We start from the raw sequence: 235,132 nt of genomic DNA, 5'->3' as shown, positions 1-235,132 counted from the left end.
TTAAAACTCCCTCTATTTTGTCCCATCTGCATATTCTACAGCATTTGCTTTCCAGCAGTTTTGCCCTTCTTCTATATTGGTCTTCAATAGCCTTATCCGAGATGAAAATCATGAGGAAAGCTCAGAGAGAGCTTTCCTCCCCTCCCCTTACCTGCCTGATTTTTATTTATTTCATTTCATATGTCCTGGTTGTAACCTGCAGTGAAACCTCCGTGTCATACACCTTCTCGTGGGAGAGGTTATGTTTTTGCGTACACGGTAGCGTGTGGGTTTGAGCAGCCAGATGCTCCGGTCCGTCCCAGGAGCCATCCCACCACCACCATCATCCCATGGGCAGGCTCCAAAGAAGGTAAGCTGAAAAGCAGACTGCAGCAAGAGAAGAAGGAAACAAACTAGAGCACCCCGCCATATGTTACGTAGTGTGTCAGACTTTCAGATCCTGCAAGCGTTAGTTATTTTTCCTGGAAGAGATTTTAATGAGCAGCAAGAAGATGCAGTGATGCGGACTAGAGACACAACACGTCCCGCAGAAAGCACAAGGGCTGGGCGAGCCTGAAGCCAGGATTACATCTGAAAGTGTTTTTTCCTTTTCAACTTGACACAAATCTTTGCATTTACCTTCGGATGAACTGTGCAACTGTGTGTCACCACAGGAGAGATCTAGTTTCCTTGCCCTCGTGGGAGAGGTTTCCCAGCTGGTGCTCATGGAGCCGGCACAGGGAGCGATCCCGGGGAGGTCCACAGAGGCACCCAGGAGTTGGAGCTGTGATGGCTTTGTCCTGCTCATTGGGCAAGCTCCAGAAACATCAAGGAACAGCGAGATCTTGCTCCTGTAAATGTAGATGACTGTTTCCTGTGTCACAAGAGGGGGGCAGGATGGCTCCCAAGGGACTGCAAACCATGAGCTTCCCTTGTCCCACACAGCAGCCATTGGCTTAAGCCTGGAACCATCCCAAAGACTTTTCAGATCTTTCTTTGATTGCTAGTTTGATTGATAACATTTAACCCCTATTTTTTTAGTAGCCTGATTTGAAAATTTTATTCTTATTGTTCTGTCTCCCATCACCCCCTTAAAAACTCATGTCACTGCTTTGGATTTTGCCTTTAGGTGTGTGTCTCGGTCACCCACCTCCACATTGTTGCCTTTTTCCTGGTGCCCTCCCTCCATCACTGAAGAAGACAGACGTCTTTTCCAGAGCAGCTGAGTTATTTTTTTTCTACCTTCACAAATATACATTTCTATATTTCTATTCTGCTGTGACTAATAGAGGTCAACTGCAAAATATTCCACAAAAATTGTTACATCTCCCAGAAGACGGAGAGATTTACGTTTGCTATAGGGCAGAAGCAGACTTCAAACCAATAGTGGAAAATCTTAGGCAAGCTCTGATCGTGGGATTCGCACTGCTGGGGAGCCAAGACACGCTCCCAGCACATTGTTGCTGCTGGACATTGCAGATAACGAGCTTTGAGATCATTTTAAGGGAACTGTCATCCACATTTTTAGATCTCAGGGGCATGTGAAAAGGTGGCAGCAGCAGAAAAAATGTCTTCAAGTTACTTGCCACTCAGTAATACTAAGATTTTTTTTTCCCCCAGGATTGTGCTGGAGTGAACATGGGCAGCAGGGGCAGATGGAGATGGAGCGGAGAGGTGGGCACCAACCCTCCAGCCCTGCTCAGTGAAGGCAGAAACACGGGGCAGAGCGGTGCCTCTTTGCTGAGGCCAGAAACACAAGCTAAAACACATAGACCAGGCATTTCTCCATGTTCTTGTCATTCGTCTGACAGCTAATACCAGTCAGACTCCAATTATAATAGCTACCTTATGGATGAGATGATCTTTTGCATTCCTTTAAGCTTTCTGGAAGGCTCCATAATTTCTACACGCACACTCCATATAAACCTTTGTAAATACAGTCATTTTTCAATATAATTCTTCACCTTGAAGCTCCATCTGTAAAACCAAACCTATAATTAATATATCGGTAAAAGCCATAGCCTGGTGTCAGTAAGAGTTCATTGCAAAACTCCTCACTGGTTTTACTGGGTACAGGATGTGGGGGAAGGGGGTTGGATTTGCTTTTTCTGTAGGGAGCCCAATTTATCCATTATGAATCAGTGTCATGTCTTGCCAGAGGTCTCCTTTTTCTTCCTAGAGCAGCCTTTCTCCATCTAAAGGTGTCTTGAAGAGATCCCTTCTTTAATCAGTCAGGCTCTTTGGTAGCTAGAGGCAATGCAGGATGCATCAGACCAAGCTATTTCATCCTTTCCTCTCCCCACTACCCTTCTGTCGACACTTTCCCGTCCTTCCTTGCCAGCAGCATTGGACCTGTGTCTCTTACCTACCTCCTGGCTTCATTTATGTAACATCCATTTATCTTCTTTTTTTTTTCTTCTACATAAGAAGGGGGAAAAAAAAAGGGCTTTTTATTGCTTTTACAGACAGTAGGTAAAAATAGAGCAGTAGAATTTTTATTGGAACCTGATGGCAAAAGCTTAGGGGGAAGAAAGTAGAAGAATCAAAGAAATAAAAATTTAAAAAACCCACATCCCATACTTTAAGAAAAAAAAAGAAAACTATTTAAGTGCTAATTAACATACTTTAAAAAAATACCCAGACTGCAGCAGTGCTAGGTAGAGCTGTCAGAAGAAGCACTAAACTTATGCTCTTGCCAGTTACATGAGAATTTAAGTGTCTTTTCAGCACTGCAGTTCTGTACGAAAAGGATATTGCTATGGCAACCCTCGCTGTTCGTGACATGTGTGCCACCGTGTCGAAGCGACACGCAGCAATTGCAGACGCACACCCAGCCAAACCAAGGATGGACAAATAGCTCCGAGCAGCCCAGGACAGTGCTCCAGCTCGCAGATTAGCAAATTAGTAGCAAATTGTGAGCAACCCAAAGACAACTCTTTTAGCTCAGCCACAAAAAAAATGTGTGCCATTAAACAGATTGACATGCAAGGAAGGTTTCGAGATGGATGTGGTTATTTTAGCATGAGAGAGGCTTTGGTTTGGTTTGAGAGCAAGTGAAATCAATGCAGTGTAAGCACTGCTCAACACAGGCTGTCCTGTGCTTGTCGAGGACACTTTGGGCAGGTCCTCCACAGAAGGACTGATCTCGGATCGGAAGGATTTGGGTTACTGCTCCTGCAAGGCACCAGGCTGCATCGCTGGTAACCATTGACTTTAACTTCAACCATTGGCTTTAACTTTGAAGGCATGTCCTGATTTTCAGGCAGTGCAAGGCATCTGCTCCTGGAGAAGCCAACAAGAGAACAGCAGGCACGTGCCATGACAAAATATTTCAGAGGCCATGGAGGAGTGAGTTCCAGCACAAGCTGCTTACCCAGCAGGTCCAAAGCCATACAATATATAAGGTCAGCCACGAAGGAAGCCACAGCTGAGGAGTTACTGGGCAGGACAAGCCACAGAAGACTTTCTCTCCCCCCTCCATCATGCGCACGTGCACAGAGCAAGCAGCACTGCAAAGGGCTGTCATCGCACAAAAGCAAGAGGTGCACAGTCCCAAGTCAGATCTGCGAGGAGAGAAGCAGTAGGAGGAATACATTAAGATCGCTAAGAATGAAGTTCCCTATTTTATCCACCCGTGTAATAAATTATTTAGTTTCTGCTTTATGGATGACTATTTGAAAGAAGAAAAACCAACTCTTCTAAAATGAGAATCTGATGAAGTACCTTTTTTCTTGGCTCTGAATCATGCTTACATTCCACAGATGAAGATGTACAGAGCTTGCTGGTTTTCAATCTATTATTTTACTGTACTGTGTTCTGACAGTGCAATTACATTTCCCTGGCATCACTTAAATCCTATTACTTTCCCAGGAATTTAATACAGAAAAAGAAAAGGCTCACAACATTTTCATCTCTCTATATCGTCGATTGTTATCAGGACTGGATCTTGTTTTTCTGCAGTTCAAGTAGGATGTTTTAGGCAGCTCTAGGAGCTGTAGAAGCTTCACCAAGAGCAAGATGGACAGAAAAGCTGACTCCTACTGCTCTTTTTTTCTCAGATTTTAATTGGGGTGGGGAGTGGAAGAGAGATGAAGTTCCTCTCAGTCTCCACGGTAAATCAGAAGTAACTCATTAGAGTTAAATGGCTTAAACTGGAATAAGCCCAGAATCCAGCCTGTTGCCATTTAATCCATTCTAGGATCTGAGTAATCAATGCCTCCTGATTCATCTCTAGGAAGTTCTTCACTAATACATGCATCTCCTTTTTGTCATCATTTCATCCCTCACTGTTTTCAAGCCATTTACTGTTCATTGCTAAACTGACCATTTTTTTTTGCTTGTTAACAAAAGACATGGCATTTTAATTAAAGACAACAACTCACAAAGTCAGCAGCATAACGGTAAAAAAAAAAAAAACACCTTTGTACAAAATATTGTAAATATTAATATAAATTAACTTGGCATGCAACTTAAATAAATCCTATGTTACTGCAAGTTACCCGAGTGTATAAAGACGTGTATAAAGGAAAAACGAATGCCATATGTATCGGCTGTTTCCTCTAACCAAACACTACTGTAAATATATAATCTGTATAAAAAAGATTTTAATTTTACCATTATTTATGCAATAGAAATAAAGGTTTTTTTCTTTTGATGAGGGATGAAGTTTCTTTTTTCCTCATTTTGAAGCATTGATATTTATTCAAACCCAAGTACGAGAGCAAAAGCTAGATTTGCATAAAATATTAGGACAGAGGCCCTTTCTTCCTTCCGAGGAATACATGAACAGGGTTTTTTATTTTGCTTTGAAAATAGATTTACATATTTTAAAGCCTGTTACTACAGAAAGAGCTCCTGGCTGAATAGATGCCTTGGCTGTTCAGAGCTGGGATCAATGCTTTGACAGTGACACAGATGCACAGGACTCATCAGCATGCCAAAGAGAGGAATTGAACTTCTCCTCTGGAAGTGGAAGTCAAAGCCTCAACTGGTGTGGTTGGTGGGCACCACATGCAGATCTCAAAGAGAAAGATCAGACCATGCCATGTGCTCTTTTATGGCACTTGCTTAAAAACTCAAACCCCCTTTTCTTATACCTACCAGAGAGTCAGAGCCTGTTTCCCTGAGCTTGGATGGCCTTGGGTCCAGTGCATTACTGCTGGGAAGAGGACATTGAACACAGGTTTTAATCCTGTCTCTTCTACTGCCAAGGCTCCATACCATGAGAGCTGCTCTTTAAGGCTAAACTACACTCACGTGCCCTGAAGAACAGCTGCTCCCTTAGCAAATCCACATCTCTTAATTTCACTGTAGACCATTCTCCACAGCTACCAGTCCACCTTGTCCAGCAAGCCATTTGGCTGGAGAAGATGAGGATGAGGTTAATGATTGTCCCCAAAATTGCTTGTAGTGGTGCCTAAATTAAAGGTTAAAAGGAAACAGCTGAGGTAGGCAAGTCATGTTCACCCAGGTGGACCCAAGTCACAGTGGTAGGGCTGCTGGGACAACCAGTGCAACCCCCAAAGCTCCCACCATGCCCATAGGTAGAGTACCACCTCTACCTTGTGCTTGGAAAGGAGCTGTGACACTTTCCCTAGACTTGACCATTTTTCCAAAAATAGCATTTCTCATTCCTTCATTTAAACTCTGACCAAATGAGTGGTTTTCCCTAGACAATGACATATATCATACTCCATTTCACGGGCTCACATTATTTATTAATAGCAACCATTTGGACAACAGCCTGGCAGCTCAGATACTGTTTCTTGTTCCTGGAACCATCACAGCTTTCAGTATGAGCAATTGTCTATGCATGGATTACCACTGAAAAACAAGCAATGCAGAAAACTTATGTTTACAAAATTTGTGATCTAATAGTTTAAAAAAAAGATGCTGTACACTCTACTTGACCTCTTATGTTATGTAACCAGAAAGCATTTTAATGAATGGTTTAGGAATGAACCTGAATTAATTACAGGAATGAATCAAATGTATTGTAGGAATTCCTATATATTTATCATAGGAATGTATGAGTAATCAAAGAAATTCTCTGCTGGAAGGAGAAACCTACACCACACATCTCTCCTTTGAAAACAGTGTTCTCATGCAGATCATTGCGTTCAATGTCCTCAATGAAACCACAGGTTTGTACATTGTATTTCAGCCACCAGAACTGTCCAGAAATTGAAATTCGCTGGTGTCATTGCTAGCGCATGTCCTCTGTGCCTATCAGCCCCCCTGTGAGGATGAGCATCATGCTGGGCAGGTTAGTATGATACCACTGGGAAACCTTCACTGACTGCAGGGAGAAAACAAACTTCAAAAGAGAAAAACACAACACACTTGGACTGAGACCAAACTGCTTTATCCCACCATAAAGAGCACACAAACATGGCCACTGTTCCAGCTCTACCAAAACCTGTTTAGCTGTCATGTTATTTTAATTGTCTCCATTCAACAGAGAAATGCAGGTGAAGGACACCACCCAAAAGCCCCATCCTTCAGGGTGCCTGCTGCTGTCGGAGCAGGCACTGGCAACAGGCAGGAACAACCGTGCGGGTCTAAATCCAGCTCCCAGGGAGTCGGTGGAAACATTCCCAGACTTAGTGGGATTTGGATTAGGTCATCATACAGCACAGTATTTCACACCCTGGCTCTTTGCTTTGTTTATATGGAGTCTGGCCAAGGCCTCAAATTCAATTACTGAAATACAAATACTGAAGAAATAAGGCTTTCCTTACCCTGAATGAAACTCAGGCATGGCCCCATCTAAAACCTCTTGCCATCATTGGGGTCCCAAAGCTGAAAACTCCCAGCAGACAGTGTCTTTGGTTAGACACAATACTTTCCTCCAGATCGGCAAGTATCTGGAGGATACTCTACCCATGACCCTGAAGGCTGGCTTTGCTGCTACCCACTCAATACACACTCCTTCCTGATGAACATCTACAGAACGTACTTGCTAATGCAAATCCAGAGGCAGTAATTTATTTGGTACAAGCTAGTTAATCCTGACAAGGCTTTCCCATGTAAGTATAGACTAATATCATCTTGTTTTAATTGCTTCTTTAAGAGTTTCTCAAAAATCAAAAACATTTTAATTAAAAAATTTACCAAGAGTATCTTCCAGATCTTTTCCCATTTGTTCTTCTTCCCACCAAATTTATTAACACATTTGTAAAGTTCTAAAGAAAGTAATTACAGCAGATGTTGATCGCTGCTGCTAGCATTGAGGTTGCTGAATGCTACACGTCTCCCAGCTTCTACTTTTTTGCAACTTTCTGAAAGAGAAATTTCCATTCTTAGTGTTTGCTCAGAATGGAGACTGTCTGTGCAAAAGCTGGGATGCTTTCATGCCAGCTGCTAAGGCTAGGGGAAATTTAGTGAGGAGAAGGGGCAAGAAAGGAGGAGATACAATTAAGGAACTGCTAAGGATACAGAGATTTGGGCAAGGACCAGCAAGGAACGGCTGAAAACCATTTCATTTTACCTATAATACCATTTGTAATGAAAAAAGGTCCTGCTGCACCATCACCTCCCCAAAAGGCAAGATGATAAATCCACTAGAAATGCCACCAGCACACACAATGTTACAACAGTGTGGAAGTATCAGACTGAAGATGCCAAGTGCATGCCTGCCATCCTGTAATAAATGTATTTTAACCCCAATTTCTGTTTAGATTTCCACTTGCCCATAATGAGCTGGCTTTGGAATAAGCTGTCAAAAATATTTCACCATATAACGACAGAAAGCTTAGATAATCACAGGATGACCATACATTCACTACAGACAGAAATTCAATGCAACAGTGTAAGCACACGGTCAGCAACTTGTAGCATGATGCCAATGGTGCAGGCAAGCAAATATTCGGTGTCCTGTGACTGCTCAGAGACAGGGCTGCAAAACTATTTGAGGAGTCCACACCCAGGGCTAAACAATAACCAGTTGTTCTATCATCCAGTCTCTCCTCCCCAGCCAAGAAAGGGAACTGGGAAAAGGAGGGAGACTTGTGGGCTGAAATTTAAACAGATTTAATAAAATAAAGAAAACCAGTATCAATACTGCTACAAAATATACAAAACTATACTTAGCTCATAGAGTGGCAGCAGGTCTCTTCAGGGATACTACCTATTGAGAAGAGAAGAGAGAAAGATGGAGAGGAGAGCAGAGCAAAAAACCCCAAGTCCCCACAAGCTTTCCCATTTATAGTGAAGGTGACATTAATGATACAGAATACACCTGTGGGCCAGCCTGGGGCAGCTGCCCTGGCTTTAACTGCTGATGGCCTTGATCAGCTAGCCACCATCTGAAACAACATGGAACAGAAAAGTGATTCTATAAATTTTATCCCTGCAAAACCAGGACACCCACCTCCACTTTGGGCAAGAAAAATAGCATCCAGCAGTGCTCCCTTAAATGCTTGCTGATGGTGGAGTACCGCTAGGTCTGAGCTAAAATTACAAACACAGAAAAATAGAGAAAACTCTGGAAGAGGACCATCTGAAGTTGTGCAAATGTTCCAGCTCTTCTTTCTCTACATCACAAGTTAGTATCACAACAAATTCAGGTCTCTAGCTCCAGCCCATCAGTTTTCAGCCTCTGTCCTTCTGAAGTCATCAAGTTGGATCTGCCAGAAAGGTCCTGCTCCCCTGGAGATGCCAGAGAAACCCCCTGCAGGCATACAAACAGGCCCCACATGGCTGGTTTCGTCATGTCCAAGTTCATCACATCTTAGAGAGCAGAAGCTGTTTTCTGCAGAGCTGAATTTCACACACACAAATCCTAGGGGCAAAACCACAACTACTGCAAACACCTGAAATTACGGGTGTCTCGTGCAGCCAGGGTCACCTACCTGTAGCAAGTGGTGAGGCAGGCAAGGCTCAGCCGGCGTCTCAACTCCTGGTACAGCCATGGGGACAAAGCAAGACTCTCAGAGGCATCTCAGTCCCAAGAAGAACACTATCACGAGCACGGCTGCTACTGAGCCATTTCCAGATTCAACAAGTTCCAGCCTGCAGAGTGTTTTACAGAAGGCATTAAAACCTCCTGAAGTGAAGGATTTCAAACAGAGGGGCTGAGAGACCCCAGTGCCCCTGGCACTGGTACGAACAGTACCGCTATAATAAGGGTAATCACTGCACGTTATACAGAAAAACCTCTCAAGTGATTGCTGTTTGCAGAGGCTGATTAAATATAAATTAAACTCATCTGCATGTTCAGCAAGATATGTGAATCGAATAGCAAGAGCATCCTTCCCACTGGCTGCGTGGAGTGTTCGGGGAGCTCATCCCATGGCCTGGCATGTCCACACACACCGGCTGCTCCGCACCTTCTGGACTGGCACCAGCAACCTTGGCATCTGCATATTATTGAAATCAAAAGAACCGTGTTCACTTACATAGAGATGATTTCAGATAGAGTATGAACAAGCAATTCATTAGCCTCAGTTCCCTGTATTGCCACTGCCGTGTTACCAGTTACCACTGTTCGTCTTTATTTCATTCAGCTTCTCTAAATGCCTCTCTATCTTGTGTGCCTGGGATAGAATAGAACAGAACAGAACAGAATAGAACAGAACAGGACTATTTCAGTTGGAAAGGACCTACGACGACCATCTAGTCCCACTGCCTGAACACTTCAGGGCTGACCAAGAGTTAAAGCATGGTATTAAGGGCAAAGTTCAAATGCCTCTTAAACATCAACAGGCCTGGGCATTGATGACCTCTCTAAGAAGCCTGTTCCAGTGTTTGACCATCCTCTTGGTAAATAAATGCTTCCTCAGGTCCCTGGCAATATACTGAGTGCTCCATGAGCCCTTGCCATTAAGTAACCAGACAAACCATAAGTGATGAAGAGGCCCATTCTGCATCACCAAGCATCCTGGCTATGAGTAAGAAGAGATTTCTCAATCTTCTCCCACTTGTACAAGAGGGAGAGAGCCTCATTTCTATATCTGAACTATCATCCAGAGACCCCGGAACTGGAACCACCTCCAGCTCACAGTCTGTGGCTGCGAAGCAGCATGGACCTCCCTGGTACAGGAGGGATGGGACTAACTCTGAGCATCCTGCATGTGGGAGGTGTTTGGAAAACCTGTGGGTTTCTCCTAATTCCATCAAGATGGGTCTGTTGACCCTGGGCTGAAGGTAAGACTCGCTAAGTGAAACCAAGAGATAGTTGGTTTCTCGAATTATATGGTCAGAAATGGCAATCTTGCACCCCAAGATAAGTAATTTTTTTTCTCATTATTTCTAAGGAAGCCTTTTTACATTCAAGAAGGAGCCTGGAGACTTTGTGAACAGACAGTTCAAGGAAGATGTGTGAAGAAGCTAATGACCAAAGCTGTAAGATCTGAGGGAGAGGAGATGTTGCTTCTTACCATGTTGTGTGAGCTCCTGATGTGCTGGTGCCAGTTTTAGTGTCTTCTCTCACTTCAAATAAGAGAGAATCTAAAAGCCTGAAAAATATGAAAATGGCAATTGCTTCTTATGGTGAAGAAAGCTCCAAGTACCAGAAACAGGCTCCAGATTACGACCTGTCAACACTGTCCTGCCAAAATGAAATGTATTTGCAAGTGCATAACCCACACTTTAATCCTGAAGACCTTCAACCACCTACTCTGAATATTTATTATTTCTTAAACTCAGGATTTAAGGAGCACTTTATAAACAAATTAGCTACTGTCCTATTAATTTGGAGACTGATCACAATGTTCACTGACTCTTGGACAAATTAAACTAGCAATTATTTTAAAATGTTTGTCCCCTCTAAAGAGGAAAAACAAGCACCAGTTGAGAGGACAGAATGGAAGAAACAACTCAAGAGGGATAACACTATGCAAAAACTAAAGAAAGGTTGAACATACGGATTTGTTTATGCTGGTCTCTGTAATAGGCTCAAAGGAAGGGATAGGTAGCATATTAGGGGCACTACCAACCATTGTTACTTCTTGGGAAAGCAGTTACAGTGCTGCCGTGATAAATTGCTTCTAAGAATTCAGGGTACGGACTGCTGACTCCTGTCAGGCAGAAAGTCTGAGTTCTGATCACAATTACAATTATTGCAGTATTTTTAACAAAATCAGAGAGTGAACTTGCATGAATAAAAAGACTCCTTTATGTAGAAGCTGGCAAAGTAAAAACAATTTCTGGCTTTCAAGAAACCCAAAGCAACCTCCAGCAGCCTAGGTAAACACAGTGTTCCTTTAGCAGACTTGCTGAACTACTAACCCGGTCTAGCAGAAAGCCCTGCGCTAGCACAAAGGTTGTTATTGCTGCAATTATGCCAACGCCACGCTCCCAAGAAAGGATTAACATTTAATTCTTTCTAAATTTGGTTTATGAAATATTGACATGCTGGTGCCTTCACACTAACCTATGAAGACGTCTTCTACACGGCGTGCAGCGGGAGCTCAGTGATGTTTATTTACTTATCCCTTTCACTAGGTCTGGATCTGAACGCTCGCGCTGAAATTGTTAGAGAACGCCCCAGGCTGAGCTAAGCAGATACCAGCAGGTAGAGCTAACAACCAGTGTTAATAAAAATCAATGGAGCATTCTTACAAGGCAAACTGTTATCCCTTTACAGCTCACAGTCTCCTCACTCTGACAGAAGATGATGATCAACAGATGTAGAAGCATCAGCTGGGGGCAGCTCCAAAAAGCTGCCTCTTACACACATTATTTTACAGTCCCAACCATCTGATTTATACATTCACAGACATTTTTTAATGCTTTTGGGACACCTTATCTCATTGGCTGAACAAATCCACTTACGTCTGCATCATTTCTAAGTGTGAACTAATGTGTTGTTAAAGTTATTGCGACCCTGGTGATATCAGAACCCTTCCAGTCACAGTGACCTCATTAATGAAAATCCTTTGTATCGAAACGGTCCAGCTTTGTAAAGGTCTTAATGCATGACAAAGAAGTCTTGGGATAACAGCATCCTCGTGGCCTTCCAAACACGCTCCAGTCCAAGACATGACCTCACCTCGAGGCTTTATTGCCTCTTGCCGAAACAATGCCGCCTTCTGTATCCCAGGGAAGTTGTTCACTTCTCTGGTATGCTAAGGTAGGGTTCAGGAGCGGAGCTTGCGGCTCACACCTCTGTGCTAATCCAAACCAGAAGCAATCATCTGCATTTACTGAGCAACTGCAAAAACACACTTAGAAGTAGTAATCTGCCTCCTTTCTGTCCCTCTGAAAAATAGGATGAGGAATTACTTTTTCATTGGCATTTACAGCAGGAATTAGGCTGCACACACCCTGCTGCACAGCAAGCACAAGAACTTCCACCCAGGAGCACCTCGGGGGCTGCCACAAGCCCCATGTTGTCCCCAGTCCCACTAAACTACAGCCACAGAGGTGGGTCAGCCAAAGAATGGAGGTAGCTGGCATGGGAGACAGCTTCCCTGGTTTATTCCAACTGCAACACAAAACAGCTTTATCTCTGTTCATCTTAACCACTGGCAGCCAGGTTGGTTATTAGGGAAGGCTACAGTGACAGTGGAGACGTAGGCAGTTTTAATGAGCAGTTTAATGAGCTGTTCATCCAAACTGTGCCCTAGACTCTACTGAGTCACAGCTGCTTATACAGGAAGACAAGCTCAGGTGTTGGCATCTCAACTGTAGCCATCCACATTTAGTGGATGAAGCTCCAGTGACCTGAAGCTTGTCCCTATTCCTTTAGCCTCATCTCTCTCAGATGAGACAGAGGCTGGCCCAAGAGTAAGCTTAAGCATTTCTCTATTTTGGGGGGATCCTCAGTTATCTTCCATTATATCCAAACACTTCATTTTTCAGAATCTGATCAATAACCTGATAAGACATTGTTGACCCAAGTTCTTATTTTCACAAATCTTTCACTGAAGTCAGAGGCAGAGCTGACCTAAGCAGTGAATAAAGAATTCACGGTCACTCTGAGTAATACAAATTCCCAGTGTCTTTTTTCCTTTGCAAGAGTAAATGAGTGTAAATAGCAGGTCTACATCTCTTCTGGAGAATGAGAAAAGCATATTCTTTTTATTGGTTTGGTTTTCCTATTACTCTCTGCATATAGAAGAGCTACCTTAATTAATGCAAGCTTATTATGAAATTAGAGCACCAAAATAATTAAAGCATTGATTAAAAAGCCAATAAAACAACCAGCTAAACCTCTTTCAAAAGAGCAGCAATATGAATACTACTTGATTAAATATTACAATTCATTCAACACTGCACCATTCAATTGTATTGACTTAATTTCTACATCGAGCTGGGAATAAGCATCCCTTGGGACCTAATTATGTTAGTTTTGCTTCCCTTGTTGTTCGCTAGAGTTTGTGTGTTTGTTTGTTTGTTTTGATATTTCCTAAACTTCTGACAGAGCAGATCTGCCATCCCAGGGAACCATACTCCATGAAGATAATTTATGGGTAATGAGGATTTCTGGTAATTGTGTTTATCTTTGGAAATTAACTTTAAGAAATCCATCACATCTATAAAAAGAAATCATCTCTCCTTCAGATAGCCCCCATAATGAGTTTGTTAATGAACTTCACAGCTAGGTCAAATCAATAGCCTTGCTCCAAATTTACTGAAGGTCACTCTGGTGCTCAGTGAAGAAATTTGCCTCCCTCCTTTCCACATCTATCTAGAGAAATGTGGCTGCAACATCCAAAGCAATCTCCAGCTCCTTGGTGACACACAGGGAAGCCACATCTTTGGAGTCACCTCCAGCACTGGATGAATCTGCAGCACAACAGACTCCCAAGGAGGAGTGAGACTCCCCTCCAGGAAGCACTGACCATCAAAGGCTCTAGCCCAAGGCAGAAGGCACAAGCCAGGGAGGGGGCAGCCACAGCTTCTCTGGGCAACCTCTGCCAGTGTCTCACCACCCTCACAGGAAAGAATTTCTTCTGAATATCTAATCTAAACCTACCCTCTTTCAGTTTAAAACCATTACCCCTTGTCCTGTCACTCCATGCCCTTGTAAAAAGGTAGAAGGCATCACCTCTTGGAAAAAAATCATTAATCAGCATCCAGAAGAAGGGTTGGGTTTGTTTTGTTTTGTTTTTAACCTTCCAGCCTTGCCACATAGTGGATACACAGCAAGTTCTGAGCTGGACTTGAACTAAGAAAAGCTAAAACAATCACCATTTTTTGCACAGCAAACAGGAGTACATTAACGCTGTCACCTCTTTCAGGAAGGACACTGAAGCAGTTTAAAGTTAAAATTGCAAATCAAAGCTCAAACCAGCTTTGAGATTGCAGCAAACACGCATAGTGCAGCATGGAAGAAATAATGTTCTGGCACGTGTGTGAGATGTTAAAAAAAGCATATTGCATGTCATATTCCAGTCGTAGGCAGAGTTAAAAAGAAAAAGAACCAAAAATGCCTAAAACCCAAAAAAGGGAAGCTTATCCAGGGGTTGTCAATGTGACTGTCTCCATCGAGTGTGTTTCACACACTGAAAGCAGCTTTTGAAAATGAGGGAAAAAAAGCAGTTTATGACATCTAGTGGTAAAAGGAGATGTGCACACACACACTGTCACTGTGTGAAGCCCTGGGAGACTCACACTCGTATGCCAGTCAGGAGAGGCAGGCTATTTTCAGCAGCAAGTTCACTGTACTTCCATCTGCACTTCTTGACAATAATCTGTGTGCAAAGTGTAAACCCTTTGCAGGTCTATCAAAAGTCAAGGAGCTACATGCAACAGATGAGTGCTTTCAACTCCACCACCAACTACGCTGCGCATGGAAAAACAGACCCCTGCGTAGGCAGATATCATACTGACAACCGAAGAGAGCTTCAGCTCAAACCCAGAGATCTGTGAGCTTTTATTATAACCCTTGTAGCTGTTTTCTCAGAAGTGATGACTGGCTGCATCCTTTACTCTTCTGGTTCGGAAAATGTCCATGCCAGAGTAAGAAAAAAGCTACTGAAACTGCACCCAGGATCTCTGAAGTGAGCAGGTACCAGGCTCTGCTCAAGCAATGGGAGCACACACGGAGGGTATGTGACAGCCCAGAGCACCCACGATTTCTGATACAGCTGTGCTTTTCTCTTATTGCAACAGGAAGAGATGGCACCTTTGTGCAAAACCATCTCCTTCATGCCCTTTATGTCCACTTTGTTCTCCAAATGGCCAATTATTGGCATTCTTTCTAGACACCTTTGTATGAAGTACTGTGATCGTAACAGATGGCTGCTTCAGGATGCAGGATAAACTCAGCTTTTCTAGGTCATTCAGTGCTGCCCTCCATCACGGAAGAGCTGCCTCACTCCTGCAGGAGACCGCAGCTGGAAGAAACCCCACGGACCTTAACAGATCTTCTCCATAGCAAAGCCTCTGCCACAGCATCGCTTCACCCCGTGCCACAGTTAATTTGGAAGTGCAGCAGGGCTGTCAGTGTGCTTTCCACCAGGAATCCAATGCAAATCTGACCTTTGGCTTAACAACCACCACCAAAGCTTAGGCACTCGACCCTTCCTCATGCTCTCCTCCATTTCGGCAGGCTCTTCACTGCACCAAGGGCTCCTGTTGGCTGCAAGCAAGCTGAGTGCTACTGCCCACAAGGCTCAGCTCTGCTCAGGTCCCAGCACCCACCAGGGATGGCCAGAGATCTGTAGGGTCTGAGAACACAAAAACACCTTGCTCTAAGTGTCTCCTACATCTCAGCATCTGAGTGCAGAGTTTTCCTCCTACTGATGGCATCCATGCCAATGAAGCCATCACGCTCAGGGGTGGGCAGCACCTCCTCCAGCCCATGGGAGCTGACTTTCCAGCTTGAACAAGGGTTCAGTTTGATCTTGCTGTGACATACACTGAAGATCAGCAAGCGGAAAGCATGAGGGCTGGTTGGAAGTCTCATGTCTGGGAGAGAGAGCAAGGTTTCCTTCCCACCACTAGTTTAGCATCGATGCTTCCAAACCTTGCTCCTACATGTACTTTCTTTTTGTTTGCCTTAGGATCCTGGGGACCTCTTGTGGTGCAAAGGAAAATTGTTGGTTTTTTTGAGCAGAGTAAGAGAGGACTGGGCATTCCAGGCTGGCAGGCTCCATAGCTTCTTTAAAGAAACTTTAGAAAGAGAAAACAAAGGAGACAAAAAGCTCCCAGACAAGATCAACTAGCCCTCCCCTTGCAAATACTGCAAATAGCTATGCTAGGTAAGGTCTCTGCAGCCTTCATAGGGATACAGTCTCAGCATCTGCCTTCTATATACAGCAAACCAGGGACATGTGGCTGACACCAGGACGCCATCTCTGCGAGAGGCCTCGCTGGCAAGGAAGGCACCTTTCAGACACACAGGCACACCCAGCTCAAAAGTCACGTTGCTATTTATTGCCACATCTAACTCCTGACCCGGATCAGCACCCTGAGGATGCTGGCTGGAGTGAGTCCCCCACCTATGCACTTCTCCAGCTGGGCAATATAGAATCATAGAATTGTTTTGGTTGGAAAGGACCTTTAATATCATCGAGTCCAACCGTTAACCCAGCACTGCCAAGCCCACCACTAACCCATGTCCCTCAGCACCACATCTACATGGCTTTTAAACACCTCCAGGGATTGTGACTCCACCACTGCCCTGGGCAGCCTGTTCCAGTGCTTGACAACCCTTTCAGGGAAGAAATTGTCCCTGATCTCCAATCTAAACCTCCCCTGGCACAACTGGAGGCCGTTTCCCCTCGTCCTATCGCTTGTAACCTGGGAGAAGAGACCGACCCCACCTCGCTACACCCTCCTTTCAGGTAGTTGTAGAGAGCGAGAAGGTCTCCCCTCAGCCTCCTTTTCTCCAGGCTAAACACCCCCAGGTCCCTCAGCCGCTCCTCATCACACTTGTGCTCCAGACCCTTCCCCAGCTCCGTTGCCCTTCTCAGGGCTCTCTCCAGCACCTCAAGGTCTTTCTTGTAGTGAGGGGCCCAAAACTGCACCCAGAATTCGAGGTGCGGCCTCACCAGTGCCGAGTCCAGAGGGACGATCCCTGCCCTAGCCCTGGTGGCCACACTAGTGCTGATACAAGCCAGGATGGTTAAAGCTTCACATAAAGCCACGTTGCCACCAGGGCACCGCTCTCAGGGAGGAGCCATTCACAGCATCATTCAAAAGCCATTTTTTTGCCCCCATTTGGGATTCCCTAGCCCCATAGGCAAGCCCTGAACTGCTCACACACCTTGCCATCACCCTGTGCTTTTTAGCCCTGCAGAATGCCTGGCTGTTTGGCGTTCAGGCACAAGGTGGCACTGGGGAAGCAGCTTTTGCCTCTCCCTGTGGCTGCTCGCTGGCACCGCAGTGCCCAGGCAGGGCACGGTGCCCTCCGGCTGCCCTCTGCCCCTGCGGGCACGGCCACCCTGCTGCGAGCTGGGGCTTTAAAGGCAGCAGAAAACCCTGCATTCAAACTACTGACCTCCTGAACTTCACCCTCCCTGCGGGTATTGCTTCACCCCATGAGCCCCGTGGGGTTCGGACGAGCCACAGGAGAGCATCACCCCACTGGGCTGCACACGGGTACGATCTGGACACGTCCTGCCACTGCCCACCCAGGGAACCAAACCCATCGCCCTTTGCCGGTGTTGCCTTCACACACCTTACGTGACTTTCCTTCTCCTCCCGAGGCCTCACGCCCCACGTGGGGCAATGGGGCATGGGGCAGCACCCCGCCATGGGCCACCCCACACTGCCTGCGTGCGGCTGCTGCCCTCCTGCTGTCCCTGCTCCGGCTGATGAAACAGCAGAGTGACTTTGATCCCCAGCAAGGACACCCATCCTCTGTACCTCACCAAGGTACTCCTGCACTTGTGATTTCTAACACGCCTGAGGGAACTTTTACCATTTTTAAAAAATTATTTTTTACATGCATGCACCGCAGCATGTTCCCCCTCAACGGAGATGTGAGCATGCAGGAGAGGGCAGAGTGCTCTGCCCTAAGCACTGTCCAGGGATGCAGGGGAAAGGCCCCCACTTCGGTGGCACCAGCCCCATAGGCAAGGAGTGGCCTCCAGGCAAGCACTGAGCACCAGAACCTTCCTGGGACCACCTGGGAGACAGGAGCAGCTACGAGGCAGCTGCCAGTGGAGCACACAAGATGAGGGGCATTGGTGGAGGTCCCACACGAGCCTCACCACAAAGGGGACAGGCAGAGGCTTTCTGGCAAAGCCAGGAGATGGCAGCACCCTACACTGATTGTCCACGGGAGAGGCTGGCACGAATGAAGACCGTAGCTGCAACATGTAGCACCTCAGACCAGCCTCCCTGTGGTATTTAGAGAGCCCTCCAGCTCAAGGACATGGCAGAGCAAGAGAGAGAACCCCAAATCTAGCAATAAAGCCAGCACTCTGCCTCCTCTCTGGCTCTCGTGATGGGCATCAGTGGCCAGGACAGGCAGGGGCACAGGCATTGCCCGCAGCCATCTCCCCGGCCCCAGAGCAGGGACAGCTCTGCCCTGCACTAGGACTGTGCCCAAATATTCTTCCCTGTCTCCAACCTTCGTCTCAGGCCTTTCAGCCGTCTCCTTCGCCGTGCTTCGTGCAGCTCCCAGCACGGGGACAGCCACGTCGATCGGGGCGCGCGGGGTCTCTCATAACAAACGGCTGGAGCATGTTGCACACACTGAAGCTGAAAAATAACAGTCGTGAAACATTAAACACTGCAGTGAGGAGCAAATACCTCCTCGGTAGTTTTCCAGGCCAATGGTTACAACAATCTCTCTGTATGTTTACACACAAATAACAATAATTAAAGCAAAAACCAACAGACCTGTGTGCACTCCTAGCCAGATTAAAAATTAAAATATGAACCCCTCCTTGGAAAACAATTACACATTTTTTGCGCTGTTCAGCTATTTGGAGTCTCATCGGAGTCCGGTCTTTTAACGAGACATATTACAGGATGCAATTACACAGGTTGGGATCTCAAGTATTCAGGAAAAAACTACGTCCCTGCTCCACAGGACGGGAGAGGGAAGAGCTTAGTGCTCAAAGGCCCTCGGCACCACTGACTTACAAAGAACAGTATCAGCATCATTGACTGGATTGTCTGTCTCGTTGCAGTTTAACAGCAAAATTGCAAACAAATGGGTGAGCTTCTTATTTTTAATAATTTCACGCACAAATTTGCGGGATGGAGGAAGTTGTTCATTAAAACAGGAAAAGCAGCTTGTGTGACTTTAAGGTTTTAAGGACTCTGGTTTCAAGGCTTGAGTAATAAATACGTTTTACCTGCCACCTTTTCCCGTGAAGGATTCAAATACTCTAGGGCCTTCATTTTGTAGGCAATCAAGTACTAAGTAAAATTTCAGCCAGCGTTTTTCACTCTTCACCTTGCACCTCCAACTGTTAAATAACTCATGCAAGACTAACGCCGAAATCCCCCCTCCTCTGACTGCAACGGGCAGACGCTCTCGTTCACATCCCTTCACCTGCGGTAAAAGGAAATTGGTGTGAACCGGGATCATCGAGGGCTGGGACCAAGATTTCCAGCTGCACTTCCAGCTCCGAGGCCCCTCCGGGAGCAGCCAGCTCCAGCATTCAGCCCCCAAGCACGCTCCTTGCAAAGCGTTATTTTTTTTTTAAATGCACATCTCAGAAAAAAATCATGTTTTCCCTCGCCTGCTATTGTCAGTGATCACTTGCCTCCCAGCAGTCGAGAGATAGCAGCTGATTAATATCAAATCTCTGGGAGCTGCTAGATATCCATCAAAGGCCTGAAGAGTGTCTTTTGCCTATTGAAACAGTTTAACCGCTGATGGGATTATAATTATCTTGCTATCAACTGCAACAAAGCAGCACAGCAGGAGCTGTTACGCTTAAGCAGAGGAGGTCAACGAAATTATCCTAGTGGGAAAGTAAATGTGAGACCGTGACCTTGCTCTATAGATTGCCCATAATTAATTGGGTTTATGATTTATATTGGGGCCAAGCTCTCACCTGGCAGTCCCAGGCCAGTGAGTCACACGCTCGGCGGCTGGATGGTCCCTTGCTGTCACCTCCCATTGAGGGCTGGGACACTGAAGCCTTTCTGCAGCAAGCTGGGAGCTATTCCTGGCTCCGGGGTTATGGATGAGCAAGAGGGAGCTGCTGCTTTTGGGCTAGGAAGCATGGAAGAGCTGCAGCTCACTCTTTTCTGGACCAGAAGAAACATAGCACAGGGAATAGGAGTAGAAGGAAAAAAAATCTATCCAGCCCCCCCATCAGGGCTGGGGAAGGCAGAAAGGCTCAGGCTTACCATTCAAGCAGGGAAATTCAGCCTAGACTGACAAATATTTCAGACAGTGAGGACAGTGATGCCTGAGGAAGCACTGGTGAAGCATCAGCGGTGGCTCAGAAGCAGATGAGTTGAATATCTGCCAGGAAGGGGCCTGGGGATGGCCACCCTGGGGACAGAGAAGCTGCTTGGTGCCTCGCAGCCCAGCCCCATGTGCTGGGGCTGGGGGTGACCCACGCTGAATGGGGCCCTGTGCTGGGTCGGGCACCCTCCTCATTGCTGAAGACAGCCCCATCCTGGCGCAAGCAGCCCAGGTATCTGCCTGTTTCCCGTCTTACCAAATCCCATCCTAATTACTTCCATCTCCCTTTCCTGACTTTCCCCCCATGCAGCTCCTGCCCTTTTCCCTTGATGTGCCACATGCTTATGGCCCCACCACTGACCCACTATGAGGCATCGTGACAGGAGGCTCTGGACGTTCGTTCTGCTCTTGTTCAGCCCAGTATAAAGACTGATAAAGAGTATTTTGGTGTTTTTCCCTTTTTAGAAAAAAAAAGACAATCTCAGCCTACAAAAAATCCAGGTTCCCGAGACTGTGACATCCTCCCACCTGTAATCCCTTTCCACTCTGTCTGCATGAGTGATCCAGACCCTCTCAATGAAGGATCGCAGGCTCCACCACCTTGGAGAGATGTGTCCCCAAACATCACAGCTTTCTGCTGCTTTTAAGCAGGATATACCCATAGTCTGCACCTTTTCATTGCAGGGAGGTCTCGGAGTCTGGAAAAATCATTGCTTTGGCCATGCAATCACCACCACCCAGCCTGTGTCACGCTGGCAGAGGCAGGGTGGGTACCAGCTGCTGTAACAAGTTGTTCCCATGTCTATTTATTAGCAATAAAAAGAAAAAAAATGGATATGGCTTATAAGCATTATGATTAAAATTTAAAGAAAGAAACAACGGACTGGTTTCCAACTCGAAATACAAACTCAGAGAGGAAAGTGGTACATGGGGAATCTAAACAGCAAAACAATGATGTACAAAGAACAAAACGACTAGGAGAGAGAACAAGAATACGGGGAAAACAAAGCAAGAGGACAAAAGAAGAAAGATTAAACAGGAAAGAATAAGAAGGAGTGAAAAAAATCAGAAGTAGAAATAAGCAACCAAAAGAAACAGGAAAGAGGGCAAACAAAAGAAAACACATGGAGAATAAAGGAACAAGAGGACAGAGATGGAGCAAACTCATGCAGAGAACAAAGAGGGGAATGTAAGGCAGCCTCAAACACAAATCTAAGACAAGACAGCACTAAAGACAAAGGGAAAAGGGAACAAAAATAGCACCACAGCGGAAAACACAAAGGGAGTGAAGGTACCGGTGAGATGGCACTGGAGCGGAGGGGCAGAGCAGAGCATGGGGCAGCGCGGGAGGGCAACGCTGGGGCAGAGGCTGCTCCTGTGCTGCCCACCCTCCTCCCAGCACAGCCCCGCAGGACGAGGAGGGGCCCAGGGGGTAAAGGGAGCAGGTCAGGGCAGAGCCCTACGGCCGGGCTTGGGCTGGAAGGGTCTGTCCCACACCGTCCGCCTCCCCACTCAGCCTCCCCGGGCTGCATCGCTGGGCCAGTTTTCCCAGGATGAGACTTTGAGCACATTTTCAGTGCTGAGGAACACTGCAGGAAGTAAACCAGGCTCCTGAGGGGGAGCTTGGACGGCTAAAAGCATCCTCACAGTAGCTGTTCTGCTCTCAAAATGCCAGAAGTTGTTACCAGTTTAGCACCGGGTGCCAATTCTGCATCTCAGCGCAGCAAACCACCTCGTCCCCACTCTGCTGTTATTTTCCTCCTGGCTGTGATTTCTGAAGAGCACAGGAAGAAATCCATTCCTGCACGGGTTCTTGCCTAACTACGAAATACTCTCCTAGAACAATAAAACCTAGAATTACAATAGCCAGGAAAGACATTTGGAGAGCTATTACCCATCACGTCTCAGAGCCACCAGATGGGACTAAAATAAGAAACTCCTCCTCTGGAAAGCTCTCTGCGTTATACAATCTTTCTTCCCGTTATTTTGCCTTCTGTCAGAGGAAGAACACTTCACACAGAGGAGCAGAATGGCTGTTCTAGGTAGCGATTCCTGCATGCCTTCAAAATAAATATTTAGTAGGTTAGGAGACTCTGAAGCTAATGCCTAGGTTATTATTTTCCCAATAAATAGCACTGCCTTGAGCACAACCAGCGTGCAGGTATCAGCTCCAAGTGCAACCCAGAGCACTTGGGCCAAATTCTTGCATGAGTAACCCAAACTAGCAGTCCTGTAAACAGGAACCGACCGTTTTTTTCTGCTATAAATTCCTACCTCAGCCCATAGGTGAGACCTCCCGAGGGGTGAGGAGCCATGGATGGCACCAGCTGGTGCACCCAGCTGAGACATCAGTGGGTATTTGTCACAGCAATCCCCGTGGGATGTGACACTTAACCCCAGATATCCTGGGTAGGCAGAGAGCGCTGAGCTGGGATTTCAAACCTGTCATTTCTGCTCCGTTATTTTATTTTGAATGTGTTGCTAGAAGGATGCTGACACTTTGCTTCTAAGCAAAAGGTGCAGCTGAGATCCCAGTCCCACCAGCTGCATCACCACCACTTAGCTGAAAACCTGAATGAGCTGAGCAACTTCATTGGCTTCAGCGTGTTGTGTGGCTCCTGCCTGTAAGATTTAAAGCCATTAATAATTTGGGGAATTTTTTGACGTATAAGAACCGTGCTTCCAGGAACCATCTCCTCCCAACACACAGGATCAGCCCAGCTACAAGACCTTGGCCTTTCTGTAAAAATGCAGAAGAGCTCAGCCCCTTTACTTTCCAGCACCAGACTGATGGGGTGGTTATGCCCCTAAAGCTGGCACAAAGTTTTTCTGACATTTAAAGGACCATCTACAGATTACTTTGGTTAGGCAGTGACAGGGAAAGGCCCTGAATACACTTCATCCCAACGTCCTTGGAAATCCAGCTGAGATTTCTAATGGTCATACACGCTTTTCCCACTCCCTCACCCAATGCAAGACGGCTTCTCATCCGCCAGGGCGAGCTGCGGAGGTTTCAAAACGCCTAATTTCACACTGCACAGTGGAGTGCTTCAATCTGTATCTATTAGGAGTGGATGAGTGCCCAAATCGCTCAGTGATCAAGTGGAGAGGGTTTTCTATTAGGAGTCCATGAGTTAAACTTTTGACTTCGAAATGACAGCAGTTTAACTTCATTCGAGGGCTCAGAGGGAACTTTCTGAAAGTTTGGCCCTCTGCCCTGGGCAGCACAAAGGTTCTGCTAAGGGCATTGAAAGAGTAAGAGCTCGCTGTCGATTTCAATCTGCCATAAAGCACATCAGATCGTACCATTCTCTAAGCTGGACCTTTCCCCTTAGAAAGTCTTGAGCGTATAACACACACACAACAAGAGCACAGGTTTCCATCTTGTGCCATCCTTCAGGAGAGCTGTGGCTGCAGATGGGACATGCCATGGTGGAGCTCTATTTACCATGCTCTGCCCAAACAGGCCCCGGGTTAGAGGCTACACTTACCTGGACTCCTGCTAACAGCCTGGGGTGTCCTCAGCTCAAGTGGGAGAGCTGCTGCTCCCACCGGGAGATGCAACGGTGCCCTTATTATACGCTGCACCCACAGACACGCGTCCCTCTTGCATGGGCACATACCTACCCATACCTCGCTGTCCTTATAGGGACACCACATCACTGGCCAACCTGTTTTTTAGGACAGTGTGGATGTAAGAAAGTGGGTCTAAGGAGTGCCCCAAGCTTCAGGTTACATTTAGAAACACCCGCCCTGGGTACAGGAACGCATTTGCAAGCGATGCTTTTTTTACCGTGTAACATCTCTTTTCAGCTTCTTGAATGCAACCGCATTATCTTGGTGAGTGGCAGCTGGCAGGGATGGATGAAACAGGAGGTTAATCTGCATCGGCCATCTCTCTTGATTTCGCCTTCATTTCCATTTCTTTTTAAAATGGAAGTTCCATTAAAACAGCAGCACTTTTCTATTAAATAAGTAACAGAGAAGAATGACTGCCTCTGTATCTCATCAGACGTGAATCTTTTTAAAATCACTCAAGAGGCAAGGCTCAAATCATATATTTAATAAGAACCACTTCGATATCACTTTTTAAAGCAATTAACATATTATTAGAGAAAAGCGCAAGATGCAACATTTAGATCCAGATTTCTAAGACAGATTTCTACGGTTTAGGAGGGTGGGGACCTTGGGTCATCGCCTCAGCAATCATCTCTGCATGTCACAAACCAACATCCGAACAGAACTTCAGTTACATGGACACAGCAGATGAAATTCACGCTTTTAATCCTGATTTTACTCATGCTGCTTCTTTTCAGTCAATTGAAAAGCACTCGATGTAGACCAGTGAGAATGGGCAAACCACCCCAACAGGGTTTCTGCCCCTCGGGAGGGTCCTGGAGCAAAGTGTTCGTTTCCACCGTCCCCTTCCTTTTGGCTATTCAGGCGTTTGCTTGCTTTACGGAGCATGAAGGAAACACATCACTGAACCTTAATCTTTCAAAGGATCAAAGAGCCCATCACCAACGAGATCCCCACCACCAGGTCATCTTGCGTTGCCTGAGGGCAAGCTCCTGAGCGCAGGTACATCACCTCCCACTAGCACCACAGATGCCACCAGGCAGCTGGAGATGCTCAGCGGTGCACCCTGCTTCTGCCAGGGGCTGCTGCCTCCCGAGTGGAGCACCATGGACATCCCAGAGTGACTTTGGTTGGCAATCCGGTGCGTTAAAAAGAGCAAGTCCCTCCTGCCCGGTGGCTGAAGCATGTCCTGCGAATTACAATAGCCAAGGTGCAGCCACACATTCATTTCTGCTGCCGGTGATGGGGACAGAAACCTCCAGCAGCTGAGGCAGATGGAAGGCCGGGGGTGGTGACACCTTATACCACCATGATTAGATCTGACAAAGCCCATCTGTTGGCGCCCTGAGCGCTGGCAGGACCAGAGCTGAACTGGGCACCGTGAATTATAGCACAGGCAACATCCAAGGGCTTTTTGGTTGTTTATCCCAAAACATGCAGGTTTTTCCCAACACTAAACAATATGTGGCTTCCACTGATGACTGACAGCAAACTGATTGCTCAATTAAAGGACATTTTACCATTTTGACCATTAGCTGTGAAGTCTCAAATCCCTCAGACTTCCCTGAAGTCCACTTCATCAGTAAATTGTTTTTCTTAGAAGGCAGCAACAAATGCAAAGGGAAACACATCATGCATCTAAAGACATTGTGATCATGTTGGTTTTGTAACTGCTAAAATTTATTATGCAAGAGATGATGCAATAGCGAATAAGAGAGCAAAATTCTACATTGACTCCCTACTTTGCAATTCAGGATATCTAAGAGGTTTTACTTCATTAAGGAAGGCAAGGGAAAAAAAATCAGAGACAACCCCAATGGATGAGGAAGTCCTGTCAAGCCTAAATGACCAATCAGTCCTACATGACGCTCGTCGCTGTAGAAGGAACAATGAAATATATCTGCTTCTGTTCAATAAATTACTAAAACATCAGTTATAAACCTGCAGCATGGCATTGAAAATCAAACTCATTAAACATCCAGGTAGCTTCATCCTGATGCAAATGGAAGACAGGCATGAGTGCTCTGCAGCAAACGACTCTGTGCACATCCCGTCTTTGGGAAACATATTTACAAGTATATCTTATATATTAATATATTTTAGTGCACCCTAGCCAGAGGGCAACCAGAAAGAGTATTATTCCATGAGAAGGACAGGAGACGGGCTGGCTTCTCCTCTCCACTGAGTGAAGCCTGTATCCACCCATCAGTCTAGCATCCATGGAAAACAACTTTGCAAGTCCACGTTTCCCTTTTTCAGGCAGCCAGACATCAGGACCCCAAACCAATGGTCTCCCATGATGGCTGGCTAGATTTAGTAGCTATGGGCCAAAAAAAGCAGGTGAGATCACCCCACCATATTAACAAGCCTCAAGTGACTTCAAGGTCAATTTCAACCAAACTGCCATTTATTGGTCTCTTGCCCTCCCTTTCTTCACCATTGCCCATGAAGGGCTGCAGCAATGTGTGCTGTTCGGGGTGGACCTTGACCGCGGTCACACACTGACCAAGCAGGCTAGATGTGCTTGAACCTCAGGAAAAGAACTACACCACTACAAAGTTATGGAGACTGCCATTACTGATGTCTTCATTCCGAGCAAGGACGCCTTAAAAACAAACCCTACAGCCTCCATGGGAGGGAAGCTTGAGCGGGACTTTCTCTCGCTTTACCTGCTCTCAGCTCGTTGCACACACCAGCACATCCATCCTCACTTCTACAAGAAAAGAGTAAAAAAAAGGGTAAAGATGGGTGTCCAAGGGGACAGTGCCAAGCCAATGGCCCCACTGGGAGGGCAAAGTGGATCTGCAGCCACCCAGGCAGCATCCTGCAAGCCGTCCTCACCACATGTGCATCTGACCCACCCAAATCAGGCAAGGCAGACATCCAAGGTCTTTTCCAAGGGGAACCCATGTGAGGTCTCCATGGTAGGGACTGGTGCTGCCTGGGGCTGGCTCGGTCAACAGCAGTGTGTGGGCGATGAAGAGGGGGCAATGGGAGATCAGTGCTTTTATTCAATGGGATTTTGTTTGATTATATCATATGTGTGATTACATCACATGTGTGATTAAGGGCTAGAAAGATCCATGGGAGCTACCAGGGTGTGCTTTGCCTCTCCCAGACTCAAAGAGGGGCTGCTGGATGCAGAGGCAAGAAAGGGAAAAGACAGAGGACCTACAGAACACCACCTTCCAAACTCAGATCATTTGGGGCTTGGCAACCTTCTCCTCTCACAAGCACTTAAGTTTTCATGCTTGCCAGGCATATCCAGGGTCTCTCAACTCCGATTGTGGTGTAAACCTACCTGGCCCTTCGGGAGATCTTGGAGTCATCTGGGAAAGCATCAACTCCCTGTCAGTAAAATGCTCAGAAGACTGCATGAGCTTATTACAGTCATTCCAGCAGAAATAAGTGGTACCTTTTAGAGTGCTTGCCAGAAGAAAACAGGAGTTCTGACCCAGTTTCACACAGTTGGAATCAGCTGTGGGAGACTAATATACAATCAAAATAAAAAGACAGAAATGCCCATTTCCCCCATGTCCTCTCCTAATTACATGAATAAAGCTCTGGTTTGATATTTTGTCCTTTCCAAAGGAGTCCCATCAGATCAGTCCAAGTCAGCTGTGTTTCAAGTTAAACTCCTCTGACTCTTCCACCCTTTACTTGATGAAATTTTTAATCGTCCACCTTTGTCCTGTGCAGCTGCGAAGAATCAGATCGATGCCGGCCATTCCCCTGTTCTCCACTTCCAAGCATCGTCCCGTTCCTTTGTTCAGGATGGCACCATTCTAAAATTAAAGATATGGGGAAAATATTTAAAAATTAAAGACACGGGGTTGCCTGTGAAGCAAGCCAGGACCGTGCAATGCCCGGGAGTGCAGCTGTGTCCTTGTGCACTGCTGGAAAGTGCACAGCACTTAGCTGGGCAGTAATGCAATTCAAACAATAAAATAATTCCTAAAATAATCAATGTGATTTGAATGGAGCAACCTTTACCACTGACGAGACGGATCCCTAACGCATCAGCAACCAAAGAATATCTATCCCCTTTAAATAGCACAGCTGCACCCCTGTGTTAGGAAGGTGTGACACTTCTGTAGAATGTATATTATGTACTCTGTGCTTTGGGACAAAAGTACTGTGTTTTCATGTATTTCACTATAGACTATCTGTAAGAAACAAAAAAACCTGGAAGCCATCAGCAGGGCAGGTTACACACAGCTGGGGGTATCACAAAGGGAAACTTCCACTGAAAATTGTCCCAAAATACTGTCCTTGCCCCTGATCCCTCTTAATCTTTCCCCTCTGCTGTAGGACCTGGCATCTGCTGTCACAGGGGACCATTTCATCTTCGTCCTCCACTGTCCCATGCCAAAGACAATGTGCCACAGCCCACAGTTTGGGAAGCAGAGGAGCGGCATCGATGGCAGACCTGTAACAAACCTGTATGAAATTCCAGCGCTTATGGAGGCTGCTCTTGACCTTCTCGCAATCGAGGAGCTGAGGAAAGCGGCTTTTCACATTATCCACCAGGCAGCGGGTATCGGGTAGAAGAGTCGTGGTCCCGAGGGCGCCAAGATGAAGGAAACCCTCCTTGGTGTAGCGTGCAAGCTGGGGGCAGGGAAGGAGAGGAAAAAGACCATTAGAATCTTTGGAGCATCATTAAAAAGTGATAAAGGACAAGTTTGCAGAGCCCCAGGAAAAAAAACCTGAGAGGATGGAGCACAGAGAAAGTAGAACTGGCAAGAGAAAAAAAAAAAAAACCCACAACTTTCTCCAGCCTTTTCTTCTTGGTTTTTTTGGTGTTTTCTTCTCAGATGCAGGTGAGGAGCTGGGGCACAGGGAAGGGATAAGAATAACTCTGAGCCTTAAACCCATCATGGGGCAGACTCCTCCAGCCTCCTTTGGGCCTGCACACTCTAGTTTGGGGCAATGGATGATTTCCCCTGGTGTTTGGCTGGAGCCAGCCGGCTTGGCCAGTCATGTTCGCCCTGCCTGTGGTTTCTCATGTGCTTGGTGAGCCAGACTGGCTTTGGCCTGCGAACGATGCAGCTGGTGTGCCTGTCCCAGCCCCTCCAGCAACTCCAACAGCAGCCGGGCAGCAACGTCAGCCAAAGGGGGCCAATATATAATTGGTCCTGTTCCTCGGGGATGGAAGCTCAAATCTCCCCCACGGTTCAGCACTGAAGCAAAGCTCAGGATTGCAGCTAACCCCTGCAATACCCCCCACATCCGACTGCCCAGCGCTCCCAGGGACCCATCTCGGCTGCCAGGGAGATGCAGGCTGGGAGCACGGGGCAGCGCCAATGGTCTCAGGGGTGTGGGGCAGGCAGCGCGCAGCTGGCACCGAGACCGCCCCACACACAAAGGGCTCCTCCATTTGCAGTGTTCAAGGAATCCCACCAAAATAACTCCCTAAACATATTTAAATTCAGGAGTGAAAAGAGATGAATGACAGCGGCCTGCCTTTCGTAGTCCAAGGGGAAGATATACACAGCTGCTTATTTAAATTACGAATCAATCCATTATCTAGCAGATAAATAAGGAGTATTCAGCACATTAATTAACTGAGCATATCTGTGAACCAGATGCTTAAGAAGAGACAGTAACCCACACCGGGAGTTCGGGTTATCTCGGTTAGAATAATTAAAACATTGAAAATCAAGTTAAAACAACGTAACAGAGTCCGACTCCAGCTAGTACCTGCAGATACAGTTATGGTGCTTGAAGCCAATGTTGCCTTCCCTCAGTGATGCTGGTTGTAGGTACTGGTGTGCCGAATGCTCTGGCTGGCCCCCGTGCCACCCATCTGCCTCGGGATGGGTGCCCGGAGCACTCTGCTCCCAGCTGCTGGGGGAGTTACGCTTTTAGCCAACGTGTTGTGTATCAAAGCAAGATCTCCGCTATTTTATGCGGCACAGGTCTGTTTACCAACAGTATTCACCCCCAGGCAGACTCAGCTGCAGCAGCCCACACCATACAGTTGACGCTGGCGTGGGGCAAAGCCGCCCCTTCCCGTCCCCCGGTGCCAGATCTGCTCTTCTGCCCCTCAAAGCCCTTTGCAAGATGGTGCAGAACAGTACATGTCTCTCTAGCTTTACAGTAATTCCCACTCCAAACTGCTGCATTGGTGCAGCAGGGGTGGAAAGGAGGGCAGTGTGCAGAGCTTAAAGCCCCAACCATCACCTCCTCCTCCTCCCACTGATTCACCCTCTCCCCCAGGCATGGGTGCCTGGCCGCAGGACAGGGATCCTATCCACCACCCCGCTCAGCTCATGCTGTGCTGGGCTCCCAGCAAGAGACCTGCCCCATGCACGAGGCTGGAGCAACCTGGGAATGAGCCCCCCTGGGCATCCCCAGCCCAGCTGAAGGCTCAGACTCACATTAGTTGGTTTTAGCAGTTTGACGCTTTGACGAGCCAAACCTCGAGCGAGACGGTGCTCTCAGCCTGACAGCGTGTGTTTTTAACCACACAACTCATCTGTGTTTGAGCAACACAGAGAATGAGGCCACTTACATTGCAAAAAGAAAGAGGTATATAAAGGAAAAGACAAAAAAAGACAAGCTCTCTCCATGACAGACAGAAGAAATCACCCAGAGGTCCCAAATGGGCCGTGCAAGTTACTCCCCATCTCCTGTTTCCAAAATGTTTCCTACCACGTATGCAATCAGTGTGCTACCACGTATGCAATCAGTTTGCTAGACACTTTCTTTTTTTATGAGGTTTGGCAGCTTGTCTTCTGACAGTTGGCCTAATGCCCACAAGGCAACACAATTTCTGCTCTTACATGTTATCGCCTAATGCGGTGGGAAAAATAAGTAGAGCAAAAATTCAATCTTTCCCGAGGAAGGGAGCAGGGTGGGGGCTGGAGGGAGACAAAACGAGCTGAAAAACAAACACGGGTATTATGAAAAATGCATTAAGTGCATCTATTAGATGTGCCATCTACTGTGTGTAATAGCCAGATAAATAAAGGCCTGAACACGCGTCTGGATCTAGCACGCTGCCTAACGCCTGATCTACTCCGCCGAGCGCAGCGGAGGCTCAGCAGCAGCCGCTCCAGCCTTCAAGCCCGTCCAACCGTCAAACCTGAGAGTGATTATTCCCCAAAAATCCCCTCTGACTCGCGAGTGCAAGCTCCACTGCGCTCCTAAGGCATTTACGGCATTTTTGTCTTTTGGGGTATTTTTGCCTTTGATGCCTTAATTCTTCTTTTGTTATTTCGCTCCTCTCCAGAGCGAGCCTGCACGGCAGCCAGGGTCAAGCACTCGGGTAAATGGGAGTCCCTGGGGTGAAGCACTGATCCTGCTGCCGATGGGTCTTTCTTGAGTGATAAAAGGGGAGAAAACACAGAGCAGAGGCTGATACTCAAGATGGCCCCACAGGCAGCTGTGGGGAACGTAGCTGCAGCCTGGCCAGCACTTTCTATCTGGATTTGCCCGGTCAGAGAAGAGACAGGAAGCGCCTCTGTCTCATCACCACGTACTGCATGGACCAGCATTTTAAAAGAGCAGCTCCAGACAGTGCGCTCACGTAAGACCTGAGCCCACCTTAGAAACTGAAGATGCCATACAAATGCTTTATAATACCAGTAAATTCCACCTGCCGTTATTATTAAAACCTTCTGAGTGACTGCAGCAATTCACCAACTCAACAACTCAGCACTTCGAGCAAAGTTGCCTGCCTCAACACGGCCAACACAGCCCTGGATGATGATCTCTGTGAACGGCAGTTGATGAGAACTTACACTTTGGCAACATAAGGAAGTGGAACGAACAAGATGCAATAGTGAGAGGTTTCTGCCTGATCAAAACTGCAAGTGCTCATCGGGATATTCAGCATCAGTGCAAAACACCCCCGAGGTAACTCCGCTCCTTGGCTCAGGGGAGCACAAGAAGGGCCTGCCATGAGCAGGGTTTCAGTATGCTCCTTCTTTGGGCCCTGCGTTTGGGAGTGTCAGTGATGTACTTGTGTAAATCCTGCCGTCTTGCCCACAAGTGTACCCGATCCACCCGGCACCACCTGAACAGTCTGTGCTCTTCCCCGCTCCTCCTCATCCTCACAGCACAGCCAGGTGAGCTCTTCCCACAGGATCTGGGAAGGCTCTTCCACCAAACGTTCTCCTGTTAGACCACATCGGTTTTCTCCTCTCAAATGTTTCATAAGGATTGTCCCTCCTGTTCTTGATTCTCTCATTGTCGACCACCCCAAAAGAGTTGCCTATGTCAGCAAGTGTCTGAACAAGGCTACTCCCTTGGATAGCCCATGGCTGCTTTGCAGTCACCAGTGATTTCCTCACACAGTCATCATGGTGCTTAAAGATAATAAAAGTTTGTCTTTTTTCAAATGAAATTATTTCATTGATGAAGAAGGAGGTTTTGCTGAAGTGCAGTCCAGTCACAGGAGGTTACTGACAGCCCATGTCATACAACCAGTTAAATCCAGGGGTATTTAATGTAACTAAACCATGTTTTCCTGGCTTTGTGCAAAGGCAAATCGCTGAAGCCATCTGAGTTTAAATTCCGCTCTACTTGCCCTAAATATATGTGTTTGTCCTTTAAAGTGATCTGTCCTACGTCTGGTTGCCTGTTAGGCAGGTTTATCAGCCTCCAGAAAACAGATCAAGCCAGGCACGAGCTGAACAGATGGTGAAGGATACGTCCAAGCCAGCAGGAAAAAGACAAATGTGGAGGTACCAGCCTGAGGAAATGCCTGAAGGAATGACCCAGCCTGGCACAGGACAAGAAACAAATGGAACGACCAAGAGGAAGGACCAGAGAAAGAGTTTGAAGATATTAACAAGTTACTCATTTAAATGTGTTTCATATTGATGAGGTCTTACACCCCCTAATCAGCGTAAGTGGCCCAAAGCAACATCCCCAGAGGGAAACACGCATTCATACCCACAGCCTCTTACGAACACCTTTCCTGGTAAAACTGCATCTTGCAAAGTCCCCCACCTTCAGGTACCGCTCTGGGGGGCTGCTTTGCTCCAGGGGGACCCGCAGCCCCCGCTGATGCCAGGAGAGCAGAGGGACGACCAGCCACACATGTGCCCGCTGCATCGCTCGGGCTGATCTCCCCTCAGCGAACGTGCACCACCAATACATCTCCTTTGATTATTGTTTCTGGCTGGCTGCATCTCAGGGCTGGGAGAAAGTTAATTAGACGTCTTAGCACCTGGGAAATAAAAGCCTTGATGACCTTCATTGACTCTATTGGAAAATAATTTAGGGTTGTTTAGCTTCCTTTCTGCACTGAGCAGATCATCAATTAGCAACCATAAGTAAAGCATACAGTATTTCCTTTTTAACACAATTTAATCTGATGTGTTATTTTGTCACCCTTGATACTGCAGTGTCCCGGATGATCTCAGTATTGATGGTTTTGTCCTCAAGTTCTGATGCTTAAATGGGCAAAACATATTTTATCCTATAATTAAATGAAATGCTCTGCTGGGTGAACATTATCTTAAGTTTTATAGTATTATAGTGCTTTCTATCACCTTAATATATCACCATAGTTCTGTCACTCCAATGAGGTATTACTGTATTATTAGTGTAATACATCATTACGGCAAGGTGTTTTCATGATGTATTGCTTAAAAGATGAAGCCATCAGGAAGAAAAAAAAAATCCACGAGCAGGCTCAATGTAATTACAGGATAAGAGGATACTTCATCATGAAATCTGGTAATGATTTGACCTGGAAGTGAACGAAAGCAGGGAGAACAGAAAGCTAAAGGGAAAACAAGAGAAAAAAACCAAAAATTTCCCCCCATGATAGATGCTACAACAGAGGTGCTGCAAGCAAAAGCCAAGATCTCACCTGCATTCGGTGCTAGGTATGGGATATCAAAGAGAGAAGTGGAGATTTTAAGACACTACATGAACGTTGAGCACAGGCACCACTGTGTGCTTTTGGGTGCTGAACAACTCAAAAGGAATTGCAACTCCTTGTGTTTTTTACAGATATATATATATATATATATATAACAAGCAAGCTATTTGAACAAAGTGTTTACATTACTTCTAATTATATTCCCAGCAATAAATTACAACAAACAGCCCATTAATTAAACAGTAGTTGCGGAAGTCCCATTTCTTTTGTGCGGCACCCATGCTTCTGCAAAAGGCTAATTTCAAAGCTTCTGCGCTCACTGATAGCTACTTGTGAAAAGCATTTTCAAGGAGTTAAACTAATTGCATGTATCATGAAACAAAAGAACTGCCAAGAAGTGGCTCTCAGCTGGAGAGGGAGGAGACAATGCAGAGGTGGAAGACCAAGACGAAAAATCTCTGGGCAGAGATAAGAGAAAAACAGACAGGAAAAGTCAGGGAACTGGGTAATTTATCCCTGCAGCTGCAGGTCCTGAAAGTCCAGCTTAGAGTCTGTTGTTGGTTTTACAGATGCCAGCAGCGGCAGAGCTAGTGGTGTACCCTGTTTTGTTCCAACTCTACAGCGATCAAACCAGCAGCATTGCTGTGCTGCTTTCTTCAAATGTGGCAAGAGATCAAACTACAGAATAGGCTGAATCAGTTCATCATCACTAACTTTCAGCATTTGACACATCCACTAATCCTCTAAAAGATATGAGATCTAGAGTGAATCTTGGAATGATGATTTTTAATATAGAATAAGCTTAAAATTAGGATAAGAAGCTTTTGGATTGCTCCAAAACTTTTTGAGAGGCAAAAGGAGTGACAGAAAACTAATGCTATGGTAAATCCCCGCCAAGCTGAAATGGCTAATTACCATCCTGTTAAAAAGCACTGTTTGGTTTTTGTTCACCCAGTTGGTAGGTTTCTACTCTGCTGGGTGAAAGAGAAAGGAAACGTCTTAAAATGCTCTGTTTGTGAACGCTCTGATTGCTGGCTATTTGCTTTCAGCATTATTTACCCTCATCTTGAAGATTTTTTCAAATTATGCTTTTACTTGCAGCTCTGGCATGATTATGGTAATCCAGAAAACAGCCGCCCTAAGAGCGGCTGGGAAAATGCACCTTTAAATCTGTGGTATTTTTAACGAGAAGCTGGGCCTTATACATTTGAGAGAGAAGCCAAGAGACACGTCCCACACCCATACTCTGTCCTCTGACGGGTACCGCCGGCTCCCAGCACACGCTGTCCCAGCAGAGTTAACTCCTCACCTGTGGTCCCCAGCCGTGGCACGGGTACAATATTGCTGTGTGGTTCTCCTGCGGGCCCTGGTCAAGGCAGACGTCTTTCGCCTTGTTGTTTCGAAGCTGTAAGAAATAAAAAGTGCGGAGTTATATGGCCCTGTCTCTGCGGAGATAAGCAATAAACTGATGTGCAGCAACGTCTCCAGCCTCTCTTGCTATAGAAAGAATATATGGTGCTATATCACTAGGCATAACGAGGCAGAGAAAGGTTTAGTGCGCCATATGTTTTCTTTAAATACAGGGCCTAATGATGACTGCTTTTATATAATAATCACCATTCAAAGGAGCCAACTTCCTTGAACAGTTTGCTTTGTATTTGGTCATGTGTGGTGGTAACAAACATATTTTTAGACTGCTGCCAGCATGTTGCCAGGAGCCTGAAATCAATGCAGAGTCGCTTGTATGTCATCGAAATCTCAAAGTGCTCAACAAGGAAGGGGAAAAAAGTCCAGCTAGCACAAGGAGCCCCTTCGAATCATCACAGGGATGAAGGAGGAGACACAGAGATGGCAATCCAGCTGTCAAGTACTGAAGGACACACTCTGGAGGGAGCATGGAAGCGCTGGGTTCATGCTACAAAGCCAAACGGCTGCTGAACCCCAGCCACCAGGTCTGGTAATGCACAGATGTCCTCTCTCCAGTCTCCCCATGAAGGGCAACTGCAATAATGCCTTTGAAAATACTACTTTTTGGGAGGTTTTAGCTTGAAGGCATTAGGTAACTTCGATAATAAATCTTTCTCAAAATTAATGCCCATCTGGGGTGCTCGGGCTGTGCTTCAAGAAGCCTTCTCAAACTGCCACTATTCCATGAGACCTACTGCAACAGAATATTATTAGTTCCCATAAATGCCTGTTTTTATATTCCTAGTATGGCCTCCAAGCCAGCAGAGATTGAATTAAGTCTCCTTACTTTATCTCATCCTTAAGCTGTTGTGACAATGCGCTGTATCCTACAGAGACTTGTAAGGAATTAGGCTGGGTTCAAGTCAAAGGGGTTTATAAAAAGACTATGTATTAAAAATATACATACAGCTGCTTAATTCATGGAGTCAATGGATAATATAGATAATTTTCTGCCAATTCAGTAAATGAGGTATTAAAATATTTTGCCGTATATGGTGTCCAAGATCAGAAACAAATCCCAAAATAGGTTTTTAGAAGAAACTGGGAACAGATTTATACAAATTTATATAATTATACTCAAACAGTAGGTCTTGATTCACATTCATCTCCTTTGAGGCTATTTCTCATCAGAGACTCACCAGCTGTAAATATTACCAGTCTGATCTAAGGAACTGCCTTAATTACCTCGCCATAAGCAATGGTGTTGTTGTATCTTCTCATTTCCGGATAAACGTGGTCCAGGTACCACTGGAAATTTTTACACTTCAAGCTCTTCCTTAACGCTTTTCTCTCAGAAACATCCCCAATGTCAATACCTGGATTCTGATAAACAAAGACACAGCACGTCACTGAATGGTTACTCTTAAAAAAAGATTAAAAATGAGCGTACTTCACTGATCTTTGATATCATTTCCAAGCTGCCTGGAAACTGCCAATGGCTGAGTAACTCCACGCAGAGACCGTGCGCCAGGGAATTTTGGCATGTGTGCCCAAGGCTGAAATCATCCTCACGGAAGTCAGAAGGAAGACCCGGGTTTCACAGCCACAGTGAGGAGGAGAGGCATATTTCTCTCATAGGTTTTGAGGGCATCCGTGCAATGGCCACCAGACTGATGCTGGACACGTTTCGGTCCTGAGAGGTAATTTAGAAAAAGAGAACCCAAATGGAGAAGAAAAGGTTTTGGAGGAAATACAAGAAGTGCAGTGTAACAGAGGTGAATCTTCCCACCGATTCCCCTGGGCTTTGGATCCATCTGAGAAAGACTGAATTTGTTAACGGGCACAACGATAAAGTATTTTTAAAAGATCTCACCTCCCACTTAGGAACTGATGTACAGGACTTCCAGAAGATCTTAACAGCAAATGTACATCAGGATTTAAAAGAGGGTCACGTGCTGAATCCTGGAAATGCAAACCTCTGTCTGGGCACTGAGCACCAAAACCCTTATACACCAAGGGTGTGTGACCCTACTAAGAGGCAACGCAGAGGTGTAAAGTAGGGGAGGGAAAGATGAAGAAAAGGAAAGGTTTAAGATTTATGTATAATAGAGGCAGACAGCTAGGATGGAAGGATAAAAATTACAGGAGAAGTTGAGGCTGAATCTCATAAAAACCTCTTGACAATTTGGACAATTATGTGGTGAAAGTCTCCCTGGAGACACAGAGGAACCCCACTGCTCGAGCCGATTTAAAAGCTGACAAAGCTACAGTATCTGTCCTTGGAGGAATAATCTTACAGGAGCCGGGAGCAGGGGCTGAGGAGAGCTGCCCCCCTTTAGCCTTTTATTTCATTACAAAATTCGGGTGTTGGTATCTTGCAACCTATTTTTAACAGAGACCTGAAACCACTCAGTCCTGCAGGCAACTCTCTGCCTCTCCGAACACTTGGAGCGGTGCCTGGCACAGCCAGTGCCCTCCTGCAGCTCGCTGGGTAAACAGCATTTCTTTCCATCTCTATTCATCTATTTCTCAATAAAGAACTAATCCAGGACTCTCCACCACCCCCGGGACGACAAGCCGGCGGCGCAGGCAGCTCATCAACCTTTCCCAGGTACCTGTTGTTCTCTAATGCAGTACCAAGTTGTGACTACCGTGGCTCTAAATGCCAGTAACTCTCCCCACATGTAACCTTTTCTCAGAAAGCAGCAGCTTATGTTTTTATGTTTGGTTTTTTTTTTTTTCCAAAATGCCCTGGAGCAGAGCGTTGACAGCCAGGGATGCTGCCACAGCCGGATCAGGACCGAAGCAGCTCTTTGCAGGGGTGTGATGTGCAAGGTATGAATATTTTGTGTTTATTTTTAGCATGAAAAGGGTGGCTGTACATAGGTGCTCAAGGCAGGAGAATCTCTTGGACTTCATGATTAGACATAACCTGCACGGAGACCAGAGCCCAAGCAGCAGCACCGAACCTACATAAAGTCCTCCTGAAGCCTATAGAGCTTCACGCAGAAGTGCAGAGAATCACTTAGAGAGCTCCACGTGCAGGATGTGTCCCCTGGACATGGTCAGCTTGTCTTGCTGAGGGGACCCCATGGTTTTCCAGAGACGCACTGTGCTGCGACATGTCAGGATTTACATGAAAAATAACGTCAGATCTAAGAAAATCAAACCATTTCTGTGCAGAAATAAATATAACCACCAAGGCTATTTAAAGAGAGTGTTTCTGGAGCACTTGCACATGGTGCTGCTGGGAGGGGATCTCCTTCTGTGAGCCACCGACCTCCATTCCTTTACCTCTGAACACGGTTTCTAAGCATTGATGGCCTCGACCTTCCCAACGCTGGGAAAGCAAATGGCCCAGGCACCTGGACCACACAGCATCCGCAGTGAGATCCGGGCAGTGACAGCATCTGCGAGCTCGGAAACCAGAGTTGGGCTGCACATGACACGGACCTGCCCGAGCTGCAGGAAAAAACTTCATGCACTAATGATGCTGATACTAATAATCTTCTGCCAACCGACTTTACAGACAGACTCCATCTGCGGAGCAGTGTAATGACATAAACTCATGCTGTGTAAACACTCAACGGGGAGATAAACACTACAATACAGGTTTAATTTTTAGAAATAGAAACAAAAAGGCTGATGTGAACCGTAGGAATTCCTCCAAAGTGCAGGTTTTGCAGCATCTCCATCAAAGCTGAGGGAGGAGCTCTGCTGACTTCCACAGCTGGGGGTGTGACCCAAGGTATTTAAGGTTCTCCTTCACCCCCACGCATTAAATGCTCTATGATTCAAGTTTTTAACCCAATAAAGTGGTGAGTTAGGACAGGGTGCAATGGCCATACCTCCAGCGGCAGGTTCCACGCGATGTAGACGTGCGATTTGTAGTCATCCATCCACACCTCGGCCACCCGCAAGGCGTTGCGCTTGGTGTAGAAACCGATGTTGTTGTTGTAGGGCTTCTTCTTGCGCTCGATGTGAGCCACCCTGGAGCAAGGCAGGACCTCCATGCTGCCGCCACACAGCCACACCTGCAACGCAACCGCACAACGCCGTCAGCACAAGGCTCTGCCGTGATGCGAAGGGTCCACGTAGAAATTGAAGAGAAAGAAGTGGTGGGTTTTGAGTTTTCTGTAATATCTTAATAATATTGTGGCTGCCCCCTCCCTGGCAGTGTTCAAGGCCAGGTTGGATGGGGCAGTGAGCAACCTGGTCTAGTGGAAGGTGTCCCTGCCTGTGGTTGGAACTAGACGGTCTTTAAGGTCCCTTCCAACCCAAACCATTCTATGATATGATCATATCTATGATATGATTCTATGATTCCTGGCGAGAGCAGAGCATCACATCATCTAGCTGGCAGGTGGAAACCCATGGCCAGGTTTGGCCTTTTCTCAATGGTGAGACACACAGGGAAGATTTAACTTGTGCCCAGAGCAAAACATGTGTCGACTTTAGAGGGGACAGGTCTATATCCAGCACGTGGTATTAATGCATTGTAGGATCGGGTACTGAGTTTACAGTGATGTTGCTACTAAACAAAAAGGATTAGCGACTGGAATAGCTGAAACAATCGCAAGATATCCTCCTGCGGAAGGGATGACTCAGTGAAACATATGGCAGGGACAGATTTCTCCCACTTGCAAACATTTGTTCATTATTTTTCCTTCACATGCTGTTTAAAATTCCCTTAAATCACAGCTTACAAGTTAATAAAATCTTTTGAGATCATCTTTTTATCACACGGAAAGGGAATTTGCAGAAAGACTCGCCATACCTGAGTTCTTCCCTCCCTGTTTGTCTTCACCGAGAAGTTATTTATCTTAAAATAGAGATGTGTGTCCAGGACACCAGGCACCGCGCAATCGTTACATATGCCAAACAGGCCCAATAATCCCAGTTTCGCCTATTTTGCAGTCTGCTCTGCATTATCGTTTCACACAGTTGTTATAACACCCATCGTTTCTGGGCTCTCGTCCAGGCTCACCACCTTTTATCCCATCTGTGTTCCCTAAATTTTACCGACCCTGCTCCATGCACTCTCCCAGCACCACGAGGAGCCTCCTGGCTGTATCAGCTGCCCTTTTTCATCTCTAAGCGGTGGGTTTAGCCCACTCAATGCAGGGCACGTGCACCTCCCAAGCCCAGGCGACACGAGGACATGGCAGTACAGCAGGGAACCGTCATTCCTTGGGGCAGCCCTCCTCCTCGTGCTGTTCTCGCTTGGATTGCTGCAGAATATAGGAACCCACATCACAAAATAGAGCCCCATTTTAGTAGCTGGTATGTAAACGTAGCAAAAAAAAAAAATCCCATCTTACCCTTGTCCTGCTGTTTGACCTTTCTGAACACTTTCAAATACAATTTTCTCCCTCCAGAGGGAATTCAGAGCTGATCTCTGAGATGAGGGCCATGCCCGTCCCTCCTACCCAGCCACAACCACGCTTGCCTCTGGCCTCCAAAGTCCACAACATCTGCTCGAAGTTTTGCAGCAGGCCACATGCTGGCAAAACAAGTAAGAAGTGAACAAGGTCGTTCTAAAGAAAAAATATAGATATTTTTAAAGGAATGTTCCCAAGGTAAGAGTTTGACAGACACTGCCTGTGCTTCTCGCCTGCTCAGTTCTTTAGTTTCTCAATGTACCGGTGAAACAGGAGCCCCGAGCTCTGCCCTTGGGTGCTCCTAAAGCTGCTGGGTTTAACCACAACACTGAATAGAACTGCCAGTCCTGGAAGATCCTCAGTACCATCTGTTTTTGTAGTTTTGGGGATTTGTTAGGCTTTGTCCTGATCTGAGATCAGAATAATTATTTTTAAAATGCAAAAACCGTGAGTAATTAAAATGTCATTTTCCAGCAAGCTTGCCTCTAGCAGTAAAGGTGCAATATTGTCTTTCCATGCTTTTGTTAAATAACTCACATGGCTTTATGCTAGACAGCTTTCCTAGATTTCTGGAATATCTGTACAAACTATCCTGAAATGCACATATTGTAATCACCTGAGAGAGAAAGAGAGCTGGGCATTGTGCAAAGGGCATTCGTTATATACGTGTCCACAAGCCAGTTCCAGAGAGATCAATAAAAATTTAATTCAAAAAAAGCACTTATGCAGGGAAAGACCATACTTCTGTCTCCTAAATAAAGCCTCAACTATCATTATAAATTAAAAATATCAACTGTTTTTACAAGACATTTATAACCATTTCTGCTGGTAACAATGGGAGCAGAGAGAACTATTGCATGGGAAATGGCCAAGTCGCACGTGGCATCACTGTCCTCAGTGTACAGAGGAGCAACCCACGGCCCCAGGAAGACGTTGCTTGTTCCCACATGGCCTGGGAACCTTCAGTTATGTCCCTACTGAGCAGTCGTTTGTCCCACCAAAGATCTTTAACAAATAGATGACCTTCCTAGCAAATAAACCTACAATCGCTTAAGATACTCTATTTACTGCAACTAACAGCATTAACAGGACAATCAGTCCAGCATGTTGTTTCTGCTAATTCCTTGAAAATTATCTCTTAGTAGATGGGTAATCAAGAGCCAGCACAACATTAAGACCGATCAGAAAAATAAGGTATTGTCAAATGAATTCAAGTTTAGCCTATTTAACAAGGCAGAGTGTTTTATACTGCTTCCTGCAAAGGATGAAATCACCATCACTTCATTTTATAAAATATGCATGGACGGGATGTAAATGCATGTTTCAAGACTCAAGAGAGAGTATGTAACACAACAGGTTAAATATGACCAGCAAGCCTCAAGTTTCTCCCTTATTTTCCGACATACAAATTTCAAGACGACTATTAGCTTGCCACTCATCCACCCATAAGGAGACGCAGAATTAAAAATAGAAACATTCCCCTCCAGTAAATGACAGTGACTCAATACTTCTCCATCAGACTACACACAGGAGTAATCAAACATACCGAAAGATGCTTAGATTTATAAATAACCAGCTAACACTAAATTCTAGTGCAGAAATCCCAGAGAAACAAACCAAAAACAAATCCATCACCCAGAGATCTTTGATGTGTTTTTCAGAAAGCTGGTGGGTAATACACTCACAATTATTTTCCAAGTAAAACGTGACTGTCCTAAGAATTCAGCATGGAAAAGCAGCCATTCCTCTGAAGCAGGGAAATGTCCGAGTACGGCTGGAACTGCGTCAGCCATCCACTTTCTAGAAGTGTCTGCACACGTGGGAGGCAAACTTTGGTTTGCACGAGACTGCACCACTTTGCTCCAGTGACGGGATGACCTGGCTTTGCTTTCTGATCACCCTCCAGAAGCACGAAGGTGTCCTGGGCGTGCGAAAGCAGTTGTGAAACAGATGGCATCTGGGTGACCTGATATCCCAAAACAGGGAGCAGATTCAGCAGGATGCAATACGGCAGCAGAGCTACAAAGGAGGTCCAGGCGCCTCTCTCGTGCACGTGCACCTGCATATTAGTACTCAGCAACATTCAACAGCAACACGTTCCTCCACCTCCCAGCCAAGGCATCAGCATCTCCTCTGCCCTCCGCCTTCAGGCCTCCATTTGCAAAATCAAAGAGCTGTTTTTACGTTGCTTTTGTGGAGCACTCTATATGTCATTCCTAATGACAGCTAGGACATGAGGAAATACAGCATTTGGGAGCATCCCGGAAAACAGCAGTGATGAGGCCTGTCAGATGGGACCACAAGCAAGGCGAGGGAGGAGACACCCCGTCATTGCCTGGGGAAGCGCACGTCCCCTGCGGTTGCTGCACTCTTGATAATGCAGGGAGAACAGCAGACTGCTCACAAAACGCAGCGTACGGATGGTCCTTCGTGCTTGTAGTAAAGACAGCGAGACAATCCCAATTTCACTTGACCAGCTCATTGCAACAGCTGCAGAAACAATTTTCAGTGTTAAGCAGTTAAGAACAATTACTGTCCATGATCCCCTTTGCCCTCAAAAATATTCTGCAGCTATCAATTTGCTGTGCTGCTGTCTGCCAGAGCCAGCAATTACTCTCAAGGAGCTTTATTTAAACAAAAGGACTTTTTGGCAATCGGCCTAATGCCAAAGGAGCCAACCAGGCAGAAAAGGGTGACCCAGGGGAGATCCATCACCCAGGAGGGTGCTGAAAGCCTGTCCTGTGTTACACCAGGCTCAAGGCATTGTCTGCACTCCCCAGACAAGTGGGGCTAGAAATACGTGGTGGAGGGTTGGCCAAGCTCATGCCTTGAGGCTCGTTGTGCTTGTGCCATTAGTGCTTTACAGGTCTGGTTTGCTTGGAGGGAGCAACCCAGATGATGTGTTTGCATGCCAGCTGGGGCAAGCAGGAAGATGCTGCTGAGTGTGAGGGGCTGCTGCCTTGTCCCACTCCATCCTTGCCAGCAGGTCAGAGCTGCTTCCTCCACAGCGTGCTGTCATGGAGCCCCCATGGAGCGGGGGCTGCTCGGGGCTCCCTCCCTTGGGTGCAAGTGCTGCAGCACTGAAGTCCAACCAGCACCCACTGAGAAGCAAAGGACACAGAGAGGAGAAGGCACGGCTGCAGCTTTAGCAAAAGAATGGGCGAAAAAATTAACTTTGAAAACAGAGGTTTAATGTATCTATATTAAGAAAACCTTGTTCCACTCCTCAGCCTTCTGCAACCAGTCCTTGCTATGCCGTGGTGCCCACTGGCAGGAAAGCAGAAGATAAAATTAACTCAAAGAGAATATTTTCATCAGAAAATACTGACGCAGGGGCTTCTTCCCCTGGGATGGCAGAATAACTCGTATGTCGCGCTTCTCTTCACGCGGCTGCAAGCCATACGAGGGAATTCGGGCTCACCATCTGCTTTTTGCACAAAGAAAGCCAACATCAGAAAAAGAGAGAAGGACTTTGCAAGATCAGAAGCAACACTGGGGCTGGTCCCTTGCCCCCTTCCAGCCCGCAGAGTGGCAGGACGGTGCCCTGCCCCAGCACAGCACCTTCTCCTCTCAACCATCAGCATCCCCAGATGAAAAATCATACTATTGCTGCCCCTTATATAATGCTGTGCTTCCTCCTCATCCCTGGGATATCATCATTAATAATAATAATAATAAAAAATAAGAAGGGACAGTGACTACCTTGGGTCCTGGACGCAGTGTTCTAGCTGGAGCATGGTGTGATATGCATGATGAACACTGACAGCTCCCATTAAAGGATCCTGATTTTAGTTGCTTATAACTTTGCCAAATTTTAACTATTCAGACTGAAATATACCCTAGAACAGCTCGAGCCTGCCTGCAGTTAATGCAAAGAGACATCATGTCTAATGGTGTCAAGATGAGTCTGCGAGGCAAACTTTTAATCTCTGAATGTATTGTGATGGAAGGAAATGGGGGGGGAAACCCGCTCCTAACTTTCATTACACAAACTTCAAGGCTTTTTCAGCTGATAACTTCATTTTGAAGGTGATTAGTAAAACCGTGCCTTAATTAGCAATAGATTTCCCATTTAACAGCTTTGCCTTATCTTCACCCCCCCTCCTTTCCTTTAAAAGCAACTTCCTAAGTTAAGGGAAAAACACAATTACCCAGGGCAGCTAAAATAATAGGGAATGTATCAGAACAAAGACCTAAATAATAAAATTGAGAAACAGCAAAAAAGGCAAAGAAATAATCATTTCTTCACATGCTCCCTCGTATACTTCTGAGAGACGGTATCTCTCCAAATTATTCCTTGTGGCAGAAGAAACAACACTTTTACAGATACATTTCCAGCTATGTATCTGAACCTGTTTCTGTCCTTTCTGTTCCCGTTTTGGCCATGCTCTGTCCTACGTCCCCGCAGGACATCACGGGGGCAGTGGGGACATGTCCCCAGGGCCAAGCTCGTGCTGCCACATCCTGGTCCCTGAGAAACCAGAGCAGCAAAGGGGTCAGGAATGAGATGAAGAAGTTGCTCCTCAAAACCTCTGTAATTCCTTGTGCTCAAACTGACGGCGGGGACGAGGCTCGAGCAGGTAATGCCGACATGGGGCAGGACAGCCCAAGCCAAGCCCTCACCTCCAGGCAGTGGGGTCAAGGATTCCCCCAGCAACAACTTGTGCAAGAAGAGGTAAACACACCACATTTTTGGAGAAACCACCCCTTACACTTAAAATCCCTCTTGAAGAGAGAGGTAATGTAGTACCTGCCTGTTATTTAAGCACCCTCAGCACAGAGCAAAGGTGGTGTGTTGGCATTACGTCCTCTAGAAAGCCTTATGGCTTGGTACTTACAAGTGTAACTTAGCAGTAGTACCTTCATTCCCCTGAGACAAGGTCCTTGTAACGTAGCGGTGAGAGACACACACCACAGCGAGCCTGTTAAATCCAAATATCGGTAAATAAACATCTCCACACCGTTAGGTGATGCCCATTTATGGGTGATAATCAAAAGTTGCGTGACTCAAACACAGCAAATTGGATAACAGTTTATATTTTTTATATATCTATGTACATACTAATGCTATATCCAATCTCATCATTGAAGTGCTCCTTCAAGCTATTGTAAATGCTGCTATCTCGTGTAACAATCACAGCAAGAACTTCAGCAGTGTTGTATCTATAGCCAAGACCAAGAACCAGCCCAACCAGATAGTGACACATTTCTAAGGAGGAACAAACCCTCTGGCTATGTCAGCCTCAGAAGAAGGCAATGCCATGTGGGCAGGGATGACGTCTGCACTGATGGACGCAACAAAGACCCTCCTCTTGTTGGAAATCTTGACACAACTTTGTCCTGATCAACTAATAAATTATCTTGGAAACCTCTATGAAGAAGTGAGAGAGTCGGCCCCCTGCAGCTAAAACGGGAAAAGGGATTTCGTTGCTAAACCTGTAGATCTGTTTTCTCTCTCACGAGGCCATGGAAACCCTTTCTGAGAGGATCAGGGCAAAGCAGCCAGATCAGGTGTGGTATTCATGTGCCATTTCCTTAAAATGTGATTTTTGAATGGACATGTCCTAACCTGACCATCTCAGACCATGTCCACTTAAGCAGAGGATGGAAGCAGGAGGAGAGGGCAATACTACATTTAAAACAATAAATTCTTTTTCTGTTTCAGCATTCCTTCTCTCACATTTTATCCTCATGGATGATACCACTTTGGACATGTCCCTGTCTATGTTGTGCCAGACCAATACAGAAATGTCCAGATTGTCCCGTGTCCAAATGTCTTACCTTTCCTGCTGAGCCTACTAAATTCATTCCTTTTATAATGGTTATTTAAAAATTGCTAACTGAGAGTGGAACTCATGCACAATTCACTCCACAAATCCTAACCTACAGCAATACTGGGTAATAGCCAGAGTTTTCATCCTCTTACGGAACATAAATAGTTTAACATTTGACATACCAGAGACTTTAGAATAAAGCAAGCTTCAGGTCAATGCAAAGCAGTGATTTCTCTGCACTGCCACAGTTCAAGGAAAATGATACATACACGCCACAGTTGTGTTTGCTCAAACTGGAGGCTTTTCCAAAGAAAAACGTATGCTGTGCTTCTCCAACAAATGCAACACAACCTGTTCCAAATAGCGCATCATTCCCGGCTACAACAGGTATCGATTTGACTTTATCACCCGATAAAATACATAAGAATGGGTTTGGTGGGAGGCTTGCATTTCAAAGACTCCAATCACAGAGCACAGCATGAGGAAGATTAGCTGTAATGACAAGTGTCCGCATCCTCTTGGCTCAGAAAAAGCGCTGAAAAGAAGCATTTCGCTCCTCAGTGCATCAGGACTGATATCTTAATTGCTGCAAAAACTAAACTATAGCAACCAGAGCGACTGTAGCGTTGTCATTCTAGTGCTTCCAAAAGTTATAAAAAAAAAAAAAAAGGAAGAGAATATTTTTAAATCCCCATCTTGCAAATGCTTGATGAAACTTGAGAGATGCTCTCACACCTGAACTCCCAGCCTTGGCTAGAGCTGGAGCCAAAATTTGTCTCACCAGCTCCCATATGGCTGAGCCCGGCATCCCTGCGGAGCACAAAGTTACGTGCTGAAGCGGTTTGCAGCTATCGTGGTATAAAACTGGGTCTCTCCTAATAAGTTTAGTACAAAATTCCTCAGTACACTGATGTTATCTGATCAGCCTTGGCAGCATGACAAGGACCTGAGTATGTTGTAATAGCATAATGCAAAGATTATTATGGGCTCGTAAAAGACAAGTGCCTTAAAAACAGCATCAACAATACCTGTAAGCCCTTTCAGAAGGAGAACATTCGTAGTACAGAAATTACCAGCAGAATTTGACCCTGAACTACTTGGAGGTTGCTCTTTTTCTTTTTTTTTATTGCCAGTAATGTACCAAAAGCATCTTGATCTCGTTTTCCTATTACCATTTCTGCCAAAGCTGTAAAAATAAAATAGCATAAATAGTTCAACAGAATTTTGATCTATTTTTCATGCAAAAAAAGTCTTTAGAGAAAATCATCCATAGACTGTTCTTCAGACTAACATGATTCCACGTGGAGAGCGGCAGGAGGAGGGGGGAAGGTACCATGTATAATTTTAACCATAAGATGCAGCTCTGAAACAGAATTATTTATGCAGAGAGAGGCAGGCGCGTGACGGAACAGCTCCTGCGCTGACAGCACCCGGCTCCACCGAGCTCTTTCCAGTCCTCTTAACTCCAGCACATCCCGACTGCAGCTTCTGTGATCTGTAATTATAGATATCCTCTCATCAGACTCTGACGGGGAAGGCACTGGAAGGAAGCCGAGCTCCTCCATAGATGTTCATAGATGGATACGATTGAATGTGACTCAGCCCATCCTCTCTGCAGAAAACTGCTCAAGTAACTCATCAAAAAGAGCAGTTAATGAGTTTAAAACTAGAGCATGTAAATATAGAGGGAGGAAACGTATGCAGTGTCTGTGTGTGTCTATTATTTGGTGTGAATGCCTACAAATATGCACAGACACGTACACACACGAGGTATTTTATGCCCTGCCCGTGCTCAAAGCCTGACAATGTTTCCTAAGCTCTCCAATGTTTTTGCCATGGTCTTTGTCATTCATTATGCTTGGAAAGGCTTCTGGACAAGTGTTGAAACAAACTGTCAGGTTTATCCAAAGCCATCTGCCTTTGGTTTAGATCTTGTTCTTTTTAGGAGGGGCTTTGAAGGGTCCTGCCCATCCCCGGTGCATGGAGCTTGCTCTGCCACCCAGCCGCCGCCGAGGCAGAGGGAGCTGGATGTGCCAGAACCACAGGTATGTAAGTTCCTTTGAAAAATGCTCCACTCTGAATTTTACTGCTGTATTTCAGTGATCATGGGTTAGAACAGGAGGAAACGCTCAGAACTGATGTCCAGAAGAGTTGGAGGAAGCCAGCACAAAACCTGTTTTCTTGGTCCTGCCACAAGCAAGAGCGATGCTGCGGTGCCACAGACACCGGACTGTCACTGCAGCAATGACCTACGGGCAGCTCAGGCAGGGCAAGTGACATTTGGAACCTACCTGTCATCTGGCTCTTGTTTTAGAGGGGGAAAAGTATCTGCCCGTTTTGCAGAGGTCAGTCATCCTCGTCCGCGGGCTGTCGCGTGCCTCTGCCCAACACACGCGCTCTCCCAGCACCAAGTCTGCTGCAGATGGACTTCGTGTGTGCAAGTTTGAAATGTTAAACCAAGGTCCAGACCAGATGGTTAGAGATCAGGGCAGCTCTGTCACATTTTTGCCATTCACTCTGCCATCTGCTTACATTCTCTGGCAATGTTAAAATCCGCTCTTCAGTGGAGCCATCTCGTACTTTGAAATAAGGAACACTTTGGAACTCCAAGCAAGAATGAAAGTTTAAAGCCTGAGCAATTGCTGTGGCTCTGAAGCTATCGTGAGCAAAGCCCCTGACAACTGATTGTCACAGACAGCCTTCAACCTCCACTAAAAATGATGACAAAATTCTGGTATATGTGCAGGTAAAGCATTGTGCAAAGATTCTCTAAGACTAATAACCTACTAACAGCTGCTCATCTCATCATGGTAGGCACCGTCATCTCTTGAACATCACTCATTCAAGTCTGGCCAACTCCTGAAACCTTTCCTGTCAGGACAGAACAGTTGCCGAGCTGAAGCTGCGATTTTACATGTGGAAGCCCTGTCTTTGGGGGCAGCGTTTAGAGTGATACCCTTGTCATAGCTGCTTGATCTATCCATGAAACACTCCAAGACCATCAAATTACCTTGGTGGCTGTCCATCTGAACTCTCATCTTCAAAAGTTTCCAGAGCAAACAGCCAGGGCTCGTACTCACTGCTAGATGTTGTTTTAATAAAGATCACAGCATTTCCTTACTGTAGACATACTTTGGATGCATGGCCACTGAATTCAGAGGACTTGAACTTGCTCACAGCAGCCAGAAATTCAACCCTTCAACTAGCACACAAAAGCAAAAGCCAAGAGTATCAGGGCTGTGCAGTGAGTAGGGACAGATTTGGAAGGGATGGAAGCAAAAATGCATCCGATACAAAATGTTTTTTTTTCCTCCTGTTATACACAGCACTGTTTAAAAAAAAACATGTTTCCTAGGTTCCTTAGAGCGTGGAGGAGATGGGACCATCCATGGTGTGATTCTGCTAGACTAGACAGCTAAACACAGGTGAGATGGATCAGGATATATATTCCTTTTTGTCCACACAGCAAATAGCACACAAGCACCTGAACTGTGGCTGGGGTCTATAAGAACAACAAGGTGGACAAAGAAGACATGGTTAGGAGTCTTTTAAAGGTCAGTCTCTACCTCAACTGATTGAAGATCTTCAATAAAGTTATAACAGAGAAGCTGAATCAGGAGAAGAGGGTTGTGCAATACAGGCCTATTGCCAAGTGTTGAAGGATAAACCTTAAGGAATTTTGACGTGCAATAAAAGCACTGTTCTTCTGAACAGTCAAATCTCTCAAGTGAATCAAACTGTGCTGGAAGTTGGTGAGAACAGTCATTTCCCAAAATGCTCTACAGCTTAGCTGCAGGAGCTTCACCTGAAGTCTCTGGATCAAAGCAAACCAAAACACCTCTGAATGGGTCATAGACTCACCTCATCAACTTATTTACAGAGTTTAGGAACTAATATTATTTATTTTGCATGCGCGCAGAATAGCGAGAGTGGTAAAAACATACACTAGCGCTTTCATGGGTCCAATCTGACAGGATACTGTTCATTCATTTGATACTCCTGTGGTTACACAGTTCTGTGCTTTCCCTCGTCCTGTTACGTATAAAACTCTCACTAAATATTCAATAGATTTTAAGAATTTCAATTCTAAGTCCACAACTGCATAGTCATTGTTGAAGACCACCTAATATCCATTTATTTCTATGTTCATATTACATCCCTTTTTAGAAGCACTAATTAATTAACTCCCCAAAAAACAGAAAGCCTCTGTAGAATAACGACACCCTCAATCCCAGCAATAGGTACTGCAAGCCTGGTTAGCAGCACTACGCTTCTCTCAGCACAGGCCAATTTCAAGATTGCATTTTAATAACAGGAGCACAGTCCTTATCCGTTCTTCCCTGACTCCTCTTGTCCTTGATTTGCCAATTAGAAATAATGGCGGTGGAAGTGATACAATCCCACAATGCTGGTTTCAGACAGATTGTCACCTGAATAGCTATTAGAGAGCCATAAAAAGAGCTCATAAGGATTTTTCTTCCCAATGAAGCATGTTGATAAAAACAATTACTGTTTTCATTTATTTGTATGTATACATACTTACGAATGCACATACTCAGATATTTTATTCTAACACGAAGAAACCAATTACCATTCTCTGTAACTGAGAGCCTCAAAAAGCACCAGGAAGTATGAAAATGGTGATTATATTCTAATCAGACATTTCCAGGGAGAATATTTCTACTTTTTCAGCCGAAGCCTGGAACAGCGCACAAAACAGACTCTCGCTGTAGAAATTTGTCTTTAAGTCAAAATTGCTCTCTTCCAAGTCTGCCAAAACTGGGCTGCATGCCCAACGTGATGGCATCCACCTCCTACATGCATTCCCACCTACTCCCTCATGCCCCACACCGCCCTGGCTGTGGACATCTCAGAAGCAATATGAATGCCCAGCACCAGGCATTCAAAAAGCCAGTGCTGGGCATCCTGCAGAGGTTGGAGGCAGCATGGGGAGTACCATGCACATCTGACACGACAGACAGAGAGCAACCGCTGGGTCACGTCACCTGGCTGCACTTTTTGGTTGACTCCAGGCATCCTTATCAACTGGAGTGTCCCATGACTGCAGGCTCCCATGGCCCCAGAAGCGCAGAGAAAATCACACACTTGGCACGGCCAGCAAAAGCTCTACCGCTTCTCAAGTACTCATGATGGCTCCCAGCAAGGGGACAATGAGGCAGGCTTCCACAATCAGAAATTAACAGCCTGTATTAATCACCCTACCTTATGGGAACAAAATGGCTTTTCCATCAGATATTATATCCTCAAAAATCAGCAAATTTAAGGTTCTTCATGATGTCGTCCACCCATCTGGCCAAGTTTCTGTACACATCTGCTTAGATACACATCTAGTTCAGGCCAGGGCACCACAGCTTCTGAGATGGCCCTGGCCCATGGAGAGGATATTCCTGTTCCCTCTCTCATTTGGCCTAAATATATTGAAAGTCACCTGTTACAACATGCTGGCACACCAGGGATGAGAAGGGCAATAGGATCTGTTCTGTAGGGCCTTCTGGTGGCTCATGGACTTTTGCAAGGCACCAGTGAAGGACAAGGGCAAGTCCCAGAAGAGCCTGCTGACACCCAGGTGGGGTGGGTGGGTGCTCTTCTATCAGCACTGTCACAAAAATAATCAAAATGCTGTATCTGGAAAAAGGCTGTGCTGTGGAAAAAGGAATCCCTGTCGTTTAGCAGGAGTGCAGAAGGATGAAAGACATCACCCATTAACAGTAAACAATTAATGAGGCCAGACTGTTCTCAGTTATTTTGGTCTGAGTGTCTGAAAAAGATGGGTGCTCCTGATGTAACTGTCACTGAGTTAATTTATTCTGCCACATTTTCCACCATGTACGTGAAGTATTTCCCAAGCCATTTATCTAAATGAAATATCACATACTTATAAACAAATAAGTGCATGGTGGTGACCCAGCCACTTCCCAATTCTGTGTTGCATAAAGAAGATATTCATCTTGCTTTGGAGCCCATTTCAAGCTTTACTCCTGCCTCTTCCAAGCACTCACAGTCACTTACACATCTTGAGCTGGCTTTCATTAAATTGAGATTAAAAGGACTTTCTCCACAGACAAAAATCATAAAATGGAAAATGTCTCATTTCAGCTTTTGCCTCCAAATACGAGGCTTGCCATTCAAGGGCACACCAGTGCTAATAACCTTTCTGCTGAAGTAGCTATTTCTATTTTATTCCTTTCAAATGCATGACAGAGGCTACAAAACCCGGAGCAGCAGCACAGGACAGGTTTTTAAGAACAGCTCTACAGCACTATGTTTCCCCCTGGGAGACTCTTCTGCACCACAAATACAAAGGACACAGATGTGAAGTGCTCCGCTCTGTTCTCGCACTTTTCCCTTACAGGTATTTGCTGTGAATTCAGGATATAAAAGCCTGGCCATGTCTGAAAACAGAGATGAGTCAAAAGCACCTAAAAACTTTTTCTTTAAAAATCTGGAACACGATGATTTCACCGAAATTCTGCTAAAAAGGAAATGTAGCATTTCAAGATAATGGATCAAGCCCCATTTAGAGCTCATCAGAATGGAAAGTGTCTATATTCTTGGTTTTGCATTAATTTCAAAATTCATAATAAATGATAATAAAAACAAAAGTTGTGAATGGAGCAAAATTTCAGATTTAGCAAAACAAAACAATCTCATCAACTAGAGCATTTTTTAACTTCAATTCTGGAAACTTTTCAGGCTTTTTTGAAACACATTTCAAAACCCAAACGGAAATAACAGTTTTTGGAAACTGGAATGTATAAAGTGAACAACGCAGAAGAGACGAGACAATGGGCAGCGCCGTGTCTTCAGGTCATGATGACATTATGACTCACTTCTCATTCATTTGTTTAGATTTCAACATCAATTGTTATTAGTGCCTAACTCATCGGCATTCCTGGGTTTGGTGTGAGTTCAAAATGACAAATATAGCAATTCCCTGTAAACACACAAAACCACAAGAGATGGAAACAAAGCATAAAATCAGAAGATCCCACCTTGGTTGCTCCCAAATTGCTGTCAACAATTTTTTCTGAACCGCCTGCCAGAAAAAATGCCCATTGCTGCAGGCTTGGAGGCTGAGCAGAGGTTGCCTTTTATGTGTCCCTCTGCTCTTGCAAGGTCATGCAGGAGAAGGGCTGTTCCAACGCTATTCATGGTTTTGCAAGTCATACCAGCATGTTAAGATATTTTATTTTATTTTACCTGTAAGTCACCGAGCAGCCTTAAAGTCACTGCAGACCTTAAAGCAATGAAAAGCCTTCAACCAAATTCCCTCTAAAATGAAGCCTGGGCCACATTCTGGCTCCACTTCAAATCACACTTGTAAAATGTGAGCCAAGTCCCTAAAGGAAAATGGAAATGCTTCCATCCACTTCGACAGGCTTTAAATCAGCCGTTAAGCATGGTCCCACACACCGAACTTGGCAGTGGTTCGCTTGGGAGGTGCCAATGCCATCATTACCTACCAGGGCTGAGATTTCAATCAGAATACGGTGGTAAAACTTTTTTTCTAATTAAAAAGATGCATTCAGGTGGAAAAGGATCTGCTCCTCCAAGGCGCGTGGAGAGCTCTGGGTCCGAGAAGTGCCTCTCAGCTCTGCTTCATTAGTTTAACTAGAAGCTGCTCATTGATCTTCCTTGTAAACGAGCGAGGTCTAGCACACCGTTAAGCACATTATGCTGGAGGCAGACAAAAAGCCTGCCTGGATCTTCGCATCTTCCTTATTGCCATGGATAGCCCAGACAGGGAAAGGCTGGGGTCCTCCTCCTACCTCCTTGGCCTTTCCATGTATTTCTAGCTTTCTGTCTGAGGGTAGAGAGCAAGACTCTCCTTCCATCATCGAGTGGTTCCCCTGTATTTTTGAGTAGAGTAGTTCCTTGCTGAAAACACACGACAGAGCAGCTGCACATCTATTTTCATCACTACCCAACCCAGCTCAGAGCGGACAAGGCTGTCTAAGCCTTCAGCACTGCCCAGGAAAGGAAAGATCAGGCTCGGTGTCACCAAACCTGCCCCACAGCAGACGAGCACATTACAGGTACACACACACAATGATAACGTGTATCGGTGTACCAATGCTAACAGGGCTTTGTATATGCTCACAAAGCATATAATAACTTCCCTTGTTCTCATTCGCTATATTCTGCCTGTCATGGTTTGGGTGCTTTTGAATATCTTTAGAGCTATTTAGAATTACTCATCCTTCTGCAGCATGAAATGAGAATCTGAACTCAAACTGCTGGTACAGAGCTTGTCACTGACTGTTTTCATCTCGGTATAATTACTTTTGAGATAGATGCCTTCACCAGAGAGAGATGACTCAGCTTCCCAGAGACCAACGTGTGCTCTGGTTCTCCAATACCCTTTTGCTGTTAAGAAAACCTTGATGAAGGTGCTTGGGGCAATCACAGAATCACAGACTGGTTTGGGTTGGAAGGGACCTTAAAGATCATCTAGTTCCAACCCCCCTGCCATGGGCAGGGACACCTTCCACTAGACCAGGTTGTTCAAATCCACTGCCTAAACCCTGGGCTTTGTGCTGGACATGTGTCCAAGCCCAGCCTGGCTCCAGCAAGGATGGGGCAGGCACAGACGTCCACAGCAGAAATCCCACCGAAGAGCCACAGCTCTGTTGGGACGAGCTTGCCAGGTACCAGGAACTCCGTTTCCATTAAAAATGCTGCAGTTTGGAAATGCCTTTTCATTCTTACCAATCCCAGGTAAGGGGACCAGAACAGAAACACAGACTCTGCTCTCATGGAGCTTCTCAGGTCTGACCTGCCACTGCACAGATTTACTGTGAGCACTGGGAGAATATGCACACAGTGTCTAATTATGGATGCTCCTCACCAAATCCATACAACACCAGCAATTAACCCCTCAGCCAGCAGTGTCGGTGGCAAACCAGTCTAACACCAGCTGCTTTTTAATTCTCTTAAGCTCCATACACGTAGGAGAGAGACAGGATTTCATCTCATCTGTGCTAAGATCATGTATTACCGGGTCACGCACGTACTGCACAAAGTGCAGCCGAAGCCTTGATGCTGCCAATGGCATCTCGTGATGATGACAGAAGGACTTGGTTTTAATCCCAGATCTGTAAAATCTCTTAAAAAGAACTAATAGCAGCTGTTAAGCAAATGTACAGTTTAAAGGTGGCAATTAATCTATGTGTTGTCAGGGGTTGCACCCCACACTATCTTCAGATCAACAATTAAGCAGTATTTAACTCCATCCAAAAGGCAATAACAATTACTCAGGACAATGGTATTGTAGTTGCTGTTTTTGTTGAAAGCGCTTTGCTTTGACCAAAGCCCATTGTTGTATTTCATTTTCACCCTGGTAGTGTTTCCCTTTTTGCATTTTCTAAATGAAAACCAAACCCCAAAGTTTTCACACACCAAAAAAGGGAAAAGAAAGCTGAAAACCATTCAGCTTTCCCTTCCTGCTCTGGAAAGAAAGTATTGAAAAGCTTTTAACAAGTCAAATACTTTCAGAACCAGTTCATAGCATTTATTTTCCTCTTTTTTTTTTTTTTTTTTTTTTTTTTGGCATCAGCAAGAATAACACTGTTCATCTTCCCAGGCTGGAAGATCAGGACGCAGTGGAGGTTTGGCAGCAATTGGGAGGGGGTGGCTGAAGAAGCCCCCGCTGCCTGCCCCTCTGCCCACGTCAGCACGGGCCTCACGGACAGATCACCTCCATACACAAGCTGTAAAGTGCCGCAGCGCAAAGCAAAGGCACATCCCGCTCAATCACGGCTACGACAAGGGCCTCGGCTGCTGCGACAGCTTTAAGCTAGTGCTGGATTTGAGTTAACGACTGAAACCAGGAGCCTTAACCCTGCAGTCACGGCTGTGCAAAGTGGCAAGCAGTCATCCAGCCAACCAGCCTACTTGCACGTGGTGTCCCACTGTTGGCAGACCCTTCCTGAAATTCAAGGCCAGTCTAAGCTACCCTTATTTAGCTCCAGTCTTTCATCCTACACTTGGTTTTGCATTAAAGTAAAGCAGGAAAAAAAGATTTTAGCAGGGACCATCTCTTCTCCTCCCAGGCTTTATAGCAAGACCTCTAACCCAAGCTCATGACCTATGATTTTCTGAACCCACACAGAAAAAGAAGCACCTCCACAAAGAGCTTTACCCACCGACGTCAGGGTGGGATGAATTATCCCTCAAAAGGCACTTGCCTCCTTGCTATCTGCAGAGATAGCCCAGACATGGGGCCAGACACAGAAAGACATTTTGAGATAGGTAAGATGGATATTATACAGCTTATCCACACATGGGATTATTTAAGAAGAGCTTTGGTTAGGGTTGGCATCCCCATATCTTGGGTCTCTGGAGACCAGTGCACTTCTACGTGTGCCTGGATGGAGAAGCATATTTTAGGCCTAAGGCAGCGCCCATCAAAATCAATAAAAAATTCCTATGAACCTCATGGGACATTGAATAAGGACTAAAATATTTAGTCACTAGAAAGAAGCCCAAGCTGTTATTAGGTCCTCATTAAGCAGAATAAAGAGATAAAAAAAGGCCTTCATCTCTCCAGGGTGGGTGCTGCCATGGCCAAGGAGGTGAAGCCTGTCCCTTGCAGGACCATGTGCGTGCCGTGCTCCCCGGTATGCATGTGGGAGCACCCGTGCTGGGGACCCCTCCCTGCAACCACGCCTCCTCTTCGCAAATCGCTTCCAAAAGCAGCGATTTATTGCACTAACTTTTAAGCAAGGTTCATTTTGATTTGCTGCTCACAAGAAAGGCACCTCGTCCCTGCCGGTCACTCGGGCTTCCCCTGCTGTCGATGGAGAGGGACGGGCACCGTCGGGGTACGAACTGCACCTAGTTAGGACAAATTAGGACTCAATACCTAGTTTCTACCCAACTCTGTTTCAGTGCAACAAACCCCACTTGCAGTGTCGCTGTGCATGGAAGAGACTTCTGCTTGCCATAAAACCAAGGAACTGAGCTGCAAACCCTGTTTGGCGCATGCAACCTGAGGGCTGGGTTATACATGTGTTACTACACCCACAGTAAGTACAGGAACAAACCCAAACACTCACAACTACAGTCATGATGAGATTCACGCTGTCATGGCCACTGCTGGACAAATGATTATAGGTTTCTGAGCTCATCTACGCAACAAAATAGAATAAAACCTATAAAACAGCAGGAAACATGCAGGCTAACCCTGGAAGAAAACATTTTTGACAACTGAAGTGGTGACTCACTCAAGGATTGCAAGAACTGGTAGGAACTGGGATAATCAGTGGATTAAAAAAACAGAATAATAAACCTCAAATCTTAAGGGACAAACTGTTAATCCATGATTCACATTAGTGGGTAGTTTCCCTTCGGCACCAGCCCACTGAAGTCCCCTTGCTGAGGTTTGCAGCTGAGAAGGGCAAACTCAGGGTCAGGCTGGGCACTTACTGAGACTTTCCTGGGACAAGAGCCCACCACAGCGAAGAAGGAATCGAAAACGTGGAGCTAGGCAGATCATGTCTGGCAGTCTCCACTCGGCCTCACGTGATTTCACTCTGACTCTTAAATCTACTGGCTTCAAACCATGGTAAAAAGGTGTATCCAAAATGAAAGGCACATTCTTGGAGGGTTCTTCTGCTGCCATCTGCAAATCATTATTTCTTCTTCGCAAAAATAATTAAGTGCAAATGGCTACAAGAAGGAGAAGAAATTCCTTAGCTCCTTCCAGCAGGATTTTCTACCAGCAGCAGCAAAGGCGGAGAAAAGACCTGTGTGCAGCAAGTGTCCCTATATCCTTTCGACAGGGTATCTCCAAATCAGAGGGAAAGGGAGAGCAAATGCGTCCTGCATGTTGCTGCAGAAACAGTCTGCACGTGCGCCACCCAGCCGACCCGTTCCCAAAGCACCGACTGCCGGCACACAGCTTCGCTCACACCCCGGGGCCGGCCAGAAAGGCTTCAGGTCTAAAGTCAACTTCCAAAATTAATACATATCATTGCAAGAGCCAGCATGGAGCAAAACCATGCTCCTGCCAGGAACCTCCTGTTCCACCCCTGGCAGGGCATCGGGTGTACGAACAGGGACCGACAGGGCTGCTCCACAGACAACAAAAGGCAGTGGGAAATCATCCCAGAGGATGTCTGACACACACCCACAGCTCATGGACCACAGCGCTCGGGGCTCGTGTGAGAACTTACGTCTCTGGCTTCGGTTTATCCTGGGAATGAGGGAGAGAAGCTTGGCCCAAAGAAAGAAGCTGTTCGTCAGCTATCTCGTATGATCTTTTAGACAATTTTTTTTCCCTTTCCAATGTAAGTCATGAGACTGGAACGAGTGAGATTGTAAGATTAAACAAGTTATCAGCTCCCCATCACTGGAAACATAAAACCCCTTTTCCCCTCCAACGGCAATTAACAAGGAGCAAAAGCAGATAAAACTAGAGCCAGCTGCTTGCCGTTTCCGTTTAATCTTCAGATAACTATTTTCTTAAACCTCCTCAGACTAGCTGTTCTGCGTCTGGAGCACAGTGGTCCCCGCAGATGAGGCCATCTCAAGAAGAAGGATAAGGACATAAAGGAAAAAAAAGAAGATAAAGAGATGGGGGAAACGCTTGGCATGCTAAAAAGGGCGAAAACCTACAAAGCTATTGCTCAGAAGCAACACAGGAACAGAGATGAAAGGGAAAAGATTAACTTCTGTTGTTCAATTTTGTGAAGGCGCTGTACACAGCTTGAGTTAATAGGGCTTCTTGCTGAAAATCACACAGGACAGAATTAGCAGCAGCTAAAGCAAATGGGGGGATTTGAAGATTAAATCTCAGTGCTACATAAACGCTCGTTCACCAGTGTGCTGCCAGGCTGTTTTGAAGTCTTTATTGCTGCAACTCAATCCAGCTGAGCTGGGCAGCCTTGTCTGTCTGTCTGACTTTCAGTGAACCTGAAAGTTGCTGCTGAGCAGGGATGTACCCCGGATGAGACACAGCCGAGGTGAGGACTGTGCCGAATTCCCCATGCGATTCCAGGTATTTGCCCTCAGAAAGCCCAGCACTGGAAAAAATATATCTGCCTCATGACAAATCTAATCCTCCTAGTCTAGCTGCACTAGTGCCCCTGATCACAATATCTGACCCAGCACCTCACTGTTTACTTCTCTATTTTGTACCTCATCAGTTCGTCAATGAGGATGTTATGGGAGACAGTGTCAAAAGCTTTGCTAAGGTCAAGATAAATATTTACTGCTATCCCCTCATCCACTGAGCCAGCCACCTCATCACAGAAGGCTATCGGGTTGGTCACATATGATTTCCCCTTCGTAAACCCACGTGGACTACTCCTAGTTGCCTTTTTGTCCTTCAGATACATGAAAATGACTTCGAGGACTAGTTGTTCCATCACCTTCCCAAGATGGAGTTGAGGCTGACTGGTCTGTAATTCCCTGGATCCTCCTTCTTGCCCTTCTTGAAGACAGGAATCACAGTTGCTCTCTTCCAGTGCTCAGGCACCTTTCCCAGTTGCCAAGAGCTTTCAAAGGTAATCGAGTCAGCTCACGATGATATCGGACAGCTTCCTCAGCACTTATGGGTGCATTCATCAGGTCCCATGGACTTGTGTATGTCCAGCTTGTTTATATGTTCCCCCTCCACCGGGGGCAAGTCTTCCTTGTTCCAGACTTTGTCCCTGGTCTCAGGAGCCTGGGGTTCTTCAGGGCCAGTTGGACCAGGATGAAGGTGGTATTGAGGACCTCAATCTTTTCCAGTTCCCCTGCCCCACTTAGCAGCAGACCCGCATTTTCCCTAGTCTTCATACACTGTAGATAGACCCACAGAAGCTTTTGTTGTTGCCCTCCACATCTCTCACCAGATTCAACTCCAGGTAGGCTTTGGCTTTTCCAACCCCATACCCACACACTTGGATAGTGTCTGGGTTCCCCCTGGGTGACCTGACTCTGCTTTCAGCCATGGCACCTTTTTTTTATATTTCAGTTTTGTCAGGAGCTCCTTGTTCATTCTTACAGGCCTCCTGCCACCTTTGTTTGACTTCTGCATGTTGCAATGAACCATGGGCAGATGATCCTTGAAAATCAACCCATCCATCCAGACCTCTCTTTAATTTTTGTTCTTTTTTAAAAAGAAAGGTCAATATAAAGTAACTCAGTATGTTCCAGTCTTCTTGGATCTCCTCTGTGATCTGAGAAATCTCAGCAAGCCCTACCAAAGCTACACTTAGATACAACACTGATTAAATATTATAGATAAGACATTGCAGAGGGATGATTTGGGCTTTGTTTTTCTTGAGCATAAAAGTGCTAGAAGCAATTTTCCTCTCTTTTATCCAAACCTGAAACATATTATTGAGCTCTCTAGATTCCATTAAAGCATCAAAGCTGTGTTCCACACTGTGGTTCTTTCAAAAAAAGTACTAAAAAAATCAGTGTACTAAAAAAAAAAAAAGTCCAAACTCCAAAGCCTGCTTTCAGTTTGAACTGTCAAAATATTTTCCACACGCAGTGCAGGTACACACTTATGACTGCCAGTCATTCCGGATGCCTTCCCTGGTAAGGAGGATTTTACTTTCTTACTTGCTAACTTTTTTATTCCTTTTGTGGAAACACTTCATCCTAATTGTCTATTAAAGGCAAGTAAACAAGATGTGATTTCCAGCAGGAGACCCACGTAATGCATGTGAGAGACTATGAAGCAGACAAATCAACCAGGATTGCTGCTTTGACAGAAGCTATCAGAAGAATCTGGATAAATAAATACACTATTAGGGCTATGGCTTCTCAGCAGAGCCCCAGGTATTAGGACAGCTTTAAAATATTTGCTAGTATCCTTTTTGAGCCAAACAAATCTGCTGTTAAGTAGCTTTAGCAGTTACCGAGAGCCTCTCCTGGAAGAACTGGCTGCGGTGCTGCTGCATTTCCCTCCGTCCCAGCTATCGGCGTTAGAGTCTCCGCTCCGTTTCCATCTTTCCCTTCTTCGTGGCTGGTCCCACACAGGGCTCTCCCCCACCATTTCACTCCCAAACACCATCAGATGAACAGACTAAAACCACTGGAAGGGTTTTTTTTGATAAACCAGCCAAACTCTTGTAAATCGGTGGCAATTTCACATCCTCCAAGGGTTTCTTCTACCTTTCAGATGAGGACTTTGAGTAAGACTTAGACCACTTGTGACCAATTCCATCTCTGTGACAGTTTTTATACGCAAAAACATGTTGAATCATGACATCCCAGCTCCTTTGAGTTCCATCTGAAGCCAGGCAACCCAAGCTCAGTTCACTTTGGTAAAGTTGGAGGATTACTAAAGGTGCTTAAGAGATGAGCTGCTCACATCGGAGATAGCTGCATCGCTTCTGGAGGCTGGCAGCATGATTGGCATCGGGAATTTCAGTGCTCAGAGATGGCAGCCTCCAGGCCAGAAGGTACCATGTCACCTTGAAAATATGTTTCTTCTTGCTCTCAAAGGTACTCCAGATTAGTTAAAAGTTATTTGTCTGAAACGCGGTAACGCCGAGAACACCCACGCTCGCTAGATTTGCTGCCAGTGTCAAGGGGACAGCAGGATTCACAACGGTCGGCTGCCCAAAACAAAACACTGCATTGTGCTCTTTAAACAAATGCCCTGTAGCCAATTCCCTTATGCCTCTTTTACAAATTGAGCTGCTTAATTAGTTCATGATGAGTTATTGCATATATTAATAGGAAGCCCGTGAATAAGCACTGTGCTGCAGCCTAGCTCAGCAAACGGGCTCCCACAGCTGCCACATACATCAACTCCACCACGTGGACCCTGAAAATAAAAGTTGATGAGAAAATCCGATCTTCATGGGTTTGATTTATCTTGCTTCTTGCCATGTAAAGGCTTCCCCACCCCGACAGCCTCTTGGTGACAGCAGCCTGCACAGGGGCTCAAACTTTTGTCTTGTTTCCTTTAATATCAGTCTGATAACAGTATGAGTATTCAAAATAAATCACAAACAGGCCAAAACACCCTGCAGGTTGCACACACAACAGTGCTGGTGAGATACCACCGCTGCACAACCACCGCCGGGATGGCCCACGATGGCTCTTAGTGCAGTACTGGCTATAGCTGAGCACTTAAAAAAATCCTCATTCTCAGCCCACTTGGAAGCTCAGCCTCACATAAATATACCCAAGGTCCTCCTGAAATATACTCTGCTCATTTATCTTATAAACCCACCGTGGTTTTATTATCTAGACAGCACCCTCAGCCCCTTGGAAGCGACCAGCCCAGGCCGTAACAGGGACAGGGCTGAGGCAGGATACGTGCATGGCACCGATGACCCCGTGGCAGCCCCGAGGTCTCACAAACGTGCTCTTGATGGCCCTTTGCTCTTGCAGGTGCCACAGGGGACTCCAATGAAGGTATTTTTCAGGAAGCTTGATTTGCAGAGAAGCAAAAGGACAATTAAGAGCTTGGCAGCCAGGAGCAACGTTTAGCTTGGCAGAAGTGCAACTAACACCCACGGTGGCCTTCAGCCAGGATCGTGGGCTGGGAAGCTCACCGGATCCTCCACGCTGACCATATCGGTAATGCTAACAAGCCTGCGACAATTACACAGTGTTACGATAACCTTATAGATCAAAATCTGATAGTGCTGGGCAGTTCAGGGTAACACGTGCTTTTTATTCTTTGAATTAGTGGCAATTAATTGGAAGCTGGATTTGCTGAGCGTTGTGCCCATATATATTCTCTGCTGCTCACGTGCTGCATAAAAAGGCACCACAGCAAGTCTCTTACTGCTATTTTAAAGATGGGGAACCAAAGTACAAAATAGTTATGTTACCCAGAATTAGAGCAGGAGCCTGGAACAACTGGAGACTGAACCAAAACTCAAGGGCTGGTTTTGTGCAAAGGACTGACCTTTCTGATGCACTGAAAACCAGTGAAATCTTACATTTACTGCAGAGAATAAGCAAGGATGGGAGGAATTAAGGGGAAAAGAGAAAAAATCATGCTCTTTTCTTTTTTATAGCCCCTCTCTGTGCTGCAGGAGAGCGTGTGCCTGCTCACACCCACAAGACTGTGAAGAACCACAACCAGACAGGCAAATTCCCTACAAAAGGCTTGCAAGGGACACAGAAATGAATCTTTTTTTCCTGATCAGGGGGCTCAAACTGACAACATTCAGTTTGCAGCAAAGTCATTTTCCAGCTTCGCGCCCTGCTTTGCAGCAAACATGGTAAAATTCACAGCGCCCTGGGAATGAAATGCAAGCTTGGACCTGGCCGGGACATTAAACGGTACTGAATGTCATCAGGAAGGAGAAAAGCCTGTAGTTTCAATTTATCCTCTGAACTTATTACAGCTGTGAACAGGAAGAAAACAGAGAAACAATAAGCCATGCTGGTTCAGCATTTCTGGCTTCAGACTCCCAAGTTTCCACTTTTTTCAGGAGTTACAAGACTTGGTCCATGGAGTCAGTCACCTTCAAAGAATGCGTGGTATTTTTATTTTCCCCTTGTATCAATTACTAATGGTACCCCAATTTACTTCTCCCCCAACCAAAGCAGCCCTGAATTTCACAACTATGTTTAACTCCAATCTAAAACAACACATTACAACTCGAACTCCAGCAGCAGCTGCCAGGCAGGACTGGGGCTGTCACAAACAGACTCGGAGTGTGACTGACCCGGAGATGCTCAATCCTTCATGTGTGATACAATCAGGCTTTGCATTCACAGCAGCCCAAAAGGTTCCTTGCATACAGGAATTCAATTAAAGAACTGAAAGGCGGCCTCTCTCACACCACTTTGCCCAGACATGCACATCAATTTCTGTTCACAATTAACTCGGCTGAAAAAAACAAAATGCAATCTGAGCGCAACCCTCATTCTCTATTGACTAAAATTCATACTTTGCTTTCAGATAAAGGCCACTGTCAATCTATCACCTTTGTACAAACCAGTCTGAGTAAGCATCAAAAGTAGGAAATACTGAAGCTGGTATTCAAACCACGGAAAACTTCAAAGTGACAAGAGAGAGAAGTAAAAAGACTGTGGGGAAGCAGAGTGATGGGAGGTGACACAACTGCCGAGAAGGAACGGGATTATCTAAACAACCTTGAAGACAAATGCTCTTCATTGTGATGAGCTACATCTTGAATTTGTTTCCTTGCTTTTTACAAAGAAATTCTCTTCAGCTATTTAAATTCTCTTCATTGTTCTATTTTCCAAGTAATCCTGTCCTCAAATCATTTTGACTTCAATACAGACTTTGGAAACACATTTCCAATGAAAGCAAGAGGACTCTGGTCCTCACTGCTACAGTGACAAACCCTTTCCTTTCTTCTCCTCTCCTATTTTAATTGCCAGTACTTAAAACTTATCAACTGTGCTATTAAGAGCAAAGGTAAAGCAACAGACAGGGCTCATTTATTCTTCTTGCTGCTTCACTTACGAGACGCCACCAGAGCCAAGGCGGCTAATCAAGATGTCCTTTTAGACGTGTGGTGGCTTAAATTAAAAATTGTGGTATGTTGACTAAAGATTTAACTGAGATCCTAAATCTAATTTTATTCAGTGCTTCCAAAAAGCCTTAAGTTTGGTGAGCCCCTCCTTCCTTATTTCAATATTTGCTGATAACTGACCACCCCAAATAGCCCAGAAACAAACTCTGTCACACGGTCGTTATGCTCCACAGAATATGCAGCTTCTGGTAATACTGAAAAATTCAACACTTTAAATTGTTTGAAATCAGAGGCAAAGCAACAACAAACACGTTCCTGAAAAATTTCAGAAAATAGGCCGTTCAAAAATCAATTTCCCTATTGGGATTTTAACATCAGAAAAATATTATCTTCACTTTTTCTTTTTTGTACCATTTTGCAATCATTTCGAGCATTAAAATGGTTTGTTGAAAAATATGCAAGAGAGAGTCTGCTCTGGACACAAAGGTATCCTGCTCAGTATTATGCACAGGAACACCCCTGTATCTTAGAATAAAAGACAAAACCAGAAAGTAGAATACAAGAACACAGTACCATTTAACTGTAACACAATACCACAATACCACAATATTTGCTTCAAAAGTTGGCTACTATGACTTTCATGACCACGTACAAGTCATAAATACAAACCCGGTAAACCTAACACAATTCAATTTGAAATTAAATTCTGAAGTGCCCACAGTTTTTCAAGCTCGTACTTTAAACACACAAAATCCGTTACCTCATGGATTTGCATTCAAATTCATGAAACTGCATGAAAATACAGATCTTGATGGATATTTCCAGCAAACACCAGCTCAGGCAACAACTCTGTCTCACCTTACTGCCACAGCAACCACTGCCAAGTCCTTGGTGGACCCTAACATCTCAGATATGTAGCATGACATACATGATACGTAATATAAAATATGTATTTGCACAGCCTCCCCGCTCCTGCCATGCTTCACAGGGATTTCAGCACAGACTCCTCCCATGCCTTCAAAACACCAAGGAATAACTTAGTCTTGTCTATTGGCCACTTTGCAGTGAAAAAGAAGTGCTGAAAGTTTTCTTTATTTGAAAGGGCTGCATTAGAGGTAGAATACTTTTGTCACAGTGATGGGATGAAACAGATGCTGGATCAGCTGATAACTTCCCCTTTTCAACAGTCATTACGGGGTTTCTTTTGAGTTATGAAGAGATCACGCAATGCTCAGGGCACCCTTAGAAGGCAACGCCAAATGCTGAAGATGGCAAGAGCACGAGCAAGTCCTTAAAGTCTCAGTTTGTAAAAGAGCCACACTAACATTATGTCTATGAAAACATCATAAAATAAAATATACCCGCAACACGTCCCTTCCACATCATCCTGGAACCAGCCATAATAAAATATACTCCATTCAGACGTGATTTCATCCAACATGATGAAACCCTTAAGACATGTTGGCTTGAGGAAGACAAGGTCAGTCTGATGCCAAAGCACTGACCTACTTTTTACTTACTCTTTCTAAGGAACAAAATCGAAGGAGTGTGGGCTCAGTCCTGAGCTGTGATACGCTGGTGCAAAGAGGGAGGAAGAAGAGGAGAGCGAATGAAGCACGTTGTTACTTTGAACAAAAGGCAGGCCAGAAAACTGGAGGAGCACCAGTGTGCCCAAAGGGGCGAGCAACACTACTGAATGAATAGCGGCTAGGTCACGGTATGAGCATACACCTGCAGAGGCACCACAAAATAGCGAAGCAGCAAATCCAGCCCCATTCCTGCAGCCCCACCTGAAGTGACAAGCTCAGGGACAGACATGGCCTTAAGGGTATCGGGCAATTGGGACTTGAATCTTCTACACCTGAGCTGGGTGATCTAAACCATCGTTCTTGGTCACACTTCAAGCACATCCGCACCCCCCTGCCACTTTGGAAATGATGAAAGCTTAGGGGGTTAAGGAAAGTCAGGCTGGTCACGAATGGGAGTCTTGCACCTCCTACCCCTCATCCGGTGTCCCCACGAGCAGCCCAGCCACCACACTAACCCGTGGACTTCCAGATGGCTCATACCTGACCAGGACCATGCTAGGCTGTAGGAATTTTATACTATGCCAAATCCAATGATTTACACCAGCTACAAGAACAGTGAGCTGGCTGCATCTTCTCTTCCGTAGCAGCTTGCACCCATCCAAGAACCCACATATTCAGGCCAGATTTTTTTTTTACTGACCACCCTCTATACAAGCTCAGTTGCTCAGTAGGATGTGCCCGCTTTGCTGGCAAAAAATAAGCCTAAGAGTCAACAGGAGTTCAGACCCATAACAACAAAATGATGGAAAAAAAATTGTACCAGAGAGCCAGGAAGCTTTCTGCTTGGCTGCTGTATAGCAAGAAATACATGCTCGTAGCTACTCAGTGCAAGAAGTCAATATTTTTCTGTAGTTTAGACTTCATAAAGATAACAAGGAGTAATTGCACTGCACAAACATTTTGCTCTTTGCGTGGATTATTTTACATGAGAAAAGAAAAGAAAAAATTGCTTCAATAAAAGTTTTAAAGGAAAACTAATTTTGAAAAACTAGGCACTAGCAGCCAGTTAATGACACCTTTTGTTTTTGCTGGGCAAGATGCCTAGAATGCCTCAACCTCCCTTTATTTTCCCTGATCAAGTAGGCAGCCATTCAAGTACCCCAAAAGCCCAACCACAGGGGTTGGGAAGTGATTAATACTACACCAGCTGACCTGCTGCAGGCCTTAATGCGTTTTTCCAGATAAAATTAGATAATGCTTCATCCTCATTTTAATTTGCATGATATTCACCTGAATTTTCAGCACTTATTACCGCATTCATAACAGAATAACTAGGCTAAAGACTGAATGTGAAATTGAGTTTCATTTCCCAGACCATGTATTATACTTTAATTAATTCTAATAACTGCTTATAGCTATTAGCACAGTGCCAAGTTGGGACTTGCGTATATATACAAAATTCCATGAAAGCCATTTCTGCAAGAGTATTTTTGCAGAGAAGTATTTTGCCAAGTCCTTGGTTTTGTTTGGAAATTGAGGACAGTGGGTACCATCTAGGCTGGCTGACCAAGAAGCCAGTCCCACCTGAGCTGAAGGAAAAGCATGGAAGAAGGTCCCCCAGCTTTGCATTTGTGTCTCCTTCAGAGGAAAAGAGACCATTCAGTGTTCACGCACTTTCATGCTTAGAAGATACTTGGAATTGGTTGGATGGTCGCATCCATAGGATAGTGGTCAACAGCTCAATGTCCGGGTGGAGATTAGTGACAAGTGGTGTACCTCAGGGGTCCGTACTGGGACCAGCACTGTTTAATATCTTCATCAATGACATGGACAGCGGGACTGAGTGCACCCTCAGCAAGTTTGCAGGTGACACCAAGCTGAGTGGTGCAGTTGACACGCCTGAGGGATGGGATGCCACCCAGAGGGCCCTGGGCAAGCTTGAGAAGTGGGCCCACGTGCACCTCATGAACTTCAACAAGGCCAAGTGCAAGGTCCTGCACACGGGTTGGGGAAACCCCCAGTATCAATACAGGCTGGGGGATGAAGGGATTGAGAGCAGCCCTGAAGAGAAGGACTTGGGGGTGATGGTTGACGAGAAGCTCACCATGAGGCGGCAATGTGCACTTGCAGCCCAGAAAGCCAACCATGTCCTGGGCTGCATCACCAGCAGCGTGGCCAGCAGGGCGAGGGAGGGGATTCTGCCCCTCTGCTCCGCTCTCGTGAGACCCCACCTGGAATAGTGCATTCAGCTCTGGAGCCCTTAGCACAAGACACGGACCTGTTAGAGCAGGTCCAGAGGAGGCCACAAAAATGATCAGAGGGATGGAACACCTCTCCGATTAGGAAACGCTGAGAGAGTTGGGGTTGTTCAGCCTGGAGAAGAGGTGGCTTCAGGGAGACCTTATTGTAGCTTTTCAGTACTTAAAGGGGACCTATAAGAAAAGATGGGGACAGACTTTTTAGCAGGGCCTGTTGCGACAGGACAAGGGGTAATGGCTTTAAACTAAAAGCGGGTACATTCAGACTAGATATAAGGAAGAAATTTTTTACCATGAGGGTGGTGAAACCCTGGCACATGTTGCCCAGAAAGGTGGTAGATGCCCCATCCTTGGAAACACTCAAGGTCAGGTTGGATGGGGCTCTGAGCAACCTGATCTGGTTGAAGATGTCCCTGCTCACAGCAGGGGGGTTGGACTAGATGACCTTTAAAGTTCCCTTCCAACCCAAACCATTCTGTGAGTCTATGATATCCATGGGGGTGTTTTGGGGCTGTTACACAGAAAGAGGATATTTCATCAGATTCAGAGCTGCTGAAAACTATTTGACACTTGGAAGGCAAGGGGCATGGCCTGCGGAGGCAGATGGATCCGGCTCCCACCTCCATTGGTGGTGAGGCAGTGAAGGACCACCGAGAAATCCCAGTGTCCCCTGAGCTATGGAACTACCACGTGACATTCAAACAAAACAGTTTAAGCCCCTATAAAAATTCTGTACTACATTTTCTTTTGAGGCAAGAAATCTATTATCAGCACAGTTTTCCATCACCCAAGAAGCTGTGTGAAACCAATGAAAACATTTCCACATGGAGCAAGTTTCAGTGTTTTCTTCCAAGTAATTTTGCAGCCAATTCAGTGAAACACGCACAGAAACAGCCCGTCCTTCCAGCGAGTGCAGACTGTGACTTTCTTCTTTTTAAGTAGGAAAATCAATTCACTTTCTAAAAATGGTTTCCATTTCATAGTCAGGAAAATAATATTCCAAGTGTCCTCTCTCCTCAGTGAAACTATTTCATGTAATTCCTACAGCATCTGGTTTTATTTCGGGAATTTTATGCCTGGCTTTGCCAAGCAACTGTTATAATTGAGACAAGGGATGTGAACTAAAAAGGGGATAAGAATTTACAGTATGTTTTTTCTGACTTCTGAAAAGCTTCATTAAGGTCCAGACTATCCTTTTGGACAGGGGGATCTGATTTCTGCTGCCAGCAGTTTCCTCCTGAATTCAGCCCAAAGACAGAAATACCTAGAGAAACTAAGAGCTTTGTATTCTCTTTCACCAAGTCTTAAATAATTATGCCTTTTTATGCATGGCACAATCTATATTTGAACAAGATAAGTGGGAAAGCACATGAAATCCAGTGATTTGTAACTGAAGACTGAGAAAAAACAGATATTTTATGTGAGGTTTTAGGTTTTCACTGTGAAGGTGGCAGGGGAAAAAAAGCAAGTGAATTTATAAGCATGATATTTCTTTAAATCCTTTCCAAAGAACCAGGAAATAATCAGGTCTGGGCACAGTTTCGATAAGCAGCTTTCCAGTGTGGAAAGAATATTTTTTGTGATAATGTTGGCCAGTGGCAGAAGAAAATGGCTGTTTGGGGCACTTCACTGCTACTAGGCCAGGAAATTCCTTCTAGCAGGATCTGCTTAGAAAGCTTCATCCAAAGTCAGCTGCCCGCTACACCCTGAAGTGCTCCACCACTTTTCTTCCAAATTCCTGATATAATACTTTCAGGAACACTGAGGATTTGGTTACCAGTGATGAGGCTTTCCCTGATTTCACAGACCACAAGCATCTCTGTCACAACAGACTGATGGAGCTTTGCCTGGAAAAGAGGACTCTGATGCCTCCTAAACCACTGTTTCAAAAAAAAAATCTCTCGAGTATTCGTGCTACTATTATTACTATTATCACCACTATTTTTACCCTCTGGTGTTCTCTTTCCCAGCTGTGTTAGCAATAGTTGTACACACTTCCCTACCAGGAAAAATATCAGCTTTTTCACTCTTTCTAAGCTTGCAGGACAGCACGCTCTCCCTACAACACAATCTCCAAAAGATGATCCCTTTTCAGGAGTTTTCTTTAGCTTTCTCATTTCCCAGTATGCTAATTCCCAGTATTAATAATCACTTGCTGCATCTGGTTCCCTGTGCAGCATTTGCCACTTAAAAAGGATTTCATGTGTATCAGAACACACTTACTCTAGCAAAGCAATTGATCTGGAGCAACGCGCGGTGCCCTAAATTGCATAAAGCCAGACTGCATTAGCTCTCAGGGGCTTACATCCAGTATACTGTAAATATATAGCTTTAAACATATCCACTTTTGATCCCGAATCAGAGGAAGAATAATCAAATAATCCACTAAAGATAGGAGCTTGGGAAGACACGGTGACTAAAAGCATCCTTTGTTTTGAGGCTAAGCTGGCTCTGAACCAGAGCTCTCTTACCAGAGATGGAGAAAGCAGTTAATTTGTTCTGCTACTAAAAAACAGATTAAAGTACAAGGCTAAAGCACAGTAAATAACATTGTGTTCCTTCTCAAAGCCAATTGAATGGTTGTATACAACAAACAAACATTTTATAATTCAACTGGAAAAGGAAAGGTTGAATTTGCACAAGGCAAACCCTGGCACAGTCTTTTTCAAAGTATTTTTCTCCCCAGGAGACAAGCAGTAGCAACCTGCCTTCCATTCAGGAAACACTCGGTATGCTGGCAAGTAATCCATCATTTCAAGTTCTTTTTTTCCTTCAAGTAATTATTTAGAGTTCACAGTGTATTAATTTAACAGTAGATCTCATCTACATAGCATGCTAAAAGCTCACATTTAATCAGAAATCAGCCTCATGCTTGCTAAGCACCACCTCTCCCTCGTTCCTTTGCTTTGCCCAATCCTGGCAGTACCGATGGAGGAGGTTACCCAAACCCCGGTCACTCAATCTTGAATGACACGGTGGCCAGTGCCAGGGTAGGGCGAACAACTCAGGCAGAGCAATATATCCAGTTCAACCACCTTCTCTGCTTATGAATAACCAAAAGACTCTGATATTTTGTAAATGCGTAAAATATTTGCAGCTGTAGGATGAGCACGTTAATACGAACATCTTGAAAGGCTACGGGATTCACTGGTAACCCCCAGCCCCAAATATCACACCATGTCCCAGCAAACGTACAGGGACTGGGGATGTTTTTGAGTGACAGTGTGGACAGCAAAGCTGGTTTCGGGTATGTTTGGAGCTACATTACCCTGAATTATACACACACCACGGGAACGAGCAGAACGTATTATAGTAACCTCATCTGTTACTATATCATACCCAATAACGATATAACGGATGTCATACACCGATATAAGCTAGAGAGGGATCTGGGGATACAAGCAAGTATGAACGACAGGGTCTATCAGCATTTATTAATCCTCCACGCCCCTTTCACAAAAGGACGTCTCTCTAATGTATGACCCCCACCTCTTCCCTCCCAGACTAATGCAAACCCAAGCCTGCCATGTTGCATTTCATTCGAATCACAAGAGACACTTCAGGAGGTAACAAATTGAAGAGATTCTTGCCCTATATATTTTCACAACAATAATTTGCTTTACTTTATGCAAAAAATGCCATGAATATGTATTCCTATAGCAGCACACATAAATCAGAGCCGGGGGTGAATACACAGCAGGCAGCTCCTCAATTAGAAACCTGCCTTCCCCGGGGATTAAGCAAACTGTTTGCAGAAAAACACTTTGTCCACAGCAGCAAGAGGTTTAAGTAATGCATCGCCCCAGACCACATACCCTCCACGCACAGGCTGCGGCTGCCCTTCCCATCCCCAGGTTTGCTACGCTTCCCTTTCGGACCTATTTTATGATGTGCAACGTTTGCCGGACCACCCAGTCCCAGACAGTCACAGGTCACAGATGTATCAGCCCATAACGCTCATCCTCGGCAAACAGCATTTGTTTAAACACTCCAGCGTTGCCCTCAATGACACCTGGCTCAACCGCGGGACGTGGCGCAGAGGTACCGAGTCTCTGTTTTTCTTTACTTTCCCAGGTTGGAGCAACGCCAGGGAGGGAGATGATTTTTGCATGGCATTTTTATACGAACAAGCAATATTTGTTAATGGAGCATATTTTATCTGGAGACCAGATATAAATGATGACATGATGCTGGTGCAAGACAAGTTCACGCAAGGAGGATTTGTTGCTGTGGCTATCCCCATTAAACCGCACCAGCTAACCTCATCTGCTATAGACTGAGCAAAACCCTGCCTGAAGAGTCAGCCTGGCTGATATCAGACTCACACACAGCTCTTGGAAATTAAAATCTCTTCTGACTGACACGTGTGGTTCTCACCCTGAGATAACCCTCTCTGCCTGGATGTGGAAGCTCACTGGCCTTTTTTCTTTTTTCCTGCAGAAATAACTATAGTTGCATCTTCTCCTGCTTTTAGAAAACCTGACCAGGCTGCGCTTCTGAGAACAGCAGCGGGAGGGCAGGGGAGCCCCAGCATGGGAGTGGGGGTGCTTGTGCTGCAGGGCGGTTTGGGGAGAGCCGCGTTGGGCTGCTCAGAGCTGGCTGAGATGCACCTTCGCTGTGCTGCAGTCCCACAGACTGACATCGGGCCGTGTATTTAATCCCTTTGCAAACCACTCCCAAGCAGCCTGAAGGGCTTCAATAGCTTCTGGTCACCTGCAAAACCGGAAAGCACGGGTGCTCCAGCAATGCAGTGAGTCTGGAGAGGAGGAGTTGGGGGTCCTGAGTGTGTCCGCGGAGAGCGGCAGCAGCACACCTCTGCATGGCCCAGATCCTGAGAAACAAAGCTGGGAGAACAGACCTCAGTCAAACTTCATGGAAACCAGCAGGCACTGGAGACTTCAGCAAGCGCCAAGCCTAACCTAATTCCTTTATTGTATACGGATCACAGGTTTGGAAAGGACTCTGCAAATCTCCTATGGAAAATCTGACCTAGAGAAGTGCAAGGTGGTATTACTATCATCAGCATCAATCGTACAGTTAAAAGGAAGGTTCAGTTCCACTGGGACATGCGGTTTGACTCTGATGCCATCCACAAGCATTACTTCAAAGCAGCAGCAATTTTCAAAACAGAAAACTGATGAAACGGGGAAAATACATTTTCAAATACTCTACTAAATCATCCTCAGCCAGTGGGATTATTTTCTGTATCACGAGTGGGCACAATCACACAACTTTCAAACACCTTGAGAGCAGAGCAAGGCTGATGTCATGCAACTCCATTTACTGGAAACAGTTATACCACAATCAGCAGAAGGCCAGGACAACTCTCACAAGGATGAGCCAACACGGTTAGAAAGGAAAACCACGTGCCTGTCCACATCTGATTCTGCTGCCTGTTGAAGGCATCTAGAATGGAGAAGAGCAGAGCAAAATGAAGAGGCTGGCACTGGATGCAGGTCCCTACCCTGGAAATGACGCCTATGAACATGTTCTTGATGCTCAAAAAATACCTTGCCTGGTGCAAAGCCTTGTATTTCCATGCTTAGGAATTCATCATGCTCATTGTTGCTATTTCATCGCCACTGATTTCATCATCAAACAGGGTTCTGTGATTCCTTAAATTCAGCAATACTCCACTCTGAAGATGTGCTGATAATAACAACAAAGATCTCGGAGATCCAGACATCCCATTTCAACAGAAAATTTCCACCTACTGTGATGGAATCAACAGAAACAGGAAAATGCCTGAATAAAGACTCCCTTTTTATACTAGCAAAATTCATAAAAACAGATGGGTTTACTCTATTTTATGTTTTAAGATTTCCCCTTAGGAGTTGCCATTTTCTGCCTACCAGGAAATTGTTGTGCATCAGCTTGAAAAGCATGAGAGCAGAAAAATAGGCATTTTCTAGTAACTTTAGATATTACCTGCTGCCCCGCACATGTTTACGGGGAAATAAGTTAGTTCACTTCTTTAAGATATGATCATGCCACTTCCAGGACATCACCATAATTTAAACAGCAATTCTTATGCAACGTGCAGGAACTGCAAGGCAAGACATCATGAAATATGTTCTATATTTGTACATGCTCAGAAGGAATATTTGTTGGCTTTAAATAGCATTGCCTTTCAAATAAACTGATACAGAAAAGAAAAAGTAGATGATGACAGTCTGGGAAGGAGACTTTCACAGGCAGGTCCTTCCTGTGCAGAGCCCTGCATGGGGCAATCCCAAAAAACTCACTGCCAGCTTAGGGCCAGAGCTGGTTACCTGAAAGAGGAGATGTATCAGTTATGGCACAGGATGCTCCAGCACTGGAAGAGCGTTAGAAAGTTAAACTTGTATTTGAGACGATAAACAAGGAAGAAGCAGCAATCAGTTTTCTTAGGCGTAAAGTGTCTGGCTCTTATACAGTAGGTATTTAAGATAAGTGGATTGAGTGTCACGTTGGCTGCTGGAAGGCAGGAACTGTTTCACATTGATAGTTCAGGCTCGTGGTGTCATGTTTGCTGCCTTCAGACTTTTCATGTATTGCTGGTGTTGAGGCTGCTGAGACCTGTCTTTCCTTGACCCAGCCCCAGGACTGTGAGATATCAGCTGTTCCGCTATACTTCAAGCATCCTCAATATTTTCCCTTTTTCTTTTTAAAGCACTATTTCAATCACTCTTAGAAGAGAAATATCTTTTCTAAGGTGGGGACAATTTCTCAAAGCTGCTCTTCTGGAGAGTATAAATGTCTCCTGCAGGGATTTTTTTCACCTAAGCTCCACTGATGCCTTGATTCTGTTCGTCTTCTTTCTAACCTACCATTCATGTGAAAAAACAAATTCTGGCAATAACAGCCGTGCCAGAAACTTCATTTGAGATGTCTACTCTGTCAGCTGCATCTCCACAACTCAATGCCAGCGTGCATGTCCCTGCTACCTGCACATCAACTTGCCGACAGCACGCATTTTTATGGCACATCTAAACCTGCCTAAAGTGGTTTAAAATGAAAGCGCTGACGCATCAGCCCTCGCTGCAGAACAGGAGTGCCAAACGCAGCACCCACACAAAAGGAAACAGATATAATCTTTGAGCATCTCTACTAGTGATGTAGAAGGAAGGGTCAAATGAGGAGCAACAGCAGAAGAAAAAAAATCAAATAGCAAAATCTGTAATATCTGCCAATGCTGACTTTTAACTGGCTCAGATGGGCTGGCAAATACAGCAGCGATGAGGAGGATGAAGTCAGGCACGATAATCTGATTAACGGGACACAGATTGAGAAAGGAAGGGGGGGAAGGGTTAACAAATACCACACTCCCAACAGCAGAGGACCGACGTCTGCCTTGATGATGAAATGAGTGTAGTTTTGACAGATCTGGGTCTGCTGTGCTTAACCTCTCCTGCAAAGAGATTTTGAGCTGATTTGCTCTGTCAGAAGAAATCCTTCCTTGTTGCTGAGCGCTTCCCCTACCTATTACGATTTACCTCCTGGTAGGGTGCAGAAACAACTTGGAAATCACTTACTGTAAACTTGTGTGCATCTTCTGTGCTTTATGGCTTTCCCAGAGTTGTCCTATGAACACACACAAACTGTGAAGTGAGGCCACACAGAGGTGAAATAAGACTGCAAGACACCATCTCTTTTCAGCGATCCAAAATGTTGGCATCCAGCCTAAGGCATTCATCCAAACTCCCACTGCAGGAGTTGAACTTAAGCAAGAAGAATTACTCCAAGTGCCCAACTCTTTCTTCTCATTATAAAGGACACACATTCCCCTCCTGGATTTTTCAGTGGGAGATGCAATTAAGAAGGCCAGAGCTGCAGCAGCATCACCAGCAGCATCACACAGCCACAAGCAGGTGCATCCAAGGTGGTACCACTTTTGCACACGCAGTAAAACAAGAAAGAAATAGGTGGGGCAGAAGAGACTTGAATAAGCTGAGCAAGGGTAACATTCAGGAGTCAACCTCTTTGCTTTCAGCCAAATTCAGGCCAGGTTTTGAGAAGAGAAGTGAAGCTGGATGTGGTCAACAGTCGGTGCTCAGTGAAGAGCAGAAACATGTAGTGCTGCTGCCCCAGAGCTCATTCCCACCCTCGGGCAGAGATGTGGGTGACATTTAGAGCCAGAGGCAGTCTCTCTAAATTTAATAGCCCTCAGTGGATTTTTCATCCATTAATTAATCCAGGCACTTGTTGAGCAAGTGAAGTTCCAGCAGACAAGTGCCCACAAACACTGTGAAGAAGCATCATCTTTAGTGTTTTCAAATGCCCTGTGCTCCCTCAGTACTTGTTCCACTGAAAGGGTCCAAGAAAAAGCAACTATTCATTCACTTGCTCTGTGCCACTTCTGATTTTACAGCTTTCCCACACCCTCCTCTGCTATCCAGGTTCCAGACGCCCTCTCCACTGAGCACTTCCCCATGCAGGAGCCCTTTTGTACCCTCCGTTACCCACACTGTCCTCCTCTGAACCATTTCCAACTCTAAGTCATCATTTTTGAGACTGAGGTCCAGGAGCTACACAGTGTAGTTCAGGGTGTGGGCAGCCACAGCAATGTCCTCGCCTTTATTCTCAGCTCCTTTCCTGATAAATCCCCGTGGTTTTGTTGCCTTTTCAATTGCTGCTGACACAGAGATGATGTTTTCAGAAGATGCCCACAATGACCCACTGTCACACCAATCCCCAACTCCCCGTGCACAGGATAGAGTTTCATAAAGAAAAGGATGGACATTGGCAGAGAAATCAGTGGGGCACGTATGACCCTACATCATCTGTGGGTCAACCATAACAATACTCCTACATTTAAAGTACCAAACACCCCTGAAGTAATGGCAACAGAGAAACCTGCACGTGTGTTTACTTCTGAGAGCCACAGTCCTTCCAGGTGATTATCCAAAGCATTTGTACAATGGGCTTTTCATGCTCTTCAGCTGACATTATCAGATATTCTTTACAATCTATTCTATTTACACGATACACATTTGCCAAGAGCTAAATGTTTTCAATGAGAATAATCTACTACATGCTGCTCATTTAGAATAAAGTTTTCCTTTTTCCTTTACAGTAATGCTTTCCAGTAATGAAAGCAGCTGCTCCCAAAACGCCCCAGGACTTACTCTTAACTGGAATTGAAATATGGAAATCCAGGAAAAAAAAAAAAAAATCTCATTTGTACTTCTAGAGATGTGCACTTAAGCCAGAAAAACTCAGAGAAGTGATATCATTCCCTCAGTGCAATGACCAGAGATCTTCAGCCTTGGGCCAGGTTTCCTACAGCTATAAAAAAATATTGTTATTCTCCCTCCGTAAACCTACATGAATTTACACCAGTAAGATAAGTACAACTGAACACAAGCTCTACCACATATAACTATTCATTTATCTACAGTTCCTATAACGTACCTGAGGTGTGTATATCTGCTTGAAGAGCACGTACTGTGCACTACTTCAAATGTTGCTATAAAACAAGGAGTTTTATGAACACCTGTTGTGTAGTTAATCATCGATTTATTTCTGAAACCTGCATACTAGAAATCAGATCAACTTTAGGAGAAAAAGAAAGAGAGATACAATTTTATGAGAAGATAAAAAAAGATGTTTATTATATATTACCATTATAGTTCTTCCATTCAGATGTTTCAATGTCTAAAGAAATTTAAAGCGCTCTCTGTATTTTCCTCCCTCCTCCATAGTGATGATTGCCTTTAGATATATACACCAGTTACAGTAACATAACTGAAAATGATGACATGCCATAGCTATTTTATTGTGCATTCAGTTTTTTAGGCCTCGAATTATAACCGCATCGCAGAAGCCTGGTCAGTAAAGCTGAGAGAACTTCTGCAAAGATAGCAAAACTAACAATTTCCCATTTCATATCACATTTTCAAAAGCACTGAACATATCTCCCTCTTAAACGTTACAAGTCTAGATGTGATACCAATAAACACATTTTTCCCTTTATACGTGTCACAGAAAGAGCCAAGCAAATCCCTTAACACGCAGACTGCTACACCATGAACAAGGCGTTCCCCCAGACCAAAGGGAATCAAAGGAGCCCAGGCACACGCTTCCCTGGGATGCTCAGTTTTTAGGTAGATAATTCTCAATTTTATTGCTCAGAAAGATGCTGGGAAGAGGGGAGGAGAGGAGCGATTCGGTGTCTCAGTGTCCCTCACAAAAAAACCCTGAAAATACAGTTGCTGCAAATGTTTTTAAAGACAACAGAGATTTTAGAAATAAGAGGCACTTTCCAGCTGAAATCAAAGCAGAACATACAGCCAAGTTCCCTGAGCTGAGATGTAAATCTCTACCAAGAAGAGCAGCTTTTGGAGGCACAAATGAGACTGGCACACCCGCTCCATCCTCTACCCCATTGATACAGGTCTTTGTCAGAAGCATTTCCTTCTCAAGGGAGTTGGGGGCTTGCCCATGCATTCACAGCAGGACACTCCTTACCTTCCCTCCAGAGCACACGGCTCCTGTCCCCCTCAGTCATGGCCAGGAGTCCTGCCAGAGGCCACCCACAGCAGCCACACTGCCCTCCGTGGGGACACAGCTCCATGTCACCAGGTCATTAAACCAACCACACACCTGAACAACAAAACCTGCTCCACAGAGAGACTTCAAAACATGCCAAACCCGTGTCTGCCTCTGGTCCCTCACCTCGTTTGGGCAGACAAAAAAGGACACTTGGCTCACCAGAAATTCTCCTCCATAAGCTCCTCCTTATACTGGGGACCAGAGTCAACACTGGATGCAGCTTTAGTTACTGTTAAACTTATATGTTAGGAAAAAAAAAATTAATTGCAGTTTCAGCTGAGGAGGTGTCTCCCTTTAGCCTGCACCCAGGGCTAAACAATAACCAGTTGTTCTATCACCCAAGACCCCTCCCCAGCTGAGAAAGGGAATTGGGAAAAGGAGGGAGACTCATGGGTTGAAATTTAAACAGATTTAATAAAATCAAGAAAACCAATATCAATGCTAATACAAAACACACAAAATTATACTTAGCTCATAGTGTGGTGGCAAGTCGCTCCAGGGATAGCAATCATTGAGAAGGAGAAAGAGCAAGGGGAGAAGAGAGCAGAGCAAAGAGCCCCCCATCCCCAGCAGCTTTCCCATTTATACTGAACCTGTCGTTAATGTTATAGAACACACCTGTGGGCCAGCCTGGGGCAGCTGCCCTGGATTTAACTGCTCTTGGCCTTGATCACCATCCCACAGCTGGCCACAAACAGAAACAACATGGAACAGAAAAGTGATTCTATAAATTTTATCCCCACAAAACCAGGATAGGAGGCAACCACCCTGTTAATGTTCTTGAAAGTTCTCCTTGTATCATACAAATCATAATCCCTGAACAACTGTTTGCTCCTGTAATATAATCTAAATAGACAACATAACCCTTGTAAAAATGAGACAAGAGACATGACAAGACACTCTTTCCTGTATTTGACAAAAGCAGCAGATGATGTAAATGAACAGTTTTGAAAGGCTTTTAAAATGGTTCACTTGGCTGATTTTTGACTGTCAGCAAAAATTACCATTAAGATGTCCTGCTTAAAAAGGTCGGTGTGCTGTTCCTGCAGCTTGTACCAATCTGAGTAACTGAGACCTCTGAGGCAGAGATCAGACAGGTTTGTTTCCTTAGTAATTCTTAAGTCTTCTGTATTTTGAAGCTTTTGCTCCATGGCCTTAGAAGCACATGGAGATGCATCATCAGACAAGATGGGGGCCCTGCATGCAGACATGGGGGTTCAGCAAACCCTTGGCCAAGAGGTCAAGTCCAAGTAAAACAGATATGGTCAGTGAGAGAGGCTACACATGCTCCTCATCAAAGTAAAGAAGGGGGGGAAGCAATGCCACTGCTCTGACAGGATGGTGTGGGATGAATGGGCAGGCAAGGAGCAAAGCTGGGCAGAAAGCAGAGCCAGTGACCCATCATCATGGCACGTCAAACAGCCCCAACACTGGGCAGCAGTTCCTCCCTGTCAAGGCAGCAGAAACACGTGAAAACTACCAGGGACTCTGTGGCTGTGATGAGCTTGGGCTAGAAATATGGTTGCAACCCTCTGATAATGTAGGTGGCAAGAGCTGTGAAGGCGGTTGGGATGGAAAACATGGCTGGTCACCTTTTTGGGTGCTCTGGCAAAATCAGCTGGTCTCTGGGTCCCACGGCCACACGCTGTCCATTGCTCATGGATTTAGGTACAGCTGCAAGGAAGTCCTTGGTGGGAACAGAAGGGTTTGGGGTTGTCAGGATAGCTCAGTACAAGAGCTGTCTGTAATATCAGAAAACTCCACATTTTTTTCCAGCTCTGCGTTTTTCAAGTTGTGTTGAACAGAGACATCTGTGCTGGCCATTAAAGCAGGGGAGAAAGGAACCCCTGGGGCAGGCAGCATGTGTCATCTCCTGTGACTCATCACCTCTGAGCACCCACTGGAGATGCCATTGGAGTAAGCACAGGAGAAAGGAGAAAACAAAGCTTGCCAAGATCCAAGGTCACCAGCACGGTGAGATATTACGGGATCTGGAGCTGGCTGAGCAGAAACCAAAACTACAGGAATGTTTTTGTCATGTTCACTGCCAAAGTCCAGGCTCCTGATCCTGGAAAAATCCCGTAAGGAACATGAGCTTTTTGCAGACCTACACTGATTTTCAAGTACAAATGGCCAAAGCTAAGGTCTTGAATATAAAACAGATGTATATCTGTACATTTATATGCTTTTAAACCAAAAAATCCCAGTAAGGAGAAAGGAAACATTTTATTTCTCAGTGCAGTTTCTTTGCATTTGTTTGTAACTCTAGAGCTGCAAAGCCAACCAAATCAGACCAAAGGGAGGGGCTACAGCTGAGCCTCAGGTGTGGTTTTAGATTTATTCTCCTGGAGTTCCTGGCTGCTTGGAGCAGACTGGGAAGAGGGGTTGTGTCCTGCCAGCACAGGGGACCCAAGGAAAATCACAGGGGAAAGTACTAACCTGGAGATTTGGACCAATTCCTCCCATCCAGAGGTCTAGGGACAAAACAGGCAGACAGCGGGCACACAGAGCACTTGGGCTTAACACGGACACAACTGTGCTACAGGACCCCATAAGCAAAAGGAGATTATTGACCGTTACCTGCCTTTGGTGGGTGGATAGACATCTCCAGATGGAAGACCATATAGTAAGGAGTTTTATTACCACTCACAATGTCTTTGCAGCCATGTTAATGCTAAATGCTAGCTCTTCTTAAACGTGAAAGGTTACAGCACCTCCCCACAGTCCTGGCTCACCATTTAATATCCAGCTTAGATCCTTCAATTAGAAAGCAAATAAAATGCATCCTCCAAAGCAATTGCAAAAACACTGATATGCCCTTAGCACAATCAATACTTGAATGATGCCAAAGCAACAAATAAGAGAAAAGAGATACAGGAAGCAAGCTGCTGAGCTGAACAGGTCAGTGATGAGACTATTACCCTACCTTCTCCTGCAGACAGGCACCCACCTCCCGTGGTGGGAGATGTGCAACGACACGGACGTGCAAAGTGCCGGGCAAAGACCTGCAGCATTTAAGAGCTGATGTACCAGGAGCATCCCCAGCACCTCTGCCCGGGAGCGACCTGCTGCTCAATGTGGTGTCCTGGTTGCTGGCACGCTGGGGAGTGGGGAAGGGTGACGACACCGAGGATCATCTTCCTCCTAAAGTGAACACTTTGCAGGCCAACGTGGAAAATCCTTTGGGTATTGCTATCACCTTGTGTCTTGGAAAAGCAGAGCTATAGACTTGGAACTACATTTTACATATTAAGTTAGATATATTTAGTCCAAATGTGAATTTATACCTAATTGTCTCTTTCCATTTAACTCTGTTGCTTTGACAGAATGAAGTACCTTCTACAAAAATAAACTTGGGTTCTTTGTGCCTGAGGCAGATCTAGACAGTTATCTCCCCTATGGGATTACATATGAATTCTTCACTATAAGCTGCATTATTGCAGCAGTTTCTGCAGCACTAGGAAATTCTGATTTTCTTTCTCTTTTCGGTCCTCGCGCTGAGCTTCAAGGCACAGATCCGATATTAAGGAACTGCAGTCAGCACAAAGCAGTATTTCTTAATAAAGTAAAAACGCAAAAGAAAGGGTGATCTTGGCTTGATTGATGCCACTTCATTTGCATATGCCCACTACCAGTACTTTGGTTAATTAATATGTATATAGTGTCTGTAGGTGAATATGAAATAATGGGCTTGTTATCGAAGCTTTCGGTATAAATTTATTCAATGAACACGGTAGCTTACTTCCTGGTGTATTCGCCCAGTATTTTCTGTGTAAATAAGACATAATAACTCTCTAGCAAGTGGTGACACACAACAAAATCCAAGAAGGATACACTTGTGTTTTAAAGCTAGATGAGTTAATTAGCTCATAAAATGGAAGAACTGTTTGGAAGGGGCAAGGGGGAAAGGATGAGAAACACCACCTTCTTCCAGTGAAAAATTCCGCTTCGAAAATATTAACCCTTACGGCTCAAATTCAGCTCCAGAGGCCTCAATCCAGAAACACACTTAAGAAGCACTTACATTTAAGCCAGTGCAAGAGTGCCACAGAAATTAAGAAGTCTGCCCAGGTGCCTGAAAGTTAAGTGCTCTGCTGGATCACAGCCTGGGTAGTCAAAGGTGGAATTTCATTTTATTCTCTGATTTGCCTCACCAGCTTCCTGTACTGGCTGCTTCTAACCAGCTCAGGGGGAGACTGGATGCTGAAAATATTGCTGAAATCCTGAGCACAGAAAAAAACCCCTAATGTATACTTCAGTTGCGTGGTATCTAACACCTTAGTGGCCGAGTTTATAGGCAAAGCCAAGGAAGTTTTAGTCAACCCCCTGAACTCTCACAGCATTTGAGGATGGGATTTGTCTGGCAGCTTAATAGCAGCGCGGGGAGTCTGCCGAGGAGGCAGCCCGTGGTGCAGAGGTCAAGCTGCGACATTTTCCCTTGCCCTGGGACTCCTGGGAAAACCCTGAAATCAAGGAGACAAATGAAAACTGTGTGCAGTGTTACGGGGGTTACTACCTTTCATGCATTATGGCAGAGGTGCATCATAGCGATTAGATCATCCATGAGGCAACAGTTTTGCTATGAATAATAAATGCACCACGGGGAAGCCAGAAAGTTCACTGCTGTGACAGTATTCACTTTACAGGGAGCTCTGACTGTGAATGCTGTTCAAAATGAGTCCCACAGAGCACCACCTCTGCAGCCTCCATCAAGTATCACAAGGACACACTAGACTGAAGGATAAATGCCCTGGGAAACATAAATCACATCTAGTTATTTCCACTGTTATTCTCAATGATGCACAGGGCAAGTCTCAAGTGATACCACATCAAGGGACACACATTCAGCGCCAGGATCTTGCTAGTCACAAAAGGAAAGGGGATTTTCCAGGATGGCTGAAGGAGATAAACGATTAGTTCCCACTGAATTTTGCTGGGAATTTTGTCCTCCTTATCTCACAGAAGCAGGCACTCAAGTCTGCTGGTACTGAAAAAGCTGTGGAAGAAGTAAGCCAACTATGTTGAGGAGACCAAACAAGCTGATACTACTTATCACTGCCACTAATACTGTCTGAGTCCAAAGATGCCAACATCTCTAAACACATGAGACGATGCGATTCCTACCCCAATCAAGCTTCATATATCCAAAAGCCACCTGAATACAGTAAACCAAGCAAAGTGAGCTCAAGCACACAGGATTTGTTTAGATCAAAGCAAGCCATGGGTTGGACACAGCACAATCTGCCAGAGGCAGAGATCTTCCCGGGCCTTCTGCAAAGCTTTAGAGCCAGGCATGATTGTGTACCAAGCTTTAACATCCTTATTAAGCGTTTTACACCTGCTTCGTACTCACTGCGTGCTGGAGCTTGTGACAGCACAACAGCGAATCACGCCCAGTAACACTGAAAAGCAGAAGGTCAGGAGGCAGGTGACTGGCATACAAACACACTGGACCAAATTTCTTGGAGGAACGGGTGACAGCAACATGGCACAACCCATCAAACCTGGCCATAAGCTGACATAAAAGAAAGTGCTATAATGCAAGGTCAAAGAGTAGGATACCGGTCTCAAAAGGATTCAGATGTTCAAGGGGGAGCCCAGGAGGAGACGCAGGGTCCTCCAGCAGAACTGGGATGCTTGAAGGGCACATGCAGGAGACAGGGTAGAAAGGCCTTCCTTAAATGGGAGTGAAGCTGGCCTCGCTGCAGGGCTGGGACAATATTTGGTCATGGATACTATTATTGTTACTATAATTTTCTGCAGACTCGGCAGAGCCGGGACGGACATACACAGGGAAATGCACTCGGTCTCTATTTCTTGCCATCAGGCTGTCAGCTGCCTTTTAACTGTGCTCGGTATCAGTGAGGAGTTCAGATGAAAAAGAAATACAGCTTGAACAGTTCTCGGAGCCAAGGCTGCAATTGCAGCAGGGGCTCTTAGAAAATAGTGTTTTCATTTGTAAAAATGAACAGGTTTGACCTGAAAGTCCTTGAGAGAGGATGACTGCAAAGCCTTACAGAGACACTGAACACACTAAAAGCTGGTTGGGAATTTCTAACTACAAGCTTTTTGGTTGAAAATAATGAGTGTAACAGCATTGATTACATTTTCACCAGGAACAATCCTCAAGCCTAGGAGAAATCTGTAGTCAATGAAGAGAGACCCTTATCCTTGAAAAAACCCAAAGCTCAGTGATTATGAGACAGCACCGGTCTGAGGCGCCCACCCCACCCTGCCTCAGTCACCATAGACCGGTGAGAGTGATAAAATCAACTTTGTGGCTCTGGATGAGGTAGGGAAGAGATCCATGTGTCCCACAGAAAGCGCATCTCAAGTTATTCTTCTCCTAAGGACAGACAGATGAAAAGACAAAAAAATAACCCTGCCTTTGCAGTCATGATAAACAGGGAGCTTTCGAAAGCTTTATGAATATAACGGGATGAAAAAAACCTTATTCCTCATCTCAGTTTATCATGAGCCTTATTTATTGGCGTGTAATTTCACGTCAAATTTTCTCTTGGCATTTCCCAAGCGTGCTTTTTGTAAGAAGACAAAGTTCAGTTTGGCTTGGAGTTGGTTTTTAGGAAGACACAAGCCTGTTTTTTGTTTTATAGGGTAATTTATATCCCCGACATTGTAGGCACACGCACAGAGTAGATGTGCTGCTGCTCACCTTGTATAGTGATGAGTGAAAGGAGAAAGCAAATTTCAGAGAATTATTGTTTCAGACACCCAGGAATACTTTAAAGGACAGTTGTCCTCCAGGGAGCAATGCTGTAAAACCGGCTTTCAGGGGGCCTAAGTTCGCTACATCTCAGCAATTCGTGATCGAATTGCAGCAGCCAGGTACTCGGCGAGCTGGGATCGCTCTGGCTCATGTATCATCCTCATGTTAACGAGTCCTCAGTGCTGGAAACGTGACCACAGGCCAGGCAACGGGGGACAGGATGTTCCAGGGCTGCTTCCACTCAGCAGGTCCCAGAGGGCTAATAAAGAAGCAAACCAACGTGCCTTGCAGTACAGAGGGGAATATGTCAGTGAAAACGATACGGGAATCCTTCTTCAGCTGCTCATACCCATCACTGCTCTTTAAGAGGACTTAATTTATTTCCCTGCAACAACACAGAGGGTAAGAGCCAAAAGCATGGCTGTGCCAAGCCTGCTGGCATCACCCATGCCAACACCTTCGCCTCCCAGACACACCAGCCTATGGTGAATGTCAGCACAAGAAACCTCTGGCCCACACAGTCCTTAAAATGCCTACTAATGCACCCCAAAGATGAAACCTGGATCCCACATTTCAGTGCACCCCGACATCCCTGCCCAGCCAGCCAAGAAATGTCTCCTGCTACGGGAAAGAGTCTTGAGTCTTCCCCATAACACCAAGGGCTGGCTGGCTGAGATGTGTGGGATGGCACCACAGGTATCTTTGGGGTTGGAGATGAAAGTAAACTGTTGCCCAAGTATCAAGGCCAGGGCTGCCAAGATAACCCGAATCTGCGTAGCAAACACCTTCACCAGAGCCCAGAGGGGTGCAAACGTCAGAGCAGACCATGCACTGGCCGCAGGTGCTATGTATCTGCCGTGTTCTATCCCAACAGCCATAATACAAAACACGGATGGTGAGGCATCCTGAGCCTCTGCGCCAACCCCACGCCTGAACGCTGCAGAACCTCCCTCAGGATTTAAGCTCCATTTTCTAAAATCCATTGGTGACAAGTATAAATAAACCAAACTTTGCCAAGTCTCTATGAACCTGCACAGCCACTTGCCCTTGCTCTCCACAGCCCCTTTAGCTTTGGAGATGCTGTGCCTGCTCTCCACATTTGGCTATCTCCACCCAGGCCCTGAGCCCAGGGTGACTAGGGTAGACTCCAACTATGGTCCAGCGTGTTAAACCAACACCTGGCAGATCCCTAACCACCGCCTGCCAGAGGTGCACACTGATCCTGTGAAAAATCAGTAAAAAGCTGACACCTGCCAGAGTTTTAAGTGAAGATAAGGTATGTCTGAGTCCTTAAATGCATTTCTTCATCCACCGGTGAATCTCATCCGCCACACACGGTCTATTGCATGGGAAGAGTTATCATCTTTCCCAGCAAAGATGATCAGTGTCTTCCCAGCATAAAAATCAACTTGTCAGTAAAAACACTAGAATCCAGCGGGGTGAGAATAGCAGTCCCTTCCTCCGCCTCTACCTGTCCCCATCTGTCAGCGGGTAACAGGCAGGGATGACAAATCATTTTCTATCAAAAGGGGAGAGAAAAAAAAAAAAAAAAAAAAAGAGACGGGAGCTCTGCGGCTGCTGCCTGCAATTTCCTTCCTGAGGAGGGATAGCTATAACCTGCCCAAGCACTGCGGCGGTAAGAGCAGAGCTGCTCTCCCGCTCCCCACGCACAGGTTATAGCCTGTTTAGAAACTAATCAAAATACGGCTCCATTTCCATGGAGGCCCTTGTGATGAAAAGCATTTTACCAGTTTGGAAAACTGCACCGGAGCTTCTTATAAAGCATCTTCAAGCACCTACAGTAAATACTGAGCTGACAACTGAAATGCCAAACATAGGACCTGAATTCATACTTGTACTGATTCCTGCTCTTAAAATAAATGCCGGCAGTGATTGGATATTGTTCAGTGGTGGAAATATTTCTTCCAACCACACCACAATCACTCTGAAGAGCAAAACGGACTTCTCTAACAGGGATACAGGTACAAATAAACTGTCTGTGGCTGTACAGGAAGGTAATGTATTACTGGCATATCACTATTTCTAAAGCTATATTTCTAAGACTTCCAAGGTCAGTCCTACTCTGCCTCTTATTTTGTTCCATATTAACTTGATTTTTATTTGGAAACATCCTTAAGCACCGCTTTCTAGGTGGATTTTGGTGCGTGACTGATAAAATACTTTTTAAAAGCTGCTCTTGATTTATATTGTTGGCAGGTTTGGGTTGGGAGCAGGGGCGTTGTTGGTTTGTGGGATTTTTTATGTTTCCTAAACAACATGAATCTCTGGGGTCTTGGCAAGACACAGGCAAGCTCTGTGACAGCCTGCATCAAACCCACAGCTGCTCCACGCTACGGGGAGCCTTTTGTGCCTGGAGATAGAGGAGGGAGATGTGATCCATCCCCACGTAGCTTCATCCTGCAGATCAGGCTGGGCCAACTGCAACTCCAACGTCTGTTAAATAAAACTTATCCCAGGCTTCGGTGGTTCCCCCATTACTTTTACCAAGGTTTAGCTCCCAACTTTTCAAACAGGGTCTTGGTCTAACTCAAAAATTTCTTTCCCCAATAGGTGAGCCCAGAGTTTCATCCCTTTCCACTCCTGCCAACAGCCCCACTTGAGCATCCCCCATCACTGGCACTGACTTCTGCATCATCTGCATCTAACCAACTTTGTGAAGATTGCAGTTCCTCAATGTAAATTCTCAGAAATGTCATAGAAGTGGGTATTTGAACAGTACATACTCCTCAGACAATCAACTGACACCTGGTAATTCTACCCCAAATTACGTGTCCTCTCCCTCCTTGCAACCAGATGTGCCAACACCTCCTGCAACCAACAAAACAACAAACCTTGGGAGGCACCTCGCAGCAAACCCTATCTGTGCTTCTCAAAGTCCTTCCCTCAGAAGTTCGGGCTGATTTGTTCCCACACTCCCCAAAAAAACCCTTCACTGTCGCTTGTGTAATTTCGTGACTGATTCACTCTCAGCAGAGCTAGGTGCAGATGGGGAAAAAAACTGCTGCACATCGTGAGAAACTTGATTCTAAGTACCGCGTCTCAGCGAACCCTCACAAGCCTAATAAAGCCTCATGAATAAATTACATGCTTTTCAGCTTCCTATTTTTCAAAGCAATAAAAAACCGTAACGATGCATCACCGCAGATCTCCCGGATCCCACCACGCGCCACATCCTGCGAGCCTCGGCGCGCGCATCGCACAGCGGCTGGGGCAGGCGGCAGGCGTGACCGGCACCGGAGGAACGCTGTAATTCATGGCCAGGCACTGATGGACAGGGTGGTTAAAAAGGGATTTCAGGTGCTGCCTACAGTCAGCTATCTCTGCCTGCACCCGGACTTTAATATATTAATCAGCAGAACTGAGAGAGAGAGAAAGAGACATTTGAGGATGATCAAACAAAAAGCCGCGGCAAAACAACCTTTCGAATGACAGCAGTAACACACATCGCAGAGTCAAAACGTGACACCTAATATTACATGTCTGCACGTTTGGTTGACGTTATACAAATAAATTCCAAGCTAACCAGGGATATTTTTACATTTTGATGACAGGCACCTATTATTTAGATATTAGGTTCATGCAAATAGAAACCTAGCCAAGTATTGGTCCAGCAATGGTATTTCTGTGCTCCCCATTGTGCTCGCGTCTATCGCTCCCCATTTTAGAGACATGCACAACGTCATATAACAACACAGGGTATCTGCACAGGACCCTGTGTTCTCAGCTGGGTTGGGAAAGCAAGCCTGTGCTAGCATATTTTTTTGACAAAAAGAGAGGAAAAAAACCCCCAAACATCTTTCTCATGACTCATAGCCCTGCCCTGATATCCTTCCTCTGCTTCCACCCAGTACACCATGGCAGGGGATTTTCTGCTTCCCATAGGGCTGGCTACAGGCTGCCCATCCCTTGCCTCAGACTCAACAAAACCACGGACACGAAAAGAACTGCTGGCTCTAAGTACTCTCACTGTATTCTTCTTAACAAAAAGATACAGCCATAATTTTACAGAAAATGTATGCAGGAAGAGAAGGATTTGATTTTCTGAATGCAGAAAGAGTCAAGCTCCCTTATGGAATCTAAATATACCTATTTGATGGCTTTTTTTTTCCCCCCCCGACTCTCTCAACATTTCAGCATATGAAAAGTCATACTCGTATAAACAAAATAGGCTCCTTCATGGATGAAACGCACACACGAGATTTGTACCATTAAAATGCTATTTAATCTATTTTAAGGTTTCTGAAAGACCGAAGGGTAGACAGGCATGGTACCCTCTGGGAGAGGATCAATGTCACTGCCAGTGCAATGAGGTTACTTCTGTGCCTAAGCAGCTGCAGGGTGAGAGTCTCATTATTAAAGAAATCCCCACCAAAAATATGCTCGATGCCCTTGTCGTACCCGTTTGGTTTTCAAAGCTCCATATTCCCAGCCCTCACAGCTATGCACACGGATGCAGCTCTGCCTGCTCCAGGCATACAACTGCTGCCTTGGCAGCATGGATTGCATTTGCGTGGCAAGGTTTTGGTAGCAGGGGGGCTACAGGGGTGGCTTCTGTGAGAAGCTGCTCGAAGCTTCCCTCATGTCCGACAGAGCCAATGCCAGCTGGCTCCAACTTGGCACCTGGCATCCAGCCTGTGTCAACCCACCACACAGCACCAGAAATCTGGCCTATTGAATCTAGATAACAAATATAGAGAAAAAAACCTGGGATATTAAGAGGACATGCTGTGCTTTTCCTCTGGATATAGTTTCAAAACATCCAACCCAAACTTCACACAATTTAACATTTATAGTAAAAATTAGCTCAAGTCAGTCATTAAACCTCAAAGGGATCCTTGAATTGTGCTTTTCTTAATGAATGCAATAATCGATTCTACTACACAAATAAGGTGTGGGACGGATCAGCTAATAAGCATTCTCAGTTAATTGCTTTCTTCAAGTGACAATTTGTACAAATGATACCATCAAAGTAGTAATAATATCCTTATTGATTAAATTAATCTCTAAAAGACAACCCAAATAAGTTTAATTAGCAATGCATGACAGAAGCACAAAATACTCTGAAAACAACCTTGCAACCTATCCCAGACTTTGAAATCATGGCAATAGTCATGCAATAGGCTTTTGCACCTTTATTCAAACAGACACGTGCAATTTTATGGAACGACTTTAGTGAATGTCTGTGATTATCCATGAAAACCCATGAAACCTCCCTGCAGAGAAAAAGCGAGACACGCACCAAAAGCAGTCTTCCCACTTAGTCACACAGTCACTAAAAGCCAGGGCCACAAACAGGTTTAAAATAAAATAAAAATTTTCAACAGAAGGAGCAGACAGTCAGAGAAGCTTCCGTGCCAAAGTTCATACGGGGAGCTGGTGGGGACCCAGAACAGCATCAACACTTTCAAGCGGTGGAAAATGGGCATCGGGTTTATAAAATCAGAGCAGAAACCTTTCCATACAGCAAAGGGTTAGAAGAGTTAGCTCAAAGCTTGTTCAGAGAGGGCAGGTTATTCAGGAGCTGGGCCCAGGGAAAGGGCCAGGCTGTGGTCCTCAGGATGAGCGGTGGGACCTTGGAGCAATACTTGCTCTCCCTATTCCTATGGCAAACCCGAGACCAGATATGAGATGCCTCCAAAGGCCTCGGCTCCAGCAGCTTCATCAGCATCACCCGGTCACCAGCCAGGCGCGAGGATGAGATTTCCACAAACAGTCTGAGGGGAGTTATTAACACAGGAACAGATCAAATGTTTGGTCCTTGTGGCTGCCAACATAGTAAAAAAGACCCGTCGCTATTATAATTTGATTGCAAGGCACACTTTGAGAGGGGGAAAAGAAAAAAAAAAAGCACGTTGAAAACCTCTCCATTGACGTATTAGCCTAAACTGCCTTGCTTAGCAAACATATCTCTGCTCTCTGCCAAGAAAAGGGGAATGAGACTCAGTTCTGCCTCGGGAAGTGAAGTAGGGGACGTCAGGGACAAGAGGAGTGAATAAGTCTCCTTCTGGAGACGCTCCAGTGTGATAAATGAAAATACACTAATACAGAGAACAGCATGTTCCCCTTGTCAGGGCCAAAGCTGCCCCGCGAGCAGAACAGGAATTTGCCTGGGGCAGCAACATGCTTAATGGCTTTATTATTATTATCTGAGCAATCCGAGGATGCTTCCCAGCAGCAGGTCCAGAGCCACCTTTATGCATGTGAGCAATGAAGGTTTATTTTTTTTAAGTGGCTCACGCAGGAGCTTTCTCATTTAGCTAACCAAATTCAGCAACTGAAACAAACATATTGCCTGTGTATGTCAACACACATAGGTACAGTACAGCTTATTTTAGAATATCTGAAGCATATTAATAAAACAAGACTCTTCTACAGCATATGGCCTTGGCTCTTCTAGGTTAGGACAGCCCAACCTCAATTATTTATTACATGTTTTTATTCAGATTACTTGTGTTTAATTTTACCATAATGTAGTTAGCTTGTGCTTTTGCCTGAAACACCGTAATTGTTCCATGTCCTTGTAGCCTCAATGGGTTTATTATCTCATTTTTGTTCTTTGAGCGTTTTTGTTAATACAAAAACATAATGTTTAAGAAATGCCACATGATTCTCAGAAAGATAATGGAATTTGCACCAGCATCAAAAGGAAAAGAAATACTGCCTATATTTATTTTCATCCAAGAATCACTGAAACAAACATGGAACCACCTAATAACTTTTCCAACTACAGACAGCCACTTATCAGGCAAAACAGCAAAACACCCATAAAAAGCCTAAGAATTTTCTATTCAAGTTGATCCTTTAAAATGATTTTATTAACAAAGTGTCCTACATTACTGGTAACATGATATGGCTGCTCCAGACCCCAGCCACGGCAGGTTGCAAGCACGTGAGGAAGAGCTGGCAATCTCTGTACATCAGGACTATCAAAACCTGGCATCTGAGTCCTGAGTCCATCTGAGACCTGGCATCTGCTTGACTCCATAACGAGACTCTTTCTTTACACATCCAACGACCAGCCTTGGATAAACTATTCATAACTGAAATCTTACTATCAAGTGGGACTCAAATATCTGGCAGTTACAGACACACCATCTCCAGGACCGCTCTCCATACGAGCTACCTGACCTGCATACATGACGGCCAACATATATTAAATGGGACTGATGTGCCATGAGATTTTGGTTGCCAAATAAGACACTTGCACAGAGACTGACTTTTAGAGCTCACGAATCTTTGAAAATCTACTTTCTACATAGTCTTACAAGGTGGATTTACTAAGTATTTTGGCTCTCAAAACTACCAATATTTTTAAAACCTTGAACAGTGAGTGTGCAAACAGCAGGGAAAAGTATGGGTTGAAAACATAAGCTTGGGAAAGTCACTTGAGGAAGAGAGGGACTATTTTTTTCCGAAAAGATGTTTATTAGATAGCCTTTCTAAAAAGTTCAGCATGTGAAAAAGAAGAGGACATATGCTCATCTCTTCTCCCTGAGACATCCATCTTATTTTTCCAGTTAAGCCAATTTTCCATGAAATCCCCCAAAAACCTAGCAGATGGGTTGAATTACTAATTGTGAGAAGACTAGCTCCACAATGATATTATTGAAAAATCCCACAAACAAACAAATAAGGATAGCCACAAGAGAAGCTTCGTTTAGAGCTGGATCTCTCTAGACCCAAGAAGCGAGCTGCATGATGATGTGCAATAATTACTTCATATGGGGAAGAGCTATGTGGCTCCTTTAATTTCTATCCCCTTGTTTAAGTAAGATTATTGCTCCCCGTAGTCAATAACAATAGATTTCTTAAGTTTCTCCTGATTTGCCAGCAAAGCAAATCTCCTCCGGTAAATCTATGAACTCAACAATGATTTTTCATTTTTACAACAGCACAGTCAATTCAATTTTCCAGTTTTAAGTCTCAAGCCTCTCCCTATCAGCTTGTTAACGTACAAATGCTGTACTCTAAAATGTGCCTGGAAGAATCTCCACAGACTTTGTCATCCCAAGTTGCTTCTGAACATTGAATTCATTGCTTATGAATCACTTCACTGTATGTAAACACTTGAATCACTAAACCACAGCTAATATTGTACATAGTAATCAAGTGATGTCACGGTGGATTCTGTAATGACGAATGTCTGCACGGATGCACCGAGGCAGCTCTAAAAACACGGCTATTAGTGTTTCACTTTAAAAAGCAAGTTTTGCCTGTTCAGGAACTTATTTTATTTGCAGATGCTAAATGCTTGTAAAATATTTTCAGGCTTTGTGTCTTCTTGAGATACTCACAAGAGTCCCACCAGCCTCCCTAAGGCCGTTCACATAATAAAAACAGCACTGTATTTCTTCTCATATTTAAGATACCTGTAACTTACAGTAATAGTGTGACAATGTGACCAGTGCCTGTGTATACTGGCATGCCATTTCATCTCAGTAGCTTCTTGCACCAGGTCAGACAGATAAGCATTCAAGAAATAAAAAAAATGCCTCACCTGTAAAAGCAAGTCATTTTCCCCCTTAAACTTCAATTAAAATGCTCTGAAACACATCAATGCTCAGCTCCCCTGAAGCATTCTAATAACTGTTTACGTTAACTTGTTAAACTGTTGCTTTGGGTTCCTTAAATACCATTAGGTGCAATTTTTCTCGCCAATGAGTCACAAACCTTGATGCCGAGCTCTATGTTCTCCCCTCCGTACACATCCATCCCAGGATCGAGAAGCCCAATCTCTCCAAAGAACTTTCTGTGCACAACGAACGAGCAACCGATCATTGCTGGCGTCCTGTATGAAAAGAAAACCAACAGAAATGCACAATTATTGACATTTTTCAATTTTTAATGGACCAAGGGCCAATTTCTGCAAAGATACCTCAGAGACTTCGCAGCAATGAGTGAGCTCTGTGCCTTTGAAGACATTATTTTACCACTGCAACGAAACTGTGCAAAATTCAAGTTCATTTCACTGTGTATATAGACTGGAGAAAGAGTTCTCCTGGGATTAAATTACTGAAAAGCTTTCAGGTCTTGGCTCCGTCACAAACACCTCGGTGTGTCTATGGGCAACGGCACAACTTCTTTGGGTTTCCATTCCCCATAAATGAAAGAAATATAATAATGGCATTTCCTTTCTCTTACTTTCTTCTAGCATGTCTAGTAATAGACTTCAGGACCAACACTAGTTTTTACAGTATCTTGTGAAACGGGGTTTCTGATTGGGATCTTTACAATATATCACACAGGAGTCACCACCAACCAGCGACAACAAGCTAAATGGCAAATTTGCAGAAGTAAATCCTTTAAAAACTCAAGACAACTGTTTGCAGAAATTATCTACCGTGTCATTTCCCCAGTTCCACCAATATCGGTTCCATCAATATTGACAAGGCTCTGGGTTAGAGATCAAGTTGGCACATTCATCCTGCGAAACCTCGTGCCCTCCACCCAACAGCGCTGCTCGGCTCCACCTCTGCAAGAGCAGCCAAGCACGGTGCCCGGTCAGGGAAAATAATAGAGAAAAAAGAGTGGTACTAATAATACTGACATCAATAGAATAGCAGAAAGATTGAGAAGAAACTCAGTGTCAGGGGTTAATTTATAATAAGTATGCAATTTCAAGAACATAATAGATGGTAGTGTTTACTAACGACCCTGGCTGCCACATGCACATGCACCATCCCTCCCTCATTACCTTGCAAAATGCTGGACCAAATCTCCATCTGATACAGCTTCCCTGAGATGAGGATGCTGCTCTGATTTGCACAAGCTGAGATCACATTTGGGAGTATTTTTTGAGTAGTTAAACACTTGTGACCCTCTCCATAAAATTACACTTTGCCACAGAGCATGGCACTGAACAAAACCGTATCATTATGCTCTTGCTGCTTAGGGATACACTAATCTGCTGCGGTTATGGTATGTGGAAAGTTTACGCCCTGGGGTATTTTCTGTACTAAAATAGAAATATAAAAACCATTCTCCCCTGTAACTTGCTTTCATTTGAATCCATGCTGTAAAGAAAAAAAAACAAGGATCCACTTAGAGCGATCAGCAGGAAGGAGACAATGAATTTTACAGCTAAGCCACACCAAGGTACTGCCAGACTCTGCTCTTATGGGGAGCTATGGGACCCCCCTGCCCACCCTGAGCTCAAAGCTTCGAGCAGGGGGAAGCTCTACCATGCAGGATAGGATGGATGGCCATTACTTCTGCAGCTCCTCGCCTGGGCCTAGGGGCCACTCGCCTTGTGCTGCCTGGGGAAGACTTGTGGGGTTAACACCAATGGTAGCCTGTGTAGCTGGAAATCTCACACCACTTAGAAATGCCCGTTTTGCAGAGGGAACCTGATCTTGAGGTAGAAACGGGGCAATGGGATCATCTATCTCAACAGCAGCCCCAAAGTCCTGGCTCAAAGCACATTTCACGGCTTGTCCATGCTGTGGAGCACATTCAAGGCTGAACTACGCAGTTATGGCTTGCAGAGGAGGAATGCATGCTTGAATATACCCAGACACTGCTTACAGATGACAACAATCAGGCCCACCCTCAACCTCTCCATCCACACCACACAAACCGCCCGTATCTGCCAGAGGAGCACCTGGGATCCCTGACACACCCCAGGCAGCTGCAGGGCCCAGTAACCCCCAAGGCCTTACAGCTCGGCTCCACCAGCAGCCGGCCAAATTCATCTTTGCAAAATCCTTGAGCTCCTTGGATGAAGAGTTCTAGCCACTTAAGCATTATTATTTATAGACGTTTTAATTCTTTTAGTAGACTGGTAGAACAGCTGAATGCTGCTGCCATATTAAATTAGTTAGAATTGGAACCCATCAGAGGGTTTTTTCAATAGATTTCTTCCCTGACAGCCGGCTCGGCCTTCCTTCCAATAAGCGGTACAATGTTTCATGGTTTGCTGCCACTCTAGTACTTAAGATTTCAATTCTATTGCTTTATTTGTAGCAAGTTAACTGCCATTAGCAGAAACAATTCTTTCTGAAATGATAACCACATTACAGATGCCAAATCTAATAGCTCCATTATCCTAGATTACACCTCCTGGAATTAAATAGAAGGGTAAGTTGCTCTGGTTTTACACGGAGTATGAACAACCTAGTTCATCTCCTCCATGGGGAACAAGCGTGGGGGAGCACAGGAACCTTTGACTTCTCCAGTCAAAACCTGTAAGGTCTGCTAAAGGCACACAGAGATCACTTATATCCAGAAGAAAATCCATGTGAAAGTTTCAGACAAATAGAACTGCATTTCTGATCCAATAATGTGGATCACTGGGAACTCACCACCAGATAAACAAGGTTTTCTGAACTGGAAGCCACTCAACAGTCATGCACGGGAGCTGTACCCCAAGAAAGCTTTTTTCATCGTTATTTTTCAACATGACTTATAGACCACAGAGTCACTGATCCTTTCCAAAATGCTCTTGGAAACAGCCTGATTGGGATTTTGTAACTTTCACCTTCAAATTTTCCTCCTCTTCATTTTGCTGCACGTTCTGTTTTCAACACACGCCACCGTGAAGCATGCAAAGCAGTGCTCCCGAGCGGGGCTGAGCTCCCTCAAGCAATACAAATTAAGTGCTACATTCTTCTCTGTAACAATGCCTCCATATTAAATAAATGAGGAATCAAGCGGCGCTCAACAATTTAAATAAAAACACCATTTGATTTTGTAGTAAATCCTTCAAAAAGGTGGACATTTACAGTAATAGATAGCCCATTCACAATGAAATAATGGCCTGCAGACAAAGAGCTGATAAAGCCTCTTGTTCCTCTTCCCCTTAATTAAAAGCATTAACATAGTTTGTTTTTTAAAAATCACACAGCTCAGCTCAGCTAAATGCGTTTTTATTTGTCCCGATAGCTATTCTTTCTTTAATGGAAAAGGAAAATCAGAATTTGGCAGAAAAGGATGAAGAGAGATGTTTAGCAGAATTATTAGGTTTGTATCCAGAAATCCACAGCGTTAGTTCCTTGCCATTATTTTGGTTGGCTCCTCTATACAGTAAGTGACGAAAGGTCAAGAAGAGCAGCTGTTATGAAATATCCTCAGCATGAATCTCTAAATAAAGATGAAGAAGATACAGGGAAAAACGTTTATCCTAGTCTATTAAGTTACTTTAATAGTCTTCCTTTCTTTAGTGCACAGTTACCATCTAATGATTAAAAAGTCTCAAGTAGATTGCTTCTTCAATTCAAGGAAATTAATTTTCCTACACAATTGGATTTTGCTTCCAATTTTATAATAAAGCGCAAGGTATAAAATATGTAGAAAGAAGATATTAAAAAAATAATTAGCGGTCATACCGCTGAGTGCAGGAAGGCTGAGAATATACTTTAAGAACTGCTGGGGTGTCCAGTTTCCATTAAACTGCTGTTGTTTTTAATAAACTTCAATCGTGGAATTGCTCTGCCTAAAACAACACATTCCCACCGCTTTAGGAGACAGGGCACCACACCAGAGGCCCGAAGACAAACCTGGCCCTGCCCGGCCTGCCTGTCGTCTTCATCAGCCCTAGCCCACCACCACGCTTTGCTCCCCTTCCCCTGTCCTCAGAGAGGGTTCGGTCACATCCAGGAGGCACCAGCGAGGACGAGGATGAGGAGGGACCCTCCTGCCTGGCACCAGCCCTCGCAGCCCTCCTCCCCATGAGCTCCTCAACCACAACGGCAAATGCACGGTGCCCTGTCTCACCCCTTAGCCCCGTCCCAGCTTCTCCCAACAGCAAACATGCAGGGCAGACACGGCCTGGGTGCGTACTACGGAGCCGTATTTGCTTTAAAAGTGAACTTCAGACCATTACTTTAAGAAGTTTGCAGTAATGGAAGAGTGTTGGAGTGCCAGGGCAGCCGCGGGAGGTGACTAACAGCAGCGCACGAGCGTGAGGGCAAGATGCTGATCGCAAAAGCCCCAAAACTAATGTCACACACTAAGTGCATCTCCAAAGGAGAAATAGATATTGCTTCTGCCTCCTGCAGCGGGGCACCTACGTGCAGATGCGGGGTCAGGCAGGAGCCACGCTCTGAGCTTCCCTTCACTGCCTGCGTAATGGCTTGGGCAGATAAAAGCTGGATGTCTTTCACAAGAATGTAATAAAATTTCTAGGAAGGAACGGCATTTTAGCCACAGCAGCATACCTTGCTTAATATTATCCCCAGGATGGCATCCGCAATAGTTGTTTCTTGAATAATTCTAGCTTCCCTGCCCCAGTGACCTTGGTTAATTGTCTGTTTCGAATGGGTTTATTTTCCCGCTGTTGCTAAGTACTACAGAATCTGCGAAACAAATTAAAAATAAGGGATATCACATAAAAGAGATGCTAGATTGAATGCCTCTTCTGAATTTGCTCGAGATTAATACGACTTAAATTTTTAATGGCACAGAAGCTGTGAAAGCGATGTATTTTTTAAAATACCTATTATGTCTACCCATGTCTGTGACCTTGCTCAAGATAGATTTGACTTTGTCGCTGTTGTATACCTGCTCCGATTTCCACGTCAAGAGAAGACTCACTCTGGGACCTCAGGCAAAGCATTTAACTTCTTTGCACCCCGTTTCCTCATCTGTCAGATGAGTATAATACCTAGATGCTCTTGAGAAAAAGAACTTCTAAAGCACTTCAGTGACCTCCACATTGGAGCTGCTGAATTAACTACCGATATTGTTACATATGCCAGACCCCCCATTTAAGTCATCTACGGTGAGAAAAGCACTAGTAGTTAATAACCTTACGAGCAAGGAATTGCACACACAATTTGCTGTTTCCAGCCTTGTTTTAAGCCACCAGCAGCAATGAAAGCTGCATGCACACCCCTATGGTACCCACGGTGTGCGAAGACACAGCCTGCGAGCCTAAAGCAGATTTCTATTTACATGTTCAAGCTTCAGGACGGTAACTCAATTGTAAAATTTCTCCTCCAGGATAAAAACTGCTGCCAAAGTCATTGCCTAAAAGCATTTTCCTTCCTTGTGTATGTTGGAAAACCCAAGGACGTCCCAGCACTCAAAATCACCAGATGCCTGAGCACCCACCTCCCTGGTCCTGTTTTCTTCAGCACTTTTAGCAGGGGGTTTCATGCAGATGTGTGCTGTTAGAGGCTGTCAAAATGCTCATGTGCAGGTAGTAATAGTCCCCAACTCTACAGATTTTGCCAGCTAAAGTAAAACTCCAGCCCCAAAGATCTCCATTACATGGATCAGAGCTTACTCCATTTCTGCAGCCACTTGGACGCAGAAGACACTTAGGCTACACACCAACTGCCCAACCATCTCCCACAGCCACCTCGTAGGGACCCCAGCAAAAGACACCAACCTCGAGAAACTCCTCCAGTCCAACAGCCGTAAGATGGGGGCGAGCCTTGCTCAGGGGCATGAGAATTGGCAGAAGGCATTTTGGGCTGTTCTCCAGCATTCGCCCGAGCGCTGGCAATAGTGCAAGGTGCTAACTCTGATGGCCCCAGTCCCGCTCTGTCTGCGTACACGGAGGAGCAATGCTGCATCGCAGTGTTTGAGGCGTGCAGTTTTGAGTCTAAAAATGACAACTCAGAGCACGAGACCTGAAGAAGTCACCTTGGAGAAAGCAAATTTGATAATTACCCTTCAAATGGGACTCAGTCTCTGTTCATGAATGGTTTTGAGGAAATAGTTGCAATTACAAGATTCTCCCTTGGGATATACTTAAAAGATGGCTCTTCATTTTAACTAATTTAATGGCAGTTGCAGAGCTATTCCTGGAGGCAGCGCAGAGACAGGCACTCAGGGGGAAAGCCAGTCTTTCACACTTGGTGCGAAGCCTTTGGCCAGCAGCAATGAGCCCAGGTGCCTCCCTGGAGCACGGGGAAAAGAGGCTCCTTCCCACAAGCCACTGTAGCACAACTGCACGTCTGCAAACATCAGTACGCCGGGGGTTTGACCCTTAATGGTGCCCCATTTATTCTCAAAGGCAGAATTGGGGGAAATAATAGTGATCACTCACAGTGATTTATTAGGGACAGTCCTACAGGAGAGGTGACGCAGAATCTCAGATTCGGAGGCTGAGATAAAACAGAGCATGATTTTCATATATGCACTGGCTTATACTGGAAGTCACTGAAAAATGCATAAAAGACAGCAAGAAAAATACTTTCCCTGTCTGGAAAGCTATTGCACATCACGATGGAATACAAAGAGGAGCACAGATTAGCATGGATGAAGAGTCAGAAATGCACAGTATTTAATTAACCTGGTTTTACTTTTCCTGTATGACTGGTGCCCTAAAGTTCTTAACACTCAAAGCAAATCTGGAAATTGCTCTTATGTTTTACTTGCACAGAAATTATCCAGCCAGAGTACATTCTTGTAATCAAACCCAGGAGCTAAGCCACAAAGCCTTGTCTGCACTAGGAAAATAGATGTTTTCTTATATCTCATTAAACGACGTTAGTCAACACAAGAGAAAACTCTAGCAAAACAAAGCGGTTTGCAATTTTAATCTGAGCCAGGAGGTGAGAGTAAATCAGTCTCTTCCTCATGCTGTGTATCACCACGCTGCGCACAGGGAAGCTGCTGTTACTTAACACGGGGCAGGCAAGGAGAGCACATACCTTTAAAGGTTAATCAACAGAAGGTCACAGTCTCTTCCTACTATCGACTATCAGTCGCCTCTTCAACGCAAGTGGCAAGCACCCTCCTGAACAGCTTCTTCAGGGGTTTTCAATCCCACATGAACTTTTCATTAAAAGGGCAGTGTTTGTCTATGCAAATCAGACCTATTTATTCCACGTTAGAGATGCAGAATTCCCCAGGGCAACGTCAGGGACTGGCTTCAAAGTTTTGCCAGAAGTAGCTTAAAACCTCATTTGTGTTAATTAGCAGTGACTGAAATCCACCTCATTGGGCAGCTCCGAGCACAACGGGAGGTGCCTTCACTAGTCCTCCTGGATACTTGGATTTAACACACACAGCTAGGCAGCCCACACCTTTAAACCATTCCCCAGTTCCTCAAGAAGACAATGTTTTTACACAGTCCTAGATTTAAGGATTTGCATTTGCACCACTTCAAAAATCCCAGTGACACGAGAGCAGGGAAATGCTGGGATTTCACCTCTATGAAGGTGAAAAATTTCTTGTACTTTATTTCCTCCAACGTGTGATCTTTTGGCACTTCCAACCCCTGACTTATAACAAAATGTTTGGTGCAGAAAAAGGGAAAGAAAAAAAAAAAAGACCAAATGTTTATCCTTAGAAATACCTCGGATGGAGACCAGAGTTTGGGTGTCAAAGAATGCACATGCCCATCTAATCCGCTATCTAATCTTAATCCCACTCCCACTGGTTTTCAAATGGGAGCATCTAACTCCCCATGGAAAAAGCGGATATCAATTATGGAAAATCTGCAATGGGCACATCTTGGTACCACCTCTGGGTCTCTGCCATCTTGCTCACCGCAGCCCCCAGCCCCGGTGGCTTCGGCTCCGCGGTGCTGCTCATACTCCCCAAAGGGCCGGTCCAAATCGCTGCTGCAGGCATTGCTTCATCAGGAATACATCCCTTCACTTGCTACCAGTAATAAATGCAACATAACTGTAACTTCATCTCCTTCCACTGTTGCTAGACTGCTAATTAAATGATAATTACTTTCAGATGTAATATGTATAACTAACAGGCACTTAACAGGAACACATTATTTACTTTTCTTTTTTTAACGTGAATATATATTTTCTCAAGGGCAGCAAAGTGGCTGACTTGCAGTCATGTTCCTCCTCTCCACCTAGCATAAAAATCACAGCGAACAAATTTCACAGCTAAACAAACGTCTCTTTGCCTCAGACACAACTCTCAGCCCACCGCAGCAACAAGCTGTGCCCTGCTTAAGGCACCAAGTTGGAGCTGAAGGATCAGGATTCAACCTCCCTGATCCTTCACTCTGGTCCGAGCTGTCAAACACCCCTTGGTACACAAAATGGGACTTGGGCAGCGTGTTGTGTCCTAGAACAGGAAAATCCGTGCCCCCATTGAATTTGCTCGGCTCCCACGTCTTAGCAAGCACTCCCCAAGGGGCTGGAAAGGCAGATACCACACAGTGGCTGGGTCCCATCCTGACCGTGTGGCTCCTTTTCACCCTTTTTGGATGAAGATACATGACATTGCAAGGAAGGCATCCGTGATTAATCACACAACACGAAAAAGCATTTCTCCAGGGCAGCGCTTACACCAGCGTACTCCTCCAGCTTCTAAACCTGCTTCAAGTGACTATCAAAGGGAAAAATGAAAGAAACGGCAATATTACAGTTAAATTGACATTTTAAAGGTGGTGGTAATATGAAGATGGGCTCTGAAGACCATGCACATGAGCATCACTCTAGAACAAACCTGCTCTGTTTATGGTTGAAACATCTTTATTCTCTGAACACTCAAGCCAAACCCCAGAAATCAAGAGCAAAACCTCTCTTGGTGAATCATTGCCTATAACAAAGACGCTGCAATCCAAAACCATGCATCTGGGGACAAATATGCAAATGAAACTGTGGGCTGGTCCAAAGTCGAGTTTAAAAAGTAATTTCCTTGACAGGTAAGAACAGAGCACAAGTCCCTGTCAGCTCGGCTGGAGCCTGAGAAACAACATGACTAAAAGAGCAGTGAAATATTGATGCCATCGTTACGCCTAGCTGTGCTCGTTAATGCAGTCACACATCACCTCTTCCACAAGAGGGTGATTTTGCACAATCACTTTTGAACCTACAGCATAACCACAACCCACTGACTGGTCCTAGTTCCCTTCCAATGCTCAGAAGTACATTCTAAACCTAAACTCCTCCTAAATACTAAATTCAAGGCGCTATCAGAAATATGCATTGGCTGATGAGTAACCTCCTCGTTATCAGTTTTGCACAGCCCCGTGTTGCTTTCTGATATATCGCTGTAACGGATGGTGAAGTTAAAGATTCAGAAGACTGAAGTTGTTGGGAATTTCACAGATATTTCTCCAGACAGAATTTAGGCGAATGCGTTTACGTTCACGATAGGCTGGTACCAAGAATAAGGACGTGAGTAATGGTTATTGACAGATGGACCAGTTTCACTTTGTGGGTAAATGAGAGTGCACTGAAAGAGCCCTGTAAGCACCTCAAAGCAGTTGAGTAATGCATTTATTTTGTCAACTACTTGCTACGAGCCTATTTGTAGGGAGGGCAGCTCTCGGGTTTATCTTACCCTTCATGCATCCGTAGCGCAGAAGCACGATTCCTGAGAAATATAACAGATACATTTTCTGCCTCCAGCGTTGAATAGTGAATGTCATTCTCATTTCTCAGGGTTTGAGGTTTATTTTGTTTTAAACATTGAGTGAAGCAGACAGAAAAGAAAAATGAATATGGGAAGAACTGTATTGAAATGTAAAGGTAAACTTGGTAAAGATGATTGCCAGGTAAGGAAACTCAGAGGTGGAGAGGCCGTTTTGGATTCACCTCCATCTGGATTAGAGCAGATCTACCCAACCTCAAATCAGATGTCCCAATATTTGCAAAGGGGTTTAACCAAACTGCCTGTTTAAGGGTCGGACAACTTAGGGCCAACAGCTTCAAAGGCAGAAATCACATCCCATCCCAGGTACCTCTATCACAAGACCTGTGAAAATTTTAAGACTCTCTGCGTTTCCTCCCATAGATGCACACAGGTAGGGGACCACTACTTCCAATGCAACAGCTCTTTAAAAAGGTGGTGTGAAGCAACACTGATCCCAGTGCAAGCAATGAAATTGTTGTAGATGATCTACTGGTTTCAAGTTGGTACAAAGCCCAAAGCCTGAGCACAACAGTCTAGCCTGTGACCAACTTCTGCTGGAACGGCACACACTCGACATGAACCCACTCAGAGCCAGTTTGCTGTGGGTTTTTTAGATGTTTTGTTTGTTTTGTTGGGTTTGGTTTTTTTGCATTGATTTACTAAATGGAGAACTTGGATTCAAGGCCCTCTTGAAGTTGTTGGCAAAACTCTCAGCAAGCTCTTTGGTAGCAAAAGTTCACCTTCAACGTTTAGGAAAAAAAAAAAAAAGGTGTTTGAATTACAGGTTGCTCACGTAAGTAACCAGTGCACATCATCAGCCAGCTTGTGCTCTCTGGCACCCAATAATTAGGTGACTACGCAAGTTGGGATGAATGGGCTTAGCCATGTGTAAAGGCAGCGTCAGCCCAGAAGAATTGGACCTGATGAAGAGCCAGGATTTCACTTATACACTTACCATGACTTGAAGTCAGCATCCTCAGGGAGCAAAGGAAATGCAGCAAATAGATCCTTTTTCCCCTTCAAGTTGTCATCCCAAGGAATATATCGGCATTCACTGACTACACCCAAACTGGAGAAGTCAGCACAAATGTTCATTTAGCCGTGTTTGCAGGTGCTTTCTTGCAATTCAAAACCAACTTGGCAAGAAGGATCCCATGACAAACAAAAGGAGGTGGTCAAGGGAAGGCTGGTTCCCCGCCCCCCAGGCTTGGCATGGGCACGGGCTCCTCTCCAGGAGGTGGAGGGGACTGCCCGTCACCCACCACGGTGCGGGCTGTGCTGAGGGGTATTTGAGATGGTTGGGGCTTTCAGCTCTGCAGTACAGTTTTGTAGCTTGATGCATAAAAATTCAGCTGGAAGAAGAGAGGGAGCTGCTCCCGTTTTCTAGAGAAAGGTGACATTTTTACACAGGGAATCCCAAGTGCTTTGCCATTCTCATTTTGCTAACGAAGCATTTGTCACACGCTGTAATATGTTTGTGGCCAAAAGGCTGACTCTTTTCTTAGTGTTTTGCCTAAAAGTGAAGCAGCATCAGATTCCTTGGGGGAAAGGATCTGCAGCTTGCCCTGGCAGACCTCCAGCACGCTGCAGGCTTTAAATAAATCAAGACTCGGTGACTGAATCCATGGTCTGGAAAAAAAACTGGAGGGAGTGGATGTCAGTGTCTGAACTCCTGGAAAAGAAGTCGGATTAGTGAGGAAACCTTCATCAGTGGATCGCCTGCGGAGTCCTGCATATCCAAAGACTGTTGAACCAAACCAAGAGTTGCAATGAGTTCATGCCTTCTAATCCAAACCACCTTCTGATTCTTGAACACATAAGTATTAATTTAAATTGCATTCTTAAAGTGTCTTTGCAGAGGCTTCTTCCTTGTGCAAAATTAACAGTGGGAAGGAAAGACAAAAAATAAAGGCACGTGGTAGGAATCACTGGCAGTTTTACTACATGGAATAACAATTATCCAAAGCCAAAGAGCATGCCAGAAGAGCCAAAAGCACTTTCACTCCACTTTTGCCTTTAATCAGAAAAAACGTGTGTTGATTTTAACTGCCTAAGGATGGGCCACAGAATAGCAGAAGAGGCGAGGAAAGCTCTAACCTCTTGGCTGCCAGAGGCAGGTGCAGGAGGCTGCTTTTTAGCAGCAGGCTGCAATGTTAAGGAGTCAATCAGAAATGGGGAGTGAAGAGCAAAATCAACCTCTTCTGAAGCCGTGGGGTAAACCTGTACATAACCTACACAGGACAAGTGCTATAATGAAGAGGTTCATAATCTGCACATGAAATGCATCCGAACAGCTCAGCATTAATGTTACACTGAAGAACCTCTTCATTGTGGTGCTGCTTTACCATCCCTGCTTTAACTGAGAGGCAAGAATCTGACATGTAAACAGCTGAGAGACTAAATTGCAGATGGCTTGCTCTTGCTGAAGAATTTACCCTGAATTAAGAAAACCATTTAAACCCATACTGATGGCTTGTGATATATTCTAGAGATTCTTGCCTAGCAATTTTCAAAAAAGTAAAAGAACACTGTCACACAAAATGCTGTATAACATACACATTTTTAGAAATTGCTGCTTTATGACTGCAGATGTGCAGCATTAACAGGGGAAGCAGGGTACAGCAAAAGACACACTGGAAACAAGCTGTCCTGCTGTCAGCATCTCCCAAATTGGAGAAAAATAAAACAAACCCAAACTTTGCTCTCATAAATACCTGTCTATCCAGCAGCATTTAGAAATACTGCTTGGCAAATTTTGGTCTTAATCTGGCAAGCAGTACTTACTTTCATAATATGTTTTCAATTAAAAGATGACTAAGGGAAAGAAGCCCAGAATATGTATTTTCCATAGGATCAGTACTTACTCCTGATCTTCATAAATGCTCCAACTCAGCAAAACCCTAAAAATGTCATTGGCATTGACCACAAGTAGCTCCAACAGTTTCAGATCCCTGATGTTACACATTTCACACTTCTCCTGATCCAGAGCCTCAGCTTTCACTGAGGCCAAAACAGCTCATTATAATTAATACTGATAAAACTGCTTCCACCCACCTGAAGGTCTGCGAAACTCCCTCCACCCTCCAACAGTTCTGAAGAGAAAAGGTAAATCCATGCACATAGCATCTCTTACGCAAAACTCCCAGCGGCACCATGAGATTCCAGCCCTAAATCTGGAGCGTGCATGAGCATCCTTTGTAACTCAGTCATCCAAGTAACACGAAAGAAAAGGGAAGGAAGTGCTGAAAGAGGAACTACGATAGCAGAGCACGTGCTAGCGGAGAGGTGCGAAGGTGGCAGGAGAAGGTCTGAGATGCCTAGAAAGAGCCAAATCAAAGCCGTTTACAGAAGGGTGATCTGAGTTCTTAGATACGGTTAAAGCCAAAAGCCCATTTCACTTTCCCCTTGGCTCTTCTCCATACTTGAAAATAAAACGAGCAAAAAGTAAGCAGATGGCTCGTGCCGTGCTGCAACTGTCACAACCTTTACCTTAATTATTCCCCTGCACAAAACTGGTATCAGCATCCACAGGACACAATGGTTCTGTCCTTCAGTGGCTGCAGTAGCTCATGCCAGTGCTTTTGTGATTGGGGCCATCTCATCTGGCGTTATTGTCCAGGTCCTGTGCTGTCTGCAAAGAGTTACGAAGCAGAGAGAAGACTTCAAGTGATCTTGGAAATATCAAATTGACCCCAAAATTTAAATCACCAAAGGGCATGCATGTTACTCTGTGCAAGCCCCTGGGTTTCCATCTCTGTCTCTCCCAGGAAGTTTGCTGGAATCAGGGAGCTGCAGATTGGGGAGATGCTTCCCTCACCCTCACAGAAGCTTCCCAAAAATGTTTTTATGCAACTATTTCAGCAAAAAAGCTCATCTGGCCAATGTAGTCAACGGAAAACTCCCGTGCATTGCCCGCAGCAAACTAGCCCCATCATATACACACACACGTGCAGAAAGAGATCACAGACAAACCCAGGATTTGATTTCACATCTCACCTTCCAGAACTGAATGAAAAATACAGCTCTTAATTTAAACACAAAAATTGCTGCTCTTTTGCCTTTCTGAGTGGCCCAAGTGTCTCCAGAGCTGCTTTTGAACCACGCTGAGAATCAGATGCAAGAGCCAAAACTCTGCAGTATTAGCGTGGGATTTAGAGCATCTGTGTGGTTGTTTTTTCTCCCCATTAATTTAATTTGACAGAAAAGAGCAGGAAGGCTTCTGGCTCCCGTGTGGGCAAAGTGGATAAACAGCAGGAATTTTAAGGGAAGCTGAAACTAAACAGAAAAGGAAGAGGTTGGTGCCCTGGCTAACAGCCTTTTGTGCTTCCTTTTCCCACATCCCATCCTCCATGCCCCGCATGTTATAATGAGCCTATTTTCATGCTGACCACTTGCTTGTTTCAACCCAGCCTTTGCATTTGATTTAGACTATTTTGATTGGAAAAATAACGCACAGTGCTCTTCAAGGAAGATCATCTCCCATGATGGATCCTATGATGCAGGAGGCAGTGCCCCACCACTGCTCGACCACCCCCCAAATCCACCAGATTCAGACTTGAGAGCAGCAAATCCTAATCCTGCTGCTTCAGAAAAATCTGTAAGAGTAATTCCTTAATGGGAAAACATCTGAGTAGCTCTGTGGTCAGAACTGTATGAATTTAGCATCACAACTATTCTTGCAGAGGAGATCTTAAAACCTTGTTTGTTTTTATTATTTTCCTGAATATTTTTCAGTGTGGGCAGATACACTGTACAAGCTGTAGCGGGCAACACACAGGGCAGAGCATCTTGGTTACAGTAAGACATGTTTAAGCAATGGTTGCTGACATCAGCTGATTTACCCTCTGCGGAGCAGCAACGTGTTCAATCCGAACGTGAACATCTCTGACCTCTCAGCAGCATATTTGAGCACAAGTTTTTCCAAGCCGCAATACTCCTTTATTTCTCTATAGACATCTCAGCCAAACTGAAATGCATCCAGACTTGAAGGAGGCTTGAGGTATAATCTCAGCCCTGGTTTGGAAGCTCACTACTTCCAAGCGGGGAAGGGCCAAGGTGACTTTGCTGACTGAAACAGCGTGTAGGAGTTGTTAACTTGGATATATGCAAACGAAAACAGGCAAGTCAAGCTTTTCCTTCTGCAAAGCACATCCCATAGCAGAGCTCTTGCAACAAGAAATAACACCAGGACTAAATCTTACCCTCTCCCTCTTCAATAAATGCAAAATCTTGGCTCAAGAGGAGAAGGAGTTTCGCAACCAGCTTCAGCAGGGGAAAGGGTTTTAGCCCTGATCTTCAGGATTGTGACAGAGTAGTTCGGCACACAAGCTAAGCCCTCTGTGTCTGCCCCACCTCTTCTAGCAACTGCAGGTTTTAATTAAAGCAGAAACATATGACGCTAATTCATGTTCTGAGTTACACAACCCCAGCAAACGCCCAGCACAACCAACTGAACGCCTCTGGATTGAGCCCAGTCGGAGTGAGGTCAGAGCATAGCCCATCAGCTATATAGGGAACACACTAATTAAACACCAGCTGCTTCATGATTTTCTATAGTTTTATCAGCCACCCACTATGACAATATATGCAGCCAGGGAAAGCTAAACAGCACCTTCCCAAAGCAGGGAAACCTGTCCCTGAGGTTCCCATGTCACCCACATGGGGAGTTACCTGCTTGAGGGCTCTCTCACAAGCATCACACAATGGCTTAGCACGAATTAAAAAGTAAGGGAAGGTTGGAGGGGGCTGCCTTTGGGCTTGGGTTATTTCTTCCCCCAACACAGAGAATAATTCACTATGGGAGTGACCTACACAGAGGCACCAGGGATTCTCCACCCCTGACCATTTTTCCTGAGACATCTTTTTAAAAGGACCAACGTGGGCTTGATGCACAAACCAGCACATTGCTGGTGGAGCTCAGGGGGTGAGGACTGCAAGCCATCCTCACGTGAGCAATCCAGGAGCTGGTCCTCGGCTTTACGCGTGTCCCAACAGCACCCGACCCACTCGCACCCACTCAGCCCAGCCATTGGCAGCACGTGGCTGCTCCGGGGACATGGCTGTCACACAGGCTGCTCCTGGGCATGACCCAGCACAGGCAAAGACCCTCACCAAGATGCATGTCAAGTAGAACCTCAGACCTGCAGCAAATGGCTTCAGGTAAAACAGATCATGAAACAAAGCCTGCAGAAAAGTTTCAGTCTCCACCTAAAGTATCTTTCTTTTTAAAGGATCTTAATATTATGCACCAATGTGTACTTACCTCCATGCAAATATTTGTTTGCAAAACAAGTAGAGACATTCAATTTCATTTTTAAAATCAGGTATTTTCATTTATACAAACACGGAACACACTTTAATACAGTACTTCAGAAAAGTAAAACTAGTGGTATAAGAGTTCTTTCCATCAACTAAAGAGGCTAAGAAAGGGAACATAATTTATAATACCTTAGTAAAATATGTGTAGGATACACCTAAAGGCTTCAGATGGTAAGAATGGCACCCGCGCTTTCAGAAAATAACATCCTGCAGAACATGAGTGCACTCCCTTCGCTTCACCATTCAACATCTGCACTGCATCTCCTGCGCTCAGGAAAGGGATTTAAAATTACTCGGAATTTTTTAGGGAACATGAGAACTGCCAGCACATTCCACCGTCTCAGCTCTGTACTCCCAAGCAACAAAGAGAAGAAGGAAAAAATAGCAGGTCAAGTGCAACACTGCGAAGTGAACTGGAAGATTAAAAGGTTCAGTAGGGAACAGCTTACCTAATACTTCTTACAGAGAAGATGCTAGAAGGCAGGAACGTACCACAAGGGATTACAAAAAGAAAAGGTAATTAGAAATACAAGTGATGCTGGGGATGCACTGCCACAGAGCACAGGGACAAGCTGAATATTTAGGATTTCTGGAGGGTAAGTCCAGTGGCACATTTTGAATGCCCAGGTCCAGGCACAAACCGCTGCTAAGTCCAATGTCACTTGTAGCACAAGGCAAGAGGAAAAAGAGCATCCTGGGCTTGCCTTACTCTTGCTTTTCACAGGTACCCCATCACCCGCTTGCAGAGGCTGGACACTAAATGTCATGTTTTCATGACATTAAATATGATTATTCTTATAAAACTTCATAACTTGGGCAACTGATTTCCTTATCTATTTTTAAATGTAAGGTTTCACGCAGTATCCTCAATGCCCCAACGATCAATACAATCAATGTTACGGTGGGACATAAATAGACAGAAGCAGCATATTTTCCAACACTGTTTTCTTGAAAAGGACCTTGCCTTCATTCTCCATGAAACGCAACGTTGCAGGAAAAACCTGGCACCAAAATTTTGACTTCTGACATTTCCAACCAGCACAAGAGCTCTGTGCTGCTCCATGCATGACCAAACTGAAAAGGGAGCACGTTTCAGATGAAGGGGCAATCTGCACAAGGAATTTCAGCAACACTCATGAGATTAATTCAGGAGAGTAATGCTATCCCAATCACACATCATTTCTGCTTTCCTTTGATACCATTTCCCATTACGTGTGCATTAGCACAGTAGCAATAGCTCCACTCTGCTAGTTAAAAGCTAGGTACCATCAGGACCTTGAGCATAAAGAGCCAAAATTTTCAAAATAATTCAGCTTCCCTGAAAGCCCCCATCCCAGGCAGGCTGGATCCAGTGTCACGTACAGTCAATAAATTTACATCATCTTTGGAAAGCAGAGTCCACCATTCCCTTTGTCATCACAGAACCACGTACAGACAAACCAGACTCCTGTCCCAGGACTCACAGAAAACATTATTCAATGTATGGGCAACTGCCAACATGACTATATAAAGCTGCTCGCTCCAGACACTTGACCTAAAAATCACATCTGCCTTCTTAACGAATACATACAGCACACTGCGTTCGTGTGACCAAAAATTTCATGCTTGCCACACCGTGCTTGAAACAGATGCTTGACAAAACTCCAGGGATATAAATAGGGCAATCATTTACTAAGGCCGTATGTTGGAAGCACATAAGATGGACTTGCCTAACTGAGAAGCCTTCAAAAAACAGTAACAATAATAATAATAGGACTGAACAGATCTCAGATCCAATATTCTTTGGAGCTTTTTGGTTGGGAGCATTGTTCACTAGAAACTGAAATGATCTCTAAATAGCTTTCATCTGCCCTCTCTGACAAACCTCTCCAGTAATGATGTCCAGCTACAGGTTCTGACTGAGCAGGTCATGGGCCCAGAGGTCCCTGTGGAGAATGGAGCTTGGCTCACCAGTCAGGACAGCAGCTAGAAAACAACCCTGGTGTGACGCTTGCAGTACAGACATCCTCACTGCCTCGAGTGGTCTCAGAGTACTTGAAGACTCTACAAATGCAACAGCATGCACCTCTGACTGCCCATCCCAAAACTTCTTGCTTGGTTAACACCAAGGTGATTTCTCCAGCAACCACTCCAGGAGCAGCAAATCACCGTTCAGAGGGAACTAGATGGGAGGAAGGGGCCAACAGGAGCTTCAGGAAATTCAGTAAGGACAAATGTCAAGTCCTGCACCTGGAGCAGCCTAACCTCCTGCATGAAGACAGGCTGGGAGTAGCGTAGCTGAAAAGGACCCGGTTGTCCTGGGGCAGAGCAGGCTGAACACCAGCCAGCAGTGCACCTCAACAGCAACCCCATCTCGCAGTACAGCAGGCTGCAGCAACAGCCAGTAGATAAGGGGACTATTCCCCTTCACCTGGCACGTGTTAGGTGACATCTGGAAGATCATCCAGTGTTGGGTCCCCAAGGGTACGAGAAGAACCAACCCAGGGGGAAGCGAGTTCAGCAGAGGTCCCCAAGACGGTGGAGGAGATGCTGCAGGAACAGGCCTGGCCCAGCTCAGCCTCGGGAGGAGAAGGCTTCAGGGAAACACACCTGCTAAGTCTCCCATACCTGCAAGGCTTTTACCAAGACAACAGAGCCAGGCTCTTCCACTCTCTCTCCTAAAGCCAGATGTTCAAAGTTCCCATGATTATACACGCAGCTCTTCAAACAGCTCCATCCAGATACTGCTCACTAATGCCACAGGACGTGTAACAGACAGATTTCTTTGTTATTTCCTGGGTAGGATCCCCTTCCCTTTCAGTAGCCTTCATATTTTGATGTTTCTAATTTCACTGTTATGTTTTTTTGAACACTAAATATTTCCTAGGTTTGATTTTTAACATAGAGGAAATTATGCGCACCATATGCGAGGGGGGAGCAGAACATGCTCACTGCACAAGTGGGTGGAAAAGTCCGGGGGAAATATCAGCAGAAGGAAGGGAAGACACGGCATGAAATATTAGTGTTTCAAAGTTGCTGAGCAAAGAAGGAAGATTACGGCAGCCAGGTTTGAGATACACCCTTGCTCCATCACTCCAGTCCCCAGCGGCGAGGGAGAGAGTACAAATCCTGATGCCCAAATGTGAAACATATGGTGAATAATTCAGAACTCATCTGTTTTTCTGATGAAATCTCAGGAAGAAGATAAATATGCCAATATTTGTTTGATCATTATTACTGCATAAAGGGACAAATCCTGCAAAGTGCTGGTCAGCAGCAGCCTTTCTGAGACAGATCCACAGAGCTGAATCTCACAGGCAATGAGGATGCTCAGTGCCTCTTGTCCATCAGCATCCCAACTTGACTGCTGGGAGAGTTTAGCTCTCCTTGTTCTTGTCAAGATGCATTTTCAACTTCACTGCCTCACTTATTTCCTCCTCTCTTGTTTCAGAGGCTGAATATTCAGCAGCACTCAGAGAAGACTGATGTTGGATGAGAACATATTTATCTTGGTAAGAAAACCAAAGGATAGCACTTACAGCTTAAGGGCAGGAGTAGTTGTCCATAGAGAAGTTCATTCTCTATAGATGTTTTCATTTACAGTGAATGACAGTTTACAATAGTTCACAAACTTTTGGTTCACAGTGAATAGCAATTGTATCCTAAAACCTCAACTGATTCACTGAAGCAAATCACTCAACAGTGCTTAGAGGTCTTCAGAACCAAAATTCCATTTTCAAAGGTGACCCGGCTGCCTACAATCCTCATCAATTTGGGGCCCGTCCCCTCTTTTTTCTTACTGCTGTGACAAATGAGGAAAAAGCTTCTGCAATCCCATTAGCTTCCCTAATACTGCAGGCGAGGTTTAACATTAACAGCGAGGTGTTATCGCTATAAAGTGACTCAGCTGCTCAACTCTTTATTCTCAGCAATGCAGCAGGAAGCTTTTTTGCCAAAATACCTTAAAAGGTATCAGTAGCAACCTAGATTCTCAGGTTACTTCCCTGTTGTTTGTGCATTTGGGGCTGGGCCCCGATATAACACACCCAATAGCCACCCTGGCCAGCTCTGCCGCCAGGCATCAAGACCTCCACGTGTTAAAGAGCTCCCAAAGTGACAGCAAGGCCCCCCAGGCCCCCCATGTCCTTAGGGCCACAGAAATATCCCACACTATGGGACCCTCCGTGTTCACCCCATCCTCCCAAGGCCTTCCAAAGCCACCCTTAAATCCCAAAACTGTGTTCAACCAACGGCTGGTCCCGAGGTGTGCTGAGGTAAACTCCAAACCACTGACTTTTGACCCACTACAGGCCTATAGCACCACAACCCTGCTCTTAATAAGTAGACATTTATTCCAGAGCCTTCCCAAAGACACTTTTTTTGGAAGACACTGTTATTTTTCTCCCTCTTTCCAAAGCCACGCTGCATTTGTGGCTGTCCCAGCAGCCTTTGATGTGGATGAAATCGGTACAAACTCACTACACTTTGCCACAACTTGTTCAAATCTCTCTGCTCCACAGCTGGACTCCTTTAGTGCCTCAGGGGCAAAACGTGTGAAACACCACCCTCCTGGGATGCCTTGCACCAGCACTTACACGTGCTTTGCAGCTGATTGCTACCAGATGAGAAAACTGTCCCATCCCTCACATTTGCAGCTCCTCTCTTAGCAGCAGTGTAGAGTTTAGCTCTGCAAAATCACGTACGGGCTCCCTGGAGCTAGCTCACGACACGATAGCCCCAGGGATTTGGCTATGGAGTGACAGGGATGTCCTTCAAACTGTCACAAATGAGCCTCATGAATTATACACACAGAGCGGGCTCGGCGGCTCCGAATTCATCACCCTGCTGCTGTCAGCGCCCTGCCACAAAGAGCAGGATCATGCCATGCCATCATCTGGGGTGCTCATCGGCCAAGTCACACCGGCGGTGGGGGTCAGCCCAGGGGACTGCCACCATTTAACTGGCGATACTGAGGCATTTTTGGACTATCCAGCACCTGCATCACTCTTCAGGGTTGATTCGGGTTTCAGGACATTAAAAGCGGTGGTCTCCGATGCGCTAAGATGCATCACACCCTGGCAGATTTTTCATGAGATGGCATATCATACAACACACTTTTTCTCAGCAGGATCATTTGTACTGTGCAAGACAGAGTGCACACACCACCTTACAAAAGAGCTTAGTTTAAAGGAGGCAGGTACAGTAAATAAATGTGCTGAACAAAGATGTGAATTAGTGTTTTGCCCTCAGGGTACAGGCCTATGGCTCTATTCCTGTCCTCTTTACAGCTTGATGTGTGGCCTTGGACGAGCCACTTACATTCCCTACGCTTCACTCCACCTGTAAACACCTTTCTCTAGCTATTCAGACTCCAAGGCCTTTGCACTGTGGATTGCTTCTGCTATGGATTTGATGCATGCCTATTAAATGCTTAATCTTGTTTGGGACTTCGATTGGAAGTACTGTGATAGAGAGAAAAAACATCCACCATAGGATCAACAGCTCAAGGAAGGAACAACCAGGGCATGTATTACATGTAAGAGTTAATGCTGAACACTCCTCCTTCCTCCCAGGGCAAAAGAAGAAAGGAGGAGGAGGAGAAGATAGATCTTGTTGACCAAAATGAGATTCAGTTGGTCAAGCTGACGATAAAGGCCTGCAATTCCCATCAGTAAATTAAACTGTGACCATTTATACAGCCGACGTGATGCTTTCATGAACCATCTGCTACTGGCTTACTTTTGCTGTTAGATGCAGCTAATGTTTGCAGTTGTTAAACTTTGTCATTTTAAGACAGTTTCATGTTGTTATAAATTAATTTTAGCTTGTATGACTCACACTGCTGTTAGCAGGACACTGTTTCTTTGAGACAGAAAAGGCAGCCCAGCCAACCCCTTTGCATCCTTCTGCCTTCTTCCCGTGCCACATCTAACAGGCAGCAAACAGGTTTTACCATGTGCTGGTTAAACCTAATAAGCCAGATCCTGTGGTGGAAAAGCCCACATCTAACACACAGTGCTTTCCACAAAGACCACTTCCAGTGGCTAACACTTTGCATGACTTTTGAAAGACCCTTTGCAAGTAATGGGTATTCCCTTGCCTTTTTTTTTCTCTCCCACCCAGAACCAGGCAAAAAAACCATCTCCTTCATAAACTACAGGACACAAGCCAAGCTGGATATTTAATGGGCCACTGTACCTCTGTACAGGGAAGATTCCTCTTTTCAGGGAGCATCCTTGATGTTGGATGTTAATGAGAGCAAATCTTTCAGAGTCGAAGAGCTCTTTAGAGATTTTAAATATCTCTATTTCTTGGGATTTCAGAACTCAATCAAAATTTCACATCCACAAGGGATGAAAGAAGAGCTCATGGGAGCTCTGCAATCCGGCTTCCAGCTTCCCACTCCTGTGCGCTATCCTCTTAGAAATATTTCTGTAAGGCAACTGCAGTGGCAAAATGCAGGTGGTGTCATAATTCAGAATACAAATTCTCTACCATACATTATCAATGCAGTCTCTTAGCACTCCCACAGACTGTCACACTGACTTTCCTTGGCTGCCCCTTCTATGTGCAACAGCGTACAACGGGGCACTGCAGCATCCTTCACCTTCCTCACCTAGGCCGGAGAGAGAACCGAATGTCCATTCGATTTTTAGGCAGTGGGATGAAGATGTTGATTGTCTTGTTGAAGCCACCTCCCAAATATTAAGCCAGTAGAAAAGAAAGAGCTGAAAAATTAATTCTGCGGACGCAATTAATGAGCTGTTCAGGAATAATACATGTTCACATCTAGTATTAAGCTGGTCATATAGAAGACCTTTGGAATTAGTTCTTAAAGTTTAGTCTGAAGTACAACACTACAGATTATTTCTCATCATTTCCCCCCTGCGTTTTGCAAGGAACAAAGGTAGATCTGTTAGAGTCCAGATCATAACAGGCAAGTATGGGGAAGGGGAAAGGAGGAAGAGGAGAAAAAAGGGTTTAACAAGGATTTAACAAGGAGACTCTAGAGGTTTTCTTGTACTAGACAGTGCAGTTACCTGTCAGGATCCACACAGCAATTCTCCCATTCCAGTTAACTTCATTTGCTGATTATTTTCAAGGTAAGCTCTGCCCTACTTCCCAACCCCCTCAGCGTGGGCACACACCTCCTCCACCAGAAATCTGAACCTGCACAGTCAGCAAGTCACCATTTGGACTTACTCCAGATTATCTCCCTGCTTAACAAGCAGCACAAGCAATAACCCGCGTTGACGACGTGCTGCACCTCCGGGTATCACCAAGGCAATGCATGAGACTCACACAGAAAGTCACATGCTGCCTGTGCATGCCTGGTCTTCTTCTAGCCTCTATTTTTAACTCGCGTAAAGAGAAACAGAAAGCTGACGAAAGAGCTTCTATGGCACAAGGTGTGTCTCCATCATTTATGGCAGGGACACGTGTGCCTGCTCTGTTCCTGCCCTGAGCTCAGCTCACACACCCCACCGCTCACCCTGGAGCTGATGAGCCCACGCACAGCTCTGCTCAACTCACTGCAGAGCTTTTAGCTGGCTCCAAGCAGAAAAAGAGCTAACTTGCCTCTGCCCACCACCTTAGCCAAACTAGTGGGACAGCCCTTGCCATAAAAATCCACGGTGTATCATCAGCCAAGGGACTATGACAAACCAAAGGGCTCCAGCAGACTGACACTACCCCTCGTTTTCAGAGGCCAAGTGTGCTGCTCCTCAGAGCCAAGCCTTGAACTCTTTTCTTTATTCTAAGCTACAAATTACAGGAGGCTGTGCCGGGGAAAATAAATAAATAAATAAAATGAAGGTTATTTTCCGTTTGCTTGTACACAGCAAGAAAGATAATGCCAGTTTGTTTTAGAATAAAAATGCCACTAGTTATTTATCCAGGTGAAGAATTAGGTATACTGCACTAGCTAGCAAAAGCTCAGTGAGAAAGTAAATCCTTAGGATGGAGTACACAGGGGAAAAAAAGATTAATTGATTTGTGACTATAAGGAGGTTTATTCAGAACCATATTTATCACTACAGTGTTTTTGAATTCAGCAGAAACTCTACTCAATTTTCTTTTGCAGCCTTTCTTTGCTGTTAAAGGAAATATATCAGCAAGAAAAGAGAAATGGCACTTAACTCTAAGGAGCATCACCTTGCTTCAGAAAATAAACTAGACTTGGAGCTGCAGCTCAGGGATACCCGCCCACCATTCACACCCAGGTGGGATGTGGCAGAAAGGCAGCCGTTCTCAGCTGACAAAATCGAGAGCATCGTTGCTACAGTGGAGGAACCAAAGATTTACATTCCAGTTTTACTCACTTTTCACCTCATGATGTTGACAAGTTACTTGGAGTAGAAGATGGGGGCGGGGGGAAGAAGACACGTATTTTTCTCTCCGCACTAACTTCTGCCTCACTCCCACTTCTGCCCATGGTCTATACCCCAGGGGTCAAGAGGTACCCACTGGCTTTGCAGACCTCAGCTCAAAGGCAGTTTGCCCATGTCTTTAAGATGCGCTATCTGGAGACACCATTTGGGGCTGTGCTATGACACAGGGTCTCACACAGCTGAAAATTTACTCACATGTCAGTAAAACAGACCAATTTATCCCGTGTCTGAGGTCCAGCACCCATTTGGATATATCAGCACTGTTGCCTTCTACACCAAAGTAAAGAACCTCTCAGCTCTCTCATTTCTCTACATTTCGAAATCACTCTGCAGAACAGATCGGTCTTTAGAAAACTTCCAGGGAGCGCAACTTCTGTGCATGCCCCAAAAATCACTTTGCAAGCACACGTGAACCCCAGCCACAGCAGGGCTGTCACACCTGTACCACAGAGAAACTCTGACACCAGAAACAGAGATAACTAACGCAAGCGCAGGGAGCCAGGCAAGTCCTGAGCTGGTGAACTCTCACGGGTTCTGGCATCAAATCCTCCGATTCTCGTGTCATTCATATACCTCACGTTCAAACGTGCATTTGCTCATATTTACCCACTACGACAAATGGGATTGCGTTAAAATACACAGATATTTCAATACTATAAAGACAGGTTAATCGTTTATTTATTGTTCACTTCTTATTTCAGAAGCCTGAATTACACCATAATTATTGAAGAGAGGCTATAAAGACCCAAACTGTTTGTCTAGCAGCCTCATTTATTTTTGCATAGCAAAGAAATGATTCCCCCAAAAATCAGAAAAATACCCTTGAGTGCTTCATCCAATTTTGAAGTAAGCGATATGTTAGTTCACACAACAGTGAGCACTTTAATTCTCAATTAAAGGATTAGATCAAACAATAACCCTGGACAATTTGGCATACCGCAAGCAACTTAGAAAGGCACAGGCACATTTTTGCAACTACAAGAAACTCTTTCCTTACACAAACCTGCTGCAGACACCTTGGGTTTCCTTTGCAGGCTGAAAGAAAACAACAGAGAGCAAAGAAAGAAAAGCAAGTGGAATGAAATCGGGCTGCCAAAGACTTGAAATGCCCAAACTTAGGGAAACCTTGATGTCCTGCGCAGGAGCCAGGTTTCCCAAGAGCAAGGGTGAAGCCCAGCCAGGCTGCGGGAGGTTCCCTGAAGAGCAGCCATCAGGAGGAGGAAGGAGAACAAATTCGGCAGCGCATGAAAGCTGCAGAGCTCCGTTACAGATGTACTTTCAGCTTCCTTCTCCCAACAAAGTACTTACGACTCGCAACATTTGCCTATTAAGCCGTCCCTGCACAGTCCCAGATGTGTCTTGCTGCAAACATCTAAAGATGTTTTTTCCTTAATTCCCGGTCTTCTCCGCTTCTTCTGGAAAATGAGCCATGACACATGAGCCATTTGCAACACACCACAACTATGACATTGGTTGTATTTCCATGGCAACTCTCCCCCCGCTCTCCTCAACTTATAGATACGCATTCCCAGCAGAGTTTGGTTGCAGACACAGATCATTATACTCAGTCTGAACAAGCGTGTACCTGAGTTGATTTTATTTTGGAAAACCGCATAAGAAATTAAATTTCTCTCACTATTTCCTTCTCTTATGTCCCAGTGTCATTACTCGCAGTGCTGCGCCGTTACTTGTTGGCACTTTGCATCACTACATAATGTTCCAATATCAGATAACGTTAATATGCAAAAACCACTCAAAACACCAGACAGCAATTTTCTGCTCAGTTTCCCAATTTAACCTGAATTGATACTACATGGTAAGTTTGGATGAAGTTCAGGGACAACTCTAATTATAACAGCATCTTGGGCAGCAGCAGTCCCTCGCATCCTGCCTTTTTGATACTGGCCTTGATTGTGCAATTAAGAGGCAAAAGAGAGAACTTCCTTCCAAGATTTGTCCTAATGAACAGTAAGAGGTTCGGATGTTAAACCTCTTCCTTTTGATCAGGCTGCTACCTCCAGCCCAACATAGCCCTCAACTCTAATGAAATTCGTTATGTTTTATAAACACCCACTTCAAACGTACACGTTTAACTTCCTCTTCCAAGAGCAAAGCGGTGTGATGACAAGGACACCTGGCACCATGCAACATCCGCTGTCCCGCTGCAACTCCTGCAGCAATGCTTATTCAGCTTGCAAGTTAAAAAGTGTTTTTCTCCCCCTCCTAACCACCAGCACTGCAAATCTTCTCTCATGAGTCAACTCTGGTCTTCTCCATTCCAGAGGCCACCAACAAGAGACACTCAGCAGTTCACACATGATGGCAGCAACCCAGTCCGGGTTGGGGTATTTACCTACTGCCCTGAGGATAGAATCACAGAATGGTTTGGGTTGGAAGGGACCTTAAAGATTGTCCAGTTCCAACCCCCCTGCCATGGGCAGGGAGTCCTTTCCTCTAGACCACGTTGCTCCAAGCCCCATCCAACCTGGCCTTAAACACTGCCAGGGAGGGGGCAGCCACAGCTTCTCCAGGCAGCCTGGGCCAGGATAACATGAGACAACAGCGAAGCGGATGGACACAACCAGAGGAAGCTTTTTCCCTGCTGTCAGACCAAGGAACCGGATGGAAGATGTGCTCACCCCACCAGGCATTCCCCCTTGGCCACAGAACCTCTGTGCAGAGGCCAAGAGCGCAGACAAGAGGGGCCCTGCCCCGCATGTAGGGGATGGCAGCAGATACTGAGCCCCCAGGGACTGATGAAGGAGCTGCTCCGTCGACAAATCCTTCTTCCACATACATCAGAGATCCACGTGATGAGGAGCAGACAGTTAGTAAAATACCTTCTTTGCTCCTCGTTACCCTTTCCCCCCTAAAACTGTGCATTAGCTCAGAAAATACCACGGTGCTACAGTGAAACCCCACATCCCTGCGTCCTGAGCACGCACACAACCCCGCTGCTTATACGGGGCTGGATTTGAACCCAAGGTGTTTACATTAACAACTCACATGGTGTGTGATGAAAAACATTGGGCAGAAATTTCCTAAAGGAAACTTGGAAGTATTCTTCCCCATTGGAAAGTCACTGGGAAGAGCTGCCTTATGTGCAGCTTCACGGCCAAATGAAAGAAGAAAGCAGATGGGGGCACATGGAAAGGCAGCACGACTGTTTGAAACAGAGTGATTCAACGTTTTATGCTGCCTTCATCTGAACTCAGCCAGTGGCGATTTCTGCACCCCCAGTAACCCCTTTTATTTGCTACCTCTGGAGAGCAGTTTCTGCATTTTTAGCCAAGTCTACACAGATAAAAGAAAAGACACCCATCGTGTTTGGTTATAACTGCCCCATCTTGCAGAAATGAAGCCTAAAGAAGACAAAGCAAGGATGAGATGAAAATGAAACCCAGGATTTGCTGTCTAAGAGATGTTATTTCTTTGATGCTATCAGAGATGCATCTTGCCTCAGAAACAGTTCTCCATGTTCACAGAAAATGCCAATGACAGACCAAAAAATCCATCTGGAAAACATGTAAGATTAAATTGATGTTTTAAAACAAAAGCCACAACACTATTTTGTCACACATTATACGTGCTCAAGCGAGACAATGCATGGCTTAAACCATGGTTAGGGCTATTACCCACATAGACACAGCACTGTGCTACAGTTATTTATCAGATATGAGGCAATCTGAGAATGGGAATCACAAATGTCCCCATCACACGTGCAGTCAAGTGCCAAACCCCAACCAGCACAAGGGACCGTATCTAGATTTTAAGGAGCTACCTCCCACCACACACTCCTTATTACCCCCAGTAATGGGGATAGTCAAGAAACAAAACTCTTTCAAAAGAGGAGAAAAAATAAAGATTTCAGCATCTGTTTTTATTCTTCGCTGGACACAGTGGGATTTTTTTTTTTCCTGGGGAAGGGGGGAAAAATGACCAAAGGACAACACTATCCCAGAGCAAACACACTGACTATCTTGTTGTTCAGGATATTCAACCAGGACATCAAAAAGGGAAAGCAGCAGCTGAATCCAGACCATGCCCTGTGCATCTTCACCACAGCATCAGAGTTACTTCATTTTGCTTCCAACCCCTTCTCATGTTTGATAAATTATACAGATTAGAAGAGTTCTAACCGAAGGGCCTGGAAGCATATCCCAAAATGCTCAACACTGACCTGGGACTACGCAAGCTTTGGTTTCCCATTTTTCAGGTCACTGCGCTGAACTGAACCAGGTTGCATCTTCCTGCCAGTCAAGAGGTTTCATACAGCTCTCAAAAAGCAAAACCAAAAGCCCTGGGCAAGTTTGGCTGCAACCGCTACAGCACCACTGAAATTTCATTTTTGAAAAATGCCAAAAAGAAGGAATTCAACCCAATGCTTTCCCACCTGTGCTCCAGAGGAGCCCTCTCGGGTCCTACTGCTCGGGCTGGGGGTAAGCGCATCACCAGCTCCTTTCTGGGGCACCAAACCTGGGCTTCCAATTTTAATTCCCTTTTCGTTTCATCTCCGCAGTTTGCCTTTAATAAATAATTTTCCTTGAAAATAAACTGCTCCAGTGTGGTGTTCACTTATGCACAGGAAATTAAAATGTGTTATAAAACTAATTTATGCGCCCTGTTGGCCACAGCACCTGTGGAATATGCCTCCCTGGACACACACTCAGGAAGCATTTGCATGTGTTTGATCTGAGCTTTGCTAAACAGTGTTGGAAACAGCTGAAAAGTTTTTAACTTTTTTTTTCCCCCCAAATGAAAGACTTCATCAAAATGGACATTTACACAAGGCTGGGGCAGGGTGGGGAGGTACAATTAAATATGCCACCCCTGAAGAATCTCACAATGTTTCCATTTTTTAATACTGAGGGTGCAAATTGGCCCAATTGCTTTTCATTAGGACTTGTTATATTATTCTTGCTTTCTCTGAAAAAATTCACAGGAGAAAAAGAATTCCCAACAAGCTTTAACTGATTCATATTCAATCCAATGAGGTCATGCATGTTTAATTATCATCATCCTTATTACAGATGGAAAATCAACCTCCTCTGATGTTGCTATGCTAATTATAATCTCATTTGTTTAGCAATGGCATCTAGACAATTGATCGAGATTACAGCAAAAGGCAGAAAGACCTGTACAGAAGCCATCACAAATAGTAGCCAGGATTCAGCAAAGTATTTTTTTTTGCCATGTATCGCATTTAGCACCATTTAAACATTCCTGTTTTAGTTCTTCAGGTTAAGAACATGCTCGAGTATTTTGCCATATTGCACTTTCAGTAAAAGGATGAGGAAAAGCAGAAAGAAAATATCATCACCTTCACTTAACGGATGGGAATGGAGGTGCAGAGTAAGTAAAGATGAGCCTTTGAAAGGCACAACATGTTTCTGAAATGCAAGGCTGTTTGAAACACCAGCTCAGGTCTCTTGGGTTAGACTGATTGTGAGGAATAAAACATACTCTGGACAGATTTTTATAAACCCCCTACAGCACCAGTAAATCATCAGGCACCTTTATACCTTTGCCAATTTGTCCCTTATGACCGTTAAGTGCCAAGTTGCCTGTTAGTGGTGGCAAGTTTCCTCCTAATGATGTTGTCAATCCAACACTTTAAAAGTGAGCCAGGGGACAGATAGGAGAGGAAACAAAATCAACCGCAAACCTGCCAATAGACTGAAAATGCTTCCTTTTCTTCTGCTGCTTTACAGAGAAAATAGGTAAACTTGATGTTAATCTCTGCTCCAAGCAAGAGTAATTCTTTTGCATCCAAATAAATTGTGGCATCTAGGAGTACAGCTATAGCACATTAGTGCAATGATGCGCGTGACCCAAAATAAGAACATGAGGACCAGGAGACTGCTCTTCAAAGCAGCTGGGTGTACATATCTTCGAAATGGTTATTAAGTTCATTTAAGTACCAAATTAAGCAAAGAGTGGGAGGAAAGACTAATGCAACCATAATCTGATCTCCTGATCCAGGTTTAACCTTGGCTTGGCAGCACTGTCTGGTTTTATACTTATTTTTACTTTAGTAATGCTCTGATGATTTATTTCTATATTAAAGTCTATTTCGCAAGAGCACAAAAAGAAACTACTGTATAAGAAGAAAATGCTCCCTCGCAGTTAAAAACGAACCCATTTTACTAGGCATGAAAGAATTTCTTGACTAAGCTAGCCATAAATCAGCAAGAGAAGGACTTCTCACTGGAAAAAAAAGCAGTCATACTACATTGTCCTTCTGCAAGACTATTCCTTGCTAAAATGGAAAATGTGCCTCTATTGTACAGCCCTGATAACTAATAGGTCTGCAGAGCTCCCCGGTTTACGTCAAGACCTCCCTAGAAACCTCGACCGTCAGTATTTTACCGCATGCAGCATTAAGAGCCCCTTCTGATCGCTGCTTCGCTGTCCCAGATGCGAAGAGGCCATCAGCCTGGTGCCACAGTCCAGTAAAACTATTAATCCTTTATTATTCTTGTCTTCACAAATGCCCAAGTGATTTTCCTTGGCAATAACTGCAAGTCCCCAACCCAAAACCAGCTGGAACAATCCACCATGGCCAGCAGCAAGCCAGCCATCTGCTTCCCCCATCTCCTCATTTCTGTTCCAAAAGTAACTGGAATCTCTCCTCTCCTTCCACTTTCCTCTTTATTTTTACAGCATCCTTCAGTGAGAGCTCAGCTCCCCATCAGTAAGTAATACCGCATATTGTGTGCTTTTCTCTCCTTACAACCACATTTTCTTCCAGCAGAAATATTACAGTGGAAATGTTACATTTATTGACCAGTGGACAGAGCTCTTCACAACGCGAAGAAAATAAAATATCATGTACATCAGACAGACCTAGATCCTGGAATCCACTCAGAGGAAGGTGAAATACCTTCATCAAACCTTGTCATCAAAAAGAAAAACAGATTTTATCTTTTGTTCTCTCAGAAATGGTGTCCAAACTCATGACTGCCCACATACAAGTGCAGATGCCTGCGGACAAAGAGAGAAGACAAACCCCAGTGCTTGTGCGGTTTGTTTCTTCCCTGTATTTCCAGCCTGCTTCTGAGATTATACCCACAGAGGTGTCCACTGAAGCAAGAAGAGAAGCCTAAACACTGGGTTGATACAGCACTGGTTAGTAGGTGTTCACGTCCCATTCCCTCACCAAAAAAAGAAGGAAATGCAATGAGACATCCCAAGTCATTGTGAAAGTCGCAGCTATGCTGAGAAGAGAGAATAATATTCAGAGGAACTACTCTCAGCTCCTTCATCCTTCATTTTAAAGCAAATTAATGCCCGCTTTTCAATGTGAGATAATTAACGCTATAACGGCAGTACTCACTGTCATGACCAACCATTTGATCTTTCTATGAAATGCAAATACATGCAGGTAAGAGCAGTTTTTAACACACCCATTTTGCTGCATGAATTACTCTGAACAGCTTCTCACCAAAATCTGCCTTATTGTCTCTTCCAGTGCGCGCAGCCCACCGAGCACCAGGGAACTTCCAAATTCCCTCTAAACTTAGAGAAAAATATAACCAGCTGCATCCCCAAACCCTTTCTTAGCGCCAGCCTTTGCCTCTTCCTCCGTTTTTGTCACAAATGTTCTTGACACGTTCAATGGTCCAAGTCCAGTCCCACTCAGAACTGGTACCAGTTTCCAAACCCGAAGTGGCATCTCCCCTGGAACCTGCAGTTCTCCAGCTCTTTTGTTTTTCTGCCTGCATAAAGTTCATACTGGGAGGATTTCACAAGACTGCTTCTTGGCAGCCTGCCTTAGCAGACTTCCTACACCTAAAGAAAAATTTCCATCATTGTAATAGGAAAAAAACCCCAATTTTTTCCCCTAAAAAAGGAGCCAGAAACACAGACTCACATGGTTGCTAAATCCCATGTGGAAACTGCATTTGTGGAGAATCTCTGCCGAGCTCTGGGAAACCTGTCAGATGCTCTTTTCTCCCCGGGCTGGACTTGACAAGAAAATCGACACGAACGGGGAGCGTGAGAAGGCAATTATAAGGTGCACATTAGTGAAAATGATTGATGGCTTTTCTAATTGCAAAGAAAAATAGAGCTGTGGTGGTGGCGGCAGCGATGGTAACAGAGCGGACTTTATAGACATCAATCTAATGCTTAGCAGAGGAAAGAGCTCTTTCGAAGCATCTCCAAGCACTGACTTTGGGAAGAATTCACAAAGACCAGCAAACCTGACGCTCCCTCTCTCCAGGGAGTGATGAACCTCTCTAGAGGCTGATCCAGATGCAGGATGACCACCATGGAGCAGCCCACCTGTGCCAAGCCAGGATGCCCACCTTCTCCCAGCACCAAAATCTCCTCTTCAGCCCAGTTCTCCCATCCAGACAGACCACCTTGCTTCAAGTACAAAACTGAGGTCTTATGGCACCATGCAAAGCCGCTGACAGCTGTTCGCTTAAATATTTCATGTCTTTTTTTTTTTTATTCCCCCAAATAATTTTTTCCTGAAAGGAAACCACAGAGAATGACAGCAAGGATAAGGAAGGAGGAGGACACGCTACGCTGGCGTTCGAGCCGTGATGCTGTGCTATCAGCCAGTGCTACAGGCTGTGCTGGTTAATAGAGACGTCACGCCAGACTATTACTACTGCCTCCACGCTTGTACATTTAAAGACAGGACTAAAAAGGAGGGGACGGGCTGCAGGGCAGGCCCAGGTCTGCTCCCCCCAGGGCAGACAAGGCCAGTGCAGAGCCCAGCCTCCAGCCCTCCTTACAGACAGCCAATTTCTTTGCTTCAATGCGGAAGGCTTGAACCAGTTTCCCTCTCTCCTCCCCAAAAAGAGGTGAGTTTGCCCAGGCATTAATCAGAGCAAAGCAAGCATGAGTGAGTTCAAGCTAAGAACAACCCCAACCTGACTGCTCGTTAGCAAGTACCTGCTTGTCTTCTGAGGAATGGAGCAGCTACAAGGCAACCACTATCTGAGAAAGGTGTTCATTAAACACCACGGTGCCCAGCACAGAGACATCAGCCTTCCTCAACCGTCGTGTCGAGGCAGAGACTCCTCCAGAGAGCTCATCAGAGCAAACTCTGCTCCCAGCCTCCCGTTTATCCCGGAACAGTCTTTTGCTCTCCTCGGATCCTCCTGGGACTGGAAGCACAGGAGGGTTCTGATTTGGGGACCCCAGAAATCTTAATGAGCTGTGAGGACCTGTCCCCACCCCATCCTCCCTCCACATGGGATTCAAATACATGAGCCGAATCTGTGGGGCTTATGGGTGGGGGAAGTGGGAGCAGTGATGATCCCACGCCTCACCAAACTCTTTAGGATCAGCAGAGCTGATGCTCATCCATAAAGTTCCTACAAATGCTGTAGCACAGCAGGGCTTCGCAAGCCAGCAGCGCTCGTGCAGGGAGGCAGCCTCTCCATCCACAGCGCAAAACCACACATCAGGCAGTCGCTACACACGGTCATTTAGAGGTGCTGATGAGAGCTGCACTCTGGAGCCTCATAAAAAAGCAACTAAAACATGTTCAGATATGTTTTCATTTACATATGAATGCAAAAAAAATCATTGGCAACAATATTGTCTGCCACTCCTCAACCTGTTCTTTGAAGGAGCCCAACGCACATAACTCCATCAAGGGCCAGCCTGGCTGCAGAAAGCAGCAAATACCTACTTTTCAGTTCTTCTTCCCCAAAGACCAGGAGGTGGGGAAAGGGTGGGTGCACCTGCAGGTATGGGGGAGGAGGATCACCACCCTGGAGTGCCGTGCCTCCTTCAGGAACCCAACGGCCAGCCTCTAGTCAAAGCCTGAAACACTCTTCTTAATTCCGACCTGTGATGCTCACTTTGAAGTTTGAGCTTCTCTGATGTGTCACTTCCCGTGACAAATGATGGGGCCGTGGGGACTGTGTTCTGGTGACAAGCCGTCTCTTTCAAAGCTCAGTGTTCAGCAGCGATTCTTGCATCCGTAGGACGCGTGTGCACAGCCCACCATGGAGAACAGCAGTGCCTGTAAAGACCAAGCCTGCACCTAACTAATAGCGCTCTCAAAGCTACTGCTTGATCCGGGCATGAACTGACTGTAAAACAAATCCTCCTCGGGAAGTCCTGTCTTCAGAGTAAGCAGTGATTGACTGGAGAGAGCTGGCAGCCAGGACATCGATCACGCATGCCAGGCCATCCGCAGAGCCACTCCTCTCTGCTGCCACCAAATCACACCCTACATACAGCTATGCTCTGCCACCTTATCATTCCTCTTATTCCCTAGGTGACTTTTACCTTACCAGATGTCCTTCTGGTAAGGTATCACTGAGGTCCTCAAGATCCAACAACATTCATTTCTGGAGCTGCTGGTCCACACCAGCCCACTAGCCTGGACCCACTGAACACATGCCACAGCCACGGCAGCAGGCAGGGGTCTGCTGCCCTGCGCAAGGAGGTCCGTCTTGATCCTATCCCATTGCAAAGTAAAAAGCCACCACACAGCCCAACTGGCAAAGTTATCTCCAACTTCCCCTAGAAGCTCTAAGAAATCAAATCGAAATGCTAGAATTTTACAATAAAAGAGCTAAATTTTCAGAAAACCACGTACAGACAGGTTCAGCGGTGACCTAAACAAGTGACAGCAGCAAAACCATTAGAACTCACAAAACTGCCCTTCTACAGCTTTTTCCACTTGCGGATTTCCAAATCTGTGTGTTTGCACTAGAAACCCGGGATGGAGAGAGGCGGCTACGGCTGGCTGGGCTGGCCAGCGCAGAGACCGGGCGCTTGCGACTGCCACAGACAGCCGAAGCGAGCGCGCCGAGACGCGACCGCAGCCGTGTGCTCCGTGCCTGCCAAGCCAGGCTTTAATGGACAACCCCCAAGAGACGTTTTGCCCATTAAACACGCGATGCGCAAGCCTGCTGCTCGCACCCATGTGTTTTACAAGCAAGCTGAAAGCATTTAGAGATTTAATCTCGAGAAGATTTAATTTAGACTATCCAACACAGAGCAGTGAGTCGGTGCTCTGGGCAGGGAGACAGCGAGATAGTTTATAAAAGCCTCCCGTGCTCCCAAGCAGAGGCAGCTGGGAGCTCCCAGGCATCAACCACTTACTGCTTCAATCAATGGATATGATAATAAAGATCTATTTTTCCTTTAATTTAAACTATGCCCATTTATGCGCCACTGACTGAAAAGGACAGTGAATTAAAGTGCACACGAAAGAAAATCATAGCCCTTAGCACTTGCTCTCAAACACTCTTTTAAGTCTGTTCGATGAAGGGCTGCTATATTTTGTCACTGAGAGCAATCGGCTCGATTATCACTTCTTTGCTTTGAATACTCACCTCCAAAGTCATTAAATACTTGCTTCTTAATGAGAATAGATTGGGTTTGGCCAATAAATCACTGAAATGCCATCTGCCAAAGAAAAAAGAAATTCAAAGCGCCAAATTCCCCCAACTCCTTTTTGCATATTTTCCCCTCGCTTTCGGATTTAGAGAGAAAAGACGTTTGTATAATCCATCAACGGCCGCTTTCTCCTCAGGGAAGTGTGAACAGACCACAGACAAGGCTCCATTTGGCTTTGACTTGCAAAACCACTTCATGGACTACTTTGAAACAATTCAGTCAGCAGGATACGAGCTCTGTGTATTGGTGTTGCCCCAGATTGTTTTGTTTTTATTCAGAAGATTATTTCAGTGAAAATAGGCTGACTGAAACTTAATTTTAGTATCAATTGTTAAATAATTCAATACCCATCTTTTGTGTCTCTTTAATGCCTCTGAAAATTCAAAACCCTTCACAAATTAAAGGCCAAATCCTGTTTACTCTTTCCTTTTCTAAAGCAACTTTGACATCAGTGAAGGCTGTTTTTGTGACTTGGGCTCAGATTAAAAGTTCTGTCAGTTCAAGTATTTATTTTATATTTTTTTTTTAAATCAGGATCATGCTTTTTTTTTTCTTTTTAATCAAAATACTTCTCCTATGCAAAGCTTTAAAAATACAAAGGCAAATACTCGGACTTCAAGGAACAGAAAGCATTTGGGTGGTCAACACAGAGCTTTGCTTTCTTTGGGCTGCTTATGAAACGTGGCTTTAGAGACTGAGACTGATCACCAGCGCCATTATTTTATCTTGGCGTTTGATTCAAATTTTATAGGAAGCTATTAAAGAGCTCCGTAAGCATTCTGCAGCTGTTGCGACATTCACACACATCCGATCCCTCTAAGCAAACACCTGCACACAAGTATCTTCTCAGACATACCAGGTGAGGTTTCCAAACCCACATTATCATGATCATCCATCTGGCTCCTACGGAAATCAGCTTTCCCCTTGACTTCCAAAGCAGCTACACCAGAAGAGTGAGAACATCTTACAACCGTCTTCATTAAGAAATGGGAATTTTCCTGCAGTTTGTAGACACTAGTTAAAGCCAGGAAGCATTAATTTTAAAAATACGCAGCATTTTGTACGAACGGTTTTCTAGGGAGTTTGGGATTTTTCAAAACAAACCAAGAGAAACCCAGAAAATAATCCCTGACATTCTGCCCTTTCCTCACATGTCACCCATGTTTAACAGCCTGCAACATCTCTGAGTTGCTAAATGCCTTCTGATAAACTGTCACACTGAGCACTCAAACGGTGCTGAAGATATTTATAATAGTTTCAGCAAGCCTGTCTAAAGCTAAATGTTGAGCTTTTGATGGGCTGCCATAACATGCTAATCCCTGCAAAGGTGTGGTTGTGCTACAGGACCAAGTTGTCCCAGACATGAAGATCCACTTGCATTATTCTGCGTGGCCGTGGAGGTTATTCCTGAGAACTGTTTCACTTCTATGGCTATTTCAAGGTTTGTGCATGTCCTGCGTGGACAAAAGTTTCAGGCTGTAAGAGCTGCGTGGAAGAAGTCTCAGTGGTTAGACTGAAAGAGGAAAGAACACACCATTTATTTAATTCAAATAAAGAAAACAGCAAGTTTTTGTGCTTTTGAAAGCCATCGTGGGATGATGGCTGCTGGAAGCACTCAGGAAAAGCAATATCTAGTGGTTTGTGGAATTTAAAAAAAATATATATATAAAAATATATATAATAATAATATCACCACAAATCCCTACGGTCTTATTGCAAGTGAAATGCACAGCAACCAAAGTGGGAGACCTCAACACCATTTGCAGTCTATGACTGAGAGGACGGGGTATATTAAACACCACAAGCCTTTTGTTAAGTAGTAGAATTGGACACTTTCTCTCCACTCATGTGTCGTATTCAATAACCTAAAAGCCCTCTGTTTTTTTCCCTCTTGACCTCTGCATCATTTACACAACCGGGATGAGAGTTCGCGCTTTCATAGGTACGTTGCAACAGCAAATCCATAAGCATTTGTGAGCCTGAGATAACAGGTAATTGGGTGGGTTAATTCAAATTATTTTCGTCTTTAAAAAAACCCAAACCTAACAGCCTTTCTATTCTTTTACAATCCATAACTCCCAAAACCTATTTCCTCCTCACAGTGATCTTACTACTAATTAAATGAGCTTTTGTCTTCCAACACCAGTAAAGATTAAGTACCACATAAAACAGCCGCAGCAAAGCCCCATCCAAAGTGCAATTTAACCTGCTAGCTGGTTCCCAGCTGGCATCCCATGCTCTGCCTGCTTGGAAAGAGGCTTCTTTGTCATCTCTGGAGTCACCCGAGGACTTCTCCTTCAGCCCCAACACATGACGGGGCACTGCTAACTAATGGAGCTATTCAGCAGTGCTTTTGCCTCTTGGACTCAACCGATCCACCCAGCCATGTGTGGAAAATACAAAGAGAAAGTCAAGAAACACATTATATTCTAAATAATCTACCGTTTGGGACTAGTGGGGTCACACTGCTGTTGACGGACTTACAAACCAAGCAGCAACAATTCAAGTTTCTTTTCTCTCTGGTGGGTTATGGGAACTACTGCCAGCAGAAAAGTGTGACAACCCCAATTTCTGTGCTCAGGTAAGTGTCCCTCATCCTCAGGGCTGCTTAATACGCACTATCTGCTTGCTTGGCTTCGTGAAGAGACACAGATGCAAGACTGCATTTAATTGTTTTCCTGAATCAGACCCCTGGAGCCATCGATATCTCACATATGTAATTATAAATCATGAGTCTTGCAACTGAAGCGCAATCAGCACATCTAGCCATAAATCTTCCAGATATCAGCAATTTCTCCAAAGCTGCTTTTTGACAAAATCTGATGCATCATGAATTAAATAAGTCAGGCAGGAAACTGCTGGCATTGAGGTTCACAGCCCCCCAGAGCTGCAGCATCGGACAGGCTCCAGGTCCCAAGAAGACTAAAAAAAACCCTCACGCTGTGCCAGGTGGGAAACGAACCATTCTTGGAGATCATGAGAAGGCAGATCCCTATTTCTTGCAGGGAAATTATTGGATAAAGCAGGAGCCTGGAGCCAGTTTGAGACTGGGCCATATTTTAGATGGGTTTCATGCCATCAGCTCTCTTTGCCTGGATAATTATATCTTGTGAATTATCCATAAGAGAAAATTGCCTCCAAACGTATTCACACAGCTGTCTGTCTGCAGTCTCCGCTGCCGAGTATTTGGTAGGGGCCGACACGCCGCGGCTCACGAGCACAGGGGAGCACCCCTCCCGGGCAGGGGATCTTCTCTTGGGGCTGCCATAATCCCCATGCACTGAAGAGCAAAACCAAAAAAAAAGGAATAAACTGCCTTACTTCACTCTCATTCTTTTATCCTAAAAAACTCTCTAAAAAACTAATGTACCTCTGTATGCTATAATTTCAGAATTTCCTCTAATCCCATGCATAATTACATGGAGCAGTGCACTAGTATCCCTTTCATGCAAATATTGCCATAAAGCACATAGTTTTCATAGCATTATATGACAAAAAAATAACTGCAGTCATTTATTTCTGGTCTGTATGTGGTTACACAACATAATGCAACGAGACAGTATTTTTCATTAGCTTTTTGTTGTGGACACTACTCATTTATCTTTCTCATAATCCTTCCCCCAGTGCACATTAACAATGTTATTTTAGTAAGTTGCTTAATTATTTAACATCGCTGGGAGCCTACTGGGTTTGTTACAGAAGCCCTTTCCCAGAGCATGCTTCGGAGGCAGTGCCCTTCCACCCTGGCTCACAGAATCACAGAATCAGTCAGGTTGGAAGAGCCCTCTGGGATCATCGAGTCCAACCATTGCCCTGACACCACCACATCAACTAGACCATGGCACTAAGTGCCATGTCCAGTCTTTTTTTAAACACATCCAGAGATGGTGACTCCACCACCTCCCTGGGCAGCCCGTTCCAATGTCTAATGATCCCTTCTGAGAAGAAATTCTTCGTAATGTCCAACCTGAACCTCCCCTGGCTCCCTTTAACCCCTGCGCCCCCATTCCCACCCACCCTGGCCTCAAGCAGCAGCATCCACATTACAGGTGCCTTTAACAAAGTAAAGTGGATGACCACGACATGCATTCTTGTTGCTGCCAGTTGAGTGTCTTTATAAGCCTGCTCTGATTTCTAATTCGTTGATGGTTCAACTCAGCACTGCCCAAGAGCTGAGCAGGCAGACCCTCAGGATGACGCGGCTGCAGGTGCTGTTGGGCCATGGGACATCACCCACTCTAAGGTTCTGTCTCTAAAAGGAGATGCAACTGGTGCAGAAAGGTTGCAGGAACCCCAGAGCAGACTGATAAACCTCTCGCACCTCCCAGCTCCGCCTACATAGTAGCAGTAACTGCTTGCAATCTGCTTAAATGCAGAAATATGATGCTCAGCATCCTGCCCACATTTTAGAAACATCCACCAGAACAACCCAATATGACCTGCTGCCCAACAGAAGACAACTCCCATGGCAAACCTGTCACTTCTATAGCAGTAGATCAGAAGTACATCAAACCTCCAGGCAGCACTCACTCGAAGCTCAGCAGTACCTGCTGGCTCTCAGCATTGAACCAAGGAAAAAAAGTGTGTTGGTAGATCTGGAGACACACGTAAACGTCCAACATCCATGTGATTCCATTTGCACTCCTTCGCTCTGACAGCTGCATTTGTAAACTGGATCGTATCTGGGGAACCTGGCGCAAAGCTACATCTTAAAAAACGGATATCCTCCTTGCATTAGGTGCTGACCTCCCCACTCTGCCTCTTCGCAGCCATCCAACCCTTCAGCTCCCCATAGCTCTCCTCCTCAGTCACTCCCTTCCCTCTTTCCCTCTCATCTCTCCCACCATCAAACACCAACTTCCACAAAGCAGCCTGTCCCTCCCTGCCTCTCTCTGCCACAGCTTGCCCTCCCCAACGCACACTGAAACTGAAATTCAAACCACGTTCTTGTAGGACAATGCAACAGAAGGCCATGCCATATATCTAAATGTCGTATTGGGAGGGGTCCAGTTTCCTCAATGCACCGTGCCTGACAGCTCTGAACCACAGCAAACTCCTGGGGTGGCACTGCAGTCACAGGGGACATCCCATAAGCCCAAAGCCTGACTGCTTCTCCCAGCTACAGCAGCTTAGTCTAATAAAAGATGTTATTCCTGCAACACTTTCTTTACTTTTACATCCACTGGCTGAGAAAGGCTTGTCCCAACAGAGACGGTCCACTTTTATCACCCTCCAGAGGCACCGGTGTCACACTGCCGTAGGGACTGTCAGCACCACACTGCTCACATCTCACTTTGTAAAGGCTTTTGAATTCCTCAGCTTTGCCTTCTGTACACCCCAGCCATTCAGCCCCTCCTTTAACAAGTCCAGCAGCTTGCATTTGGTTAAAATAACTGCTTATTCCTCCAAGACTTGATTCCTGTCCAGAATAAACTGTCAATTCCTCCACTGATGGCTGAATATGCTGTCTGGAGCAAGGGAGCCCACAAGAATAAAAAGGTCTCTGTGTAAATGGGAACAGACCTAATTTCAGCTTCCAAGGATTATATCATTGACCAAAGCACAGATATTTTGGTTCAGGATTCAGATCAGGCGTGGATTTGCACATATACATCTATTATACGCCTGAGGACAAGCCTTCTCCATATCAACCAAGTTAGGAGCAATATATCCTATTCACCTGCCCAGAAAACCACCCGTGACCACAGCATCGCTTCTGACATTTAGGGGCTGTCAAGGGAAAATCATCGACCTCTGCGCACAGAGCAGCCCCCCCTCTCCCACCCACACCGAGCTATTCCCTCCCCTCCTGCTTTTGTTTGGTCCAAATGGGCTTGTCCCACACCTGAAGTCCGGAGGGGTTGGGGCAACATCTCAGAGCTGCCGACTGTGTAAGCTGAAGTGTTAGAACAACCTAAGATACTTCTGTATGAAGCCTGCCCCGAGAGGAGATGTACTTTTTATTCAAGAAACACCAGCGCTGTGTTTCATGAATTCACGCTCAGTTCATTACACAGGAATAATCACCTCATTCCTTATAATTTGCAAAAACTTAATGCTGTAATTAAGGTAAAGTGACTTTGTCATATGCAGTTAAAACATAAGACTGTACAAATAGACACAGTTCCTATACTTCCCCAGTGTTTTTGTATATTGCTACTGAATAATACCCCTTTCCAAACCCCTTCACCCCAGCAAAACCCTTCCTGGCTTGTGTCACAGCCTCTCTGAGCTGGCTCCTGTTACAATACTACATCCAACCCCTCTAAGCTGGCTTCCTCACTTTATCTTTCTGCATCTTGCCTCATCGCAGCTCGCCGACAGAGAGCGAGCGGCCCCCGGGCTCTGCGACGTACCTGATGGGCAGCGAGGGGTCCCCAGCATCCCACCAGTCCTTGGGGGGGCTGATGTACATGCACCACAGCTCCCAGCTGTACCCATGGGCAGAGTTCTCGTAACGCTGCACCTCAAAGTTGTCCTGCTTGATGTTGTCTATGGAGGGAAGAATGACTCTTCTCCGATTTTCCTGAATTCGTGAAAGTACTGGCTCAGCCCTGAGGGGTAAAAAAAAAAGCACAGGAAGAGACTGTTAATTTCTCCCATAATTTGCAGACGGATACTGTAGCTTTCGTAAAATGAGGGTAAGAAAACAGGCATTCTTGTCACCATTCTGTTAACAGAAGGGAATAATGTGCACCCCTCTCTGCTCTCATTCACAAGTGGCATCAGGTCTTCAGAGAGACACAGCAAAACCCAGCCTGAGGAGCCCAGAGACTGTCACGAGGCTCCTCGCAGAGTCAGCGAGTGACCCCAGATTGCAACGCACCAGCCTCTGTGCAAAACTCTGTTTCCAGCTGCTAAAGCATTCTTCTTGTGGACACTACTCTCTGTTCAAATTAAGATGCAAGTTAGCTTCTTCCACCTCCACTTTTCTAAACACGGATCATTTACTGTTTACACTTGATCAGATGAAAAAAAATTCAAAAATCACTCCCAGGCTCCTCTCATGATCTAAACTCAAACTTAACCCACCTGAATTCACGTTTTGTATCTCTCTGAAAAAAATCCTTATGAAACACCTTTCGCTGCTTCTGCACCTCTGCACTTACTCCTAGCTGCAGAAGAAACAAATCAATCTAAACCCTCCCAGCCTTCCCCAGTGGGATCCAGCTGCAAAGGGTAAGGAAGCAGGAAACACTTTCTCTTTCAAACCCTTGCTGCCTGGGCTTTTTTAAACTTACAGAAATCACTTAAGGCTAAGGGAATGTGAAATCAACCTGTAAAAGATAAACAGGGGGTGGGAGAGCAGACATAAAAGGAGGGAATAGAAAGTGATTACAGAAAACAAGGGCAAGGGAAGATATTCCTTGTATCCTCCCATCATGTCTCATCAGTGGCCATTCAGTACAGAAGGAAGACAGGACTAATAAGCAAGTGGACTTGTTTGTAAACACATCCTTAAAAATGATGGACTGTCCCTTGTTTAATGCATCACCCACGCTGTAACTGAGACCTTGAGGCTGAGCACCTACCAGCCGGCAGTGAACTCCACGTGGGCATCAAAAAATCCCGTGATCTGGCCGGTGGCAGCTTTCCAGCCTTCAATACGAGCTCGGATAAGGCCTTCCCTCTTCTGGTTCCGCACCACCTTCACGAGCCCTGGGTACCGTTTATTGACGTATTCTTCCAGCGGTGCCTTCAGTTCCTCTAGAGGAGAAGTGCCAGAGAACCCATTGAGAAGGTGCAACAGTTTTCACCTAAAACAAACCCACTTTATTGACAGATACGAGCATAACTTACTGGAGCCACACATCTCTGAACACCACTGGGAGGGATATAACTATTTAGGGTCAATCAATGCTGATCTGCAAAAGACCACCTGATGGTGGACTGACCACAACCCTTACCAAAGAAATTCAAGGTTGACAAAAACATTGCTGTTGTTGGACAGCTAAGGAGCCCATCTTTAGAGACAAAGGGCAGCAAGAGGCCAGCTAGGTTGCCTTACAGTACCTGGGTATCACCCCACTGAAAGGCAAGAACAGAAAGAAGTCACCCGTGGATACCAAACGCTAGTGCTCTGTGGAGGCTTCTGACGGAGGTTTTAGCTGAATAAATTTCTAGAAATGCTGCAAAACCCATCTGAAGTACTTAAACTACATCAAACTGTGTATGAGCTTCACTATCCTTTTTATTCAGCCTCACTACTACAGTCTTGGCATTTGCTGTACGTCTTCCAAGTTTTGCCACTACAAGAGTTGAAATTCCCCCTGCTTTTATGATAGGATGAAAGATTTTTGGCTTCATGCAGAAGATGCTCACACCATGTATCTTCTGTTCACTGGAAACTGCAGATGGTTTAATTATGTTGTCTAAGCATCTATATATGGTACGGCTGATAACATAATGGATCTGTCAGCCTGCAGTTGTTACCAGCACTAAACTTTTTCATAGTTACAAGTATTGAGCATAAAAGACACGCAGGACTTTGGACATGGAGAAATATGAAAGGTTACAATAAGGGGTAAGTACTAGTACATTTTTTCAATGATGTGGAAAAGCACTAGTGCTCTGCCAGAAACCCGGGTCCTTTTCCTTCCTGGCCATCAGTTAAATGCACAAAGATCTGTTCTTGAGAAGTACTCCATAAAAGCTAAGCAATACCAGTGTGGGCCAACACGGGCTCTTAACACCACGAAAGCAGTTCTTGAGAATGTCTTTTATCCTTACGAGGCTCCAGGACAGCAGAAAATTAAGATAAAGTCCATGACCCCAAATTATAGATTACTACCCTTCACAGACACACTCTCTCTCCAGAAGAAAAAAAGAAAAAAAAAAGAAAAAGGAAAAAAGAAAAAAAAGATCACCATTAATATAATCCACAGGGTAAAATACTTGAGACATCTGAGCTCACATGGGTTCCTGCACGAAGGAAACATGGCAATGGAGAGCAAAAGAGTAAATAGCAGGTCCCATCTGCCATGCTTAGCCTGAGAAATCATCAAAGGAAAAGGGATTATCTGTTCCCTTCCATGCCTTCTTCCCAGCACATAAAATGTGCTTTCTTCAGACTGCCTTTCTGGGATGGTTCCCCTCACACATCAATTTCCCAAAAGTCTCTTTTATGCTGAAGTAGGAATAAAAAGAATAAAGCAAATGAGCCCCTTCCTCAATGCAGAGCATCTGCATCACATACATACATAACTCAGCAACTTCCATTTCATGCTGAGCCGCTCAGAGAAAACCCAGTATTTTATGGAGACAACCACCCTTCCAAATGGTTTTAAGGCAACAGACACACAAATTTTTTTGACAGATGAAACCCCACAAGCATAGCACCAGCATCTCATGTGTTTTTGTCAGAAAGTCAGTCATTAATGCTGCAGGCCACGGCACTACAGGTTAGACTGAATAATTAAAACAACTTTCAAATTGGAGTTTTAATCTCAGTTGAAAGAAAACTAGAGAAATCTTCCTGGGAATTGTTTGAGCAGCTCAAAGGGGAGTATAGCTGTAGTGAAACACAGAAGAATTTTAACGTCCTGTCTCAAATGCAGTGAAGGGTGAAGCCCGAGAGATTCCTACGCCCACCACGCTGTGTAACATGCAGCTTGTCAGAAACTCCCCAGGGAGCCACAGCCACATCCTCCTCCTTTCTAAAAGGATGCTGGATGCCAGCAGGTGAAGGACTGATCTGCTGAGAGCACAAAGGCCAGTACAGCATACCAGGCACCTGCGAAACGGCACGAGGTGACCACGGAGAGCCGGTGGAGAAGATGCTTACGATCAGCATCATTCTAACCCATCACCCCAGTCATTAGCAGAGGGCAGAGTGCCCCTCTCCTGCATGCTACAAGCATCCCTAATGGGCTGCTACCCACATGGAGAATTCTCAAGAGAGACAAAAGCATTAACCAGACATGGTTCCTGTAGAATCTTGCACAGATTTCCAGGCTTTGCTCTGTGCCCTCTCTCCCAGCCTGACTCATGCCTTTTGGGTGAGAATTCACTTTTGTTACGTGCCTGTGCAAGCCCTAATGGAGAGGATGGCTGCACGTCTATGCTGGCCTTTGCCAGCCTCTCGTCCTTCTGAGCTGGTTTGCAGCTCTGCGGGAGGAGGACATGGTGCACAGCAGCTGCTGGGCGCTCTTCTGGTATTGTGAGATACATACTTGGCACTCAACTGGGCGTCCAGCCAGCAGGCACAGGGCTGGGCTGGGCTTTGTATTTCACTTCTCAGCACATCCAGAAATGCAGGTGTGGAAAATCCAGTATTAGGTAACAAAAGTGAAATGCCAGTTTCCAGGAATGCTCTGCAAAACTCCTGTTCAAGTATCAAGCGAGCCTTGGCCCAGGTCTCCCCTTGCCAATGCGCAGGACTGACGTGGCTGTGTCGAAAAGCATCAGTGGAAACCCCAGCACCGGCACAGCCGCACTGGCAGAGCTCCCCGGGTCCCACGGACGTGCTGAGCTCCCTCCACGTGAACTCCAGCAGGCTGGAGATCATAACTCACTCGCTAATCTAATCTTAATCCAAGTCATTTGAAGTCATTCCTAATTTTACTCTGCGTTTTCCTTCACTCAGCTGTCGCTTCATTGAGTGCCATTAGCGTAACAGGAAAATAACTTGTGGCGGCTCTGATGTGCGGTGCCAGAACGCGTGGCTGGAGGCTGAGGATGCCGAGAGCTGTTGCATGAAGGTCAGCAGCAGCAAAGCTTTTCGACCATCATATTAACTTAAGAAATGTCTCATCCCCAACTGTTGTATCTTCGCAGCACGTCCCAGAACTGTAATTGGAAGGTTGGGAGGTCTGCAGCAGCACGCCAGGAATTAAATGCCTTGCACTAATGGGCAATAGCAGATACCCTTGCGTAAGGGAGTCAGCTTTCACACAAATTGGCAATCTGGCCTTTGGATCTGCAACTTTCAGGACTTCATGCAAACTGCAGCATGGGAGAAAGCATCTCGCAGGTCAGATAACGTGCTGCCATTCTGCTCACCTCTGCCTTGCACGGGGTCATAGCGGTGCTTTTGCCCCTTCAGCTCATTGCTGAAAACGAGAATATGCACCAGGTACTGAGCTGATGGCAATTTCAGTGTGATAATCAGCCCAGTGTTCAAAACCTGAAACTCCGGATGAAAGTAATAACAGTCAGGAGCCAAGATGGGAGCAGAGCAGTGGCTCCCCAGCTCACCTTCACCCTTCCTAATCAAAGGACCACTTACTTAGGCCATGCACTCGTGAAGTATCTGAGTGGGTGGATCTACAGGGGCTACACAACCAGCAATTCGATCCAAAGCAAGCACTGCAATGGCATCTAAGGACTCCTTTCTCTTCTCTACCGTATGGCACTCTTCCCCCTCCACACACTCACGCATCCTTTGGGGAAGCCTACTGGACCATCCTTCAGAGCACATCTACATCGTTCTTAAGTCATGTTTATTAAGGATGCAATCAGTATTTGCACATGAAGGTATTTGGGAACATTAGGTCTTTGCCATTGCATGAGCTACTTCCAGGGAAGATTTGCAGAGAGGAACCCTACTGAAAATGCCAGCAGGTTCAATTTCAGTCCTGCCTTTTGTTCTCCATCTGTCTGTATTGATCTTCACTGAAGGGCAAGTCCAAGGAACTAGAACCCAACAGACCTGTTGCTCTATTAAAACACCCAGCTGCAATGACTTATTTCATCTATTGCAAAGTATTCTGTCACCTACATGAGCCAGTGGTCCACACCACAAACCCTTTCCAAATGTCCCCAAATCCTGTTGAAATCCCCAGAACTAAAGGTAGGAACTGCCTGGTGCCACACAAAGAAAGGAGCAAAGACCAACGGCACCACAGGAGCTCAAGGAACTACCAACAGCAGAAAATCTCTTACACAACAATGCCCAGGTGGTCCTAGGGAGTGGCCCGCACCTCCTCTACACCCCTAAAGAAAACATAGTTGTGTTTGTCAGGCTGAGCTGGGTGGGAAAAGTCTACAGAGCCCAAGGCTGTTATCAGAAACACTGAAAGCTGGGGGTCACAAGAGCTAGGGCTGGGAGTGTTCCAGGGCCATGGGAAACACCAGGACTCCCTTGCCCATGCTCTCACCTCCCTGAAACACCAAAGGCGTCGTGGGTTGGATTTCTGCAGCACAAACTCACAAAAGAAACTCCTTCAACAGGCAATAAACAAATATGAGAATTTTTTCAGCAAGACTCAGAGCCAGGTGAGTCTCTGAAGCTTTTGATGTTTGCTTGCAAATATTGAAGAGGAAACTGTAAAAAGGGGAGCAGGTGCACAAATCAATTCTCACACAGGGTTACAGGCAAAGCTGGTCCCACTAGACTCCTTTGGCTGCAAGTCACTGGTTCATTTGGTTCACCAAAAGCCAAATAGAGACAAACCAAGGTTTGCTGCTCTCCTCTGTGCCTTGGCAGGGCCCGAAAGCCTCAGATCTGAACACTGGTGGGACAGCACCAGGGCAGCTGCAATTAAGCAACTCATCTTTAGTTTGAGCAACTGGAATAATTAGGCACTTGGGTTGGACCAGGGCCTAGGAAAAGCTGAGATATGACTCAGCTTCTTGCAATTCTATTTAAACCTTCCTCTAAACACAAACACACACGAAACACCAGCGAGCCAGCTCCCGGGAGAGCGTGCACGAACCGCTGTTGTGGCTGTTGAAACCAGCCGCAAAACAAGAAAGCAATGTATCAAGTCGCAGCTAATACGTTACACCAAGGTAAATTACAACCCATAGCATGTCTCCCTCGGTGCAGCCAGCTCCTTTAAGCAGTCTTTTATCCAAAGGTTTTCTTTTATACCCAGAGGTTTGCTTTTCAAAGAGATATTATCCCAGATTACAAACACTAAAAGACAGACAACAAAAAAAAAAAAAGCAGGTGATGATTAAGCAACAGACTCAGACAAAGTGTGCAGCTGTGAGATAAGGTAACATCTCAGGGGCACATTGCTGTATCCCTCCAACAACCTAGGAAACGTGTTATCACTCAGAAACACAACCTGCGCCCTGGCTTTGTAATTACACCCCTGCAACAAACACAAACAAAAGCAGCCTCCAAAAAAGTCTTTACAAAGTGTAACGTTCAGCTCAAGGGAGAAAGTGGTTCAAACTACAACTCCCCAAGCTTTTTCCTCCAAGGAGGGATTTTTTTTTTCCCCCCAATTACGATACATTGGTGTCTTTTATCTATTTACAGCTCAGATATAAAGAATCAGAATGATTGTGTTTATTAACTTTTAATCTCTCACTGCATACTTTTATGTTGTGCAGTGCTGTTGTACATACCACCTTACAACAAAGCTAAGAGCAAGAACTGTCTAACGAGTCTTCAGAAGCAGTTTGTTCCAGTCTGAAAACTACAAAATAACCAAAAGGTTTTGATCGTGTCTGTGTAACTAGTTAGTGGTCTACCTGAAGGGCAAATAACAGCCAGGGGTGCCCTGGGTATGCAGTTCTCACCTCCATCCCTGGGACTCATTTTAAAACTTGAAGTTGACTTGGAAATCCCAAGGGGCCTTTTAATATTTGGTTTGGGAACAAGCTTTGTTCTTCAATTACCCGTACGAGCTGTATTTCCTCTTCACGTCTGCGTAAAGTGCTCTCTGACAAAGCACACACAGAAACCCCACAGTGTGCAGCCCCAAGCCACGGACCTTCATGAGCCTTTAGCGACTTTCCAAAAGCTGCTTCTGGGAACCCACCAGGGTCCAACACAGCTGCTGGTTTTGAGCCATTGCCTTCTTTCAGGTGTATAAAACTGAGCCCCCAAAGGCTTTGCCCAGGCTACAGCAACAAGCCGTACACCCACGGAAATTATCCCTCAGACACACACGGCTGCTCACAAAAGGCTAAAGCAATTCCTTCTCTTGTTCAATCACAGCCACCAAAGTCGCACCCACGCAGCCCCATCCTCTGCTCGACACCAGCGCTTGATCCTCCAGGATTCATCTCTAAATCTTAGAGCTCATGAGAAACTATTTTCCTGTAATTATTTTCCTGTAGAAGCCAAATCCATATATTGCAACGACTTTGTGTGTAATATCCAAAGCACCAACTATATGATGTTGCTATTGCTGCTCACAATTATGTCCTGCCATTAGTGGGAACTATACGACAATGTTATTGCCATTAATAATCCTTTGCTGTCATTGAAGCTCCTTGACGATGCAAACAGTGAATGCACGGGTCCCAGCGATATGTTCTGGCTTGTATCATTTCTTTTACATAAGAAAGCTAGATTATTACACGCTTGGGAGGAGCTCTCCATAAACATCTGCCAAGTTACCTCATTATCTTCCTTCAAATCCCCCCTTAAAAATCTCATTTGTCACGATGCTTACAAAGACTCAGCAGCATAGTACTGACATTACTAACTAACCCTACCAGCTAATAGCATCGCCTCGCTCCCTACACCCACTCTCCTTGTGTACTTCCATCGGAAGGTGTTCTGAGGACAGAGCCACTTTGGTGTTCAGGTGTTGTACAACCCTCAGCACAACCCTGGCCCATCACTAGGGACACTGGATGCTCACATTCCCGATGCAACCAATGCATCCTCCTGGTGGGATTCAGAGTGCACGTTGCCTAGGTGTGCGAGGAGGGTGGGATTTTCCCACCTCCTGCACACCATGTATGAATTTGTCCCTCAATTTAGGTTATCTACCTGCATCTGAGGTGTTGGAGTGAGTCCAGAGGAGGGCGACCAAGCTGGTGAAGGGTCTGGAGGGTATGACCTATGAGGAACGGCTGAGGGAGCTGGGGTTGTTTAGCCTGGAGAAGAGGAGGCTCAGAGGTGACCTTATTGCAGTCTACAACTACCTGAAGGGAGGTTGTAGCGCAGTGGGAGTCGGCCTCTTCTCCCGGGCAACTAGTGATAGGACAAGAGGACATAGCCTCAAGCTTCGCCAGGGAAGGTTCAGGTTGGACATTAGGAAGCATTTCTTCTCAGCAAGGGTCATTAGCCATTGGAAGGGGCTGCCCAGGGAGGTGGTGGAGTCACCATCTCTGGAGGGGTTTAAGAAAAGACTGGACATGGCACTTAGTGCCCTGGTCTAGTTGACATGGTGGTGTCAGGGCAATGGTTGGACTCGATGATCCCAGAGGTCTCTCCCAACCTGATTGATTCTGTGATCTGCCTCCCTGGATAGGTGGGTGCCACAAGGCACTCCAACACAACCCAGGCAGAGGGGTCAGCCTGCACAAACAGGCACAAAGAGGAAATCCCAGAGCTGGAAGTGCTTGAGCACGCTACAAGCTTGGCCATCCATCTTGCTGCCCCCTCAACACCCTGCCACCATCCAGCCCCACCAGCACTGGCCCAGGCCTTACAGCAAACAGCCAGGGAAGACGGTGCCTTGCAGTCTCAGTGGCGGATAAAGAGATTTCATTCTGCATCCTCGCTGTCAGCTGCAGTCTCAGCTTAAGGGGTGGGGGGGGCAAGGCTTTTTGAAAGGATTCTCTTCATTGTTCTGTGCCTTTCAACAGTGTCTCCAGAGTACTTGACTCAGTATTAGCCTTGGTGCTGCATACTGAATGATGGGTGGAGGCTGTTTAGAAACATATTTCTTTGTGTGTGGCAATGAGTAGAGAAGCTCAGTAATTATCACCAATGGGTTCTTTTTTAAACAGTGTTCTTCTCTTCACCCCATTGATATGGTAAAATTTGGAGAAGCAGCATCTCATTTTGGTATTTCAAACCTCCTAAGTACTGGGCAATGCTAAATACTGCAGCCACACATCACCTGCGCTTTCTCTTCACTAGCCAAATAGTTCCAGCTCTGAAATCCCACAGCTTCATTGGTGCACATCATCCGAGCTCTTGCACTAGAGCTGCTGTGATTTCCATCAGCTGAGGAGCTGCCCTCCTGTTTCTCTTACTGGTAATTACAATCCATCAGCTTTCTATGGTGCTCATTACTGTGGTATCTGAGTGCCTATTTTTACAGGCTTGAGTAGCTTGCTGTATACCATCTCATCTCACTGCAGACAGACGAGCAACCTCTCAAGCTCCCTCTGGAAATGAGCTCTCCACGTCCTGCACCCTTCCCTGCTCTTCCCTTTGACCACAGCATTCACAGCACATGTTTATTATTTTTTAAAATACTATTAAAAGCATGCAGTACAAAAAAAAGAAGGAATTAATCAAAATAACTTAAATATTTGCTGTGCTTCATGAAGATTTTAACTACCCTAAAAGACATTATCAAACTGTATATTGGGGAAAAAAAAATCTTGGAAGAATCAAAGTCTGAAAATGCTTCCACATGAAAAAGCTCCTGCAGCTTTGTGTTATCAAAAGCCAGAAGGAAGGTATTGCAACACCGACTGAGAGGAGGCTGAACCAAACCACACACGTGTGTGTAACATGGAACATCCCCCTCCACGTTTTGTCATGGCCTGACTTGATCAGGTTGAGTGTTTTTGTTTCCTCTTCTTCCTCTTTACTTATCCTTCTCATATCAAAAACATAATATAAGAGGAAGGAGAGCCTCTGCAGGGTCCCAGTCATTTATAAAGCCTGAGATGTTATTTTACAGATAGAGAAACTGAGGCACACACAGAGAAAATGTCTCGTTTAACACCACTGCAAGGGGCCAAAGCAGCTTAGCTCATTAGGCTCCAGGGTCTCATCCCTCAACTCCAGGGCAAATATTTAGAGGAGCATCTCTGCAACTACCAAAGTGTTGTTATTAGAAACAAGGATTCACCTGAAACCAGAACTTCTGGAGGCTACCGTGAAGGTAAGATTGCTTTCTGGTTTCCTTTAGCCTTCTAGCTTTTACCTGCACTTTCAATCAATAATTAGCTCAGATTTTACCTTTGGTTTGATCCTGTCCCTTTTTTTGCTACAGAAGCTGGAGAAAACTGGTGTGCCAGCCAGCACGCCTCCCACCTCACACCGTGTGCCTCCCAGCAGTGTCACCGCTCCCAAAGCGGCACGGCTCCTTCATGAGATTTTAAGACATTAAACACCCTCCTGGTGTTTGGGAGACCCGAGATCCCAGTGCTGCTAACCTTCGTCACTGTTGTCATCCACAAGGATAATCTCTTTCAGGAGGTGAGCTGGCGTATGGTTAACGGCGCTGTGCACCGACCGCAGGATAACCGACAGCGCTTCGTTCACGAAGATGAAGATGATGGAGATCTGGGGCAGGTCCTTGCCGTATTTCAGCTCTTTGCACCTGTAGCACAAAGGGCAGAGAGAAAGATGGGGTTAGCAGAGCACAGAGTGCAGCGCTTCAAGGCAGGCACACATTTAACACCCAGCACAAGACAATGGCTGACATCCCACAGCTGGGCACAGCCATGTGTTACAGCTGCCTGTGCCTAATCCCAGCAGTGCTGTCTAGGAAGAGAGAGCAGCGACGGAGAGCATCCTCCGGGCCCAGAGAGCACCCCAGGCAGGGTGCAAACCCAGAGTCCGCTTAACTGAGGTTGTGTTTGCGTGTCTGTGTGGGCACGGAACAAACAGCAGCCTCCAGAACTGAGAAAATGGCTCTACCGTTTAACACGAAACTCCACATTCCTGTTCTAAGATTAACAGATGCTCAGAAATGAGCTTTGTTCTTAAACGGCACTTGTGAATTTTCTTCCTATTTGCTTTGGAATGAAATGAATATGAAATGACCCTTGGTTAAATAGTCTTAATAAATGTTTTAGCTCTCTTTGCAGATACTTCTGAACACGTTCCTGTCTCTGAAGTACCCCAGCAGAGCATTGCCATGAACCGGTGTCTTTGTACTTCACAGTCAGGAGAGGTTAAAACTAAAAACTTGCGATCACCCCTCTGGGTTTCAGGAATAATGGCTGAACTCGAGCTGGTTTTGTGGCCCAGCTTAGACACATTTCTGTGTACCACAGTGGGACAGAAGTGGAAGGAGCTCCTAGGTCACCTACCAGCCAGCATCATCCCTGGCAAGCAACAGCTTCACGGTACATTGATACACCAGATCTTGAGACCCAGGACACTCATGGAGCAGAACCAGGGTAGCTCTAAGTGGAAGAGGTCTTCCAGGTACCCCCCAGCTCTCCAAGGAGCACACATCCTTCCCAAAGAAATACAGATGTTGTTTTAATGCCACACTTTATCTTAACCAGAAACCTAATCTTAACAAAGTACTTGCAGAAAGCAAACAGAAGATCTTTAACTACTTGAAACAATTCAATCAAACTCTCCAGCTTTCCCTACAATAAATACATACAAGGAAAGAAGAAGAAAACGAGCTTCCCCGCCCACTCTCCGCATTCATGACAGATCAGACATGCAACATTAGCAGTGTTCGCAGAAGGACAATGAGCGTTTAACCACGTAAATCCTGCCCAGACAAGCAAAGAAAGACCAAGCTCAGGAATGACATCCCATTGACTCCCCAACAATGACTCTGTACTTCATTGTACCGGGTGTTTCTTAGGCAACAGCAGGCATTCTTCAGACTCCAAAATGAGATTTGGGAGACAAAGATTTTCACAGAAACACAGGTTTTTATGAATCTTCTTTAGTTATACAAGTATGCTGGATAAAAACAAGACTGTATTTCTTGGTTTAACTATTGCCTACCCTAAAGCAAGACAAGCTCTCTACAAAACAGAACGTACCAAATACTGAAAAGGATCTTCCAAAGGGAAGATCTCTCTTTAAAATGTGCGAACAGTTGCGATGGGGTAAAGTGAAAATTGACCCTGAAATCCTGCCATCAAAGTCAAACTAAACTGACTCTGAGATTAAAAACCTGCTTTTGATATATGTCGATACCTGCTAAGCTGAAGAGAAGGTGGTCACAGGAGCAAGAATATTTCCTTTTAATCATTGCACACCTCTGGGCAGCCGTCCCCCGGGGCATGCTTCGGGGGGATAAAGAGCTCAGTTTGTGATCAAAGAGGTTTGGAGGAAAATCCAAACCGAGCTCTTTGAAGTTCATCTCCTGCTCATTCGCATTCACCCTGCACCACTCTTACCACTGTTCTCCTTCCCCATCGCTGCAGACAGGCAAACAAAGATATAGGGAGGAGAGATAAGTCCAGGGAAGGAGTGGGCACACCAAATACCCGCATTGTTCATACGCACAACGCTGCAGTTCTCCAGAGGTAGGCAAGGGGGGAGGCAAAGGCTTTGCGTAAACACCATGTTCTCCAGGGGCTTTGGTTACAACCACACGAGCAGGGAAGGCAGCAATTTAAAACCAAATTAACCTCAAGTTTGTCAGCCCTCACACAGGCTCTCTTCAGATGCTGGTGCAAAAGCAGCTGGGTTGAGCGATGCTCTCTGCCCGCAGCCACGTGTTATCGGACTTCAGCCCTCCGGGCTCCACCGCAGTGGTTTACTACTGAAAAGCTGAAGTGTCCACAAATATTCATGCATGTGTGCAGGAAAACACCTGGTGCTTCTGGGCTCTTCTGGGGCCAGGGAGGGGAAAAGGGGGAAAAAAAAAAAAAAAATGCTTGAGCTCCAACATAATTAGAAGGGCAAGTGGAGAACTTGTTAGAAACAGCAGGAATAATGAGTACCCAAGATGGGAAGTAGTGGGGTTTTGGTTGTTTGGTGGTTTGGCTTTTTGTTCTAAGCATTTTTAATAGAAAAGGGACTGATCTGGACTCTGTGGTTCAGCCTTATCATTCAGACTATTTACATGTGGAGGCACAGAGGTTTGACTGTTTTACTCCTAGAAACATTGGAGACAGCAGTTTAGGGAGGATTTACCAGCTCACAGCGTGTCAGCAGGACCCTGCTGGCAGGAGGGCAGCGAGGCTGCCCATTGCTCCAGCTGACACAGTTCCATCCTCCCCGTACCCCAAAGCACAACACCTTTGCAACCCTCCGGGGTTGTGTTTCTCATAACAGTGTAAGGTGAAAAGACACCCAATGTGAAATTTCTGAAGCCTTTAGTGTTTCAAGCGCAACCCAGAGGAACGGTAGAGAGAAACCAGTGCCAACCCTGGGTCCCAGCAGCAGCAATGACGAGGGGCTCAGGGACAAGTCCCAAGCAATGCATGTGCTATCAAACCACACCTGAGACATCTTCCCCCTCTGCCCACAGTTATTGCCCTCAGGCAAGAAAGCATTCGGCTGCTTGCCAGACAGTACCTTCAAAATTCAGATCCCAGGCCAAAACACTTCTAAATTCAGGATTCAAGTCTCACTAATTAACCAAAAGGGGATGCACAGGGCCAGAACTGGATTCTAGCACAGCTGTAGTCCTCAGCTCAGACCGTGGGCTGGTCTCTTTGGGGATTAGCAATTAATGAGATAAACGTGATACTCCAGAAGGTTCTCCAGGGAGCTCAAGGCTGAACAGCACACGGGAGACAAAAAGCTCTAGGAATAAACCTGTTGTTCTGAGATTTTTGCCAAGCTTTTCTAGAACCTGAATTAACACCAAAGCAAATCTGTTTCTTACATAGGCTGGGAAACCTTTGTAGCTCCTATCATCTTCTAGGAAGAGAATCTCAGGTTTTATTTCTAACACTCATCTCACACTCTATCTGGTCTGCCCAGAAGAAAGTCTCAGTCCAGTAAGTTGGATTTCCAAGGGAACACTCCATACGTTTGAAAACTTTTAAATTTAAATGAAATACAATGGAGAGACCATCACAATACATTCCTGTTGGCTTTGGTGATTAGTTACCCATGGGGTTAAAGACCAGCACCTCATTTTAAATATAAATTTGCCCACTTTCAGTTTTCCATCATTACCAAAAGGCTGTCTCAGAATCTTTTTCCTCCCCATGCATCAGGTGCTCATCAGCCAAGTGCACATCTGCACGTGGGCCCAAGGCAGAGCCGCACGACAGAGGCACTGTGCCAGTTAACAAAAGGGCAATACCTCTGAAAATACCTCTGACTGGAGGAAATTGAAGCAGGCTGCAGCTGATCCCTCACAATCCCCTTTGCTAGATGAGAAACACTCAACTGTTACAGCACAGAATAGTACTTACTTGCCAACAACTGTAAACCAATTAGTGCAGGTTACACAATTACATTTTTCCAGCTAAATCCTGCTCTCTCCAGTTAAATGTAGGCTGGCACCTGCTTGCAGGATTTATATCAAAATATTGTGAATCAATAGCAAAAAGAAACAGATACCTTACAGTTTTGTCTCTCATTTAGATCAATGGAATATCAGAATAAGAGGCATTTTATGTCCCATTAAATCATCCTTGACTACGTCCCATTAAATCATGCTCACAAAACTCTCTAAGCTTTGAGAGACTGAGAAAAACCTCCAAAAGTGTGGCATTGAGTTTAATTTAAGGACCTCGCTGAGCTCTCATTGAGAAGTGTTGCTTGTCCTTAAATAGGGGAGAAATGAGGTTTACTCCATCCTTGGTCCAAGGCTCAGACACATCTTTTTTTTCACTTCAGAAACAGACTGACGGACCGACCACAGACACCAGGCCCAGCATAAACCTCTGCCCAGCACGTCCATGGACCATCTCCCAGTGTCCTCCCCACCTGCCCCACAAGGGAACCAGGGAGGCGAATGGGTGCAGAGGTCACAGCACTGCTGGACTGTGGACACTGTCACCTTTCTCAGGTCCAAGACCTTTATTCTACACGAAGCCCAAGTCTGCAATCAGGAGAACAAGCAAGGAAACACACAAAATAAAGTATAATTACAGAGAACATTTTTTATCGTGAATTCTTTGCGGTTACTGCTTTATGTAAGAAGCCGTTCAGAAACAAAAGGAGGATGAAAAGGGGAGATGGGGGAAGGGGAAATATGGCTGAGTTTATGCTGAACAGCTTGGCATACATCAGGCTGTATTAATCAAGTCAGCCAATTTCAAAACACATTAAAAAAAAAATAATCCAGTTTTGCTAATACGTATGCTTGTCTGCTGCAGGAGCCTGCCTTGGAATCCTCCGATGATTTGTTTTACGCTCACCACACAGCTGTAAATCTACTCGTCAGTGCAGCAAGTGAGATTAGGATGTTTATTGGCTGTCTCAGTAACAGAAAAGGGATATCACATCATTTACTACTTCATGATTCCACAGCAGAAAAATAACCTGGATCATAGCAAGCGCTCCTGGAGCGCGAAGAGGCCACAAAATGGCAAGCAACATTTACAAAACCTGCTCAGTGATTTAACATGATCCACTCTATTACTCAATTATATATATCATGGTGGACATATCTGGACACCACAGGCATCCACAGCAGAGCTGGGGACTCTCAGTTTGACAAGAGTTTTCAGGAGAAGGAGGCTGCTCTCCCCTTAACTAAGGCATCAGGGATTTCAGCACCACCTGATGTTGTTCAAAGTTAACATTACCATTGCTCCAAATGAAGGAATGCAGAAATGGTCAACCCCAAAGTGACAGGAGGTCAGCAAGGCTCAGGTCCTGCTGCAACGGCTCTGCCAGTCTGTTGGCCTTTCTGTCATCCCAGGCGAAGCACATCAGACAGGGAGAAAATTTAAGAGCATTTTTTGTCTGTTTTAAAACAGTCCCCTCCAGAGCTGAACACTGAATAACGTCAAAATAGGCACGGACTGAAGGAATAGGCCTTGAAAATGGCTGTCTATAGCATTTTACAAAGACGGGCATCAAAGAGAGAAGCACCCTGACCTCCTATGTGGTGCAGATCCCTAGTTACCAGGCTGTGATGCAAGGTCTGATCTCAACTTCATCACCAAACTGCTGAGCAGAGCCTGTGTTTCCACCGAGGAAGGACTGGCATCGTGCCAGCCTGCGCCGTCAAGCAGAGGAACGCTGACTCTGCTATACAGGGGCAACCAAATCCTCAACAATTACGTGTGTAAGTGCTCAGAGATCACAGGATAAAAGGCAGTAATGGAAAATTGTAAATTAACAGTGTATGTTTTGACATCCTCTGTTAGAGGTGTCTACTACTCATGTAGCCGGTCATGTAAACACAATACTGGATGTGGCTAATTAAGAGACATCTAGTCTAAGGTAGAAGTCAAAGCTCCCTTCGAGGTCAATGAGGAGACACTGCCACTGTCAAAGGACAATTTATTCCACCTCTCTGAGATATAAGTATATGGCTTGTGTAACAGACTGACGCAGATATTTTTGGGTTAGGTGGAAATGCCTTTTTTCACCCTTGACCACGGGCAGACCTAGACTGAACGTTCAGATGGGCACATCCAGTGAAGTGAGCCCTTACCCTCCCATCAGAGCCTCCCAGGCCAGTGACTTCAGGGTGACAATCGCACCAGCAAGCTTTACCAATAAGTTCACAGCTCTGCTCAGGTAGGTTGGTATAAAACTGTCACTGCTGTAAGCCTTACCTGCCAGATTTAAAATGAAATCCTTGGTCTATAGCCTTACCATAGGAGCGTCTTACTAGAATAGATCTCATGGGAACTCAAGTTTTTGACATCCCCAGTACATACTTAGGGCAATGAATAAGAAAAGTGGCCAACACTTGCGCTGCCTGGAACACGGGGTGGAACGATGCCATCGCTGGAAGAGGCCGTATAAAAGTGATGAACTTAAAAGGCACAACGGATTTTTAGAGATAGCTCTTCTTTTTTGTAATAACAGATCCACTCTGCTGATGGGTTTATGAACTGGGAAGATGAAGAGGTTTTTAAACCTCTTCTGTTATGTACAGAAATCAATGTATAAGTTTACTTAACCTCTGTCAGAATTAGATCAGCCTCAGCAGAGGGAGGTCGGCTCAGCCCTGTCTGGCAAATTGCTGCACGGTACAAGTCAGACAGGGAAGAGCTCTACAAGCACCACCACAACCCACCCACGCACCCACACCGTGCAGGCTCCTCACCGGGGTCACGATGATGTTCCATTTGGTAAGAGGCGCATACTGCTTTGTTTGGAAAAAAAACCCAAACGAGTCACAAGCAATATCAAAAGGGTCAAAAACCACAAGATGGAGTTGATTTTGAGTCGCATTTCTACTTGTTCCAATTTCAGGTACTAGTTAACTGAACGCAATTAACTGGTTATAAGTATTGGTGCCCTCTCATTGGTAGGGGGCAATTAAGCATGGAGAGGTTAATAAACTTGAAGACAACATACGTATTTACTGATAAAGTTCAAAAGCAATGACTGATCACACTGTGTCTGTACACTAGTTTTTCACGTAACAGATTTTTTCTGGTGCGATAAATGCAAAAGGCCAAGCGTTCACTCCAATATGCCAGAAGTTTCCCTCTATTCTGCAGATGAAGATCTACACCACCACTGCTATCCTGTGGTTAAACTTGCTCCTGTATGAATTCTGTACTGTTACGTGTCACATTCTCCACCTCTGCCAAAATAAAATACAAGAGAGGCAAAACTGGGAGACAAAACCGACCAACTCAGAGCCCGAGCACACAGAAGAGAGGTCATCCAGTTTACCCCAGTGCAAAACAGTAACACCATTTACACACCTAACAGGCAGGTTAGGGGGGGAATCCAACCCAATACAGCCAGTCACACAAGAGCTGAATTGCTACAGGGTTAAGAACAAAACAACCGTACTGTAATTTTCAGCGATGATGTGGAGATGCCCCGTGCGCTGGCTATCAGCCCTTTTTTGCTATGCCTGTTCAATGCCTGACTTTATCTGCAGAGATCCAAATGACAACTGATACACAGCTACCCAGCACAGCCACTTTAGAAGTCTTTTACTATTACTTAAACGCAGAGAACAAGATTGAAGGCTATAGATTCGTTTGCTGCTCTAACAGAGATACTAACAGGAGTATCTAAAGCCTGACATCCTTGACGTCAGCTCCTTTCTCACCCGCCACCAGCACCAGCCCCCAAAGGAGCTATCTGGATACTGCAACTTCAGCTTGTAAATACAGACTGCCGCCTTAGATGCATTTTTAGGCAGCACTGGCCATGATATACTTGATGTGAGTAGACACAAAACACAAACGGCAAACTTGTACGGAAATACATGCAGTGACACATGGTCCACACCTTCCCGATACGTACTCGTCATTTACCTGTACACACCAGAGGTTTGGGTCTACACCTGAAAACCACACAGTAGGAAAATTCAGGAGTCGTCTTCCCTCTCCTCCTCACCTTATGAATGCCACCTGACTTTTAGTCGCTTCCCACAAGATCTAACGCAAAATCTAACACAAAATCTTCTCCCACCTGCACAGCCAAACTTAACACATTAATACACATCCAAGGTTTAGTTTTTCTTTTCTGCCTGCAGCCAGTAGCTATTCACAGATCCCCTCTGGCCCAGCACACGCTCTGCTTTGCCACAGAAAACCAATATGTACTTTGGATTGGTGCAGCTGAAAACCTGGGAGGTAAATTCTTATATATCAATGGTGCACTGATTGGGTTGAATGATTTACTCGTGATTGGGCTGCAAAGCACCGTGGCTGAAATACAATATGTTATAAATCGCGTTACAATCTTCTGCTGTCTACACACACATAGTGTGTGTGAACGCACACAGGCAGGTTCAAGCTTGCTCAAGTTTCCTTAATCCAGGCAAATAGATGGCTTCTCAGCTGTTACTTACATATCTGTATTGCTTTTTGCCTTTAAATCTCAGTAGGAAAGGAAAAACCATGCACATCCTTCTGAACTGGTGACAAGTAATCCCATAAACTAAAGCCATTGATTTCAAACAAGCTTCATTCACGTTGTCCTCACAAAAATAAAGCTTCACCAGGAAATGAATTGATCTTCATTTGGCTTTTGTAAAGATTATGAACAAGCTTAAAAGAAAGCAAGTGCTCAGACTGCTATTCATATTGCCACTTCCTAATCATGCTCCATTCACTGATTGCTTATTTTAGTTTGTATTTTGCTGATTCAGTTGCACATGTCTTCTTGCAAAAGGGATTATCAATATTAAATCAATTGTGTCTACCCTATGAAGTAAATGGAAAAGCAAACCATTTTCTATTATCCAAGCATCTAAAAAATGCTGTGTGGTACACTTCAGTGTTGACAGATTCAGAACACTAGATTCCCATAAACTATTTCTGATCATTAAAGGTATAAAACTCCCCACATTTCCCACAAAATTTGTTTTTTAAAGCCCCTACCTTATTTCCATTAGGTATTTTGCAGAAATTTTATGCTTTATATTTTAGAATTAGGGCATCTAAAATATGCATTACAATTTAAATATTTAGTGATATACAGGCCTTTCTAAACGCACATTACTTAGTCAGCAAGTTCTAACAAGAAATGATTACTAAGTTGTAAAAACAGAACGTGCAGAACGGGATTTATTTCTGTGAGGGCCTCTTGTAATAAAGTTATTAGGTTCAGACATATCCAGGGGACATAAAAGCCAGAGCAATTACGAGTGTCACATCCACTTACCCATCTTTCCCCGTGCACACGAGCTATTTCACATATATGAAGGAAAAGAGTCATTAGGAGATCCTTGGTCTAGGATTTATTGAACAGCCACAATTTGGGGACAATTGTGGTCTAGGGGAACCTGCGTTGGCAGGGGGTTGGACTAGATGATCTTCAGAGGTCCCTTCCAACCCCAAACGTTCTGTGATTCTGGGACAACAGGGAGGAGAAGAGGACAAAAATTCAGTAATGAACTCTAAAATTATTTCGCAGGATTCGCGCTCTGTGGTTGATTGTCCTTTGAACCAAGCCACTGACTGCAGGACAAGCTCACCCACCGCCTGGGTCACCCATCCCTCTGCCCTTCCCAGCAAACTGCACACATTCAGGCAACAACCCACCGGCCAAGCGAGCCAACACACCACACTGCTGTGAATGCTGGAAAACTAAATAAATTACTTCAGGACCGACGCAGTCAGACACCAGTGTTTGACCCATACCTCTGCCTGGTTTGGCTGTGAATATGCAACCTATTCAAAAGCTCCCATGGCAACAGAAAAGCTCTCTGCAACACATGGAAGCAGAACAGCAGCACAAATGCACAAGTTTTGACTTCTTTGGAAGTCATCTTAAAAGTGTATCCAAAGCTTAATTTGATTCATTTATTTTCATAAGTATAGTTTAGTCACAAGTATTTATGATAACGCAGGTACTTTTCAGTACCAAAGTTCAGAAGAGCACAAAAGTAAGTTTTTAAATTATACTAATCCCATCCTCTGCCAAAGTGCACATTTAATACTTATGTTTACATTAGTAAATGTTTTATAGCACCCTTCATAAACAGAAATCTTCCCTTAAGCGTGATGTTCCAAACTGGTAAGAATAGGGAATAATTATGTAGTCAGGAAGGGAAATTTGACAATTAGTGGAATCTATTGCATAAAAAAATTAGGTACTGTGTATATAAATCCATGGTCACAGCACTGCAAGATTATACTATGCATCATAACGATAGTAAGAGAATCCATGAGAGCCACTAAACAAACTCTAGAGTTACCTTCCCAAAAGCACTTTCTTACTGACTGAGCTTAAAGAAGATATTGGGACTTCTGAGCACTGCAGCCTTTTGACACACTTCGGACTCCCTACAGAGCACCCATAGTTGTCAGATAAAGCATACTTCAACAACCTTCACTTCAAAAGAAAAAAAAGCAAGCTGTGTCCCTATCTAAATCCTGAATAGAAATAAAAACAAAACCCTAAACTTTTCAGTAGGCAGTCAGACACTTGCAGTTCTAATGTGATTTTTCACAGCTCTCAGTGGAGTCAATCCCACCTGCCTGCACCACGCTGCTCTGTGCCACAGAGCTGGCTCCCTCTGAGAGGTCACATTAGTAGGCAGAAAAAATAATCAGCAAATACCACGTGCAGCTGGAAAAGTATGTCTTTAGAGACTTTACTTACCCAGTTTTCAAGAAAAAATTACTGAAGTCCAATAACAATCTCTCCACACGCGTATATTGGTATGCACTGAGTAATAAAGATCAATACCAGTATTTACTCAATGGCATGCTGGGTTGTATTAGCACTGGAAAAGCAATGAAGCAGTCAAGCAGCTTTTTCCTCTCATGCAAATCATCCAAAAGCCACCAGAAGTTGCAGCACGGTCCCTGGGGAGGCAGGCGGTGCCCATGGCTTCCCCAGCGCCAGGCAGTGCCCGCACAACACAGCAGCGGTGGCTCTTCAGCTCTTGAGAGCCTTGATGATGCCAAAGAAAACCAAACTGTTTCAGGTCTGAAGCTGGGTTTGCAAGTATCCTCCTACCCTCATGATATTCAGAGCAGAGCAGGGACAGATTCAGCACAACCTCAAGCGTTCCTCTGGAGAGCACAAGGAACACGTGCAGCAACCTGGCTCTGAACTGCAAAACTGATCTAGTTTTGGTGAGCCTTGTTCTGAGGTACGCTTCCCTCATGCCAGAGTTTTGACATTGATACTCACTGCTTGATTTCTTTACCTGCTTTCCCAGAAAATTTTCAGGTGGCATCTTTCGAAGTATTGAAAAATATTACTTTTCCTTTTTTATGGCTTAAGCCATAAAAAGCCAAGGGCAAGAGTGTTTCTCACACAACACTGCATCAGACCACAACTACCTAGTAGCAGAGAAGATACAGAACAAGTTCTGACTTTTTTCTAGAGATGAAAGTATCTTTTAATGCACTCCCACATGCTATTCAAACAGAATTTCACATCTGAAACAGTCGTGGTTTTTTCCCCTCTTACACTGTCTTGATTCCTCGCTAGTTTTTCCTTCATTTGTTTGATGAAGAAACATCACTACATCTTGCCTCTCTTTTCCTTGCTATTGTAAGCAGGATTGCAAAAAAAAAACCAAAACAAAAACCTCTTTGCAAAAGATAAATAACACATTGTGCACATAAGAGAGAAAGAGCTCTTTTGATCTCCTTTGTTTGCAATAAACAGCAATGACTACAAATAAACAGTCACGAAACTCTATTTCCCAGCAAATATCACCAACATAATTCAAGTAGTTTGTTTTTGTCTTCTCAAGCGCTGTCCTTCTCCTCAGACTCATTTCACCAAGCCTGGCTAAACACCCTAGGGCAGGACATGACTACATAACTCACATAACATCACAAACGTGTGACTCCAGGAACGTTCCAGCTCCTAAAAACTTGAGGAAACCATCAATAAAGAGCTCTCTCACTTGCTGCAATAATATTTGCAGATCTCAGTCCTGTCTACGAAAACAAATATGCTTGTTTGGACAGGGTGGGGGGAAGGCAAAAAGCATTTTGCTTCAAGCAAAGCTTGAAGGAGGTTGTATGCCATCTATTTTGGGGAAGAAATGAGACGCTAAGACAAATGTGATGCCAGGTGCATGAAGTGGCATATGGGGCAGTCTCCTGACCAACTCATGGTACATGCTAAGAAAATATCTCATTTCAGTATCTTGGTACAAGAGAAACCTGAGATGAAGGCACCTGCAAAGCCAGGTCTTTTTAGATATTATCATAGTGAAAGAGATTTGCTCTTCTTCATAAGAAATAAATAAATATGATAGCACGTGAAACCTACAGACTTTCCTGAGCCCCATCAGAGTCAACCACAGGACACAGGTTGAGCCTCATGGCACTAAACATGGCCAGTCTTGGAGTCTGCAGGGGAAACCCCTGAGAGCAGATATGGCCAGTGGCCAGCGCAGGACGAGAATGTCTTGGGTCCAGCACAAGAGAGATGTGAAGGCAGATGTGGTCTCATAGGCAGGAGACTGAATTACAGGTCTCCAAGGCCCACCCTCCTGGGCAGTCCTAATGTATCTAAGTCACACCAACGTTCATGACTTTCCAAATACGTATTCAGTTTTGATTATAAAACCAAAATCCAATTCTTTGGCCCTGCAACACCCCAGTAACCTGAGTGGAGGCTGAGACCCAAAGGTAGCCCCACAGCAGAGGACAGGGGGCTCCCCAGGGGTAGGGAGAGACCCCAAAGGGAGCAGTGCCTCCCGCTACAGCTTGCGCCCTACACCCAGAATATGTTCTAGCACCCAGTACGTACGTGCTGAGAGCCCCTAAGGAGCACACACAGACCACTTTAAAGAAAAATAAAATTAAGAATGGATTTAGTACTTAGTTAATCAAGTTGTCAAAGAACAACCCAAAGTCTTTTCTAAAACTCTCTGTCTTTTCCACTACATCCCAAAGACAGACTTTCAACTAGCTGCTACACAGAAATCTTGGGTAATAAACCCACCTAAAGCCAGATGGTCCTAAAAAGCCCAAGTGCTCCCAGCTCCCAAGGCAGGCAGCTACAGAAATAAACGGGTGATTCAGCCACTTGAGTGTAATGACTCTGACTCAAAGCCCAAACACACCACGGGGAAAAATTAAAACCAAGTCAGTGATATGTAACTGTTTAATCTTTAGCAACAGCTTCCAGGTGATGGTACAGCTCTACCCAGGACAGTGCTCTAAGGCCATGTGGTCCAGCTAGTAAACACAAACCTTTCACCAGCTGCACGCTGCAAAAACACAAAAGCAGATCAAGCTCCCAATACACACAGCTGAAGTTTTTCCATGCTTTGCCTGAACCGTACACAGGACCTACAAGGCAGGCAGGAGGAGAGGATATGGTCTCTGGGCTAGGAAGCCCCCAAAACCTCTGAAAAATCAAGCTGTGGAAGTTGCTTATCACTTACACTGTTTTTTCTCTTCACTTTACTATCTTGAAGCTTGCCTGCATGAGAACAGCTGTTAAGAGATTCGCAGCAGCAGGAATATGTCATCTTCACCCAATGATTCAATAGTCCTGACAATTGTGGGTATTATTTTTCTTAAACCTACTCCTTAATCCCATAATGCCATAAAATACCACCGAATCAGAGCTTAGTAGGATTCCAGACTTTTAAAGAGATAATGAGAACTCCCCATTTATATTAGATAGGACTGAAAAGAGAGAATAGAGAAGATAGAAGGTACCAGACGGGTACATTATTTCATAGTTTTCCTTAGTACAACTTCTTCAACCTGAAGCATCTGTTAATTCCACTATCAGAGATTAGATACTGGATAAAATGGACAGGCAGACTGATATAACACAGCAATTTTTATTCTCCTGCTTCACATGGGGGGCGTTCCCATCAAATCTTACATCACAGAATAAAATACAGGTGCATAAAATCTAGTAACAAAGCAGAGAACATTAGCAGCCTCTAGGATCCCATGAAAATATGCTTCACTCTCAATAAAGAAAACAACACGTCTTCTTAAATCCCCCCCATCCTTCATAGGCAAGCAGAAAATGCTATGAACTGATCAACAATAAAACTCACAGATCAGCCTTGTCCTTTGCAGTTTTTCCAAAAAAAATGAAGAAAATCTCTCCAGCTCATTTTTTTTGAGATTTGTGTAGAAGTCCTGCAGACTGCGGGCAGCACCTTGGGTACTTCTAATCTAGAAGCAGTAATTGTTTTCCAGAACAGGCAGAAATCTCATCTTGAAGTCCAAAAAAACCAATCAAGCAAGATAGAAATGTGTTGCCTATGCCTCTCATTACCCCACCGTTCTGCAGCAACGCTAGAAATAAGGTCCCTTGCACCAAAATACTGGTCCTCCATTATTTTAGCCCAAGGAGTAGCTTGCTTGGTCATCCAAAATGTAATAACCATTACCCGATTTACTCTGAAAGCACATGGCATTGCACACCCAACACCACCTTTCCTACTCAGCACAAGGCCAGGATCAAAACCATCAGTAATAATGAGATCTCGACTAAGGTCTCACAGGCACAGCTCCCTTACGGTATCAGTACCACTCTGGTGTTTCATGTACCCATATGATCAGCAGTACTTTTTTAGGAATCAGTCCAGCGTAAAGCCCAATACTGCTCCAGTGCTGAACAGCAGGGTAGACTTTCTACCTTCCAGCCTAGGTCAGCAGCCTCAACTTTTAAGAAAGAAAATCTCTCAAATAAACTGCATTTTATAACCAAAACTAAGATGATAATCCAAACTACCAAAAAGAAATACCAAAATTCCCCAAATCAAGACAAGCAAGGTACAACTCTGCCACTCCTGGCCTTGGGAAAGACCTTACCTTCTCCTAAGGGCCATCCTGTATCCAACACCTCTTGGACTATTTTCTCCAGGGAAACTCGCCTCTATCCTTTCTGCTGCCTCTGGGCAAGGACTTTAAAGGCCATCAGCTGGGACTCACGATGCCTCCTCATCGCCAGCATCTGCCTGCAAATCACACTGAGCAGGGACACCTGCGTCTCTGAACCCTTACTGACACTGACCACGAGGTGCATGGAGCCTAAATACAGAAAGATTGCCAAACATGCCCAATTTCCCCTAAACCCCCCTTGCTCCCCTTCACTTTGGCCACAGTCACAAAGAGGGGGCAGGAAAAGGACTAAGAGGTCTGACCCAGCATAGCTCAGCACTCAGGAGAGTGACACTTGATCACGTTAATCTTTTACTTTGAAAAAAGATAAAATCAAAAGGAAAGAACGCATGAGAGAGAGCTGCTGCCAGGAACAGTCCGAGGCCATCGGCATTCCAGATGCTGAACAGCCTTTAGTTGAACCGAACAGGCTTCACTATTATATTTAAAACTAATACATGCTTTGTAATGCTTATCAGCTGGAGGGTTTTCAACAGTTTTTCCCCACTAATGCAGCAATTTCAAAACCATTTAGGCTAATTTCCTTTGACTTGAATCTATTTTAATCAGAGACCAGGATACTTGACTTAAACGGTTTGTATTAAACCCTTCATAAAATCAGCCATAAAACTGCATGCACAAACTAGCGAATGGATCTTGAAGTCAGAAGTAGAATAAGCTGAAACTTTTCAAATCCTCCAGCAAATTCAAGCCTATTTCATAATCAGACCAACTGCTCTCTCACAAAACCAAGACAATTGATTCCTAAAAAAAAAAGGCAATAACCAAAACACACTCCTGAAGTTCTTACATAGATAAAAGACACTAAGTTATGCAGCTGCAGTCAGCACTCACAAATTCTCTCCAAAGTATTAGCCCAGCTCCAAAATGATGCATATTTAATAAATTGCTGTGTCTGCTCTGTCCTCTCCACCACCCTCCCATGAAATGACGGATAGTGGCACTGAGGAAGAATACAATGCAAACCTAAAAATGTCAGAATTAATCCTTTTCTTCCCCTCAAGATCTGAAAAAAACACTACTTCTCAAATTAATTCTCACAAAGTAATGCTGGCTCTGCCAGAAGTCAGAGTTCTGGATGAGAAATGAAAATAAGAAGCTCAGACTCAGGTAACTGCTAGAGAAGGTCTCACTTCAGGGATTTATCATTGTAGTGGGATTTGCATATCATATAGCCAAAGGTGCAATTTGTACCTGCAATTCATTTTGTCCAGACAAACCGTACCAGCAAAATTGGAGGCCGGGCCTCCATTCCTTTGAAAACTCATCCAAATACTTCTGTTGTCAGTGTCTGACAGCCTTGGAAACTCTGAGTGGCTGCTTGAAATTCATGCAGCATGCAGAGAAGTGAAGGAACAAAAAGCTCTCCCTGCTCTCACATCCTTAACAATTTGCCAGTACGCTGCAGACATGTAGCGGCATCCCCTTGCTGCATGACTTTCAATGGTTTGCAGATGCCAAGCAATGGCTTTGTCACTATCCCAATGACACAGGCATTGGACACTTATCTTTCAGAATCTAAATCTCTCTCAGCTCATTTTTTTTATCAGGATTTCACTCCAGGCCTGGACAAATTGACACTTTCCTATTTTGAGGAACACTCTGCTAGCCATATCTAAAATTAACTTTCATAAAGATAAACTTAGATCATGTCTTTTCTCACACTCTTAACAAAATGATCTGGCATCTCATTTAAAGTCTACTCTTCTGCAGTGCTTAGCAGGTAAACATCGTCACCACCATCATCTTAAAAGGTCATTCCGGAAATACAGTAGAGGAAGGATATTGCCACCTGAGCCATTGGGGTCCCTTCAAAGGTGTCTGCACAGATCTCCAACAGGAGATCCCAGAGCAGCGTGCCAGGAGGAGGACGGCGCTGGGAGGAGCGCGAGGGCAGCTGGAGAGCCCCGGAGGTCTTGCAGGGACAGGAAGAAGCTGACAAGAGAGGAGAAAGGGAGAGTCTTTGCATGCATTTACAGCGTAATAAACACCAAAGGCCAATAGCTCAGTGAACAGCCCTTTGCTGACAAAAGCAGATGTGAGCTTCTGATTGCATTACTACCTCCCAAAATAATGTATTGCTTTAAGAAAATAAAAAGCAAGAGAGAGGAGAGTGTGAAGAAACTCGCTTTTCCCCCCTGATAAATCATCTTTATGAACCAACTCCGTTTCAGCCACACTACATCAGTTGCTCATTTCTGAGCATGGCCCTGTGAATGATAAGGAGGGAAGAGCGAACAGTATCACACAAGAATATGAAAGCTCTCAGACGATACCTAAACATGTGCACTCCTTCATGGAGCAACCAGTACTTACTTGGTCGGACGATAATCTGGTATGGAACGATCCAGTGAAATTTTCTCACTGAGGTAGGAGTTGTAGCCATATTTCTCATGTGGTCCCTTTGCTTTCTCCTCCTCCTCAGGGGACAGGGTGGCTGGAAGCCCACCTTTACCACGTCCACCATAGCCTTCAATGAGACCAAGTGACTTGGACAGACCTCGAGAGAAAAAAAGCCACCATCACTGTTAAAATTCATCACTGTTATTTACAAGCTATCAAAGAAACAAAAATAATCTGAAAATCCAGGGTGTTGTGTTTTGGTTTTCTGCACACATTTCAAATTCTAGTTCTTTGGCCCAATGCTGGAAAGAAAATTACTCGAGTCTTGAAATTCTTCATGGCTCAGGCACAGTGTTCCGGATAGCTCTGCCACCAGCATCCAACTGATAACCTGTCCCAGGGATCTGTGCACTTATTTAGTTGTTCGGAAGGTTATTTAGGCCTCCTTCCCACTCTCAGAGAGGTAATTACATATCAGGTTAGATGTCCCCAGGAGAAGGATAGGTTGAACACAGAATAAGGATAAAATAGGGTTGGTTAACTGCCAACTGAACGAGTTTTTGCTCTGTATGAACAGTGAACAGCATACAAATGTTGAGGATTTAAAAACAATTTCCCCTCAAATCTTTCTTATCTTTTAAAGTATAGCAGTCCCAGACCTTTATCAAGGGGAATTATTTATGTGTATCTGCACAGCTGAAGGCAATAGGCAAAGTTCAAAATGAGCTGCACAAAAAGAGCTGTATTGATGATTTGGTGGTGATTGTGGGAAGCCAAGTTCATGCTCATGTTATTATTTATTATACAGGACACCTGGGGTTTTAGTATTTTTCATTAGCAGAGACTAATGGGTTTTTTTTTAAATAAAGACATCAGGGTACATTCCCCTTTGTTTTAATGGCAGAGCCCTGACTCAGAGAGCAGAACAGACTGTCACCACCACTAATGCTTTTGCTATTGGTGCTTTGAATCTACACGTCTGTAAGAAGGGCTGAACAGAAGTGGAAACTTTCCCCTTATTTCTGCATGTGAACTACTCAGTCCTTCTCCTGTAAATCCCGTATCAGTAAGTACAGATAAATCTCTGTCATGTAACCAAAGGAATCAATTAAGACAATCAATTCACACATGTAGGGCAGGGCACTACCGTGAGACCATCATCCTCTCTTTCACCACCACCCAGGAGAGCAAACGCACCCACAGGGATAGTCACAAAGATGAATATTCCCAGGTGTGATGTGACAGGGAGGATCTCTGTATCTGTCTCTGTGCTGGTTAAACATTTCATCCTCCAGTTTGGGCTGTCAGAGGGGTTCATCCGTGCAGCTGGGATGTCACGTTGGCGTACCGCAATTCGAAGCAAGATTCAGGTAACGTTTGGCAAGAACAACAGTTCATGTCCAAACAGAAGAGGAAGAAATTTGCTTCCAACGGGCTGAAAAGATGCCTCAGGAGAGGCAGGACTGAAAACAAATGGTTACAGCAGAACCAGCCAATCCATTCATTCGTTCACTTTCATTAGCCCCATTTTAGTGCTGCACAGAGAAGAGCGCATTTCTCCAAAGTCTTGCTATAACTTCAGAAATTATCCTCAGCTCAGCCTGTGTGGTTCCTTCACCCAGGCAGGAACCCAGAGAAAGCTCCTTCTCAGCAGGGAGCTCCCTGGCCTTCACATTAACCCTCATTTGGGTGCGCAGAGACACCCACATGCTTCCCAAGCCTACGAGAGAGTGAGCCCAGCAGCCCATCTTCTAAAAAGGACTCTCATGTGTGATCATGTCTCCTCCTCTCTTTGCTCCCTTTCCTCCCACCCGTCTCACTTGATCTCCAAATCGCCTTTTTCAGTCCCTGCTTTGTACACCACCATCACTGCAGCGGGGCCCTGGCCCATGTCAGGAGCCAAGAGCCACAGGCTGCGTGTTTCTGGAGGCAGCACATAGACCTTCCACTTTCTGTTTGCCCTTCACAGCCTGCATGGAAACGCCATTTGGGTCTCAAAGGACAAGCGATCTCTCATGCTGTGTTCAAATGGCGTAACGCTGCAAACGAATGATTAAGTGCCTCTGGTGACGCGGGAGCAGAAAGGGGACATCGCCTCTGAAGCCAGGCGTGCCACACACACAGCTGTCCAGGGCTGGTTTCCAGCACAGCCTTCTGCTGCGGCCTCTTACCAGCACGTGCTTGTAGCATCTTCACACTTTGAAAACCTCCAGCCCTTTACCAAACCTGCTTGAAATTGGCCCAGAAGGGCCAGAAGTTACACAGAGACAGAACAAACAAGAAAGAGCAAGAGCGTGATCCCATCAGCTTATTTCCTTGAAGAACTGGGCTAAAAAGCAAAGAGTCTGAACTGTTCCCAAATCACAGACCAAATCCGTTATCACTCTGGGCAGGCATCAAAGCAGGAACTGCTGCCAAAAGGCCTCTCCTGATGCCTTCTCCAGCCTATCTACAGCGATAAACAGCACTAATCTCCCACAAAAAAAGCTTGATCTTTGGAGTGAATTCACTCCCTAGTGAATGTGGCAAGCTCATGAGATGTTAATGGGCTGCATCAAGATGAGATGCTCAGTGTAGATCAGAGCTCTGAACAGTTGTGAGCTTCACTCAGCCTTAAGCCACGTTCTCCCAACAAGTACCTTAGAAACAAAACCAGGATTTTTTTCAGAATCTCCTAAAACATTTGAATTTTGAGATAAAAGGAGTGTATTGCTCTTATATTACAAGAATTGAAGGAAAAAAAGATACCACTTAATGCTGTTAAGATCTGAGGCAGTCCTGCTGAAACGGCCAGACATCGGATCCCCTGGGGACTGACAAAGAGTTGGTTTTCTTCAAGATGATATAAAAATTTAATCTCTACAGCAAAATTATTCCTCGACTGAGGACAGTTATTGTAAATATATTATTCTCTCCTTAAACTAGCAGTATATATCCTAAGGAGACGGGAGTTTTCTAGGATAGAGAAAACCTTTGGTAAAACACAATATAATGTGATACACAGCCCTCATTTATAAAGCACCCAGCCAAACAGGCTCCCCAGGCAGCAGGCGTGTTGGAGAAGCATTTTGCTACATGCCAGCCTAGATGAAGGAAAACGTTAACCTTCCCGACACAGACCTCAGCCGAGGAAACTTCTTTCATTAAGAAATCTGGGGAAGAGTATCGGAAATTGAAAGGCATTTCTGAGAAACGGGGGTCCTGAGCCTTAACACTGAGCGTGGAGGAGGGAAAAGAACAGGAGGAAATAATATAGGAAAGATTTCTGAAGAAGTGAATTTTTAGTTGCGTCCTTCCTCATGCTGCGTGAGTTAGCGAGTGCGTACAGCTCAGGTTGAAAGGCACGTTCCTATAGGAAAGAGGAACGCAAAGACCTCCTTTCTCCAGAAGAAATAAGTAATACCAAAGTAATACTGACAAATAAGGGAAGCATAAATAGTAAATTAAAGTAGATGACTTTGAAAAGTACAGCTCTTACTAAGCTAAGCACCATGGATCTTCCAGCCCAAACAGCTCTCCCAGGGACGTGTGCTTCTGGCCTCACTTCAGCCAGAGATTTGAAGGCTAACGAGAAATTCCTGACTCAGGGAAAAAATGTGAAAATGATGAGGTAAATGGCCGAAGATGTGCGTGTGTTACACTGCGGATATCGCCTCTGCGCGACCTCTCAGCGAAGATGGAAAGAGAAGACACCACAGATAGGCTTTTAGGGGTATTTTATGAGAAACTAGAATAGATACCAAAGGGCAAAACGCCATAGGTAATGATAGAAATTATGGAAAACTGCTGAAGTTTTCAGTGCTGTCCTGCTGATCGCTGCAAAGACAGCCTATTAAAGGGAGGACTCATTAACGAGAAGGGTAATTGGCAGACTAACAGGCACCAATTTTCCTTTGCAGCTTTGGTGGAACTTGAGACCTGGGATTTTCTCTTTTCTCCCTGCAGCTGTTTTTACACAATTTTTACCCAATCTTTGCTCAGACCTTTTCTTTATTAGACTAAATAACCCAAGTTCCTCTGACTTTAGGTTACCCTACGTAACACGCAACCATGTGCTGTTAAAGGGCTGTGGAAATTGTTTAGGGAGTATGAAATACAACTGGCTCTGTCAGCTTCCTTTGCTCTCGCTGCCTCCCCAACGCATCCTTATACTCTTGCAAAGGAAACCAAAAGTAGTAGTGAAGGGATTAGAAGACGAGATATCACTTTCTTGGGAGGGGGGGGAAGAACCAATACAAATTTAAAAAAAAGGAGCTTAAATATTAGAGTCCAGTAGAAAAAATCAGTATTCCCCCGAACCCTATATAATTTTACTCAGTGTACGTGCTAGGTATGTTTTTCCCAGGGCTGACCACTTATCAAAAGCCAGACTATCCCCAAAATCAGATGTTGCAGCAGGCTTCTGACAAATCCCCCTTGCTAAAGGATCAATGCTATCACCTTCCCTTCGGACAGTACTTTTCCAGTGAGCTATCTTCTAGAATATCTAAACATCTCCTGCAGCTGCAAGGATCCAACAGAGCTGCGTGGTGTCCTCTGCCACGCAAAGGATTTCTCAGTTTATGGCAGAGATAAACATGAACGTGATGACTGACGAAAGGTGGTTTCAAAAAAATTTCAAACCTCTGGCTTCATGCTGAATGACAAATGTGAACTCAAAAAAAGCAGCAGATGAATGCTGTTGGGCCCGTGCTTGGCAAGCAGGAATTTTAGCCACACAGACAAACTGAAAATATAGCGTATTTTACATGTAATCCAACATATTTCATGTCTAAAAGAGCTTCTGTGTATATAACATTATTTGAATAATTCTCACTAAAATGAATTTGTCCAACAGACCATTATGATTTCACTGAAATAACAGTGACATGTGGGTGGGTGAGAATCAGACACATTTTCCAGCAGCCCAGCCAGGCAAGCATCAAAACAGGCTGCCCAGGACAGACACAGCTCCTCATTATGAAATATATGTAAGGATAGATTAGATGAATATCTGTATCAAGAATTATTTAAGTACAGCTGCACTTGCATCATTATGGGAAAAGTCAGACAACGTCAAGGTTTCTTCCCATGTACTCTACGTAAAGGATGGGAGAAGAGAGCCCAGCTAAACTGCGTAGAGTTTGAAGTCTCATTTGAAATGTTTTAACATAAATATACATTTATACATATGTATATATGTACATACATACACATATTCAGAATTGAAGTTTTCTTATCTATATGGAAATGGAAACACGGAAAAATTACCTTCGGAGCCAGGGGGAGGATCAGCACTCGTTGTCAAGGAGAATAAAGTCATCAGGGGAATTTCAAAGCCAGTCTTGCCCTCTTTAGGCCATTACGCTACCAAGTTCTGGTTGCAAATGATAATTTCCTGATCAAGATTCGCCTCAGGCACAAAATAACACAAACCCTTCAACTGGCTGAGGCTGTTTAGTTCAGAGGAATGATTTAGTTCATTCTAAAACCTGGGACTAGTAGAAGAGCTTGGACATAGATCTATGCTCCCTGAAAGTCTGAAGGTATTAGTGTCTATGATTCTGCTTCACATTTTTAAAATAACTTGTTGAAAAAAAAGGCAGGTCTTAGCAACAGAACTGGTTTATAGTCAGAAAACTATAGGCTAGGAAAAGTTCTCTGCAGCTCAGCAGGGAGAACAAGCAGTGCTTCGATGGGAGACTTACGCAGAGATCTCTTTTTCAGATACAAAAGACTGAAGGTGACTTACATCCCAAGGAAAACCTTGGGAAGATATGTGCAAAGCATTCCTGGCAGTTTAATTAGAGCAATGCTCTTCCCAAGCTTGTATGGACACAACTGCCCCAGGAGATGCCCTGCTGCTGGGAGCACCCCCCTTCCAATGAACAATTCAAACCAAGAGGCCGGTCGCTTACGGTTGTTAAAGGTTTGTCTCAGAACGACCAGTTACACGCTGCTGCCCTTAGCATGGTCTACAGTTTCGAATGGATACAGCTTTCCTGTGCTCTTCCCACCTTCCCCTCCTGCCCCACTGCGCACGGTGCTCAGCAGCTGGTGTTTGCACCCCAAAGCATCCCTGGATCAGCTGCAGGAGAAGGGACTCCAGTGACCGGTGTGCAGTTCACAGGGCTTTTGGGGATGAAATATGCTGTAATAAGCCACATCGTTACATCAGCAGGTGCAAGATACATGCGTTGTAAGAAAGGATATATATTTTTCAGGCAAGGCATTGATGGATTTGAGGCAGTTGCCAAGTAATGGAGTGACATATGCAGTACCAGCAGCTGACTCGCAATTTGAGATGACAGACTTGGATCTGCGAGGCGGGATGGATGAAGCGCATTTGCAGAAAAGGCAAAGGAAAGAACGTGTCGCAGCAATCTCACTTGCACATTATGACACAAATACAAATTTATATCTCTGACTAACATATGGGATCATCATATTCTGGAAATATTCTGTGTTATTTACTGGAGAGCAGGGGGAGAAAAGGCAAAAAGTACTAGATCACGATGTCTAACAAAAAGGAAAATTAGGGTCAAAAGCAACACTAAGATCATTTAGTGAGATGGCTGACTCCAGGCACACTGCATCCATGTTCAAGATGTTGAAGAGCTCCAGAGAGCTCACTTTATTAAGCCCTGCCTAAGGCCTGCTTTCAAGGATTCAATTTTGCTGGGATGCAGGCACAACCACCTCCCCACCCACACACAGCAACACCCTTCCATGAAGTGTTTAGAACAGTCTAAAGCAATCTTCTAATTTTAAATTGACATAAACCACCACAAAGAACTGTCATGCCCAGGTAGCAATAAGAAAGCAAAGAACACTCTCAATTAGAGAGGGGAGGGGAAAATTGATAGAAGAGCACCAAACATGACCAGACAACAAGTAATGAGACCTAATTAGAGAGAGAACAGATGCCCAGCATAGCAGAGCAAGTCCTTGCCAGCACAGCACCATATCCTGGGACATGCAGCTTGATTCAGGGACAATACGAGTGGATTTGTACGGCTTAAAGCCACCTTCTTGGTGAGACACTCTAGCATCAGCAATCCGTGTTCCATTTATTTCAAGGACCCTTTCTCTCCACCGTTGGTCACTCAAGTGGCTGCACACAAAATGCTCCCCAGGCTTCTCCCTCTGGACCTTTTTTGCTTTTTTCCCCTCTTAAGACCCTGCATGTGAGCAGGGATGGTTGCTTCACTACAAGACATAAATCTGGGAGTTACCTGCTGAGGCTCTGGGACAGGAGGGGGACTCTAGGCGCACAATTGCTGCTACAGATGCTCTGTAATAGGTGGATGCTCTGTACAGGAGCAAGATATCACAGCTTCTCTTCACGCTGACAGCAGTGAGGTTAAAGAGCAACACTAAAAGCTTTGTCCAGCAATACATCTGCTATGAGTTAACACACAGCTATCTAAAACTTGATGAAGTATCATAAGAAGAGTCTGTATTAGTAGCCTACCAATGCAATATAACATAAACCATGGCAGGACTTCACATTAAAAATCTGATACTGTTCCAGTAACTTCAAAGATCAATTTAAGGTACATCACCATTCAAAAGACGGACAACGTCCCTGGTCCATGCACCTGATGGTGTATCGATTCAGCAAACACGGAAGCGCTCGCTCTGCACTTGATGGACTTTGCTGAAGCACCCAACTGACGTTGAATACACGCCGACTGACTCAGTGCCTATCGGATAGCTTGGGATACAGGAGCTTGAATGAGAAAGGCCAAGGGCAAAAGCAATCGTGCATATTTATGCTGGTCAGCCATGAGACTGTTTGGGTGACGAATTAAGCAATTGTCTGCAGCTTTATTTTTAGAAGGTAGATTGCAACTCAAGCAAGTACAAACTATCTTGCTTTCCTGTTTGAGCTGCCTAGAAATCAGTCCAGGAGGACACATGCAAGACCTGCTCAAAGAAGATGGCAAGAGCAGCTCTTCTGCCCAGAGAAGTTATAGATGCCCCATCACTAGAAGTGTTCAAGGTCAGGCTGGATGGGGCTTTGAGCAACCATTGGAACTAGATGATCTTTAGAAGTCCCTTCCAACCCAAATCACTCCATGATTCTGTGTCTGCACTGAGGTCTCCTCATTTGTTTTGAGACCCAACCCAAGCATCAGAAAGCACAAAGGAAAATTAGGATACCTTGCTCATTGTAACTTCTTCTTTAGTGTAAACAGTTTAAGAAGCTCCCAAACTCTTCTGCCCTCAGCAGCAAAACATCACCCCTCCCATTTGTGCTGATGCAGTGACTTGTGGGGCCAGTCTGCAAACTATTCATATCCCCAAGTAGTCACTCCTACCAGCCACTGTCAGAAACCCAGGGTCAGACGAACCTTTTGTTTGACTCTAAATTGCTGCTTTTATGCTCCAGTGTAAAATTTAACTTCTTTGTTGGGTAATGCAGGCCATTCCCACCCCCATCACAACCCTTGTGAACCCAGGCAGAGCTGCTGCTTGGGCACACTACAGAGATGCCGAGCTTCAGTGCCAGCACAGGACCACACAGCCAAAGGTGGGGAAACAAGAATTTCTTAACTCTATCGTGCCCCCAGAGAAACTGCAACCAGAGTTACACCTGCAGCGGGACAGGACTACCCCTGGGAACCGGAGCAGAGCCACAGGAACAAGTATGGAAACAGGAAGAGAACAGAATCCACAAAAACACAAGCCAATATTTTCTTAAACCCAATTCAAAGGTTAAAAATAATATTTTGCACTTTTATTTTCCAAAGGAATCTGTTATTTCCAGATCGTGTTTCTATAACAAGCTGTTAGTGTTTGTGGTTTCTTTTAATGCACATTCTTGTTTTCCTTTTTGTAAAACATTTCCTCTCTCTATAAATCAGCCTGTTGGAAAGAGGGGAAAAAGTTGCCATTTGGTAAGAAAGGAAATGAAGAAATACCACACTACAGTGCAGGCATCATAAACACAAAGTTGGCTACTCCGGTTTGGGTTTTATGGTTACGTGGTAGGTTACATGTTCAGCACACAAACTGTATCAGCACCATGCACAGGGCATCTCCTCTGCAGAGCCACGGGGAGCCAGAGGATGGGAAAGGACAGAAAACTGGAGACTGTCACCAAACTGCTGTACCAGGTCAGGCTATGAAACCTTACAGAGGCTGATGAGGCCAACCGAGGAGCTCCCTCCTCCTTCCCCAGTTCCCACTCCTGAAGACTGGGGAAAGGAGGCAAGCGTAGGTGGTGTTTTTAATCCATGGCCCCAAGCAGAGTAACCACGTCACTGAGGCAACATGCCGAAAAGTTGGGAACCAGTGGACAAATAAAGGTATGTGGGGCTGTACCCTGAGCAATACCACTTTTCAGAGGGATCTCAGCATGCTTCCAAGTTTCTCTACAGGGGCCCTTTGATCCATATTATCCCTCCCTGGTCTGCCCCTAAATCTGCTCATTAAGCTATTCTTTAAAGACCAACATATTAGAGAAGGGATGACACTGCCCACAATGGACTTTCCCAAAAGAAGAACGAACATCTTGAAGCCAACATGTAATTGTTATGTTAACACAGCTCCAGAAAGAGAAACTCAGAGTTAAAACGTGAATCTTTAGCAAGCATGTATATACTTCTTCCTGCTAATTGCATTTTACTGAGCTGTGAACTTACTACTTACTTTTTACAGCCAGGAAAGTCTATTTTACAGGGTTTTGCTTAGTGCATTTAATTTCTTTTATAATACTTGTTCTGGCTGTGCTCAGATGCTGTTCTGACGCAGCGACCGAGCCAATTTGTTGTTGGTTTACTGGTGTGCACTCCGTGCTCTCAGACATACAGGATGCCCCAGAGAGCACTTTTGCTCTTCAAATTTCTTCCCATCTGTTTGTGCTTTGCCAATAGGTCACAGGGGTGACACACCATGACTTGCAACATCTAAGGACAGAAATAAAGCCGCTAATTTGGTCATCAGAGAGAAATATTCTCCACTGTGATGCCTTTATTCTTGTACACATCTGCATTCTCCAAACATACCCACTATTAATGGATCCAAGGTCATTTATGTAATATATGTACTATTGTAATGAACATACAAGCACAATAGCTACCTCTTAGATAAAAACCTGGAATTGCTCTACTATGTCTTAGTCTGTATGTGATGAAGGCAGAGCTTTGTTTAAGTTCATGTATTTTGCTGTCAAACCCAAGTTACTGAACTTGAAGAAACTATTCAAGGGCTTAAGTAAAGCATAAGCTTAAACGCTCTGCCAGGCAGGGGTCTCAGGGAAGGAGAACTGGAGCTTGCTTTCTACACCAATGCAAATTTATGAATGTCTACGCTGTACAGCATCGGGAACAATTCCTATGAGGCCACAGATCCATGACTATTTAACTTTGTGTTTCTATAGAGAGCTTCTGATGATAGGCACTAAGTGCTTTAAAAACATAATTAATGCTCAAAGCACTCCTGAGAGGGAGCTAAACACATGACTCAGATTTTAAGCTACCTGAAGTAGGACTGCCCTTGTTCTTTCCACTGAACTCCTGGTACAACAGGGTACACAGTACAACAGGGTCTTGGTCCCACGGTTTGGTGCTCCAAGAGAATACAAGGGAAAACATACCTCACTCCTTTTCTATAACGGTGAAACACAGAAAATAGTTTGTCCAAGGTGACTTAGCCAGAAAAGATCAGTGTTTAGAGCCATAATCTGAGTTCTTATGAAATTAAACACCTTACTACCTCCAGAACAACCTGCCATGGCAGGGTGGTTTCCTCCAGAGACCCCACCTCTCGAGTGACCAACACCAAATGACAGGTAACACCCGAGCACTCATTGCACGGCAGCTGTTCTTTGACCACCTCATTCCGAGAGCCAGCCCCTGGGTTGCATGGCTGATTTTGAAGGACTAGATCAATCCAGTGGGCCAGCCCCAATCACTACAATGCTTGACAGGATTATGTTTTTTGCAAAAGCAGAGTGTTTATCGTCTTTTTTTGAGAGCAATGCATTCAATTAAAATGACAAGAAGCCCCCAAGGTGAAGCAAGCACTGAGGTGTGTGGTGTCTCCATGGGCCAGCCTCCACAAGCCTCCTACCCTGCAGAAGAGATTCCCACACATCCCAGAGATGTGCCCAGCACCACCCACATCAGGACGGTGCACACTTGCCACTTGGCCTTCTGGTCCCCAAGTGAAAAGTAACAGGTCTCACAAAATGCGGCCTTTGCCAAACCTCCTCTCTGGGGGGAACTGCCCTGCCTTTGCCATATGGTGCCGTGACTTCCCAGGCAGACGCAATCCTCATCTCCATTTTCTCTCTTACCCTCCCAGCCCTCCAGCACACACACCTTCCTCTGTCTTTCCATCCTACCTTCACCTTATCTCCACCCCTTAAAGTTCCTGCTGATCAGGACAGTCTCCCTTCTACGTGACATCCCTTGAACGCTTCAGCCCTTGCCCCCTGCCAACTACACCTCCTGTCCCCAGGACCACACACCCTGTGGCAAGTCATGGCCGGATCCTGTCCTTGAGGAGCCAAGATCAGGCCAGAGTCTCCCACCCAGATTCCCATGAAATAAATCAACTCACCCTTAAAAACTGCGCTAACGAGTAACTCTGTAGCTCCCCAGCATGCAGGATTCGACTGTTCTTTTAGTGTTGACGCTTACAGTTAAGATGCGTCCCTTCCTCTAGCAGGACAGGGTCACACTCTCCCCTGACTCCCACGAAGGGGATCGTTTCTTTTCCCCCACTCTTTCCCAAAGATATCCTTCGAGGATCTGCCACGTTTTTTCTTCCTGTTTGCCATGACAAAGCCTCCCACACACCCTGAGTTTGCAGAGATTGCATCCTCCTTGGGGAAATTATTTATTTATGAGCAAAACACAGCTCCCGCTTCAGATGCAGGGCAGGATTAAAAACAAAAGCATTACATTCCTTTCTCCATGCTTACTTATTAAGGCTATACCACCTTTTGACAACACTCAAGAGCAAATTGGATCTACAATTCAAAGAGAATAAGAAATATTGAGCAGGAAGCAAGGAAAGGCAGGGAGAGTGGTGAGCTGCTCTCCCAACTCATCTTTTGGGCTTAAATTTTTAGTTTACAGTACACACTCTCAAAGTGGAATGTGGAAGACTAAAGTATTGCAAGCACCTGCCCTTCCTTCCCCTTTTCCTGTGCTTTCTGTACCACGATCCACCCCTTGGCTCAGGCATCTCACTCCTACACATGTTCAAGCTTCTCAAAACATCCTCCAGTGACACCGACACTCTGAAGCGCCTTCTTTCTATCAGAGAGGAGAATATTAGTATTTGTTGCTATTAAAGCATCTAATGGCTGACAGCGTTCCTCCCTCTTTTCCTCAAAACTGATCCTTCTCACTTGAATCTGCCACATGAGTTCACCAGCAGATAACCCTGGGTACCAAAACCCTTTTACTGTATGTAAACATGCTAAATGCAACGTTAGGCTGCTCTGGATTTATTCCTCTGGATATCCTCTAACTCAGCTCTCAAATTATTGATAGAAGCATATTACCATCAGAAATCCAGACTACAAACTACCAAGTCAAACATGTTCAGAGGCCGGTGCTGATTTGGCAACAATCCACAATTCAGGTACGTGCTTGGGCTTGAAGCAAAGACTGCAGAACTTCTAAATCTGAAATCTGAAGTTTAACTTCGTAACCCTGTGAGAGCTTTCTCTGGAGGCAACGCAGAAGGAGCCCACGAACCTGACGCACTGCTGGTGCCTTGCTCTGCTCTGCATGAACTTAAAAGCAAGCCATTAGACTAATTTGCACGAGTAAAAGTAAGTTATATGCCTCATAAACCAAAGTCATGATCCCTGGGTGGAAGGGTATGCGGCTTGCAACCTGCATGACAGCACCTGAAGGTACTGCAATATTGGCAATTACTCTATCTACCTTCTTCTATGGATTAAAACAAGTATCTGAACTCCTGAACCTAAATTGCTAATGGCAGTCTGACTTCACAGGAGTCCTTCACCTGATTTCAGTAAGCCTTAAGACACATTCCTTTTTATCTAAAACTGACCGATTTGCTGCGGGTCACTACCATTTGGAACTGAATACTTGCTGAATCTCATTTCAGATGCAGGAAAAGTTTTCTCTGTGACACATCACCCCCACTACCTACTTGTATCTGTCATCACTTCTTGAAGGTACAAACCTGATTTTGGTACCAGGTAGATAAGTAGCAGTTTAAACCAGGCTTTTTCCTATGTGCATGCAGATGCTTAACAATCTGCACTGGTGGAAGGAGAGGAGGAAATAAGACACACAAAAATACAGCACAAAAATGATAAATATATTTGTGCTGCTCAAAGTTTCCGTTCCAAACTGGGTATAGTTATGGGGCTGGCAAGAAAGGTAGTTTGAGGTACTAGAAAATACCTTGCTAAAAAAACAACAACAAAAAAAATCCTTTTTAAAAGGTCAGATTCCTGAGAGGATACATGTAGAAGGACACCATCACATCCTTTAGGCCAAACAATTTGTCATACTTTCAATACGTGCACTCTTGTAAGAAATGTGGTGCTCATTTCGACTAGACCAGCCTCAAAAATCAATTGCTCCCAGACCAAGTCTTTTGAAAGAGATAAACCGTACCCATGCTACACACGTACCACCCCCCCCAAAATAAACCTCACCCTTCCCTCTGCCAACACTTGCAGCTTCCCTGCAAACCCAAAGGGAAACCACTGGGCACTTCCCAGCTCAGGAGGGAAGTGGACACTGGAAGCTATTCTGAGTAAAAAGGGGCTAAATGGACATTTTGGCTACACTTCAATGTCCCAGCATGGCTGTTCTTGTGCTCCTACATAACTGAGAGCAGAGATAAAAACCACAGGATGAGAATATCTGACAGAAAAAAGGACAATATATGTTTACTAGTTTTTCAAAAGGTCTCAGGGCAAATTCTCCAATTTTTGCACAGTTTAATTAGAGTAATTAGTTAAGTCATTAACTGTAAGGTCTGTGAAACAGTGCGTCATTTTATTGTTTATTTGTACCGAGCTTAACTCAATGAGATCTTGATACATGACTGGGTTTCCTAAACACTACCTAGGTACAAATAACTAATGACAACAACAATAAATATAATATATTTAAGGTAACTGCAAGACTCCAGGTAAAAGATATTAATCAGTACAAATTTATCACCCTCAGTATGTGCCTCAGCAGGGATCTGACCCTGCACTGAGGGCTCTGTCTGCTAGTGGCAAACATAAAAAGGACGGTAACTAAAAACTACGCTCTATTTGAGACTGGTAAACTGTATGGGATTTGACAATTGTATTGGTTAGACTTCAGGGACTAAACAGAATTTTAGCAAATCTGCAATTTTGCAATGTCAGAACTCACATCTCCAGCCAACACTGGCTGCCACTCCGCTGACTGATTTTTAAACACTTGCCTGTGTTTTATAAAATGAACATCCCTCCCCTCTCAAGGCTGGAGAGAAGAGCTGCGTCTCATTCAGGAGAGAAAATCCCATCTGCTGACTACTACTGGGCTACACAACGTAGGAGGGGAAGGAGAGGCAAGTGCATCACGAGTTACCAGCAGGAAACTTTTATTAGTGTCTGAGGAGCAACTAGTACCTACTTCTTGGTATTGGTGTCAGAGAAGCTCACGTAACTTTCTAGGGTAAGTTGACCAGACTTTGTGTTTGTAATTACAATTTTCTCTTACTCTTCAACCTTAATGCCTATAAAGCCAACGTTTCCAAGCATCACCTACCTCGTACCTTACAGGGGGCTCATAAGGCAATGAAATTGCTACTCGGGAAGCCCTTAGAGAAATATTTTTTCAAACACAGGGCTGCGTGTGGGCTGCGTCAGTCGGGGGGCACGGCAGCCCCATAGGCCCCTCGGTGTCTGTGCAGAGAGCAGATTGCACAGGAATGTCTATCCACAAAGCAGCAGAAGAAATGGTTCCCATATGAGCTTTGAAACAAATACAGGGCAACTGCAGACCTCACCCCATAATTCCCCATACGTTACATGCCTGTAATTGTCTGCAGAAAGTAAACTTGCTCTTCACGTTTAAAAAAAAAACAAAACAAACCACAACCAAAACCCTGCTGTGCATATTTCTGACACTTATTAAAACCACCTTTGTGAATTCTGCATTAGTCTATGCATTAGTCAAATGAAATAATAAACAGCTGCAAATCATTACACACACATGAGGTCTAATCCTATGATAACCTAGACTTAATAATCCAGTATTAAGTCTTACTTCCTCCCATTAATAAGAGAAGAAATTCTGAGATTCTGGTAAAGTTTTTCAGGTAATCCCAGTTAATAGCCAGGAGAAGATCCAGTAATTTTCTTCTCAGGTTTCATCCCATATCCAGACTAATGTAGTCACTGTTGCCCTCCCTAAAATAAGCACATCATGTTTTCATTCACATGATTCACTATTACGTTAAACAAAATCCATACATTGGCATGAGCCACCAAATACCTCATGGCCCAAACTACCACCAATAGCTCCCTAAAGCTAATTTTCCCCTCCTTCAAGCACACCACTCTTTCAAGCAATCTGCTTCGTAAAGCCACACTGAAGTAACAACACATGGCTGTGATACCCTGTCAACACAGTGAAATAAATCCCTCATGACACTGCACCCAGGTTTAGGTAGAAAATCTGTTATTTGAGTGCAACCAGCTGAGCTGGTACCAGGTTCCTGGAAGAGCCCAAAGCTCTTCAGCAGACCCAGAGGATCAGGACCACAGATTAAAACTCTCTCAATCAGCAGCAACAGCATCACACACGACACCGGTGCGCTGCCAGCTCAAGGGCTCTCTGACACCACGGGCATCACTGCTGCACCCTCTCGATGTCTCCTGACCAGGCAATACCTAGGCTGAGTCCTACTGAGCTGATAAACTAGTCACGTCAACTAACCAAAACACCAATATAAGGAGAAAAGAAAAGGAAAGCACAACAGCAGGATAGTAAATGAAGATAGATGAGTTTGTATTAGCATGCAGCTATTGAACTGCAGCATTATCTAACGCGAGAGCTGTCTGCAGCTGTCTGAGAAGGAAGACAGTCTAATCGCCCCTTTCCTTCCATCAGGGCTGCGCAGAGCTCACAACATACCTCTCCTGAATCGCACCCAACAGCCCGAGCATCCTTAGGTTTCATTTAACCTCCCAAAGTGCTGAACAGCCTCAGAAGTCTTGCACCATAGTGGGTTGAGGTTATTTTCAGTCCTCAATCGTTTGAGCTAAAGGTACAGCAAGAATCCCTCCCTGCACCAACAACAGGGTTAGAGGCAAGTAATTAATAACCTTTTTCTAGTCATTTCTGCACGTCACGTTATTGCTACAGACATACAGAGAAGTTGGTTAAATCACTTTCAGATCAGAGACTCACTAAGTCTGCTTATGCCTAAAAAATAGTCCACAGGCATAGATAGATATACATAAATTAACTAAAGACAGTCCAGGGCAAGTCTGGAGAATTTAAGCCCCAAAAGCCAAAGCTTTAGGAAGGTGTGTCTGACCACAGCCACTCTCATGAAAACATTCAGGTTATCCAAGTGCTGCTGCTCCCTGGTGTGCCAGTCCAGCAGGTCAGTAAAACAGACATCCGACTTCTTCCCATCTAACGTGGCATCAATCACACCCCAAAAAGCCAAACCTATGATACGCATTTTCAGTTCCCTAACGGCTGGAGAAAGCACTTACAGGAGCCAGGGGTACGTGGAGAGGCAGCAGTCAAGTGCTGAAGGCAGCAGCCGGACGGAGGAGCGAGCAACAGAGATAAGATGACAAGTGGAGGAACCACAGATTTCTTGCATCTTTCTCTGCATCTGACTCAGGCTTGGCTACAAAACATTCTCAAGTGTTAAGACACTGCAAAATAAAGGATGTTCTTTAATCTTGAGGTGGCAACCATTCAACTGCAGGAAGATGAGTTGCCTACAGGTCGGGTGTTAGAGAAGCAATAACCTCACTGCTTTGCTGCTGCCATCCCTTGCAACACCAATACAACTAAATGATACTTCAATGGAATCAGAATGAAAATTAGCAATTTCATAGGGTGTTTTTTTCCCCTGGAAAACCTGCTATTTTTCTAATATCTCAATCTGTCTGCGCACCCCTTGAAAAATCAAATCATACAATAGATCTAGCTGGTGGAATGCTGGCATGCTAGCACAAATACTAAATAGAATACCAATAATATCAGAGTACTGCCTTTCGAAGAGCAAGACGTGATGAAGATAAGAAAGGTGAAGAATGTGCAGAGATTAAAGTAAAGGCACCACAGAAGCGAGGAGGCATGTCTGCTGGAGCGGATCCAAGCAGCATTACACATCCCCAGTCATCTCCCATGTCATCACCCCATCAGATCGCCAAAGCACATCACAACCTGTTACACACCCCGGCCTCATTCACAGCACGAGTTGCACATTTTGAAACTCATATACCTCAGCAAATTTGTCATCTTGGGAGCTCTTAACACATTTCCACTCCATCTTGTGTCAGTGCATGATGCTCACACGTACCACAGCAAACTGCAGCAGCCCAAGTCCTCGAAGCCACAGATTTTCCTTCCCACTGATGCAGCACAAATGCGTTTGTTACCTTGACTGGAGCTCAACGCAAACAGCAAAAAGCCTGGCCGCGCTGAATTGTGCTGCATATAAAATACATATACGTAGAACCAGCTGGTGGCTACAGGGGTTGACAAAAAAAAAATATCTAATGTCTCTCCTCTTACTAACCATTTCTTTTACTGACTGGATGTTGCCAGCTGTGATACAGAAAGATATAAAAAAAAGTTTTCCTTCCTCTGGGCAAATGCAAGCTCGCTCTGTTTTAGGCATCTGACACATGATTTGCATACCCTGCAAGATTTTTCAGATAAGCACGTATAGCCAGGTGTTTAAGGGTATTTAGATTCCAATTTCCACCAATTTAATTACATGTTAAATCATATTTGGAAATATAAATGATCTATGAGGGTCTGAACCAAATGACTTGGCAATGTGTACTGAACTCAGAGCTCAATTCACGATAAAGCTTTGTGACGCACCCTTGGTTTTGTAAGAAGCATTTGGGTTTGGGAGAACAACTGCAAATACTTCAAACTACAGCCAAGCAGAGGTAAAGGGGCAGTTAGTGCTCTTGGTAGCCTCGTGCTTTTCCCTGTGCACGTGAACAGTCCCATTAACTTGCGGCTATTAAAGAATTTAAAGCTAAAGATATGCTTAAGTGGATCTGGGTCTTAAAACGCTTCTATAGGCCAATGAAACAAATAAATAGTGGAAAGATTTCTACAGGCAAGAAAGGAAGCCCGATGCCTGGCTTACAGACAGCCCCGTGGGATCAGTACCTCCTGTCATTTGTACCTGGAAAAAGACACGCACTCCTTTGAGTAAGGACTGACAATTTTCTCATGGGAGAACACAATCCATCCCACCTTTGCTTAATACTCATATCAAATTTACCTGGACACATGACAATGTTTGGCATTGAAGGAAACTACACATGCTTAGCACCTTTGCAAATCAAGCCAAATATCTAACTGCTGGCATGGAAATACCTGCAGCTTGGTGATAGATGGTGTCATAGTATCTTCTAGTCTGGAAATAGATCATCCACTTAATGTATATACCAAAGAGATGAATGTTAGAAGGGTTTAATAGCGCCCTTGATAATAGGACCTGTAATGGATTTTTAAAGTGAATTTAAGTCTGAGGGAAGGTACTGCACTGATGCTGCTGGAAATCTAAATCCTAACGAGAACTGTCCCAGGAGCCATTCTCTGCGTGGAAGAGAGCACTTTAAAGAAGAAAACTATATAACTCATGAATAGGAGAGCAAAGCGAAGGCACAGGTACATGCCTGCTCCCAACTCGCACACAAATTCTCACTTGTGTGGAAGTGCTTCGTTGCATCTGCACCGTTTTCTGCTTCTGGTCAAAGGACAAAGGGAGAGATGAGAAGAAAAAACCTCAGAGCATACGTAAGTCTCCGAGGCACTGGTACAATCTTTAAGGTTTGTAGTCTACAAGGAGGCAAGGCTCTCATGTGGGCTACAGGAGTCCCTTGCCAAGGCCACACTAAGGTCCTGTATGACCCAAGATGTCACCCTTGATCCTCTCTCCCTGCTTTTCCTCTCTGTCTTAACTAAAACTGTATTTCCCAACACCCTGAGCTCCTGTCCCGCCAGCCCTGATGGATCCTGTATGTCCAGCAGACTTCCATGGGGACACAGGAGTCAGCGCACAGAGATTCTCTGCAGGACCAGAGCCAGAAGCACCAGTCCAGCAATTACTTATGTCTACTTATTTATGCTTAATTTTAAAAACGTGAGTATTCCCGTTGCATGCAACACAGTATCTTTCCCTGGACTTCAGTTACAAAAAAAAAAAAAGCCCCCAAAACCCCACCTGTATGTTCAGGGGAACACAGATGCCATGTTCTACAAAAGCCATTTAGCACTTGCTTAACCCTCAAACACCTATGGAAGAGCCAGGATTAACATCAACCAGAAACAAATAAGCAGGCAAACCCCTCAAATTGTCCTGAATGAGGTCAAATGAAAGAACAAGTAATAATTTAACATGAAGGACAGCAAATGAAAGAATGTGGCCTTTAACACGATATCACGGATAAGATGGAAAAGGTGGACAAAATAAAGGTACCCTCATCAGTGACTGCTGCTTGAAAATTGTCTTTGTGCTTCAGTGTTCTCTATAAACCACAGTATCTGCGTCCCACGGCTGCAGATGTAATACGGTGCAAAAGTAGATATGAATATGCTTAAATAATTCAGGGCGAAAGCCTAAAGAATACGGGCTGCCTTAGGTACTTCCTGACATTCATCTTCAAGACACAGAAGAGGCCTAACAACTCACGACTGGTGCAGTTGGACTTATCAAATCTCTTCCTTCTCTCACACAGATTAACGTCACTGAAGATCCTGACCATCGTGCATTATCCCCCTCGCTCTTGCGGGAGCTGTGTCGTTGGAAAGCTGTCAGCATTTCTGTTAAATCTACATCTTCAAGTTGAAAATACAAATTTGCTCCGGGGTGAAACTTGACATACAAGCTTCTGCCTTGGAGCAACTGTTTTAGAAAATGTATTAAGATCCTCCTGTGGTAAAAAAGAGCAATAAAAAACCCAGTATCTGAGACTATTATTATTATTAATTATAATTACTGTAACCCTTGGCCTTGGTACAGCAAAACTGCCTTGCTTTCTGGGAGGAAAAAAGTACGCCTCAGGCACAGAGGCCAAGATTTTTAGTACTGGATACCTAAAGCTAGGCTCTTCAAGCTATGTCTTGAGATTAAAGAAGAGATTTCCAAAGACACATATGAAAGTTGAATGCTTTGATTTTTCCAAAGGTCACTAGAATTGCAATCCTGCAGAAACTTGTGTCTTTTTCTCTTAACACACTGCTGAGTAGCTCTACTGATTAACTTAAGCACACGCAACTGTCTAAGCCTAACTTCTCTAGAAGTCTAAGTCTTACTGATTTCTGGTAAAATTTGGGCTTTAGTCCACATAGATTCTTGAAAACATAGTCTTTGATTCCTCTTGATGTCATCTAATGCCATGCCCTTGAAAATCTGCTCCTTACACTGAAAGCAGGATTCAGGAGTGTTTGCTTTGGAAAATGTATCTGAAAGACTGACACCATTCTTGCTCTAACATGAGTTGTCTTATCCCTTCTCAGCTGCACTTTCAAAATCTTTGGTTTTTTTTTTAATAGGAATACAAGTGAAGATTAAAAGGTACATTATGAAAAAAGACTGGGCAACAGGGAGATGCGAGACAGGATAAGGAGGTGAAAGCGATTTTTCTCTTGCAGTGACTTTAATATAAATATTTTGTTTATGTTAATGTAATTATGTTAATGTAAACAGCACAACATTAACACTAACAACAGCACAACAAATCAGGAGGAACCCGTGCAGCCGCAGCACATCTGACTACGGTCTCTGTTGCTGCTTGGGGCAGCGGGAGCTGTATGTGGCCCAAGTACCCCTGCAGAGATCAACTCTGCAGGTACACGTAACCCTGGGCCTGCAACACGCAGTCGGTCTGTGCCCATACACAAGCCTGTATCCAGCACTTCTGAACGTGAGGCAGCCCAGACAGAATTTAAATTAGGAGTCCAACAACTTAATCCAGCTACAGCCCCATCTGGAAAACCAGTGACAGACAAGCCTTGCTCTGTGCATGACTCCCCAAGCTTTAAACAATGCAAAACTGTTAACGTATTCCTTATTCCAAAATTCTACCCCACTTCAGCTCCAGAGAGGAGCTCACATCCCCATCATGGTGTTTTCCCTACACAAGGTACCCCTCCCGTTAGGGCCGGCTGCCCGCACATATCCCTGGTTGGAGATCTCTCCAGGAGGAGAGGGCCGTAAGAGGAAAGCTGAGAGAGTCCACAGGGTACAGAGGAGCTGGGGAAAAGATGCCCGTGGCTGAAACATTGAAAAGAGCATTTGCCTGGCAAGCGATGAATCAAAGCGTACAGATTTAATGTGATAACAACCATTCAGCACATCTCCTGTGGGTTGAAAAATCCTCCCCTCCTTCACAGGATAAAGATGTGAGGCCATTAAGCGGAGAAGAAAGGCAGAGGGAGCTGTGTAAGCTCTGGGGAAAAGTTAGCACACAAGTTAGTATGAACAGAGTAAGCCTTTCGGCAGTGCTCTGCCCGCCTGTCCCAATGCACACACCGTAACGAAGCTGCACACGAAAGCTGCCAGACTGACGGTAACCGCTTGCCTCCTCCTCTCCTTCCCGACAAGGAAGACAATTCAATTGCTATGCTCCATGAACATGGGTGATAAGCAGATTTCCCTCCTGAAAATAAAGACAAAAACAATTCCTAAATGCCCCAAAATGTCCTAGGCATTTAGTATAAAGACAGCCAAGGTTCAGCTACTGACAGAGGATGATATAAATCAGGACCGAGACTCACCCATGGGATTGCTGGCTCATCTAACTACCACACCTGCCTATAACATCTTGCTTAACCACTGTCATTAACCATCCCCTTTTGTGCAGCTCTGCATTCATTCACGAGTTGTTAAACGGAAAAGAAATACATTGATCTCCAGGATTTACAATTATGGCACAACACATGGTTGGGTTTATTAGGTGAATCAAGCCTGCACACACACACAAAAAATGAGCCTCTGTGAGCTACGCTGATGAAAGACATCAATTTCTTGGGGAAGCTTGTGCAGTTACAGACCACACAATGCTGCTTCTGTGCATTATTTAAAGAGGGCTTCAAGCCTCCAGGGCCATCAGTTTGCCCTGATGGACAGGTCCTATCCAGTGTCACAAAATGAGGTTTATTGAACCATTCTGCAGAACTCAGGAGAGCCATGTCCCCTCCTCGGTTCAAAACCCAGACAGAAAGGCTCCCACCCACAGCCATGCACTGCAGGTTTCCAGGCACAGTGGTTTCAACCACAAGCTCATTACATTTCCCTACAAACAGTACTATATTACCACAGTGAAGTTCTGTGGTGGTATTTTTAAAGCAGCCTACTAATTTTACTATAAAACATGCATCTAAAACCATCAGACTGTGACGAAAAGTCTCAACCAAAGAACCTACTTACAGTTTTCATAAACATAAGCCTGTAACAAGAAAAGAAAACAAAAACCCAAAACAGTGAAGTGAAAGCCTCACAGAGACCTCCCTGTGCACTATTGCTCACTGCACCAGGAGCTTTGCAGGTCTATCCTAGGGAAAAATAAAATGCACCTTTCTCGAAGTGGAACTCTTCCATTGTCTCCTAATTGCCAAACACTCCACGTACCACTGAAAATACTTTCTCTTGAGTTCATGTTAAAGGACAAGGAAATATAGTGCCACTGTTTTTGAGGGCGAATTGATCAGAGCCTGCCAGGATAAATAAATAACCTGGGTTTTAATGCCCTGTATAAAAAATTTCAGGCTATGCAAATTTAGCTTTTTTGCCTTTGCATGTTTCTAGCAAACTTTGCAGAAATTTGGCATTTGTGAATTACAAAATACAAATTGCCAAAAAGACATTAAACTTAAATGCCTAAACAATTCACATATTATTAATGACCATAATCGCTAATCAGGCCCAGAAATGCCACCCCACCAGTGCAGCAGCCCTGGGCCCACCACCCTGTTGATGCACAGGCCCCCATATGGCAGATATCTCCCCATCTCCCCATACATCATCTGCTCAATTAGTCATTGCAGTATATTATATTGTCTGGTACCCAAAAAAAACCCACATTTGGGCAGAAGGTTAAAAGAGGGATGGGTCAGAAACTAACTGGGAGATAGTTATTGAGCTGCTATTTCTGCCAGCACAGACCCAACAAATAATGTTGGAAAAAAATCTGCAGATATAATGGCATTGCAATGCAAGGGGAATATAAAATGTTAAAAATGCTGCATAACATCAACGAGGAGGTTCAACACAACAATAACCCTGTTACAGAGTGCACTGAGGAGAACAAACCGGGATGTGTGGGCATGGCACTCTTGAAAATGCTCATTCAAGAACCAGTTGCAAGCGGCTGCTGTGCTGCTAAAAGCCCTGCAAGGCCTGTTTCTCCCAAGAAACACAGAGGACAACTGAAGCCGTTTCAAATTGGGTTTCACTCAACAGCAGCACAACAGGGGTTCAAGCACAGAAAACAGAAGCTGGAGGATAAGCAAGTCAGTTGTTTTCAACACGCAACGGCAGAGAAGGTCAAGGATGAAATGGCAGCACAAAAATACAAAGAGCACCACATGCCTCACAGAAAGCAACTGCATCTCCACATGAACACACAGACAGACGCACTCCCCGTGTTTTTAAGAGCCAATCTCACAACTCTGTAGAACAGCCCCTGGTAAGAGATAAGACAGCAGGAGGATCTATGTTAAAACAGTTTTCAGAGCCTGCTGGAAGCCCCAGATGAATGCTTGATAAAGCTATTTTCTCAACGGAAAATCACATAGAACTGTGATTTAAAATTTAGAAGAACAACCTTAAAAGAACTGCCAGGTATCCTTGCTATGGGTCTCATGTGAACAGCCATGTTCTGCAATCACTGAAGAAGCTCTTACAGCTGATCAAGCATGCCTGAAACGCACAGCAAAGCAAAAAGGGCCACACCAGTGCTACAACAAAAAAAATTACTTTTCCTCCATCTCTCCCTCCTCCCGAGTTTAGATTTATTCGTTCCTGGCAGAGACTTACTGAGGGTGACAGTTAAGGAGCGGATGGCACAGAACACCATCATTTTTCCCCACACACGACAAATGGAGCAAGAAACCACCATCAAAAACAGCGGGCGAGGTGTTTGCAGGACTGCAAGAGGTCAGTTGTACCCATATTAACCACACCTAACATTTCGATGGAGAAAGCGCTGTTTAGAGGATTTCTAATCCATCACAGTGGAGGAGCAGCTAGCACTGCTCGGTCTCCACCCCGCATTAAATGTGGCACAGCAAGGAGAGCGCCTGGGGACCACGGCTGGAGGGATGCAGGGGAGGCGTGACGGCAGCTGGAGGGCTGAAAGAGAAGCCAGAGCACAAGGCAATGTGGTCAGTGCCACTGCATGATGCAATCCCTCGTGCTATCTTGAACCAGGGGAGCAGGTGAAGCAAATCTGAAGCACCCCAAGGGCTAATGTGACCTCTCTGTCACACAGGGAGTCTGAAGAGGGGAAAGGGTTCATCTCAAATGCTACCCTAGGAAGAGGGACCCACTTACAACAGCAAAGAGAGGTATAGAGTGTGTTGAATTGATAACTCATCTAGCCTTGGCTAAAAAGACGATATATTTTTTGCAAGTTCCAGGCACTCTCCCAGGAACACTGATGCAGCTTCTTGGTGCAAATCCAAGGGAGTTATCTCAGCCATTCTGCCGCGTTGTTAAAGACAGGAGGAAAAATGTCCTTTGTGAGTAATTCCAAATTGTTCTCCAACTGAACCATCTGCAAGGATCTTACAGAGATTCACACTGCACTAGAGAATCTCCTTTTCCAGAAAGGGAGGTGAGGTTATTTTAGAAAATAGATGTAGTCCTACATTTTTATCCCTATGAACCTACCTTACAAGAGGTTGCTGCCATTTTTCAGTATATACCAAAGCACAGAAATGACCACTAAAACATTTTGCACCCCTTTTCTGATGTGAATATTTTTTGGTTTTTTTCTCTACAATTTCTTAAATCTGACATTTAAAATTTTGAAGTTTTCACAAGACATCCTCTGCATTTTTCGCCCAACTGAACTCCCTTCCACTAGTTCAGTTGTAGTAACCGTCTTTCTTCCCATGCTCCCTCCCGTCTTGTAGTACCGAACATACACGTAACGAGTTGCAAGCTCACCACTTATAGTACTTCTTTCTCTTCTCAAACCCCATAATCTCTCTTGGACAACAAAGAAGTGCTGTGGATAAAAGTCCGCAAAGCAGCAATAGCAGTGATAGAAACTGAGTCTGAGCTAAGTAACGTACCATTGTCTTATGCACTCGTAGGTTGAAGCCAGCGAGTGCTGTAACTGGAGGTGGTGCCTTCATGAGCGCTGCGACAGCAATGGTTGATTTTCCATAGGCAGCTCGGACACTGGTCATCAAACCAACACTAGCCATCAGCTTCTCACCCTCGCCCAAACGCTGCTCTGAGCTGCAAGCTGTCTGCAAGGGAAGCACATGCTCTCCTGTGGGAGAAAAGGGAGGAGGACTGGGGCCAGCGGAAGGACAGCTGTGTGTCAGTATGCAGATGTAACCTCAGCCTTAGGCTTTATCCACATACGGCAATAAAAATCAGGAAACTGAAAAACTTTCCAAGACTCACTTGAGCATTAATTCCACATAACCCCTGCCAGTTTCAGTTCATCCAGCTGAGCTGTCTGGGGAAAGGAGAAAGGTGGGACATCTACAAAAGGAAGTTTTATATAAGGGCTTTAATATATAAGGGTTAGGGACTCTGAAGGAACAAGAAACTTCCTCCCAAGCTAACGAGCATCCGTCCTTGACTACAAGCTTCAAGGGAAGCAGTCTCCTCGCGTGCACGCAGTGTGCACTGCACATTTGGCACGGACATCTCTCTCCGTAATGATCAATCAAGACTTGTGAGCGCACCAGGAAAAAATTCAAGCCAAACCTGGTGGAACATGCTTTACCAGAGGATGAAGCAGGAGTCACATTGGCTACTTCAGAGACTTTTCTGGTTGCATCTGAGCTGAACGTTTTACAGCACTGGCTGTGTCTGTGCACACGGAGCAGAGATTTCTCATTTCATACATCATTTACTCCTGCAGTGATTCCACAAAGTCACAACACGTCCGTAATACACAGAAGAGGAGAAATCCATTCTTCTCATGATAATGGTTAAGGTTGGAGATATTGAGCACAGATTTCTCTGCACAGCAATGCCACTTGCTACAGGATAATTGTACATCCTTAATAGAGAAATACAAGGCAAACACAGGAAAGAGTCAACTCCTTGCAATCAGAGGACGATGGTTACAACAGGAGGTTTCCCACAGCTCTTAACAAGTTACTTATGTGCAAAGCTCCAGCCGTAAGTGGAGCATAATTCTCAGTGGAAGCTATCAATAACATTTCTAGAGAAGAACAGGTGCCCGTGGGTGGTCAATAGTCAGTAACATCAAGCATCCAGACCCTTTTACATAACTTGGGGTAGCAACACCAGTTCAACCAATCAAAGCAATTATGACACTTGTTGGCAAAAGTTCAGCTTTGGCTTAAGTGTCCTCCTGGCTGGATCTACATGTCTTTTACTTGACCTCTGCCACCACATTGCTCCTCTCCCTCCTCCTCAACACCCCTACAGACAGTTACTGCAGGAAGATGACATGAAGAGTGAAGAAAAAAAAGATTTAAAGTATAACACCGTTAGTGTAGGTTGCATGGGTATTGATTATCAGAGCTGCCTTGCTGGGTCACACATGTCATCCAAATAAGATGGTGACGGACCTCTTGAAGAAAAGCAGAAAAAACAGTGCAAGCACAGCATGATGCATCACCCATAATAAGTGACTGCAGTGAGTCAACAGGGCTTAGGAAGGTGTAAAATCCCATGAATTGAAGCCACCTGTTGAAATTTAACACAGGCCAACAAAACTTCGGGTGTCCAATGGGTCCCTGACAGCCGTCTTGGAATAAAATCGGAGCTTACAGGGAATTTTATAAGCTAGAAGACAGCCCTACCATAAGAATGAACTGGTTACTCTAGTTGCAAGTCTCATCAGAGAAATCCTGGTCAGAGCTGGCAGGGAGAAGGCTAAGCAAATTATTTCAGGGGAGTGGTAAAAGAAGTTCACTGACTTGCATTAGAGATTTGTTGCCATCACCTGGAAAATGTCAGAATTTTCTTCAGGGGGTGAGGGGGAAAAGAACACAAAATTTTATCAGATGCTTAATGCTCCATCCCAAATGTATTTGGAAAAGTCTGGCAAAGGAAATACACTATAAACTGTCATCCAAAGAGAAGGGACTGGCAGTAGGACAGAGCATGTTAAAGTAAAAAATGAAATGAAGGGCTCAAGGGAGAATTTATTAAAAACCTATTAATATGACATTTTTCATGCTTCTGTTTTCTTTCCCAAAACACCGATTTACTGGAGATTAGCAAAGATGGGAAAGCACATACTGAAAGATACACAAACTAATATACGTGTCATATAATTTATACAAGATCACTGTGTCTGGTATCCTGAGGGCCAAGAACAGAGCCAGCAGCCTGGAATCACTCTGTGCTGCTTTAGCAAACAAAAAAGTCCCCAGTCAAGTTTACTAGACACAGACCTCAACAAAAATCCTGTGTCCTGGCTTACGCGTGCTCTACCTAAACATAGTCTTGGACCAGCAATCTGTGCTTTGGGGCTTTTCTAACCCTCACAAATGATTAGAAAATGTTTGATGCTAAGCAACAGGTCAATTATCCCAAGCAGTATGTGTGCTCTTGGGCATCTCTGACTTTCTGTCCTGGACCTGCTTTCAGGAGTCAAGCTAGCAGTCAGCAATTGGTCTGGGGGTCTTCCTGGTGGCTACATAGGAAAGCAACACCTACATCTGGGTGGTCCATCTGCTGTAATCTGAACCTAAATATTCTGAAATATTTTAGGGCAAAATCTCCCACGTGTGCTACAGAAGAGCATCCCTTAGTTGATCTCCTAGAAATAGCTCCTAGTACCTTTTAATATGCAACTCCTTTGCATACAGATTTGCTCTTCCATTTGGGATCACGTCCAGCTGGATCCAAAAACCGAGCCTCTGATATCCCTTTCTTTGTACAGATATGGGTCCTGCACAGTTCCTAAGATTACACGAAAGGACAAACATGAGGGCTCAGGCAGCGTGAGCAGCTGATCCAACGCAAGCAGCACGGTGAGGAGCACGAGCCACGCAAAGCCCCTCCGACAAATCACCCATCTGCAGAGCCTTGGAACAAGCACCCTCGCATGCTCGGTGCTAAATGCTGCCATTCCACAGGGCTTCCAACAAACGCTCATTACAAATTCACGGCTGCAGCTGACCCCCATTAGAAAATGTTTTATTAAATTAAAACATCAATCCCAGAAATAGATGATTGCTTAACGGACGTAAACGATTTGGGGACCTCATGCTGCAAGCCGTAAAATAAAATCAAACTGTGGCAAAGCCGAAGAAATGAAGCCATAAGAGAAAGCAGTGGGAGACACGCAGAGACCTCTTGCCAAAAGGAAGCTGCTTATCACAGGGTTGGTACAGACTGGAAGCTCCCAGGTATGCCATATCCAGGCAAAAAAAAAAATCAGCAAGTAAAAGCAATTATCAAGCCATGCTTGGACAACATGTACTAAGGATATTTAAAAATATAAAAAGCCTGATTTTACAGACCTTAAGGGTAGATTTTCTTTCTGACAGTTTTCTACGTTTGCTTCTGTACAGAATTGGCTACATCATTTATCATTATAAATTGTTCTTTGTTTTTTTTTTTAAGCAGGGAAATTGCATTGGTTCCAGGATGTTCAATTGAGAGTCATATCCTGCCTCCACTGCACCACCACCGGCGTATTCCCTTTATGAACAGTGCTGTGCTGCAAGGCAGTCTACAGGGGTTGCAAAAAAAAAACCCCACCCACCACCACAAAAAGCCACCAAAACCCAAAAAAACCCAACCAAAACAGCCCACTCCACCTCTAAACCCAGAGAGGATTTTAGACACTGCTGCATCCCAGATGTTCACTTCCTCTCTACTTTGAGGTCTACATGTTGCAGCATTCAGTTTTTTACCCTTCAGGAAGGCTCAACTGCAACAAGCTACTTGCAGTACGTGCCCCTCTACTTGCATGCCTGAACAGGAGGGAGTGAGTGAATTGATATCAAACCCTTTCTCTGGCTCTGAGATCTGTTGGAAACACCAGTCCCAGCGTCTCTTTGGAAAGCCACGTGAGCAAGGTCCCATATCAAGCTGCACAAAGTGCAGTTCAGATGGTTTTAAGGACAGAAACATCACACAAGAATTTCTTTTCAAAATCCCAACCTGCACCCTCCTCTTGCCCCCAAGAGAGATGTTCTCTCCAACCCCAGTTTATTGCAGACAGCAGCCCTCAAAATTATCCTCCTCTCTCTTCCAGAAGCACAGACGACAGAACCCGCCCAGCAGTCCCAGTCAGCACAGCTTTCGTTCCTAAGATGCAGCCTTGCTCAGAGGCATCCCAGCAGCCGCTCGCTAACCCTTCTGAAGTGGCTGCCTCCATTCTTTTTCCACACCAAGATAAGATCTCTAAGTCATTTTGTGTTTATTTATCCATTCCACGGCTCCAGAAAGTTGCTACCTCTCCTTAGCCCACACGAGGAAAGCGACGGGTGTTCTCGCAGGCAGGCGCAGGTCAGAGGCAGCAGCACTGTGCTGTCACTGCCCTTCAGCACAAGGGAATCCCGAGAGCTTCACAGGAGCAAGAGGGAAGAAATCACCAGGCTCAGTGATGCAGAACAGCACAAGTTGTCAGTCTACGTGTATTAGAAAAAAAACACGTAGACATTAGAAAACAAGTTAATTAATTTTCTCAAGAAAACATGATTTTCCAGGGCTTTTACAGGGTCTAGCATTATTGAAGCTCCACTCCTACAACAGACGCACTGGCTGCTGTGCCAGCGAACGCAGAACACGCTCTGTTTGCACACAAGGGCCCATCTGTTTCATCTCTCACAACTGGATCCAAGAGCTCCGCTGTTTCTATTTGTATTGCTATACCCACAGGAATGTCTTTATCCTATGCCATGGACAAGCATGTCTGAAAAAGGACACTGTCATCATCATTACTCAACTATTTTTGCACTCTCCCTCCCTGGAGCTGAACTCTGCCAGCCACCAAACGCTGAGGACAGAAACTCTGGGGCATTTATTATCAGGCTTCAGCCTGGTTTGTCCACTGCCATCCACATGGAGCAACCGATAACGGAAAGTGCTTTAGGTATCAACGCGTAAGGCTTAATCCTTGTACTTTATAACCTCACCACTGAGCAGAATAACTGAATGAAAAGACGGTGAGAAGCAGAGAGTCTGCTGACCCAAAGCAAGTGTTATGATGTGGGGAGACTTAGTCTTCATCTAGTTGTGTATCAAGGATTAAATCACATCCCTAGGAGACATCTTGCCAATGCCTCAGCTTTCAGCTTTGAAATGAAACCAACTCGCAGTGTCCCATAACACCCCTGCTACCTTTGATTTCAGATTAATGTTCTGGGCACTGCAAGAGATGGTCACTGCCGCTTTAGGACCCCAAAGGCCTTGAAAATGGCTTGCCAGCCATCTGAAGCCATTATCCACAACCAACTGCCTTCAGCTAAAGGCGAGAGGCTACAGTACTAAAATCCAAGATTTCATTTACCAGTTATTTGAAGACAACAAACAACAAAACAGCTTCGATTTTGGATTCCCTTTTTGGGTATCTTCCAGTTTGTACCAATCCCCAAGCCCTGTTTTCAGGCCAGCCTTTCCCAGAGTTAATCCTGACATGGGCCAGAGGCACTTCTTACCTCTCCCTTCTCAATGGGCTTTCTGGTGAGTATAAAACATTCCGGTTTGGTGACTGCTTTTATGTGGGCAATATCCTGCCTTTCACCACCTCTCCTTTATGTCAATGCCAGCGAACCTGAGCAAGTTTTTGGACTCTTTCCTCGAGCGGTGCGGACACCACTGGTGTAAGATCTTTTGCCTGCAAATGTTCTCACAGGGTACAAGCACACTGCACCCCACCATGGTGCATTACTTCTGAATACACAGGCACTACAGAGCTGCCCTGCAGTGTAGCTGGGCAGCAGGACTTACCCTTTTCTCCCCTACATTTTCCTGCTGGCTCCGATAGCACTGCGAGGTTAAGACCAGATTCACGAGCAGACAAAAGCTACAACCTGTGACCAGCATGTGTTATCTCTGCATCCTCAACCATTAATCCTGCCGCAGCTTGGGCTGGGACTGGCTCATGCCTGATCGACGCAGAGCGAACCAAGTGGCCCAGGGCTCAGCTCCCCTGCAGCAAGGCTCAGGATGACAACCTGCACCAGAACACAAGCAGCCCGAGGCTGTTAATCATTCGGGTTCAAAGCGGACCCACTTGACTGACAGCACAGGCACCAGTACCGGCACTAAGGGGAGAGAGAGACTTGATGCTGAATTGAGCCCTGAGACTTCAGTCACGTAAATCAAATACTCGCCCCTTAGTTTACTCCCTCCTCTAACTGGCCACACAGGTCCATGGAAGAATGAATTAGTTGGTATTTCTGAATTACTTCATTCTCTAAGAGCTCTGTAAGAATAAGGTTTTTATTAAAACTTACCTGTTTTACCATTCAATCAAATGGCAAAATGGCTAGGAAAGCTTTGCCTTGTTAGCTCTCCAACAGCTCAGATGATTAAAGCTCTTTTTTAAAAATATTATATTAAAATACATCCTTCTGAAAGGAATCACTGAATTCCTACCATAGACACAACTTGATTTAATGAGACAGAATTACATTGTAAGGGGTCTTGAGACAGAATTATGTTGTAAAAGGTCTTATGTTTTACATTTGTTTGGATTGTTTATACTCCACAGCATTGGCACACACAAATCTGAAGCGCATCGTATTGACATACACATTAAATACAACTCCTACCAAAAAAAAAAAAAAAAATAATCAAAGCCTTCCTGGTTTCTGACATTAACAAGAGAGTCCATCACGCAAGACTGGAAAAGACTGAGTTGCCAGGATCACTGTGCAAGAGAAATAGCTTCAGAGCGGAGACTGGAACGAGTGCAGACTTGCCAAATTCCGCTCAGCAAGAGCCCCACAAACTTCCACAACATGCACAGCCAGAGAAAAGGAGGAAAATCCATCTGCAACCCCACCTACACCAGGTATCATATCATGCAGTTAGTACTCTACCTCTTACCAGACCCACAGCAGGACTAAAAAGCCCTGCACAGCGCAGCATAGAGAGCAAAAGGCTGAGGAACAACACGACCTGGTGGTATTTAAGGCAGTAGAGCAGCAGCTCTCCCCATCACTCCCTTAGCTTGACTTGACATACTTTCCTCTCTGCAATAGGTCAATAAGCCTCTGTTTTATATATGTTACTTAAAACATACTAAACTTTTAAAACAGGCCACAAGACTTCCTCTAGACTTCTCGGATTTGCTATTCCTAGTGAAGAATGGAAGTCAAAAGGAGCCGAGTTTTGACTCACAGAAAAAGAAATGCTATTAAAAAAGCAACAGGGGACTATAATGGCATAGAGCAAAGTTGTTTCAGGAGCACTAATGCCCTGAGGTGGCTGTGAGCAGTCTTTTCTCACCTATTCTTCAGTTCTTAATTTCTAACTCAGTTCATAGATCCTGCCAAATTCCCCGTTGGCTTCACAAACTCAACATATGGCTCCAGTGAAATGCAACTACCCACAGGGCAGGGAAGTTTTTATCTCATTGCACTCAGGTATTGGAAGAAAGAAAGATTTCAGGTAAAGACAACCAGATAGATACTGTTCTTACAACATATTTATCACTCTGCAGGGTGAGCAAAGAAAACTTTTTAGTACCTTCTCTGAATAAATGAACAAACTTCATCTCTACAGAAACTTAAGATGATCACCTCAGACAAGACTGTCTTAGTCAGAAGCTCTGACCAACAACCTGTCCTCCCCTTCCTCCTATCAGCACATCATAATACTTCAAATGCAAGAGCAGAATATCTATCAATTTCTGAGCATGTGAAAGCTCAGGTCATCACAGTTTCTTGCAATACATGAGCTGCGCCCAACTCACGTCCTGGATATATAAATCATTTTGCAGATGATGCAAATCAAGTTAAGATACTAACACAGCTTGCACACCACAAACCAGCACCGACGGGGCACAGCCAGCCTTCAGCAACCAAGGGAGTGCTGGTTCCCTAAACAAGTTATAAAACCCTTGGGACTGACAATTTACTGTATAAATTCATGCATTTCAATGTCTAGTATGACCCATGGCCATTCTGATCTGGGCACACGTTACACTGACTTTACACCAAAGGAAACGACCATACTAGAGACAGGGCAACGAGCTGTAACCGTGCGTGCTTGTGTTGCTTACTCCAGCCCAGGGGACAGCACTGGTCTTCCAGACACTGATTTTATTTTGCAGAGTTACATCCCCTACTAAGATGATACCAGACCTGAATCAGACATATATTATTACTAAGGGAGCCAATTTTAAAGAAAAAAGGCCACAAACCATACACCCACCCAGCCAGCGTTTATTTGATGGCACGTATATATGTATGACTCCACATGTCTCCTGGCTACCAAACTAGGCGTGTGTAAAAACAGAACCAAGTGCACCTCACCACCCATCTGCTGCTCCAACCCATGTACCGGGGGATCTCCGGATCTGCTGTGCCGTTTGGCAATTCTCCGCGAGGGCATTCCCGAACATCCCGTGCTCTCGAACACGACGCGCAAGAGCCCGCAAGCAAGGCACGCTGCTCCTCCTTTAAGTGAAGCGATGAAGTAGATTTCCTACAACTGTTAAACTGTGATTAACATTCCCCCAAAGCCCTGTCTGAATCTCGTCATCTACCAAATGCCTCCGCGCTGAGCTGCACAGTTCCACCCCGGCTGCAACGCCAACACAAATCTTTTTCATACAAAGGAGACTCTTGAAGGACAAACAATGTTCCTTCAGCTCCGAGTTCTTCAACCTTCTGTCAGGTGAGTGTCAGGAGAGGGCTCAGCCAGGGGAGCACTGACGCAGAGACTTTAAAATTATATAAATAAATAAAGAGCCCATTTTCTACTCCTCTTGCTCTCCCCCTCCCTTTAAGTAGGTCACTCTGCCTGCTATGGAAATCAGCTCATCTTCAAAGCAGGTTTGCTCGTCTCCTTCGCCATCTCTTTAATGTTAGAAATGTGCAAAGCATTGTAAGAGCAAAGGCTAATTTCAGACTAATTTGATTTATTCCTGGCATGGGTATAAATATGAAACTGTATTTACTTGTCAAAAAAAAATCTGAAACATGAAAAATGAACAAAAGCTTGCAAGGTATCTGCCATACAGTTAGTTCTGAATTTGGTACCTAGCTACAAGTCCAAGTCACTGACAGATAACACAATGCAAATGAAATACAAAGGGTCTTCGTGAGCTAGGAAGGGGGAAAATAGAGAAGAAAAAAAATCTCTTGAATGAGACTGTAAAAGCTCAAGGGACTGATGTGAGAGAAGCCCAGCTCATACCAGTCTCAGCCTGAAAAGACCCTACCTTTTTATTTCTTCAACTTAACATACAGCCTTCCAATTCGTACTGCCAATTAATAAAGCACATAAGACAAGCCTGATCCTAACCCCACTGAAGCCCCTGGAAACAACGCCGCATGCACCCATAATGATGACAGCAAGCTCCTTGGGTTCTTCCCAACCCACCCATATGAAGGGACACAGGCAGGATCCACTCATCGAAGAATTTACAATCAGGACAGGCTGGGCTACAGATGAAACACCATCAGTGCTTTGAGCTGTCCCCATACAGACAGACACACAGAGAACGTTCATGACAACTGAACCAAGCAGCTGCTTCTAATTTCAGCCTAGATCCCTGAACACACACGGGACCGTCATGGGGGAGCTGAGCTTTCCTCTGGGGCTCTGGGCACCCTGGGCCCCTGCACACTGCAGGGACGGCGGCTGCTGCTCAGCTCCTTTTAGGAAGCTCTGGGCACCTGTCAGCACTGAGTACGCAAACTGCAGAAAATGCAACTAAAGACATGAAAGAAAATTCCTGTGCTCACAGAACGGAAATACTGAAAGGTTTTATCTAATAACTTCCAAAAAATGAGTCAAAGAAAATGAACCACAAGATTTTCATTATTATTTGAATTCCCCATCAGCGATGTTTTTTTTTAAAGAAAAAAAATCAGCATTTTAAAATTCAAGTATAAAGGAATCTCCTAAGATTAGAAAAGCATTTGCCTTATGCACCCCTGAAGATAATCACATGGTTCAAGACCCTGACACAGCACGTTCGAAGTTCTCCTAACTCCCAATTGTGCAACTTCAGCCTGTTCTTTTGCTCCATTGATCCAGTCAGAAGACTCCTGGATCAGCTTTTTTTTTTTCCAACTTCTTGAGTTTCAACTCTTAAGGTTTTAAGCCAAAGCTCAGCATGGAGGTGTGAGAAATGCAAAGGAAGGAGCAGGCAAAAAAGGAAAAATATCTTTTTTTGACTTCTGGAGGAAAGAGAGAGAGAGAGAGGCTGCTGGTCTGATGCTGCCTCTAACAGCAGCAGCATTTTGCCTTCTAGGCAGCAGAAAGGGACCCTATGGTTACGCAGCAAGAAATAAGCTCAGTAAATATGTAACCACGTTAGGTGTGTGCAGGAGGAGCTGTAGCTGGTTGGCAATGTTCAGCACAAGAAAGACCTGCAGCACATTGTACCTCTGGCACCACAGTCTCTTCTTCCAAGATAGAAGGAATTATTTTACAGGATGTGAAGTGAAAAGGCTGTAGTTAAAGCTCTCACTTACACTCAAGCTTCCTTAAGAGTTTACGGATTTGGTTCCAGTCTTGAGTACTGTCCACTGCATCTAACCCTAAAGCACTGCCCATACTCTGGGACATGCTCATAAGCCGTGTTTACTGCCAGGATGTAACTGCCAAAACCTGAGAGTTAAAAAAAACCCACAACATAATTGCAATAGGCCTGGAGGCTTCTGAATATAGAAAGAGCATTATTAATATGTATCATTTTATAGTAGGAAGAAATACAGAAAATAGAGAGCACTGTGCCTTAAGCCCTAGAATCAACTGGGGTTTTTGGCAGCACAAGCTGGAGAAGACAGTAGCAGCTGTCAAGTCACAGCTGGAGTTGCCTCTGGTGAAGACAATGTGAAATGGGATTAAGAAAAAAGAAAAAAAAAAACCCAACAGGTAAAATTCAAGGTAAAATGAAATGCAAGGAAGACAGACAACTGAGTTAACAGGCTTTCCTTGCTTGCAGAGCATCTAAATTGTTCCCAGTTGTGTTTTTCCCTTTTTCCTTCAAGTACAGTCCCTGCTTCCTAACTTACACGTTACAAGTTCTTCTTTTTGATTACCACTTTTGTTGCATTCTTGGCTCTCCATTTTGCAGGGAGGTCTATCAGACTATAAGGTCAATGGCCTCAATAACATCTGTGGGGCCTTAAACCACTTCACGTGGTCCCATCACACTGGCCCTTGGAGCAGCAAAATGGACCATGAAAAGGACACCCTGCCGTCTTCTTCCCCACAAGCCACTTGGGAAGCTGGCAAAGCTGCTGCCCAGGCTGTTACCTTTCAAACAGCCACATTTGCCCTATTATAAATCTGTTGGAAAATCCTAAGAATCGAGAAAAAAGACAAATAGAGCAAGAATTGCCAAATCAAAAAGTGCTCCACACCAACCACCCCTGGGTAACGCCCTCGCTGACTCAGCAGTTTATGCCACAAACCAATGCTCACTGAAAATATATGTGTTCTCCAGCACTGCTGCTCCTCTGCCAAATCCAAGTATTTCTGCTTCCACTGGGGACTTGTATATCAAAAACGTTCCTATGAAGAACAGCACGAGGCAAGCACCTAATGCCAACCTGCAAAACTCACCGATACTACTCAATTCTCAGACATAAAAAAAAAAAAGTCACCAGCAGTTAGCTTGAAACTAGGACAGCTGCAGCATTTAAAATACCTACTACAAATGAGAACTGCTTAGGCACATCATAATTAGTAAATGGCAAATATTAGGAGTTATGGGAAAAGAGATCATTAAAACAGATGTTAATAGCCCAGCATTCCATACATTCAGATGTGAAAAACCAGTCAGCATACACTTTGAGCATTAAGCCCACATTAAGAAACAAACTGCTTCATTTCTGGAGTTGTAAAAACAAAGGTTAAATATCTGCTTCAGCACAAACCCCATAATTTTTCCACAGCGACTGTATTGTTTTGCTTTGCACAGCTCATAATACCTGCCCTGGCTTTATACCCACACATCTTCTGACTGCTCTACAAGGCTAACGCTTTAATCATCAAACCAGCAAAAATACCCAAGAACCACATTTGGCATTAAGGTTTCTGGAAGTCACCTTTTTAGTTATACTTCATTTATATAAAATATCGAGTTGAAAATACCATTTTTTTTGCAGACTGCCATTTTTCCTCTACTTGTAACAAACCCACCAAGCAACCGCGCTGCATTCAAACATTCCTATAGCAAAATAGGGATGCCCCCTGGATCCCCGCTCCCTGCCTGGACACCTTGTCCCATGCCCCCTCTCCCCACTGATTCCCATGTTGCCCACCCACGTCAGCCTCCTCATCTACCCCCTTCTCTGCTCCTGTGGTTTCTCAAACCCATTTTTTTTGGAGCTGCCAGTTCTGTCCCCTCCACTCCCTCTCCCTTTGTACCAGCTTTTATCGCTCCGTGGGAACTGTGGTATGTGTTTTTCTCATACATAATTTCCAAAAACATCTGGACCAGTTTGCTGGGATTAAAGATAAACATGATCTTGACAATATCTGACCATTTCAGCCTAACGGGAAAAATTCTAAACAATTAAAGCAGTTTGTCATGATGGGAAAGGCTGGGCAGCATCAGAATAAGATGCTACCAGAGATGCCTACACCTGAGTGTGCAGCTTTGGAATGCATTATTCTCTTTGCCCATCCAGTTCAAGTAATTGTAAGTGGAGCTGGGTATTCTGGGGTATGCAGCTCTGGTAATTACAATCAGAGCTGGACATTCAAGAGAATTCCAGGATTTTCCAAACAGCTGCACAAAGAGCATAAATTATGCTGGATGCTTCAAATTGGGACGAGATGTCGAAGTTTTGTTCTCTTCTGTTCATTGCCTTTTTCCTCATTGCAGCCTGGCAGCTGGTTCTAATTTGCAAGGTCTGATGCTGTTCTACAGGATCAAACAGGCAGCATCAGTAGGGAGGAAAATTTGTGGAAGGAACATAGCATTAATTAGTATGTGGAAGTTGAGCAACTTCCTGAGAGAAGGCTGATAAAAGTGTAAAATCCCATTTTACTGTCTAACCCCTTTCATGTCTGTGCAGAACAGCTATTAAACTCCCCCAGAAAGTCATTTATTGATTCAGTACTTGATCCAAAGACAACTGAAGTCAATACGACCTGACCCCAGTAACACCTTCTATGTAAGACATCGTAAAAGCCGGTAACTACCTTTAGACACTCCTGACAGGGGAAGAGATCTAAATGAAAGCTGTCTGAAAGGCCATAAATCATCTGCATGATCCAGCTGTCATACTGTCCCTTCATACCACAAGCACTAATCAAACTGCATCACGTTTGAACCATCCCCCTTTCACATCAGAGAAAGTAGCTCACCCATCCCTGGCCCATTAGATTAATTATTCATTTATTTCTCCAGATATTGCAGTTTTGTTTCTGACCTCCACCAGCAGAGCTTCAAACCCAGCTCTGTCCCTTTGGGCACTGCACATGGTCAATCAAATCAGCCTTATCCCAAGAGCACCTGCCCCACCACCAGCACCTGCTCCTCCAAATTGAGACTTCTGGTCACCCCACCTTCCTACAACTGGGGTCCCCCTGCGTGTCCCTTTATGAACTGGTGCATGGTGGATACTTTCCTAATTTTGAACCAAAAGTTGAAGCTGTCCCCCACAACTCACATGGGCAGTGAGTTCTGGAGGCAGAAACCCTGAGGAAGTACACAGAGAGAAGCTGCTGCCTGCCCCCTCCCCAGCCCTCAAAGCCCTTGGAGACCCTTCAGCTGCACGACTTGGCTCAGCTGGTTGCTCCTGGATGAAACCTCACCCCCGCCTTCTGCTCTCACCATTACTGCAGTCCTCCCTCCCTCCAGCTTCGCTTGCACATCTTCCTGCTCCATTATTTAATTTTCTTACATGTCTCCTTCAACCTAGTCAACATATAATTAATGTAAATTTAAACCAACATGAGTTTTAAATCCAAAAACCATAGGGAATTAACACAACATTAGGTCTAATAGTCCCCCCATCTTCTGCCTCATTCTGTTGCATGATTTATCTCCCTAAATGATAAGCACTTCGGGAATGGCCTGTTTCTCACTGGTTTATAGCACCAAATATATGGGATGTGAACCAGCCAGGGCCACTGGGCAGGGTCAGAATGTGAGTGGTAATCACTTAATTAAGGCTACATACCAGTCATTTGTTATGGTAAGGAACAAGAAGTGAGTCAAACATCTCTCCTTTCTCACTTTTTCTGTTCCTACCTCTTTGATGCCAGCTCCAAGTACCTTCAAATCACCCAAGCAGGCCTGCAACTTCTTTGTTCTCATGCTATTTCCCACATATAAACCTCTTAATCTCTTTCTGTCCTTGAGACATTAATTCAGTAATACATAAGGGAACTTGAATCTAACCCATATATACTTTCTAACATTATTCTAAGTGACTTGTCTAGCATCATGCAAAATGTTGGAGAAAAAACTGAGACCTAACTCCCTCCTACTGAATCCCTGGTGCCTTTAACAGTGACACCAGTCCCTCCTGATTACATGAGCAACAACTTCAAGCAAACTGAAATTCCACATCGTGGCGTTTGGTCTACACTTAGCAAAGGGCAAAGCACAACATGGCCCGAGCCCTGACTACAGGTTTAAACAAGTGTAATGGTTATTACTGTTATTGTCTTGTCAGTGCAAATATGAAAAAGTGAAATAAAATCTAGCAGAATAGGGTTTTTATGTTCCAACCTATTTAAAGCATTCAATGTTCCCACACACTTAAGGTGGTACACACTAAAAACACACAAAGGTCAAAAATTATTTTAAATCCAGTAACAGAATATAAGCAAGCTTTAAAATATCATTAAATGGCTTTTCACTTTTTTGTTTCCTCCTTTGCTTTGTGTTTTTACAATATAATCAAGTAATTGTTTTGGAAGAATTTGTACTACTTTGGCACAAACATGAGTGCTCTCATGATTTAATTTAAAGTGTAATGTAGGCAAAGACCCAGAAAGCAATTCTAACTGTTTAATCTTAAAATTAACCTTCTCGCTTCATCTTTATGCTCTGAGAACACCCACAACCAGAGTGGGCCATTTCACTGACCGAAATACTACACGAGCAAATGAAGATACAAACAAAGGTTAAATAAATTCTGACGACCATCAGGTAAGAGACCTTGCTTGACTCTCTCATGCTCTCTGCAGCCTGAGGAAAAGCCCAAAATAACTCAGCTGAGGCACTGCTGGTGTCTGTTAATCCACCGTTGATTTTTCTCTTGTAATGGTTTTGTGCTTTCTGTACCTCAGCAGCACCTGGACGCGTCAAGGAAAAGCAATTTGGATTTCCATTGCCCACAAACACAAAAAGGCCCCACTGTTACGCAGGGGAGATGGGAGAAAAGAAAATCCTGTGTCGTGTTCGGGTGCTGGGGAACAGTCAGGGAGACTGAGGGTGCTCAAGGGCCCAAAGGCAGCACACAGCAGAGCCCAGAGCCCTTCCCTACCAGACCCCACAGACGTGCTAGTGCTGAGCAATTGCACTTCAAACCATGGGAAGGAACACAGGACATTTTCGCTTGCACGTAAACTGAGGGTACTAAAGGGAAGAGGGACCACGGATTCCCCTTCCTTCCTCGGCATCAAGTGCTGACACGTCACACAGTTGGTTTTACTGCACTAAAATTAACTAATCAGGTACAACAAGGCACGCCAGCCGTGTAGTAAGAAGTGGTGATTTACTGTGTATGACACAGCCCCGGCTTTTAAGAGATCTTTCATTTTCCCCATCAGCGGGAAGAGCGGTGCTGTTACACAACAGCCTGACTACACAACCCAAGAAGATCCCGACTTCTAAAAAATCCATTTACCAAGAATTATCATATTACTCCCATATCACCAATCCTGTGAAGCTGTAGGTATTTCCCGTTCCCAGACTGACCAGTTGCTGTAATACGGCAGACAGCCTTGAGCATCGCTGCCTGTGGGTACCAGAGTGAATCACCGGGAGCGAATCCCTGGGAGGGCAGTATCATAGGAACTGGTACTCAATCACACAGCGAGAGGCATGCGAGTGCAGATCATCAGGTTTTTAAAAAGGAAAAGGCAAAACGTGATTTTTTTGTATCCAACTCACTCCTGATTATAGGGAACTGTCTTTCAGAAAACTTTGCATCTTCCCACCGACATGAGCATCAAAGCCCCCAGACCGCATCAGAAGCGCGGCGTGTAATTGCTCACCGGCAGCAGCGCGAGGCTCAGCACAGCGCTCTCCTTGCACGTCATCCTTGACGTAGGGCTCTCATTGCATCATTACCGCATTATTTTTAGATAACCATCAGTGAATGTCAGAATGTGGGTCGATAGCTATTAGGTTTATAGGTAAAACTAGCTACGCTTGCAGCAATAAGATGTAAAGCATTCGACAATTTCTTGAAGAAATCTGACCACAGGGATTGGGGGCTAGAAAACAGTTGCTAGTACTCCCAAAACTGTTTAGGAAAAATAACATTGTACCACTAGGATACACTACTGAAGTTAAATCACTGCTGTTGGCTCACTGTAGGGTCAATACTATGTGCATTGAGTTTGAACAGCCCTTTGCAGACTTCGATAAGGGCATCTTACCAAAAAGTCTCCCTTTTAAGTTTAATATTTCAACACGCAGAATGTCCTCACCTACCCCAGGATTCAGGCGTCTCTGCAGGAGCTGGGAACTGGCAGCCTGCCAGCCCGCCGCAACATCTGGACCAGATTGCTCAGTTTTAGATAAAGATTAGTGACATAAATCACAAGATCAGTAAAACCTTTTTAATTACTTGAGAAGGCTCATTTCTATTTTCTTTTCTGCTGGTTTTATTAACAGGTAGATTTGCTCACAGGCTGCAGACAGCATTTTCTGATTAGAAATGCACGCGCTTCCTGCCAGGGGAGAAGTAATGAGGGAAGATGGTGGCCAAGAGTAGACCAGAAGGACTCCCCAAACCCAAGCACACTGACAGCATATGCCTAAAGCCAACTCTGCCTCTGTCCTCCCTGATCAAAGCAGAAGATCTCCAAGATGGCAAGCGTGGGACTCTGCCGTCTCAGCCATTCCTGCTGCCGCTCAAAAGGCCTCGGGGTATCCAAGATACTGCACGAGCCCAGCAGATGTGACACTCCACCAACGGCTGAGTCGTGCCCTTCTGGAGTGGCAGCTGGAAGCCAGGCAGGATTCCTTTGGGCTCTGAAATGTCACTAGATGCCCACGTTTTGCCAAATGCATCCAATTCCAAATGTCTCTTACTGGAGACACAATAGTACACCACCGATCCAGACTGGGGCTTGGAAATAATACTGTAATTCACATAGTTACAGCACTTTTTTTTTTTAATCCTTAGAAAAATATTCCTAAAAGCTGCCTAACTAATTTGGCAGAGTAAATCTAACGTACCTTTGTAAGTTTTACCATCAAGATGAAGTTCTGTTTCTCCATTCAGGCAGACCTGAATTAATATGCAAGAATAAAATACCAACGTTGTCACTATTTTCTAGTCATTGCTGTTGCATCTCTGAATCCTGTGTTGTCTCTGCATGATAAATGCGTGGCTTATTACTCATTCATTGCCAATGACAGTGAATATTCAGATGGTGATGCCAAACAACTATTGAAAACCAAAATTATCTATCAGTTCCTAGTCAGCTGGGTTGTAAACTAAATGTCACATTAAGGTCTAAGCTTCCAGATAGTTCCTAAATGACTGCCTGAAGCCTCGTCTTTTACCTCTATTATTTTTGTAAGAAGTATTTCTTTTATTTATTCTTTGATCAATATCAGACTCAATTTCCATGAACCTGATAATACTTTACAGACAGCAGCTCTCAGGTGTCTCGGGTCTATGCAGACCATTCTCCTGTGGTTAGTAAATTTAGGTTGAGAACTTCTAAAAGCATGTACTGAATCTGGATAATTTGCATTATTCCTAATGGGGAATATGGCAACCAAATCTGTTAGATATATAATAAATATTAAAGCTGCAATTTTTATCAAGTAGCTATATAAGGCCATACAAAATTACACAGTTTCTGCTTCAGAAACATCATGGCAGTGGGGTAGACAGGGAAACAGCAGCTCAGGTCCTGTGTGATAACCATCGGTTAATGCAGCAGTCACATCCCCATAGCCTATCACTTCATCTCCACATCATCATTTCTTGTATCAAAGGATTTCATCAGGTGAGGCTGTGCTCGTATAAAGAGCTATTTTATTTCATTTACGTGATTAAAGTTTGGGCCCTTCTGCCTACAAACAGCATTTCCCTGCTCTCAATTATTTGCATTTAGTTGTTTACCTTAATCAGAGAATTTCTTAGCATTTCAGTTAATATATTGCCTACCTGTTAAAATCTTAATATTACCAGTCTGTGGGTGTAACGCTATTACACACTACTAAACGGCTGATAGAACCACTTCTAATCTGCTTTATTTACACATAGAATTTTTATACTCAGTAGTTAGCTAAGTTTGTAATGTATTTTGAGGATGATAAGTGTTATAGAAGATAAGCATTATCTTATCCTTATGAGAAGTAAATCCATGTATCTCTAAAGTGTTTTACGTTAATTAAGTGCCACTTTACAAGGCGGATAGCAAGACCGTGCAAAAGGCTCTGTTTCAGTATCGGCCCCAACATCCACATGCAACCCTCACAAAGTTAATTTCCTAACTGGATAAGCAGACGAGCACACAATCTGTATGTAGGGAGGCTGCTGGCATGCACTTGTTCATATGTCAGCATGTGCAAATAATTCCATGTGCAAAAGCACAGATGCAAGCTTGGTTAAAAAATGAACATAGGCTTATTTAATCACCAAGGAATTTAAAGTTCCTCTTCAACTTTTAACATTTGGTAAAGCAGCAGTTTACTGTCTGTGCACTTCTTTAGCATGAAGAGAAAAACCCTCTCTGCTTACTCATTTTCTGGCCAGCTTCAGTGGTTCTTCATCACTAGCCTCTCATTTACAACAATTTGCAAATAGCTTTTATTCTCCCTGGTCTTATACATAATCTGTTGTTAGTTTACAAAATAAAATTTAAAAGAAGAGCTTAGGATGAGTCAGCAGCGCCCTTTCACAGTGTTTACTGGTTTACTAATATTTAGCTTAGGTAAAGAATTTTTACATCTTTTTTCACACTACTCAGAAAGACGCCACATCTCACTGGCTCCCAGGCAGCTGAGCGCTTGCTAGATTCAGCTGCTGTTGTGTATCAACCAAAAAGCCCTAGAGAAGGAGTTTATAGCCTTCATGCTCCTTGGAGGTTTTAATCCAAGACCCAGACCTCTGCTGAACACGCACAAGTAGACGTGAAAGTGTTAAGCCCAGTGCACCTGGGAGGTGGCTGGGTGGAAGGTTCCTTAGATGACCAGTGACCAGCAGAACTGATCTGCTTACGTTTGGCTCAAGGTGCTCAGCTATGGTAGATACAGATGATGGCTTCCCCACATGCAAACCAACGGTTTTAGAGTACTCTCTCTCCTGCATTTATTCTCAAACTAGCAGCACTATTTAATCACTAAACTATTTATATATTGACTTGAAAAGCTTCTGGTGAACAGGGTTTAGAGCAGGAGATTGACCACTTTTGGGCAGGATCAGATTCAGAAGGACAGGTACAAAAACTAACACACAAAATCAGATCCAGGCTCTTTCCTCCTGCCTGGGAGGAATACTCAACATTGGTGCACCCCAGCACTCTGCACATGTAAGGAAACCTGCTTATGGACCCTATACATCCCACCAGCCTCTCAGTGCCTCAGCAGCTGATGACCAACCTCTCAATGCTTCTCCTACCTGGGGCAGGCACTGCTGAGGGCACGCACCAGCCTCAACCTTTCTCCTTCTGGGGAGGGGCATGAATGCATGCTGCACTGCCATGAGCATTTCCCTTTCCCACACCCACAGTGGGATCACACACAACTTCAACAAGACAACAGAAGGTGGAGGAGAGTAATGCACAAGTTCAAGAAAGAAGAAACACAGCCAGACAAAAGCTACCTGGGCCATTCCCCCAAGGCGGTTGCTTGTAGGAGGGCAGATGAGCAGCTTCTCATTGAGAGGAGTCCTGTGGTAAGCAAAATCTTTGTATGCTGTTTCATGAGGCAAACTGCAGCTTTCCTCATGTCATGTCACTCATCCTATATGCCACTTTGATGTTAAAAAGTTGGCCCACCTTTGCTGTCTCAGGATCCTTCAAACGCACAGCTTCTCAAATTCCTCTGGAGGAAGAGGGTCAGGTAAATCAAAGAGTTTGCCCAGCGCTGCCCAGGAAGCCCATGGTTCTGGCAGGAGCTGAATGCTCTCTTCCGAGTCTTTATTCACTCTGGCTCCTCGCTAGCTAACTAGTTTGTCACATAAGCACAGAAACCTTCTCTTTGTAAACACAGACCCAACCACAAAGTTCATTTGTGTGAATCTCCATAAAGTTGGAGATAATCTGGATCACAATTTTTGCTTATGTAAATGTCAGCACACAAAAAAATTAGGTCTGGATCAAAAAGGCAAGTTGTAGTTAATACCCAGAGCAAAATGCACACGTTCCTTCCAGGCCTTTATTAGCTCTCTCTGAACGTCTGCTGAACAAGAAAATTCCATCCATAAAACTGACTACAGAAACTAAAAATCCTCTGAATTCTCAGGTAAGCACATACAAACCCCTCCATTTCAAAGGGCACGCTCGTACTTCTTTGCGACCGTGGGAGCCATCCAATTAGAGACCAGCAAAAAGCAACGGAAAAGCAAAAAGTAAAATCCATTAAGACCTGTGCAATGAATGAAGGAGCAATAATAAGCTTCTAGAAAGGACAATGCACACATATAGCTCTTAATCAGATTTAGGCCAAAAAAAGACCAAATAGACAAATTCAGACAAACCCAGGTCTTCTCACAGATACTTTATGAATTACAAAGAGGAGAAAACTAAGGCTGTCATCTGCCATGATGGCTCCTCAGTCCCATTCAGCATCCCCACGGCACTCTTTCACCCACCGTCTGAACCAAGCGTCCCACGGCTGATATGACGTAACTTTGTGGAACTGCAACCCCAGCTGACAGTGGCTGGCAAACACCACCAGACCAGCAAGGGGTCCAGTGTTATTTCCAGAATGGCACTACAGAGAAATGTCCTCCAAAAGGAATGATTGTGTAAAACTGTCCCATTACCAGACCCAAGGCAGTGCTGTTTAGCTTGTTTTCATGGCCAACATTTACAGAAATAAATATACATACCTACAAAACGAGGGTTGCCATACCAGAGCGCGCTGTTATTTCTGATATGCTTTACACTACATGGTTCAAAAAAACAAAAACACAGCAGTGGTACGATCAGATTGCTCATTTGATCTTTACAGAATAGAGCTTTTTAAGAGACTCAGTTTTTTAAGGATGGTTTCAACTCCCGCTGAAATCCAGCCAAGTCCTATAACACAGAAAAAAATCCATAGCTGATTGCACCCAAACTGTGTTTTAGTTTCTCTCTTTGGCCAAACGTTTCCCAATGGTCCCTGAGGTGCAGGTTCTCCACATGCTACGCTATAGGATACCATATTCTAACATTTTCTACGTGATAAACCACGGGTCAGATTTAAAATGAAACCACCTTAATGCAACAGAAAGAATACTCTTGGTGGATGCGTTTTGCAGTGAGCTTGTCTAAGAGCATATGATGGGTTTTGTTAGGCACTTCTCACCCGCACGTAACTTCCCTATCCTAAAAGCAAAACAAAAAAAAAGTGAGCTTATATTTGCATACTTCAAGCGGGCACCAGGATTTCAGCTTTAGGTATTCTTCCAGTGCCCAGAACCAACGCCGATTCAGGCACAGAAAACTCCTGGCAGGGAAGCCAGTCCAGCTGCCTCTGCATCCTCGGTCTTATGGACTGTCTCAGCACACTCAACTGTTCCTTTTAGTGCTGGGGGTGGCGATGGGGGTTCACCTGGCCCCCCACATCTTGCTCTAAACCATGTCTTGCTGAAGCACAACACACAGCCATCACTCAGAGAACAGAGCACACTGTACTTGTCTAAAAATCACACGTACCAAATACATACTTGACCCAAAGTTACATAACTGCTATGCCAGAGCTATTTTTTAGCCAGACTCAGTGTTGCTATAAATCACCCTGCTATCCAGAAGCCAGACAAGATGTCACGTTTCTGTGCTCAGCTTTCTGCCTGCCCTACGAAAACGTCTGTGATATGGCCAACATATCTATTACCTCTCTGCCTCCCCTGGTCTTTAGGTGCATGACTGCTCTTCAGCAGTAAGCAGACTCCTGCACTACACCGTAAACGTACTCTGAGTACCCACAGCAGCCTCCAAACAAGACAGCACATTCAGAGCTGTCCCTACGCTCACAGCTCCTGTTACAAGCACCATCTAGATCCCAAAGCAGCCCCCATACCACACTGGAGCAGGGAGTCCCACGTTAATCTCCACAGAAGGAGGGTAATAACTTATAATTTCAGCTCTCCCTCTGTATTTGCAGCAATGGTAGATAGCATCATGATTACTTGTCCAATATCAAGGTCCTAGTATGAGATCTTCTCTCTTGAACTGCAGCTATTGCTCCTTTTTAACTAAGTACCTAAATCTTCCTGGAAACTTCTGCCCTAGCAATATCCAGAAGCAGCCAGTGTCAAGAGTTTGATTGTAAATACCATCCAACTTTCTACCTCATTCCCTGTTATTCTTTTTTTTCACCTTGTCTGTCACCCAACATTGCTGCTTCAACATCTTGTGGTGCCAGGCGCTTTCACAGGCAGGACAGCTTTTTCATGCAAGTGTATAAAGTAGCAACACAAATAACACTTTCCTACTCAGCTAAGTGCTTCCCATTTTGTACAGTGCCTTCCTCAAAGCACAAACACTGACCAAGACAACCATTATGCACCAGGAAAGGTATGCCGTATTCCTGCACCTGCCTCACATCCTCGGTGCAGAAGTATCATCAGCAATAGCTCCGATTCAGCACGGAGACACGGCGCACACCAGCTTTAGGTTCACCACAGCACAGAATCGTGCATTAGCTTCATATCCAAAACTCCAAAAGGGAACCGCAATGACATTGCCAAAAACATTAACTCTGCTAATTCTGCAATACAAAAACTTGCAGTCGTTAAAGCCACAGAGACTGGAAGCAACAAATGGGACTCTTGACTGAGATTACATTCCCAGTTGCGAATCTATGGGGAATAGTTTTTAAAAAATTAGCTTCCACAGTCAGTGTTTTAATTGGATACCTCACCTAGATTTTTTTACATCTTTACAACGTGTTTCTCTATCCCGCACAGCATCTTTAAAACTCCCTTTCTACATCTCAGAACTACTGAACCTGGTGAGATTTTAATGGAAATCCCTTCACTATGCTATAAAGAGAAGCATTACTTGAGATTTTAATTAGCAGCTGTCAATGCTGAGCCATAGGAAATACTGAATAGTTTGCTTAACTTATTAGAGAAAGTGCATTTTGCTTTTTGACCTTCTGCACTCAAACGATGCAACATACTTTATCCCTTTAAAAACTCCCTTCCAAAAACCCAACTCTGTAGTAGTAAAAGCCATTCCCTCAATCAATACCTACAGCGTGCTGCTCCAACCCATATTCGCCCACTGATCACCCTTCTCATTTGATGCAGAAATCATGACACTGTAATTTCCTGACCACTACTATAAACCTGAAAGGCAGCATTAGGTTATTACGCTTTCCTCCCGTGCTGTAAAAGGTACTCTGAGCTTTAAATGCAAACGGAACTCGGAAATCAGATACGAAATTGATTCAGTCCGTTCAGACTCCGTTTGCACGATAATACAGGAAAAAGCATAGTTCTATCATGCAAACTTGAAGCAAGCCGTGTGCCCGCTCCTTGCCTCGATTCACCACCCGCGAGCGTACCCAAAAGGCATTAAGAGCAAGAGAACTCGTCCTACCATTCAGCTGCCTGTAGACTATATCTTCTAGGAGGGAGAGTCTCTTCAGCACTGCATCCTGGATGGAGCTGATGCCGTGGGCTGTCAAGTTGGCCACTTCTGCCCTGGGATGGATGTCATGGAAGGAGTCGCCGCTCTTGGCCGTGATGGGTCTGCACTTGGCCAGGAAGAGGACGAAGCCAGCCACCGCGATCAAGTTTAACACCAGCAGGACTTTGACTCTCCTCAAAGAAGCCATCAAACTTCCCGAGGGGCACCGCCAGCCGCCGCGCTGCCTGCAGGGGCTACGGGAGCGGGCCGGCGGCTGCCCGCCGCTGCGCGCACATCCCACGGCGCCGGCAGCGGCGCGCCCCGGCCCGGCCCCGGGCTCGCCGCGGCGGGGAGCGGAGGGCAGCGGGTCACCCGCGAGGAGAAGCACGGCTGGCCGAGCCGCGGCGGAGCCCGCCCAGGGCTACGGCCCCGCAGAGGAGACGCCGCCGCCGGGGCCGCCCGCCCCGCTCCGCCCGCCGCCGCGCTGCCGCCGGCGCAACTTCATGCCCCGCGCAGGGCGCCCGCGCCTCGGCTCCGGGGCGGCCGCGGGGCCGGAGAGCCCTGCGGCAGCGCCGCCGCGCCTGCCTCCGCCGGCCGCGCGGGGGGGCGCGGGGCCGCTGCTGCGCTGCGCGGACGGGGCATGCCCCGCCGGCCGCCACCGCCCCGCCCGGAGCCGCCGCCTGGCTGCAGCGCGGCGGGGGGACCAGGGGGCGGGCGCGGAGCGGCGCGGCGCTCCCGCCCCTCTCGGCCAACGGGGAGGGGAAGAGGAGGGAGAGCGCGGCGGAGCCCCCCGCGGGCGCGCAGGGCCGGCAGGCTGCGGCAAGCGGCGCTCCGCGCACCGCCCGCGCCTGCGGAGAGCGGCCCCGCCGCGGCCCGGCTGCCGGGAAATCCCGGGCTGGAGAACTCGGCCCGGCGCGGCGGAGCGGGACCGAGAGACCCCAGCCCGCGAGCGCAGGGGCTGGGCAGCCCCGTGGGCGGCGGGGCCGGGCGGGGCAGCGGCGGCCCCCGTGCCCCCCCCCCCCCCAGGGACAGCGGGGCTGGTGTGCGCTGGGCAGGGGCTGCTTCTGCCGGGAGCAGCTCTAAGCACGGCCGGGCGCACACCGCTGTGTTTGGAACGGGACGGTCACGGATCGTTCCTATTCACTATTCGGCTTCACACAAAGTTTCACGCCTCGAGGCTGGTGCGTGGTCCCGTTCATGAACTTTGCTCCCCGGCCTTCCTGGATGAAAGCTCCATCCTCTCACCTGGAAACCTGCCGCTCTACACAGGCATTTAATCACCAATGCAGCAAAGCATCCTGCGCTCGTGAGTCTCCAACAAATACTCTGTGTCAGTGCAAGGGAATGGCTTCAGAGCTGTCTCCTAGCGAGGATCTTCTATACTTCAATCCTTAAAATGAGGTACTGTGAAACTAGTGAAAGCAAATCCAAAGTTTTAAAGCCAGACTACTGAATAGCCTCATCTGAAATAAGAAAACCTACCTATTTAAAGCTTTACCCATTCACCACAGCTAACCCTCCTTTTCAGAAAGATGACACGAAAATGGATTAGAAATTCAAACAACGTTGAGTCATTGTATCCTATAAGGCAACTTTTCAAGATGTAAAGAATATCCCCTCTCACCTTCAAGCTATAATTAAAAAAAAAAAAAAAAATAATCAATGCCATGGAAACAAACCTAAAATCACTTTAAAGGATTTGGCGTTTTAATTTAGGACTAGCTGCACATGAAATCCTTTAGGGTTTCTACATATAGACCCAGGACCCTGCTACAAACCTGAAGAAAGGAGACAGGCACATAACTCACAGTCAGACCCTAAAATAACATTGTCAGTCCATCACCCATGCTCAGGTTTATTTCTCCACTACGAGGGTAAAGCTGTGAATGATTTCAGTGACATGAAGCCAGAGCTACCTTACAAATTCCTGAAAACCATGAAAGCTTTTTGCTGGCACTGAGGGGAAGCTTATCTTGACACCTGCAGCTTTGGGGGGTCTTTGGGGATGTTCTGGCACGAGAAACAGAAGAGTTTTGTTTCCAGAGCTGTCAACTGAGATCCCCCCCCCCCCCCATCAATAGAAGCACTTTTAAAAAAACAAACACACACAAAAAAACCCAAACACAACTTTGCAAAGTTGGTTACCAAAAAGGGAAGCCACCTGGCCTCAGACTATCAGGAGCAGAAATATTTGTGCAAACAGAAAACTACCTGCTACTTACTCTAAAACAGTCTGGGGTAAAGAAGACCCATTCCTGCTAGTCCTTCATTACGCAGTGCTCCCACCAACATCAGCGTTGGTGCATTACACAAAACCAGCAAGATCGATTTTAATTATAAAACACTGGTTGTAAAAAGCTAGATTTAAGGAAGTTTGGCCCATGGTTATTGCATAATATGACCCTAATGTAAAAAAAAAAAAATCATTAATATCTTTTAAAAAAAGTGAATGCGAGGGTTTGAAGCAGCTCCTTGCTGAAGGACAAGGAGTACCACACAGTGGTTCCGATGAGGACAGCGTAACAGGACAGAATAAACACATCCAAAAACCTACAGGGGAAAAAAGAAAAATTTTACTCTGTGTGGGAAAGAGCATGAGCACTAAAAATTAAGAATACACACGCATTCAACAGCCCCCCTGCCCTATCCAGAAGGATTAACTTCAAAAACCTTCCCAGGTGTCTGTTGTTGTTGCTGCTTTTCTTTATATAAAGGGTAGAACTAAACGGTACAGACTTTGAAACTCTGCTGGCTGACAACAAATAGCCATCACCTGGGAAGCTCACCAACCCAGCTGCAAAACGTCTCCATTACAGAGAAGAAAGGTTTTCTACTGCAGGCCTCCTGGGGCAAAACTCCTGCTGTGAATCAGCACTGGCCTTTGGGGGTGGAGGGGCACCTTCTAAAAAGCTGATCCCCCTCTCCTGAACTGGTCTGCAACATTGCACGTTCCACAGGACTCCTTCCACTGTGCTATTCTTAGCAGCAGCAACAATTTTCCCTTGTTTTTTTTTTACTCAGTCGTCTTACAATCACTTCTGGCCAGATGATCAAGATTTTAGAAACTGCTAGAGCTCAAAACCCAAAGAATTAGCACCAACTATTATGTGCCCTTTTAGCGTGTCCTGAGGAACAACCACTAGCATGCTCTGCACGAGACTTGGCCAACTCGTATTACATCTCCAAACAGCCCAATGCTATCTGCATCATCAAAAGTTGCAGTATTATCCACCAATGGATACCGTTAAAACTCCCCTCAAGTGACACGGGAGCAAGCAGCATAGTGCAGATAACAAAAACCAATAAGGACCAAAAAGTCCACTGAAGATGGACACCAACAGGTTATGGCTGTAGGAGACCAGAAAACGTTGTGCTTTGTGGCATAAGTGTCTTGAGAACAGCCTCCCTCATGCTCCACAAGCAGTATTTCATTTGAGCTTTGCACCACTGCGAGATTGAACAAAATTTAAATAACAAATACAAAATGGTAGTTTGCTATAAACGTGAAAAGGTTTGTCAAGACCCCACTCTCCAAATCAGGGTTTCAATAAGGAGTAGCTCAACCTGCACTGCAGTGGTTGGGGTTGGGTGGGGTTTTTTTGTCATTTTTTTTCCCCACATTTTTTCCATTCTCATTACATTCCTACAAAAAAAAAAAAGCATGAAACATTGTTACTAAATAGAGAAGAAGAACTAAAGGGTATTTATCAGTATTGGGGAGAGAAGATCGATTTGCATATCTAATAGAAAAATTCTATTTTTGCCCGATACAGTGGAGTTCTACCAACAGCACACACGCACTGTTCAAGTACTAGCCAAAATAATTACTCCTCTCCTTCTGTGGGGGCGAAAAAAATCCATTAAATCATGAATATTCAATGGATTGATTAATGACATAACTAATCCTTTAGCTAAAATCTCTGCTCCTTAAAACACAGCGAACACTAGCTGCCAGTTACAAGAAGAATTAAAAATACAAAAATAACTTGGCTTCCAGAAGTTATCCCATCCTGATCACTTTGGAAGTACATGATGGTAGGATGATACCATGACACATCTGGGGCAGACTCTCTTCCCATTCTGGTAGATGTAAACCAGGCAGAAAAACCTGGTTTCTTGCTATTTACTGGAGCTAGGGCCAGCGTTGTGTGTTCTCCAGGGCACACGGCCAAGGTGCCTTCCCCTCAGCTCCAACTCAGTTATTAAAAAGTTGATGGCACATTGTCTGCTCTCTCTGGATTCATTTCTGACAGTAATTTAGGCAAGTATTTAACATCAAGGAGTGAACTTTATCTCCAGCCTTAAAATTTTCTTCCACTGTGGGAGCAGCTAATGCACAAAGTAACTTTCTTTAGTTTTATCTTCAAAGTTTGGGAACATGTTTGGTTCTACATTACAATGACTCTATTCATATTTCATGAATTTTTATGTTCAGACTGTGAGCATGGACAGCTCATCACTGACACATCAGGGAAACGCTGTGAAAAAACAAGCAACTTATTGTACTTTCAGCTTATGAGATTGCTGTATGGTTCCTTCAAGGATATTAAAAAGAGATCTTTGCAATGGTTATCAATAACTATCTTTCAGGATCAGCATTTCTAAAGCTTCTAGAATGGCTTCAACTCTTGACTGAGTTCAGAATGAAAGAACTCAGAAAAAAGCAAAATGGTAGCTGAAAGCTCAACTATTCTTCAGTTTTGCTGCTTTGAACTTCAATATTCAGCTTGATGACCTGGAATCTAATTCTTAGATCATTTTCCTTCCAATTGAAATAGTCTATTCTATTCTACTCTATTCTTATTAAAGCTAGTTGGAAAACTTTCAGTGTGTTTCTCAAAAAACAGGGGGGGAAGGGAGAAGAGCAAGTTCAGTGAAATGATTGTCATTTGACAAATGATTGAAAAATAAGAAAATATGTTTTAAATATTGACTTTTTGTGTGACTAGAAAAAAAACCCCACTTATTCTTTTTATTACAGAAGATACCTATAAGACCCATATTATTTCAGCACCTAATCATCTCACGGTCCTTCAGAGCATCTCATTTGAGCCAGGGAGTACTGTTGTTCCTTCATGTTACACGTGCAAACAAAAAGACACCTGAAGACCTTTGAAAAAGCAGGCTTTACATTCCCAAGGAAATCAAGGGACGACAAAAACAACCTGGACAGGATCAAACCAAGAGCCTTTAGTATCAGAGCTCAGTTTGCCACCAGCCTCTGAACTTCAAGGCTAACACACTCAGCTGATGGCCCCTTCATCAGCACTGCAGTACTTCCATGCCAGTGGAAAGCAAGGAAATCCAGAAAGATCCCCAAAGCCCATATGCAATATATCCCTGTTCCACAAAACCGCAAAACCCAGTGAGGAGGCTCCTGAAAGAAGCTCTTTTCAGGTTGGAGTCTCCTTTTTATTGCAAATATTCTCAGCTACGAAGTCATTCAGGGCAAAATATTGTCTCCTCCTCTTGTTTAATGTCTAGGTGAAGCTGCTGTAGGAGATTTGAGACAACATAAGCCAGAGTTTTGGCTATATTGTACTTTCTTGTGAGGCTGCACATTTCAAGAACATGGGTAAAGCAGACCAACTGCAGCCCAGTCTGCTCCGCTCACACCAGTCACTGGATAGCGAAGCTGCAAAGGAAAGCAGATCCCAAGGCCAAGCAAAACCTGTAACTTGCTCCATCAGTGAAAACTGGTGCCCAAAACAGGCTGCGATTTTTTCCCCCAGTTATAAAAGCAGGATTCGAGCGATCTTCTCTGTCACCAAGCACAGCCCACCCATGTCCCAGTGAAAGCACCATTCCAGCCACTGCCAGATGCAAACATCTCCACAGGTAGCTCCAGCCTGATAAAACAGTTGCAGATCTTGAAACCTCACAAGTACAAACTGCCTGTTTTCATATGGTCTAAGCAGTTATTGAGTTACCCTGAAGGGATTGTTTTTAGCTTTGAAGGCTGCTGCTTTCATTTCAGAAGAATGGCCAGAAAGATTTTCTGTTTTCTTTCCAACAATAGCATTTGTTGTGAGTGAAGGATATGACATCGTTAAGGAAGCAGAGAGAGAGCGAATTATGTGCTAGACCCTGCCTCTGAAATGCATCCCCTGAAGGAACATACATCCACATCTAGGGCTGCAGATCTTGCAGAGAAGAGTCTTTTTTAAGGGAAAAAAAGCTGTGCTGTACCTATCCAATTCTCTCTTCCTTTGGTCTGTCTCATCATAGCACCTGGGTGTCGCCCCTTGTCTCCATACAGAAGGGGAATAAAGCATTAAGAGATGGAGAGATTCACTCGAGTTGCACACACAGTTTGCAGCGCTTTGTTTTCTTCTCTCCTTAACTGCTTTTTTAGCATTTTAAAACACAATGCACTCATGAAAGCTTGTAAAATTCCTCATAAAGTTTACTGTGCCACAGGATTGTAGGATAGCTCTTGGAACTATGGATAAACAGCTAATCTTGGATCTGTCACCAGAAAGAACTAATATATTTCAAAAAGCTATTAGCCCTTAAACCAAAAGCAATACAGAATTTGATTTGGGGCAACAGGCTATAAAACACTGAAATTGTTTGGCAACTCTGCGTTGAAACCAAGTGGAAGAAGCTGTAAGAGCCCTGGCATTTGTTTTGTTCTGCTATTTAAGGCATGTTTTACATAGTTTCCAAAACGCGTGCGTGAAAACTAACATTAAGTAAGGATACTTGAAAAAACTGTTGAACAATTGATTTACCACACATTTTCAGGAAGCAGAACACCATTTGTTATGTTACGCAAGAAGGCAGGGGAAGGCAGTAAATATTACATATAAAAAAATAATAAGCTATAAATAGCCTTTGCATTTTTTTACGGCATCATATCTTTAAGGAGCTTTAGAGCCATCAGCACTGTCCGTAACCTCCAGATGAGCAATATCCATTTTGTGGATGGAATCACTAAAGCGCACCTATTAATCCTAAATGTCCTGGTGATTTGTGAAGGGCTTTGCGACAGGAATGACCGGGCTGATGTGGGATGGTGGGACAGGAAGGAAAAAGTGTTTGAGGAATGCAAGGGGTGAATATGGTTTGAGATTCTCATGTGTAAAGCCAAAGCCTAAATGTGTTTCATAACTTGCTTCTTTCCTCTCCTTTCTAAGTACCTGTCTTGTCCTTTCCTCTTGCCAGTGGACACAGGTAATGAAACAGAAAAGAGGAGGAAGGTGAATTTTCTGGGAAAGACAAGAAGGAGAGACTGAGCTGATGGAAAAACGCTTCAGGTGAGGAGTGCAGGAGTTACGTTCTCACAGGGTAGAGATACTCTTGTCAAATATTTAGGGCGAGGTCATGTTTAAGCTCCTCAAAACCTCAGAGAAATGGAAAACACAAGCAGGATGCAAGGGGAGTTTCTAGCTTGTCTGCTCAAATCTCCTGTTAGAGACAGCGGAGCTGGAAATGGAAATGGCTGATGAAACCGAGCAGCAGGGCAAGGCCCACAGACCAGCTGCGATGCCGTTCCAGTGTGGGTTTATCTGTGGCCTGGACAGTGTATCTGCATTTTCTACACAGAGCGATTACTGCAGAAAGCCAAATACTCAGAGAGGAAACATTTTTGGTGTTTCTCTGGGAAATAACCTACTATATGCAATAATTTCCACCTCCCCACCCCCCCAAATATTCACTCATCTCAGAGCCTTTTGAGGAAGAGAGGTGTCAGAATAATTAACCAGAGCGTTGCTGCCCTTGTGCTCCTGCACCGGCAAATGTTGAACATACAGCTTACCAGCACAGTGGTGTAACTCTGATCTTTACATGAGGCTTTGGTGTGTTTGCTTTCTATCAATTAGACACATACACCTATGAAGAAGAGCTGAATTCTAAAATTCTGTCAAAAACAGGTTTCAGTAATAAAGAAATTATGTTTTCAGCATCACTTCATTCAACAGAGTGTAAGCAGTATAGAGCTGACTATGTTGATTTCACTAGTAGCATAAAAATTTTAAACAGGAAGTGCTGAGGTACGGAGCAGACAGTTCTAGAAAGAAAGGTTATTACGACCCACAGAGGTCACAGTAAATAAGCAGGAACAAGATCCACAGGCCTGAGAGACTGAACACAGCCCAACAACAGCTTTGCAAACTGCTTTGCTCTCACTGGGAAACATCCTCCCGTTTCCAGAATTCACACTGAAAAGCCACAAGGTCTGGCCGGCTGTTCAGAAATGCTGTCCACAACTATTTCAGGGCACAATCACACCAGTTAAGACAAGACAGCTAATACAGGATATATATTTTTTCCTTTTCAGTATGCAGCGTTTTGATGTTCAGATACAGGAGAGCACAAACGCAGAAGGAGGATTCTTTGAAAGTTTTGGCCATCTCCACCTCTGAAGCTCTAAGCCCTCTTCTGCACCAGCTGGATATCAAGGCACACGCACACAGCAAGCAGGCTTCTGGAGAGTAAGATGCACATGGCGTAGCTCCAAGCAAACACAGATGTCTGACTATCCTGTTTTGTGGATAAACCAGTGGAAGAAGCCTGGTTTCAAACTGAGCGTTTGTAATCTTGAACAGAAAAATTCCATGGATGGATTTATCTGCCTGTACAAAATTGTGTCAAGTAAAAACTGAGTAGGTCATCTTGAAATTACGTATATGCGTAAATTAAAAAAAACCAAACAAACCAAAAAACCACAAAACAGAAAAGCTACTCGCTCAGTTTAGCTACTAAGCCGCCTGTAGTGGTTCACTACAGATGAAGGAGGAATCATGGACAGGATCACAAGAAACTACTCAATAGGTTAAATTCAATAGGCTAAGAGTGCACAGAGTACACCAGCTATCACTTTTCAGGATTAACAGAGAGAGATGTGCCACATACAAATTATTTTGCAGTCTGGCTAGAGTACCTCTTGAGAGAATTGAAATTAAGGACTTCAGGTCTTAAGCTTACCAGTTACAGCTACCACAGGCCGACAGCTTGGTCTCCAGAGTCCTGTGGGCACAGAATGGCCTTTGGAGTCGGTCGGCCACACACTGAAAAATTACTTTATTGAGACTCCTGATGCTTATGTACACCTGACCAAGCACATGGACAGTCCTATTGAAGTCAATGACTCCACTCATTTAGACAAAATGTACTATATCAGTAAGTGCTGGGAGAACTGGGATCCCAAGTATTGGATTTTGGAATAAAGCTTTTGACTGGTAAGGCGGGGGGGGGGAGGTACTCAGACTAAGCAATTGAGTGGCTAAGAAAACACCATTTTCTGGATTTAATTCTTGCATTTGTGAATTACTTCAAAGGTACGTTTTATTTCTTTTGTGTGAACAGTCTCAGCAGTGCAACAGGAACCTGAAGGCATATATTAGAGTCTCTTAATCATTCCTGTGCAAATGGCCAGGATAATACCTGTGTATAACACAAATTCATTCAAGCCCCATATTGAAAACTTCACTACAGTAGCTCACTGAATTGAATCACGTGAGTAATCAGTATGTACAAGTCTGTGTTTGAGTTGTCTTGCTGTTTATGTAGCTCCATTCTGGCTTACGAGATCATTTGTGATGAACAGCTACAAGGTCGCCACATTAATTTGGACTACAGTTCAATCAGGGAAGAAAACAAATTTTGCCATACTACATGTAATGAGCCAAGAAAGGGTTAATTTTGACTAATTTGATGTTTACTAAATGGTTATTTAAATGCTATGAACTCTAGTAACTTGATAGATCTACTTACAAAAATTACAATTCTCTAGCTCATATTAACTAATCATATTCAAGCTATTCATGGCTATAACTTATCAATTATCCATGAACCCTTGACAATTAGACTTCATGTTAAAAACACTCATGACACAAAACAGCTTTCTGCAAAACTTCGGAATCAGCACATCAACAGACCACTCACAGAAAGTATAGAGGGTCTATACACCTATAGTATGGGTGTCCTACACAGGAATCAAAGCAGAAAGGTTAAAATATTTCTGTGTAGAGTTGATTCTGCTGCTGAATAAGAGCATGCCTGAATCTGTCTTTTTTTGATGCAGGGAGTCTGGAAAGGATGTGTTTTTGAACTCTGCCTTGGGTGGGATAATGAATGGTCTTTCAGCTGCATTTGCAAGGAGGAAGGCTTGTAGGCAAAGCTTTCAGCTTTTCTTGTAGGTGTAGCTTTAATCACCGGGGACTATGCTGAGGCAAATAAGCCTGTTGATGTGGTATTTCTCTGAAAAAAAAGAGCTTTCGCTGCTCCTTTAAAGAGCTGCCAGTGCCTGGAACAACGTTATATATATATTTATGTGTATATACAAGTATTCTGCTTAGAAAGAACATCTAGGTCATGTTTTCCATACTGATCTACCTTCCATCTGCATCATCAAGGGCACTTTCAACAGAAGCAAGAGCCTTATTAGGGATCTCATCTGCTGCTGCTGCTGCTTATTCCCCTAACTGGAGTTTAACCCTCAGTAGACATATCTTTTTCATTTACCCAGCAAGCAAACAACGGTATCAGCTTGCCCAGGGGAGGAGAGTTGAATTTCAAGGGAAGGCAAGAACACCTAAGCAAAGACAAACAAACAAAAGATTTCATAAGGTGTCATTAATAAATGACAAGTCAACCAAAGAGAGGTTTTCCCATATGCTTCCCATATGGTCCTCAAATGGAAACCTTCCTGGGCTCTACAATTGCTGATATATAGCTGGCAATAAAGGCATGTTCAAAGGCAATACTGGAGGCTAAGAAATGTAACATCACCCACCTTCAATACAAGCCATGGCTATAAAATACAACACACTTTTATGGTATATTAGATATAAGGCACTTAGGTACACGGAGAAAACCATCATCTGCCACCCATTATTTGGATTTTTACTGTGGACCAATATTTGACGTCTTTATTTATACTAGGTAACGCTTTACCTAGTAAAACCCATTCGTATCCCTGGAACAGATCACAAAGTAACATTTAACATGTTATGGGTAAGAAGAGCAAAGCCTGGTCTTCTGTAGGTATATTAAATGCAACATACCTTTAGTGTATCTGTTACAATTACAATGGCAGTTTTAACCCTCTTCCAAATCCTGGATCCACATGACTCCATGGTTATTACAGAGCATGCCATACTTTTCAGCCAGCAAGAGGCTTGTGTTTCACAGCTGCAGCTGGACTCAGTACTTCAAGGTCCCACGCCTGCTGCAGCAGCCTGCGGGTTCACATGCTAACTCTGATACCATGTGGTACCCTGTTACATACCAGTGCTTATAGCACATCTCAAATCTAGAGGCAAACAACAAGAGGAAGAAAAATGGACAAAAGCATTTTCTGGGTGGGCTTTTTTTTGTTTGTTTTTTAATTGCCAAGCCCTTTATTATATATACATTAAACAAAGTGCTACTCACTGACAGGCTTTGGAAATTACTGGGCAAAGGAAAACATAAAGCTGTAAGAAAACAAGATACTTTACAGAGATGATAAATTAGGGTGAAAAATGTTCAGATTGCACTAAGTGCTCTCTAGGAAAGTTTAAGTTAGATTGTATTATTTATGGCTTCTAAAAACATGAGGCATGGAAAGACACTTTCTGTTCTCCTCCTGCCTATATTTCCTGATGAGGATCACAAGAGTGAACTATTAAAACCTGTCTGCAAGGAGAGCCTGGGCTTGTTCACCTGGGTGTGGTGCGGTGGTAGAAAACAGCAGGGCCCCTTGCAGTGCAGTGACCTGAAGTGTTTAAGCTTTTTAAGGCAGCGTGAGGGACAAACGAGCAGGAGGGTTGTTGCTCACAGTCCCTGGGGGCTGGGGACAAACAGCATTAGTGTGGGACACGGTGCAGCAGCACTGGCAGAGCATGCAGTTAGCACTGAGATACTGGATGCAGACAACAGCCTGGATTAGCTTGGCAGCCCCCATGTATCTGAATTTATGCAATTAGAAAAGAAAGGCCATAAAGCCCTAAGAAGCCAACCCTACGTCAGAGCTGCAGCAGGGACCTTTTTTTAGCTTGATGGTAGCAGCAATGGCATCAAAATACATGGCATATGTTTGTTAAATTTATCATTCCTCCTGAATCACCTACATGTTTGCACCACAGTTTCTCATAGATTCACATATCCTCATTTTTTCACGTCTCAGCACTGGGATTTTGCATCAGTTCTTGAAGATCAGTGCAAATTCTATCTTTTTTTCCCCTCTCAGTTCAGAGAAAAAAAATTGAGGTGAACAAGGGAGCCTACTACAGCAGCACCAGAAGCAACTTAGCAGTGACCTACTTCTTTGTGAGAAGGAAGCCGAAATGCAGGGGATGAGGTCCCAAAGACCATGGTGCCAGGTGACACCTCATGCACAAACAGCCCAATTTACCACTGACTTTCAGGCAGAGCGCTGCAGAAGGCTGTTGTTGCACTGTAATCTGAAAGAAAATTCAGGCATGAAATAATTTGAGCCTATTCATGGCACTCAGAGTGCTGCACGTTTCTCCTTTTTCGAGTAAAACAAAACTGTGGAATCGATTTCTCTGAGCCAAACATCTCATGTGACAAATATAAAGCTACATTAAAATATCTGGCAGCTTCACTCTCCTCGAACTCAACATAAGAGTTCAAATCATCTGGGACAGTCAAGCTAAGAGCTAAAGCAAAAGAAGATGTGCAATTAGAAAAGCTAGTTTGAGGCTAGAGAGGGTTGGTTATATTCCTATTTCCCCCTCTCTTGAAGATTGTTATACTGTGACTATGGTACTCCAGAAAATACAGCATGAAGTTTATGTTAGGAAGTTGTTTGGGTTTTTTCTTGCAAATATACTAACAGCAGCCACCATTAGAATTTTACCATTCGCTGTAGCCCTGCAAAAAATTAAATCATACACATTCACTTTTGTGACATCTAAGTCTTCAATATCAAAGCAAGTGTCTTTTAGAATATAAAACAATGTTTCAGACATCACAGCTTGATATAATATTTGGATTTTTTCTTGTGATGGCATCTGTGTATTTACAAACTGGCAACACACCACAGTTCCTAAGGGAGCAAAACTTATTTCCGCAAACTAATCTCGTTACTGAGAGAGCAGGAGATCTTAGCAAATATGCTGAGCTATAAAAGCTTTTATCCCTGAGACAAAGCACACCAAACTCAGATATGCTACATTCATTAAACAGAGTTGAGGGAAGTATGATCGGTCCTGCTGGCTCCAACGATAAGAATATTCCAAGGAGTTCAACCCTGCATTCAAAGCCCCCTCCCAGCTGTACATGAAGCCTATCCCAAAAGGTGTGGGATACAAAAGCATCTAGACACAGATGCATCACCCTCCTGCTCCTCACCAGAAGCATCCTAAACGTGCAGATAACCTGCCCGGAGAACTACTGCCGTAACTCACTTTTATCAGAGCCCAGACATGAGAAAATCTCTGCTCAAATTTAGTTTCATACTCATCACCAGAATAACCTCACAAAGAAGCAACTCCTTAATCCTAGCAGACGCAAGCTCTGAGCAAAGCATGTAAATATAAAATGGGAAGAAAAATTGATCCTCAATACAGGCTAATTGGCTCATGCAAGGCAATGTATATCAGGCAACAGCAAATCTGAATTCCAGAAACCTCAGGCTGAATCCTCTGCATCCTCTGCTCAGTTCAATCTCTTTTAAAGTCAAGGGTAATCCAAATAAATAAGAGATTCAGCAACTGGCTTCTCATCTGAAGTTAAAAAATCCACAGTTACTTCTCCAGAGGAGTTTCTCCAGATCCGATTGCGATGCTATTTCAAGCAGGAAGTCTGAGTCTGTATTCCCGGCTGTTAAACCTCAAGCAGGAACTTCTGCAAACATCAAGGAATTAGAGTGCTGCAAGGCTGGTTGTAATTAGCAGCACTAGAGTATCCTGCAAACATAACCATTTCCCCTTCGATGTCTGCCTCCAAACGTTATGTGCAGCCAGACACTGTCACTGACTGAGGTCATATGAAGGGCCAAAACCAAGGAAAAACGAGAACAGCATGGAAGAATAAAAGCAAAGGGTTGAGAATTGCAGTTCTAGATTCTTCTCAGTCCTTCTCACCTGCACCTCCTGGCCCTATGCCTGGCACCTTTCTCTAGGAACATGGTCCTGTTAATCATGAACAGTGTCTGGGTACTTACAATTTCCCTGGGTCTGGGCTGCAGCTGTGTTGTGCTGCTTGCTCCAATTGAGACCTTTTTCATTACAAGTTTCTCATCAAAGTTCCTCAGAAGCAGCCATCATCTCAATAAACTCTATTCATTGACTCGAAGATGCCATTGTGCAGATCTGACTGCCACAGAAAGGTCCTCATATGAAGTCCCCTTACCTAAATCACAGGCTCCTTCTGGAGCCTATCCTCAGTCCAGCAAAGCAGACTGCCCCCGCAAAGACCCGTGTGCCTCCCTCTGGCCCCTTATCCAGGCACCACTTCGCTCTCCTTTCCAGATCAAAGACCTTTCACAGTTCAGTAACCCCACCTCAGGCTGGGATGAGCCAGACCCAGCGCCAACATGGAGACAAGTATGGACATGCCAAGTGCTGATGGCCTAGGAGCCCTCTCTGCCCTGAGAAGCTCTGTCCTGAGCAAAAGAGCCTCTCTGATCAACACAATGTCACGCAAGATATGACCGTATAAAATAAGAAAGGTAGACAGTATTCATTGAATCCTTCATTCATCACACAATTGTTAAATATTAGTTGTTCTTACAGCTCAACCAACCAGTCTATACTTTTATCCTCTAATTTTTCCCCGTTTTCCATTGTACTGATATACTTCCATACTACATCGTTACAGAGTTGCTGCTTGTTGATAAACAGATGCTGCGATTTATGCCTGCAAGGGAACTGACCTCTAGATGTGGGTGTGGTTTGTTTTTAAAGCACGTATTTCCTTTTGAATGAAAGTCACCCAATTAAAGCAAGGTATTTTTCCTCCATTTTCAGAATATAATAGAAGACAAAACCATAAAACAAAGTATGTTTAAACACCTATTCCAAATCAAGTAAAAACCCATCCATCTTAATAGCAACCAAAACTGATAGCTCTTCCTACACACTACGAACACAGCAGATGTTAAAAAGCTGTTTCATCTTCTTAAGAGAGCTTTAAGTAAAAAGCTGTGGCTTTCAAACATGTACAAAGAAGGTCAGAAAAGTAAAATGCCTTGAAACACTTCTGCTCAGGGGCCAATGGGATCCGAAGTGACCTCTATAATTTCTCAAGTTCTCAAACTTCATTATTATCAAGCCCTCCTTCCCTTTTGATGTTTTTAACTATGCAGAAGGTGGGTGTTGCCTTCAGCATATCTAAAATTTTTAAGCATTTTTGATTTATTCTCCTTGAAAGGTTAGTATACCTGAGGCTGAAGCTAATGACTGGAGAGCCATTGAAGTGCAGATTTACCATAATTACTTTTTCAACCCCATCATGAAGACAGCTTTACGGTTTCTCCTGGACTTAAAAAAAAAACAAACGAACAAACAAAAAAAAAAAACCCCCCACAAAACAAACCAAAACGCTGCAACCCCTCAAAGCCTCAAACCGCACAACTATTTTATAAAAGTTACTACTCTTAGAAAGTTTCCTCTTGCTTTACAAAAGGATATTGCATCTTTACACTGGTTCGTTCCCAGGGACGATGCCAGCATCTGCACCAAAACCTCAAGCAGCTGATACCTTTTGAAAGCAACATTGTTCTACTGCTACTCACCACACACCAAAGGAGGCTCACAGCAGACAGCCTTCAAATTATAGTTGTTCTGTTTACAGGTCTGTCAGTAGGATGCATGGCTTTCAGTATTTATTACTATCATCCTGAATAAGACTAGACCATTTTCTATAAGCACATACACAAACCCATTACTTTTAATTTTATGGCACAGATGCATTCTTTGGTGCAATTTAGTACATCTCTGCCACAAAAAAAAATTTTAAAAAATCTATGATTCACCCAAGTCCAGTTCAGTCATTGATGGAAAGAAGTGCTAACTTTCTGTATTTTTTCCTGCACGTAAAGTTCAAAACCACCAAGACTCTTTTTTTTTTTGGCAGCATGTCTAATCCTCTCTAATATTACATTGTTGCTCACCTTCACTTGAGGGAGAGAGACCAGAAAAATATTCTGCATAAGAGATGAAACAAAGTAGTACAGGATTTGAAGGTACAGGTGTGGAATATAACATCATGAACACCAAAGCTGGAAAACAGGACAAAGCCAGAGATAATGGAGTGCTCCTGCAAAAATGCATTGCATATATAGAATAAGAGCCTAATGCAGTGAAGGCTGCAAGAACCTTTTTTACCTCCAACAAGCCCTGGACAAGACCTTGAAGCACAGCTCAGGAGGAGGTGGTATTTGTTCTTAATCTTTTCTGTAGGGACATGGATTCACTTCCCAGCACTAAGAACAGAGCAACAGACAAGAAGGTTCACAGCCTTCTGTGCCTCCACTGCTCAGCTCGGGGCCAGGACGAGGCAGGAGACATCAGTGTGGTGCGCCCTTTCATCAGGAAAATGTACCAACTCATCCCCTCTGTTTTCCTTCTTAGAAACAACGTGGTCGCCCCTCTCCAACTCAGGAGTGCAGTCCTCCCCTGCAAACATCTCTCTTCTGAATTCATCTGTAGTTCTTCTGCAGTTTTAACTGTCACACGCTCATCTTTGTTCATGTAACAAAGCCTATGGTGTGCCACGACTGCCCTGGGACAGGGTCTGGCCCTGTCCAGCATGACCTACCTTAGCAGTTGCCCACAGGTCTGCTCTGACTCCACATTAAACAGTTACAGGCAACTGCAGATGCCTTCATAGCAGTCAATGACAAGCAAGGCTGTATTTCTTCACTACAGAGTGGCAGACAGTGCTCGGGAAGTGAACACCACCTTCAATTACAAATTTATTAGCCCACACTAATTACAGCCAGAAGGATTATTATTAGCACTCACATTTTTTTCAATCAGACCTTAATTGGCTATCTGCTTCACTCAAGCCAATGAAGTATCCAACACCAAGCTCTCAGAGAAGTTACAATTCATTCTTTTTAATGCTAAAAGGGAGAATCACATGTGCATACAGGTGCACTTGACAGCTTACTCATTTGGAGAGTCAACTGAAGTATTTTTACTAGAACCTAGCCTGAAAGCTAGTTTTCTGAAAAAATGTATCTGTTTTCCTTATGTCTGCTCAACAGAGAGTAATAACACCGATACTAATGTTGCCGTCACCTCCTAGGAAGAACATTTAAGGAAACATGGAAGAGTTGCCTTTCAGGACCCATCCTCTATTCACCTGGCTTCTCCTTGTGATCTGTCAGCACCTAGCTAAAATTTATTCATTTTGAGAGATGCATAGAGATCCATTGCACTAATTGGCAATTAAGCAGGGAAAGAGGGTAGAGTCTGCCAGACTATACAGACCCACTCCAAAGCCAAGGCAGGTTAATAATGGGTCTTATTTTCAACTTTTCCTTATGCTCTCCAGTCTGCAACTTTAACATGAAGAAAATTTCTCCGCGCATCTTTACAATAAAACACATAATCGAGTCGACCTTTTATCCTAGCATTTGCCCCAACTTCCAAATGTACAAAACAGCTCTGGAGTTGCAGGTCTGTGCTCATCAACTGATGTCATGTATCCAAAATAGCTCACCTCAATTAAGGGAACACAGAACACTTCATACTGAAAAAGGCAGTCACACATCTATAGCAGTAAGGGCTCTCTAGTCAAACCATGACAAACTTTACCTTTATTTAGATTAAAGAGTGTCCTAATGGTGCTCAGCTGATGGCTCATTGGCACTGCTGGAGTTCTTTGAGCAAGAGAGCCCTCACCATGCCTGAGGAGTTAAAGAGGTTATTCTTGTAGCGCTGTACCACCAGTTTGATGTAGGTTTGTAATGGCACTGAAAGCAGATTTTCAAGTGTTGAAGATTTTATAAATGTAATGAATGATGGACTTTATAGTGTCCTGGAGTTGGGAGTATCCATGACAACTCTCCCCTGTGCCAAGGGACTTTTAGTCAGATACTGGGAAAACCACTTATAGCCTGTTTTTCATGAAATGCAGCAAGGTCCTCATGGGATTTTTCCCTTAAACCCTAAAGGCTTCCCTGCCTCCAGCTGTAATGGGAGACAACATCCACAGCTGTGGGGTTCCTTGGTTTCAGCTGGCCCCAAGAGTGGTTGTAGCTTAAAGAAGATCTACCTAGAAAATTGTTCCCAGACGATGTATACAACTAGTTGCCATGAAGGAAGCCCAAATAAACCACTTAGTTTCAAAAACAAAAACAAACAAACAAACAAAAAAGCAACAAAAAAATATCCCACCCAAATCTCTTTCCATTGTAAAAGCTAAGGAGTTCAACCAGTACAGAGCCCCAGGGGACATAAAAACCTTCATTATCCCAGGCATGGTACATCCCACTTAAACATACCAATACACATACCCCCAATGCCATTTAGAAACCCTTATTTTTCTAGCCAAGTACTGTGAATCAAATGGTGTGGCATATCTATTATTTTTTATTCATTATTTCCCTAAAGAATTACTCTTTATTCTGTCTGTCTCATTAGACGATAAGCATTTACGAGCATGTTTGAATGCACTTCGCTTGAAAATGCTCAGTGACACAACCATAGGTCAGATCATAACTTTACAACTTCGATCCATTACTAATTCTGTTTTCCAGGGTGATCTCATAGCACAAGCCTCTGCCCCAGCAACTACAGCTGCTGTTGCTGCTTGTTACTTTCAAAGAATGAATAAAAGTGGCCTTTCCCTCCCTAATTTCCCAATAGCGAACATTAAAGCATAGCACACAGCCTGATTCTCTGTCTGTGATTAACTGATGTTTTGGATGTGCACAGTTGATCTGACCACATACATTATTCACAAGCTTTTGCCTTTTTAATTGCAAAAACAAACCCTTATGGGTTTTAGGACTGTCAGCTGTCTTCGGGGCTCAATGCTATACTGTTTGGCACAAGGGCGCCAGTCTCCAAGCCTCTAACTCATCACTCAAGTATTTACTAAATTCGACACATAGAAGTCCCACTAAAGCCTGTGGAAGCAAGTACTCACATCCTTAAATTAAAACATTGCTCAGGTGCTCTGAGACTGCTGCAGAGTATTCAATGCATCAGAGATCCAAGTTTTAAAGGATTTAAAGGCCCCTGACAGTTACAAGTCACGCTGGCCTGATCCTCACTCTATGACAGGCACGCAAAAAGGCCACACAGCTCTGAAGAGCAGGCTGCTGAGAGAGTGTAACATCCTGTGGTAGGCCAGGGCTGCTCACCAGATGGATGGCAGAGCTGCTTCTGCTTGGACCAAGAGGCTCCATCTGGGGAGAGACAGATGAAAATGATTCTGGGAAGGAATCAAGAAGAAATGTAATGAAGTTTACACCAGAACAGGGTGCTACGAACTGAGGACCATCACATGGGGAAACACAGGGGCCCCTTTGACTGCAGGTACCCAGGGGTTAGCAGGAGTACCAGCCTCAGGAGACCAAACTGGCCAGGCTCTGCTCATTTGTTCTGTGTGACAGATAAGGGGCTAATTAGCCAGACAGCAACACAACCCGTCCTGCTTGCACCACACTGAAATCTTAACAAGACCAGCACAGCAGCATTAGCAACCCTTCACGCATGACTTGCTCACAGGATGGATCTCCAGATAATTTACTGACTCATTTGTGCTTATTTTGTTAGTAAAGTTACAGAATGTACATAGTGTCCATGGCCAGTACAAAAAAAACCCCAAACAAACAAAAAAAAACCAAACAAAACTGAAACCACCCAATAAACAAGTTTCCCAAATGCTTTGCAGTTGCTGCTATTTGCAGTCCTGAGGTTCGCTGCAGTTCAGCAACAGCTTTTAACCCCAACAAAAAAGCATTATGGAAATCCAGTTCACAATTTGACAGTGCAGGGAAAAACTGTATTCCTACCAGATCTAATTTGATTAGCATTTATATACAGAGCTCTCAGTATTTTGGGGAAAATACTGCAAAATAAGTTGATATGCTTTTCCCTTGTCAAAAAAAACCAAACGATAGGCTTGGGCATGTTTTGAAAAGTTCTCTGTTGAGTAAGAGGCTTTCCACACTTCTTAAGTTACAAATTAATGAAAAACAGAAACAAAAATCTTTTAAAAAAAATGAAATCCTTCTGTGAAGTTGAAGATTATCTTGGAATATAGGTCTTAACTAATAAGCTCTTAGAGCCCAAATGGTATTTTGTAATAAACCTTATAATTTGAAATTGTTACAACTTCAGGGAATTTTCTAACTGGGAACCCAGTATTTTAAAACTGAAGTAAAAAGCCAAGGAAAACGATAACAGAAATTAATTAATGGAATTAAACAGAGTCAATTGAATGCTTTCATATTCAAACTAATACCAGGTCTGCATTCAACAAATGTGAAGGTAAATCAGAAAACTTCCTTTACATACACTCCTTAAACCTGTAGGTAATTGATTTCATGCATTTTGCATCTTTATTAGGTTACAGTTAACCTACAGTTAACAACACGTTAATATAAATAAAAGACTTGACTTCAGTAATGGCTTCACTAAAAGTAAAATAGAACATAAGCATTGTAAGTGATCTTTCTTGCTGACAATATTGAATTTACACTAAATACTGAAGATAGTTATATAGATCTACTGGGATGTGTTCCCACAGAGGATTTTGGACAAGTGAGAAACATCATAATATGCATATCAGATAGACCTGAGTTTATCCATCTCATTTTATGTTGCCTGATAGCATGCAATTAACTGAAAGGAGGTGATTGAAGGAGGGAAGAGTAGAGATGTGGCTCTTCAGGGCAGCAGGAGCCTGGCTGAAGGCAGACCTTCTTCCCCCACCCAGGGGCGGAGAACACTTAAGAGAAGCCATATACTGCCATATAACTTCGTTGCACACTTACTTTGCAATCCTCCTGGTTTGCATTTTGAAGTTGTTTGAGTCGCTTTAAAAAAGATGCTTTCTATTAAGTGTGCTGAGCAGACAGCAAGTGGTTGTTAGTTCTACCCTGCAGCAGAACTGAGACACATGAGTGCAGGGTTCTTCCCACAACGTGGTTTTGGGAATTCTCACACACCTCTGACAGCTGCAGCACTGTGGAGCAACTGGGATAGGTCTAAAACACAATCATAGCTATCTAATAGAAAGTGGATTTTTAATTGCTTATCACAAAAGTACACTTCTTTAATTCAAGATGAAATTAGAAGCTGTACTGACAGTAGTAATTTTTTTTTTCTGGAAATCTCAGGACTGA

The 235,132-nt window shown here is 44.7% G+C and overlaps 1 protein-coding gene across 1 annotated transcript; it reads right to left on the bottom strand.

Annotated features, from left to right (window-relative positions):
* Positions 1 to 24,328: 24,328 nt before the first annotated feature.
* Positions 24,329 to 214,129, bottom strand: GALNT17 (polypeptide N-acetylgalactosaminyltransferase 17). The gene is made up of 11 exons (XM_068415526.1): positions 213,841 to 214,129; positions 164,365 to 164,548; positions 147,097 to 147,263; positions 137,601 to 137,775; positions 136,425 to 136,622; positions 94,397 to 94,514; positions 38,921 to 39,106; positions 36,318 to 36,455; positions 34,975 to 35,070; positions 28,268 to 28,435; positions 24,329 to 27,612 (listed from the first exon to the last, which is right to left on the bottom strand). The coding sequence occupies exons 1-11, from the start codon at positions 214,076 to 214,078 to the stop codon at positions 27,484 to 27,486; spliced, it is 1,797 nt and encodes a 598-aa protein (XP_068271627.1). The 5' UTR covers positions 214,079 to 214,129; the 3' UTR covers positions 24,329 to 27,483.
* Between the last annotated feature and the right edge of the window lie 21,003 nt (positions 214,130 to 235,132).

Source organism: Nyctibius grandis, chromosome 18 (genome assembly GCF_013368605.1).
Source record: "Nyctibius grandis isolate bNycGra1 chromosome 18, bNycGra1.pri, whole genome shotgun sequence".
Classification (NCBI taxonomy): Eukaryota; Metazoa; Chordata; class Aves; order Nyctibiiformes; family Nyctibiidae; genus Nyctibius; species Nyctibius grandis.
The sequence above is the reverse complement of the archived record's forward strand: the minus strand, read 5'-3'. Positions and strand labels throughout refer to the sequence as shown.

Coding starts and splice junctions, on each gene's coding strand:
- GALNT17 (XM_068415526.1), bottom strand. CDS start 214,078: ATGGCTTCTTTGAGGAGAGTCAAAGTCCTGCTGGTGTTAAACTTGATC. Junction 164,549..213,840: donor AGTCTACAGGCAGCTGAATG/GTAGGACGAGTT, acceptor TTTTCTCTCGAG/GTCTGTCCAAGTCACTTGGT. Junction 36,456..38,920: donor CGTGGAACCTGCCGCTGGAG/GTATGGCCATTG, acceptor TTTGTTTATCAG/AATCCAGGTATTGACATTGG.